The sequence below is a fragment of the Labeo rohita genome, unplaced genomic scaffold (genome assembly GCF_022985175.1).
Source record: "Labeo rohita strain BAU-BD-2019 unplaced genomic scaffold, IGBB_LRoh.1.0 scaffold_97, whole genome shotgun sequence".
Classification (NCBI taxonomy): domain Eukaryota; kingdom Metazoa; phylum Chordata; class Actinopteri; order Cypriniformes; family Cyprinidae; genus Labeo; species Labeo rohita.
The window spans coordinates 4685-273284 of NW_026129931.1; the positions used below are offsets into that span (position 1 = coordinate 4685).

General features: G+C 40.8%; 7 protein-coding genes and 1 long non-coding RNA gene across 9 annotated transcripts; 3 read left to right on the forward strand and 5 right to left on the reverse strand.

The window, feature by feature from the left end:
* Positions 1 to 9462: 9462 nt before the first annotated feature.
* LOC127162568 (major intrinsically disordered NOTCH2-binding receptor 1-like) lies at positions 9463 to 22856 on the reverse strand. Its single transcript, XM_051105363.1, has 5 exons — positions 22710 to 22856; positions 21686 to 21699; positions 20838 to 20847; positions 12318 to 12539; positions 9463 to 9654 (listed from the first exon to the last, which is right to left on the reverse strand). Exons 1-5 carry the CDS (start codon positions 22854 to 22856, stop codon positions 9463 to 9465), a joined length of 585 nt encoding a protein of 194 aa, XP_050961320.1.
* LOC127162569 (uncharacterized) lies at positions 15961 to 17290 on the forward strand. Its single transcript, XR_007827381.1, has 3 exons — positions 15961 to 15978; positions 16900 to 17030; positions 17111 to 17290. It is a non-coding gene; the product is annotated as an uncharacterized LOC127162569 (long non-coding RNA).
* Positions 22857 to 30771: 7915 nt separating the features above from the next.
* On the reverse strand, positions 30772 to 36808 carry isoc1 (isochorismatase domain containing 1). 2 transcript variants are annotated; one of them, XM_051105366.1, is made up of 5 exons: positions 36520 to 36808; positions 35135 to 35254; positions 34801 to 35004; positions 33819 to 33935; positions 30772 to 32226 (listed from the first exon to the last, which is right to left on the reverse strand). In XM_051105366.1, the coding sequence occupies exons 1-5, from the start codon at positions 36781 to 36783 to the stop codon at positions 32080 to 32082; spliced, it is 852 nt and encodes a 283-aa protein (XP_050961323.1). In that variant the 5' UTR covers positions 36784 to 36808; the 3' UTR covers positions 30772 to 32079. The 2 variants fall into 2 exon arrangements, with proteins under 2 accessions (XP_050961323.1, XP_050961324.1); XM_051105367.1 differs by lacking the exon at positions 36520 to 36808 and adding an exon at positions 36175 to 36491.
* Positions 36809 to 38110: 1302 nt separating this feature from the next.
* slc27a6 (solute carrier family 27 member 6) lies at positions 38111 to 66772 on the reverse strand. The gene is made up of 10 exons (XM_051105370.1): positions 66191 to 66772; positions 64710 to 64919; positions 56267 to 56425; positions 53383 to 53507; positions 50577 to 50771; positions 46708 to 46798; positions 44382 to 44580; positions 44171 to 44268; positions 43492 to 43622; positions 38111 to 39160 (listed from the first exon to the last, which is right to left on the reverse strand). The coding sequence occupies exons 1-10, from the start codon at positions 66660 to 66662 to the stop codon at positions 38984 to 38986; spliced, it is 1857 nt and encodes a 618-aa protein (XP_050961327.1). The 5' UTR covers positions 66663 to 66772; the 3' UTR covers positions 38111 to 38983.
* Positions 66773 to 71781: 5009 nt separating this feature from the next.
* On the forward strand, positions 71782 to 81019 carry LOC127162575 (long-chain fatty acid transport protein 6). Its single transcript, XM_051105371.1, has 10 exons — positions 71782 to 72431; positions 73424 to 73630; positions 75025 to 75183; positions 75404 to 75528; positions 75679 to 75873; positions 76019 to 76109; positions 76340 to 76538; positions 78803 to 78900; positions 79130 to 79260; positions 79768 to 81019. The coding sequence occupies exons 1-10, from the start codon at positions 71957 to 71959 to the stop codon at positions 79942 to 79944; spliced, it is 1857 nt and encodes a 618-aa protein (XP_050961328.1). The 5' UTR covers positions 71782 to 71956; the 3' UTR covers positions 79945 to 81019.
* Positions 81020 to 81138: 119 nt separating this feature from the next.
* Positions 81139 to 196569, forward strand: LOC127162573 (fibrillin-2). Its single transcript, XM_051105368.1, has 66 exons — positions 81139 to 81495; positions 81668 to 81900; positions 82130 to 82212; positions 82812 to 82910; positions 83052 to 83147; positions 83829 to 83924; positions 87523 to 87720; positions 88824 to 88949; positions 89284 to 89409; positions 90928 to 91080; positions 94309 to 94536; positions 94613 to 94750; positions 94982 to 95101; positions 95666 to 95791; positions 96013 to 96135; positions 96286 to 96408; positions 103820 to 103972; positions 104837 to 104890; positions 106373 to 106498; positions 107059 to 107184; positions 108302 to 108421; positions 108510 to 108647; positions 114458 to 114508; positions 114629 to 114754; positions 124864 to 125091; positions 125210 to 125335; positions 125509 to 125637; positions 132780 to 132905; positions 133089 to 133214; positions 133505 to 133627; positions 133841 to 133966; positions 134253 to 134378; positions 135164 to 135286; positions 142295 to 142417; positions 142531 to 142656; positions 143911 to 144033; positions 144121 to 144243; positions 144401 to 144562; positions 145117 to 145185; positions 153163 to 153288; positions 153397 to 153522; positions 153672 to 153824; positions 154239 to 154307; positions 154401 to 154526; positions 161345 to 161470; positions 161802 to 161927; positions 162101 to 162217; positions 164919 to 165047; positions 166213 to 166332; positions 175502 to 175627; positions 179016 to 179168; positions 179262 to 179327; positions 179625 to 179750; positions 181103 to 181222; positions 181779 to 181901; positions 182039 to 182170; positions 186920 to 187045; positions 187163 to 187369; positions 187561 to 187686; positions 187806 to 187928; positions 188330 to 188446; positions 191802 to 191930; positions 192286 to 192405; positions 192604 to 192835; positions 195665 to 195812; positions 195949 to 196569. Exons 2-66 carry the CDS (start codon positions 81758 to 81760, stop codon positions 196282 to 196284), a joined length of 8559 nt encoding a protein of 2852 aa, XP_050961325.1. The 5' UTR covers positions 81139 to 81495; positions 81668 to 81757; the 3' UTR covers positions 196285 to 196569.
* A 7973-nt stretch (positions 196570 to 204542) lies between these two features.
* On the reverse strand, positions 204543 to 240154 carry slc12a2 (solute carrier family 12 member 2). The gene is given in 28 exon segments (XM_051105349.1): positions 204543 to 207536; positions 207730 to 207797; positions 209362 to 209497; positions 210017 to 210103; positions 210650 to 210761; positions 212005 to 212127; positions 212482 to 212529; positions 214349 to 214471; positions 214834 to 214913; positions 215274 to 215380; positions 215943 to 216083; positions 216393 to 216504; positions 218633 to 218732; positions 218826 to 218981; positions 220923 to 221024; positions 221143 to 221266; positions 221399 to 221506; positions 222046 to 222209; positions 222312 to 222396; positions 222480 to 222570; positions 222572 to 222605; positions 223247 to 223355; positions 223443 to 223553; positions 223650 to 223789; positions 225448 to 225543; positions 225808 to 225883; positions 226932 to 227051; positions 239813 to 240154. Coding segments are annotated over 28 exon segments (3096 nt in total). The 5' UTR covers positions 240020 to 240154; the 3' UTR covers positions 204543 to 207400.
* A 14538-nt stretch (positions 240155 to 254692) lies between these two features.
* Positions 254693 to 261782, reverse strand: LOC127162558 (cortexin-3). Its single transcript, XM_051105347.1, has 2 exons — positions 261550 to 261782; positions 254693 to 256375 (listed from the first exon to the last, which is right to left on the reverse strand). Exons 1-2 carry the CDS (start codon positions 261578 to 261580, stop codon positions 256047 to 256049), a joined length of 360 nt encoding a protein of 119 aa, XP_050961304.1. The 5' UTR covers positions 261581 to 261782; the 3' UTR covers positions 254693 to 256046.
* Positions 261783 to 268600: the final 6818 nt, after the last annotated feature.

Sequence of the window (268600 nt, forward strand, 5' to 3'; positions counted from 1 at the left end):
TGAGAGAAATAGTGATACCTGGTTAAAAACGACTCGTTCGAATGAATGGAAGGAGAGAGATTGGTCTATAGTTATCTATAAGTGAAGTGTTTAATGTCGGTTTTTTGAGCAGTGGGGTTACCCGAGCCTGCTTGAGTGCAGTTGATCTTGTTGTGGAAGTAGTAGTGTTGTAGTGTTTTCCATATATGAAGCCGGCTTACCGGCTCATAAACATGCCACAACAGCCAACAGCCAATGCGCGACCGCAAAACAGCTGCTGTACGGTCCATTGGATAGTGGAGAGGGAGTAAACTGCTTCTTATGTTTTTGTAGTAACACTGTCTGTATAATATGTTGAAAACATACCACAACCGCATGGAGCAAGGAAAGCAATGATCCATGCGGCCCAAGTCCAACCTGAGCCCATCTTTTTTACTCTTCTCCCAAAACAGCTTATACTACTGTTTTAGCAATTAAAATAGTTCAGTTTTGTATGTAACGGCAAAGTGATTATATTTCGTTTCATTTTTTTATTAAGTTAATTTAGAAAAACGTTTGGAGCATTTTTTGTTCGTTAAATATAAGTTTTTGTTTTTTTAAATTAAGGACCAAGCGGTCAGCGACAGATAGTGAGTTGATCATAGACTATGTTTAATCAGTTTTGCCTTCTCAAATCACGACCTGCCTAAAGTAAAATCTATAGATATAAAACAGTTAAAGCATATATGTGACGAGGTCATGGAAGAATCGTGAGACGTTGGATCCATGAGCAACAGCTTTATTAAATCCAGCAACGTAAACAGGTGGAAGTCCACAACGGCAGTCAGTTGTGGTGAAGGCAAATCCAATAGGTAAGTAATAGTCCATGCAAAAGGTCGGGGCCGGCAGCGAGCAAACACAATAATCAGAGAGAATAGCAAGGGTCGACAAAAGGCAGGCAGCAAAGGTTCAGACACAACGTTAACAGTCCGGTTGGCAACAGTAAGGCAGTCCGATAGAAAAACGCTCAGGATTGAAGGCATGACCATACAAAACTTTGCGACGGGCGTTCCGGCGCGGCACGCTAAAATGGCCGCCGGAGGGGAAGTGAACCGGGAGACCCGGAACCAGAAGTGGCGCGCCCCAGGCACGGGATGATGGGATATGTAGTTAAAACTCCGGTGACGGTTCCCGCTGGTGCAGGACAGGGGGAGCCACAGAGACCGCGTTTGTGACAATATAACAGTTTTTTTAAATTATAAACTACAACAAAACATTTACAATTATAACAAGACATTCAAATAAACAAAATGAATAATAATAATAATAATAATAATAAAAACATTTGTAAACATTAGTTGCTGAAATGACGATCTGTTGCGTAAGATCACGTGAGGCACTCCTTCCGTCATGATAATCTTAATAATATCTTGTAGTGTGTGATGTGCCACAATTTTCAAATATTGTAGTGTGTGCATGTTTAAGATTTCAGGGAAGATAATCTGTAAAGATTCTCCTTATGTGTGCGCTGCAACCAGATTTCATAATTGGTTAGGATATTAAAAATCCGGTAGCGTGAGCCCGGCTTTAGTGCAGCTGTTAATTGGATGGGGGCGGAGTCTAGTAAGATCACCTGAAGCCTCTGCCTATTTAAGAGCTGCTGGTGGCACTTCAGTGGGGCTTGCCCTAGGAGCTCAGTTTTGTGTTTGATTTTAGTTTTCATTATTCTCTTTTGTTCAAGGATGGTGAGTGATTGTTTGTTTAGTCACTAGAGTACATAGAAAGCATATGTAAGTGAGCTGACCTGGAAGATTTTGTTGTGTTTGATTTCTTCCTTGGGAGATAGGAAGTTTTCTTAACTCTTGAGTAAGTTGTAGTTTAAACTAGTTAAGCTCACCAGTCCTTGTTTATGATTTGTTTTTGTTTAAATACATTTCTTGCTGTTTCTGTCTTTGGTCATATTATTTTTATATGTACAATAAAATCTTAACTTTTTGTCCTGGCCACTGTTACATTTGTTTAGAATGGGTTTCTTATGTTGGGCCCTAAATGGGTCGTAACATTAATATACAAACTCTGTGGCAAACTCTGCTCCTACATGCACTGGCCTTTTGTGCAGTTCCGTGCTGTTATGGCACGGAGAAAACTACTGCTGCTTTTAGGGTGCTCTCATCAGCAGCTTCAACTTTTACTTCCACTGGGCAGTCTTCAAAACAACAGTACCCCTCACATGTAAAAATTGGAGCTTGTGTTTGTGACCCCAGGGTTTTCACTCTGTGTCGCTTAAAAGCAAAGCTGCAGTATGGATGAATGGATTTGATTCCCTTGGCAATGACATTTGTCCATTGGAGTCTATGAAAAAGTCTGCCTTTCTGATGTTGTCTTAGCTCTTGCCAGTCTTCGCGCTCAATGAAAAAGAAAGGCTGATGTGGCAAAGAACATATGAAGAATTTAATCTCTTCCTCACTGCTCTGTGTAGAGATGTACGGTGATTTATTTTTGTCTATATCCGTGTCAGACGTCTGTAATATGTAAAAAAGAAAAACATTTACAAATTAATAGATAAAGGCTATGTTTGGAATATCTTAACCCTACATCTGTCATAGAATTTCCTTTACTTTCAACTATCCTTTACATCTTTACTTTTTCCCTGTTTATTAGGTGACATTTCATATATTAATATCACAAATGTCTTGTAACAGCCAAACTTCAACTAAAGTTGGAACATAAAAAGGTCAATTAATGTTCCCAGTGAATGCTAACACAGATTACATTACAGTAATTTTATTAAAACAACAAAGTAGCCATTTTTCTACAGTAGCCATGTAAACATTATTCTAAGATATATTCCTCACATTACAATTCATATGCAGTGGATAAATGGTTTGCTCCAGGCATGCTTAAGTATGTACTTAATTGTATTTGGCATTGTATTCAGAGTTTATTATTTGTTATGTTTAATAGAACACGTATGGTCAAACTTTTCACTTACGGAAACACAATTTGAATCCAAGTTATCTGTTACAGTGTCACGGTGTCGCGTGCGGGGAATGAGCAGGATGAGCGAGGAGGTCCAAAACATAGAGTTTTATTTATAATATCCACAGGGAAACAGGAACGGACAGGAAACAGCAGGGAACCAGCAAACACAACGTAACCTGACGGAGTAACAATACAAACTGATGGGTATGACATTACAATCACCGACAACCAAACTTGAAACACAACCAAACTTAAATATACAGACAAATCAAGGGGGAGACAGGTGCAGACGATTAAACAGTGACATCATAATTACAAATGGAACAGGAAGGACCAAATAAGGGCATACGGGGGAAAACACACAAAACAGTCCAAAAGGTCAAACAGTCCAAAAGGTCTGACTGGAGGCTTGTGCAGGGCAGACACATGAGGGAAACAGGTTACGCCTCCAGGGCGGATCCGGGAGCTCAAGGAGCCATGGCGGGTCAGGGAGCTCGGGGAGCCACGGCGGAGCATACAGTCCATAGGGCCATGGAGGATCAGGGAGTTCGGGGAGCCATGGCCAAGAGCATAGTCCAGGCGGCCATGGCGGGTCAGGGAGTTCGGGGAGCCATGGCCGAGAGCATAGTCCAGGTGGCCATGGCGGGTCAGGAAGTTCGGGAAGCCATGGCCGAGTACACAGTCCATAAGGCCATGGCTGATCAGGGGAGTAGCCCCCCCCCAAAAAAAATTTTCTTGGGGAAACTTTCTTGGGGAAACCTTAGCCCAGGAGAGTACAGGAAGGCCGGGCTTAGGAGACGCTGACACAGGAGGGCGCTCGGGAGGCGCAGGCACATGAGGGCACTCGGGCCGCGCCGGCTCTGGAGGACGCGCTGGAGGCAGCTCTGGCTCTGGAGGACGCGCTGGAGGCAGCTCGAGCTCTGGAGGAATGGACAGGATTAGTGGAGGCTTGGGAGAGCTGGACAGGACCAGCGGAGACACAGGAGGGAATAGTCCACATGAATCCCTAGTATCCTCAATATTAAAGTGGCTTGCCATATTTGTCGCCGATAATCCAGAGCGCGGGGGTGTGGCTGGAGTCCGAGAGCTGGCCGCGGCTGCGGCTGGAGTCCGAGAGCTGGCCGCGGGTTCTGGGCTGAGGAAATAGATGGAGCCTTGGACCAGGGGGGTTCGTTTGGGATTGGGCAGGCGGTCCGAACCGTTGGTGCGGCATGTGGGGGTTCCCAGCGTGGTGTTGACTGATACGACGCGGTGTGCTTCAGAGGGGGTTGGACGACGAGACATATGAATTTCTGACTTCAAAGTCAGATCCGTTTAAATAAAGGACAACATTAATCAGTTCGATCAGGAGATAATCACAAATGGGAAGATCACAACAAATTGTGTCCTCGTCCAACCCCATCTGAAAACAAGCACCTAAAGCCGCATCGTGTCAGCTTAGTTGGTTACCTAGCTCAAGGAAATCCTCCACATACCGCTCCAACTTCCGACCGCCTTGCCTCAAACGCATCAAAGCTGCCTCAGCACTCATGTTGTTGGTCGGTGATTCTGTCACGGTGTCTTGTGTGGGGAATGATCAGGATGAGCGAGGAGATCCAAAACATAGAGTTTTATTTATAATATCCACAGGGAAACAGGAACGGACAGGAAACAGCAGGGAACCAGCAAACACAATGTAACCTGACGGAGTAACAATACAAACTGACAGGTATGACATTACAATCACCGACAACCAAACTTGAAACACAACCAAACTTAAATATACAGACAAATCAAGGGGGAGACAGGTGCAGATGATTAAACAGTGACGTCATAATTACAAACGGAACAGGAAGGACCAAATAAGGGCATACGGGGAAGAACACACAAAACAGTCCAAAAGGTCTGACATACAGGACTAGAGACTACATCACTGTCAGCCTTTGTGTCCTGCACATCCTGGAAAGACAGACAGGGTGGGGTCATTTCTCAAACCAAGTCTGTGTTACACACCAAATGGCAAGCAAATTAAAGATAAAAAGTCACCAGATTGAAAGATGGACATTCAGGCTCTTCATTGCATCATGGAGGCAAATGACAATATGCAATATCACACGAAGAATGCTGGGTTTTTTTTCTTTCTCCAAAAATCATCATGATCACAAGTGGGATATTGATTTTATTTTTTTTATTTTTTTTTTTACAGTTCAATAAACAAGAAGTTAATATTAAGAGACTTATATTTTAGACACCATTTTGCCATTTTTGCTTAGTTTCACCAACAACAATCATTCCAAACATGCTTTTTACGATTTTATCAATTCATTTAAATGTAATGTTTTGCCATGACTTTTTTTTCTTTTAGAAATCGAGGAATCATGATTCTGAATAGAAATATTGCCATGTGTTAGAATTAGACACTTTGACAATATGCCAATGATAACAGTAAAGAGAAAAGAGCGATCCAGCAGCATGTTGACATACGTGATTAACCGCTCACATCGACGCACTCATATCGCTACACGCCATTCACACAGAATATGCACTTCTTTGTTGAAAGAACTGATGTGACGCGGGCAGTGAAATAGGGAAAACGTGTAAGTAGATGGGAGTGAACAACTTTTAACTTGATGTTAATCTCAAAATTAATTCCTCACGCACCGTCGTACGGTCAGGTAGGCCGAAACACAAAACCAGGGATTAATTCCCTTTTCTTTCTTAGAAGTTATAACATCCAGCGGTTATCCTTGTGTGAGGGTAACGTCTGTTTGGCTTGCCATAACTTTTAGGAGGGAGGTCTGGTAGAAGCATGATGCTTGACATCCGCCAGTCATGACCTTCAACCTTTCACAGCGTGTGGCCATTTTTGGGCCTTTTTTCTGTCAGTTTATTCCCAAATTGTGCTATTATACACATGGTTATTATATCAAACGCTGTAACATAAACATAATCTTTTAACTCTAGTATCTATGCTTTCAATTTATAAATTGACCTTTGACCTTTCGTGGGTACGTTAGGGCGTTTTTATGTTTTTACGTTTTTATAGTACAGTCTCTAATTTACTTCAGTATACACATACAATACTTTACTGTTCGATATAAATAATCAACATTTACTAACATAAATAAATAAATAAAACAAAAAACTGGCTCTAAAGGACAAACTCGTTCAAAAACCCAGGCCCCAACTACACAATTGTGGGCCTGGCCAAACTCTATTAGCAATTGGCTATAAGACACTCGCCTGGTATTGATCAACCAAGGCGGGCCGCCTCAGAGAAGGGTGTCTAGTGTTTAAAGAGCCAAAACACCCAATGAATCTGAGGTACACTACTGATGAAAGTGTCTTAAACATTTCCCTCACATCAACATGTTTGAGGGAGTAGGAAAACAAAGACAAAGGGTGCTTACCAAAACTAAGGCAGACAGATCAAATAGATGGCAATTTTCTAGTCACTATAATGGATTTAAAATGAGTCCAGTACCAACACTTACCCAAAACCTACCATTCGTAGACCTAAGAGCTAAATCTAGTCCTGAAACAATACTCGGCCTAAACCTACCGTTCGTAGACCTAATGACTAAATCTAGTCCCGAACTGACACTTAGCCTAAACCTACCATTTGTAGCCCTATGGACCTGAAACCTAGCCTTTCTAGCCCTAGTGACCAATGCTCAGATAGGCTAACATCACAGAAGGAAACATAGTAAAGCCAATAGGGGCATAGTCCAACATGTCTCACTAAAACATAAACATTGTATTAACTTTATTGAAACCAATTAATACATTTTATAGGGAGTGCGATGCCAGACCAGGATCATCAAGCTGGAAGCTTGATTCGCTGACCTGGACCAAGTAAAGTGTGAAAAACTTTGTATTCGTCTTACTAAAATAAAACTAGGCCAAATCAGGTGACAATCTTAAGGGATAGTTTCTCTTTAAATAGACAACCTCCCATCCCGAATAGGAATCAAAGTTCATTCACTCTCAAAAAATATGCGCCGGCCTGTGCCTTTCCTCGACCTCCCTATTCCAAACCACACAGTCTGGTGAGACTGTGATGGGGGGAGATCGTTGTATTTTCCAAAAACCTAACCCTAACTGGTCGAAAAAATGCAGCAGCTAGAGTTCTTACTAGAACCAAAAAGTATGATCATATTAGCCCGGTTCTGTCAACACTGCACTGGCTCCCTATTAAACATTGTATAGATTTTAAAATCTTGCTAATTACTTATAAAGCCCTGAATGGTTTAGCTCCTCAGTACCTGAGCGAGCTCTTATCGCATTATAGTCCCTGACGTCCGCTGTGTTCTCAAAACTCTGGCAATTTGATAATACCTAGAATATCAAAATCAACCGCGGGCGGCAGATCATTTTCTTATCTAGCGCCTAAACTCTGAAACAATCTACCCAACACTGTTCGGGACGCAGACACACTCTGTCAGTTTAAATCTAGATCAAAGACCCATCTCTTTAACCTTGCTTACACATAACACATCAACATATTCCTATAATTCAAATCCGTTAAAGGACTGTTAGGCTGCATTAATTAGGTCAACCAGAACCGGGAACACTTCCCATAACACCCGATGTAGTTAGTGCATCTCTACAGCCCTAAATGTCAGCAGAGACCATGTCAACTAGATGAGCCCCAGAGACGGATCCCCAGTGAAGACCTTGTCACCTAGACGGCCGTCGGCACAAGACCACAGGAATCTGATGAGTCCTCTGCGTCTGGCCAGAGGAGAACTGGCCCCCTGTCTGAGCCTGGTTTCTCCCAAGGTTTTTTTTCTCCATTTGTCACAGATAGAGTTTTGATTCCTTGCCGCTGTCACCTCTGGCTTGTTTAGTTGGGGACACTTAATTTTCAAGCGATATCGTATACTATTTGAACTGAACTGAGCTGAATGATGACATAATTGAATTCACTGATGAATGTGTTTACTTTTGCCCTTTTGCATTATTGATGCATTATTTCCTATTTAATACTGTATAGCCGCTTTGTCACAATTCTGTATTGTTAAAAGCACTATATAAAAAAAGGTGACTTGACTTGACTTGGGATAGCACTGCATCCACACTGTTGGTGGATGCATCCACTTCCACAATGAATAGAAGCTGAGGGTCCAGGTGCTTGAGGATAGGAGGAGTGCAGAAGGATTCCTTGAGCTTCTGGAAGGAGGACTGAGCTTTGGGGTTCCAGAAAAAGAGACTTGGGCTTTCCACGCAGCAAGGAGGTGAGTGGTGCCATGAGGAAACTGAAGTTGTGAATGAATCATCAATAGAATATAGGGAATCCTAGAAACTGCTGGAGTTCTTTGATCAAATGGGGTTGTGGCCATTCCCGGATTGCCTGGACCTTCCCTTGGTCCTTCCCCTGGTCCATCTGGATACCTTCAGGGGTGATGACGTAGCTGAGGAACTGGACTGTGGTCTGGTAGAACTCACACTTTTCAAGCTTCAGGTAAAGGTGGTACTTCCTGAGTCGCTCGAGGACCTGTGTGCTGTGGTGGCGATGTTCGGCCAGGTTCCAGGAGTAGATTAGGATATTGTTGATGTAGACAATCACAAATCAGTGGAGGAACCGTCATAAAGCCCTGGAACGCCGAGAGTGAGTTGGCTAGGCTAGTAGGGCATGACCTGGTCCTCATTGTGGCTGGATGGAGTGATGAACGTCGTTTTCCACTCGTCACCTTCCCAGATGCGAACAAGGTTATACACGCACTGCAGGTCCAGCTTCGTAAAGATGTGAGCTCCACAGAGTTCCTTGAGGTCTGCCGAGACAAGGGGAAGTGGACACAGCAGCTTGATGGTTTGAGAGTTGAGGATCCGGTAGTCAATGCAAGGTCGCAAGCCTCCATCCTTTTTTCCCACAAAGAAGAAGCTCGAAGCGAGGCAGCAAATTCAGGGACTGAATTTTGTTGAATTATTTTATTTTGTTTAAAAATGTGTTGATATTGTATCAAAAATAAATTTTCTTTTACATTTGACATAATAATGTACAATTAAAATAATTAAACAAGATTTAATTATTATTTTATTTTTTAATTAAATAGAAATACTTTAATAACTACCATTTCTGTCCTTTAGTGTGATGTCCTATGGTATGACACACATCAAAGTTAGTGACCCTTTATATTTCCTCAAAGATCAGACTTCACACTACATCAGAGATTGCTAACCACATTCCTGGAGGGAACATGCTTTGCATCTCTCCTTTATCTGACACACCCATTTCAGGTCTTGGAGTCTCTCTACTAATAAGCTGAATCAGGTGTGTTTGATTAAGGAGACATGGAAAACATGCAGTGCTGGGGGCCTCCAGGAACGTGGTTAGGAACCACTGCACTATATAAGCATTTCTTCAAAATGGGTCTTTTCCAATTTGTCAACTACCCATATGTATTCCCTTAACAACACTGAAATTTAAAAATTCATCATGAGACAAGTTGTAAATCCAGCTGGCTGTGTAAAAAACAGCAACAGTAAATATTAGTAATGTTAGTAATAACCAAACAGAACAACGTGGATATTCAGGCTCCATCAATTTCTTGATTGTGATACCACTATCGGCACTGTAATAATAATCACAACCACACAAACTAACAGAATGATGGCAGCAAATATTTTACAAAATTTGCTCCTCTTCATTTCAGCTGCTTTCTTTTTGAGGAGTGAATCAAAGCCGGGGGTGTAGAGATCTTCCAACCAGAAGTTCAGCTCTCTTGGGTCCTCCTGAAAGACACAAAAATAAGCTTGGCAAGACTTCTCTTAAATGAAAATTACAATTTCATACACTTCAGCCACAACATTAAAGCTACTGACAGGTGAAATGAATAACACTGATTACATTGTTATAATGGCATCTGTCAATGTGGGGGGATATATTAGGCAGCAAAGGAACAGTCAGTTACTATGTGTTAGAAGAAGAAAAATGGGCCAGCAGAAAGTTGTGAGTGCCCTTGACACTGTGATGTCTAGACAACTGGGTCAGAGCATTTCCAAAATGTCAAGAACCCACATAGCAAATAATCTAAAATGTGACCTCAATAACAAATAATTTCTATATTCATTTGTTGAATCTAGAATAAGATTTTCCATAAGATAATATCCATAGAAACATCCAACTCAGTCACTTGTATCTATCAGTCTTTATCCAGTCATGGTATTCATTTAGTAGTTAGCTGCTCTTGTCTGTCCCACTGCTCATGGTTTGTGTGTGAGTGTGTGTGTTTGTTCACTACTCACTGCTGTGTGTGTGCACTTGGATGGGTGAAATGCAGAGCACAAATTCTGAGTATGCAACACCATACTTGGCCACACATCACAAAACTCCTATTATTGCACTTGTGCCTTCTTTGTGTTGATAATACAGTAAGATGCTCTACAAGTTAATGATATCTCACAAATCCTTCAGATCAGTCAGATAACAGACTTCCTCCAATTCATATAACTTTTATTGAACAATCTTTTATAATTGTTCTTCACTGTCAATGTGGAATTCGTGGCTGGTGCCCCATTATATAGGGTTCTTGTGCACCAAACTGACATTTGTCTTCGTTTGGTTTCAGTCCACTCAACCTGATCTTCTGCAGCACATATTAATATTAATATTATAATGGTTAGAGAGTCTGCCTTTTAACCCAAAGGTTGTGGTTTTTGAGTCTCATGTCCAGCAGGGATTGTCAGTGAATATCCAGCGCTCTCTCCACCCTCAATACCATGAACGAGGTGAGACGCTTGAGCAAGACACCGAACCTCCAACTGCTCCCTGGGCACTGCAGCAATATGGCTGCTCACTGCTCTAGGTGTGTGTGTGTGTGTGTGTGTGTGTGTGTGCGCGCGTGCGCGTGTGCGTGCGTGTGCGTGTGCGTGTACGTGTGCACTTGGATGGGTTAAATACAGAGCACGAATTCTGAGTGCGGGTCATCATGCTGTCACGAATCAGGTCCTGAACGCCAGTCCGCTTGCCACCAGAGGTCGCCTTGCCATTCTGTTGCACCTCACCCCAGACTACATTTCCCATCATTCATAGCGCTTAGGACTCATACAGCTGCAGCCAATCACGTACGCTATAAATGCAAGGCCCTTCCCACTATTCTGGACCGAGTATTGGACTGCATTTAGCATTCTCTGTGCGTTAGGTGCCGTACGGAGCCACCTTGTTAATCCCCAGTCTAGTTCAGTCGTGTTTCTAGTTAGTTTCCCCTAGTCTTGTTTTCTAGCCTGGTTATATCATCTTGTCTACCTTCCGCCTGCCCTGGACCTTTCGCCCGTCATGGATTTACCCTTTGCCTTTTCGTCTGGACTTGGCTCGCCCCTCATATGAACTCTAGCCTGTCTCTTTGGATGACCCATCTGCCTCGTTAGGGTTAGGGTTTTCAAAATTTAGTTTTTTAACTTAACTTTTAACTTTTCATTACAGTGATGCTTCTAGCCAATACTGCCAAGAACAGTCCCTAGTAATCACATATAATCTGTGACATTGTCAGGCATTCACCACAGCCACCTCCACCTTCCATGTCACCAGTAGCACCGCCCACCCGCTCTCAGTCACCGGAGTTCCAATCAGCCCCGCCCTATAGAAGACACTCACCCTCAGTCATTCACTGTCTGGTCTACCGTTCACATCCCCTGTACTAGCTCCAGACCTCTCTTCATTTCTTCTGTTGGACTCCCCTGTGAATGACCTGGACTCATCGTGGTTTTCCCCTTACGGACTTGCTGCAACTGCTCAACTAATACAAGGACTCTCAGATAAGATTATCATTGCTCAACCCATTCTTGCACTCCATTTTACAACTTTGTCAGTAAAGCTCTTGTTTGGTTTTGCACCTTATCTCTGCCTCTGGTCTCATCCCTGTTGTAACGTGACAGACGTATTCAACTGTTTTTGAAATAAGAATATGTATTATTAGTTCAGAATCATTTTTTGAAATTAATGGAATGAAACTTAGAATTGAGTCAATTCCAACATTTCTAGAAGTTGTAAAAACATCATAGTTATTGTCTTCTGTTATTTAGGTTCAGGAGACAGAAAGAGGTATGAAATGAAAACAAATATTTCTAAGATAAATCCAGATAAATTGCAGCCTAATAATAATACTTCGCAGAATGGCCAATTTCTAATGTGTATTGTATTTTCTAAATGCAAAATACTGTATTTGTATTTTGATACATTATTTCTTCAGTATTTTGTACTTCATCTGTTTACTTTTTTTTTTTTAAATGTTTAATACATTCTCATGTATTTATTTGTGCCCATCCCTGCGTGTAGTGCAATACATTTTAACACCATCTGACCATCTATGACATTGTCATAATCTGATGTTATTCAGATTGCATTATATCTTGTGTGCATTTACTGTATCTTTGGCCGCTCTGAGCTAATGCAATACCTTCATATAGTCAGCCAGCTGACCATGTGCAGTGTGTCTGTCATAGTCCTGAATGGTCCAGGATGGTTTGGACTTGCTCTCCTCTATGTCGATGATGCTGATGTGAGAAAAGAGAGGGTTCTGCTTGATCTTTGGTTTCAGGGTTTGAGGAGTAATGTGCTTCTCCAGCTCTCTGTCTTCAAACACATGACTGTCTGCTGATGGCTTTCCTTCCATTTCTTTCTCCTTTCCCTACACAGCAAAGAGAGATTTATGAAGAGGGCATTTCAATAAAGGGTTAATGCTTTCTCGAGTGTGAAACAAATAGACCATACCCCCTACAGAAAAGGTGTCCAGTCCTGATCCTGAAGGGCCGGCTTCCTGTTCAGTGTAGCTTCAACTCTAATTAAACACACTTGGGCCAGCTAATAAAGGTCTTTAAGGTTGCTAGAAACTTCAGGATCAGGTTAGATCAGGTTGGAGCTAAATTCTGCAGGAAGTGGCCCTCCGAAAACCATATTAGGACAGGAAGCAAAATGGGAGAGAGAGAGCGGGATCGGGAAAGGTCCTCAAGTCAGGATTTGAACTCGGGACGCCCGTAGCACAACCCACAAGGCTATCGGTTCCGACCAAAACAATATTAGATCTACATTTGTTTTATTTTTTTTATTATTAAGAATTAATGAGTTTGCCAACATTGAATATCACATTTATTTGTGCATCTTTATTTAATTACTTAAATTTGCGCATTTTTTAAATAGATTATAAATTGACTGGTTTCAATTTACCACTGTTACCAAATTGATAAAATTATTGAAATTTTGGACAAGTGGTGGCGCTAGAGGGTTTGAGTTAGAGACTCCAAATTTGCTATGGTCAATGATGGGACTGTCCTCTATCAGTGTGCAAAATTATACAACTTTCCCGCAAGCGGTTCTATGGGCTGCCATAGACTTGCGGTGGAAGAAACGGAAGAAGAAGAATAAGAACGCCAACGGATACAATAGGTGCCATCGCACCTTCGGTGCTTGGCCCCTAAATATAGCTGCAAGCAGCAATTGCGGGGCCAAGCACAAAAGAGGCAGGATGAGGAGTTAAGCACGGCAAGGAGCAGCAGACCGACTACAACAGTGAGTAACTTAAGCCTTTTTAGGATAATATCAGTTGAAATGGCTGAAAAATCATAAATACAACCAATCGTAATAATCGCCTCAGATGTAGTTTGGCATCTTTCCAGCAAATTTGTTGATGCGCTAAACGAAAACGGTTTCGTATATCGACACGAAATTCATAACTTTTTGCCAGCATAGTCTGAATATGATCTGAGTCAAATTTGGTGAAGATCGGACTAACAGTCTGGGAGGAGTTCGAAAAAGTAGGTTTTGTACATTAATCAAAATGGCGGACAGGAAGTTTGGCCAATTTCGGCATAATGGGTATCAATGTTCTCGACTTGACCCAAGGAATCTATTGGCATCAGTTTCATTCCAATAGGCTAATGTAAACAGAAGTTATTAGCATTTTTGTAAATTTCATTATTAATGTTTAGTGAATGGCGTATTACTTCTGACCCATAGGTGGCACTGTTACCAAATTGATGTGGCTTGGTCAGAGTGTGGTGACAATAGCACATATAAAATTTGGTGTCAATATGTCAAAGCTTTGCAGAGATACAGACTCGGATGCAATTTGGCATCTTTCCATTAAATTCGTTGATGCGCTAAACGAAAACGGTTTCCTGTATCGACACAAAATCCATAACTTTTTGTTAGCATGGTCTAAAGATGATCTGAGTCAAATTTGGTGAAAATTGGACTAACGGTCTAGGGGGAGTTCGAAAAAGTAGGTTTTCAACATGAATCAAAATGGCGGACAGGAAGTTCAGCCAAAATTGGCAAAATTGGTATCGGTGTTCTCAGCATGACCGAAGGAATCTATCAAAATCAGTTTCTATGGGCTGCCATAGACTTGTGGCGGAAGAGGAAGAAGAAGAAGCGGAATAATAATAACGCCAACGGATACAATAGGTGCCATCGCACCTTCGGTGCTTGGCCCCTAAATATAGCTGCAAGCAGCAATTGCGGGGCCAAGCACAACAGAGGCAGAATGAGGACCTAAGCATGGCAAGGAGCAACAGACCGACTGTAACAATGAGTAACTGAAGTCTTTTTAGAATAATATCAGTTGAAATGGCTGAAAAATCATAAATACAACCAATAATATAATTTAATGGCTTCTAACTTTTGGCCAATAGGTGGTGCTGTTTTCAAACTGATGTGATTGCGTTCTGTGTGAGGTGACAATGACACACACAAATTTTGGTGTCATTATGCCAAAGCTTTACAGAGATACAGCCTCAGAATCATTTTGGCATTAAGCCTAAAATCTGTAGTGGCGCTGTACGAAAATGGTTTACTCTATCGACACGAAATCCATAACTTTGAGTCAGGACAGATGATCTGACTCAATTTTGGTGAAAATCGGATCAATGGTCTAGGAGGAGTACGAACAAGTAGGTTTTGTAAATTAATCAAAATGGCGGAAAGGAAGTTCAGCCAAGTATGGTATAATTGGTATGTATGTTGTCGGCATGACCCAAGGAATATTTCGAGACCAGCTTTATTACAGTAGGCTAATGCAATCACAAGTTATTAGCATTTTTTGAAATTTCATTGTTAATGTTTAATGAATGGTGTATTACTTCTGACCAGTAGGTGGCGCTGTTACCAAATTTATGTGGCATGGTCAGGGTGTGGTGACAATAGCACATATAAAATTTGGTGTCAATATGTCAAAGCTTTGCAGAGATACAGCCTCAGAGGTAGTTTGGCATCTTTCCAGCAAATTTGTTGATGCGCTAAACGAAAACAGTTTTGTATATCGGCACGAAATTCATAACTTTTTGCCGGCAACGTCTAAAGATGACCTGAGTCAAATTTGGTGAAAATCGGACCAACGGTCTAGGAGGAGTTCGAAAAAGTAGGTTTTCTACATTAATCAAAATGGTGGACAGGATGTTTGGCCAGTTTTGGGATAATGGGTATTAATGCTCTCGGCTTGACCCAAGGAATCTATTGACATGAGTTTCATTACAATAGGTTAATGCAATCAGAAGTTACTAGCATTTAAGGAAATTTTATTATTAATGTTTAGTGAATGGTGTATTACTTCTGACCAATAGGTGGCACCATTACCAAATTGATGTGGCGTGGTCAGGGTGTGGTGACAATGGCACATATAAAATTTGGTGTCAATATGTCAAAGCTTTGCAGAGATACAGCCTCAAATGTAGTTTAGCATCTTTCCAGCAAATTCGTTGATGCACTAAACAAAAACTGTTTCATATATCGACACAAAATCCATAACTTTTTGTCAGCATGGTCTGAAGATGATCTGAGTCAAATTTGGTGCAGATCGGACTAACGGTCTAGGAGGAGTTCGAAAAAGTAGGTTTTCAACATTAATCAAAATGGCGGACAGGAGGTTAGGGCAATATTGGCAAAATGGGCAGATGGGAATTTCCCTTAGACAAAGATGTTCTAAGGGCAGAAAGGAAAATGATTGGTTGACAGATTCAACCAATGAAATTGAAGCAGAGGCGGGGTCAGGAAATTTGGACGTGTGGAGGGAATACTTCAGACAGAAACTTTATTAGCGCTTCGTAGGAGGCATTTGTTGCAAGGTAAGTGAATTTACCATGTATTTTATATATAAAAAAAAAAAATTATAAATCAACATATCTCTAACCTTTACTGAGATAATTAGCCGGCATAGACGAACAGAACAAGTAATCATCGACTACATATCATATCATATGCATTTTCATTCAACTGCTTTATCAGTCGATCGCACCAAAGCTGCTTATGGGGTAGATTGAGTAAAACATGCTTTTCCAATGCTACCGCGCTGTCTGTGATACCGATATGAGCGACAACAGAACTTGTCAAATCTCCGTGACATTTCATTAGTCAGTTAGCACTAGCATTAACATTAGCGCTGCTCTCAGGGCAGGAGTACTCAATAGGTTGTATTACTGTTATTTTTAGTGTACTATGCGCTGCTCTCGGGTCAGGAGTAAAAGTAAGAGTACTAAACTGAATTATGCGCTGCTCTTGGGGCAGGAGTACTCAATATGTTAGTATTACCATTATGTTTAGTGTACTATGCACTGCTCTCAGGGCAGGAGTAAGAATAACAGTACTAAACTGAATTATGTGCTGCTCTTGGGGCTGGAGTACACAATAGGTTAGTATTACCATTATTTTTAGTGTACTATGCACTGCTCTCAGGGCAGGAGTAAAACTATCAGTACTAAACTGAATTATTATTATTATTATTATTTTTTTTTTTTTTTTTTTTTTTGCATAATTCCAGCCTATGGACTTCATTAGCTCTCCCTCAAACGTCTACTCTGATCTGCCCTCAATCATTGTGGTTGTAGCTGAGGCCAAACAGAGTATAGTAGGCTCTAGGAATGGCAGGGTTTAAGGATGTATTACATGTCCTTAAGAAATTGTCAATTTTGAGGGAGTTGTAAGTGATTTTTATCTTTAATCTTATGATTTTGCTAGTAATTCTGTTTGTTTACATTGCTATATTTCAGATGCTGTGCAGTGAGATGGTCAGTGATGTAGTGTTCCTGGCATGGAAGTTTCTTGCACAAAAGAAAGTGGTCCAGAAAATATATGAAAATGAGGATGTTCATGATTCAATATCCCATACTAAATAGTTTAGGTAAAATTCTTTTTTTCCCCTTTCTTTCTTTTATTATGACTGTCGGTGTAAACTGAAACAAAATTCTTTATGCATTTCAGTTGCAGGAAGACCTTACAAAGATTTCTGGAGACTGAGAGACTGGCTTTGAGAAGATATTTGGAAAAGCAACCTCTGACTTTGGGCTTGGTTTAAAGGGAGCCTGTTCAAATTTGTTGACTCATGTCTAAAATAAAAATACAAAAATAAAACACTTAAAAACCTCTAGGAATGATGATATCCACTAGTTAAGACTGCAGCAGTTTAATAATACATCTTGCTGTTTTTTGTTGTGAAACGTTCCTGTGTTTTATACATGCATTTAACTCACTGGATTTTTTTGTAATTTGTAATTGTATAAAAAAAGAAAGAAGTCATAATTAAACTTTTTTTATTGTAATATTGCACCCGTAAACTGATTATTTTCAATCAACATTTCTTTCATTTTGTTCTTAAACAATCTGTACAACAGACATTGAATGATACAACATTAACAACATGATTATTAAAAAAAATAAATAAATAACTCACAAGTTATAATTAAAATTACAAGTCTTAATTTCTCTGCAATAGTCCATGGGAGAAACATTAAGTGGTTGCACAAAAATTGACTGGTACCTTTTGTAATCACATTTATGTATCACCAAGGGAATGTGAGAGAAGTCCTATTCAGACAGTAGGAACATATGTAAAAATTGATGTACATGGCACCTCAGTGATAAAACTCATGGATTTGATTTATTCACAGTGTGATCATATGAACCCAGGAATGCACTGCTCATATGGCCTGTCACATAGTTGTCTGCTATACATTAAATGTCACATGCTTGGATTAAGAATAAATTTAAATTTAATAATACGTTATTTATTTAAATCTCAGGTTCAAAAAGAGACCCACTATGAATGGTTTTCTTAAATTTTATCTCTCAGAATGATAGGTGTCATGAGAAATGTGAAGATTAGCAGAAATAAGTTGCATGCAACCTCTTATTTACAATAAAATAGGTAAATCAATCAATCATGTTTATTTATACAGCACTTTTTAACAAAACAGGATGTGTCAAAGCAACAGTTTTTAATAGGACAATAGTGTGTCAATAATGCAAAAGTTCCATGTTGCAGCAAAGTCAGATTGCAGAGGACTCATTTAGGACATTTAGGGATGTAGAGGTTGTCTCTAGCTGCTGATCCATTATCTGGTGACCTTGGAATAAGAAAGAAACAGACTAATATTAGTGTAGATGCCATTCTTCTTACGCAATGAGTACATCAGGTGTTATGAAAATTATTCCTAGTTCCGGTTGACCTAATTAATGCAGCCTAACCATCCTTTAATGGACTTGAATTATAGAAATGTGTTAATGTGTTGTGTTGGCTGGGTTAAAGAGATGGGTCTTTAATCTAGATTTAAACTGACAGAGTGTGTCTGCCTCCTGAACAGTGTTAGCTAGATTGTTCCAGAATGTGGGCGCTAAATAAGAAAATGATCTGCCGCCATTGTTGATTTTGATATTTTGGGTATTTTCAAAATTTAGAGAATGCAGTGGACATGAGGGACTATAATGACAAGGCTGCTTGGTTTATATTTTTATGTTCGTAATTGTAGGCCTATATTTTAAAATTGTATTGCATACCTATTACTGCCATAATAATGACTAATTTAAAATGTTTAAGTACTTTTCTTGTCTTTTTGTTCTTAACAGCTCCTACCCGCTGTGCTGGAGAAGTTATGAAATATTTTTGTTGTTGTTCATTTTGAATCGATTTCTTCGACCACACAACCTTGGTGTCTAAAACACAGCATGTAGTTTGGCTGAAAAATTTTATGAGGGTGGTGGGAGAAAAACACCAACATTCTGGATTCGGATGGCCCTGTAAATGTTGAAATTTGTTTGCGTCCCCATGATTAACAGTTACCGACTGAATCTGACTATTATGTGCTTTTATCAGGTGGAACCAAACTTACACCATTTTTCATACATCTCCATTTTTGCACCATTTTGGACTCAGATCAGATCTTCAGTGTTAGCTCCTTTGATCTGTCCAGATTTTGCAACTCCTCCAGGTAACTGAAGAATAAAATAAAAGATCAATCAATCATACAGAAATTGTCTACTGTTTTATAAATATAATGATAATGTAATACAGACCAACTGAGTACTACTGCACCGAAAGCAGCGCATAATTCAGTTTAGTACTGTTAGTTTTACTCCTGCCCTGAGAGCAGCGCATGGTTTAGTAAAAATAACAGTAATACGAACCTATTGAGTACTCCTGACCCGAGAGCAGAGCATAGTTTAGTAAAAATAACAGTAATACGAACCTATTGAGTACTCCAGCCCCAAGAGCAGCGCATAATTCAGTTTAGTACTGTTATTCTTACTCCTGCCCTGAGAGCAGCACATAGTACACTAAACATAATGGTAATACTAACATATTGAGTACTCCTGCCCCAAGAGCAGCGCATAATAAGAGCAGCGCATGGTTTAGTAAAAATAGTACTGTTAACCTTTTACTCCTGCCCTGAGAGCAGCGCATGGTTTAGTAAAAATAACAGTAATACTAACCTATTGAGTACTCCTGCCCTGAGAGCAGCGCATAGTTTAGTAAAAATAACAGTAATACGAACCTATTGAGTACTCCTGCCCCAAGAGCAGCGCATAGTTTAGTAAAAATAACAGTAATACGAACCTATTGAGTACTCCTGCCCCAAGAGCAGCGCATAATTCAGTTTAGTACTGTTACTCTTACTCCTGCCCTGAGAGCAGCGCATAATTCAGTTTAGTACTCTTACTTTTACTCCTGACCCGAGAGCAGCGCATAGTACACTAAAAATAACAGTAATACAAACCTATTGAGTACTCCTGCCCTGAGAGCAGCGCTAATGTTAATGCTAGTGCTAACTGACTAATGAAATGTCACGGAGATTTGACGAGTTCTGTTGTCGCTCATATCGGTATCACGGACAGCTCGGTTGCATTGGAAAAGCATGTTTTACTCAATCTACCCCATAAGCAGTTTTGGTGCGATCGACTGATAAAGCAGTTGAATGAAAATGCATATGATATGATATGTAGTCGATGATTACTTGTTCTGTGCGTCTTTGCCGGCTAATTATCTCAGTAAAGGTTAGAGTTATGTTGATTTATTAATATTTTTTTATATAAAATACATGGTAAATTCACTTACCTTGCAACAAATGCCTCCCACGAAGCGCTAATAAAGTTTCTGTCTGAAGTATTCCCTCCACACGTCCAAATTTCCTGACCCCGCCTCTGCTTCAATTTCATTGGTTGAATCTGTCAACCAATCATTTTCCTTTCTGCCCTTAGAACATCTTTGTCTAAGGGAAATTCCCATCTGCGCAAAATGGGGATCAATATTCTCAGCGTGATGCAAGGAATATATCAAGACAGGTTTCATTACAATAGGCGAATGTAAGCAGAAGTTATTAGCATTTTTGTAAATTTCTGTATAACTTCTGGCCACAAGGTGGCGCTGCCCCCAAAACTTTTTGAGTACTGTCAGGGCATGGTGTCGAAGACACATACCGAGGTTCGTAACGATACGTCAATGGGTTCATAAAATATAGCATTTTTGGACAAAATTCAATATGGCTGACACCCAAATTGGCTGACATGGGAAAATTGGATATGGTTCGACTCGGCATGATGCACCGAATCTAAAGAGACCAGTTTCATGATTTTTGGCCTAACTATTCAGAAGTTATAAGCAAAAAGACCCATTTTTCATATCTCCTGACCACCAGGTGGCACTGTGCCGAAACACTGCACGTAGTCTCAGGTCATGCTTGTTATAACACACACTAAGTTTGGCCTCAATACGCCAAACCGTTACGGAGATATAGACAACTATTTTTGCGTGCTTTTCGTAGAAATCATTCGCGCTTCATTCGCAAACGGTTTGAATAATCAACTTGAATTCCATAACTTTTTGCCAGGATGGTCTGAAGATGATCTGAGCCAATTTTGGTGAAAATCAGACAAACCGTCTAGGACGAGTTCGAAAAAGTATGTTTTATGAACAAAAATTTATAGAAAAAAAACTAAACCTTACGATTTTTGAATTTTGGAATTCATTTGACTCGGCATGAGCCAAGGATTCAGAGGAAAAAAGAATTTTGATTCTGTGCCTTACGGTTCAAAAGTTATTAGCATAAAATTACTGAAATTTTGGACAGGTGGTGGCGCTACAGAGTTTGATTTAGAGACTCCAAATTTGCTGTGGTCAATGATGGGACTGTCCTCTATCAGTGTGCCAAATTTCACAACTTTCCCGCAATCGGTTCTATGGGCTGCCATAGACTTCCAGAGCGGAAGAAGAAGAAGAATAATAGGAACGCTAACAGATACAACAGGTGCCATCGCACCTTCAGTGCTTGGCCCCTAATAAACCAGAACAATTGTATGGTGAGAAAGTATAGCTAACCAAATTTAGCTTCTAAACATATAAATATAAAGAGAAGAAAGAGAGCAATAAACAAAAATAGTTTCTAGTAATCCTGAAGATGTTGGTTATCTGGTTCAGATGGTTAGGGTTGGGAATAAACTCTGCAGGACTGTGGCCCTCCAGGAACTGAATTTGACACCCCTGTTAGATGCGAGGGCAGGTCTAACAGGCTGCGTTCACGCTAATGCGCAGATCTATTTTAAAATATTAGATGTTTTGTTCTGTCCTTAAGGCATAACTGTGTTTACATTGATTTTGTATTATAAAAGCATTTTGAGATGCAAGTGCATTTAACTATTCAGAGTTACACAAAGCAACATATGCAGTAAACATAATATGGCTGTCCATAACACACACAAGTGCGTGTGTTTTCTTTTACATCTAGATAGCTCATGTACTGTGAGCATTGCAACAAATGTATTCATATGTCTAGGCAGGAGATACAGCTCATCCGGTGCACTCAGTATCTGAATTAACTCCTTTTTCATGAATTCATTCAATGGACTATATTAGCTGAGTAATGTATGATGAAAATTGTGGGCAATTTCCCCCCCAGTTGCAGGACAGGACACCCTTGCCATTAGGTGACCACCTACTTTGAATTGTATTATTGTATTGTAACATTTTTGGAGTTATGCAAAAAAAGTAAAAAGAAACCAAGAATCATGTTTCTCCAGCTGGGTGATGAGACTGGGTTGCATGTATGTGTCATGATGACAATGAATAATGCCTTCATGAACAAATTCTGGCTGATTTTGACTTAATCATTATAACAGTTAAGAATTTGTAGAATGTTCGGTCATCTCACAGCCCTGACATCAACCAATCTGAGGAAAATATTTCAAACAGCACACTAATGTCAAAATAACTATGGCAACTTACGTATTCATGACAAATTTAAAAGTGCTTTAAATCCAATATAATCAAATTAAAAATGATATCAAATTATAATCAAATTAAAATATGCAGAAAATATCCATTATATATATATATATATATATATATATATATATATAACTTCTGCTACAATAAATAGCTTTAAACATGTTTCTCTTGTGACTGAAGAGAAGTTTTCCCCACAGAGAAGTTAGATTGAGGTATTCTTTAGGGACAAGCTAGTGTCACTATCACATCCTCCTTCATTCGAACTGTTTCTGCAGCAGCGTGAGTCTGTACGCTAACAGAGTTTACCTGCGAGTACATCCTGTTGTGCCACTGCCTTTGTCGAGACAACGCAGCACCAATCTGGAACATTCCATGTGTAGCTGGCAACATTCCTACATCCAGCTGGAGGAATTTCTCTGGATGATTGTTGTTTGGCAGTACAGCTATGTCCATTTTGTGACTTGTGTAAGGTTAAAATGAGCCTTACTGAGTCTGATCTCAGTGTGAGTGTGTAATTATTCATGACGTAACACTATCTGAGCCCATATGATGCCACTATCCTGCTAGTAAAGGGCTAGTCCCACACTTACTGACTACTGACAGAATATTACGCAATACAGATTACAAAGGGACACGGTCATTTGTTGTACACGTTTTCTTATTTTTTGTGTGGAATAACATAAAATAGTACTATAATTTCAACTACAATCTACTGTCAGTGTCTTTGTACGATCAAACAAATCTGCCATAGCCTAATACTTACAGTCTTAAAGAGTCACTTCCCTTGATTTCATGAGTAGAGCATCAGATTTAAATTCATTTGATTTCACAAATTTTGATTTCAATTGATTATCAAAATATTAAACAAAAACAAATACAGTAAACATCTTCATGTAACTTCTAGATTTGAGGTACATCATCAAGTGTCACAATTTTTTAACAGAGAAAACACAAAAAACATCAACAGCGTATGAAACTTTTGAAGCCCATCCTTCATAACAGATCTAGTGTCTGAGAATGTGCTTTGCATTTATAAATTTTAATGTGTGTGTGTGTGTGTGTGTGTGTGTGTGTAAGAGAAAGAGAGAGAGAGAGAGAGAGAGAGAGAGAGAGAGTACTTGTAATCATCCAAAAATGTAATCCTTACAACAACCCTTCCTTGCACCAAGTGGTATAACATACATTTTTCAAAAAAGTGAAAGACATGTTTGTGTTTAATCCTCAGTTTAGAGGATTTTCTGGAATGTTTTTGAATTTTGTGGTTACCATCTTGCTGAAGAGTGATTCATTTATTGTGAATTTTTCTAATATTGGTTGCTATGAGCCTGGAGACTGAAGATTACACCCCACAGTGTTATTAAATTATCTGCTTTAATGTGTGCTATAAATGAATAGTGCTCATAAAAGGTAGTTGAGATTGTATTCTTGAAATGGAGTACCCAGAAATACAATATTCAGTACTTCACAACTTCATAAGTAAAAATTGTATTTCTTTTCACCAGTTGGTGTAAAGCATTTTGCTTTGTGTAGAATAGACAGACAGAAATGCTGGACAATAGAAAATTACAAGTTGAGTCTTGAAATGACAAGAACTTACATGAGGAGCTGTGCTGTGTGTTCAGACAGGATTGTCTGATGTTATAAAGTGAACCTAAGTTCCTTCATAACATTTGTAACATTTATAACATCAGACTCTGAGTATGGTTCACCAAACTTGGCCACAAATCTTTTCTTTGCTTAGTCTGAACAGCAGCTACGCTTATTATGTTCCTATTTGTTCTCTGTTCCTGCCATGGGATTGACATCCTGTGGTAACTAGGAATTCACAAGCTCCAGTCTGGATCCAGAACACTTAAAAAGAGATGATGTCAACCCCTCAGAGGACTTCAGATGATGCCAACCCTGAAACAACATACAGCACTACCGAATTCTGCTACTAATTTATGGTGTTCTTTATCTGTTTGATTACATCATTAATTGATCTTTACCACACATCTCTGCCATATGTACATCAACCTGACATAGTCACCACTAGTAAGCTATTACTAAATATACTGTAAAAATTTTAATTTGCTGTAAAGTTGCTTTGCAACGATATGTATCATGAAAGGCGCTGTTGTGAATTTTTTCTTAGAGACCAGGAGACGTTTTTGGATATCTTGAAGCAGAAGTTTCTCTTTATTCAGATACTCGCTGCTTGGCACTGCAGTATTCAAAAAGTCGTCTGACAATATCTCAGCACAGCAAAGTATATAGGTTTGAAGGAGGCAGAGTACATAGAGGTGGAATCAATCTAAAATGAGCCATTTCTCCTTCATCCTCTAAGACAACTTCAGTCATTGCAGACATCATACATGAGGATGGGTTTGTGACTGGTGCACGCTGTAAAACAATGTTTGGGGCTGTGAGGGCTGTTAACCAATTTCCCCAACGAGAGGATGTAACAGGAGTGACTTCACTTCATTAGTGCAGACACTGCATGAGGGCATCTTACATTTACAGTCTGTCCTAACACCATTCCTGATGAGGCCTGAAGAGCTAGATGAACTGCCTGTACTGCTCTGAGACATGGGCCCATACCTTGAGCGACTATGTCAAGTTTGCCAGAATAGTAATGAATTGGGCGTAAATTGCCCCCATGATCTTGCATTAGACATGCAGTCATAAAGCCTAAGTGTTCATGAACATAAAGCACAAAGGGCCTATCAGATTGGGCAATTCCTAATGCTGGCGCTTGACATAATGCTCTCTTCAAATCATTGAAAGCTTTGAGGTGAATTTCTTCCATACAAACTGTATCGGAATCTCTAACCTGACCTTTCAACAAGTCATAGAGTGGCTGAGCAATCGAGGCATAGTCTTCAATCCAAGGTCTACAGTAACCTGCTGTTCCTAAAAATGATCTTAGTGTTTTAATGTTAGTAGGCGGAGGTATTGCTTTGACTGAAGCGGCTCGATCCTGTGTAATGGATCTATTTCCTGTATCAATTGTTTGACCCAGAAATGTAACTTGACTTTTAGCAATTTGAGCTTTGTGAAAGCTACATTTGTGTCCTTTTTTCTGCAAATAGTCCAACAATGCTCAAAATTCAGTTTGATGTACCTCATGATCTGTTGAGGCAAATAAAATATCGATATATTGAATCATAGTGGACTGTTTGACTGGACATTCTGGGTCACACAAATCACATCTGAGAGCCTGATGGTATATGGTTGGGGAATTTTGAAATCCCTGTGGCAAACGTGTCCACTGATATTGTTCATAGTCAACTGTGAAAGCTAACCATGGCTGGCTGTCAGCGTGCAAAGGTACAGAAAAGAGTCCATTAGACATATCAATTACTGAAAAAACCTTACAATCTAATGGTAAGCCATTACAAATTGTAGATGGATCGGCTACTAGGGGGGTGATTTTTTCAGTATGCTTATTGGCTACTCTGTAGTCTATTGTGAGTCTCCATGACCCATTGGCTTTCTTGATGGGCCATATAGGTGAATTACAGGGACTATTGGTTTTAACGAGCACTCCTTGCTATTTTTCTACAATAGGTTTGACTCCCTGTATAGCTTCCTTACTGATCGGGTATTGTTTGGTAACAGGAGGGGCGGTTCCTGTTAATTTGGCTGGTTCTACACCTGTGAGAAACCCGCAATCATCTTTGTCTTTAGCCCAAATTGGATGATTCTGTAAGAAAGCATACTCAGGAGTGATTGCATTACTGGTAGAAACTTGTGCTGAAGCAATTTTTATGCTAGCAGATTCTGAGGACATGTCTAAAGTTAAATGTACTTGTCTCAGTAGATCCATGCCTAGAATTGCACCTGTATTTGATGGAGCACATAACAATTTTGTAGTCAGAGTTTTCGGGCCTAATTGTACCTCTATGGGTGGAGTTTCATACAAAACAGAATCTTCACCTACTACACCAGTTAAACAAAGTTTAGTTTTCTTGTACGGAATGTTTAAATCTTTAGCCAATTTTGTAGGAACTACTGTGATTTCTGCACCTGTATCAAGCAAAAAGTCAATCTCTTTCTCTTGTATGCTACCTTTCACAAAAATTCTTTTGTCATTGTGATGTATTACAGGGGAAAGGTAGCTACTCACAGCCCCAACAATTAGTTTTTTTTCCTGCTCTTTTTGTGCTCTTAGAAGAGCCTGAGCAAGCTGTCCTAACGTTTCACTGGTCACTGGTGGAACTACTTCAGGGTTGTAGGCGGGCTGAGAAGGAGCAGAATTATGCATAGCATTTCTTTTATTATCTTGCAACTTCTTCCTACACTCTTTCTCCCAATGTCCTAGTTTTCCACAATAATTGCATTTCCCTTTTTTTTAGACCATCTCTTGTCTCGAGTTGTTGTGCTAAACGTAGCTGCTGCTACTCTCACTTTTGCCTTAACATCAGAATCTCTTTCCCAAGTAGCTAACGTGTCTAAGTTACTTCTGAGAGTTTTGTTAGACCAAGTTAGATCTAGGAATGGCAAGGCTTTTCTGTACTCGGCTACAAGGCCATCTGACCAGATGCGGACTAAGGGTCCCTTGTCATCTAGCACACTTTCAGGATCATCAACTATTCCACTGTAAGTTACAGCTGACTGGCAAAACTTCTCAGTGTATTCACTTACAGTTTCCTCTTTCTTTTGCACACAGTTAGTGATTCTGGACCAGTCTATTTTGGGTCCCATAATATTCTTTAGAATTTTCAAAACACCTTCTCTCAAATCCGCTTCACTGGCATGTCGTAGTTCAGAAGTAACAGCAGACTCAAAACTGTTGAATTCAGATTCAGTTAGAATTTGTGACATCAGCTGTGTGACTTCTACTAATGACATGTCATAGAGACGCATTTTGCTAATCAGTGCTCTTCTAAATTCACAAAAATTTGTGCGTGCTGAGGGTAAGCTCTGGGACAATCTCTCTATATCTTTAGGTTCCAGCATTTTTGCAATTGCTTGAACCTGGACAACAGCAGAGTTGGGAGGAACACTTTCAATTCCCTCAATTCCCTGAGATCTTCTCCTAGCACCACATACCTTCACCGAATCTACAGGCACATCAGTTACTGATTGGATGGCTACATCTGTTTCAAAGAAAGCTTGTAAGTCAGGATAAATGTTATCAGGCTGACTAACTTCCATATCAGTTTTTTCTAAAGCTTTGTTGCGGTTCAATTTCTTAGTCAAAGTGGATATTCTAGCCCGGAGCTCTTTGTTCTGTTCCTCTAGTTCTGAGTTACGCTGAGACTGTTGTGTAGCTAGCGCTAAACCAAATTCTCTGTGGCAGCAGATAATGCCTTTCACATTGTTCTTACGAATACATGCTCCAAGTACATTTTTACACTCATCTACAGACCAAGTCTTGTCTGGATGGATCTCATATTTCTTAGTTAATTCTTGTCTAACTTTTTCAGTTACTATTAGGTTCATTTGCACTCCTAACAGTGATTTGAATTCGCTATCTGACCACAAAGGAGTTGCGAGACCACCTTTTTCAGTTGTGGGGATCAGTCTAGCGTTCTTTCTAACCATTTTGTGAGTTTCTTTGTTACCACACAATCACAACACTAAAACTTCTCTGATCAACAGAGGGTACGCTTGTTAACACAGATCAACTATAGTTAACCTTTCCTGAATTAACAGAAGACAACACAAACTACTAGCACTTTACGCTAGTCTTCTCCGCCTAAACAGAGGGTAACAGATATTAGCACTTTACACTAATCTTCTCTCCCTGAAGAGAGGATCAACAATTCTTCTCTGCCGAAACAAAGGATAACAGATATTAGCACGTAATGCTAATCTTCTCTACCTGAATAGAGGATAACTTGTCTGTTAAACAAACCCTGCAGCTGTTTGTTAACACTTCTCTGGCGGCGCAGAGGATAACCACATGTACTGGCTTCTAATGGTTCTTTTGGATAGAGTGACACTCACCAACCCTTGGTACAGAAAGATTCAGTCTGGAACGAAGTCAGATCTTTGTTGAGCTTGTTGAGCTTCAATCTGGATTCAGGTGAGGAGCTCTATCCGGGTCACAGCACCAAAACTGTTGTGAATTTTTTCTTAGAGACCAGGAGACATTTTTGAATATCTTGAAGCAGAAGTTTCTCTTTATTCAGATACTCGCTGCTTGGCACTGCAGTCTTCAAAAAGTCGTCTGACAATATCTCAGCACAGCAAAGTATATAGGTTTGAAGGAGGCAGAGTACATAGAGGTGGAATCAATCTAAACAAAGCATGCAAATGTGGTACAGGAAATCAGCCCAGTAAAAGATTTTTCCCAGCCTTGACCTATTTAGCATACCAGTGTCATTCAAATGCAAAGGTGCTAAACAAAAGGCACAGTTGTACCTTGAGCTTAGACTTCACACTTAACTTGGGAAACCTGCCAGATGCTCAGGAAATGTATAAAGACAAAAGGTTACTGTCTCAGGGTATGGGCTGTCTGCTAAATCACAATATACATAACCTTTTAGAAATTTGTAATCCAACAGCGCAATACAAATAAATTTGAATTGAACTGAATTGAACCTGCATAGAGATGTTGGGTAGTAAATCTCAGCTGATCAGTGCTACTTCTGTGTTCCTTGCCATCCTATTTGCTGTAACAATTGTACTGTATTAAGATCAAGTGTGAAATGTTAAATTCCTTCACTCCTGACTGCAGCGTAAGCCAAAACAGTGACTTGCTCTGGAAAAGATCCTTCTTCATGATTAGTTTAAATGTGTAGATGATTTAAGATTTATTATCCTTATTATCCTATATTCTTTAGACATAGCAATATGATAATGTTGAAAATAAATAATTAGTATTTATTCTGTATGTTATTTACAAATAAAAATATGTTAAGAAGGCTATATTTCAGTGGATGCTTATTTTTACCATTGTTACATGAAGCAAAAATTAGAATCAGCATTAACAGCATAAACTGAAATTTACAACATTTCAACACAGCTGCTCTTGAATTTCAAGGCTGCTGTTGGATCACTGAAAGTAAATGCTGTATGTGACTATGCATTACTTTATGAAAGCTCACATTCTACTAGCTAAGTTGTGCCTTAAGTACTAGAGGTGCAACCACATTAAAAACAGAGTTAGTTACAAACTCTCTAAGAGTGACGGAGACTTTCGTGTTTAAGTAAAAACTTACAAATGGCTAGTGTAACCTTCCCCAGGTCACTGCACAAGATGTGGCAAAAATATACTGTGAATAAGACGTAAATGTGGAACTTGTGGAACTGATAAAGCTATTTTTACGTGGCTGGAAAAGGTATCACAAATATTCCCTCTGAGTGAACTGTTTTGCCTTTAAATGGCCTTTGGTGTCAGCCTGGTCCCAGAGGATTCTGCTGAAACTGCTCAATATAACAAAACTGTCCCATGCATCCCCGGATCAAACATACATGAACTCCTGAACAAAAACTACATTCAAATGACCAGACAAATCTATGCTAAATTATTACATATTACTCAATAATAAAAAAAAAAGCATTGCATGATATGCATTTTTGCAAATAATCAAATTTTCATTGAACACAGCCCTACCAATGGCCTACAGTTCACAGAAATCCATTTTGTAATTGACAGTCTGTGTGAGGAAGACTTAAGCCCTGCGTGGACAGGATTACTATTCCCAGCACAAAGTAATTGCTCCTGCGGACGTCTGTAATGTTTATCATCAGGTCGCTCCGCCAGGACTCTTTAATCCTGAGCCTACAGACTGTCTCGCAGAGTTCAGCTTCAACCCCATCAAACGCACCTGAACCAGACCGTCAAGGTGTCCAGAGCTACTACTAATTACAGACAGTGTGTTGGATGTAAAGATGGTTTGGAACTGAAGTCCGCAGGAAGGTTGGAGATCCCTGGGATAAACGATGTCAGTGGAAATCACTGAGATGGGTGTGTGTTCAGCATTTAAAACTCGCTCCTCTGTTGTCCTTGAACATCTCTGTATGGAAGACCTAAACACTGCAGAAACCCCAAATTTGACAGAAGGGTCCCAAATTCACCACCTCAGCTGCATTCACATCCATCTCACAGTAGGTGGCGATGTAGTATAGTGACGGTGGAGGTGATATAATTCTTTTTTCGAATGATGTACTTAATTAATTAGTTAATATTGTGAAGCCACAAGGTAGCATTATAATAAACTAACTTAATTTTTCACCCCTGACTCCAGAAACATTAAAGCTATGATAAAAACATCTGTGAATGAAATGGCCATATGCAAATCTGTTTCTGTTAGGGTTAGGGTTAGAACCCTTCACCACTACAAAAATAAATCTCCAACTTGTGTTAGTCTTTTTGTGTGATTTTTTTTTTGTGTATCATCAATAAGAATTTTGATTGATTAGTTTCTTTAGTACATATGATTCAGTGCATTTATTGGGCATTGAATATTATTAATATTTTCTGAATGCAATGTCCAGTCTACATGAAAATGAGATTAGGGTTAGAGAGTTGAGATTACTGCCGCATACAGTTATACTATTTCATTGTTTCTGGACTTTTTACAGACTTTGTGAATTTAAACATTTATTCATATCAGATAAATATAGAGCAGATACAAAAACATGTTTTGAAGCATAATGCTCAACAGTGAACAAAATAATTTCACACAGAAAGAAAGAAAATGTATCTATGCTTAGTACAATCAGTAGTGACTGTTCATCAATAGGCACCAAATACACAATTTTTCCCGCAATATACATGTACACAACAAAACGGAGGCTAATTTCAACACAAATACACACACACACACACACACACACACACACACACACACAAAAAAAGAAATAGAAATAAATCAAACTGTAAATGACAAGTCAGAGCTAGTGCAGTCTATAGGGTCTGGGCAATAAATAAAATCAAACCAAATCAAACAACAGGGTAAAAAATGTCCATGGGCCTACACAAAAATGCCACTGCAAGGAAATATTTAGAACCGTTTGCAAATCTGTGCTCTTACTCTTGAAATGATTCTGTAACAGTAGATGTTAAAAAATAATATTCCACTGAAGATGCAGCTTCGATGTTTTGGTGAAGGTGTTGGTCTTGCGACATAGAATATTTAACAGCTTAAAGAGAAAATCGATTGATTTTAGTAACTTGGCTAATCTGTAATCAGCATTTTTAGATGAGAGGTAGTTTGATGTTCATACCGTACACACAAGGGACGAGTTCCTAGCATTCTAAACGAATGCTTTCCACTGGTTATGGAGACTTACAGAGTCCGGGTCATCCATGGGTTTAAGTATCTACATAAAAAAACATACAAACTAAAGCTACAAAAGAAACTATCGCCTCTAATGACATCATTGAGATATACTGACATTCAGAGTGTGTTTTTGCAGTAACATGAAACACCTATTTGCAGACCGTGCTGCATTTTGAGTGGCAATTCTTTATTTTGACCCTTTTGCTTGTCTGGACAGAGACACGATTCAGATGATTTCATCCATGTCAGGTCATTTGCTCTGATACAACAGACACTGAAATACACAATTTAGATTATATAAGACTATAAATTATGCACATCAAATATAACTAAATGTACCACTTTCAATACGAACACGTGTGCTGGTAGGTATTCGTTGGGTTCCCCGGTAGATTTCAGTGGCGTGTTACAGTGTGTGTGTGCTGTGAGGGAAATGCTGGGCTCTCGTTTGACTGCGATCAGACTTTGGACAGCAGGCCTGACTCTGGAGCGCTGGCTTTAATGATGTTCTGGATCTCTTTGAACTTTGGATGCTCTTTATCGGCCACGAGCTGCAGCAGAACGGACTCGCTGGTGGTGACGATGATGCCCGTGCGCGCCAGCCGCTGAGAAAGACCACACACAAATGTTAGCTTGGTCAGCCTTCAATGGCCACACGGTCACTAGTGTTTGAGCTGCCATATGTCATTGGTGGAGGATACAGTGACAAAAAAAAGACAAAACGCAATTATCTCTTAGTTTTCTTTTGGCTTTCTGTATTGTATAGCTGTAAATGCATCTGTGGTTGTATACAGGCCTTGACATGAACTTTTTTGCTCAGCAGCCACTGTGGCTAGATGTTTCCCAAAATTACTAGCCACTAATCATTTTCACCAGCCACATTTTGTTGTTGAGAAATTATGGTTAGGTTGACTATTACATAACACACACTGACTTCCATGCCATTTTTACCTAGATACAGGGCACTCTTTTTTCTAACCTTATTAAATGTATACGTCATTTCACAAGATTCTCTCACACAAAGACCTCATTACTGTTAATACATTATCCATTATCAAACGCAATAAAATCAGAAGCATTCTCGCCGAAAACTTCAGTGCTTTCCTCGTTACACATTTTATTCAGATTAGTTGCCCTAAAGTGCCATTAAATTCTCTTTCACTTGCACCTTCAAAAAAAAAACAAAAAAACATTTGTCCCAGAAAAGCATTTATGTCGAGCTCATTTGTGACCGAGTATAGAATTCACCCCACCAAAGTGGCTAGTGAACGTGCCACTGCTGAATCAACCCTCAGTTGGTTTTGGCCCTGGTTTTATAACAGCGCAGTATGTTGTGTTCAGCAGTGTGTTTTGTACAAGCTGTAGATGAAAGGGGTGACTTCTTAGACTTCCAAAAAAAAAAAAAAAAAAAAAAAAAAAAAAAAACAATCAGGGAAGCCCATTTAACAGAAGCATTAGAAACAACAGTCTGCAAAACCTCAGAGAGCCTGTTTCCACAAAAACCAACCACAGAGATTTTCACGAAGCAAACATATGTGACAGTGCATATACTGATCAAAATGCCCCTCTGTAGAGTTATTTATTTCTAGCTGACTAACAAGTTCATGCTCATCGCAGGTGCTAAAAAATCATGTTTAGTGAAGTTCTGTCCACGCATCAACAGAAAACAGCACAGACTAAAAGAGCTTGGTTTATCAAAACAAAGGTCGATTATGACACGTTCAGCTGTTGTAGTTCATTCACGTCGTGTACGCTGACGCAGTCAAAACACGCCACTGCAGAAAAGCTGATTAAACATCACTGTTTCACGAAGCTCCAAAACAGATCACTGGAGTTCAGATATTTACAAAACAAAAGAAAGTGGTCAAACGGATCCTGACCTGTGGGGATTCAGAGATGAATAAATCTCGTAATTAATGAATAAAGATTAATTCCTCTTTTCTTTTTGTTTTTAATTTTCCACTGGTGTCTTAAGATTACACAGCAGCAGACGAGCAGCACGTGATATAAAGCCATCAGCACATGTACAGATGTCATTTGAAACTACACAGCAGCTCATACACGTTGTCAAAACTTTACAGTTCAGTTTTCCATATTTGAATGTTGGCCTTCACTTTCCAAGATCGATCAGTACAATATTAGTTAGCAGGTTCCACTGTCTCATCTTCATTCCTCATGAAGTGAATGTCCGTCTTACCTCTAGTGCAAACATCCTGTCCATCATGCTTCTCGAGGATGTGGCATCAGCAACAATGTGCACTTCAAAACCTCTTCCAATGAGATCCAGAGCCGTCTGCTGAATGCACACATGCGTCTGCAAGAGACAAACAAGATCTTCTGAATGAATGATTCCCACTCTCTCATAAACAAATGATTCAAAGACTTTTAAATCATTTCAAGCACCCATCGAAGTTATGTTCCAGTATAAGTGGTATTCATGAAAGTTTCTAAAATAATACATCAAGTATAATATTTAATATGTTAACAACATTTTTCTTTAAGCCCAACAGAAATTTTAGTGGTTACAAACTGTCAACATGTTCAGGTCAATGCTATTTTTGTAATACACTCTTAAAAGAAAAAAGGCGACGTTTCATAAGACTAAAAACAGCCAAGTCATTGAGAATGCAGTCAAAATGGAATTAACTATAAAATGTGAAATTTGGGGAATATGACTTATTTTGAACTCAGTTCATTACAAGCCAATAAAACATTTTTTTTTGCATGACAGAACTTTAGTAATCAGAATCTTGTATAAATAAAAATGTATAAATGCATGTTTGTCATGTTCACAGACTGTTGGGCTGCTGGTGCTGCTTGAGACATTGTTGGTTATTCAGTGTTTCTGTAATTAAAATAAATAAATAAATAATAAACAACTAACAATAATACTGGTAAAATAATACTACTACTAATTCTACGGCCAATAACAATATAGCCTAAAACGTGCTAATGAGCTTCTGGGTTAACCAATATTAATCACGTTGGCAGCGTTTCCTCAAACGGATTCACAGCTATGGTAACAGGTGAGCGCCAGCCAACGAGACGGTGTTTGAGCATTAGCTCCGGCCACTATCAAAGAAACCAACAGTATTCTGCTTGCAAATGAACTTTCAAGAAGTGTGAGCACCCTCAATCATATCATGACCCTGATCACTATCATCATCACAGGTACTGACCTCGACTCCGAAGAGCACGACACTGCGGACTCCTGGAATCTCAGCCAGCGCGGCCTCCACCTCCGGAAGCACCATGGAAAACTTGGTTTTGGGAAAGACCAATTTCGCCCCGGTCAGATCCATTTCCTGCACTGTGCTGCCCAGACCTTTAGGATACTGCTCTGACACCACGACAGGAATGCCCAGAATACGAGCCCCCTGCAGCTGCGCCGACACACAAACACATTCAACACTGAACTCAACACAAAGCCAGATGGCGTCTCGATCGTCTGCAGCTTTCTAGGATTGTGCAACACATCCAAACTGACTTCATCTGAAAGATCAGCAATATTACCAGCCTCTGGCCCACACTGATGATGTCACCGAAGTACTTGATGGCGGGTCTGAACCGCTCCTGCATGTCACAGCAGAAGAAAACCGTGGTGGCCGGCGAGAGGTTTCCCAGCGTCGTGATCTGTGGTAAAAAACAAACAAACAAACAAACAGACAAGACATACTTCAGCTTTCACGCAACAGTGTAATAAAATTCTGCTGTAAACGCCGTCAAGGGTCAGACAGCAATGAAAACAGTAACCCGTCTAAAGCCGGCCTCACACTGCAGGATTTTTAGCCTAATTTTGCCCCGATTTTCCCCTCCCGAGAATCGGAGCAAAGATCTTGTGGAGCACCTCGATCGGTCCCGATGTTCGGCTCGGATTATCTGCTAATGTGAGACGTTCACAGATCAAATCTTGCACCTCCCGAGCTGCTCTCACACAAATCGGGGCCGCCCCGATCATATCAAACATGTCTGATATTCAGGATTTTAAATCGGGATGATCACAGCTATGATTACGTCAGGACTTTCACAACAGCCAATGCGCGACCGCAAAACAGCTGCTGTACGGTCCACTGGATGGTGGAGACGGAGGAAACTGCTGCTTGAGTTTTTGTAGTAACACTGTCCGTATAATATGTCGAAAAATGTACCACAACCGCAAGGAGTAAGAGAAACGCTGGGAGATTTATAATCGGTTAGATTTTTAAAAATCCTGTCGTGTGAGCCCGGCTTAAGACGATCGTCACACATGACAGGACACTGGCATCAGTCACATGTCACATGTATGTATACTTGTATCCCTAATGTCACGAAGGTACATACAATCTAATATAGGTGAACGATTTTGATTCTTCAGAAAATGCATACATTTCTCATTACTGTAATGCAAACAAGTACAATAAATCCATAAATGTGTGCAAAATGTAATTAAATAATTTAATGAAATCTTTTAACGAATAAAATGTATGCATGAAATGAGAAAAAAAAAACATCTTCAGTAAGATTTGTGTTTTAAGAATGTAATGGTATCGGTTTTCATTAGTGAAACAACTCACATGAACTTCAACAAACGTCAGATCTCCCGCTGTAAGCCCGAATACACCCATGCATGTAATGACACCACATTTCGCCCGTCATTTCCTCATCAAATCTTACTTTCGTTTTGTCGGTCAACAAGTAACACTTTTATTAGACGTGGCCGTTCAGACCGCACACCGACAAACACCTGATGCCACAGTTAAACACGTCACGAGAACACAGAGTGTTTTGTTGAAATGTCAAGCTCATTCAAAGTTTGACACATTCGTTTCCGCCCATAAGCGCGAGACCTAAAACATTTCCACATTTCCACATAACGAAAGGATAAGATGAAACAGATCGAGAGTGAAATATGAGCTTACATCCATCTGCAGAGGCACTAATCTCAGTCGACATTTCTCTGACACCGTGAATCCCTTCGGTAAATCAATGTACTGACCCCATTCCTCCGAGAAATACTGAAGCACCAATTTACGATGAACATCGATCTGATATCCGTAAATGGACAGAAACTTCTGGATGAGCACTTCATATCCAGAGCCCACGGGCACAGACGAGGGCCGCGAAAACACAGAGAATGAGAATAAGACGGGGACGTGGTTATTGTTGCTGTGCGCGTCCGCCATGATGCTCCGCAACTCCGTATGGAATCATCCTGACACCGACTCAAAATGAATCGTTCTTAAGAATCGGTTCATGAATGTCTCCAAGTGATCTGAATCGAACTGGCTATGGGATGGTCGTATGTAGGTTTTACATGGTTTCGTTAGCAGATTTTAATATAAGTATACAAGGACAATATCTGCTTGTGTTTGCACAATTCGTCTGCATTTTTTCCAGTTCAGTATCAGTTCCTGTGAACTGAACCCATGAGTTTTCGAGGTCTGTGGTGGCACTGTTTGTGCAAACATGTAATGTGGCGGCATGTTACTTTCAGTACAGGCTCACACCAATCGAATCTTCTGTGATGATTCAATGAAGAGAATCGTTCAAAGGAACCGATTTGTTAAAATGACTCGGACTTTTGAAAGTGGAAGGGTGATTGTTTTGAGTTGGTAAAAGCTGGAGTAGGGGGGACAAGTGTCCTTTGGCTTTGTTTGTAACTATTTTATTGTAGATTAAATATACAAACTACAGTAACTTTTTTTTTTTTTTTAATTCTTGTTTAATAAACTGTCATAGAGAGTGTTATTCAGAATTCAGAACAGTTCTTGCTGTTGTGATATTTCAGCTATTCTTAGTCGGATCCACTGGTGTTCTGGTTAGGTTCGGCTTGGACCTCTATTTTGAAGACAACTTTGAAGTCAAACCATTAGTTTCACTGACACACATTATGAACGTGAATATCTGGCAGTGGCCTCTGGCCTCTCTAAAACATTGTGTGACTATAAATGAAAACGGAATGGAATTGAAAATGATCAGATGTTTGTATAATTCATTATCGGTTTTATTATGAAGTGCTAGCAAACATACAGTCAATGTTCCAGGTACAAACAATGTAGTCCTGTAATGGCTTTTACCCTCATGACATCATTTTAAAACAGCTCACAGATATAACGGGCTATAGATGTCAGTTTACACACCGCTGTGAAAAAATGCTCACAAAGAAAAAGAAGAGGAAATACTGTGCCCAGTTACACCGTCTGATGAGGAGGTAGCACGTGTTCTCTATCCTGCTGAAGGACTCACATTCAGTCTGACCGTTTCCCTGTTATATAAATGTGAGCAAAACCATGGTGGATGTTTGAAATGTGCTTGTTCTGTGCTTAAATGAGCTGGCATTCTTACATTTCTAACATGCTTTTTACCATGCAGACACCTGATTGTGAACCCTTGAATGCATGTAAACACAACTGTCATTTGTTATTACATAATTAGGTTAAAAAACCCTGATTAACAACATTGCATAAATTTTTCACTTCAGTAAGTTTAAAATACAATTCACAGTGAATCTCAAATGTTTCAAGTGCCCTGTTTAAAAAAAAAAAATGAAATAAAAATAAAAAACCAAAAGATAAAAATAAGCAAGCCTTCATTTTCTATAATGCTCAGAATTAAAGGAAAAAATATAGTTTGAGTCACAGTCAGACTTCAGTCTATGTATTTGAAATATTCACAGTGCAAGTGTATATGCACTACACAATTATAATATTACACTTCAACATATACAAAATATGGACCGTTTTATGACACACTGATTAAAATAAATCAAATACATACAAGCAGACAGGCGTGATGTCGGAACGTTGGCTGTCTTCATAAATCAGCAGGAAGACATTACATGATTGCAAGTGCGGATTTGTAGACTGGAATGTCCTCTTACAGTTTGCTACCTGTAACAGTTGAAATTTGACTGGGATTGAGTTGCGTCGCAGGAGGTTAAAGCACTGATGCCGTACACTAAAGCCATATGTGAAAGTACACTTTAAAACAGAATAGCAGGTGTCTGTGCTGAGCACAATCTTTGCAGACACCAAAACTAAAAGTGTTTCCTTCATAGCGCTCAAACAATTCATTTCAGTATTAAAATCACTAGACTATATTTCCCAGATCTTATTTCGTTGATCTCGGCACACATGACAGCACGTCCGACAGCAGACTGTTTGCTCATCTCCTCTCGGAGCATATCACCGTGACCCTCTTTTATATCTACTAATTCTATATTCACTAAATGACACGGTCTGTAGGTCTGAAAGACTTACGTGATCAATAATTCACGGCAGACTCTGATCAAATATACAGCGCTACAAATGAGCCAGCGTGTCCTTCAGCGTCTGACGGCTAAATCACTTCTCTAAGGTACGGTGGTGTTTTAAAGGGCTCGGGCTAGACTTTCTGCTGACCGTTAACTATGCTGTCATAGACAGAGCAGGTCAGGGGAATGTAGCTCTTCTCGGTGTAGTCCAGGAAGTAGAGCGGATCGCTGATGCTGGAGGGATTGAAGCCGCTCTCCACCAGAGCAAATTTCTGCTGCTTGAAGGTGCTCGTCATCTCCATAGACTCCTGCAGACACAAAGCACATGACAAGCCTCAGTCCTCATGTTGCACGTACATGATGAGACTGATGGATTTCCACACAGTACAGTTGATCAGACGAAGCCATGTTACGTGGCTTACAATCAAATGGGAAAGAACAGCAGTACTCCAGTCAGCATGTTTCCATAGACAGTTTATTTTTTAGACAAAAATACAAAAAAAAAAAAAAAAAAAAAAATCGCTGTTATTACCCAGAAACACAAATGAGTTCATTAACAAGCATTTTTACAAAATATGGACTTCTGGGAATCCATACTCTGGTCTCAAGAGATTAGTCAATCAATTCGAACCCAAAAGCATCCAAAATGTTCTGGTGTTGCTAGAGGAGGAGTACAGTGAGAAGTGCCTGGTTCCCACAGTGATGTTTAGCAGTAGTAAAGCTCTTATATTGGGATGTATGAGGAGGTCATCCTTCAGGAGTTGAAGAGGCAGATGTGACAATTTGTCATGAATTTTTACACTCAGTGCCAAAATGTGTTACAGCAGTACACTTAAAGTTCTAGAGGACATACTAAGTGCTAGAATATTATACATTTGTTAAATTAAATCTAGGTTGTACTCATTTCTAAACAAAATTGGCTAATTTACTTATTTTACAGAAAATACTGGCCTATATTTTTTTGTTGTTGTTTTATAAAGTGGGACATTCTACCAGAAACATACATTTCCATCTTGGGGGGAAAAAAGATCTTATTCCTAAATCTAAATGTTGAGTTATATGAAGGACATGTTAAACTATGAGAAACACATATCGTGCCATCTCAGCATGTTTTTATTTTTGAATAAAATTCATTTTATATGAATTTCACCCCTACAATGTTAGGCCCTGTCACAGACAAATTGGTATATGTTAGAATGGTTTCCTAATGAATTTCTTTGATACAAATAGCAATTTGTTATCGGTCACATGTCCCCGACTGCAGTACACAAAATCACAGAATACCCGCCGGGCACTCATATTGTAAAAAAACAACCTTTATACAGGAGATTTTTACAAAAACAAAGTAGTGGACATATACCCCCACCTTCATCTACACAGTTAAAGAGATTCATTCATCAAGATTTCCTCAAATAGTACATTTTTATATCATAATTTCCTGTGCGACAGGACTGACGTTGACTTTATGGATTTCGTTGATGCAGAAAAAGTTATGTTTTGTGTTCTTTATTTAAGTTTTGATAAGCATTCCTATTTAAAATGATTATTATATTAATGGTAATATAATGTTAGACTACGGTAAAGTTCAGCCAGGGACATATAATAAGGACCTAATTCAATAGAATATGACTGACAAATGATATACAGTAGTCAACATTTGAAGTTGATCAAAACTTTTCATCAAAGTTGTCCTAAAACCAAAACAATACCCATTCTTGTCTTATTTTTGATCCACTCCTTTTGATTCAAATGTTGACTACTGTAGTCCAAACATCTTTTTAATTCAATAAACTAATTTAATTTTATTTCAATATAAAAACTATAAAAAAAATAATAAAATATGAAATAATAAAATAATTAAATAATAAAAAAATATTTCATTTAAATGTAATCAACAGACATTTAACGGACTAGCACAATGTAAAGTAATTGTGGTACCACATCATATTATGACTCCGTAATAACAGGGTAAGTGCTACATAGGCCTAGGTAAAAGAGGGACAAAATTAAAATAAAAAATGGTGGCTGAGCATAAAAAGCTTCGAATTTACAGTGTAATGTCTGTTTAGTCAAATAATGTTTTAACAATGGCATAGGTTAAATACATATTATATGCAATAAAGGTGATAAAAAAGAACAATGCTATTTATTATAAGGTCGTATCACACAGGGACGTGACGGGGCCTGACGGACGGCCATTTTAAACTGCCATTACTCAGCCTGCTAGCATGCTAGCATAAAACCGTTAACATGCAATCAAGGAATTTCTGTAACCTTTTTTGTCATGTTTTGGATTTCAAACATTTTCATTATTTTTCTGGGATGTTTTACCACGACAGGACCCGACGCTTTAGCTCGTTCTCCTCAAAATAAACACAAAAATAAGATCAAAATCATACAGTTCAATGGCAGAGCTCACCCTTGATCAGTGTTAGCTTCACCTCAGTCAGATGATGTCACTTCCTCTGAGTCAAACTCTTAAAGGCATATTGCACACATTTTATGTTGAGTTTTATGTAAACGTGACAGGACTGACCAAAAAATGGGGACAGTAAAATAGTATTTATTGGTAGAATTTATGTCTTATTTCATGTTTTTAATCAATTGATGTGAAAGATAACAACTTAAACTTGTTATTGATGAAGCATAAAAAAACTACGAACACTGTAGGTCCAATCTGGCTGAGGACAAGGGCAAGGACAGGATTTGTAATTTTCAAAAGTGTTTTTAATAATAAAGAAAAAAATATCCAAGAACCTAATGAATGACATATTCCTTTACAGAACAACTCACAGAAATCAACCATTAGTCAATTTTACATTTTTTTTAAATTAAATACTTCCCTTAATTAACTCCCTGTAACAAGTAAAGTACAAATAATGTACGTTTCTGGTAGAATGTCCCAAGTATATGTTTAATGAATTTAAATTTTGCCATCTTTCCATGAATTATATTAGTGATCATTAAGAAAATACATCTTCTACATTTATTCAGAGAGGGTGTACTCACTTATGTTGTGCGCTGTATGTTTTGCTTGAAATGCACAAATTGTAAACAATGAGAGTGCGTGATGAATCCATCTTCTTGTTTTTGCCTAACCTCAGCGGTCAAGACCCTACAGCTCGTGAGCCTCACCTGCACCTCCTTGACCAAAATCACTGGCTTGTACAAATGACAAAAAAAAAAAAAAAAGTAGCCAAATGCAACTGCTTTGTTGTACAGCCTACCAAAGCTAATGAAGAGTTTAGAATACTAATATAGTTACAGCTGTAGTGTACGAGTGCATGTTTAGTGCTTTTAGCAAGTGTCACAACAACTCCTGCGCTCAGATTCAAGCCGCTACAGAGCTTGTTTGTGGTAATGGTGGAAAAAAAATGAAAGAAAAGATTTTAGCACCATGCTCACTCCAAGAGGAACACAGACAAGAATAGTAGCCTTGGTCTTCAGTTACGCATCTAAACAGTCAAATACACACAGACAGAAGTATATTGAAATGCCCACCTTGGTGAGTAGTCACAAAAACACAGCTGATGTAAGAGCAGTGTAAGCACTGTGCGTTGTTCTTCACTCACACACACACACACACACACACACACACAAGACAATTTCTGCTTCTCAGCTCTGCACAACTGATTCCATATTTGTTTGTATTTTGTTGTGGTCTGTGGACCTATTCAAATGACTACTATTGAAACATTATTGAAAACGACAGCATGCATTTCATAATATGATTATGTCATGTATTAATATGTCATTTCATGACATGATCTCTGCTGTAGCTCTTTTGGGGGAAAAGATGCATTAACCAAAAATGAAGAAGACGGGTCTTTGTTTCCCTACTACAGGGAACCCATAATAATGGTTTATTTTATTTTAAAACAGGAAACTGAACACTACTGAAATACTGCACTGAAACATCATTGTTGATTTGGCTTTTTAGACACATTTTTAGTTGGTTTGTATACTGTCTACTCGAGCTTCACAAAACCTCCTAAGTACTCACCACTTCAGTCTGTTTGCCATTAATAGCCTGGCAGGCAAGATATACTAGTTAACGCTGTTTCACTTTATCTGATGTGAACTGCAATCCTGTCTAGTAGCAGTGTTGCCTAAATTTTGAAGCTTTATTTATTTTTGTTTATTTTAGCAATTCATTTTTTTTTTCAATAAGCCAAACAATTATGAAATGCATTAAACAGATGCTCATTTAGGCTCATTTAGTTTCTGTGTTCGAAACCGCATACTACTCTTACTATTTCTGCAGTATCCAGTATGCAACCCTTCAGTATGAAGGAATAGCATGACCTACTATATTTGGCAGAATCTGCTAAATACAACTCAAGTACACTAAATCAGTACAGAAGCGATGTGTGAAATAGCTCTCCTAGTGATAGCAACTTTACACAGCCACTTCCAAGTTTCCCGAGTCTAGTTAAGTCTTGTTTTCTAGTCTAGTCATCCGTGTCTTGATCCTAGCCTGGTTATCTCTTTTAACCATTTGTCCTGCCGTTTCGGACTCTGTTCGCCCCTCTTTTGAACTACTGACTGTCAGTTCAGATTACCCGTTTGCCCCGCCCCCCTGGATTATGCTCGTGGCCGATCGACCCTGGTCTTTGTTCGTCAAGTATTTGTTTTGTACCTGCAGTCTAATGAAGAGAGGTCGAGCATATGAAGGCAGTTCTCTGAGGACGTGATTGAACAGTTTCTTCCCATCAAATGTGCACTCGGGCCTCACGATCACCGCAGCCATTCCGGCTCGACCCTCATTTCCTGTGCATAGAAACACACATGCATTTTAACTTCCTGTTTACTCTCTCGTCAGCCAATCAAAATCAGATTCATTTGCATTTTTATTGACATTTATTTGATATACAAAAACTAAACAAAAACACCAAAAACTGCCCTATAAGACTTTGATAATTGTGCAAATTATCAAACAGTCAAATTTTGAACAGTGTTTAGTAAATTTAACACATTGATTTGTACTTGGCTTACATCCATTACTTGGGACGTTAATAATTCAATTTTTCAATTCAATGTTTGTAAAGTAATATTCGAGCAATCTAACAGACGTTAAATTTAAGAATTTCATAACGTGACCCATCATTTCTCAGTGCAGCTGGGGGATTAATTTTTTTTTTTTTGGAGTCAATTTTTATATATTGACATAAATTAAATAGGTGATTTTTTAAATCATACAAAGCATCATTTCAACTTTGTACATAGTGCATTCAAAATATAATCCAAGATGTGAAATACAGTAAACATTTAGCTAAAATAAGTGTTTCAGTGCTCATGTGATTTGATTTTAACAATACCTGGCACCTGGACTCCATACACATTGGCTTCCTCAATAAAATCTACCAGTCCCAGGATCTCTGTCACCTCAGTGGTCGCCACATTTTCACCCTTCCATCTGAAAACAACGGCAGCAGTGTGCAGAGTTATAGTTCATTTTTATTAATGGGCTATGCTCATATGCTTGACAATCTTGATGATAGTGCTGTGAGGTTGTGTGCTCCTCTCTACCTGAAAGTGTCTCCCACTCTGTCTTTGAAGCAGATGAAGTTGTCTTCATCCTCAGCCATCAGGTCTCCAGTGTTGAAGTAAGTGTCTCCTTTGACAAACACGTCTCTCAGGATCTTCTTCTCCGTCAGCTGTTTGCTGCCCGCGTAACCAAAGAAAGGACTCTGACTGCTGATCTTAGACAGCAGCAGCCCCGTCTCACCTGATCACCAACACAAACACCTCATGAGCACAAAGCATGGCTTTCATTTGCTTACAAATCAAGAACCCATTTCAATGATTATGGGATCATGTACCGTCAGCTGGTCAGCATTGTTAAAAAATACTGACAGGTTGGTCAGAGTTGAAAATGCAACAAAAACTACTGCATAAGGCAGTAGTTACCAAACCTGTCCCAGTTGCCCTTGGATAACTTTGCAAATGTATTACAAATATATAACATGGAAACTTCTTGCTGCATTGACAGGTCCTGTAGTGGAAAAGGTCTGGGCTTTATGGCAGGTGTAAGCATGTCTTGCATGTAAGCGTGTGTTTTTGAGCAGGAGGAGTTCACATCGGGTTCAGGTGGTCATGTGATTTTGCCTCACTGGGTACATTTATTTATTTGGTCAGGTTTGGATGTATACGCGCCACTCGCGCAGGACTAAGAGTCAGCTAAGGTTGAACGCGATCGTAACCGAGAGGGTAAAAAGCATCAGCGATGGGCGATGAGCTCGGTTGTCACATCATCCTGTTGTCAGCCTGTGAGATCGCCAATACACAATATTACTGTGCTAACTTATTTCATTTCTTACTTAGTTTCATTGCCGCAAACTGCATCAACACCAGCGTAAGGCAAAAAGAAGCCTAATGTTTTCAATGTGACTGAATTTGTATTTAACATGATAACAATTTAATAGAAACATTGTAATTTACTAATTATGATGCCTACGTTTTCTCAGTTATTCAAAAAAGCAGCTACACAGGGACAACCACGTTGTCGTTACTCCTGTGTGCAAAACTGGTCGTGAAATTGCGGCCACATAATGGCGGCGACAGCTGAGCCCATTCACAAGATGGCGGTGACAGCGACGCTCCGTCATATCGCTGCTGCCACCCCGGTGTCATACAACTTCACAGCTGTCGTTCCTGTGTCAAGTCAAGCTACGGCTGTGTTTTCTGAGTCAAGTCAAGTTGCTGTTCCTGAGTCAAGCAAAGTCACTGCTGATCTTCATGAGCCAAGTCAAGTTACTGCTGTTGTTCCTGGGAACAAGCTGGTCATCCAGAGCCTCGTCACGTCTTAGCGGATCTTCTAGAGTCTCGTCACGTCTCAGCCGGTCGCCCAGAGCCTCGTCACGTCTCGTCTGACCTCCCAGAGCCTTGTCACGTCATGACTGCCAGTGTGATGGAGATCACCATTCTCAGTGTGTGGGCCGCACACTACGCTCCAGAGGCCTCGTCCGACCACGAGTCTGCTCCTGAGGTCTTTTCTGTTCATGAGTCTGCGCCTCTGCCCCCGGAGGTGGTGGCTCCGGCTGCAGAACCTCACAAAGGGGCCGGGTGTACCACCATTGAGTCTCCAGAGGTGGCGGCTTACGCTGCAGAACCTCTGGAGGTGGCAGCGTCTGCTGCGGCATCCTCAGTGGCTGTGATACCCGCCGCAGTTTCCCTGGAGGTGGCAGCTGAGGCTGCAGAACCTCACGAAGCGAGGATGTCTGCTCTATCTCCCAGCACGGGATGACTCACACCCAGCCTGTGAATCATCGCCTTGTCCTGTTCCGGACATGGAGGCCATGAACAAACTCTCTGCCCGTCCTGTCATGGCCATGAAGGCCTTCATGAATCTGGCCTGTGCTCTTCTGTCCGCTTGCCACTAGAGGTCGCCTTGCCAATAAATAAAAGTTTGCATTTGGTTCCGCCCGCTTCACGTCGCATCTCTCGCTCCATAACAGTCAGTGAAGCTGTCTACACTGTATAATGAATAAATCTCTTACACCTTATTTATGCTGCACACGTCTTCAGCGCGTTACGCCTCCGACACGGCCACCGGAGCCGTTCGAGGCCGCTCTAGTCAATGCTTGTGTTTATACCAGCCGCGTCACGGCACGTTTCTGAAGCGTCCTGTAAGCGGCTCTCTGCGTTGCATCGTTAAAGTTAGGCGCCTAGTCTATTTTTGACAGACAGTAATAATAATCATCTTGCTATCGACAAAGGCATCAGCAACAGGCGATATCTCTGACTATCGTCGATACACGATACTATTGTCTGTCGGCACAACCCTAAAAAGCATATGTTTGGTCAGTAAGCTATACTGGCTGATTCATTCCTAGACTGTTTCAGATGTTCTCACCTTTCTGAACATGCTGGCAGAATCCATTGTGGTCTCTCACAGGCTCATCTCTGACCAGGTCATACTTCACCAGATCATACTTAAAAATCACCTGCGAAAAAACAAATCGCTCAGTATTTCAGACAGCAGATACCAGCACGATCCTGTGGAGAAGAATATCAGCTGGATGACATCATCACTCAAACGCTGTTTTGAACAAACACATCCTTCAGCACAAACTATATATGAACTTTAAAAATCAAATTCATGTCAAATTCATGTCTAAACTCAACAGTACAGATCACATCCTCAGAAATGACAATTCATTTATTCATTGGTTACAATTAGTAGTACAAAAAGATGATACAACTTTTTGTAGCGTTTGATGCTGAAAGATAGTAACAAACTAATAAATAATTAATATTTATATTACATAATATTTTCTACAGCAAGTGCTCTCAACTCTGGTCCTCAAGGTCCACTTTCCTGCAGAGTTCAGCTCCAACATTAATCAAACTCACCTGCCAGCAACTCTCTAGTAGTGATTTTACGTTCAACACGAAAGCTCCAACACAGAAGCTTGATTCGTTTTGAGAAAAGCACGTGATCTATGACACCCGAAGCTTCATTCACCTGAAAACCATGTGACTGCTTCAGTATCTGGTTCAAACAAAGTGAACCTCAGTGCCGTTTCCTTAACATTAAAATCCATTTTAATGTTTAAGCATTGTTTTTTTGTGTGTGCGTGTTGTTTTTTTAAAGGAACTCTTAGCAAGAATCATCTCCACTGACAACCGTTAAAAAAAACCCCAAAAAACGCCGTCTGGTCTCCTTCTCTGCACCACAGCGTTAACATTAAGGCCATTTCACACTAAGCGATGCCAAAAAAGCATGAGAAGTGAATCCAATAATCCCCAACAAGCAATGCTTTCACACCGAGGGCGAAACAATTGATCACCTTTTGCTAATTCACGTCTGCACACATGCAGGGTGGTGGTGACCAACAATGCATTTTTCTCAGATATGTATCTCGTGTATGTATTTATCATCTTCCACTAATCAATATACAGCATTAAATTAAAATAAATAAAGTTAGGTTCTACACCAGAAACACATCTATAATGCTTACAAGAATGCATCTTAAAATAGAAATAGATGTACAATTAGCATCAAGCTATATTTAAAAATGTGTGTGATTATTAATGTTTTTTCTTTAAAACCTATTTAAACCATCATGGAGTTCTTGTAATAACTTCTGACTGAGATCTAAAATGGATTTTATTTCTGTAAAAGGCAGACATTCACTCTTTGTATGTTTAATAATGCTACACTTCTTATCATTTCCATAAAACACATACAGAAAATATATTGTCATAATCATGTCTATTTACTTTCATGTTTCATCTATAGAAAAAATGTTTTTTTAATACCTAATGAGAGGAGATATGATCACGTGATTGACAGATCTACAGTGAACGTGCTCTGACTCTCACGTGGAAGAAAACAGAAAACAGACAGTGCTCTTCAGATCACATAAATGAATATAAATTATATTCTGCATTAAAAAAAACATGTGAACATAAACAGATAAGAAGAGCTCAGCATCAACTCTGTTCTCTCTCGGAATACTCTTCTTCTGTGTTTGTTTACACTGGTTTTCGAAAAACTGGTCTCACTAGCACCTCCTTTCCCCATCCAGAGACTCAACCCTATTTAGCTTCAGTGGGCCACCAGTCTTGGGCTACAGGGTGGCACGGCTGTGGCCGTCACATCAAGTGTAAATTGAGTTGCTGGTTGCATTTGTTTATGATTGTTATTAGCTTGTAATTGTTGTCACTGTTTTTGGGACTTCCTGTTACATTAGAGTTTACTGACATGAGAAAATATCTGTGTGACTGTTAATATATAATATGAAATCTATGCTAATAATAGCTATTTGTTATTGTACTATTAGTATCATTAAAACTGTGTTTAATGTGCTATGCAAAGGAAACACTACGCTGATGAATGACGATGCCGTTTTCACCAGGGTCATATCACGACTCGTGTGCGTGCGGGTCTATCACTTTGCAAATCAGTTTTGATATGGGATGTAGTTTTCAATGAAGGGTAATTACTCATTTCTAAAAATCTCAAATGTGCATAGTGTCGCAAGTGTTGGTTACTGGCTACGCAGTGACGTGGATGTGAAATATCTAGACATTCATAATAATAAAAACAATTAGTATTATTATTTTTCAGTCATGGTTTGTGTTAATATGCAAAGACGAAAAACAATAATTCTGTTTCGAGAAATAAAACCCCCATCAAATATAAATGAAGAGTATTTAAAAGGAACATAGCCCAAATACAATTCATATTTAACTTGAAATAAATGTTTATGACACCATTTACAAGACACAACTTTAAAACCATAAAACGGTAAATAAACAGCGATTCTTCTTCACCGCCTCTAACGCGTTACAGAATGCTTCGCCTGGCCCGAATCCAGTGGACTTTTCTCAATTTCAAGCGGGCACTGCTCATAAGAGTGATTTACTAGTGGGATTCCAACATCAACTGATGACTCTACAAGCTCCAAACGACCATCTTAGTCAATATATTCGTTCATCGCCAAGTAAGAGCTGCCCTTCTTGATAAGTTTGATGGTTCTGCTGAAGAAAGTGGCTTTTTTATTTTTCACAACAACTTGAAGCATTTGTTCATGATCAAACCAATATCAACAATGATACTGAGAAAGTTTCACATGAAGGGCTGAGCCCTACGTTGCAAGCAGAACTTGCTCGTGAAGATGAATCCCTTCATTTCTCTCATGTTATTACTTTGGCCATCAAGATTTCTAACGACTCACCCACATTCCAAAGGCCCTGATAGCCTGTCACGTCACATCACTTGCCTGAACTGAAGACACAGAAACATGAAGTGAATGCTAATAAAGATTCTGAAATGTGCTAGTGAGCTCACACTACCATGCCATGACATTCCTCTTTGTCCATGTAAAGGGAAAAAGCTCTAAAATCAGTCTAAATGCAATATGGATCTAGTTTTAATACTTTTTAAATTTTCAAGTACTTTTCGCTTGGAAATCAGAGACTTGTGTTTGCATGTTCTGAAAATCGCCTTTTTTTAAAGGTTAAATAATAAAAGCTACAAAATTAAAAAAAACATGCCGTATGTTTGTGACATACTAACGGCCTACAGCGATATTATTTTGAGAATAATATTTTGGATTTTGCATGTGCTCACATGACTGCTGTGAGCCATATTTCAGCAGGTTTTGTAATCTGAAGCGTCCAAGAATAGCGCAGTGAGGATTACATGTCAATGCTCTTACGAGCATCTGTCCGCTCACGCTGATCATGTATTACGAGAAACACTCAGACTCCATGATTGAGCAACAGGTTGACGATATGCCAAGGGAGCCTGTCTTTTTATATAGAGCCTCGCAGACAGGGAGCATCTCTCTGTAAAGGGTGTCATTACTGGCATTACCTTTAGGGTACAAATGGCTTTTTTAAAACAATTAAGACTATCTATCATCTACTATTACCTATGATTCGATTTGAACTATTTATCTAGTTCCAGAAATCTGTGTTGAACAATCTAAGAGCAATCCAACTAAACAAGAACACCTTAAACACAGCACAGCTGATATTTCTGCTCTGGTACTCACGGTCACTGACCTTCTGCCTCTGACATCAAAGCAAAGAGATGCAAGTAATCAATTCTGGCGCAATCGTGTTTGTTTGGTTGCAGCTCATGTTTGTCAGATATCTGACACTTAGACACACCCCTATATTCTAGTCAAATATTTACTGATCTTTTTGTTGCTGTTTAAACTTGATAACCTGTCCTAACCCTAGGCTGTAATGTTCTTGAGTTGAACTAACCTTGTAAAAGAAATTTGAGCGGCCGACAGCTCCGATCTTGCCAATGTGGTTCATGAAGCACAGGTTTCCTTCAGTGGAGCCGTAGATCTCACACATGCGGATCTCCCCAAAGCGCCGGAGGAACTCTCTCCATACGTCCTGCCGGAGGCCATTCCCGACGCCCATGCGCACCCTGTGATCCTTCTCATTACCTGCCTAATAAATACACACACACACACAGACACACATTATGAGGAATCTTTTCACAATCCGGGCTATCTGCAGGATTTTTAAGATGGAATTTAAGACTTTTTAAGACGTGTACATATAACAATAACACCATGAGTGGGGCAGGGCAATGTCTACGGTAACACAATAAACTGTGAAATGACTGAAAAAAATGACAATTTACAGTTCAGATACAGGTTTTCACAAAAAAGAAAAAAAAAAGAAAAAAAAGTTATAACATATATAAACTTTCCATTTCAGCCTTTAAACCATTTTAAAAATGTAAATGGATGAGTCAAAAGTATTTATTTTAGTGCCTTAATTTGATTAGATTTTTATAATGCATTAGCACAAGGTTCTTGTCGATCCACCAGTTCACATGTACAACTCTGCGTGACTGCAACATATGGGTGGATTTTTCGAATCGGTCTGAACGTAAACAGCAGATGAGCTTATTGAAAATCAATGTCAATCTCTGCAGCAGAAATAAAGGAGGTTTTCCTTGGTAACGCCTGTCATATTTATTTAATGAAATCATAGCCTTTAGGAGTTAAATCGTCACATTAAGCCATTTCGCAATTCTTGTCTTTCTGTCCCCAAATTTAAGACAATCACAATTTAAGAAATCACAATTAAGACTTTCTTGTAGCATTTTATACTGTAGCCTTAAACTTAATACTTTTGAAGACTTTTTAAGCACCCACGGAAACCCTGCAATCACACAACAGGAGCCGGCAAACTGTCACATTCGATCTGTCATGAAGTTTCTTGTACGCTAAAGAGAAATAAAATCGATATCACAATGTTGCATAATGCGACTGTCGCATTGAGATTTTAATAAGTAAGTACACGCTTCACCAGTTTCAGTGCTACAGTGTTTCAGCATCTTAGAACGACTTGGTTCATTTAAAGTAAATCGAGCTGATCTGAGACGCTGATATCCTTGCAAGACTGCCCGGGCCAGTGCGAAAGACACTCGGGACAGCTGACTGGGCCAGTGCTGCGGCATCACGATAGTTTATCATTTGCACAAAAGATATTTCGTTTACAAACACAGAATTCATTTGTCCTTTGCTTCAACTTGAACTACTGAAAATTTTGTCGAATAACTGTCTTGGAGAGTATTCTTGTTTTTCTGGTTGTGTTTCAAGTGAACGTAAACAGCTGAGAAAGAGACTGAATGTGTATCAATACAGTGAATCAGTGCATTCTTTTATAAAGTGACAGCAACCTATACAGTAATTGCTCCTGTCAATTACGGTTAGTCAAACAATAAAAGGCAAAGAGAAAATCTTGACCAAATAACTTTTGTAGATTCATCTATGTTTCATTTATACAGTGAAGAATATGCAGTGTCATTTTACTTTTTTGCTTATTCAGTTTCTGAACCTGAATGCAACTGTTAGACCACAGACATTTAAATCACTGCTTAATTTTATTTGTGTTGCAAAAATATTCCAATTTTGTGCAGCCCTAGTCGAGTGTGTAATTAATATAATAATGAAAAAATCTGTTTGTCCTGTCACAATGCTAGGGTGATCTGGGTGGTTGTCACACGGTTTCTTATGTCCTCGTGTCCCTCCTTCAGTGTAAGTCTGATGAGGTTTTTTCATGCAGTGTTGCATTTCTCAGTAGGACAGTGTGTGTGGGTGAACAATGCGAGCCAGTCAGACCAGCAGAACCTCTCCATTCACAACAGCCCCCCGTCTGTGTGTGCCCTCAGTTAAAGCTCACCACTGACAAACACAACATTTCCTGCACTTGCTCGAAACATGTCCCATTTTGCAAACGGTGTATGTGCAGAGATTCACATGTGGGTGTTCCTGCTGCAGAATGTGTTCTACGTGCTTACGTGCTTGTAAGGGTTTGTGCGTTCGCTCAGCTTGTACACTGGTGTGTCTGTCGTGAGCACATTGATGAATTCGGTGTGACCGTCCGGGCCGCGTTAGAGGACGGGCACAAAGACATCTTTGATAGACTGCGGGGCACGCTGCTGTCCTGACGCACATGAACCGTGAATGAGAAACATTAACAAAAGAGCCGTCTGTCAGTTAGCCATGAAAACACGACACAACCCCACACAAACCAAAAAGTTCATTTTCATAGATTCACAGAGGCCACGGATTCTTTCATCGCAGAGTTAGTCTGCGTGACCAGAGACACACTCCGATCCTTCCGGAGTCCCAGATTGTTTGGTAAAGTATTGAGGCGAGCCACATGTCCAAGACATTTTTGTGGAGTTAACAGTACCGTGGCTTGTTAAAGCATTTATGACTTCAAACTGAAGGACGCGAACCCAGACATCATCAAACGTCATTTATACAAGTAATGCTATAAAAAAGGGTGTTCAAAAATGAAATTTCTATCATGATTTACTCACCTACATGTTATTTTAAACCTGTATGACTCTCTGTCTGCAGTGAAACACATTGAAAAAATTCAACAGGGCTGAAATAATGCCGTGCTTTAGAACCAATAAATGAGTACTGGTCTGAAACATACCCTGAATCACATTTTAATAATTAACTAATGAAAAGTGCACTACTACAAAAACAACTTGACAAAAGCAGTGAATTGTGGAGAGCAGGCGGTAACGTACCATAGGCTGATTGCACAGATATCGGCACACCTCTCCTATATACTGAAATATGGTGACGTCGTGTTTCCTGCAGTCATGCCAAAACTGAGAGGCTGAAAACTTCTTCTTTAGGACACAGGTGGCACCTAAATGACAATACCAAAGAGACACACATGAAACTAACCTTTCTACGCAAATAAGTACAAACATTCAATCTGATATAGTCTATTAAGGCTGGTGTTGGCCATGAACGCTATACGGGCATGTTCCATTGCAACTGCAGCTCATTAACATCTTTAATGCTTATGGTGTAAAGGGCAGCAAACAAAATTTGTTTGTTCAGGTTTGTTGAGTGGAAAGAATTCAGCAGCATTAGACAGCTCTTGCACTAAAAGCAGTTGTAAAAATCATCTCAATTCAAAAGCTGAACTAATTATTTCCATGCTAATGTAAAACTTGTAAAAATTCCAAGGTAAAAAGTAAATAACCTGTCTGTATTAAGCAATAACACATGTACGCTTGAACCAGACTGATCAATGGTCTCTAGAACATGGGTTCAGTGTTTGGCTGGTTGCTTTTGTAAACACTTGGCAAATGCTCAATCAGAAGAAAAGTGGTCATAAGTAAAAAATCACAAGGAAAGTGGTCTATATGGCATAAATCTTTAAATCCAGAACACACTCTTAGAACATTTACTGCCTTTATTTTGCAACAGAAGCACACACTTAAAAAAAAAAAAAAAAAAAAAAAAAAAAAAAAAAAAAACTGAATTAATAGAGTGTCAGAACAGTATTTTCCCCATTCATTTTTTCCCATAAGCATTTAAACAAAGTCTTCGTTAAAGTGCTATACGCCATGAACCAAGCCAACCAGCTATGACAAGAATCACAAAATCACACATTTTTATTTGAAGCAAAAAAAGAAGGACAAAAAGACAAAGGTCTGCATACACAACAGTTTTGGTGAGGGAAAGAACTACATTCCCATGAAGCACTCTGAATGACAATCAAATTAAAAATATTGGGGAAATATAGAGCTATTCATTTAAAGCCGTTTACTGTATCTACAGAAATATTATATTTTAATTTTACAGCAAATTACGCACATACAGGTATGTACAAATATGTAAGTATTTTGTGAGCATGAAAGACTCAATTACGTCAATTACATAAGTGGTTCACGGGAAGGGGCGGAGCTATGCTATAGCTATGCCACTCTCTGATTGGTGGAGTTTTCTGTACATCATCATGGGTAAGTGTCATGAATCTGGCCGGTGACATTCGGTCCACTCACCACCAGATGTCACTCTCGCACTTTCACATCACACAGACTGTTGCACTACACCCCGGACTACGTCTCCCATCACCCATCGCGCTGATTGCGCCGGCACCTGTAGCCAATCAGACGTGCTATATAAGCCCCGGACTTCCCCCTGTTACTCAGCGAGTATTGTGGAGTTGTATTGTGGAGTAAGGTATTCGTTGCGTTTAGCGCTCCCCTAGTGCTAGCAACCTTTGTTCCCTAGTTCCCTAGTTTAATAGTTCCCGAGTTTAGCTTTCTCGCCTGGTCTTCTTGTCTTGTCTGTCTCGCTGCCTGCCTTGTGGATATCTCGCCTGTCTCTTTGGATTACCCGTTTCCCGTGGCCCCTTCGGATTACGTTCGCCACTGCTCGACCCTCGCCTGCTTCATGGACTATTCTTGTGTCTCGCTCCAACATACCTGTTTGCTATTGTTTGACCCTGCCTGTTTGACCATGTCTTTGTCTCGCCCTTCGAACTTCAAAGTTTTGCATTTGGATCCGCTCGCCTCTCGTCTCCCTTTCCACGTTACAGTAACATGCTGTTAAACATGATTATTTGAAACAAATAATGCAAACTGATTTCTTCAGCAGAAGCATATACCAGGGATGTCCAAACCTGTTCCTGGAGGGACACTGTCCTGCCAAGTTTAGCTCTAGCCCAAAATGAAACACACCCAACACAGCTAATCAGACTCACCAGAAGCTTGCAGTGGCTGAAGCACAATTCTGCAGGACGCTCGCCGCCCAGGAGCAGGTCTGGACACCCCTGGCATATACCAACGATTAACAACTCCAAGCTCACAACAGCTCTGTCTTTAATGGTTTATAAGTTACCATTAAAAATACATTTCTCTACAAAGAAAAGGAGCGGTGGTTTTACTTCCGAAACCCAAATGTTGTGTTCTAGTAACTTGACTCAGTGGCTGTTATTATTGTAATTCTATAGTAATTGTAAACGTAAACAAATGCAAAATGGAGTAAAGAAACTTGAAGGGAAGCTTCAATTCAAAATTAACATTCTGTCATCATTTACTCTCCTTCAAGTTGTTCCAAACCTGCATGACTTTCTTTCTTCCTCTTGAACACAAAACAAAATACTGGAATGTTCAATGAATGCTGGTGTCAAAACAACACTGGACTCCACTGACTTTCATTTTTTATGGACAAAAACACTGTTTTTCCAAATCATCTTTTGTAAAATTCATGCATCTTTGGAACAACTTAAGAGAGAGTTAATGTTCAACCGGATTATCACCTTTACTTTAACCTCTTTTATTTATTATGATTATTATTGTTGCTATTTATGAATGTATTTATTTTTATTTGTATTATTTTATTTATTTATTTATTAGGGTATTTTTCCCCTCTTTTTTAATGCCCATTTAAGTGTTCTGTCTAGTGAGGGTGGGACTGGGGTGGAAGGGTGGTTAGAAAAGAATGTTTGAACTGATTGAACTGATGCTCTAAATTGTTGATGTGAAAATAATCAGTATATGATGAAATGCATTCTCATTAATGAGCACAAGAAAACACACAAAATTGCAGCATCTGTAGTAATAATGTATCTACAGGCTGCTCATTAGAAGGTTTGATTAAGAGAATTACCCAGTTCAATGGTCCCTCCAATGCCTACAAGTGAAGCAGCACTATGATACAGAGGAAGCGGCGTGTAGATGACATCATTTCCTGTGGCACAGTACGCCCAAAACCCCCCTGCTGCCTTCAGGGACTGCAGATGCGTGATGACTGCAGCTTTGGGGAGTCCTGCAACAGCGACACACAATAAAGACAAAAACAATCAGCTTCCCGCAGTCACACAATCCACACTGTAAAAGACACGCTTCTTTACACATCTTCGTCAACACGTGAGATCAAGCGACGATCACAGTGACCGTTCTCATACTGCGATGCTCACAGTGTGAGTAATATATATTATATATGAGCCCAGCGTGAATTCAAAATGCTGAGCGGGTCAAGAGGAGGTAGGGAGAACATTCTACTTCCTGTCTCTCAACACTGGAAACACACATTGTCCTGCAGAACCATTTTATGCTGAAACGGTATATCTCAACAGGTACTTGATATCCTTCTTAATGTAAAAGTTACATAGAAAAAAAGTTGTTTCTTCCAATCATGCCCTTTTTCCTTTAAGAACTACAGTAAGTGTGACCAGCTTTGTCCAGCTGAGGACAGTCCTCTCCACTTCTCCACTAACAGTGAGTGACTGAGATACTGAAAATATGATCCATATTGTTAAAAAGTTGTCAAATGTTCTCACCTGTGTTTATGCATCAACATGCCCAGCCACCAAAACATTAAACATATTACACCAAAATATGCACATAATGATGAAAGTAAACACATCACAGAGGACTGTGAAGATATTTCTGGAATAATATATTCAAGGAATAATTAGTGCTGTCAATCAATTAAAAAATAGCTAATCAATCACACTTTTTAATCTGAAATTAATTGTGATTAATCTTAATTTTAGCTATAAATTTTAACATTTATTAGTCTTAAAAAAATATATATATATATATATATCAACTTCTATCTTCACATAAACCCACTGTTTACCTGTCCCCTTCAGCGAATAGGAAATATACAAAAATAGAATGAAGTTATCAAACACTAAATACTAAATTATATATAGATGAATTCTTGAAGCTACAAAAGTTTAATTATTTTTTGTTATTCTTTGATTTACTTTTGTTCTTTGACCAGTGTGATCACTCTACGCTGGTCCCTGGAGGGTACGATTGCACTGGTGTAATTAGAAAGTTCAGTGCATCACGTGATCTGCTGAATTCAAAATCCTACAGTAAATCCCACAGCGCACACTAACATGGTGGCTCCCGTAACCCGGTTTAGATCAACTAACACAGTCATTGTAAAAGTGTTCTAACTACCAAAAACATTGGGCCCGACCATGCACCCGGCGCAATGCGGCACCAGGCGCGACGCAAGTGTTTATTGGTAGTTTCAGCCCAACGCAGTTATCATTTTCATTTTTTTTTTTTTTTTTTTTTTAAGAGCATGTTATAATAATATGCACCTATAGGCAGGTGCACAATGCACATACACTGTTTATTACACACACGGGGACGCACAGCAATTTATAATATCACTTAAAATGCAACTAAGATCTACACTGCTATTATTACTATGCTATATATGTTAACTGAGCCAGTGGCATTTGAAACTTGCGTATATTTGGGTCCAGTGAATGACTGAAATACACTAACAAGTTAATCCCTAATGTTCATGAAATGAAAGTTAATCTCATGATGAGTACACACAGCTACACAATGTAATTTTTCCTGTACCAATTATGTAAATGTACAAATGACTAAATGACATTTCTCCAAAATGTTTATATTACATTTACTTTTTAAAAAACTGAAATTCATGTACCTTGTGAGACACCAGCTGCAACTGATGGTCATTAATATCTGTTTCTCAATTTTGCACATACAACAGTTTGTTCCATAAACATTTTCACAACCTATTTTAATATTTTACACCTATTTACTTTTGCATCAAACATTAGCATAAATGAAAACACTGACTGTAAAAGGATAAAACTAATAACTAGTTCTGATTATTTTAAAGATTTGTTTTATTTTTTAATAAATGCAAAAAATTCGCAAAAATATAGGCCAACTGTATGCGCTGCTTAGAGACAGATAATGATTTATGCTATGCAACACATTTCACAAAACCGATAGCCTAAATATTATTTAAAACACAGGGAAATGCAAACCGATCTTTTAATAAATGCAGACCTACCGTAATGAAATTTTGTTAAAGTGTACAGTTAAATAATGTTACAAAATAAAATTAATAAAGCATACATTGCGTCCATTAAGCAGAAATCTCTGATCGTCTGGTTTGACAGTTGCAAACCAATAGCAGTCAGAACACGATCAACTTTCCTTAAATGTACAGTATTGCACATTTGATGGGTTTGTGTGTGAATGAAGAGATCCCTGTGGATTATTAAGTTACATATGACACTGAAGCTTTGATGTGCATATTGCACAAGCGACACCATTTCTAGTGAAGCCCTGTATCGGGGCATGTATTGGTTTCCCAGAGTCATGTGATCGACAACAAATGAAGCCTCACTTTCTGTCCAATCACGTGCGCGTTTCACTTTGCGTGTTAGATTCGAGTCCCAAGATCTACTTTACAAGTTAAATTTAAGAAGAATATTGATGTTAATTGCTCTTTTTACTTTTTGCACTTGGAAAATACCCCACAACTTCTGGCATTGTAGTTATGTTAAAAAGTTATGGTATGATGCCTCTGTTTATGAAAAAGTACTCTTGATTTTAACCTGCATTTTGAAAAGTTTTTGAGTTTTTAAATTATGATAATGTGAATAACGAAGCTTTTGCTATTAGTCTATTTATTAAGGTTATTTACACATTCATAAGTGCACATTTTTTAACAAAAACCCTGTTTCACAGTGTTTTAAAAAGAAATGGAAAATATTTTGTTTGTGTCTTCAAAATCTGTGAGTAATGTAAAGGTCATGCATGTCTATGATTGTAATTTTTCTTTTCTTTTCTCCCAACCCCCGCATTTACACATAAACATAAACACAACTTCAGAAGGATTTTGTAATAATTAAAATTCAGTGTGTGACCAACTTGCAGAACCTGATTTGACCAAGTACGACATGTTCCTGGATCAACATCTTTGTTGACCCTGGAACAACATTGGGATTAACCAATCAGATTTTAAAAAAAACAGTTTATAGTTTTTGTAGGCTTACAATCAGTGTTTGGTGCTTGTACATCAGTGTCATTCATCTATTATTTCCTCTGATCTTAGGGATTTACTCATGGGTAAGGTTAGGTTTAGGTGTAGGGATATGGTCAAGACACATCTAACTCAGCAAAATCAGGACGTGCGTGACAACTTACTGAAAAAAACTAAACAAGGAACTAGTCATTTTTGGAGTAGAAACATTAAAAGTAAAGCATGAAGCTTTACTATGTACTATTGCTTGTACTATGTAACAGCATTCATTGTTTTTTAAACAGATTTTCTCATATTTTCTTCTCTTTGTTGTAGTTGCGATCTTTGAAGTAGATTCATCTACTTTACGTTTGCCTGGCACTTGTTGTCTTTTCAAAAACTTGTCCATGCTTAGAGCAGAACTACTATGCGTCATTCATTCATAATTTTACTTGGCTAACGGCAATTCTCATTTCTGATATCAATTTCACCATCTAGTGGTCTGTTATTTTTTACGACAAAAATTGCTACAACTGATAACAGACAGCTGCAGCGGGTACTGCACAAGTGACACAATTTCTAGTGAAGCCCTGTATCGGGGCGTGTATTGGTTTCCCAGAGTCATGTGATCGACAACAAATGAAGCCTCACTTTCTGTCCAATCACGTGCGCGTTTCACTTTGCGTGTCAGATTCGAGTCCCAAGATCTACTTTACAAGTTAAATTTGTTGTCTTGAGGTAATAAAATATGATGATGTAAAATTATTTACATATGTGGCAAGTAGCCGTATAATAAGCAAGATAATTTCACAGTGGGAACCACTGGATTAGACTAACCAAATTTGGTGTTGATCTGAATAAATCTCTAGTAGAAGTTCATTTAAGTACGACACCTGGAAATGGCAAAAATAACACAAAATTTGCTGAGAAAATTAAAAATAACTGACTTCTTGTTGGGTTTCGGTTTTTGCTCCAAGAGACTTTTTTGTAGGTATTGGTGTGTTACATGTGTTTACCAATTTTCATACATGTACGTGAAAAACGTAAAGGAAGGGGCACTTTACTGAATGTGAATAGGTGGCGCTGAGATGAACAACAACACATGACAAATTGCACAGTGTCATTATTTACTGAACAAAATAAAGCCAAACTGGAAAAGCCAAGTATGACAAAGTTAGGACACCCTTACTGTTAACACTGTAATTAAGAGGGTAAATAACAGTCAAGCACTGCTAATCAAATACCTTTGATTAAATGATCATCGGCAAGTCTAAGCGCCTCTATAAAAGCATAAGCTTTGGCAGTTTGCTGGTCTGGAGCCTTCAGGTGTGTGTTAACACAATGCCAAGGAGGTAAGACATCAGCAATCATCTTAGAGAAGCAATTGTTGCTGCCATCAATCTGAGAAGAGTAATACGGCCATTTCCAAACAATTTGAAGTTTATTCACAAGTGGAAGACATTTAAAACAGACACCTCTCCTCCACGTCCCAGAAAATTCACCCCAATATCAGACCATGTAAAGCTCAGAGAAAAGGCAGACAACCCAAGAACTACACCTCAGACTCTACAGGCCTCAGTTAACATGTTAAATGATAAAGTTCATGACAATATCATTAGAAAAATATGGGACAAAAATGGCATGCTTGGAAGACTTGGCAGAAAAAGGCCTCTTCTATCTAAACAAACAAACAAACAAAAAACACAAAAAACATTGCAGCACAGTTTAGGTCTGCAAAGTTGCATCTGAACAAAACACAAGTCTTCTAGAATAATGTCCTTCGAACAGACGAAGTGGAGATGTCTAGTCATGTGATGCCCTTGCCCTCTTGTATTCCTGCTGTTGGTTCCCTTGTTCAATGTGTCATGATCTGATTGGTTGTCCAAGACATGTGTCTTGTTTCTCATTGGTTGGTTCTTGTCATGTGACTCTCTTTGTTTGGTATGTATAGCCCTCATGTAGTCATTGTTCCGTATTGTGTATTGATGTTGTAATCTGCTGTTGGTGAGTTTGTAAAGTCTGTTTCAAGTCAAGTCTGTTTATGTCAAGTTAAGCCACTGTCAAGTCAAGTCAAATCAAGTGTTTATTTGTTTGTATTATGGATTTTACACTGTTCAATAAAACAGCACTTTGGTTCATCAACAACTCTCCGCCGTCAGTGGACTAATTATTTTTATGGCTTATTATAACACACTAACACATCTCTGTAATTCAAATCCATTAAAGGATCGTTAGGCTGCATTAATTAGGTCAACCGGAACCGGAAACACTTCCTAAATCCTGATGTACCTAATGTACATGCTACATCTTTAAAAGGATTCCATCTATACTAATATTAGTCTGTTTTGTGCTAATTCCGAGGTCACCGTAGACACCAGATCCAGTCTGTATCCAGATCAGATGGTGGATCAGCACCTAGAGACGACCTCTACAGCCCTGACGTCGACTAGATGAGCCAAAGACAGCGAAGAGCTCACCTAGATGCCCATCGGGACAAAACCACAGGAACCAGATGAGTGCTCCATCTGATTTTGTTGCAGCCTGGAATTAAACTACTGGTTTCGTCTGGCCAGAGGAGCACGGAGAACCATTTTGACACGCTATTTCCCTATTAATACCGTAAAGCTGCTTCTACACAGTCTGACACAAGCTATATAAATAATGGTAAGAAAATAATAATAAGAAAATTAAAGAGAAAAGAAGGTTAAACAAACATAACATTGATAAATAATATTAAAAACATTAACAATATTAATAACAAAACAATATTAAAAACTACAATACATAAAAAGAAAGAAAACATAACTTTTCTAATGTATTGAGTGTTGGAATTTGGTTGTTCGTTCTGAAATTGCTTGATTGATTGGTCAATTAAGTTCATGATATGTAACACCTGTTTTCCCTGGAACAGATGAACGTATATATGGTACATTTTGTGTGACATTGGTTTGTATGTGTCACCGCAGTTCTGACTTGAAATGTCAATTGAGTGATGCCATAACTTAAAATGTACCATCTGCACTACACCTGAACCTTCCTCATAGTATAACCTGGGGTTGCACGATTAATCGAACGCGATTTCCAAGCGCATTTTGTCAATAAAGCCGGTCCTGTAATCAGCAGTAAATCTCCATCACCTGCTTTCAGATGAAGCAGCAATTACTACACCGAGCCATAGTTCACTGATAGGTTAGGCAAAAAATCGTAGACGATACTATTGCACGATTACAGAATCGAAAGAAATCGTTCGCGATAATGACAGCTGTTTGCGTAGCTTCTCAGTGAACTACGGTTCTGTGTAGGTAGTACATCTAAAAGCATGTGAAAATACCACCTTTAATAACATGTTTTTACTCCAAACTCACTTCATGACGTCAGTCCAGTGTTTAAAATAAATCCTTCTGTGAGATGATGTGGCATTTTGCACAGAATAAGGCACACAACATATTTCATAGTATTCTAAGCAAAATAAAGGCACTGTATTATAAATATACTTTATTAGAATGAAAATGATAATAAGAATTGAGATAAACCATATATTGTTGTAGCTGTGTGTTTATTAGTCACGTTGAATCAATGAATACAGTTAAATCTGTTTATTCAGCTGCAGCGATCGTGATTTCATGGGTGTCTTCTTCGGGCGTATTTGGCGTTTCCGTGCGAGAGCACCTCTGGCCTTGAAGATTTACTGCTGATCACAGAACCGTACTTCACTGAAAGTCATTGTTAAATTTTGCTTTATCGTGCAGCCCTAGTATGAACAAAAGTGAATATTTCGTAAAAACGCAATCGCAAGCACAGCTCTTTAACTTGTTTTGCGATCTCTCATCTTTCGGCTTTCATCGTGAGTCACGTTTTTCACAGCATTCATACTCAAGGATTACGCAAGTCTAATTCCGTGCTGGCTGAGCTACCGAGCAAGCTTGTTACACCTGGAAAGCGAAACATATAGAGCTGTAATCATACCTGTGTACAAAAATGATTACGAGTGCTTGCTGTTTTACCGCCTCTAGAGGAAACTGCAGTGATGTATGTTATTGGTATGTATTTCGCGTCTCGTGAAAACGTTTCACAGATACGTTTTCATCATGAGACCAGATTGGATGTACTAGAACAAACCTCACTGGTTCTCACACTTCACGCACACACATTTCTTCAAATTTCCGTTTAAATGGAGGCTGAGCAAACACTTTTGAGTGTCTTCTTTCCTCGTAATGGTGATTGACAAACCCACTTAAAAATATATATCGCCACCTACTGCACGACACCAGCATGACAGGTGAAATAAACTAAGGATAGGGTTTAGAAGAGGCAAAAAAAAAAAAAACGCTCAATCTTTCTTTCACAAACCGCAGTTTGGGAAACCCTGATGTAATGTAATGTTTAATACACTAAAAAGATAAAAAAGAACAGAATATATTTCCTTTCTTTTTTACATCAATATGGTACACAATAATCCCATTCAAATGTATCTGATAAGTGAGTTCAATCAAAAATGATCAAAAAGTAATCAAAAAGTAGTCAGAATACATTTCCCTTTTAGATCATGTTAGATATGGTGTAGGATTAAGGGATCTGGAAAGTGGTCATGCAGAATAAAGCATTAATGTGCTTTACAAGTACTAATAACCAGCCAATATTCTAGTAGTCTAGTCAAGTCAAGTTTATTTATATGGCGCTTTTAACAATACAAATTGTCTCAAAGCAGCTATAGGAAAAATATTGTGCTAAAATGCAAAAGGTCAACAGAAAACACTCAATTTTCAGCTCATCATTGATTCAGTGATGTCATTGTCCAGCTCAGTTCAGTTCAAATAGCATCAGTGCAATCAAGTCAACGATATCACTGGAAATTAAGTGTGGACAATTTTAAATTGAAATTAAGTGTGAAATTAAGTCATACTCACGCTAAAAAACAAGAAGTTATCATTGAGAACTGGTGCTTAAAATAAAGTGTTACCAGCATTTTTAAGCAAAAGAAGCTGATTTTGGTTCATGCAGGACGACTTCTATCTGACATACAGGCCCTACAGAGTGTTGTGTTTGGGAATCTGTTGAGGCCATTAAGCTGCCTGAGGTATCATGGCAATAATAATATTTAAAATGGCAATCCATGTAGCTGGAGAGGCTCGTCTTTAGCATTGCTATTTAACGCTCAGCATCTGGCCCCGGGGTCATGAGCGCTCAACGTTCAACCCTCAACCCTCCAACGCTAATCAAACACTGAACCTGTTCGTCAGGGTCTTTGGGTTCCCCTGAAAAACAGGGCTGGATGAAAAGGCTGAAACTCTGCTCGTACCTGTTGTTCCTGAAGTGAAGATGTACAGCGTGGGGGTTTTGAGGCAGCGGACGGACCTGCGCTCAGCTGGGATGGGCTCCGGTGACGCGTTCTCAATCTTATCCAGCAGGCTGTGGACGCCGGGACGAGAGCCCTCTCGCGTCATACACCAAACTGCGATCCTGTCCTCTTGAAGACTGGGAATAATGTCCTCTAAAGTGTCCAGAAGATCTACAAAAACAATTATAATCACTGCTACTAAATGATGGAACACTTATATATGATAACACGAAATATATGTTTTACACTTAATGTAAGCACTTAATAATGTTTAACCTTTATTTTAATTAATGTTTTTAACAACTTTTTAAAAATTGTGTTTTTTCACTCTGCATTCCAATTCCAATCTCAATCAAAGTGCAGTTGGATTATTTTGATTGGGTGAAAGAGAAAAGACAATAAAAACATGATAACATAACAAAAAGCAAGATTTTTTTGTTTTTGTGAAAAAACTCTTCATATAAATAAACATGCTATTTCACATGCCACAAAACATGACAACTGATATAACCATGGAAAAATTTGGTTTTTGATGCGATATGGGATTTACAACTTTCAAAACTGTTTCATGGAGCTTTTGTCAATTTATTTATTTATTTTTTTTTTTCAGAAAGACATTTCTTCAGCTGAACAGTCAGCATGTTGTTAAAAAGGGGTACAATCCACTGAACACACTTATTCCTCTCAGTCTCGTTTCCGTTCCTGACAAAAAAATAAATATGGTGCTCCATAATCGGACTTATGAAAGATGTAATGTATTAAAATGTGTAATACTTGAACAATAAGAATGTTTACAGTGCATCCATGCCTCAAGCAAAGCCTTAGTGATTGATCTGATTACAGCTTCTGACTTCGATTTAGCGAAACAGCCCAGCACCTGTAGACAGGTAAGCACTGTTACATGTCAAAGATTAAAGGATCAAAGGTCAGTGCTGACCCATATACAGTGCTGGGCAAATTACTTACAAATTGTAGTCTGTTACTGGTTCCAAATGATGTGACTGAAATTGTAGCTAGTAACGTAATCCATTACATTGAACAGTTGAGGTAATAAAATCTGATTACTTTTAGATTACTTTTGACTTCAGTCTACATGTCTTGTACACTGTAATGAATAAAATGCAAAATAATCTTATTACAAGTACTGTTGATTTTTGGAACGGGATTACGTAGTCCAGATTACATGTCATCAGCATTATTATTATTATTATTGGCATTTTTAAATATGTGGTTCACGTCATTATTTACGTAAACATGAAGTTCAACGTAGAAATAGAAGAGTTTTATGTCTTGTTTTGAGCAAAACAGTGGTCTTATGTTCCCGGTTCAGGCCGTTTTAACGGAGGCGGTCTGGTTCTATAGCTGCTTTACAGAACGAAGACGCCGTTTCACACATTTCCGTGTAGTTGTAAAGGACGCGAAGCTGACAGAAGTCACTTTACCTGCTCCGACCACCAGCACTTTGGCCCCGCAGCAGTTAAAACAGTGCAGCAGTGATCTGGATTTGATGTTCGTGTTGAGAAACGCCACAGCACAGCCCAGTTTACAGAAGCCGAACCACACCGAGATGAAATCGGGCTCGTTGCTCATGAGAAGCGCGACCGTGTCTCCCTTCTTCACCGCGTCTTGAAACACGTGCGCCACCCTGTTGCTGCGCTCCTCGAGCTCTCCGTAGGTGTACGTCACCCCTTCGTAAATTAGAAAGGCTTTTTCGGGAATGCGCTGGGCTTGTTGAACAAACCTGTCCACGACCGTCATGATCTGTGATCTTCTTTTGTAGATTTCCAGGCGCGCTCCGTATCGTATGACTCTCATTAGAAACAGCGCGTCCTTCCAGAAGTACGGAAAACACCAGCGCTGGGCGAGATGCGCGGTGAGGATTCCCGTCAGCAGCGCCGCGACCCATGACAACATCTCTGACGAATCAAGCCGTTTCAAGCCGTCTACCCGTTTACATCGCCGAACTGCTCCGGGACCGGTCGGCTTGTTTAATGGATGTTTTTAAACGCCTTACACCAGTGTCATCCTAATTTATGCAACGTTCGGTGTGTCACGTGACTGTTGTTGTACAACCGCCCTAGTCGGTGGGCGGGTCGCCAAGGCCACGCGCTCGGCCCTGTTTATCAAGTTTACTGTCTGCCATAGGAGTTACCATAGGAACTGGGCGTGGCGCATACTTTAGTAGCGCCACGCCCATAAGAGAGCGAGCGCTCGGTTGTTTATTTCCCCGCTCGTGCACTTCATTTAGTACATGTGAATGTGTGCCTGCCTCTGTGAACAAGTTCATGTGCTGTGCGAATGTATAGTCACATTTGCATCTCATGGACAGCATGCAAAGCTACTTTAAATTAGTAGTAGTGTTCATAGCAGCTGTCTACACATTTTATTCTTTTTTACAGTTTAACAGAGATTTGTTATAGATTAATAGTCCATACTATTCTCACTTGTAAGCTTTGGATAAATGCTTTTGCAGTGAATAAGTTACACATGAAATGGTGAACTTCTAAATAAGTAAGTGTAAATGTAAAACTGTTTCTGGAAGCAGTTGAGTGAGAGTTGTTGTTGTTGTTATTTTAATGGAGAACGTTTGGTTTCAATCATGACTTGTCAGGCTGCTACTGATTACAAAGTCTTTGAAGAAGTTCATTAACAAGCCATGATTCCTAAAAGATGCCTAAAGAATTCTGAACTGCTATGCTTGTTGAATATCGACAGTCAGAAGACTTTCCCATCATCCTCCACACCTCGTGTGCTACTGTAGGGGACACCGGGGAGGGTTGTAACAGTTTTGACATTTCTGTCTGTTTCTTGGAGTTCTTTCAAGCCAGTGCATTCAAAGTGTGATTCAAACTAGTTACAAGTATCTGCTACAGGAATGACGTAGCTGTTATCTTTGCATGACAAACAGAAAATGCATTGTCTAGTTTTAAACACGAGGAGTGAAATGTTACAGTTCATCCCATTGTAACATACCCTGGGGAGAAATGTAACATGATGAAATTATGTCAAAAATGGATTTCCAAAGCTTTTTATTCAACACTGATTAATTGGATTGTGTGTGTGTACTTGTTCTTGCTACATTGTGGGGACCAAATGTCCCCACAAGGATAGTAAAACCTGAAATGTTTGACATGGTGGGGGCCTGCGGTCCCATCATCCTCCTCTTTGCTGTTCGCATTGCTCATACTGTCGACAGATCTGAAGTCCTTCCCTTTGCTTCATGGCGTAGTGCAGTCAGGAATTGAAATTAAATGGTCGCTATATGCAGATGATTTATTATTATTATATATTTCTAACCCAATTTCAAGGCTCCCAGTTATTTTATCCATATTAGAAAGATCTGGATCATTCTCTGGTTATAAAATAAATCTTCACAAATGTGAATGTTTTCCTGTCAATGCATTGGCTATGGGTCTGTTGCAGTTAGACGTTCCAGTTAAATTAAATAAAACAGGATTTAGACACTTTGGCATCAATACTACTAGATCTTTACCATCTCTTTAAGCTGAGCAGAGCTCACTAGCATTTAAAGGAACATGCAACAAAACAGGTTGCTGTGAACAGGTCTGATTTTGAGATGGTAAAAAGGTTGTTTTTTACACTACCATTGACCAATTAAGCATGTTACAGAGTTTTAATTAAGACCTTAAAGAATCATATCAACTTGTGCAAAATGGGCGTGCAGTGCTCCCTTTAAAATATTCAAGTCCTGTTTGAGCCCATTCGTGGACACACAGTCGAAGTTTTCTGACTGAGGTTCTTCTAGTGTCAGTCTGTGTGTTAATTTGGACTGTTCAGTCCTTTATGTAGGGCATTTTGTTTACATCCAAATGGGCTTTGTGTTACACTGGGCTGCAGTTATTGTGATGCTGTGAAAGCAATAGTCACCCTGTTCTTTATTCATTCATTCAATAAAGAAAGAGAGTCAACGGTTCTCTGTGGAAGCCTTTTCAGAGCTACAGTAAATATTTCTTGCACATTTAGACTAACTATAAGACATACAAAACATGACAACAGTAATTGGGTCAATATCACCATAGAGTGCCTGTCAACCCTCACAAAACTCAAAAATGTTGGTCTTAATTTTCCATTCGCTTTATGTCATGTCATAAATAGTAGACACTCATAGACACTCAAGTACTATAGAAACATATTGGCTGAGCTCCTACACATTTAATTAGATAATTATGGGTCATTAATCGAAGCATAAACCATAAGATACGTCCACCCCATCACGGACACATATATTACTGGTAAAAACCTTTTCGTTGCGATACTAAGATGTAAATGATATTTTCTGAAAGGTATAATGTCCCTTTCCTAAACAAGGTTATTTGTCTGCTTTTAAATTATAAATACATAAAAGATTTGATGTAAACCATGTGTTTTTAAAGAAACTCATACAATTCAAACACATATTTTTTCTTATGTGGAGAAAACTGTGATATTTGGATGCAGTTTTATGTTTGCATGTTATTGCCCCCACACCTAACTATTGAACACACTGGATTATACAGATATGACTGAATTATTATTTCAAATATTATTTTAAAACATCAAGATGACAGGGTGGACACATAAAGCAGAACATAAAACATGACAAATTATGACAATTAAACATTTATTCAACTTTGAAAAAAATAATGTAATAATAATAAACAATATAATTACATTCTCAGTCATATAGACACCCCATATATCAATTTTAGCTTTAAGCAATATTAACTGCAAATGAATGCTATGTCCACTCTGTCATGTGTATGTCCACCCTATCAGGTCTAAGTGGCCGACACGATTTTGAGCTCCATTTTCATATTAGCTTACAACAAACTGTAACTTGCTACATAGTTAGTCTGGGTGTTGAAGGGAATTTGGAATATTTAAACTTACATATTTTGAAAATACTGTATTCTAATCAGGGTGGACGTGTTAAGCTTAGGAAAAGCAAGTAAGCAAACTCGTACGAAGAAAATATGTCCATTTAAAAGTCACTCTTACTCACCTCTGAAATTCTGACATTCCCGCCACTGAACAGACAAAAAATCTGTTGTCCTAATATCACTAACGGGGACAGCCTTTTCTTAAAGGGGCGGATTCCCCAATACGACAGGGTGGACTACCATTCAAGGGACATTGACAAACTCCTCTGTTTTATTAAAAAAAAATATATCATTTTTATTAACAAATGGTCAATAGACTCAAATTGAGTAATCTCTTCTTTAACAAAATATTAATAGGAGAACAACATTAAAACATGTTATGATTTGACTATATCCTACTCTCATTCAAATTTAATGAGCAGTTCATGAGACATAGCAAAATAACACACGTCCTCCTACACAAAACTTAAAAAATGTATCTAAAGAGTCAAGTAATGCTTTTTTATTAATATATTTAAAAAAAAACTAAAAAAAGCCTAATATAACACACCCTTTCGTGGTCATTTTTTATGTTAGGTTATCATGACACCAAAGGGCACCCTACAGTGATATTGACCCATTTCCTGTACTGCCTAATAAACTAACAATATCCATACATATTTCACAACTGTACCCATATATAATGAATATATTATACAGTATAATAATTTAAGATTCATTTTTAATCCACACTGATATGGAAGCATCTGTCAGTTGTAATGAAATCGTCCTCTTGAGCTTTAGCGCCATCATGTGGGTGTCTTCATTATTTCTGCACTGATTTTCCGTTTACTCTGACAGCGAAATACTCACATGCGTTAGTGTTAATAAGACCCCATTTGTTGTTTTTGATATCTATTTATAATATTTATGAATATCATCACCAAGATACTAAAAACCCTGATCCATAGAAGACAACCACATTTTAATACACCACCCATCAAGAGTTTGTTTAAAAGATTACACTCAAGGGGAAAAGGGTTCATTAAGGCATCTATACACAACCTTTTTATCCAAGAGTGTGTTTCTGAAAGAAGTCTCTTCTGCTCTCCAAGACTACATTTAATGGTTTAAAAAACACAGTATTACAGTAAAACTGTGAAATGTTATTGCAATTTAAAATAGCTGTTTTCTGTATGAATGTGTTCAAATGTAATTTATTCCTGAATGATTTTCAGTACCAGTCTTCAGAAACAAGCATTACAAACCATCAACTTTTAACCATTAAAACCATTTAAAAATGTTTTTCTGTAGTGTGTTTTGGTCATATTCCATTAGGATTTATTGGTTTTAACAAGCCATCAAACAGAAGGTGATCAGTTATCAGTAGAGACCAACAGGGTCCATTACAGTTTCCATTAAAACCATTACAAATTTTGTAATGTTGTCTATTGTTTTTTTTGTTTTTTTTCCAGCAGGGGTGTCACATGGTCCTTCAGAAATCATTCTAATATGCTGATTTGCCGCATTATCTGATTATTATCAATGTGGAAAACATCTGCTTCATATTTTGTGGAAACTGCCATAAAAAAAAAATAAATTGAGACAAATGAAATGTTTCTAAATATTTCTGAATAAATGCTCTTCTTGTGAACTTCTATTCATCTCTGAATCCTCACAAACAAAATGCATCAGTTTTCACAAAAATATGAAGCCACACAATATTAGGTACATTTCAAATTCAATAGCCTATTCAAATGAACACCGAGTATAACGCATATAATTCATATGTATCAACGTGTTACTTAGTCGGTAAAACATGCAAAGGTTATTGTAAACAACTCACTTAAAACAAGCCGCCATGTTTCGTATGAATGAGAGCATCATCCCAGTTGCAGTGTGGGAAAGTACTGCAGATTTTAGCACGACTTATTCAAAAGTAATCTAGAGTGGTTTATACAGAGACGGTCATTTGATGTGCATTTCCGCATGTTTGAGCCTCACAGACACGATGCCTACCTGGACAGCACTTCTGAGCGTAAGAGACGGCTTTATTGGCTTCTGAGAGGGTTGGACTTTATGCATCCTGGTGATGTTGGTAAATGTTGGTTTCAGCACTCTGTGGGAGGAGGGAGGAAAGCGATCTCTGCTCGCCGGGCGGGCGTACTGCACGTACTTGTGTGTTTCAGGAGAAGGGATGTAATGAACGGTTCAATGAGACTGAGGTTGAGAGCCCAGTCTTGCGCACGCGCAGTAGCGTGTGAGGGTATTTAAATATGGGGTGAAGATTCCAGCAGCTCAACACAAACAGTTCTCATCGGCGTGCGACTTACACGCCAGCCCGTCACGATGAGCTGGGCCATCAGCACTCTGGCCGTCGGGATCGTTACTCTTCTGCTCATTCAGAGGAGGTTTTACCCTTACTTTTGGGACGACTTGATGTACTACGTGAAAGTTCGGCGCGTGGGGAGGGCGATGATGGCGAGGATGAAGCGCGGAGTTGTCACATATCTCCAGTGCTTTGAGCTCCAAGCCAGAAACATCCCGCACAAAGCGTTCGTTGTGTTCGAACAGCAAACCCTCACGTACAGGGACGTGGATGTGCGGAGTAACCGATTCGCGAACGTGCTGCAATCGCACTGTGCTCTGAAACACGGCGATGTTGTGGCTCTTCTGATGAATAACGAGCCGGATTTCATCTGCGTTTGGTTCGGTCTCTGTAAACTGGGCTGCGAGGTCGCGTTTCTCAACTTTAACATCAAATCCCAGTCGCTGCAGCACTGTTTGAGCAGCTGTGGAGCCAAAACGCTCGTCATTGGCTCAGGTAAGCGTCACAAGCCGTCGCGCGAACGCAACGCTCAGGTAGAACAGCCAAAGCGCTTGTTCTGGGAGCTCTGAACGCGGCCGGTGATGCATGCGGTGACACGTTATACAGCTGCGATCTGAAATACAAAAACCCAGGAGAGATTCCGACTTTTCTTGCTCTCTCAGTGCTCCTCATTGGCAGCTTCCCATCAAGCTAAAGCGAACGTGAACATGTTTGATCTTGTGAGAACATCATCAGTGTGTGTGTGTGTGTGTGTGTGTGAGCACAGAATGCTTTTATGCAGTTTGTCACTATCCTTCAGGTGTAAGAATAAACCCCAAAGGAAATCTGTATTCGTTTTGGTTGCCCATTTGCACGTGTTGTGTATGTGTCTTTTTTGTTTTGTTTTGTAAACGATAAATAAATAAATAAATTCAAATTTGACCAACATCTGTTACAAACAACAAAAGTTCGTCAAGAGAAAGTTTTCTCGCCTGAACATTGTTGCAAAACAAAAGAAAAAGCATCTTTTGATTGTGACTTGAGAGAGATTTGAAGTTTGAAAGCTGGACTGAATGTAACTGTAACTGAAGGGAAGACGAAATTCTTGAGTTCACAAACATTCTGAGACATTTCATTTTGAAATCACACTTCAAGAAATCTGTAGCTCTGATTAGTAAGCTTGAGTCACAACAATCATAAGGATGGCTGAGTTCAATAGATAAACTTTCTTTGAAAGATTCTCACTGAATAATTCAGCTCATAATGTAGATTTTCCTGTACAATTTGATCATTCAATTTTGAGAATAGGAGTTAGTCTGCAGCACTCAAGAAGCTTTTGCAAGAGCTTCTTAAATTTCTACAAATTAGATCAAAATGCTCTGTTCAGTTTGCAGTTCTTTTAGTATATTACCATACTGACATCATTTATAACGTGATGTGTAGTCGTGCTCTTTGATATAAAAGCCTTTTTACTCCTGCTGTCCCATAATGGCATGAACTGTTCGTAGATTTGATCAGGTTTCTGGATGAGGTGCTGCCGGCGCTGACCGACGGCGGGGTTGAGGTTTGGGTGGCAGCCGAGAGCTCAGCGCATCAGAACGTCCGGACGCTGCTGGACAAGCTGGAATCCGCCTCTCCAGAGAAGCCCGTGATCGACGCCCCTCAGCCCAACCTCATGTCCAACTTCCTGTTTATCTTCACATCTGGCACGACAGGTACAGTACGGACGGCCTTATCATCTCCTAGAGAAGATGCTAACAGCTGTTAAATGCTAACATATCAAGGTGAAATCTGTGTAAAGAGCTGGTCATACCACCACTCTACAGTACTTGGGATAAAGCAGGAACTCATGCACCGCTACCATAAAACATACAGTCTTTATCAAAAGAGCAAAAGAATAAAAACACTTCAGATCCATCGCTGTAAGTCAGTGCCTGAACAATGGGCCTCATTCATGGAACGGGAGCAGAACGAATGTTTGAGTAAATCGTTCGTAAAGCCGCTCTGACGTAAACTTTCGAATTCATGAAAATCTTAGCTGGTGCGAAAGAAGTGTACACCTGCTCCCTACCACGTGGAAATGGTACGTAAAATGTTCTGTGTTCTTTTTGGCAAACTGATGACACTGAATTTTGATGCGCTGCCATAATAAATACAAGTTAATTTGCCCTCGCGCTCTATTTTATTTATTTTTTGTAGCTGAGTTGATAGCACTCGTCACTGTCACCATTCAGCCGTAAATAGAGGAGGGATGGGACAAATATCGACCGACCATCCTACAACAATAGAGAAGTCAATAGTGCTTTATTTTATATTTAGTACAATTCTTAAAAATGAGATGCTAGTAATACACGAAAGCGTTCTCGAGCGCTACCGGCTGGCCGTTTTCAGAAGAGCGCCTGACATTTTTTTTATTGGCTAAAAACTCTTTGGTGGACACAAGTTAATAAAATATTTATTGTTAGGCATACGACCTGTTAATCTTTTTTTGCTTTTATTCAATATACTGGTGCTAAACCTGAGAAAGTAGACCTGGTATTCCGTTGCGTTCCTGGACACGCATTTTGCGTAGCTGTAATTCATAGGTGAGGATTATGCTAAGGTCTGTTTTACGTGCAGATTACTCAGAATTTACTCCTATATTTACGCAAGTTTCATGAAAGAGGCCCATTGTGTGTAATACTGGAATAGCACACTTAAAGCTGAAGCAATTATTAGCTTTATCAAATTCGATTATTTGTTCACTTGCTGCAATTAAAGGTCTTATTAAAGATTTCTTTCATGGTTTAGTTTTTCAAATGAAATGTATTTCATTGAGTAATCATATTAGTTTTTCAGTTTTCAGTACTTTTGGCCTGTGTTTACATGCACATCATTGTGTATATTTGTTATTTTGTAGGATGTATGTTGTATTGTAAACCTACGGCTTTACCCAGACACTGCTGGGCCATTCATATGGCAATTTCTATTCTGTTCTGAGGTGTATAGGGAAACTTACGCAGTGGGTCATAGTGTAGACCGCTGAGACATGGCAGCCGCTTACTGGTACATCTAGAGTTGTCTGTCGTGCGTTGGGCTGTTCTGTTGTACTGACTGTCTTGTTTCTCAGGACTGCCGAAAGCCGCTCGAATCAGTCACATCAAAGCGGTGATGTGCATGGCCTTCCTCCGTTTGTGTGGCGCTCGTGCCTGCGATAGAGTCTATCTGACGCTGCCGCTCTACCACATGTCTGCGTCGCTGCTCGGCATCGGCGGCTGCATCGAACTCGGTACGATCGCTCAATGATATTACAATGAATCTACAGTTACGACTACAAGAATAAATCACAGCTGCGACTGAATAACTTGTTTTGCTACACTGTAAATACTGTAAGTGACTGTGGTAAAGGCATTTAAAAGCATGAACGTTTCTTACGAGTGCTGCTTTTGTCTAGGGAAAGCGTGGCTGAGTGTGATCCTAACAATCCTAATTCTAACTTTGGATTTTAGGGGCGACGTGTGTTTTGAAGAGAAAGTTCTCTGCCAGCCAGTTTTGGAAGGACTGTCTCAAGTATGATATTACTGTGTTTCAGTATATTGGGGAACTCTGTCGATATTTGGTCAGTCAACCCAAGGTACTGAACTTTGTACTATATGCTGAAATATGTGTTGTATATTATTCGTTTTATCAAAGATGAGATTTCAGTGCATTAGTATTGTTTTGAGGTCGATGAGATTGTTAAAGATGCTGTTGCTGAACTTTAGCACCGATTTCTTGTCCACAGACGGCAGAGGAAGTGGCTCATAAAGTTCGCCTTGCTGCAGGAAGTGGTCTTCGAGCTGATGTTTGGAAGGAGTTTCTCAGGCGTTTTGGAAAAATCCAAATTCGTGAAGCTTATGGTTTAACGGAGGCCAGTATTGGCTTTGTTAATTACACTGCTGAAATTGGACCAATTGGGCGAGCCAGTTATTTTAATAAGGTCTGTTTTCAGTTTGAGAGTCATTAATGCAACTGCTAAAGAGTTTGATAAATGTGTTGAAAATAAGGTTCAGAAAGGAATCACAGTTCATTCATAAATGTGAAATGTACTGTCTGATGTGGATGTTTTCTCTGTTTTATTTCAGCTCAGTTTGCCATTTGAGTTTTTAAGATGTGATCCACAAACGTATGAACCCATACGGACGGGCACAGGACGCTGCATTAAAGTGAGTAAAGGTGAGATCATTATAAATTTGTTTCATAGAGATTCATTTTTAGGAGCATCATATTAGTTAGAATACCGCTGACTCTGAAATGCAGACCGGATCACTGGTAAGGATGTTAAGACCGCAACCCTTGTGTAAACGATGAGCGTGTGAGGGAACTTGCTTTCTGTCGTGTTTATGCTGGTTTGGGAGAATGTGCTGAGGAAATCATTATTCACATTCAGACTCGTGTGATTTCAGGGGAAGCAGGGTTACTGGTGGCTCCAGTGACGTTCACCAACCCTTTCCTGGGCTACGCGGGTGATAAAGCCATGTCGGAAAGGAAGCTCCTGAGGGACGTCTTTAGGACGGGAGACGTGTATTTCAACACGGGAGATCTGATGCTCCAGGACCACAGAGACTTCGTCTACTTCAAAGACAGGATTGGAGACACATTCAGGTCTTTATTTGACTGTGTTTCCCCTCATGCTTGTAATTGTTGGGAATATTTGCATTCAACTGCATTGTAGCTTTTAAGGGGATATAACACAAACCGTTTCTGCTGATCTCTTGTTAATCTTCAGTACCTATAGAGTAGCGTTCCATCCTTCGTGTCTCTGAAGGGTCTTTAGTTTTATCAGATTTATAAAAGACAGATACAGCTTTACGCTTCTCTCTGGGAACAGTCAAGCTCCTGGAGGCTAAAGAGTCACGAGCAGGCGAAGCTTTCGGGTAGCGGTCGTTTGCAAGCTGTGACGTCGACATTAAACGGAGACAAAAACTTTGACTTCAAACTTTGATTTAATTTGTTTTCTAAACATTCATCACCGAAACACGGGGAACAAACAAACGCACTCGCACAGCTCCATTGCTGCATCCGCTGTTCCCTTAACGCTGGGTTCTTTGGGCGGCTGAACGAGGTCATCTTTCCTCACAACCAAAAACACACTTCTTTGGTGTTACTGTTGATTTTCAAGGTCTAAAAACAAAACGACAAATCCTTTTCGAGCAAGTTCTGTGCAGCGCTTGATGGGCTTGCTCTTGCTCCTGGTTGACGTGTGGCTCGCTCGTCTCCCATACGTGCCCATACGAGCAATTCTGGCCTTTATGACGTCATGCAGGGCCACACTCAGAAAAAACTTTCTGAAACTTAAACGCACCCTGAAGGAGTGTATGTTCCACAAAGACTCCGTCATACGTCCAACTGTTTTTTTGAGTCTTTGGTCATGTTTAGCTCTTTAGCAGTGTAAATATGTCAGAATGCATGAAGTAGCTCAGAGAGGAGGAGCAGGTTACATAGTCCTGTGATAGTATTCTGTATGAAAATGTTCAGGGCTTTGGCAGAGGGTCCAAGACTACCTTGGTGAGACTTCTAAAGAATCTGCCTAAAAGCTCAACCTTCACACAGTAAAGTCACAGATGCAGGGCGCTTCCTGTCTGGAGCAGCTTTGGGAATTTCCTGTCTAAGCAATAAAGTGAAACTTCTCACACACACATATGAACTTACACACCTGCTGCAGACTTTACATCCATTCTGTCAGAAGATGTTTTTTGCCCACATCACAAGCCATAAGAGCAGCGGCGCCAGCCGAGTTTCTGCCGGAGCAGACCTGTAATGCAGAAAAGAAGCGAGTTTTAGAGTTTGTTAAACTACTACTTGAAGGTTCTACTGGCCTCGGCAGGGTTAGTGGAGGTTGGTGACCGCAGAGGATCAGAGAGGGGTTCTGTGCAGCGGGTGCCGCTTGTTCGCCGACTCTAAACTGTCAAAGTATGAACTTAACTAAAGAGTGACTTTGTGCTAGATCATTTCTTTTCACAGCACTTTCAGAACAAGAAGTAATAAAGTAATTCCTCATTGTGCATAAGGGAAAAAACACCCCAGTACAGGAAGGGACACAATGAGCTGAAGAGTTCTCGCAGTACAGACGATTGTTTTCCAGCTCTTAGTCTCCACCTATAGCCTGTATAGCAGAGCGTGTGAGTAGAGTGGAGCGACGGCAATTTCTCCTCCGCGCTCCAAGCGTTCAATAACCCCTCCGCTCCGGGTTCACCATTTCCCGTTTGTCGCTCCGCTCCTCACTTAACAGAAACGGCGCTCCGCCTTCGCTCCATGATGAAATTTATGGCTGATGTATTTACATATGTGAAATATTAAACGAAAAATTGTTTAGTTTATTTTAGCACATTTCTGCTGCCTCAAGAGCTGCCCAAAGTGCTGTACAATACATTCAAGAAAACTAAACAAAGACAATAATAGACACAGCCTCAAAAATTGAAAATTAAAATTAAAAATTAAAAATTAAATATATATATATATATATATATATATATAAATAGCATGGGATTGTGAGGCTCGTTTAGTCAGTAAAGCCGGTACTTTTAGTAGTAATTAAATCTCCATCACGTGCGTTCAGCTGGAGCGGCAATTAATACACAGAGCCGTAAATCATAATCGCAGATGAATATATTTATATATAATATAATATAATATAATTAAAAAAAAAAAAATATATATATATATATATATATATATATATATATATATACTCCAGTGACTGCTAGGACACTTCTTATTGGTCCATTTGCCATGTTTTTAGTTTTCGCATCCTAAGAAAGGGCAGAACGATCTGGCTCTCTGTGAGCGCTGGAGAACACGTTATTTACACTGACCTCCTTAGGGCAGCGACGCCACATCATTGGTCATGTTGTTTTGCTGCTTTGCAGGTGGAAAGGAGAGAACGTCTCCACCACAGAGGTGTCTGAAGTGTTGGGCAGCCTGGACTTCCTGCTGGATGTCAATGTGTACGGTGTCGCTGTACCAGGTGCTTTGAGTCTCAGGCTGTGTCTAACAACTGCTGGAGTGAAGTAGCTATCGGACAGATTTGCAGTGCTGTTCTTAAGTCTATTTAAGTGCTGCTTTGCTCTCATGTTTTTAAAGTATTGTTAAATAAACCATTCCAAAACAAAAGAAGCACTGAGCACATTTTACAAGTGGTTTAAATGAAGTGTCGTCCTGGATCTGGTGTGAATGAATGCTGATGTTTTTGGCAGGATATGAGGGTCGAGCGGGGATGGCCGCTGTCGTGTTGAAGGACGGTCACGGATTGGACGGAGAGAGGCTCTACGGTCATCTGCTCCAGACTCTTCCTACGTACGCGTGGCCGTGGTTTCTGAGAGTTCAGGTAGTGTCTGGGCTGCTCTTCTGCTCACCTGTGCTCTCTGATCTGTAGATTTTCTCATCACTGGCCTGACATATCAACTTCTGACTCAACCAAAGTTTTCTATTTGTTTTTTTTAGTACTTTTTTGCTGCAAGTCTAAGTTTATAGTGTTGTGATCGACCTTGCAGCGAGTTGGTTTGGTTCATTGTTTATAACTCTTTAACAAAGACTCCCTATGGGAAAAATGAATAGGGAAAAATACTTTGGGAAGCGAGTCTGCTGGAAAAACAGGCAGGCACAGTTGCACACCTAAAACGACAACACCACAAATTACCTTTGACGCCTAGTGCTGGTAATGTGATCATCATGGGCTTAATCTGCTGTACTGATCATGTTCCTGTTCCTGTGCTTACCGATGAAACCGCCGTGTGTGTGTGTGTGTGTGTGTGTGCACTTTTGCACGTTCATGCTGCCAGCATTGCCATTGCCTTTTGTCTTCATGTGCTTTTCCTGCTTTTGTCCTCTGCAGACTTCCTTAGACATGACGGATACATTTAAGCAGCAGAAGGGCAGACTGGTACAGCAGGGCTTCAGTCCGGATACAGTCCAGCAGCCGCTGTACTTCCTGGATGCTTCGCAGAAAACCTACACGCCCCTCACTGCGCAGCTGTATGACGACATCGTGTCAGGCAAGATCAGACTTTAGATGCGTTGTGGGAAATGCAGTGACCCGTGAAATGATGCGTCCACATCGCCAGACGACACGTCCGCTTTCTACAGCGATCCTTGTGTTTGTGTTCCGACCGACGTAAACCACATAGACTGGAGTGAAATATACGAGGCGTTCAGGGCTGGTGTGTTTTTAGTGTTTTAGTCTCGTACTCCAGGCGGTGTCTATAGGCCGCTGAGCCTACAAATAACCTGGAATCACTGTGTTAGGATTTCTTAATATTGATACAGAAAATGTACCAATACTACAATCAGTCGACTCTTAACCACTTCGCTCAGCTTTTAACTTTTCACTCCTCTTGTTATTAACAGTAAAGATTTTGTATTTATTTTTAAGACTAGCAGCAGCTTAACTAATATCATCTGCTCTTGATAATTGTGTAGGCTACATAAACGAATAGACAAACTAATTTCTTCATCTAAAAGTTAGACTAATTGAGATCACAGCTGCAGTATATGTGTGATTGAGTATTTACACTTCAGACACATGGCTCATGTGTTTGTACAGCAGCACTGAAACATCCTCACTCCAGATGTTCACGCTTTTGTATCAGATAGGTTCTGATTTGGTTTTATAATTGCAAAATGTGTTAATACATTTATATGCAACAGTGCATATGATACAATGAAACCACAGTTTTGAGATTGGGCACTATATGTTGTTGTGTTGTTGTGTTGTGTGTTTGTGTTTTTTTTCTTTTTCCTTTTTTTTTATATTATCATTGTAGATTTAATCATGTTCAGCTTTCATTCAGGGTAAATTCATTCTGTCTGTTTGTTTGACTGTAGTGCTGGTCACTGGAGATTCTTCTGGATTATTCATGTTTGATAATGACAGTGTGACTTGTTCTTTTGTGTCTCAGTTACTTTGTAATAGAGTTTTTATTTTTCGGAAACTTTGTTAGGTGATTGCGTTTGATCATCCGTTATTATTAATAACAAACTTGTAAAGGTAGTTGTTAACCACAAGAGGGCAGTGCTAACTTTACACATTTTGAGTATAAAAGTAAAGAAAACATCGATGTGATCTGTAATAAAGAACATGTATCGTATGTTGAGGTCAGTGTCTCTGTGTGTCGGTGGGGGAAAAGGGGTGTAAGTAAATATAAGTAAAATGCTTTATAAACAGGGCTGAAGAGATGAGAACTCCCCAGGATATTGGGTTTGTCAATGTCGACATTTTAATGTAGAAATCTAGACGTTTCGAAATATCCTACAGTGTACTTTGTATACAATGAATAGCAGGAATACAGAGAGTTACAATGAAGTAAGTACTTTTTTTCCCTTCTTTTTTACAAATAGCTAATTGACTATAAATGTGGCTGCCGTTCTAGTCGGAAGAATCTAATGCAAAATGCATCCCCTCTGAACGAAATAATAATAATAACAGTATAAAACTCCGCTGTTGAAAAATGAGTTGAGGCAGGCACGTTTATGCACAGCGTTCAAATGTTTGATCAGTGTTTGCGTTCCCTGAGACTCGAACCCACGCCATTGCCGGCGCCTGCTCTACCGACTGAGCCACACGGTAAGACTCGAGCCGACTCTCATCCTGTCGCGTCCAGCCGCTGTTCTTTGATAGGGTAGACTGGTGTGAGCGTCACGGTTTTATAAATGACCTTGACAAAAGCTTAAGATCCTCCTTCATCGCTCCTCCTGCTCTTCGATGCAGCGCTTTTTCTGACAGCTTTGCATTTCAGGGCAAGAACAGGATCTGTTATGGTTTTCCATTCATCTCCTGAACTAACAGACTGTGAAGGCTCACGGAGTCAGTTAAACTAGGATCTGTCATGTCTCAAGGGGCTCTGAGGTGTTCAGTGGGGTTTGTTGCTCTGCTGGGAATTTTATTGATAAAAATCTCAGGAATTCATGGAAAAGCAACTGTTCATTTGGATGGATCTCAGAGACGGGAAAAACACGATTCCTTGAGAGGGTGAGTCTTATGACACAGGTCAGACTAATGCTGCTTTTATTAGTGTGTGAGGCTGTGTGATATGGGCTGCTCTGAGTGAGACATGTGCCTTCAAAGATGTATGAACAGGTTCACACTGAAGCTTGTGTAATTTTCAGATTACCTCTGGCTGCTTTGTCTCACAGGCTTCGTTGAAAAGGCATTAACACAGCCGAATCTGATCTTGAAGCTCATCGTTGTGTTTTTGCAGACCTAATGTGTGTGGATCTCGTCTGCAGTCCTACTGCTGTCCAGGCTGGAAGACTCTGCCGGGAGGAAACCGCTGCGTTGTGCGTAAGTCCAGATGTTCCTCACGGTTGCCGCCTCTAGGTCGGTTGAGCGTGCTGTAGAACTTCATTGGCCTCCGCTTTGTGTTTAATTTATTATGATAAAGAAACTCTAGGAAGCATGTGTAATAAATGAAATCTTATTTATGCCTTGTAGAAAGCAAACAGAAATAATAAAAAAAAAACCTCTTCTAGTTTTTCCTCTATTGTAGGGCTTTTAATCACTTACTTAAACAAATGAATCACATTGGTCAGTAGACACTCTTAAAACATGTGTTAAGGTGCAAGAACATACAGTGATCCCAAAAACATGCAAGTGTCTATTCTTGTCATGTACTACAATTTGCCAGATTTGTGGGAATCAATTTGCATTTTGGTGAAACCGGGGGACAAAGAAAGGTGAACCGTTTAAATGACAGTGATAAGCATTAGATGAATAAATCAAAATGAAGAGAGTCAGTGCAGTGAAAATGACTTCATCTTAAAATCAGCAAAACACCAGCTAATTCCAACACATTAAGACTTTGAAGAAATTTTAAACTTTCGGACTGTTTCTCGGTTCCAGTGACATTCTCTGTTAACGCTGCTACACGCTCTTTATCACAGCTATCTGCCGGAACAGCTGTGGCAGTGGTTTCTGCTCCAGACCCAACACGTGCACGTGCCCTGGTGGCCAGATAGCCACAACCTGCGCCGCCAAATCATGTATGTTTTTTTTCATTAGGCTTTTAACAGATGATTTTAACTCACTGTCTGATAATATAAAAGGGAGTGACGTACACAAAACAGGCCTAACTAGTCATATAAAGTTTTTTTTCTGTCTTTTTCTCTCTTTTCTCATTAAAGCCCAACAATGCAATACGAGATGTATGAATGGAGGGGTGTGTGAAGAGGACCATTGCCAGTGTGCAAAGGGATACACGGGCAGCTTCTGTGAGCAGAGTGAGTATGCTTACAGCTTAACACATGTACATTCTTCAATGGAATACAAACCTACAAAGAAACGCTGACGTACTGAAGGATCTGCCGGTGTGCTGCTCTGTCGTGAGGTAGAATCAGCACAGACTGCTGGAGGTTATCAGGGTTCTCCAGAGTTGCAGCTAATGTAAATCATCCGGAGAAGCCGTCCTTTCTGTAGGATTTCAAAGCTTTGGTTATAGACAGTTGAGGGCAGTCCAAAGCTGTTGGCTCATCTGTTTGACGTTCAGCTAATGTTAAAAGTCTTTGATTCTGGGTCTAAAGTCGTGGGCTTTTGCCAGTGCTTTGAAATGCAAGATGAGCGTCCTGTACGGACGTTACCTGTGTTAACAGCCAGCCAAGATCGCTGTTCGGTTATCGTCGAGTGCCTTTGACTTTCAGAATAAGATGATTTTTTTATTTATTTTTTTTTTTTTAAGTAGGACATGTAACATGCCTGACCTAATGGAATTTAGCACACTTTCATCCTCAAATCATGCAGAGCAAGTCCAAAATTTTGGCTTTAGTCTGAAGAATGGTTATGATCTGTAGGTCTTTGATCCTCACGAGGATCAGACTTACGATTCATCATATTCAGAAGCATATGAAAGGCAGACGCTGAGCCCAAAGCAGTGCAGCTTTTAAATGCAGGTGGTTTTGTTCCAGCTGTCTGTGAGAAGACCTGTCGTAATGGCGGACGCTGCGTTGGACCGGACCGCTGCGTGTGTGTGTACGGCTTCACTGGGCCACAGTGCGAGAGAGGTAAGAACGAGCCATAATGTTTTAATGGCAAACATGTGTCATCTGTCATCTCAAACATTTCAGACTGCAGAAATAAAAATTGTGGTGGTGACTGGTATGATTCGGTACTCTCTGTGTAATAACAACAAAAACATTATTTAAGTTCAAAACTAAATAAAAAATTCTATGATTATGAACAATAGGGCCCTACCTTTTTTTTTCCAGAAATTTTTGTGTTTTAATTTTTCTGATAATCATTTAAACATTTATCTGTTTTTAATGAAATGAAACTCTTTCATTTTTGGCATACAAACAAATTTACTGTTAATATAATATATAGAAAAAATATTATTAATATATAGAAGAAAAATTGTGTGAATATTCAGTTTTTATAATTCTATTTTTTTTTTTTTTTACAGTTAAGTGGTTAATCTTCTTGTAATATTTATTTGTATCATTTAACTGTTTTATTTAAATTAGGAAGAAACAGGAATATATAAACACCTACATTATACTGTAGAAAAAGTAATACAAGACTAATATATTTCTGTTACATGTTAAAACATACTTTTATTTTGATGAGTTTTGAAGTGAATTAAGTTTGTGTGTTCATGTCATAGAGTAAGCAAAACCGTGTTTCCGCCATTCATTCATACAGAGGCAAACGGAACATGCAGGATTCATATTTAAACCGTCATATTTAAAATGCATTTGAATATTCACAGATACTAGTGCATATCGCAATTCGAATTAAGTAACAGAACAACTTTTGATCTATTTAAACAAAAATCTACAAATTATGAATGAATTCGCGATCCCGTCCGTGTAGAGACAGAAATGACATGCCGTCGTGTAAATAGGATAAGTAACATAAGGCTATTTCGTTTGTTTAATAAAACAACAAGGTATAGACCTGTTCTAACTTTAAATGATTTCTGTTGTAATGTGGCGCTATATACTGAAAATAAAATTAAATAAAATTAGCTTGACCTTCAAGGGGGGCGGGGGGTGCCCCTAATGTAATCGTAGGGAAAACACTGAAATCAATTAAAAAACACATCTTTAACTATAAAATAATTCATATGAAATTGTATTTACATGGGTTTTAGAATGAAATAAAATGCTGCATGTGTCCCCATTTCCTGGTGATTACAAAGCCTCAGTATCATATGGAAAATTATTCTGAGCAACAATGACTGTTTAAATGTGAAGCTTAAGGCTCAACTGTGATTCAGCAGTATTCATGCTGAGGAAGCAAAGAAAGAGAAATCAGGGCAAAGATGTTTTTTTTTTTTTAAAGATTGTATAGGAGTTGGCACAGGGGCTGATGGTAAACGAAAGCTCATGGTTGTGTAATGCAGAACACATGTCCAGCTGTTCAGACAACCTGAATCTTTCTCTCTCCAGACGCCTTCCATGCTTCACTCAGACTCTTTTAAACGTCATTAAGTGAAACATGTTTGTCTGTTCATTTTGTAGACAATAAAAGTTATTTAAACTCTTCTGGGGATTGTAAAACAGGCAGTATGCAAATTTTTAACTGCACAAATGTTTTGTGTCCATGCTGTAGTTACGCTTCACATTAATACCTGGTTCCTTTGTTCTCTATCCTGTAGAAAGCAGCTCCAGATAATTGCTGTTTTCAGATCTAACATGATTTGAATTAACTTTGTTTCCAACATCTCCCATGTAATGAACATTTCATTATGACCTATATCTGGTGGAATAGTCTTCTATTCGCTGCTATGGATAGAAGGATTTATTTATTGCTCAAAGAAAAGGATCATTAAAGGAATAGTTCACCCAAAAATTACAATCCAGGATAAGGATCAGTTTGTTTCTTCATCCAATGTGGAGAAATGTGTCGTTCCATCACTCTCTCACCAATGGATCCTCTGCAGTGAATGGGTGCCGTCAGAATGGGAGTCAAGTTAAGTCACCTTTATTTAAATATCGCTTTTAACAATACAGATTGTGTCAAAGCAGCTTTACAGTAGTTAAATAGGAAATAGTGTGTTGTAATGCAAAAGGACAACAGTAAGGACAACAATTTTGTAGTTAAAGTCAGTCCATCATTGATTCAGTGATGTCGTTGTCCAGCTCAGTTCAGTTCAAATAGTATCTGTGCAGTCGAGTCAACAATATTGCGTGTCCCCAACTAGGCAAGCCAGAAGCGACAGAAGCAAGGAACCAAAACTCCAAAACCAAATCGGTGACAGAAATGGAGAAAAAACTTAGGAGAAACCAGGTTTAGTCGGGGGGCCAGTTCTCCTCTGGCCAGAAAAAACCAGCAGTTTATTCCATGCTGCAGCAAAGTCAGATTGTGCAGAGGACTCATCTGGTTCTCGATGGCCGTCTAGGTGACAAGGTCTTCACTGGGGATCCGTCTGTGGGGCTCATCTAGTTGACGTGGTCTCTGCTGACATTCAGGGCTGTAGAGGTCGTCTCTAGGTGCTAATCCACGATCTTGACTGGATACGGACTGGATCCGGCTGACTGCAATGACCGTCTGATTTGGATACAGTCTGGATCTGCGTGGCTACGGTGACCTCAAAATAAGAACGAAACAGACTAATGTTAGCGTAGATGCCATTCTTTTTACAATGTAACAAGTACATCGGATGTTATGGGAAGTGTTCCTGGTTCCGGTTGACCAAATTAATGTAGCCTAAAAAAGGGAAAAGGACTTGTGGCCAAGTATGGTGACCCACAATTGGGTTACAAGTCCGACTCTCTAACCGTTAGGCCACGACTGCCCCTAACAATTCTTTAACGGAACTGAATAAAAATGGAAATGTGTTAGTGTGTTATGTAAAAGCCAGATTAAAGAGACAGGTCTTTATTCTAGATTTAAACCTGATAGACTGTGACTGCCTCCCGAACAATGTTAGGTAAATTATTCCTGATTTTGGACGTTAATGGGGAGCCAGTGCAGTGTTGACAGCTGATAAAAAAACATTACAATAATCCACAGGTAATCCACACCACTCCAGTCCATCAGTGAACCTCTTGGGAAGACAAAATAAACAAATCATCAAGATATTTTTAGCTAAAATGTGAGTCCATTATTTATCTTCAAAGTGGTCTGGTCTGTATCAGGAAAGAAATCTGTACAGATCAAGCACTGTTTGCAAGCCAAAACGGCTCTAAAAATATATGTGGCTGGATTTTGGTGTGAGAGGCAACAGGAGATGGACTTCTTAGAAAGTGTAGAAGGTGTAGAAAGTGGATTATGGACTTATGGATTATGGACTTACTATGTGAAGAAATAACTTTATACATCATGGTAGTATTGTTGGGCTTCCTTTATTTATGTGAACTGGAGTGTAAATTCAGCTGCATTTTCATAGTGCTGTTTATCTTTGTGTCTGAATGTGTGGTCATCATCTGTACAGGATGTACGTGAATGACAGCATTGTGTTTTTTTCTGGGCTCTGTCATTGAGATGCATTTTTCATTCAGAGGACAGGACAGTTCATTTTCCCATAAACTAGGAAAATTAGGAAAAACTGTTTTTGTCCAATATTCTAACGCACTTGGTGAACAACTTTATTTATTTTATTTTTTTTGACTTGAAAATTCGGAACATTGAGTTTTGTAACTTTTGTGAATTTGTCAGATTACCGAACGGGCCCGTGCTTCATCCAGGTGCGCGGCAAGCAGTGTGCGTCTCAGAGCAGTGGATTTGTGTGCAATAAGGAGCTGTGCTGTGCCACAGTGGGACGAGCGTGGGGTCACCCATGCGAGCTGTGCCCTCCGCTCAGCGCGTCCTGCAGCAGAGGATTGACGCCAAACAGTCGCACAGGAGCCTGCCAAGGTCAGTGCTGATTCCATTGCATTACAAGTGTGTAACATACAGTAATGTAGCGATGTTTATAAAAGTGTTCGTTTATACATTTACGCATTTACGCATTGGAAATGGGGGGACTTGAGAGCTGTGTAGGTCTGGTTTTGTCCCTCTATGTTTTGCAACAGTGTCTTGAACTTAATGTGAACAGCAGATAGCAGCCAGTGTGGTGACAAAGTGAGCTGTAAAGTGAAATCTACTAGGCTCAAGGTGTTGTTCAGCATACATCTGCATTACCGCACTACCATCATCAGCCAAATTAATGGCAGATTTGGATGGTGTTCTTCTATCCACGCCACTGTGAGTATCGTTAGGCTGGAATGAGAAGCAGGGTTGCGTCGGGATGATTGGTCTCAGAAGTGAGCTATATTTCCGGTTGCTCCAGACAAATATACATGTGCAGTGTAGAGCAAAACCTTTAGTGCTTTAGTGCTGTTTCTATGGTATCTAGTGCTTCTGTAATGGCAGCTCTTTTCCCTCATTTACCACTATACTGGGCAGTCCATATTCACTGTAACACCAGTGAACTGACTTAGCAACAGTTTATACTGTTTCTGAAACTTGCCCATCCACTCTCACTTTTCTGAATTTTCAAATCACACCAGCATTTTTCTGCAAATTACCTCAACACACTAGTAGGTGGTGACAATGGAGTGTATTTATGAGTCACTGAATCATTCACTCAACAGATTCATTCAGGAAACAAACAAATGACCGTCTTCATGAGACTTTGAATCATTTACTCTCCCAGTTGGTTCAAAAGCGCTGATTCATGCAGGAGGGAAACACCACTGCTAAGTGTTGCTGAGATGTGCAATAAACAGATGTGTTCTGAGTTACCAATTGTTACACACCTACTATTGTAGCATTGTTGATTTGATGTTGGCTTTACGCACACTCAGTGTGTGACATTAGAAATGTTTCTCTTTTATAAAGACCGGTGCTTGTTTGTTTTGATTATCATTCAGTTGGTAACTCACTCTCATACTGTGGCTTGCTATTTGCAAACACTTTATTGACACTTCAAGATGACATGACGTACGGGAATAGTGTCTTGTTTTCTCTTTGACCAGATGTTGATGAATGTAAGGTTGTGCCTGGCCTGTGTAAAGGAGGAAAGTGCATCAACACTGTGGGCTCATATCAGTGCCAGTGTCCCAGCGGTTTCCAGCAGCACATGAGTTCGCTGATGTGTGAGGGTAAGTAACGTACTGTTAACACGTTATTCTATATCAGCCAGGAAAAGAACAATAGCATACTTAATGCAATGAGAGACTGCAGCATACAATCCTGACAATATAGAATTTATAAAGTCTCACTGTAATTGTTTGATTATGACCCACATATAATAGAACAGAAAATGAGGGGTATTTTGTGTCCAGGAGGTTATAATTGAGCTTCAGGAGAAATGACTCTCTGAACATACACATTCTAGCGGATGCCTTTCATTAAAGACAGTCAGCTCATGTACCGCTGTCCAACCAACTTGACCTAATGAAAGTAAAGTGTATTTGAATGTGTGAAATGTCTCAGATGTGGACGAATGCTCCACCGTCCAGCGCGTGTGTGATGGAGGACGCTGCGTTAATTCAGTGGGCAGTTTCTCCTGTGTGTGTCTTGCTGGATACCTGCCGTCTGCAGACAGGACGAGCTGCCTCGGTGAGTTGGACGGCGATTGACTCTTTTCTCTGTTATGTGTGTGTACGTGCTGGAATGTTACCAGCTTTATACTAAAGACCTTGAAACATTTTTAATGATTATGGTGTGTATAGTGCTTTGTACAGCACTTGTTGAGACATGTGGAGAATTCTGTGTTCAGGAAGACATCACAACGTTTCAGACCTCAAACTGTAATTAGCCGAGTAGCTTTCTCAACAGAAAGTAGCCCCAAAAAACCTGTTCTTTCAATTCATGAGATGGAACTGAATTGGCCAAGCACAACAGAAAAGTTCACTGCATTTTTTTTTTACATTTGAAATGAAGTTTTATTCCACCCTGGACCTTAAAAAGAAATGAATACATGTACTGTATATGACTGTATAACTATTATAAAATCTATAAATATGGTACAATAATATGTAGTGTTTCAAACATTAAAAAAAAAAAAAAACTTCTATGCTTTGTGTATTTAAGCGTGTATTTAAACTCTTAATAATAATGATCTCTATCTATCTATCTATCTATCTATCTATCTCTCTGTCTATCTGTCTGTCTGTCTGTCTGTCTATGCTTCTACTAAGACTAAAAGAGTATTTTTTTTTAAATGAACTGACAGTAGTGAGAATGGGTTGGACTCTGGGTTCATGAGTACTAACTGAATGTTTTGTCACAAGGCTGGAGATACAGAGGGGATGTGAATCTCCTGCTGAAACACAAGAGCCACAGCGAGAAAAGGTTTCCTTCTCATTTTGCAGGCATTAAAATGGTTAAGTGCACAAGCCTTACTTGTTGACAGTGAGTGTTGATGGACCCCCCAATTTGTACATCAGTCACTCGCACATACACACACTGTTGTCCAAGCAAAACGAAACAATCAGGCTGCACATGAATGCTGTGCTGATGCACAGTTATGGTGTCATAGCGATACCTTGAAGAAACTGAAAAAGAACCAGAGAGAGAAAGGGAACTAAAGCCACATCAGAGCCACTTCTGTTTCTGGAGGCCGGTGGCACAGGAGAAAATACAGAGAGGGAAACTCTGTGACCTCCTTTATGTTGTCAGTAAGCGCAGATCAGTGCCAGAGCATGTGTGGTTCCGTCTGTCTGAGGAATTCTGATAGTTTCCTTTGAGTTTCATGAAAGCACATGCACATGCCACATCCATAAGCACAGATGTTATGCAACATTCCTGTTCAAAGCAATTTCCTGTTCCATAGATAAAGTCTATACTTATACTTGTGTGTAGTGAATGTATTGGTTAATACAGGACCGCAAACTAATAAATGCAGGATTATCCCCTTGGCTATGCTATATGTGTAAATGTAGGGCAGACACACGTATGTAGCGGAGACTTTAATCGACTGTGAATCAACCTTGAAGCAGATCATACGTTCACCTAAATGTGAATTCTTAACGGTACACTTTTATGCTTGCGTTTTTAGTTTGTGTGTCTTCAGTATTTTGCACAAAATGTCTTTTTGTCATTGTGCATAGGTGGGTGTTTTTGTGTATATTTCAGAGCAGCACACAGGCGTCTGTTTTGCGTCAGTCGTGAATGGACGCTGTGCTCAGGAAATCAGTGGACGCTTCAGTAAAACCCAGTGCTGCTGTGACCGTGGACGCTGTTGGAGTCAAAGCACAGCTCATGAAATGTGTCCCGTACCTGGATCAGGTGATTAATACACTACTTAAAAGACTCAAACCATACATAATTTTTTTTGGTATTTATTAATTTATATTTATTTATTGTCAGTAAACATCTGGTTAAAGCTTTACTCCAAGTGACCTTCTAGGGATCAAATTTATTACATTTTAAAAGTTTTCCATGAAATTATGTTTTTGGCATTGTATTACAACAGTAAAGCAGTGAGACGGGAAGTCTTTTTTCTCTTTTTAATCTCAGAATATTAAGAAAATTTGATTCCACTTTTAATTTAATTAATGTACCATTGTTTTGACATCTATGTGTTTTGTATGTATATGTACATATTTTTATATGTATAATTTTTAATGTAACCTTTTCCTTTAAAAAAAAAATCTTATTATTATTGTTCTTTTCATGTTAAAGTTCCTAAAATCAATAAAGACAGTGTTGAAAAAGAAAATTTGATTGCCGTAGACACGTAAGCTATTTTGGGTCCATAGTATGCTGTCATGGTCAAAGGGGGACGCAGCGCCAGTCAGCATTGGAATCAGGATTAGTTGCACATGTGATTCAGACACAGTCATGCTGAGGCTTTCACCACAGCGTCATTCCTAGAATCATTGGACGCAGTGTCTAGTTCTTTGAAAAGGAACGTCTTGGGTTACACGTAACCATCTAGTGGACACTTTGGGGACTGTGCCAGCAGGACTGGTGTCTGAAGCATGTGTGATAAAACTCCAGTCCAATTGGTCCACGTAGCCTGTGCATCACGGGTGGGCACCAGGAAGTATAAAGGGGCGCCTGTTGAACGCATCACCAACTCAGTTGTCTGAGGGAGATGTGAAACAGGCAGGCCGAAGGCATGGCAAGGTGACGCAGTGGTTACACGTGTAACCCGAGACATTCCCCTTCTGTGGAACTCAAGCTGTGTCCTCTAGTTAACACTTTGTGGAACGAAATGCCAACTATGCCATGCAGTGGCGCATGCCGGTCCACCTGGTGAGAGAGCACTAAGGAAATGACAGACATACACCTAACCTGTCCTCAGAAATGGGCCAAGCCACTGACACCTCAGGACCAGTTACATGGCAGAAATGGGGAACCCAGTTTCAGATGAAAGAGGGACATCCAAACCAAGTTAGGAACACGGATATCCCCAGATAGCTATGCTATCTACCAATATCTTGCCACAAAACTGCCCAGACCGCAGAGCGTGGGCTATCTGCTTACAACCGTAACAGGGGAAGTAGCACAGTCTAGGCCAAGGCTCAAGGAGACTGCTACTTAAAAACCCTAAGCAGGGAGCAGTCACCAAGCTGGCACACAGCTCAGATAGCCATGTTCTTAGGAAGGGGAACACACTGTACCTTGCCAGGTTCACCAACAGTGGGCTTTATGCTTAAAAAACAGTGGAGACAGCACTGTCTAGGCAAGGTCACACTTCATCGTCATGACAAGCCAAATACAATCCGTGGAATCTGACAACCTGTTTAGAGAGGGTATGCAGATCAAAGCAATCACCGCAAGCTGAGAAAAACTCAAGTCTAAAAACTCAAAACAAGTTTTTACCATGCCGCGAGACACAAACGCACTATCTGCGGGACCCGATGACCCAAAAGAGCGCCTGGAACCTGCCGAGCGCTCAAGCTCGCAACAGAAGCTTTTAAAGGGTCCGTACCCTTCTCAAACTTACCTGCAAGCTTGAGCTGCGATCCCCGCGATCCGAGTCTTCACTGTACCTTGGCAGCAGTGGGACACAAACCGTGAGATGTAGACGCTTGTCCTTTATCCCTCCATAACACCTTAACACACAGACAAACAGACGGCTCCTGAAGACAAGAAGTTAGTGATTGTGTTCAGCAGGTGCCCTTTTATACTTTTGGGTGCCCGTCCAAGACGTCACTGGGTTCGTGAATCGGTTGGATTGGAGTTTATTTTTTTTTTCACACCTGCTTCAGACTCTGGCCCAGCTGGAGCACATCTCCATTCAAACACAGCGGTGTTTCGTTTATGAATGAACGTGTGTTTTTAAGCGGATCTAGTGAGTCAATGAATCAATTTCCCATTCATTAAGACAGTCACTTGCTTTATTCCTAAATGAATCAGCTGTTTGAACAAATCAAATGAATATGATTCAGTAATAAAAAGCGCCACCTACTGGCAGTTTTATTTTTATTTTTTAAAGTGTCTTCTTTTCAGTTATTTATATCATTTGATATTTCTATATTCAAAATTATAAACTTAAAACATTAATCTCAACATGAATTTATGAATTTGATTGCACTCATGCCACCCCTGAGCCTCATTAAACATGAAAATACACTTTTGTGTTCTTCTGTCACCTCTGTAGTACAAATTAATTTCGTTAATACTGATTTCCTTTGATTGGTAACTTATTCTTATTCTGCTGTTTTAACTAGAAATTTAAAAAAGCTTTTAAAATATATATTTTTAAAAAATTTGACATAAAAGATGACATACTTTTAATAAAGTTCAAAAATGCCATTAAATATCAGCTCGTAATGGGAAGGCTAATTTTTGATCTGATTTTTTTGATTATTGATTAGAAGGTGCTCCTAAAATTTTGACTGTGCTCCTAAATTTTTAAGTTAGAAGCACAAGTGCTCCTTAAAAGAAAAGTAAGTGTAGAGACCTGATGGATTTATTGCAGTTGTGAAAAAAAAAAAAAAAATCTGTTTTTATAATAAATCTCTGAAAATCAAAATCTGGATTTGAATTGTTAATGTTACTATAACCTAAAGATGCTATGTAAAAAGTTCAAAACAGAAAATAGTGTTTTTCATCTTGCCACTTTCTTGGTAAAGAAAACACATTTTTACTCAAAATTAATCAAAAAGGATTAATAGCGTTTTTGGAACCAAACTCTTCATTTGTTGTTGAACATTAAATGTAGCTTTGAAGCTACCGTTTGGTGAAAATTTTACAGAACTAAAAGCCGGAGTTGCTTAGCCTGTCGCTGGACTCATCAAAGCAAAAGTTCCTAATAAAATGCTTCATTAATGTCTTTCCTCTTCCATTTGTCCTGTTGTCAAGAGTCCATTAGCACTACCAACAATGGCTTGGGCCATTTCTGACAATTTATTGGAATAACAGAAAGAAAGGACAATTGTGTGGTGTCTTTTTTTTATTTTCAGCTGCTTAATAAACAAGAAGTTAGTGTTTGGCAGATAACGTTTTGGAACCAATATTGCTGCGATAGATAGCTCAGCTGTGCCTCTGTTCTGTTCCCTACAGATGAGTACTTCAGGATCTGTCTGGTGGGCTCTGCTCTGAGTGGCTTTGGTGAAGAGGATCCTGATACACACCCTCAACATCCCAGTGGCTTCAGTTCTGCCTCTACTGACCAGATACCTCACCCACTTAACGACAATGGACTCATCAAACCTCAGGTTCATCGGATTCCCCAAATCCCTCAGATCTCAGGGAATGGTAATGGATTTAAATCTCGACGTCCTGTTGTTGGTGAGCAAAACAAGACCAAGAATAAGTGCTCTCAAGCTGCCTTTAAGGCCCTAATGAGTTTTTGTTTGATTTGCAGTTCGTGTGAATGAGACTGTCAACAGGTGTCGTCTGTTTCCTAAACTGTGTCTGAATGGACGCTGTGTACCCATGGGCTCTGACTACCGCTGTGACTGTAACACCGGATACAGAGAGGACAACAGAGGACAGTGTTCAGGTCATTTTACCTCAGAATTACGGGCTATCCTATCTGTCTACGCATCAGATGTTTATGAATCAGACATGAATTGTGTTCAGTTGCTCAGTATCAAAAAGTAATAAACGATGTAGAATCTGACCCGACACCTCAAAGAGCCTCAAAAGGCATATTAGAAAATGAGCCAACAGAAGTGTAGCTAAAGCAATGACTTTCACCGACTGTTGTGAGTGTTCCGTGTTTTGTGCGCAGATGTAGATGAGTGTGCGCTTGAGCACTGCACTAATGGAAACTGTGTCAACACTCCTGGTTCCTACTACTGCAGATGCCACGCAGGCTTTCTCAGGGTTCCAGGCAAACAGGCCTGCATTGGTGAGAACAAACCCACAATTCACACCTGTGTATACTGTATTTTAGTTTAGTCAGTAGCATCTTATAGAATGTGTGAGTAAATAAAATAGGACCGTTTTGTTTTGTTTTATAAATTACAAAGTTATGTTTCATAATGATTTCTAACATTTAAACATTCCTAACGCATGCAAATTAGCGCAACAACGTCAAATAAACTGTGATAAGACTTTCCATTTTTATGTTCACCTCTTTGGTCTAAGAACAGTTTTGCAACTACTGAGATGCTCACACCTGTCATTTCAGTGAACACACTAGCGACGTTCCACCGCAGGCCCCCGTAGACGTGGCATTAGCATTATTACCTATATAGGCAATGTCATACAATTCATTATGTGAGAAAGAAGTGCAAAAAGAGTGAGAGAATTGGAAACGGGTGTACATATTCTGTGCTACAAAGGGGTGTAAAGCTTTTGCAAAAACAACATACACAATTTGATTCAACAAAATGGTTTTGATAATGGTTTTGGTCCTACAGGACCAATATGAATATGAATAATTCTCCACTGTGATGTTATTGTTTTGTAGACATTGACGAATGTCTTCAGAATGGGTTGCTGTGTAAGAACGGCCGCTGTCTTAACATGGAGGGCAGCTTTCAGTGCATCTGTAATGCAGGATTCAAGCTCACACCTGATGGCAAAAACTGCATAGGTAAGACATTGTCCAGAAAGTGATCAACCGTTTTCATAGCAGTTACCTGTCATATTTTTGTCATATATTACACACACACACACACACACACATGCACAAACAATATTTTTTAATTTAATTAGGGCCAAATTAACATAATGTAAATAACAGTTATGTAGGATGTGATGAGAAGACCTTGCATTTGTTCCTACAGTAAAAACGTATGCTTCATTCTCATTCAGATCACGATGAATGCGCTGCCACTAACATGTGTCTTAATGGCATGTGCATTAATGAAGACGGCAGCTTTAAATGTGTTTGCAAACCCGGATTCACCCTCAACTCCAGCGGACGATACTGTACAGGTGAACTTTGCTTCTAAAGATAAACATCTCTGTAAAAATGACAATTACGACATATGCATCAAGCTTGAATATTTGTAGAAATATATTGGTAGAATAGTTGTGATCACAGTCAGGTGTTGTGTTGTGTGTGTGTGTGTCTCTCTCACACAGATGTGGATGAATGCCAGACCCCAGGTGTGTGTATGAACGGACAGTGTGTGAACACACAGGGCTCTTTCAGGTGTGAGTGTTTCGCAGGTCTTACCATAGGAATAGATGGGCGCACATGTGTAGGTAAGAGCACACTTACATGCACAGTAATATATTTGTGCACACAGACCCTGATTTATTAAATTCCCTAATAAAGTGTATCATGTGCTCTTGGTTGGACAATTCGCTAATTCACTAGGAATAATCGTGCGACAGCCTAAACTTGCGTCTATAACAGATTACTGACATATTAAAAGTGATAATGTCAATATATTATGTAATATTTTTGAGTTCTAGGATGTTTTAATAACACAGCTACACTACCGTTCAAAAGTTTTATTAACCAAGGATGTATTAAGTTAATAATTAAAAGTTTATTAAAAGTTAATAATAAATAATTTACATTGTTATAAAATATTTATATTTTGAATAAACACTGTACTTTTTAAAAAAAAAAAAATCACAGGTTCCAAAAAATATTTGGCAGCACAACTGTTGATATTATCCAACATTGATCATTCTAATAATAAATCCGCATATTAGAATGATTTCTGAAGGATCATGTTTCACTTAAGACTGGAGTAACAGTTTTCATCACAGGAATAAATTCTATTTTACAGTATGTTAAAATAAAAAACATTATTTTATATTGTAAAAGCATTTTGCAATATTACTGTTTTTTTTCTATATTTTTAATCAAATAAATGCAGCCTTGATGAGCATAAGAGACTTCTTTAAAGACTATTACAAGTCTTACTGACCCCAAACTTTTGAACGGTAGTGTATGTCATAATTATTCAACCCCTATTCAGCATTGCTGTTTTTAGTCACTTATTTGTATGGGAACAAAATTGTCTTGAGAAACAAATTAAATCTTTAGAAACTCTATTAGAAAACCGAATTAGCTTGAGTTGTTACACATACAGTACATGCAGTTAGTCCGTGTGTGTGCTGAAGTTAATAATATGACAGTCAGCAGAGCTCTCACTAAAGCTATAGAGAAAAAATCACTTGATTACTTTAGAAAGTCTAAGGCTATATGAAGATTTCCAGGACATTACAAGTTCCTAGAGACACAGCTGACCACGTATTCTTTAGCTTAAAATGTGTTGTGCCAGAAAAAAAAAGCACAGTATTATAAAATCTTTGAGCAGAACAACTGTGGAAAAATCTGTAATGTACAGTCAAAGACTTGCAAGATGACCCGAAAGGAGGAAAAATATTTCAGTGCAGTGTACAAGAACAACATTAGACAAGCATGGCCTTCGTTTTGAGGCATCTTGCCGAATACCACTCTTGACCAAAAATAACAAAAAGGCTGACTTGAACATGCTAAAATTCATTTGGGTAGACCTGTGGAGTTCTGGGAAAAAAAAAAAATTGCAGTAATGTGACCAAACTGGAACTCTTTGGACCCATGGATCAGCTGTATGTTTGGTGCAAAAAAGGCAAAGCTTATAAGCAGAAGAACACCGTCTGCATCGTCAAACTTGGAGGTGGATCAGTTAGGGGGTTGTTTTACTGGAGCAGGAAGTGGAAATCATGACCGTATGAAGGACATCATGAATTCTTTGCACAAAAGCACATCACAATTGTTGTCAAAATGTCCTGATACTTCAAAGACTGAAGCTAATGATCACTGGACTTGCAGGACAGCCATCCCAAAGTATAGGGATGGCTCGATACTACTTTTTCAGAACCGATCCCGATTCATGGCAGATCCGGCAGTCCAGGAAGCCATGGCGGAGCAGATAGTTCAGGAGGCCATGGCTGGATGGCTTCCGTGGCCTTAGCCTCAGGCCTGACCACTATAGCCATGAGAATGGTCCCCCTTAAAATCTTCCTCAATTTCTTCGACTTTGAAATTAGAACCACCTTGCCGCAGACCCCAAAGCGTGTCCTCAGTCTCTGTCAACTTTAATGGTCTGTTCTTCTGTCAGATGTGAAGCAGGCAGGCAAATGAAGAATGGAGAATGACAGCCTGAACAATAGATTTTAATAATAACTGAGAGACAGGCAGACAGGGAGTGCGCACAACTAATAACGACTAAGAACGGACAACCAAAGACTGAACCGAATGGGGGTTAAATACTTGGACAAATGGGAGCAAATCAATGACAGGTGTGGGTTAATTAATCAAACACCATAGAAACACATGAGGAACAGAAACAGAAAGCAGAGGAACAGAACCAAAACACAAAGAACACGTGACAATTAGTGGATAATTCAGTAGTAAAAGTTACTCTAGAAAAATCACAAGTGCACAATTTTATAAAATAAAAAATTAGTGGGGAACAAATAAAACTGAATAAGTGTAAGAATCTAAGTCTGGTCAAATGATACCCATTGCTCTTTGTATTGTTGTAAAATACATGAATGAAAAACAAGCTATATACATGTATATGTCTATGTACTATAAATATGTCTAAATACTGTAAGTTTAAAAGACATTACTTTTAAATGTATAGCACAGTTATAAGGCAGCAGTAGGCATGTTGCAATAGTCGGTGTCACCACTGTTAAGCCGCAACAGCGATTACGTCACTTGCTCACCATGGCACCGTCCCCTGCCGTCGTTTTGATTTTTTTTAATAGTAATAAAATCATTTAATTCAGTTAGAAAACAGACACTACAATTAAAAAAACTGAACGCGGATGCTGAATGCTCAATGCAGAGTGCCGAACAACAGTTGCACATCACAGATCAGCAGCGGTAGTCAGATTTCATTTAGTGAGTCAAGCTGACTGACAAGAAGAGTGAGGTGAGAGAGACAAGACGATGGCGGAAGATTTAGTTTTGAAGCGAAATGCAAAGGCGCCTGTTTTAAAAAATGTTTTGGATTTTGATAAGCCTGTTGACTTTTGCCGCTTATCTAAGGTGATTTTGAAAGTTTAAACATTTGTTTCAATTCAATTCAATTCAATTCAAATTTATTTGTATAGCGCTTTTCACGATACATATCGTTGCAAAGCAGCTTTACACCAAATTGACATTTTTACAATATATGTAGTAGTAGCTTGATGTACATATGGTAGAGATGTGTGGTAAAGATCAATTAATGACGTAATCAAACAGACAAAGAACACTATAAATTAGTAGCAGAATTCGGTAGTGCTGTATGTTTTCAGGGTTGGCATCATCTGAAGTCCTCTGAAGGGTTGGCATCATCTTTTCTTAAGTGTTCTGGATCCACACTGGAGCTTGTGAATTCCTAGTTACCATGGGATGTCAATCCCATGGCAGGAACAGAGAACAAATAGGAACATAATTAGCGTAGCTGCTGTTCAAACTAAGAAAAGGAAGGTTTGTTAACCAGAGCATAAAGATTGATAATGAACATTTGATCAGATATAGCTGCAGAAAAAGTTTATGAGATGCATTATTTGAATGCTTGGCTAAAAAGATGAGTCTTTAATCTAGATTTAAACAGAGAGAGTGTGTCCGAACCCCGAACGTTATCAGGAAGGCTGTTCCAGAGTTTGGGTGCCAAATGTGAAAAAGCTCTACCTCCTTTAGTGGACTTTGCTATCCTAGGTACTACCAACAGTCCAGAGTTTTGTGACCTTAGGGAGCGTGATGGATTGTAGCGTGGTAGAAGACTAGTTAGGTACGCAGGAGCTAAACCGTTAAGTGCCTTATAGGTAAGAAGTGCTATTTTGTAGCTGATGCGGAACCTAATAGGTAGCCAGTGCAGAGACTTTAAAATTGGGGTAATATTGGTCATATATATTTGGTTCCATCATACTTGTTGATTTTCAGTTTCTTAAATTTAAACTTTGTGTAAGTTATGTTATTTTAGGCCTATATATAGCATGGTGTATTTTTATTTATTTTGTTAATAAATTAATCATTGTATGTTTAATATAAGTCGTTGTACTGTTTTATCAAGTGACACCGAAATGCTGCTAATTCGAAAGTGAAACTAAAATACGCACATGCATTTACAAGCTATTGAAAATCAAGGAATAGAGGGAAAACTCTAGCAACCTACCCCCACAAAACCGGTGGGGAAATGTCCTTACGTCACATCCCGTGGCAGCACCATATAACAGATGAGATGATCAAGAAAGGCTATTAATAATCTTTACTGCACAAAAATATTATAATATGAGAGGCTCCAACACTTAGGGGCACAAAGCACTTACACGCATCCAATGCGCAGAATGATGCGCTTGAAGAAACACGGAGTCACAGTGCACCCCTCTCCTTATAGAAAAGTTCAAATCAGAAAGTGAAGAAATATTAATGCATAGTGTATTAAATCTGTGCGATAGTTTATTGTGCCTTTTCTTTTAACAGTTTTAAATTTCAGTTACTGTGCTCGTACAGAACATTGTGCTCTCTACTCCAGTGTTGTGATCCAACTAGCTAATAGCATATCTTTGCCATCTTGGATTTTCGGTCCTGCGAGTGTGCATAGATGCTTTCGGTTTTGCTAAACGCTGGTGTAGAGAGCAGGAGAAATCCAAATATTTCCTTATATATTTTTACAGGATTTACTATATCACTTGAAATGCAAATAAGATCTACACTGCTATTATTACTATATTATATATGCTATTTGAGCCAGTGGCATTTGTAACTTGTTTGGGTCTGGTGAATGACTGAAATACACTACTAAGTTAATCACTACTGTTTACCGAATAACATTTCCTCATACAGTAAATGCGAGTGCCACGTAGAACGGAAGTATGCAAGCACTCGCGTCGCCGAAGCTCACCGACGCCGAGCCAGTTAACACAATTTAAAAATGACACGAAACTCCAGCAAGATAAAGTCCTTTAATGCAAAACCTTTAATCTTTATTTACAGACCAAGTATAATGTCGTCACACTGTCGTATGCGGGGAGTGAAGAGTAGGGTCGAGGAGAATCTGGAACATGCACTTTTATTGAATAATGCACACAAGGAACAGGAACGGACAGGAACAGCAGGGAATCCAACGCAAAACGACATGAAAACAATGAAAATAAACAATAACCGACAACCAAGCGGGGGACACAACCAAATTTAAACACACAGACCAATCAGACGAGGACAGGTGTAACTGATTAAACAATGACGTAACAATTGAAAGCGGAACAGGAAAGACCAAATAAGGGCATACACAAGGGGAAACCACAGAAACCATTCACAGGGGTGTGACATTACCCCCCCCCCATAAGGCGCGACTCGCGCTGTAACAAATACAGCGGGGAGGGAGGGTGGGCGCCCTGGAGGCTCGTGCAGGGCAGACACAGGAGGTAGAGGAGGTATGCCTCCAGGGCGGATCAGGGAGCTCAGGAAGCCATGGCGGATCAGGGAGCTCGGAGAGCCACGGCGGAGCATACAGTCCAGGATGCCGTGGCAGGTGAGGGAGCTCAGGGAGCCACGGCGGAGCACACAGTCCAGGGTGCCATGGCGGGTCAGGGAGCTCGGGGAGCCACGGTGGAGCATACAGTCCGGGGTGCCATGGAGGATCGGGGAGCTCAGGGAGCCATGGCCAAGTACATAGTCCAGGCAGCCATGATGGATCAGGGAGCTTGGGGAGCCGTGGCCAAGTACACAGTCCAGGCGGCCATGGTGGATCAGGAGCTCGGGGAGCCGTGGCCGAGTACACAGTCCATGTGGCTATGGTGGGTCAGATTTCATTCCCCCAACCCCCCCACAAATTTTCTTGGGGGAACTTAGGGTATTATCAGCCCGGGAGAGTACAGAAAGCACCGCGGGTTCTGGAGGGTTTTGAGCGAGCCGCGGCCAGCGGTTCCGGGCTGATACGACGCGGCGTGCCTCAGAGAGGGCCGGACGACGAGACATGTAATCCTCCTCAACTTCGAAGTCAGATCCGTTCAAATAAAGGACTACATTAATCAGCTCGATCAGGGGATACTCACAGACGGGAAGATCGCAACGGATTGTCTCTTCATCCACCCCCAGCTGAAAACACGCACCTAAGGCAGCGTCGTGCTGGTTAGCTAGCTCGAGAAATTCCTCCACATACCGCTTCAACATCCGCCACAAGGCTTCCTCAGCCCTCATGTTTGCGGTCGGTTATTCTGTCACGCTTTCGTATGCGGGGAATGAGGAGTAGGGTCAAGAAGAATCTGGAACATGCACTTTTATTAAATAATCCACACAAGGAACAGGAACGGACAGGAACAGCAGGGAATCCAACGCAAAATGACATGAAAAGACAATGAGCGAACACGGAGTGACAATAAACAATAACCGACATCCAAACGGGGGACACAACCAAACTTAAATACACAGACCAATCAGACGAAGACAGGTGTAACCGATTAAACAATGACGTAACAATTGAAAGCAGAACAGGAAAGACCAAATAAGGGCATACACAAGGGGGAAACCACAGAAAGAGTTTACATGAACTTGACTTAAATATTCATCTGTACCTAAACTATGGAATAGCATCAAAACACTTGAAATATAATGCACAAAAACTTTATGCTGATATATTGTGTTTGTGGCTTTTGTGGGGTTTAACAATAACAAATTAGTATACGCAGACTAACGGATTTGGATCGGTTTTGGAATCAGATCGGAAAATGCCAGAATCGGAGTGACACTGAATATCGGATCGGCGCACTCCTACCAAAGTACACATCCAAATCTACTTAGGCTTGGCTCAGGCATCAGTCATAGAATGTTTTTGAGTGGCCTGTCCAGTCTCCAGATTTAATTCTCACTGAAAAGACTTGGTTGAATTTGAAGAAAGCAGTGGCAAAATGAAAACCAAAGATGATCAGTGATCTCAAAGCTTTTTCAAGTGAGGAATGGGCCAAGATTGCAAAAGAGAGTTGAGTCATTTTGAACATAAAAATTCAATTTAGAGCCAATTTGAATTGAATCATGATTCATCAATGTTACATTCTTAGAATCATTCAAATGCGTATTGATAAACTTTCTATAATAGAGTACTGATCATTTGTTGAATTGTTTTCATAAAAGTTTGTTCTCTGCAGCAAAAAGTCTTGCAAGTCAGGGGTTGGGGGGGGTGAATAATTTTGATTGCAACTGTTGAATAAAATCTAAATCAAATCAATATCTGGTGTGACCACATTTAAAAGAGCTTTTTCCCAGGGATACCCCTGCATACCGGTTTTGCTCCAGAAAGTTGGCACAGTTGTTCTTTGGATTTAGGCTTTAGTCTCGGTCCTCCAGATACACCGAATGATGATGAGATCAGGCTCCTGGTTCATACAAACATCTCACTGGAATATTACAATGTTTGTAATACTGCAAATAAGGAATGTTTGGAAATTTAAAACTGATGTTTCCTACTGACAAAACTTGTTTGATTAGGAGCACTTATAAACTAATAGGACTAGAAAACACTATGTGATGAGCAGCTACACAGTGTTCTTTGAAGGTTTAGATCTTTGAAGTTTTGCAGTACTCTGTAATTAGCGTTTTTGCTCTGTCGGCAGTTGTTTTTGCGTTTCTGCAGCAGTATGGTATAGTTTTGTCTGTATTCCTCACATATTTCTGTTGCAGACACACACGTGCGCAGCACTTGTTATGGGGCTGTAAAAAGAGGCCTGTGTGTGCGGCACTTACAGCAATCTGTCACCAAGTCACAGTGCTGCTGTGCCAACCCCGACTATGGCTTTGGTGAGCCGTGCCGTCCCTGCCCTGGCAAAAACTCAGGTATGCCGATTATGCTGATCACTCTGCGAATTGCCATGTTGTTTGATATTTAGATTTTTTTAAACATCTTGCATAGCGGTAATTGATCTGTATGTGAAGTGCTCCCTATTAGGTTCCCTCAGAATTTGAGGTGGTTAGAAGCCTGTTTCTGATATCTGTTTGCTGTAGTATGTTTGTGTCTGATGATCTGTATAGGCCTGAATAGACATGTTGAGTATGGTTCATTCTTGCAGCTTGTTTCTTCATATTTCTAGTGAGAAGACATTGGTTTGAAATGGTGAGATTGGGATTTGTTGATGCGTTAATGTCCAGGGTTGATATGACACTGTGCTGAGCGCATGCGTCGAGGCATATGGGAGTCAACACGCCACAGTTTACAGCAAACTAAAACTCATTCTTCCCTTCAGGCTGTTGATTTTTCATGCACTGTTACTTTTAATGAGAGAGTTTGGGAGCAGAACCAAACCAAAATTAAGAACAAATGTAAATGAACTGCTGCTAAAACCAGCTATGCTTAATTAAGGCATCCATAAACAAATGAATGATAATTTATAAAATGGTTTGGCCTTCTGCCCGGCAGTCCGTCAGTGAAGTGCACATCAAATACGTCTCTTTTACCTGAATATTTCATGAAGATTATGGTCTGCTGTTACTCTCATTTATTATGTAGCTTCTTTAATTCTCCCATAATAAATCTGAGCTGTCCTCACACCCTCATTTATGCTCTCAGTGGAGTGTTTTTTTTTTGTGTTTTTTTTTTTTAACAGATCACTTCATGAGTGAGTGTCTGATCAAACTAAATCTGTAAATGATGCTATAATTTCACACAGAGGTTTTGTACACTGCTGTCATGTGCTGTTCCAGGTGAGTTTCAGGCCTTGTGTGCAAGTGGTGTTGGATTTTCTGCTGATGGCAAAGGTAAGTCTGATATCATGCTTTATGTTTTATCGTGCAGATAGTGACATGCTAATGTTAGAACACATTACATGATTTTAACTCTGATTTGCAGTCTGCACGAGTCGATGCTTGCTGCTGAAAGTCAGACCCAGTCTGTAGATTTTGGGCAGTCAGAGTTGACAGATTTCTCAGAAAATGACATATTCTGTGTTGGGTAAAATTATAATTCCATCCAGCTCAGGTCCTTTTCAGGGTAATTATAGTTAACTAAAACTAACTACTCTTAAAAAAAAAAAAAATGAAGTAAAGTAAAATAATAATATTAATATTAAATAATAAACAAGGCACCATTTTTCATTTTCATTTACAGTAGTTTAACATTATGTACTACAATAATTAAAGGCATGGCAAGACAATTTATATAGCACAATTCATACACAAAGTGCTTTACATAAAAAAAGAGTTAAAGTATTCATGCAATAAATGCATGAGAAATAAAAATAATGGAAGAAAATAAAAAATATTAAAATGATTTTAAATGTATTAAACGGCTGAAGAAGGAAAAAGGATACATAAATGAAATCATTGGGACATAGCTGTGCATTTACTGAAAGAGCACTGTGCTATGTTTTGAGTCAGAATTTAAATATGGCTACTGACTTAGCACATGTGATCTCTGAGGACTGGCGTGATATGCTTAGATTTTCTGGTTCTAGTCAGAATCCTGGCAGCAGCGTTCTGGATGAGCTACAGCTGGCTAATGGTCTTTTTTGGGAAGGCTGGTCAGGAGTCCATTACAAGTAGTCCACCTGCTGCTGATAAAAGCAGGAACAAATTTCTCCAAGTCTTGACTGGAAACAAAACATCTCTTGCAATGTTTTTGAGAAGAGATTAGTTACTGCTTTGACATGATTACTGAAACTAAGTTCAGACTCAGAATCACAACAATTTTTAGTTGCTTGATCCCTAGAGTCAAGGTACGCATTCCCCTTGAGAACTTCATCTTTGTTTCCAAGTGCAATGAATTCAGTTTTCCCTTTGTTTAACTGAAGAAAGTTTTGGCACATCCAGCTGTTTTAATTTCATTAAAAACTGGCAGTCAATGGGGCTGTCATTCGGCGATAAAGGCAATCTGGGTGTCATCTGCGTATAAATAAATACAAAAAACTAAAAATAACATAAAAAAAAAAAAACAAAGAGACGTGTTTCTCTTGGAGTTTGTTGAGTTTGGAATGACTTGAAGGTCTGATAGTGTGTGATCCTCACACGGCAAATGTTAAATCTGTTCAGATTTTAGTGTTTTCCAGCCTTATTACAAGATTACACTAACAAATCTATGTATGTCATTGGTATTGCAGTGCTCCATTCGGTAAGTTGTCTTAACCTTATGTAACACTGTACTAAAGGACAGATTTCTCTGTTTCTCACATTGTAAGTGTAAGTGTATTTTTCCCTTAACCAGTTTTTAATCTTCATAATATTTTGTATTTCCTTGTGAGACAGACATTAACGAGTGTGCTCTGGATCCTGAAATCTGCTCTAACGGAGTGTGTGAGAATCTCAGAGGAAGTTTCCGCTGCGTCTGTAACGGTGGCTATGAAAATGACCAGACTGGCAGAAACTGTCTGGGTCAGTTGACCTTAAATATGCACAGATGAGTATCAGACTACTAACAGCCCCTCTGACAGCAGATGGACAGATTCACAGTTGTTTTTAATACAGTTTCACGAGTTGGCCTGCCCATCCAGTCCTGATGGGCAATGGTAAACAAACTCGGCTTGCTGTCTTTAATGGAGGCTCGGTGCAATGAGAGCTGCTTATATAGGCTCACAATGATGATTGACAGGACTGAACGACTTGCCAATTTAATTGCTTGACATTAAATTACAAGCAATAAATTAAGTTCCAAACGTAGGTTCGGGACCTACGTTTGGAACTTCATTTATTGCTTGTAATTTAATGTCTGTTAGGTATATATTTGACTGGTAAATATCTGTTGAATGTTTTTGGTTCCTGAAAGAACATAGCAATACATTGTAATAAATATGTAAATAAATAAATGAAATAATAATAATAATAACAATAATAATAATAATGCTTGGACTTTTAGATGTATGATGTGGAAGTATATTAGTCTGATGTGTTTCATGACCCAGCATCCTCTCAGGTTCTGTGATCTCTGTTTGCAGACATTGATGAATGTGTAGTGAACAGTCTCCTCTGTGATAACGGCCTGTGCCGAAATGTGCCCGGCAGCTACAGCTGCACCTGCCCGGCGGGATACACCTTCAGACACGACACGGAGACGTGTGATGGTCAGTTACAACTGATTTTTAAACGTCGCTTTAGTTCTCTTTATTCCTTCGGAATCTGTGTGTGTGGAAAAGTGCTGTAAATTCCAGAAGCAGGTGTTCCACCTGAAAGGAGACAGGCCTTACATGCCCTAACATGTCTGCTGAAGACAGTGCATTTCTACAAGATTATTCTAATGTTGTTGAAAGAAGTCTCTTCTCCTCACAGAGGCTGCATTTATTTGATTTTACAAAAAAACAAAATACAGTAAATACAGATATGTTGTCCCCCCTAAAGATATAATTACAAGCAACTCTGTGTATTGTAAAAAATGTAATGAACATATACTTTTAATAATTGTCTAAGTAGTAAAACAACGCAAAAAAGTTCAGAAATGAGTCCCCCTCCCTTGCCTCATAGTGGTTTGGTCCACAGCCTGCTTTCCCCCTTTACCGACATACACACGAGTCCGGTGGGACAGAGCAAAGCTCTTCAGTAGTTATGTGTCAGCAACTTAGGCTGTCAAGGCTATTTTACTCACTTTAAACTTCGGGTGAATTGATTCTTTCTCTTTAATACAGATGATTAGCCATGACAAAAAATGATGATATCTGATGTATTTTTCTATGAGCGATTATAAGGTTACCAAGCTTAGCTTGTTTAATACTGTAGCTTGTCACCCACTACAACTAACAAGGCGTTAAGCCTGTGTGTGAACTGATATTGGGCTAATATTGTAGATATACCGATGTATTGGGTTTTGCTCGTTGTGATGTTAAGTGGCAGATCATTGGGCTTGCTGCGGTTTAATATCTAAATAAGAGACGTCCTCCGTCCCAGACCAAACCTAAAATACTATGTGGAGGACGCAAAATAATTCAATAATTATAATGTGACCGCGTGGTGAACTTATGAACCAAACTCATATTTAAACACGGTCTCCATGCTGTGTACACGTATCTATCCTTACAAGTACAATTTTGACTGTATTATTTGTGTTCCCTTTAAAAAATTGCTCTTGAGAAATTTGTTTATTGTCCCCTCTACTGTTAGATGAAATGTACGCCCTTGGGTGTACATATCTTTATTCAGTTCTCAGGACAGTCAGATCATATGACCGTTCAGTGTTCTGTTCTCCAGATGTGAACGAGTGTGCGAGCAGCCCGTGTATTAATGGAGTCTGTAAGAACAGTGTGGGCTCTTTCTCCTGTGAGTGCCCACTAGGAAGTAAACTGGACTCCACTGGACTTTTATGTGTTGGTAAATTTACACACACACCTTATGATTTTAATGTCATAATTCACAGTTATTCTGGAAAATAAATGTAAAACATGTCTTTCTTTCTCAGACAGTCTGAAGGGCTCGTGCTGGTTAACCCTTCAGGACGGCCGCTGTGAAGTGAACATTAATGGAGCTACGCTGAGGTCTCAGTGCTGTGCCACGCTGGGAGCGGCCTGGGGCAGCCCATGTGAACCATGTCAAAGCGGTATGAAAACGCTATTGCTCACTCTACAGAGTTCTACAAGAATTAAATATTTAGTACTACTTTAGTGTACTATACACTGTCGATTCGTCAGCGTCTGTCCTTTGCTCAGTTGCTTTTTGGGGGTTACTCTGGAGTCCTCCCCATGGACAGCATGCCAAATACGCTTAACCTTTACTTTGTTAATTAAATAATTAAAATAATGAATAATAATTAAAATAATAATGAATTAAAATAAGTGTGAACTTGTGAAATGGTGTTTGTAAGAGCCATATTTGGGTTTAGGTGACTTATCTGTGGAATAAGTACAATTAATTTAGTTTTACATTATCACATTGTATAAATGCAGTTTAACAGAACATAGTTAACAGAAACTATACAGTTTAATTTCAGAAATTAAAACTTTCATACTTTAATTAACCGTAGCAGCATCTTACCTGTATGTACTTACCCGATTTCCTGTCACATGGTAGTAGACACACCCCTTTGATGTGCAGGTGGCCCGATGTGGTGGCTTCTTTAATTATGCCATTCACGAAGGGTGCAAGGGGTGAGATGGCAAGACGGTACAGTTTTCAGACCGCAAACAAATGCAAATTATTGCTTTAGTTTTTTACTTTATTTTCATTATTTGTCAATTCAAGAAAGAGAACCGGATTGTCTGAATAAAGCAACATCCAATTTAAATCAACTCTCTGTGCGTGCTTACTATGGATTGTGTGTCGGGAGCCCTTGCCATTAACCTCACGTGGCAAGTTTGGTTGGAAAAGCCATTACAATGTTTTATTAACAAAGTTCGGGAGGAGCACGTCCAGATAATTAACCTAATTAACACTACAAGAGCACAAGTAATCAGTAATCAACCCTATTAACGAGACAAGAGATGTATAGATATGTGTGTGTGTGTGTGTTTATATATATATATATATGTGTATATATATATATATATATATATACACAGCAGACCTACCTTCGTTCCTTGACAGTTTTCCAGCATCCCTCCACCACCCCATCTCCTTACTTACAACTATTCCTATCTTAACCTGTGGAGGTGTATTTTGGGTTCGGGCCAAAATTCTGAGCTCGGAGCTCTCCCCTTAACCTTTACTCTGTTTATTATGCGTAAGTGTGAACTCACGAAACAGTGGTTTATTGTGGCCCTATCTTTAAATAAATTCAATTATAATTATATTATTTTTAAGGATAATAAAATATATCTCAACTAATGCAGTAAACTATATAGAGAACCATTTACTTGCACATTACGTTAATATTAAAGATTACAATTAACAACAGACCTTAAACTATTACATTTGATTACTATTTAATTTTAGAAATAGAATAATTTAGAAATAGAAATTTCATTAACTTTTTAAATATAATTATTATAATTAATACAATTATTTTTTAACTTCAATTCATTGTTGAAATATAACCATTTACACAGTGGTTGGCTAACAGTGTTGCATGACAGATTTATTTAAACATACATTAAATGGTTAAGACATCACCAACATGTTAAAGGGGTCATCGAATGCTCATTTTCCATAAGTTGATATGATTTTTTAGGGTCTTAATGAAAAGTCTATAATATACTTTGATTAAAAATTCTCAATTGTTGTGTAAAAAACAACACCATTTTTACCTTGTCAAAATCAGCTCTGCAACAATCATCTCATTCTGGTTGAGGCTGCTTTAAATTTTAATGAGCTCTGCTCGCCCCGCCCCTCTCTTCTCTCTGTGGAGTGACGAGCCTGTTTACTTTAGCTGCATTTAGCCGTGTTTAGCCGCTAAACTTGCTAACTAGCACATTATTAGGAAAGGCGATTGCAGCGATTCATAAAAAAAAAAACCTTATACTCACTTCTGCTGTAAGTGAAGCTGGATCATGAATGATTCGCACAAACATAGACACATTAATGTAGTTCAGGAGGTGCATTCCCTTCACAAACAAACGTAATCCACTGCATCTTCAGCGGCTCAGATGTCGGGAGTAAATGACGACCACTATGTTCATTATTACATCCAGCAGAAAAAGGGGATATTATTTTTACAGATTAATTAAAAACCACTGCATGGATTTTTATCATTATAGGGTAGATTTGTACATACACTGCCAACACACATTAATGTTCAAACAACATGTAAAAGTGAACTTAGCATCCGATGACCCCTTTAAATAAAATGAAGATATGGGCTAATATAGTGCATATATTTAGCGAAATGTTCATTTCTCTAGCAAATTAATAAGCTGTGGAGACTAATTCTGCATGACTTTAACAAGCTGTTATCTAAGCAGCTCATTTATTATTATTATTTTTTATTATTATTATTATTATTAAACAAAACATCACAGCAGAAAATCACAGGAGAAACTGTGTGGCAGTACAAACAGCACAAGACAAAGAACCGAGGTGAATGAAGGCAAGATATGCATTAAATATTGAGGGGTAAAACAAGGGACAGATGGGACTAATGAATTAACTAATTGAAACAAATTAGAAAAGGGAACATGGGGAACAAAAACACAGGAAATGTCCCAGGTTACATGTGTAACAATGGTTCCCTGAGATTGGGAACGTTACATACATAACCTGAGACATTCACTTTTGAAGTGGAAGGCACGTGTAAACACATGGCAGTAATCAATGGCAGATGATAGTCCATGATGTGTCACACAGAGCAGCTGTTAGTATGAAAGGGTTATACATCAACTCTTTTGTCTGCATAAGATGCCTGGGCAGACCCTAGGTATGGGGAACACTATGGGAAACTAATACCCACCATACTATGCTGAGGGAATGCCTGCCACACTAGGCCAGCTGGAATTTGTTTGTTAAGCGTGCAGAACAGCCACCCAATAAAGCATTACAATAATCTAATCTTGAGGTCGTGAACGCGTGAATTAACATTTCTGTATTTGACATTGAGAGCATAGGTTGTAATTTCAATAGGTTTTTGAGATGGAAAAATGCAGTTTTGCAAATGCTAGAAATGTGGGTTTCGAAGGAAAGATTGCCATCAAACAGCACACCTAGGTTCCTAACTGATGATGAAGAATTGACAGAACAGCCATTAAGTATTAGACAGTGTTTTAGGTTATTACATGCAGAGGTTTTAGGTCCAATAATTAACACCTCTGTTTTCTCAGAATTTAACAGTGTTAAATTACTCATCATCCAGTTTTTTATCTCAACTACACAATCTGTTAGTTTTTCAAATTGGTATGTTTCGCTGGGCTGCGAAGAAATATGGAGCTGAGTATCATCAGTATAACAGTAAAAGCTAACACCATATTTCCTGATGATATCACCCAAGGATAACATGTAAAGCGTGAAAAGTAACGGCCCAACTACTGAGCCTTGAGGTACTCCATACTGCACTTGTGATCGATACGATACCTCTTTTTCACTGCTATGAATTGATGGCGGTCAGATAAGTACGATTTGAACCATGCCATTGCGCTTCCACTAATGCCAACATCATTTTAAAGTCTTGTAACCGTTCGCCTACATCAGACAGGTCACACAAATAAACATGGTTCTATTCTCGTGTCTAAACGTGTCTTTACACTCTCTTGGCTACAAAATTAAACAGAAAAACCACAACAACCGATATGTGCTGCCCAACTCTTCATATATTATTTACAAGTGCACCACAAACGTACACACAATATATGTAAATATAGAAAGAGTGTGTGTATGTGTGTGTAAAGTTCCGAAGTCCGTGCTCGTGTATGCAGGTGTAAGTGGATCAGCCTCACCGGGGGGTTGAAGTCCGTGAGCACAATCCAAACGAGCTGTACCGTATAAAAAATCCTCCGGCAACATTCTCCACGAGTCCCGAGTGGAGAGTCAATCCCAATAGGTAAAACAACGGCAAAAACGGTATCTTGAAATCAGTAAAGCGATCGCAAAGAATCCAACAAAAGAAGGCCCAGGCAAAACACCATCTCCAGTTATAGTAAAAACCCTTTTATGTGGCAGCGCTACAGTCTATTCAAAAGAATGTTGTGGTCAATAGTGTCAAACGCACTAATAGAAACAACCACAATCAGATGATAAGAGCAGATCACTTGTAACTCTAATAAGAGCAGTCTCAGTACTATGATACAGCCTAAATCCAGACTGGAAATCCTTACAGATACCATTTTTCTCTAAGAAGAAACATAATTGTGAGGATACTACCTTTTATAGTATCTTTGACAGAAAAGGCAGATTTGAGATTGGTCTATAACTAATTAACTCCTTGGGGTCAAGTTGTGTGTTTTTTTTTGTTTTTTTGTTTTTTTTAATGAGAGGCTTAATAACAGACAGTTTGAAGGTTTTGGGGACATATCCTAATGACAATGACGAATTAATAACACTCAGAAGAGGATCTATGACTTCTGGAAGCACGTATTTTTAGTAGCTTAGATGGAATAGGGTCTAACATGCATGTTGTAGCTTTAGATGATTCAACAAGTTTATACAATTCTTCCTCTCTTATAGTAGAGAATGAATGGGGTTATGTTTGTTTTCTTCTAAAAGAGATGAAAAGTAATCAGATACAGAAAGAAACTGTATCTAAAGTGCCAAAAAAGAGAGTTCATACTTTCTGTTACATCATCAAGTTTTCTGAGGTATTGGATATGCTGAGGAAATCAGACAAGTCAGGAAGATTAATTACAAAGCCTTTTGTGGTGGAAGCTCCTTGATGCTACCATACTTGCAACAAGGAGTTAAATTGACAGTTTTCATTATCTGGTGTATACATAAGACTAGATAATGAACCGAGATATCATCGCTTTGCTGCAGCATTTCAGTGCCATTAACATCAATTCCATGTAACAGTATTAAATCTAGAGTATGATTTTGACAATGAGTAGGTCCTGATGCGTGTTGTCTAATCCCAATCCCAATACTGATCCCAGTGCATCTTTTTCATTATTAACATGGATATTAAAATCACCAACAATTAAGACTTTATTTGCAGCCAACACTAACTCAGATAGAAAATCAGCAAATTCTTTAATAAAGTCTGTATGGTGCCCTGGTGGCCTGTATACACAATTCATTCAAATGAGTTATACTTGAAGCCTGACCTCTGAGAAATACTCAAAATATTGCTATAAATTGTAGCAACATATCCCCCTTTACCTTTTAGATGTGACTCATGTTTATAACAGTAATTTTGAGGGGTAGACTCGTTTAAGATTAGAGAGTGGTAGTTTATTGTTGATTTTTAACTCTACAGTTGTGCAATAAAATTCACTTTAAAGATTCACTTTTAATTTATTAAGATGACATGAAAAAATGCCATAAATCCTTTTAAGATGAAAATGACATGAAATGACCATCATATCCAATAGATGGCAGCAGAGGATCACTCATTAGCTCAGTTACCATTTACACTTGCTAGTTTTCACACCTTGGTTTTGGATTTATTTTAAAATGACTTATAACAAATTTTTGTACTTTTACTGTAGTTAAGTATAAAGTTTAGCAAGTACAATTAAATAACAAATTCATTAAATATTTTGAAATAGTATGAGATTTAAACATTGCCTTAAGTTTTATCTTTAACTGTAGAAGCCGCTATATTTAGCCAACACAGACTTGTTGCTGCTGTAGTTTTGTTGCTCTGACTTTACTCTGCATTAATGCACATCTCTATTTTGACATTTGCAGTGCAATCACTCAATTCCAATTCATTAAAAAATGCCAAAGATTGGCTCCATTAATCGGCCAGCCAATCAGTCTGTTGATCTCTAATGTTGTGTTTTGATTATAAACTTTTTTTGAACATTTTTCATTGATGATTTATGTACACAGATCCCAAATGTGAACGAGGATTTGCTCGGCCAAGAGGGGCTTTGTGTGAAGGTGAGGTCTTGACTGACCCATAAATTGTAGATTCTGTGATTTTGACTTAAGGTCACCAAGTTAATTGCAATGCACTTTCTCCTTGCCTCTCTCTCTCTCTCTCTCTCTCTCTCTCTGTAGATGTAAATGAATGTGAGGTGTTTCCTGGTGTGTGTCAGAATGGGCACTGTGTGAACACTAGAGGTTCTTTTAAATGTCAGTGTCCAGAGAGTCTCACACTGGATGTCACTGGACGTGTCTGTGTGGGTGAGTCACAGTGGAGTGTTAATGTCATAATGCATTTACCCTCGACATAGCCACAATCACTAAATCAGACTTTATTATTGTTAGTAGCACATAATCAGTGCTGGATTGCTTACAATTTGTAGTCTGCTACTTATTACAAATGACTTGGTAGAAAAACTGTGTATTGTCCATTAAATTACAGATTATAGATAGTGTATTTTCATTACTTTTTGATTACTGTTAGATTACATTGTTTATCACATAGCTTGGATTATTTTGTGGCATAACAGTTTAAAAGTACAAAATAAGAAGAAAATATATTGTGCATTAAACATTATACTGTGTAAAGCCTTCCAAATACATATAATACCTGATTAAATGACTCGCTGAGTAATAAAACTAAAACTTAAAATGTGTTTGTCAGGAGTAGACTAGATATGCAATGTTGAGAAAACACTATTCTGGCATAGATGCTGTAGAGCCGCCCCTGCATGAGCTGGTCTCTGAGGCACGTGTAGGCTAACAGCAATATTTCTATGACCTTGTGTGTTGTGTGGTTGTGAAAAAGAAAACAGGAAGAATTGTCACACGTCTGTCTAAAGCCAAATGTTGAGGGAGAAAAGTCTTGATAATGGAATTAGGCACTAGAGCTGCTGTTTCCTTGACTTCAAGAAAACTTTACAAACCATTACTAGCCCATAAACCACTATGCACTACTAATGCAGTTCTAAAAGTGAGGTGGTATCTCCAGCAGGGGTCTTTGTAGCAGCCCCACTATTTGGCAGAGTGTGACTTAAGAAAAAAGGCTGCCTGATTCATGAATAGGAGACTTATTCACATCTCCGGGAAGGGAACCAAGACTTTACCTAACTGGACCTCTTAAACACAATGAAGAAAGTCAGTCAACTTAATTTGTTTCCCAACAATGCTCCACAATGTTCTTCTATGCACAGGTAAGCAATGGCTGTGGTCTCATGAGTGTGATCTGTCAAAGAGTGTTGTTGTTATCAAAGAGCGTTTTGAACCATTACAATTAAGAGTTGACTGCTCGATAGGGCTGCACAATAAATCGCATGCGATATCCATGCGCATTTTGTCATTAAAGCCGGTTCTGTAATCAGCAGTAAATCTCCATCACGTGCACGTGTAAATACCAAATTTAATGTTTTTACTTAACTCACTTCAAAACTTCAGTCGAGTGATTGAAATAAATCCTTCTGTGAGATGATGTGGCTTCTTACACAGAATAAGGCACGCATAATATTTTATAGCATTCTAAGCAGTAATAAAAGCAATGTCGAATAGCACTGCATTATTATGTACTGTATTATAATGAAAATTACAATAAGAAGTCAGATAAACCATATATTGTTGTAATTGTGTGTTTATTAGTCACATTAAATCAATGACAGCAGTTAAATCTTCTGTTTATTCAGCTGCAGCGATCGTGGTATTTCCTGGATTTCTTCTTCGGGGTGTATTTGGAGTTTCCGCGCGAGAGCACCTCTGGCCTTCGGATGGTGATTTACTTCTGATCACAGAACCGTGCTTCACTGACAAGATGCGCACATGAATAATGCAGCTTTTCGTAATATCGATTGGCGATATTGTCACGATTTATTGTGTAGCTGCTACAACGAGGTTCAAATCGAACAGTTGTCAAGAACCTGTCAATCGTGACAGCAGATGCAAAAAGCTCCTGGTCCCTCACCACTAAATGATGTTTTATTAATAAGGTTCAGGAGGAGTGCATCAGATGCCTAGCCTAATTATCACAAGAGGAGCTCACTCAAGCTAATCTACGGTACAAATTTAAATACAGCTGACTTGCCTCTATCCATCCGTCTGCTACCATGTCGCAAAGGCAAACTTCCCCGTCTGAAGACGATTCTGAAGACTCTCCTCCGGCCGGCCGCAGGACCGTGCCTTCCCCGCATGTCGCCCCAAGTGAACCCCAGGCCGAGCCCGAAAGGCCATGTGTCGCCCTAAGACGCCTCAGCCTCCCCTTGTCTCCTCCGGCGAGAACCCCAGCCGACTCCCCAGCATCCTCCTATCGATCGGTCAGACCAACAATTCCGCCCATAGAGAAATGGACTATGGCGAGTCAGAATCTACAGGGTTCGTACGGGTGCTGGAAATCCTGGAAAATGCTTGATTTTTAATATAGTGTTTTCAAGGTTAGAAAAGTGCTTGGATTTTGGACAAAGTGCTTGAACCTGCTTGAATTTGAAATTGCATTGCTTTCATAATAATTCGTTATCTTACGGAGTAGTTTTCCTTTTAGCTAAAAATGCATTTTGCACATAACGAAAATAACTCCGCTCGAGTCCGCGCTTGTGGCTGTAGCGGTGTAATCTTCCAGTGGATGCGCGCCCTCTGTTGGAGCAGAGTGGGAGGTGAAAACATGCCGGGAGGTTGCCGTTTCAATGCTCGTTGGCTGGAGGACGAAAAATACAAATTATGGCTAAAACGTGGACCAAATCCTCGATTAGCCATATGCAAAATATGCAAAAAGGACGTGCAGCTCTTCACCATGGGAGAGGCCGCGCTTTCAAGCCATATGAAAGGTAAGTTTTAAGTTAAGGAATTTTTGATTAGGCCAATTAGCTAATTGATTTTCACGGTCACGGTACATTAAGTTTACATTTCAGTTTGTGTGCTTACTGATTAAATTCTGCAGTCGCGTGAATTCTTTTATCAAACAACAAAGTGCTAATACGATGTAAACGATATTTATTTTTCCATTTCTACCGCCAGATTCAGTGTTTAACGGCAGTTTCGCAAATGCATAGTGAGCTCGCGCTAGACTTTTTTTTTTTAAGTTTTACTGTACGTTTCAGTAATGGGGAACGTCTATTGTTCACTTATATGATTTAATCCCAATTTGAATAACCGTTTTGGTTTTGATGTTACTTAAAAATAACCAATGTAATGAATGTCAAAATATGATGTGTCGTTTAAACGGCATTAACCAGCTAAATTCTTATTAAATAACATTAACAAAGATTAAGACATACTGTAACAAATGCATTGCTCATGGTTCAAATGAAACCTTATTGTAGTGTTAATATAATCTTTACTATATCAAGAGCAATAATCAACAAAACATATTTTCTCATAATACTGCAGCCCTGCTCTCTAATTAATTATCTCATTCTTTTTCTTTTTTCACTTATATACATTATTATACAACTTATTTATATTATGTATCATTATATTAAGTCTTCTTATTTTTTTTTTTATTGTTGTTATTTAGGGAAAAAGCATCAAGATCTGATGAGAAGACTCCTATATCCAGGTCCTGGATTGGGGGATTTTTTTCAGCAGACAAGCAATGTGTCAAGCAGCACAGCTACATCTACACCAGTTTCATATTTGCACTATTTTCATTGCAGTTTTTTGCACTTGTGTTGTTAATTGCAGATTTTTTCCTAAACTCAACAGTCTAAAGGGCACTTCCTTGCCAATTTAAGTTATTGATCGTGTAATTCACGGCATGCCATGTGAGGGCTGCTCAAGATAAGCAGAAGGCAGAAAAGAATGTTCCTATTTTACACAAAGTGTTTATTGAAATTGTATTTATCTGTCTGGTGATTATTTGTCATTTATATATAGGTTATATAGAATGCCAAGACTACTTACAGAGAGGTGATACATTTTGAACCATTAAACATGTTTTCCTTTAACCTCTTAACTGTCACCATTTGACGGGTGGGACATTTGCCATACAGTTACAACAGTACCTTAGTCCCAACCTAAGGTAATATTGACAATAATAAAAAGTAATATTGATGAAAGCTCACAAACTATGGTTTCCATATTTGGTGACTGATTTTCAAAACAGTTGACATAGGAACAGTTGTTCATTAATTTGCAGCAAGAATATTCTCGGACTCATAAGGATTTAATTTATTACATGAATTTTGAATAGTAATGCACATGAAGTATCATGTACGACTGGTCATGAAAGTTTGGTACTACACCCAAACAAAATCTGACTGTAAGCTCATTTTTTGAGATATCAACTTTAGGTAGAAAGAGACCAAACCTAAAAAGATACTTCATCCAATAACTGAACTTTTTTTTTTTTTTTAACCATTTTTGGGTGAACTATCCCAATAAATCTGTGCTCCAAAGTATTCAACAATTTAAGTTGAAATGTCATATTGTGTTTTTTTTTTTTTTAATAGCACAATGGATTTAAATGTGAAAAAGTACATATAGCATATATAAACGTAATTTACCGTGGTTGTTAGGTGCTGGAAAAGCATAAAAATGCACCTTGAAAGTGCTTGAAAAGTGCTGGAATTTGAAGTTGGAAAAGGTGTAAGAACCCTGAATCTAGCACTGGCCAAATCTGACGTCCAGCCTTCACGCAAGTTAAACAAAGCAGAGCTATATGAATTGTACAAAAATCTGCAACTTACTTACCGCTCCCCCAAGCCCTCCCCAGCCTCAAAGGCAACCAAAAGGAAAAACAAACCTTTGGTCGCATTAACGCCACTGTCTTCGTCCCGTGCAGGGCAACAACAGCCACAGCTCAGCCCTCCACCACTGCTTCGCCTGCAACCCAAGTGAGCGATTGGCCGCTTCCTCTGCCAAATACTGCCCCGCCGCCAGCTTTCTTCAAATCCTCTTTCATCACGTCTGCTTCATTTTCTGAGTTCTCCCAAAGACTATAGAATACCCAAGAATTGTCACTCGTACAGTTTTGAATGGGGAAAAATGCAACGCTCATCATGGCCTCCTCAATGAAAGAGCTAATCGCTGATTAGTAAAGTCAGCGCGTCACTGCAGCTGCAGTAAGAAGTCCCGGTTGCTATAGAAACAGTCAGTGTTCTGAGATGTGCGCTCAGTACTGCACATGCACACTGGCTTATCTAGCCTGAAAAACAAGCTTTTTAACGCTATTGAAGCATAAGGAACAATGCTTATGAGGCAGATTTCATTGGTGATTTCAAACATGAAATTTAATCATAAGCTTGATGAACAGTTTTGGAGAATTTGATGTTTCCCCATTCAGAGATATAGGTGCTGCACTTGCCTGCCCGAGAGGCGTTTCAAAGATGGCCGCCGAGTGAAATGACTTGCCTTAAATGGATTTTGGTTTTCCATCGCATTTAGTCGTCCCACCGAGATCATCTGTTCAGCCTTCCCCATAGTTGACCTCAATGATTATTTGTCAATTATAGCAGAGCTTGTGTTGTCCTACGGAGGGGGGCATTTCTATACATGCCACAAACCTTTTGTTTTTTTGTTTTTTTTGTTTGTTTTTTTTTTGCAAATGCGCAGTACAAGTCGCTCAGTGGAATTTGGGATATGATAGCTCGAGAAATTCTACTTTGCCGTCCATCTAATTTTTGGTTGCAAAAGCGGACCCAAAATTTTTGACATGCTATCAGAAGCCATTTTCTGGATCCTGTCGAACAATTAGGTGATTCCCTACCTTATTCACCTCCTAGACAATTTCCTCATCATTTTACCTCCTGATGCAATCCCAGCCGCCCATATCCTCACAACCCAAAAAGTTTTTTTTTCCGAGCTTGGGATCCCCATCGTTCAAAAAAAAAAAAAAGTGGGTCCCGCTACATCCATCAAGTTTCTAGGCATCAACCTAGACTCAGCTAAATTTCAGGTAACCCTGCCTAAAGAAAAGATCAACAGAATAATCCTTGTCTCCTCCACCCTCCTTGCCAGCCCAAGCTGTTACAACGCAAACTCCTCTCTCTGCTCGGGCACCTATATTTCGCCATCCGCATCAATACCCAAGGTCACCACTTCATCTTACACCCGCTCTCACTAGCCTCCTCAGTTCACACGCTCGAGGACCTCATTTGCCCTTCTCATGCGTGCTGCAATGAACTTACGCTTGGGATAATGTTCCTTGAACAAAGGAACCACTCTTTTACAACAACCTTGTTTCGTCTCCTGTCGACATCCAACTATTTACAGAGGCAGCTACCTCTACCGGTTTCGAGGGGTTTTACCAAGGACGCTAGTTCGCGTCTCCGTGGCCCCCCCAGCTGCAGGGCTCCCCCAATCCTCAGCTTTTCCAGCTTTACCCCCTTGTGGTAGCAGCATACCTGTGGGGGAAGGAATGGGCTTCTAAAAGCATCTTAGTGCATTGCGACAATGAAGCAGCCGTGCAGTGCATTAATAAAGGCCGTTCTCATTCTCCTACCCTCACGCTTCTCAAATTCAAGATGCTGGCTCCAGAGGCAGACTTGGTTTTTAAATTTGATCCAAATACCAACCCCACCGTCTCAGATTTAACAGTACTCTATAACAAAACAATTCCTTTTTAACCAAACAAAGCAAGACAGACCAAGTCAAAAGAGGCCATGTCATCTACGTCTTCTACCTCCCTTCTCCAATCCAACCCTATCAGTCTGTCTTCGAGTTCCTTCGCCTCAGAAATTCACAGGCTAAATCCTCCCGTGAACCCCTATTCTTAGACAAAATCAAAAAACCTGTCACTCACTTCTGGTTCCAAAAACACCTCAAATTCATCCTACAATCGTCAGGTATTCCAGCAGGAAATTTCTCCAGCCACGCTTTCGTATCGGGGCAGCAACATCAGCAGCCCAGAACGGCCTCTCCAAACAGCAGATCCAATCCCTAGGAAGATTGTTGTCAGAAGCCTTCCAAAGCTACTCCAGAACTAACCAGTCCCACATAAAAGAAGCCCACCAATTCCTCACTGGCCGACAAGCCATGTAAAGTAATCTCCCCACACCTGGTGCAATGCCCAGAGTCCTGATCTAGTCGCCACGAGAGCCCTCCCAAGCGGGTTTGCCTTTCTCACTCCCTGCCCGGCGGGCCAAACTCCACGTCTTTTCCCCTCGTCTGGAGCAAGGCCTGGAGTCTTGATCTCCCAGCAGTTGCCTCCATACTTGCTGCCCGCAAGCGAGGCTTACCTATCCGATGCCGTGAGTCTTGATCTCCCGTCAGACGTTTCGAGAGTCTTCCTGACCGTGTGCCCCAAACCACGCATTCCAACATCAGCAGCCGGCAGGGCCTACCCATCTGTAGCCTCAAAACTGGAGTATGTAGGCTCCTCCAGGCTGCCAACCAGGTGACTTCTCGATCGTCAGCCCCCGCCAGAAGAAAGTTTGCTTTTAAAGTGCTTTTATTTTGTACAAAATTGCAATAAGTCGCACTTGTGGTGTTCCAGGTCATAAATGACCGGACTCGAAAACAACTGCTTATAAATCTGTCATCATGCTGTATTTTCACCAAATATTGGATTCGATCTTTTTGTCAACTTGTTTTCTTTCATTTAGGAATGGTTTTGTGTTTCTATTTTCATCTGATTAATTGTGGGCCTCTTTTATCTGAAAGTAGGCAAAACTGTACAAAATTGCACAAAGTCACACTTGTGGTGTTCCTGGTCAAAAATGACTGGACTCCAAACGTACTCTCAGATAAATGAGGCAGACGATTAAGCAGATCCAAATAGAAAAACAAAATTGGTCCTAAATTAAAGAAAGCAAGTTGACAAAAAGAATGAATCCAATATTTGGTGATAATATAGCATAATGAGAGATTTACTGTGTAAGCAATTGTTTGGAGTCCAGTCATTTTGACCGGAAACACCACAAGTGTGATAGGAATTCGAACACAACCAGAGGGCTAGCTCAACATTACAATTACGGAGACAGGTTGAAAGAAATGCTCAGTGGCAGATTGTGAAATTAAGGTGGATGGAATACAGTGTCGGTTGTTGACAGAATCGGAGCTTACTTTTGAAAAAGCGCTGAAGCTCAGCAAGCAATAGAGACAGCAAATATAGACGTGCTGGATTTACAGTGTCAAAATAAGGTGTCCATGGACGTGTACACTAAACAATCAATGTAGGCGGTGCTCAAGTTGGAAGCAAAGAACAAATGGATGCATAAAGAGCCATGCCCGAACTGCTACAAATGCGGTGGTGATCACAAACAGCAGGAGTGTTGTTTTCTGCAAGAGCAGTGCCACAAATGTGGTAAGAAAGGACTTATGAGGAAAAAGTGCAGAGTTGGCTTACCCTCCACCAAGTTTAAGTCTAAAGGTGGAGAGGGGAAATACAAACAACAGCACGCCAGCACAGAAAAACATAGATCAGACCATCACTTTAGTGATACAGTGGAAGCCACTGCCATTGACAGGCAAGAAATTTTCACCATGCACAGTGTGGTAGAAACTCAAATTCCAAGAGTGTCTCCAATCACCTTGCTTTTAAAAGTGAATGACACTGAGGTAAATATTGAGGTGGACATGGGCTGCATTGTCACTATTATGTATTATTATGACGGAATATGCCAAGTTACGGAGTGTGGGCAAACTCCTGGATCTGAAGGATTGTTCTCTTAGCCTGAAAACGTATACGGGCAAGTCAGTAAAAATACTGGGGGCTACAGATGTAATTGTGCGGCATGGTAATCAGGTTAGAGAGCTTTCTGTGGTGGTGGTGTCTACCGAGGGAACAAACCTGCTGGGCCGGAGTTGGATTAAAGAGCTAGACATAGGCTGGAATCAAGCAAACACAGAATCAATAACACTTCAGGAGGTGTTGACCAGATATGAAGCTGTGTTTAAAGAGGGCTTTGGGACATGGACAGGTCCTCCAGCAAAAAAGAGAGACCCATCAGTTTCATGTCCAGAACTCTCACTCCAGCAGAACACAGCTACCCCCAGAGAATCCCTGGGAAAGGATACACATAGATTATGCAGGTCCGTTCCTTGGTCACATGTTTTTGAGTCTCATTGATGCTCACTCTAAGTGGATGGATGTGTATCCTGTTTCCACTGCATCTTCAGGAATTACTATTGATGTCACTTCCACTCTATTTCATGCCTCATCAAACAGCTTGGCTGACAGACATTCAAAACAATGATGAAAAAGGCAGGATAGGCAAGTGTGGCATCCAAAGTGGCACGGGTGCTGTTCAGCTACAGAACCACACCACAGGCCACCACTGGAATCAGTCTTGCAGAAATGCTGTTGGGACGAAAACTGCATTCCATGCTTGATCTATTGCATCCAGATTTGCTACAGAAAGTATGTGACAAACAAAGCAAGCAAAAACAGTATCATGACAACAAATGGCATGTCTGGAATTTTCAAGTTGGTGATGCAGTTTTGACAAGGAACTTTACTTATGGTCCCAAGTGGATTCCTGGGTTCATTGCCAAAGTGTCGGGCTCTCTCTCATACCAGGTCATGCTCGGAGACAGCAAAACAGTGCGTAGACATGTGGACCGGATTCTGTCTCGGGAGTTGAAAAGTTCGGAGTCAAAAGAGGAAGGTGTGTGGGGATGTTTCCTTAGACACTTCAGTATGTAGTGGGACAGACTCTGTCGGTAGAGACGTTGTGACAGTACCAGTGGATTTGGGTTATCAGGACCAACCTGGGACTGCTGAAAGAGAAACCCTGAGTTCAGTCCCCGAGGTGTGTAGGTCCCAAAGGACTGTTTAAAAGCCCAAACACTTGGAAGACTTTGTGTTGTGGATAAAAAAACATGCTGTAACATAAACGGGTTATGTTAAAAAGTAGTTTAGTTGGTGTTGTTATCTTTAAAGGGGGCAAGAATGTAGTACTTTGGAAATGTGATGTTTAAAAGGAATTATTATTTTTGTTTTGATTTAAGAGTAAACCAACCAAATGTTTATTTAGTGGGTAATTTCTTTATGCTCCTGGGCTTAATTAAAAAAGGAAGGTCCTGCATGACGTACAAAAAAAATCTATACCCGTACGCTCTAGCGTTGTGTTATACAGAACAATAACGCTTGCTGTGTTGTTTGGACCAGCCATCACATCTCAGTGTAATTGTTGTGCCAGGAACAAGTTATTACAGTATTAATGTGCTGAAACATGTTTTTTGATCTGACTCTTTGAAAACCATACTGATTTTGTGAGGTATAACCATTTAAGCTATTGTATAACCTCCTCAGACAACTGATTTTGATCTCAGCGCTGCTGAAGCTCTCTTGTTGCAATAATTTCAATGTGTTAATGTTAAAAAGGAATGAGGCTGAGCACTATGATGAAAAGCATCAGCCACTGAGGTTGTTCTGTACCACATCAAACACCAAACAATGCAAAGTACTGGAAGGAAATTTGCTTTCTGTGTCTCTTTTTTCCCCCCAGATGTCCGTTCAGAGCCCTGTTTCCTCACCTACGATGAAGACGTGTGTACCCACCCAGTACCAGGACGCTTGCACATGGATGTGTGTTGCTGTACAGTGGGCTTGGCCTGGGGCAAAGATTGTGAATTGTGCCCTGAGCCTGGCACTCGCCATTTTGATGCTCTGTGCCCAAGAGGACCAGGCTTCGCCAACAAAGGGGATGTGCTCACTGGCAGAGCTGTCTATAAAGGTCCAATAAATACTGTTTCTTTGAAGTATTTTGATTTCACTGGTATATTTGCTCTCATAAAGTTCATATATGTAGCATGTTTTTTTTAATGACGATTATTTAATCCACTCTTTTTCAGATATTAACGAGTGTAAAGTTTTCCAAAGCATCTGTATTCATGGAAAATGTCGGAACACCATTGGAAGCTTCAGATGTCGTTGTGACAATGGCTTTGCACTAGATACCAATGAGCAAAACTGCACAGGTGATTCCATTCTGGTATCAAATATTGTGCTTCCCAAATATGATCCAGTGATACATGTTTCAGCATTTTCAGATGAATGATTGCGCTGCTCTTTGAATTTCTGTGCATACATTTAGCTGGAAATGATAAAGCATTTCATGTGTTTCTCTGCATACATATGGGAATTTTCACAGATATTGATGAGTGTGTGATCTCTCCTGATGTTTGTGGTCATGGCACGTGTGTGAACACCCTGGGCAGTTTCCAGTGTGACTGTTTCCCTGGCTATGAGAGTGGATTTATGATGATGAAGAACTGCATGGGTGAGTGACACTTCATTGACATTAATATACTCTTTGCATTATTTAATTAAGTTTTATATGCTGTACAAAATTTCTATATTAATACATTAAACAGGTCAAGATATAACTGTCATGATATGTTATTTTATTTTGTGGCTGGAGGTTTATTTATAATGTTTTTCACATACAATGTTAACTTAAAGTTTATGCCAAAAAAAGTGAAGATATGTTTTCAGTGGACTTTCAAAATTTGCTTTGCTTGAGAAAAAATACAGTTACAACTTTCATTTGGTTTGTGACAGAAATATTTACCACTTTTTGACGATATAGATATGGCCTGGTGCAACTCGTACATTCACTGCACTGCATTCATGTTCCAAGATGTAATTTGTGTGGAAATATTACGTTATTATTATATTTAGTCTGTAAAAGACCATTAACAAAGAAAAGAAATGCTGAAGATGGACATAAAGCAGCAACAGATCAATCTCACTGTTCACGATGCACAAAGTATTGGAAGAAACTCTTAAATAATGAATTGGAGGTAGGAGCTTATATGAATGTATCTCTGAGGGGAACTGTTGCAGTTTACATCCAAATATCACCACAATGTCCACACATCCAGGTAACTGACCAAAATGTGATGTAGGTGCAAACCCTCTATCAGTCAGCTGATGTCCACACAAACAGCTGTCTGCTAAAAGCTTGACTTTCCAGGTAAACAAAAGGTAATAACACAATAAGCATTCACATTTTTACAGTATTACCAACTTGAAGCATAGCAATAGAAAGAATGACATCTTTATCCTAGATAAATATATCTGTAACACAGGGCAGATCCCCATACAACAGTGCAGGAGTAAATCAAGGTAAGTATAATACAGGTAAGTCTCACAATATGATCAGGGTGTCACTTCCAGGAGCAGGGCACATTTACAGACAGGTATAGTGAGCAGGTCTCTCTCGAAACTGAGGGACATCAACAACAGATGAGTAATAGAGGATCAAGTCCTTAAGTGCTGGAATATAAAATGTGTGATGTGTGGCCAAGTAAGGTGACCCATACTCAGAATTTGTGGTCTGCATTTCACCCATCCAAGTGCACACACACAGTAGTGAGTAGTGAACAAACACACACACACACACACACAATGTGAACACACACCCGGAGCAGTGGGCAGCCATTTTGCTGCGGCACCCGGGGAGTAGTTGGGGGTTTGTTGTCTTACTCAAGGGTCTCACCTCAGTCGTGGTATTGAAGGTGGAAGAGAGCACTGGTCATTCACTCCCCGCGCCTAAAATCCCTGCCAGTACCAAGACTTGATCCCCCAACCTTTGGGGTAAAAGTAGGGCTATGCTGATTTTATCAATTAATTCGAATTTTAATGTTTTGCCATGATTTTATTTTTAAGAAATCGAGGAATCATGATTTTAAGTAGAAATATTACCAAACGTTAGAATTAGACACTATGACAATATGCCAGTGATAACAGTAAAGAGAAGAGAATGTTCCAACCGCATAGCGCATATCGATAGGTGCCATTCACACAGAATGCGCTTTTGTGTTGCCAAAATGTGACGCGGGAAGTGTAATAGGGAAAAACATGCAAGAAGATGGGAGTGAACTTCTTTTAACATATAATATGTATAAGACAAGTTTATACAAGATGTAGTTGTAGTTCATGCATCTTCTCTGCAAAGAATGTTGTAGTTACATTTTCAAGTAGACTAGTTAAAAATCGTAAAAAACGCCCTAGTTAGAAGTTCAATTCTCTAGCCACGACTGCCAAAAAATCCTGATACTGGAGAATTAGGTCAAGAAGATCGCTATTCACAGTCATTGTCTCAAAAACATGATGAAGCGCAAGAGAATTCTTGAAAGAGACAATCCATGTAAGCAGAGATTTTTAATATAAAAAATGGTACTCAACAAAAAAGCAACAACAATTTTTTTTTTTTTTTTTTCTGACAATTTTTTCATATGTCAGGCTTCACAGGGTTAGGACTCATCAGAATCAAATATCTATCACAGTGTGATATAGGAAGTGAGTTATTTTGGCAGCTTGACTTAAACAAATTATATTTTTGCAGTGAGGAGGAATTTTTGAGGTCTGAAGCTTACAGTATTTTAGCCTGTTTATAACCATTTCATCCAGCCCATTTTGTCCCACTTTCGACAAGTAGGCTACATGGAGTCTTAAACTGATCAGTCACAACATTAAAACCACCTGCTAATATCGTGTAGGTCACCCTTGTACTGCCAAAACAGCTCTATCATTTAACAAAAATTGTTTATTTTAAAATAAAAATCACACTGATGACATCACTTGACTTCGTTCTTCCAATTTCCTAAAGATCTATGGAAAAAAAGCCGATGTTAAGTTCACTGTCTCTTTTAAGTTGTCAGAAATTTGATTATTTATCTCATGATTTCATGTGAAGCTTTTAGTTAAAGTCACTGATGTGACCTGCTTTATTGTTAGAGAATTGTAAAAAACTAGAATACAAATGGATTAAACAACATAATTTAGTGAGTATACCATGATTGACAACATGTGGTTTGATAGCTTGCAGCAGCCATTTTGTGAAATGCATTTTTCATGAAAATTTTCACTGGTGTTACTTTCCTTATGGGTAATTAAATGCACAAAAACATTTTTAAAAAATCATTAGACCGTCATTTATGTGTATTTATGAAATCAAAAGGTAATCTAATAATGTGGTCTTAACAAACAAAGTTGGGAGGAGCATGTCCAGTTTTGCTTCCTTCTTTTCTGAGAAGATCAATAATATCAGAAAGATGATTAGCACATCCTCAAGTTATGCAGAGGTCAGACGGATTCAGCTGCAATTTCAAAAAGAAGTTACTATGTTTTTGAAGAAACTGATAGCAACATTTTGGAAGAAATAGTACAGCACCTTTAATCGTCAACTTGCTACCTTGACACACTTCCCACATCTTTTTTTCAAAAGTGTGCTTAACTGTTTAGAAGACGATCTCTTAGAAGTGGCCTCACTTCTTTCTGGGACTTTTCTAAACTCCCTGAAAACTGCAGTTGTTAACCCCCTCCTGAAAAAGAGCAATCTTGATAACACTATATTGAGCAACTACAGACCAATATCAAATTCCAATATCATAATAATCATTTTTATTCTTAAGTGTTTTAATTCATTTTAAATTAAATGTTCTTAAATTCTTTTCTTTTATTGTGTTTTTTTATGATTATTTTAATTCCTTTTATGTACACCACTTTGAATTACCATTGTGTGTGAAATGCGCTATATAAATAAACTTGCCTTGCCTTGGTCTAAGGGGTAACTCCAGCTCTCGAGTGGTGGCATGCTGAGCTGTTCTGTAATGTAGACAAGGCCTCACTGAAAGAGCAGCCTTGTGCCAAGTAAGCTGTCAGACCATTTTTAATGACTGATTGAATCTCTCTACACCCCTATTTGACTGTGGGTGATAATAAGCTGTTTGTGTGCGTTTGATGCCTTTGCTTTGGATGTGTCTGGTAAACTCAGCAGACACTAGTTGAGGGCCATTGTCCATTGTCAAGGTCCTTGGCAGGCACCAGCGGGCAAAGAGGAGCTCCAGAAAGTCAATGATGGAACCAAAGTATGTGAGTGGAGTGGAGTGGAGTGACAACAATTTCGCCTCAGTGCTCCGAGAATTTTAGAACCGCTCCAGCTCCGCTCCAGGTTCACCGTTTCCCGCTTCCGCTCCACTCCTCGCTCACTGATACCAGAAACACCGCTCCGCATCTAAACTATTTCAGTATGTTTGAAATACCACAGTTCTGTTCATAAGGTATATTAAAAGAAGAAAATAACAGAAATAAAATAACAGGATAGTTTTAAAGTGGCTTATTGGAACACTAGTATGCAAACTTTTTTCCTCGTGCCACACTAACATGGTTGTCAGCATTAAACGATATAATTGCTGCTTTTTACAGTGCAAATGTTTGTGATGAAAATAACAGTACGTTTCGTCAGTTATTTTACGTGCAGATCGCTGCATTTCTTACAGATTTTTTCTCATTCGAAATCGGATACAGATGAAAAACCACAGTATGTTTACATTTGTTTAAATGCATTATTGAGAGAGCGATTGTGTGTGAATAAATATTGTACGTGTGTAAATCACGCTTTCACTTGAAAATATTCAGTACCTTGAAGGAACAAAGTAAAAATATTACTTTCTGCTAATGTCCATTTCCTGATTTGAGTGATCCTTCTTTATCAAGCTAGATACATAGGCTATGTTTAACACGTGAATTCTTGTACTCGTCATGGAGCGATGCTGGAACGTTCTTGAAGCGACTAAATACCACGATGCTACGACTTCCGCTCCTCACTCCATTAAAAATCACACCGCTCCACTCCGCGCTCCGCTCCCACTCCACTCCACTCACATACTCTGGATGGAACTGGATGTGACAGAGCCCACAGATGTAACCTCCGGCCACTTCGAATGTAGATCATAAGTTACTACAAGGAAATGCAAATGATGGGGCATGACATGGAGTTCACTGCAGATGTCCAGCTGAATGTGGTCTCAGGGTCAAGTTGGTTAAGACAAAGACCCTAGTAGCGGAATTGGTGAGCCTGTTTTCCAGCTTACAAGGCATGGAGTACAGTCCCGCGAAAGCTATTTGATATCTTTGACCAACCCTGGCCACCATACAAGATCCTTACAACGCTGCTTTAGTTTTACTATGCCGAGATGGCCCTTATGCACCATGCTCAGCACTCTTCTTCCGAGTTTAGCAGGGATAATGGCGCAGTGACCACGGGCCAAGCATGTGTCATTCCAGCATGACAATTCGTGTTTCACTTGGCATACGGCTGAATATCTGTCGTAGCATGAGCTGGCAAGCCATTCAGGACATATTGTATTATACATATTGACAGGTGTATTGTAAAGTCATACTGCTAGAGACCGTCAGTCCAAGGGTACATATGGAGTGGTTTGTGACCAGACCCAGAATTAGACATAAGTGCACTGAAGGCTTGCTGGTCAGTTTGAAGGGTGAATTTTCAACCATAAAGGTAGGCATGCCAACGCTTGCAGGTCCCTTTCTCCCTTTCTTCAGTCAGGCTGAATGCACGAGAAGCAAAAGTTATAGACTGTTCAATGCCATTCTGGAGTTGTGAAAGAACAGCGCCAGCAGCAGTAGCTGAAGCATCAAAAATGACCAGTGTAGGGCAGTTAAGACTGAAGTGTGCCAAGACAGGTGGGCTTGTCAACAGTTCCTTAAGTGTGCGCACGGCATTAGAACAAGCTGAAGACCAGGTCTGTAGAGCATCCTTTTTGAGCAGCTGGTGGAGAGGGTAGATAATTGTGGAGTACTGAGGTAGAAAGCATATACTATGTTGTCATCCCCAGAAACGATGCAACATTACTGCGGATGAAGGCACTGGCTCCAGATGTATAGCTTCAATATTGGAGTGCAGTGGCGAAAGGCCCACGGCTGAAACATGAAAGCCAACAAAGTCAACCTGTGGTACCGCAAAGAAATATTTCCCCATGTTAAGTGTCAAATTTAGAAAATTGTGTTGAGTGAGTGCAGCAAAAGTAGCCCTTAAGCACTGTTCGTGAATCACTGCATTCGGGGTATAGACAATGACGTCTTCAAGGTACATGGCAGTGCCAGGGACACCAGCCAATATGGTGGACATCATTTTCTGGAAAGAACTAGGGGCTGAGCTGAGTCCAAAAGGCATCCTTCTGTAACAAAATATGCCATTGTGCATATGATGCAATGAATGCAGTAAGATTTGTGGCTGAATGGCTGGTTTAATTGTGAGATCTGAGAGAGGCTGGTAAGTGAACGCAGTTAAGCACACAAGGCCTTAAAACAGTGTTGGCCATTGTTGTTGCCAGGGACAGCTGACAGTCAGAATTTGAGCCCCCTTATTGTCTAGCAGAGAAAAGTCCAGACTCATAAACAAGTCCAATCCAAGGATATTGCTGCCATGGCGTGTAATGTGAAATGGAAAGTTGGGTCTTGTTGCCATACTGGACAAGTGCGTTTATAAGAACAATAACATCAATTGCAGCACTTCCCTATCCAAACAGATTCAAGGAAGGTGGCTAAAGGGGCAAGTGTGCCAGAGAATGTTCATAAGTTGCTACAATGAGTAATGAGACTTTAGCCCCTTTGTCCAGGAGCCCAGGAATACAGGAATCCACAATATTAACAACGCATGTAGAAAAACCTGCTAAATTGGTGTTTATTGAATGAATAAAAGCAGGGGTTGTAGCTGTTTTGTTGTGTAAGTGCTTAAACTGAAGCAGACACCATTTTGCTAAGTGGTTCAGCTTTTGACAGTGTCGACATGTTTGTCTGCCATGCTGGCCAGTCAGGGGCACGTGATGAATGTCTACTGGACCCACAATTTCCAGATCATCGCTGAACTTGAGGGCGTGCATTTTGTATGTCTGTACTTGAAGATACATCTTCCTCTGCCCCATTAGCTTGTGTGCATTCTTGTATCATGTCCCCATTGCTTACACTTGATTCATGTGCTGTATTTAATTTAGCAGCACACTGTGTAGCAGACTCAATTTGAGAGGCCAGAATTACAGCTTTCTCTAAAGTGAGATCATCTTCCAGTAACAGCCGCTCCCAAACGAGTGTATTGTTTGTATGTCAGGATGCCATCGAGGCCATTTGCTAATAGGTAAATTTCAAACAACAGTTTCCACTGCTCCCATGGGACTGACGTCAGGATGTGGCAAAAAGGGGCTCGGGGGAGATAACGTCAGCATGGGGAATTCTTCAACCATCCTCGTCGCCAGTTGTTATGTCTGTAAAAAGGACTTGAACTTATTTTACTTTTTATTGTTCTCATCAACTTCACTGAACTGCATAAACTGAACAATCACATCACTGAACTGCGTGAAATCCTTCTAGCATCAGTGTCATTGCTCGTTCCAAATTCTTAAAGTGACCAGTGCTCTTTATCTCTTATTAATGTAACAAACACATTACTTTAATTAAACACCAGATTACGAATCTAACTAAACTTGCAACAATCCCATGAGTATTTCCTTTGAGTTCATTGAACCCTGATTATAAGAGTAACCATCAGTTTGGTGTGTGTGTGTATGCGTGTGTGTGTGTGTGTGTGTGTGTGCATGCATGCTTGTAATGCTGTAGATATTGACGAGTGTGAACGAAACCTCTCACTGTGTAATGGAGGCACCTGTGAAAACACTGATGGCAGCTACAAGTGTGTGTGTCCACCTGGTCATCAGCTGTCTGTGGACAACAGTGCTTGTGAAGGTGAGAACCAAATTATATCATATCGCTCTCTATCTGTTTAGAACCTCTCAACGCGATTACATTGATTATCATACATGGACCACTTCTTGAACTGTTATAAACCTTTTATAACTATAGTGCATTTTGTCTTGTTATTGTCTGATTATACTCATGGATCTGACGGATGTTACTGTTTTTCTACAGATGTGAATGAGTGTGAGTTGAGCAGCACATTGTGTCTTAATGGCAGGTGTGTGAATGTGGTGGGGACGTACCAGTGCTCCTGTAACTCTGGTTATCAGACGACACCTGATAGGAAAGGCTGCACAGGTCAGAGTTCTGCATTAAATTAGCTTTAGATGAGCTTCTAATGACTTTCAAGACTCAGACCTTTAACACTCCATTTTATCTGTTCATTTACTCATTTACTCTCCCTCTGCCCATCCACTCTCATTTGTAAATGGATTAGATTAATGAAAAGAGCATATAAACACAAAGTGGGTATACATTTACACTACTGTTCAAAAGAAGAATCTGTATTACTGTGAAATATTACAACTCAAAATAGCTGTTTTCTGTGTGAATCTATTTTAAAATGTGATGTCCTTTGTATTCCTCAGATGTAGATGAGTGTACAATAGAGAATGGAGGATGTGAGCTGTATTGTAGTAATTCAGACGGGAGTTACTCCTGCAGCTGCGGTCAGGGTTATGCTATGATGCTGGACCAAAGGACATGTGCAGGTACATTCTTAACATGCTTCTAAACCTGAGAAACCACTGCTGACTTTCTTCTATATCTACAGAGGCCATTTAACACAGCACCCATTAATTTCCAGTCTTATCTGTTTGAGTGCTGCATAACAATACAGTTTTTTTAATATTGAGAAGCGAACACTGTGTCCAGTTGCACACATACATGCACTAATTGTTCTGTTGCTCTCTGTGTCTCTCCAGATGTGAATGAATGTGAAGAGGATGTTGACATCTGTGACGGTGGTCAGTGCACTAACGTCCCTGGAGCATATCACTGTGTGTGTCATGAAGGGTTCACAACTTCTGTGGACATGAGGACGTGCATCGGTATGCTGCGCAATTCTTTTTTTTCCTTTTTTTAAAAAAAAATGTTTGTTCATTTTTATATAATTCATCTCATACAGCACATCTCTCAAGACTATGTATAAAACAAAAAAGTTAACATCTGTGTTAATTCTACCCATGTTTTAAAAGTTAGTGGGCGATGTGATGTATTTTTTACCAGATGTAACAAGCCTTTCTGTACTGGGTCTGTCTTCAGTGTTACACAGTCATCTGACAATCTGATTTTGGTTTAGTCCATTGGTGTGTGGCCTTTATGTGATGTTTGCAGATGTGAATGAGTGTGAACTCAACACCAACATCTGTGTGTTTGGGGAGTGTGAGAATACCAAGGGTTCTTTTATCTGTCATTGTGAGATGGGTTACGCCGTGAAGAAAGGAACCTCTGGCTGCACCGGTGAGACCTGATCCAGAAAAACACATCAGAAATGTATGACGTGTATTTCATACTCAGTATTATAAATACTTATGTACTGTGCTTATATTGTTATGTCAGTACTTCATTTTTTGTGTATTAAGGCTGAGACACACCAAGCTGACTTCAAAAAAGTCCAGTGGTGTTGTCGCCTCTCATTGGCAGTGCCTGGACAAAAAGCTGAGCTAGAACACATCACACAGACTACAGCCAACTGCAAACTAACATGTGCATTCTGCGCCTGCATGAAGAGATTTAGCTGTCTATATCAGCAGGTTTTAATAGAATATACTCGTCGTTCAAAAGGAAAAACCGAAACAAGGATATACGAGATAAACACAGATATATGAAAAGTAAACAAAGCAGCGCTTGCTAACGTTTTTGAATATCACTATGTTGATAACTTTCTTCATTTTAAGCGGCTCATGTTGTTATGATAATATTCACATTGGAATGTGCCACCTTCATTTATTTACTCGTTTTCATTACTTTCGCTTTAATTCTCCAACACTGACTCGTTCGCAAAACTAGGCATCGAATCAGAGTTCTCACTTTCCCAGATGGCTCCGCCAGGCCCGACGCCGACGTGAGCCCAACGAGAGCTGACGTGTGGAACACACCAAACAAACTAGCCAGACAGACGCTGTCCGACAACCCAACGAGACCGACGACCGATCGTCAGCTTGGTGTGTCCTGGCCTTCAGTGGAAAGTGGTGTTTGTATTGGTATGTAGTGTGTATGTTGGTAATCTCTTATCTCTGATCCAGATGTTAATGAGTGTGAGATAAACACTCATGACTGTGACACACACGCCACCTGTGTCAACACACTGGGACATTACCACTGCTCCTGCAGGGACGGATGGTCTGGTGATGGAGTCAGATGTGCTGGTGCGTGTTATGATTTACTGTGTTACTGGGATAGAATCGTGTTCAGTCTACAACATTACAGTTAAACTGTATGCCGCTGTGCAACTTATGAATATTGTTGATTATAATGTCATAATGCAACACCAAGCAGAATGCCGAAAACCCACTGTAGTAATACACAGCTTCAAAGAGTTTTATGATTTTTATGGTAAATGTAAATTTAATGATAAATGTTGTAATATAAACCCTTACTGCCTTATTTATTTTCTGAATCATAAAAACACATTGTTTAATTTTAAATTCTTTAATGATTGTACACAATCATTGAAAGCTGGAAATGCTGTATAGGAAAATCAGTGTTGTATAAAGGAAGCATCATCATAACTAAAACTGACGACGCATGAATGGGAAATGTTTAGAATAAAAGTTGGAGAAATCCCTCAAAAATACCAGTAAGTAGAAGTATTAAAATAATTACATTTTAATTGTATTCAAAGGAAGGGGTCTGAAGAAACATAATTGTAACGCTGCAAGGGAGACAGGAAGCGGGTCAATCCATCTGCATAGCTCTATTGATAAACAAAGACATGGTCAAACATAGGTAGGGTTGAACATTGGCAAACAAGTATATTCGGGCAAGACACAAGAGTAATCCGTAAGGCAGGCGAGGGTCAATCAGCGGCGAACATAATCCAATGGACGGGGCAAATGGGTAATCCAAATAGACAGGCTAGAGTTCATTGGAGAGGTGAACAGAGTCCGAAACGACAAGGCAAAGGGTTAAATCCATGACAGGCGAGAAATCTGCTTTCCGCCTGCTCTGGATTTCTCGCCTGTCATGGATTTAACCCTTTGGATTTCTCCAACTTTTATTCTAAACATTTCCCATTCATGCGTCGTCAGTTTTAGGCAGGCGGAAAGCAGACAAGACGGTATAATCAGGCTAGAAAACAAGACTAGGGTAAACTAACTATAAACACGACTGAACTAGGCTAAGGAAGAACAAAGTGGCCCCGTACAGCTGCTAACACAATGACAGTGCCAAACGCAATGCAATACTCGGCCACAAGGAAGAGGAAGTACAAGGCTTATATAGTGTGCTGATTGGTTACAGCTGTGTGTGTCATCAGCACAATGAGTGTTGGGAAATGTATTCCGGGGTGTGGTGCAAAAATCTGTTTAATGTGAAATGGCAAGGCAACTTCTGGTGGCAAACGGACTGGCGTTCAGGACCAGATTCATGACATAGCCGCCCTCCACCCCCACCACCCAACCCCCAAAAAAAGGCGGAGCTGACAGAGCGGGAGCTCTCCAGGGCGGAGCAGAAGACCTCCACGGCGGAGAAGGCGGAGCAGGAGACCACCACGGCAGGGCAGACGGCCACCAGGACAAAGTAGATGGAGCAGAGACCCACGGCAGAGACTGGGACCTGGGAAAACAAAGAAAGAAGAGACAGACAGAGCAACAAGGACAGAGGCAGGGAACACAGTGGGCTTATTAACAATCTCTGTGGGGACTGAACAGGCAGACAGTTAATAAATAGTCTCAGGACAGGACAAGAGTATGTAGATGGCCTCTTTGGTCGGCTTAAGCTTAAAATTGGCCTCCAAGACCGTAACAGGGAGAACAGAAAGTTCATACGCGGCCTCCTTAGCTGTGACAGGATGGGCAGAGAGTTTAATGACGGCCTCCATAGCCATAACAAGATGGACAGAGAGTTCATAAGTGGCCCCGGTGGCCGGAACAGGGCAGGACAAGAATTCAGAAGTGGGCGCTACTACCGGGACCAGAGCTGAAGTGAATGGTACCGCCTCAGGAGGTTCTGCAGCCATAGCCACCACCTCAGGAGGATCTGGAGCGGGAACGCCATCTCTGGAGGTTCTGCAGCCTCAGCAGTCACCTCTGTAGATCCTTCCATGGACGTCGCCATCTCAGGAGGTTCTCTAGCTTCAGCCACCACCTCTGGCGATCCTACCATGGGCGTTGATGGTTCTGGAGTTTCAGCAGTAGTGACTGCGGCCCAAAGACACCAGAAAGCAATCCCCCATATGGGAGGTGCTGCAGACAAGGGGATTACTTCTGGGACAGGAGGGTTGGTGAGTGTTAGCATAGGGATACCAGCAGCACATGAACACACCAGCGGACGATCCCTCACACTGGATATCAGACTGGGACTACGAAGGACTGACCTTGATGATCTGGGTGCAGCAGACGTGATGTGGTGTGACTCTGGACGATCAGACGTGACGCGGCGTGGCTCTGGGAGGTCAGACAAGACGCAGTGAGGCTCTGGAAGGTCAGACGAGACGATCAGATGAGATGTGACTTGGCTCACGAAGATCAGCTGTGACTTTACTTGACTCAGGAACAACAGCAGTAACTTGACTTGGTTCATGAAATCAGCTGTGACTTGACTTGACTCAGGAAGATCAGCTGGGATGTGACTTGGCTTATGAAGATCAGCTGTGCAACTTTACATGACTCAGGGATGGCAGCAGTGACATTTTGTGAACAGGCTCCACTGTTGCTGCCATTATGTGATCGCGCTCCGGTGCAGTTGGCATTTCACGAGCGAGTTCAATCACCGGAGTAGCCGATCAAAGCACTTGAATGTGAGCTGAGCTTGCAGTTGGCTAAACTTTGCAGCCGCCATTACCGAGTTGTCGCGTTCCTCCTCCGCGACAACCACAGTAAATGACGAGTCCACACAAAGCAAAGCATAGTCCATGAATGCAGCGAGAGATGTACGTGGACCCTTGCGTCTAAGTTTAGCCTTTAAAGGTTAATTAAAACACTATCGCAAAAAAACTCTATCAATAAACAGTCTGGTAAATCAGAGTAATATGCAATGTCTAAGAACTTTTGAATGTAGTCCTCGAGCCAATGGACGAGGCAAACAGGAAATCCAAATAGACAGGCTAGAATTCGTTGGAGGTGCGAACAGAGTCTGAAACGACAAGGCGAAGGATTAAATCCACAACAGGCGAGACGTCCGGGGCAGGCAGAAGGCAGACAAGACGATATAACCAGCCTAGAAAGCAAGATTAGGGTAACCTAACTAGAAACATGACTGAACTAGGCTAAAGAAGAAGAAAGTGGCTCTGTACAGCTGCTAACACAATGAGAGTCAAAGAGGAAGTAATGTGCTGATTGGTTACAGCTGTGTGTGTCATCAGCACAATGAATGATGGGAAATGTAGTTCAGTGTGTGGTGCAACAGTGTAATGTGAAATGGCAAGGCGACCTCTGGTGGCGAGCGGACTGGCGTTCAGGACCAGATTCATGACAGTTATGAGATGGGAGAAAAATTGCATTTGCAAACATTCTGTGTTCCTTTTGAAATGTTGCAAATGTTTTGTAAGGAATGCAAAGGCAAAAGCATTGAAATACCTTTTTTTTTATCTCAAATGTGTGGTTATTTTTCAATAACGCTTTACAATAAGGTCTCACTAATGCATTGGCTAATATGAACAAATAACAAGCAATATACTTGTACTGCATTTATTAATCTTTGTTAAAAGGATACTTTATCAAAAAAGAACATTCTGTCTTCATTTACCCACCCTCATGTCTTTCCAAATCTGTGTGGTTTTCTTTCTTCTGTGGAACACAGAAGAAGATATTTTGAAGAATGCTGCTACTAACCCTTTAATGTTCAGAAATAAAAATGAAGTTGTTCAACGGTTGTTAAAGTCATGGAGTCACCATCACTCCCTCAATGTGATTCCAGTCACCTAAATACTGATCGTCAGCACCTGACACTCATCAGCACCCTCATCATGGCACTATATAAGCACACACTTCTCAGTCCATTCTCGCCTGGTCTACTTGATTGATTGTCCAGTACCACTGGCCAGTGCCCTACTCTGGTGCAGAAGAGGATTGCAACAGATTTCTCTTTCAGTGTTCTTTAGTCCTGTAGATGCACCAATGGGCAGAAACCATCTGTAATCAGAACGGCCTAGTTACACAGTCCTCAAATGATTTTGTGCCACATTTCAGGGAAGTATTTGGCAAACCATCAGGAGATGATAAATCATATCATCAAGGAATGATTCCTATTTCTGATTATGCTCTCAGATTTTGCACCCTAGCCACCACATGTGGATGGAATGAATGCTTGCTCCTAACCACATACCAGCAGGGATTGAGACCCAAACTGTGGCTGCATCTTGCTCCATGCGATGATGCCATTGGCTTAGAATGGTTCATTACCTTTTCCATCCGTGTAGCCCATCGTATGTAGAATTCTATGGAAGACCAAGGGGGTCAGCAGTCCTCCTGCTGCCAACACCAGCCAGAGTTTGCCAGCACTCCAGAACCAGGCACAGGGCCCCCAGTAGTAGATAACACTCATCTCCAGCTGAGCAGCAAAGATAACTGACCCAGGGTCTTAGCTTGTACCTGTGGTGAGTTTCCTACATACATCCAATTGTCATTCCATACCGCTTACCTCGTTATTCAACCTTACTGTCTGTAATCTGTCTCTTTCAGTGCTCCGTGTAGCCCATCGTATGTAGAATTCTATGGAAGACCAAGGGGGTCAGCAGTCCTCCTGCTGCCAACACCAGCCAGAGTTTGCCAGCACTCCAGAACCAGGCACAGGGCCCCCAGTAGTAGATAACACTCATCTCCAGCTGAGCAGCAAAGATAACTGACCCAGGGTCTTAGCTTGTACCTGTGGTGAGTTTCCTACATACATCCAATTGTCATTCCATACCGCTTACCTCGTTATTCAACCTTACTGTCTGTAATCTGTCTCTTTCAGTGCTCACCCTCCTCGAATCAGGAACCTTATATCAGTAGAACTCTGCTGCCAGCGCTAACTGCGAAGATAATCCACCAAAATCAAATACCAAGTTTAATCAGTAACAGAAGAGCAATCCAGTAGCAATCCACTGCTGGTATCATCCTCAGGCGCCCATGGATTGTTCAACACAGCTGACTGCTGTCTTGATTGATAGAAGAGGTCCTGAAGTGGGGGGACCACTGTTTTCCTGAATGCTTTCCTAATCTTCAAGGTGTCCTCCATCATCCTGCGGGAGTTCAACTGAACAATAAACTGTGAATACAACACCCATGCTATGCCTACTTCAGTGACGTGATTTGTCCCAAACAAGCCTCACAACTTCCTCCACATCAGCCATGGGACTGTGCCACAAGTTTGTGCTTGCATACACAGATTAAATCTTGGACAATGGTTGAACACTGCCTGCACGTCTGGAAGGTCCTCCAAGGTCCTGTTTGATGGCTGAGAAGTGCACATTCCACCAATTCTCAGTTCAGTAAAGACTGTTAAAGTAAAGTTCTAGTCTCCTGTGTTCTCCCTTGCCTCACGCAATGTGACAGAGGTTGGAATGGTATGTGGAGGAATTCCTCAAGCTTGCTAACCAGCTTAGCTGACACTGACGCTGCTTCACCCTCATCCTCAGCCCAGAGGCACTGGGCGTATCAAAGTCACCGACCACTGCATTCCCAAACCCGCAGGCCGCAGGACTAACAAACTCGCTGGCCGCTGTTCTGTCAGGCCTGCTAGCCGTAAGCCTAATGTGTCAGGAGATGGCTGCCATGCCAGAGTCCCCAACCAAGATGGCTGCCATGCCAGAGTCCCCTGCTAAGAAGGCCTCAAAACCCGTAAATCCCCCCAAGGATTTTGGGGGGAACTATAGGGGTTTGGCTGTTGTAGCCAGGCCAAGAGCTAAGGTTATGGCCACTAAGACTGTTCCGCTATGGCTCCCTGTGCTACCCGCTCTGCCATGGCTATCCGAGCTCCCTGATCTTCCATGGCTCTATGGACTGTCTGCTCCGCCATGGCTTCCAGGGCTGCCTGCTCCGCCGTGGTTCCCTGTGTTCACTGCTCCATGGCTCTATGCGCCTTACGGGAGGGGGGAGTAATTTCAGTGTTACGGACCTCTTTTCCTTGTTTTAACTTTGTCTTGGTTCTTGGTTTCCCTTTATGGTCATGTTTCCTGTTCTTGTTTAGTTGATTGTTTCATAACATGCACCTGTTTTTTTAATCCCCTTGTGTATATTGGCTCCTGTCTGTTCCTTAGATGTCATCCGGTCTTGCGTCAAATACGTCTGTTCAATGTTGCTAGTGGTTTACGTCTACATGCTGTGTTTCTTGTTGTCAGCGATCATTCCTATGTTATATTTTCCTCTGCGTTTGCCCTTAAAGACTGTTAAAGTGAAGTTCTAGTCTGCTGTGTTCTCCCTTGCCTCACGCAACATGAAAATATTACATTCCGGTACGATACCAGAATGTAATACCTCGGTATCGATACTGAATCAGTACCATAGGTGACAAATAACCAGCCTCAAAAGATAAGTGAATTGAAAACAATTTACTTTATAATTTATAACTAATTATTGACCTTGATTAATAAGTGCTATAATACTTTTGGGACAACTTACCTAATGATTTTAAAGAAAGGTTGCTGTACTGTAAAGTGTTATTCTAACAGGCAAAGTATTCAAAATCATGTTATCTCTCACTCTGATTGTTTTTAGATTTCAGACTCAGATAGCCAAAGAAAAAGTATTAAATATAAATCTCGCTCTCGCTCTCTCGGCTGCTTCATATTACTCTTGCTTCATTCAAAATCAAATAATAATTAATAACAATTTTTTGTTTTTTCCAGTACCGGTATACCGCGCATCCCTAATATATATATTCAAATCTAAAACAACAAAAGCTTTTGTGAGAGGGGGTAGTCATAGAGGTAGGGTACAGGCATAGAAAATACAGTATAAAAACTATTACACCTGTAAGTATGTGTGAGCAGCAGTATTGGTATGTAGTGTAATCTCTCATGCTCTGATTCAGATGTGAGATTAACACTTTAAATCTTAATACATGATCTACAAAATGCACAGTACAGTATAGTCTACATGTATAAAGTTCCAATCAAATTAGTGGTTCTCAGTATTATTCACACTATTCACTAGCATATTAAATCATGCCTTCTCTAAAGTAACATTGTTTTGTAGCTTTTTAATAGATTGTCGAATATGTATTTTAATGTGTAGATGTGGATGAGTGCAGTGACAGGACTCACGTCTGCAGTGCTGATGCTGAGTGCGTGAACACGGCCGGATCGTACCGCTGTCGATGTTCAGATGGCTTTACTGGAGACGGATTTACCTGCTCAGGTCCATCATTCAGCCTTCTTTTTATCTGTCTGTTCAATCTGTCAGTCCACACCAACATACTTCCAACATACACCATACAAAACATTATTCACTGGCGTCTGGATGTCCTGCAGATATGGACGAGTGTGCTGAAGATGTGGATTTGTGTGAAAATGGGCAGTGTCTCAATGTTCCTGGCAGCTATCGCTGTGAATGTGAGATGGGCTTTACACACACTCCAAACAGCAAAACCTGTCAAGGTACGCTTATCCACACACACAGAGACTGCAGTAATATACTATTTGACTGTAATTCAGCTGCATGTCACTGAACAAAGGAATTGTCAAAGTTACTGCTATTTGTTGACAGATAAGGGATCACTTTGAAATGAAAATTGTGTCATCATTTACACACAGAGTTCTGGCATGAAACTCTAGATGGCGCAATCCTGATATGTCTAACTCTTTCTGACAGCTGACTGGTTCTCTCCTGTATCAGTGAGCTCACTGCTCAGCATTTAAATATATGACTAGTGCTAGCTGTAAGCAGTTTTGCAGCATGCTCAGAAACCCTCCACCTTTCCTAACTCCACCTGTATAGATCTGCTACGATGTGATTCATGTATGCTATGGGGGTTATTCATATATGTTATACGTGCAGCAGCAATATTTCTTACATGCTCACAGCAGATCTATTCCGCCAAGACCAAATACATTTACATTGTCATGTACATTACCATGCCAATCCCTCCAAGAGCCGTCATGACAGAAATTGTTTTAAATTAAACTAATTAAATTATACTTAAATTTACTGAACACTACAGTCTACCACTGTATGCTGAATAAAATAGTTAGCTAAAAATGGTAATGCAATCTAAGTTAATTCACAACAAAAATACTATTTTGCATCAACCTAAATAAATACCTTAATGTATACCAATATAACTAATATGTATAGGTTAAATCAGGGGAAAAAATGAAAGGTAACAATCACACACTAGAAATTTTTGGTGTAAAATTACAGTAAATTTCAGGTTAATAATTGCATTGCTTTCACGGTAAAATCCCAGTAGGAGTTCTCTTAATTAAGATTTATTATTAATGAGTAATATGGACTAACTTTAAGATTTATGGTATGTGTAATTTTTTATTATTATTATTATTTTTTTTGGCTCTAGACAATATAAATTGACTACCACTTTTTATCATATAGAGGAAAACAAAAGGTGTTACAATGAGGAAAGCACGTCATGTTGTGTTGGAATGAGTTAATGATGACAGAACTTTAATTTCTGGCTGAACCAGAAATTATTGTACAGCCTCATCACTTCTAGATCATTTTTTTTTTTTTTTTTTTTTGTCAGGTGTTATCTCATAGTTTATAAAGTGGACACCATTTCATTATTATACTATTGAAATGTGCTAATAAAGCATTAGACTGTAGTGTAGCTATTGCTGTTCAGAAAAGTACATTACTGAATGTTCCATTTTCTGTAAATTGTCTATTTGTTGCAGATATAGATGAGTGCACCTTCCAGAACATCTGTGTATATGGCACATGTCAGAATATTCCAGGAATGTTTCGCTGTATTTGTGATGAAGGCTATGAGCTGGACAGGACCGGTGGAAACTGCACAGGTAAACATGCTGTTACCTTACAGTAACACATCAACAGCTGTTCTTCACCTCATAGTGTGACTGCTTTCTGTGTTGTTGTGATATTAGATGTGGACGAGTGTCTTGATCCTGTCAGCTGTGTTAATGGTCACTGTGAGAACACAGCCGGCTCATACCAGTGTAACTGTCCCATTGACTTTGAGCTCAACCCCACTGGAATCGGCTGCATTGGTGAGACTGATTATTATATATAATTCTATCCTTTGCCATCACAATCATGCATAGTTCATAGATGTAATGTATTTATTATAAATCCTGCAGTTAAAGTGTTCTGTGGTCATCTGTAAAGAGTTGTCATGCATGCGGTTGGTCTGTTTCTATGCGGCAGACACACGAGCAGGGAGCTGTTTTCTGGATTTGGCGTACCGTGGCCATGGTGGGCTCGCATGTAGTGTTGAGCTGGGATTTGGAGTCAGTCGTTCATCGTGCTGCTGTTCTCTGGGACGAGCATGGGGTAACCCGTGTGACCTTTGCCCTCCACTCAACACCTGTAAGGAACTCTACAACAATCCTCAATAGTTTAATACCACAGTACTTCAAAACACTAGTAACTTGGTTATACAGTGGAGCAATATGTCATTACTTTCAGACTACACAGGTATTTCAGTACTACTACCCATCAACAATAAAAAGACAAACACATTCTTAAATCAAGGAATACTGCATGAAAGATGTTATTTCAATCTATAATACTATAATAACACCATAATAACTTAATTCTAACAATTTGCATTTACTCTCTCAATTACCTCAGTAAATCAAAGCTATAATACTGTATTACATCAATACTTAGTATAAATGTATTGTATAATACTGCAATATTTCCATAATTTAAGTAATTTAAGTTTTTGATTAACTTGTTTTTATTATTTGGTCTTTATTGTTTAGCTATTATTTAGTAGCTATTCTGGGCACTTTCAGAATAATTTGATATCTTTTGTGACAATAACATTCATAAGTTTCCAAATACTGGCTTGGCATAGTGAAAAATATGGATGAATATGAATGTGGTAGTTGACTGATGAGAATATCATGTGTCTCTAGCGGAGTATAACACACTATGTCCTGGAGGAGAGGGGTTCAAACCCAACCCCATCACCATCATCCTGGAAGGTAATCAGGTATCATCACTGAATGTACTGTTGATAACAGTTTATTACTCCTATTACAGTTTATTACTCTGCCTGGCTCCAGGCTTTGGAAGCCACCCAGAGTGACAAGCTGGGTTCTGAAAACTGTAAATTGAGGTTACTCACTGCAATTACCTCGCTGACCTCTTCGCTTCAGGGGGGTCATCCAAACTTTGGTCCAGGACAGTGCTTACGTCCTCTGATCTGAAATGAAATGACTGCTGGAAAAAGGCATGGTGCTAGTCTTACCAGTGAACAGCGAGTCAGGCAGTTAAAACTATTTCCTTATTCCAAAGATGGTGGGCCCAGGCCATTCTTTGATCTTAGACACCTGAACTGCAGTCTGATGACTGGACCGGATGTTGATTTTGAGACAGATTTTGAAACAGATCCTCATACGAGTGTTCCCCTATTGGTGAATCTGAAGATGCCTAATTTCATATTTAGATAGCCCCTCACCACAGGCTGCGTTTGAGGGAGTGGCTATACAGTCATTTCTTTCAGACTGTCTCTGGCACCATGCACATTTTTGGGCACAGTGCAACCTGTGCTCATTGAGGGCAGTACATGTGCCAGGCAAACTGAATGAGGGAGAGGACATGTTGTCCCATGGCACTGTGTCTCCAAGAGAATGGAGAATCCAGCCCCAAGTGGTTCAAATGGTTTAGGATAGAGATGCACGATATTGGATTTTTGCCGATATCCGATATGCCGATATTTTTTCATCTCATTTTGGCCGATACCGATACCGATACCGATATATATCATTTTATTAAAGTTAGTTTTTAACAATAACTTATTCGTTAGGATTAAATAAATAGTAATGAACGGTTTACATTCAATCCCTTCTTTTTCATCAGTAGACTAGCATTATTTATGATCTGAATTTTGTAAATTAAGTTCACTTTTGCTATGTTATAAGCCGAACTTCGGATGCTTTCACTTTCGAATTCGCAATCTGAATATGACATTTCAAAACGAAAACAGAAAAGTAGAACTAAACTGGGTGACTGTGAGGGTGCTTTGCGGGACATGAACAGGACATAATTCATTGCTACAATTTCTTAATTTGTTCCTATGATTTATTAATTTATTAATTTGTAAAATGAGGGAACGAATTCATATGTAGTATTAACGAATTGTTAATTTATTTCCACGAAATATTTTATTTCCCACCCGCAATTTATCACAGTAAGAGATACGAAAACATGGATTAAAAGTGAATGACAAGAAAATAAACCTAAGAAATTAAAGGGTGAGACGGTGAGGATTTGGGAAAATAAAAATATTAAGTTATGTCGCAATTCGTGACCAACTGGCAAAACAGTACACTTTTTTTGCACAAGAATACCAACATGTTTACCTTCTCTGGTTTAACAAGCGGTCTTTTACCCTACTCGAAAACCAAATCCTCCGTCCGCCATCGTTTCCAGAATAGTCGCGTCCTTTTTGCCGTAACCACCTGGCTCGTGCTGACACTACAAATACAAACCAGGCTCTACACCCGAAGCGCTCACAACGAAAACTACTCTTCGCGTGATCAGTGAAATCCTGAATATGCCACGGCTTTGTAACTCTGTAACCCGCGCTGTATGGAGCAGTGCGACCACGTCAAATTTTAACTTGCACATTTAAAAAAAAAAAAAAAACATGTGACAGTTTTGATCAGTCTAGAGCCCTGCAATACAAAGGCATTCAACATGGAAAGAAAGTAATAGAAATGTAGTCACTAAGTCATGTTTAATTATAATTTCTAATTATTTTATATGGTGCACTGTGCTCTGACAGGGCTGCGGGACACGAACATAATTATTTCCTACAACTTGTTAATTCCTTCCTACGTTTTATTAATTTATTAATTTGTAAAATAAGGGAACGAATTAAAAAGTCTTATTAACGAATTCTTAATTTATTGCCACGAAATCTTTTATTTCCCACACGCAGTTTACCCGCATAAATGATACGACAACATGGATTAAAAGTAAATGACAAGAAAACAAACCTGCGAAATTAAAGGGTGAGACGGTGATGATTTGTGAAAAGAAACTATAAATATTATTAAGTTTGTGGCAATTCGTGACCAACCGGGAAAACAGGACACACAGCCGCTTATGGCTTTAAATGTATTGGCTCGAACGGCATGAATCCAAAAGTATGGTCGCTACTAACATTTGCCTGCTAACCAATTATTTAACTTATAAAGAATGCTTTATACCTCACTTGTGTCATATTCACGAAAAATGTTTCATATGAGCAACAGTGTGTTTTGCCGTTGCGCCGCCGAAGAAAGAGAATTTTACTTTTTATTTTAAATGCAGATCATGTCATGTGCAAACACAGCCATTGGGTTTCAAAATACAACAAAGAGCACCATAAAACCATTTAAAATGTGCATTTAGCGATCTAGTGACTGGATATGAAACAGGCAACAGTAAATTATCCCAAATGGAACAACGGCGCGCTTTCTCCTATAGCCTCTGCTGCCACTGCACGTGCTATTGCTATGCATCATTCTGTATGTGTATTCTCAGTTTAAATGCATCGATCCAAAACAGTGAATCTACTCCTCATTCAGTCAAAACTTTGCTTCAAGAATGAGCCACACTGCTGACATGATCTAATCCCTAGCACACCCTTAGCACATGTGAGTTAACATATTCATCTTATCGGCAAAACATATCGGCATAATTTTTCATATCGGGCCGATGCCGATATTTACATTTGAAGTCATTATCGGCCGATTCCGATATCAGTCCGATAATATCGTGCATCCCTAGTTTAGGATGTCTTTCCCAGATAGCATCCCGATGTGGGCCACTTAAGGCAATGATACAGCGCTGCTGGCCGCCTTATCGCCCAAACAAAATGGATGTAAGCCCAAAGTGGCCCACATGTAAAATAGCAAAAATGGCCCAAATGTATCAAATCACATGTGGACCTCTTTAGGCAAAGATGCAGTGTTCATGGTAATGTTTAATCTGAATGTGACCCTAAAGTGGCCTATTTGATAAATATTGAATATGGGCCAAATACTGTCAACCAAGTGTGGGCCACATTTGGCAAAAATGTGTCACAATCAACAAAGACTAAACAGGGTGTAAACAAAATGTGGTCTACATATATTTCAGCAAATGTGGTTCACCTATTTTAAAACATATCTGGGCCAGTTTTGGCAAAGATATGGCACAGTGAACACTGGCTAATATGGCTGTGAGGATAAAGTGGCCCGCATATAGAATGACAAATATTGCCATAATAATTAATAGCAATTTGGGACACTTTTGGTAAGTATATGGCACAGTCAACATTGGTTAATCATTGTGTAAGCCTAACTTGTCCAACATTTGACATGGCAAATGGTTTAAAGTAAGTTATTTCTATCTTTTGCTGTGGTGTGTCAGTAGGAAATATCAGTTTACATTTTTTAAACATTCATTTTGCCATTAATTATAATAATCCAGTGAGATTTTTGTATGGAGCACAGGCTGTTGTCAGACTCCTTGTGCAAACAGAGATCTGATCTCTCCATCATTCAATCCAGTCTGTCGTAAGAAACAGAAAAAACGGAGACAGACTAAATCCAGAAGAACTGTGGCAACATCTCCAAGATGCTTTAAGAGACCTACACCTACAAAGCTACAGTACTGTTAAAATTTTTAGGCAGTTAGGCACATAAAATGAGGATGCTGTCAAAAACGATGTCATAAATAGATTTTCTTTATCAATGAACTTTTATTAACTAAAATAAATCAGCATTTGATGTGACCATCCTTTGCATTTAAAGTAGCTTTTGCCCTAGGAGTTTTTCAGGTAGCTTTGCAGGTAGGTTATTTGAAAGATCTTGGAGATGTTGAAACAGTTCTTATGGATTTGGGTCTGTTTCAGTTATTCTGTTTCTTCTTGTCATTCCAGAGACAGACTGGATGATGGTGAGATCAGATCTCAGTGTGGAGCACTGGCTGTTGTCATACTGCCTGTGCAAACAAAAATCTCACTAGATTATTACAATTAATGGCAAACAGAATGTTTGGAAATGTAAACTTTTTTCCTACTGACACACTACAGCAAAAGATAGAAGTAACTTACTTTAAACCATTTTTTAGCTGGTGAAAATACTAGTGGCCGAAGACTTTTGCACAGTACTGTATATGGAGCGAGACACAAGAATAGTCCGAGAGGCAGGCGTGGGTCGATCCGTGGCGAACGTAATCCGAGGGGGGGGCAAAGCGAAGGGGTATTCCGAACAAACGACCGAGCAGTCCAAAAGGCAGGCGGCGAGACAGACGAAACGAGAAGACCAGGCGAGAAAGCTAAACGCAGGGAACTCTGGAACTAGGGAACTCAACGCAAAACACCCATACAATAAACCGCAATACTCCGTGAGTAACAGGGGAAAAGTCTGGGGCTTATATAGGGCACCTGATTGGCCACAGGTGTTGACGCAATCACCGCGATGGGAGATGGGAGAAGTAGTCCGGGGTGCAGTGCAACAGTCTGTGTGATGTGACAGGGCAGAGCGACATCTGGTGGTGAGCGGACCGAAGGTCACCGACCAGATTCATGACGTAGCCCCCTGCCAAAGAGCGGCTTCCAGACGCTTCAACCCACCAACAGTCCTCTGACTTGACTTGACTCGGGAAACGCAGCTGCAACTTGACTTGACTCGGGAAACACAGCTGTAACTAGACTCGGGAACAACAGCTGTAGCTTGACTTAACACTGGTACAACAGCTGTAGCTTGACCTGACTCGGGAAATACAGCTGTAACTTGACTTGGAAACAACAGCTGTAGCTTGACTTGACACAGGAAATACAGCTGTAACATTGCTTGGCTCAGGGGTAGCAGCTGTGACGTGACGGAGCACCGTTTTCGGCGCCATTTTGTGAACAGGCTCCGTCGTCGCCGCCGCCATTTTGTGCACGGGCTCCACCTTCGCCGACATTACATGAGCGCGCTCCGTTGTAGCCGCCGTTATGAGGGCGTGCTCCGGTGCAGCCACCATTTCACGAGCGGGTTGCACGTGCACGTGTCGCGTTGCTCCTCCGCGACACCCACGGTAAACGATGCGCCCACAGTCAGCAAAGCATAGTCGCTGACTGAGATGAACACGGAGCCTCGCGTCTCAGCCTCGCCTTTAACGGATCATTTAACCCATCACAAAATATTTCACATAAAATGCAGTCTGGGAGAATAAAATGGTTTCCAATGGCAAGAAATTCGCAGATGTGTTGTTCTAGTAATCGTGGTCCTTGTTTGAGTCTGAATAATATCCTTGTTGTGTCCATACCTGTTGACTGTCTGTGGGTGAAGCTGCTGGATCCTTGTGTGACGGAGTATTCTGTAACGTGGGGAGTGAGACGAGAGGCGAGTGGATCCATATGCAAGCTTTTATTGTTTGGACGAGACAAAGACATGGTTGAACAGGCAGAGTAGACAACAGCAAACAGGTATAAATGGAGCGAGACACAAGAATAGTCCGAGAGGTAGGCATGGGTCGATCTGTGGCGAACGTAATCCGAGGGGGGGGAGGCGAAGGGGTAATCTGAACAAACGAGCGAGCAGTCCAGAAGGCAGGCGGCGAGACAGACGAAACGAGAAGACCAGGCGAGAAAGCTAAACACAGGGAACTCAGGAACTAGGGAACTTAGGAACTAGGGAACTCAACGCAAAACAACCATACAATAAACCACAATACTCTGTGAGTAACAGCGGAAAAGTCCGGGGCTTTTATAGGGTGCCTGATTGGCCACAGGTGTTGACGCAATCAGCGCGATGGGAGAAGTAGTCCGGGGTGCAGTGCAACAGTCTGTGTGATGTGACAGGGCGAGAGCGACATCTGGTGGTGGGCGGACCGAAGGTCACCGACCAGATTCATGACAGTTATGTTGGTGTGTGTTTCCCTGCTGTTCCTGTCTGGATTTACCTATTGTGGATTTTATTAAAGACTTGTTGTTGTATTTCGTCTTTGTATGTCTCCTCCTACACACAACCGTGACAGTAAGTTTGAAATTGTAAACATGGCCTAAATATTTTTAATAGAATTTGCCTACTTTTAGTAGGATGCAACACAGTTAACTGATGCAGACTGATCTGGATATGAGCCTTAAGAAGGCTACATACCCAGTAATTTATTATTTTTTTAAATATGTTTTTAATGGCATTTTTTAAAAATATGTGTACTGCATAAGCCTGGCGCTGGGGCTCAGTTTTCTTGACAAACTTATTTAAACCATTAATGGATAATTAATTGGAGGAGCATGCCACACTGTCTGCAGAGCGCATAAAGTTGTGTTCGATTTGAGCAGATCAATCAGTGTCTGACTTGAAGCAGTGTAGCTAGCCTATGCCATCAGAGAGGCTACCGCGATTCACGAGCAGACATGGGTTACCGTCATCGCAGTTTCTCCAGCGTGGTTGGCTGTACGAGCATAGATGATGACAGCTAATTCACGATTTACCAGACTCACTCACTGTATTTCACCCTGTGCTTTAATAGGGTTACAAACTCTTTTCATGTTATATGAATGCTATAGCATATTGTATCAACTTTTTAAAAATAAAAGCAAAAAAAGAAGTGAAATTTAACACCAAAGAATGTTCTACATTGTTCTACATTTCCACATTGTTCCATTTGTGGTCACAGTGGTGAGTTACTGTGCCCCCCTGTACAATGTCTCCCCTCCTTGCTGAATGTTCGTTTGAAAGTGAAAGTAAAATTGGAAATAATAACGCACATACGATAGCCATTGCATGCTTTTGCCTTCTATACGCGATCACAGATTGCATTACCCGACCCTAATCCATTCAGTGTACAGGTCCGGTTCCAGCCTTAGAGTTTATATTGAGTGCTCTAGCCAAATTCAGCAGTCAGAGCAGCTCTTTGTGTGCTTCAGAGGTTGCTCTAAAGGGATGCCAGTTTTGAAGCAGAGATTATCGCACTGGATAGTTGATGCTGTAGCACTGGTTTTCACCTCAGTGGGCGTGCAGTGCCCCGTCAGGGTGAGGCAGTTGTCCCCCCCCCGGTTTTACAGGGATGAAGTGCTATTTCTTAATGTAGTGACACTGAACAAATCAGGCTTCGCATGTTCATACAAACCGAGGTCAAGTTGAATATTGAGTGTCCCCAACTAAGCAAGCCAAAAGGCGACAGTGGCAAGGAAGAAAAACTCCATTGTGACAGAAATGGAGAATAATAATAAAAAAAAAAACTCTTGAGAGAAAAGAGGCTCAGTCGGGGGGGTCAGTTCTTCTCTGGATAGACAATTCAGTATGGTTTGGTTTAATTGCAGGCTGGATCACAAGTCAGAGTTGTGGACTGTTATGTTTCTGAATATTTCATCCAGTTCCTTCTTTTTGAAGTTCAGGATACATTATGTCAGCGTTTGATGAGAGGGTAGTTGAAGCTGCCATAACATCTGTACAGAAAAGACGAAAAGTCCTGGTTATATAGGTAAACAATAGTGAGTATGTGAATCTGGCTGGAAACATTAAACTGAATGACAAAACTAGAATGCAAGTAGAGTTTCATGTCTGAACTATTCATTTAAATTTACCCGTTTTCCTTACAGTTCCATTACTAACTCCAGTAAAGTTTAGAATCTCTATAAATGCTAGTCTTAATGCGTCTCTGTCATTATCTGCATGGATATTAAAATCACCAATAATTCAGACTTTATCTGCAGCCTGTACTATCTTTAAAATTTTTTGAAGTCTGTATCGTGCCTTGATGGCCTGTATACAGTATCCAGTACAATTGTCAAATGCGATTTATCGTCATCACACTTGTTGCACTAGATAATGTTATGTAAAGCCCCATTGCTACAAAAAGAATTATACTTGAAACTAGATCTCTGAGAAAAACTGAAAATATTATACTTAAAACTCACTTGTATAAGAAAAACTAAAGCTGAGATATAAAGGGTATTGAGAAGTCAGAAGTGTTTTTGTCTTTGGTGTCAGATATTGATGAATGTCAGGAGCTGCCTGGTCTGTGTCAAGGTGGAAACTGTATCAATACATTTGGAAGTTTCCAGTGTGACTGTTCAGCTGGATACTACCTCAACACGGACAGCCGCATGTGTGAGGGTACGAGTGTGTTTCTGTGATCAAAATGTTTATTTAATTATTTATTTATTTTTTGTCAACTGATTGATCTTCTGAAGGGTGAGTTTGACATTAAGATATGTCTTTCAGATATCGATGAGTGCGTGCTCAGTTCTGGTGTTTGTGGACCAGGCACCTGCTATAACACACTGGGAAACTACACATGCATCTGCCCACAGGACTACATGCCAGTGAACAGAGGACACGGCTGCATGGGTGTGTGAGGCAGTGTACCTTTTAATAATAACAATAATAGCTTTTAATTATAAATATTTTACTCTTCATATGTGTGTACTTTATCTATGACTATCTATTTTTTGAAGAATGCAAACTGCTAAAATTGTAGGGATTGTGTGTTGTTTTAGATATGAGAAAAAGTCTGTGTTACCGTAACTATAGTGGCAGTACCTGTGAACACCAGCTCAACTTCAACACCACACAGAGATTGTGCTGCTGTGCCTACAATGTGGGCAAAGCCTGGAACAAACCATGCCAGGCCTGCCCCAGCCCTGGCACAGGTGAATACACACATTTACTTACTGTAACTGTAATGTTTTTAAAGGCACACAAACCCTAATCTTTAAAGAACATTTGTTACAATTTATAAATCTCTTTCATTTCTTGACATCCCTGAATGTCATACAGGGAGTTTCCCTTTCATATCAGTCAGTAGCTAATACTATGAGAACTGCAGGAATGAAATGATGACCCCTCAAGCCCTTCGAGTTGCAAGATTAAAGTCCAAGATTAGCATCTGCTAATGAATTGCTGCAATTCTATTCAGGCTCCCATAGCGTCAGTCTTGTTCCCTTAATTATAAAATTGGGTTTAAATGAATAACACAGACCTTCCGTCCAATTCAAATTATGGGGACAGTTGTATTTCAGAACTATAGCTGAGCCCATATGCAAATACTATCTTTGTCTTTTTAGGTGACTATAGAAGTCTTTGTGGCAGTGTGACTGGATTCGGGATTGACATTGAAACCGGACAGCCGAAAGGTAAAGTCAAATTTCCCTGTCAGAGAAATTTGAATAACAGTGGTAGGAGTTGTTTTTACTCCACGTTTAATGGTTTTGATCTGATCTTTTCAGATATTGATGAATGTCATGAAATCCCAGGCATCTGTGCTCATGGTGTGTGTATAAACCACATGGGCAGTTTCCACTGCGAGTGTCCCACAGGCTTCAGTTACAGTGACCTGCAGCTCATCTGTGAAGGTCTGATGGGTACTTTCTCTGTTACGGGCCATTCACACAGAACACATTTTTGTAACATATACTGAATTCTAAACAGTAGAGAGCTGTCATTCTTGAAAAGAAAAGAAAAACAAAAAAGAAGAACAGACCTTCTTGCGACCTGTTGTTAGTGTGTTTTAGGTCATTGTTTTATGAGTGATTACTGTATGTGTGTTTGTTAGGTGACTACTTTCGTTATTGTGAAAGACTGACTTGATTTAAGACACTTTTACAATATGATGTTATTCAGTGCTTCAGTGTTTAAGTGCTTTCTGGATGTTAAAATTACAGTATTGAGAAATGTGTCCTAGTAGCTGTAAAAAACTACACTCTTTCTTACACTCAAGGCGCTACAGCATGGTAAAACGTAACAATAAAGTAGAAGAATAAAACACAACTCCAAATCATAAGAAATAACATAGAAGTATGCTAATTATAACTTTAAAACGTCACTAAAAAGATACGTTGTAAGTAATTTCTTAAAACAATCAAGAGACAGAGCATTCCTAATCGAAGAAGGCAGTGAGTTCCACAGCCTTGGAGCAGTACAAGAAAAGGACCTTCCTCCCATAGTTTTAAGTTTAAAATGGGGCTGAAAAGCATGAGAATCAGCAGGTGTGGATGGTGTAACCAGGTTACAAATATATTCTGTTGCCAGCCCATTTACTGCTTTATAAGCCATGACAAGAACTTTAAAATCAGTACGTGAATGTACTGGAAGCCAGTGTATTTGAGTACAGGGGTGATGTGTTCACGTGATGATGTGTAGGTCAGTGCACGAACAACTGAGTTTTGACTATGCTGCAGCTTCTTCATCAAATTTGCCAGTAGACCTGCAAAAAGTGAATTGCAATAATCAAGCCCAGATGTTATAAAGGCGTGAATAAGCCTTTCAGCATCAGGCATAGAGAGAGAAAGTGTCTTATGTGTACGGTGATCTGCGGATGATAAAAGGCTAACTTTGTGATATTTTTTAAATGAGTGTTAAAACTCAACTGTGCATCAAAAGTAATACCCAAGTTCTGCACCTGCTCAGAAGGGAGATCAGGCTGTCATCCACTGTCAACTTAACTGTATTACATTTATTAACAGAAGCTGTGTGCCATTAAAAAAAAAAGTTTTAGAACAGTTCAACTTAAGAAAGTTCTGTCTCATCTAGGCCTTTAATTCCAATAAACAAGCAGATAGTTTCAAGTCCAAGTGTAACATCAGGTGGAGTACTACTATAAATCTGGGTATTATTTGCATAGCAGTGGGAGACCATACTTCCAAATAATCTGTCCAAAAGGCAGCATATAAAAACTAAAAAGAACAGGGCCCAGCACTGATCCCTGAGGGATGCCCTGTCATAAACAAATTTATATGTTTACTGAACCATTTGGTAATTTGTGCATGAACATTTCAGACATTTTTCTTATTTCACAGTTTACTTAATGTTCTGTGTGAATTAACTGCTATCAAAACAGTCTGCTTGTCTTTGGGTTACTAACCTAACCCTGTTACTTGAAAAAGCATGAATGAGATGAAGCCCTAGGGAGGGAGCCCTAACATTTAGAGTAGTCTACACTGCGTCAGCTGGGAGCCAAGCATCTCTTAGTTTGTATGAAGGATGCAGGAAATATAAAGATTTCAGGACTTGCAGGAGCAGAGTGATCGGGGTAAATGTGTGAAGTCGCAGTCTGGGCCACGTATGGATCATCACATGCAGACCCAAGGTGTCAATGAGAAGTAGAAGGCAAGGCAAGGCAATTTAAAAGCACCATTAAAAACAACAGTTGACCAATGTGCTGTACAGCTTTGAAAACATACATTACACCCCACAAATATACAGCATAGAGTCATCTGACCACACAACTTTTATTGTCAAAATATCACTAAAATAATAGCCTACAGAAAAGCCAAAGAAAAAAGATGAGTTTTCAAAAGAGATTTGAAAGACGCCAGTGTAGAGGCTGTTTTAATATTTAATGGCAAACTGTTCCAAAGTCTCGAGGCCATCACTGAAAAGGCATGATTGCCCCTATAATTTACATTTCACCCTAGGGACAGTCAAAAGTTTCTGGTCAGCAGGCCAAAGTGATCTAAATGGTGAGTATGGTTGTAATAAATCTGAAAGATATGGTGCTGCTGTCACACCCCTGGACTATTTGCATTGGTTTTTCCCTCATGTGCCCATATATGGTTGTTCCTGTTCCTGTCCTTGTTGAGTCATTATTAGTTAATCTCCATCACCTGTTTGTGTATCATTAGCCACCCTTTATAAGTTGTTCAATGCTTTGTGTCCGGTCTCGTCAGTAAGTATGTGTGTTCCTGTCTTCCTTTTGTGGATTTACCTGACTTTTCATTGCATTTCATCGTTGTGTTGCATCTTCCTCTTCGTGTTGTGACAGAAGACCAGACCTTATAAAGTAAAGCGCCGTGTTTACCCCGCATTTTGTTTTTTCATTTTGTTCAATGTTTTATTTATTTTTTTGTTTCTGTCATGAATGACCCAGCTGTCCTCGTCCTGCTGGAGCAGGGGGAACACTCTCTCGAGGACCACACTACGGACTTTGTGTTTCTTGCCAACATGACACATTACCCGGACAGCTGCCTCTGCTCGTTTTATCAAGCTGGACTGAACACCACCACATGAGCGCAGCTGTCAGGGGAAGGTCCTCGAGAGAACCTCGCCGCCTTTGTGGAGTGGGTGCTGGTGTCCTGCCAGTCTTCCCTGACTGTGGACGTTGCAAACGGCGACAGCAGCCCCAGTCCTGAACCAGTGGCCAGCCAACCATTACCCTGATTTGCGGAGCATGAGCCTGAGCCCATTGTGGAAGGAGAGGCAGAGCCCAGCACGACTGACAAGCCATCGCCAAATGGGGCGACAGTGCTGAGGATCGCCCCAGAGCCCATCACATCCAACCAGGTGCGAGAGCCAGCTACATCGCAAGCGCCGGTGGAAGTTATTGAGGAAAGCCCCGCCCACTGCACTATTGCTGAGGGTGAGCGGAAACTGAATCTGGGACTGTGGTATTTTGAACAGAATTTGATCGATTTCAATAAGGATATATATGCAGACATGCCGCCTTTAATCCCACCTTCATCCGAACTATCAGTTTACCCTGAACCCTCTATCTGGCCTGACCTGTCTGCCTGCCTGGATTTCCCCCCCACCCTCCCTCTCTTGCCCATCCACTCATCCCTGCCTCAGCCACTGTCTCCTGACAGCCCCTCTGCTCACCCTCAGCCCACCATCTGTGCGGTGAGCTCGCCGCGGGTCTGCCAGTTTCCATCAGCATTGTTGCTGGAGGATCCCTCGTCTCCAGCCTCAGAGTCCTTGGACTCTTCCATGGCTGCGGCCTGCTCCGGGTCTCTTTGGTCTCCACCCTGGCTCCTCCCTCCGTCTGATCCACCCTGGACCTTTCTGTCTCCTCCATGGCTCCTCCCTCCGTCGTCACCACCATGGACTTTGTTTGTTGTCCTCTTTCCTGGAGTCCGTCCTCCACCAGAGTCTCCATCTGCACTGACTTCCTGTTTCCATCCCACATCCACGTCCTAAGTCCCCTCTGTCTGTACCTCCTTTTACTCTTTTTTTTTTTTTTTTTTTTTTTTTTTTTCTAGGATGTGACGCAACGCAACAAAATCTAAAAATCAATCCTATAACAGACTGGGGTAATATGGTGCCATTTCCGAGAGCTTGTCAGCAATCTTGCAGCAGCATTCTGGACAAGTTGCAATCGAGACAAAGTGGACTGACTAATCCCCACATACAATGAATTGCAATAGTCCAGACATAAAGACACAAATGCATGCATCACTCTCTAAATCATAATGACAAAATTGGCTTAACCTTTGCCAGTTTTCTTAAATAAAAAAGCTTGATCTGACAGCAGCATTAATCTGTTTGTCAAATTTTAACGACTCAAACGATCAAAAAATACCCCTAATTTTTTTACCATGGATTTACCATGAATAGATAAAGAGCCCAAATCAAACTTAAGGGACTCATTTGTATTTGGGGGTGCAAACACAATAATCTCTGTTTTAGATTAAATTACACCCCCACTTTTACAGAGATATGGCATCCGATGTATGGGATGTTCAACAAAGTTTTCCGGTGCGATCGGCCGAATCGATGCATAGGCTGGCTCCAGGGAGCACCAGTGAATTAAACGATGCTGGTCCCACGTGCCATTAAAACCATGACAGTCGAAATTGGTCCAACAACAGTTTGGCCTTGAGTTTGACAGAAACCCTGCCTCGTTTCCCACGACAGCACACTGGACAAGTCTGGAGGAAGGTATGAACTAGGACCTCTCAGTTGTTGCTCTCCCAGTAATTCCACAGAGTTTCTAATGTTAATGAGCATAAGACGGTCATAAACCAAAATAGCGGCAACATCTTGCAACAGAAATGACACAAACAAATAAAAAAACAAAGAAACCAGGTAGTAGACGGCCAGCCATACACAGTGGCGCCGTCTTGGAACCGGAAACCTACAGAAGAGATAATGTGCTGTCTCCTGCAAAATAAAGAGGTCCACCTCTGCTTTGAAAAATTTGTCTGACTACTTAAGGATGGAGTTTTTATTCCCTGTACGTCACAGCTTGTCTGAACAGCAAGTCTGCTCCCACATTCATATACCCTGGAAGGCACCGTGAACACTGTTTGTCTTGGTGATTTATGTAAGTGACTGCTGCAGTGTTGTCCACCCACACTAGGACATAGTAGCCCTTTAACTGTTGGATGGAGTATTTCAGGGCCAAAATGCAACCATTAATTTGAGGCAATTAATGTGACAACTTGATGACCTCTCAACATCTCTTGAATTGAATGGCCTTCTAAGACTGCACCAAAGTCCGTGCAGGAAGTTTCCGTCGTTAGCATCTCGTAATAACAACACATGCCTAGAGTGGGACCCAAGGTAAGAAACCAGGATCTGAACTGCATAGAAAGGGTTCGAAGGCGGATTGACTCTTGGATGACATCCCCTGACATCTCATGTGAAGGATGCCCAAAGGCTGTCCTCTGAGTCTCGACCCCAGAGACTTTTCAACGATGACATTTCAATGTCAAAGTGCAAGTTTTTAAGCCAAAATCCGCTAGTCTTTTATGTCATTTACAATATGGATGCCCTAGAGTCACAAACAAGCCAGTGCTGCATCCAAGCATTTTGTGTATGTGTAGGGTGACAAGGCTAGGCTGTATGGAAGAACTCTATTCTGGGAAATTTTGCCTCTGAAAGTGAACCTCAGGAATTTCCTGTGTTATGGCAAAATATCTATATGAAAATATCCTTGAGATTGATTGTCACAAATCAATCCCCAGACTACAATCTTTTTGATTGTCATAATTTTGAACTTGTAGGTTCTGAGGAAGCATTTCAAGCCATGAAGATCCATTATTGGACGCAACCCCCCATTTTTTGGGAACCAGTAAATATCGGCTGTAGCAGCCGACTCTCTGTCTGTGTTCCATTTTTCCAGCAGAGCTTACAAATGTTTTGTCAAAAAACAAAGCACCTGTTCTGGTTTCTCAGTAATACAGGCTTGAAAAACTAAGGATGATATGCAAACTATATCCTGTTGCCTTTTTCTACAGTCCTTACGACCCAAGGAGATATTTAGTAGTAGCTTCCACACTGCCAGTTTCTCTGAAAGGGTATTAGTTTTGACCCCTCGTTTGCTGGGGGATTTGAAATGTTTGGTTGCCTGAAACAAGTGAACATGTACTATTTCACTGGAGAACACTGCCCCCTGAAACACCGGTGGTGACAGAGATTGTACAGCACCCAGGAGTATTTTATGCCATTCCCTGAGGGAGCACACCTCCATGGTCCTGGGCTTGCCAGCTTCATGACTTCTTGGCCACAATGATCGATCCTAGGTCAGGCTTCCTACTGGGATGCTGAGTGCAGTGAGCCAGTCTCCAGTCTTTACGAGGGGTCTCATAACTCACCATGCTCTGCTTTTGTTCTTTTCTCCATACAGGGGTCAGACAGACCCCTGAGCATAGCGAACTTATTGAAGCCAACTGTAGGTCTCCCAGAACCTACTGACGACGCTAAATGGGCAGTAAGGTGACACTGAGGTATCAAGGAGGAATACTTTAGCCCTCTTCTTGGGCCAGTCGTGGCCTAAATGTTAGACAGTTGGACTTGTAACCTAGAGGTTGCGGGTACGAGTTTCGGTACTGGCAGGGATTGTACTTTAGGTATGGGGAGTGAATGTACAGTGCTCTCTTTACCCTTCAGTACCACAACTGAAGTGAGACCCGGACCTCAAACTGCTCCCTGGGTGCCCACTGTTACACACAGCACACAATGCATTCTCTAAAGACCAAGAAACCTGAAAGTGTATTTGTTTTACATCTCTTTATAGCCTTTAATGAGAGGGCGATCCAATGATGTCACCGTCAGAGGTTATTTAAACCAAATCATTGGCGTGTTTGTTACACCTGGTTCACAACCAATCAAATTTGTTTATATATGGTAACCTTTCCTTTACAGACTTATTTAAACTCTCAGCACACACATGACGCTTTCTAAAGAGCCTGAGAGCACCTGTAGCAAGAGCCTCCGGCAACACCAAGCATACTGTCCTCAAAACTATTCTTAACATAAGCCAAGCAGAGACTGTGATTTTGCGTATGTGTTGTTTATTCATGAATTTAGAATAGATTTTAGTAAGTAAAGTATTGGTTAATCATGATTAGTTCATGAAAGTGACCATATGCAGATTTCAAGCTCAAATTTGTGCATATACATGGTTAGTGAATAAGACCCACCATGTTAATTTGATGTGTGTTTGTGTGTTTAGACATTGATGAATGCAGCAGTGGGGAGCATGTGTGTCAGAGAAATGCAGACTGCATCAACCAGCCGGGCAGCTATCAGTGTGAATGTTCTGATGGGTATATACTCACACCTAATGGAGCCTGCTCTGGTGAGCGCCTACTGACACTACACTACACTACACTGCCTTGCCTCTGTGCATGAGTTTTCATAAAATGATTTCTTCTCATTAAAACACACACATATGCAGAACACCCAAGCAGTGGAAAAGATTTCCCAAAGCTACATATTTTCTATATTTTAAATGGTGTAAATCATTAAGAACATTGTGATGTCTGTGAATGAAATCTTCTTCTCATTGTTTCTAAATGTCTTCATTCCATCATAAATTCTTATCAAAGAATTGTGAAGGTTTGGTTTTGTTAAGTAAAGTGAAGCCTAGTGATTTGAGTCTTACATAACAATCTCTTTGTGATTTTCAGACCGTAACGAGTGTGTGGAGATGCCTAGCGTGTGTCGTCATGGCGACTGCGTGGACTTTCCAGGTGGATACGAGTGCATGTGTCACACTGGCTTTACTGCAACTCAAAACCGCAGGATGTGTGTAGGTAAGACCTCCCCCAAATCTGTATCAGATCTACTCCATCAGGACTAGTGTTCAATAGACCACAGGATAAAAGCTTTGTTCAAAGAAAGTGTGGTTCACATCTGAGATGGTGTATTTCACTCCAAGCTCTTGCCTGTGAAAGGTGTTTATAGCGGGTGTTTTTGTCTTCTATAGATGTTAACGAGTGTTCACACCAGCCATGTGGGAATGGCACATGTACAAACTCTATTGGCTCATTTAACTGTATCTGTCATCAAGGATTTGAGCTCGCCAGTAATAGCTACTGCACAGGTAAAGGTGTTGTTCCCTTAAACTTTTTTTTTTTTTTGAAAGTCATGTATTATAATGTAATTTTTTTTCAATAAGGTCTCCTTAGTTAAGTAAGAGATCATGTGCATCCAGCTGGTTGTTACAGCAGAAAAAGGTGTAGTCACACTACACTTTTCGTTCCATTGACTTCCATTCATACGTATGCAAATGCGTCAGACCATAAACGCAACCTAGTGTGAAAAGTTTCACATTTTCCCGCGTTCCAAATTTCAAGCTTGGTGAACTCTGACCTGCGAATTCGCATCATGTAACCAACAGAAGATCAATACGTCACAACATGTCCTCATAGCTGAATTAAAAGAACATAACTTTAAAACTGCAGCGCTGCAGGAAAGTGTTGAATTTAAGTTTTTAAAAAGACACTGCAGAGCATGATGTCATATCACGACCGCTGCAGTATCCAAGGGAATTTTGCTTGGTCAAAGTCCAGTGTGACCACGGCTTAAATCTCTAACAGGGTGATTAGGACACGCTGGGTGTGCATTATCCTGCTTATTACGCTACTGCTTGCCAAATAAGTAAATAATGGTAAATAATTGGTTTGAGTTATATGAGAAAAAATTTTATTAGCTGTTTAAACGCAAAGCGTCCACAAAGAAAACAGCCAAGAGGAAGTTCAGATAGGGCTGGGCAATAATTCAATATCAATATATATCACGGTATATTTTTTTTTTTTCAGTAACGGTCAGTGTTGGGCAGTAGCGCGTTACTGTAATTTGATTCTTTTTTTTAAAAGCGTTATAATTTTCAAAATAGTAATTAGATTATAGTTACAAGCCGAGGTTTCTATACGTTACTGCTGCGTTACATTATTGCCGACAGTTTTTTCATCTAGATTGTAAAAAGGGTGCAGCACACAAGACTTCCTCTACCTGAGACTTTACTTTGACTGGAAAGCGCCTGCGAAGCGGATACTACCAGCCTCAACCTCAGCATGGAGAGAGGAAAGCATGTGTTCTGTAGCTGGAAATACGATTATTATTTTGTGTTTATTTCTGTCAAAGGCAAGAACATTATTGTGCGTTGTCAATAATGAGCGGCGCGGGACAGACAGGCGAGTGCGGGCAGGTAGAGACTCGTGTGTGTGTGTGTGTGTGTGGGATGCAGGAGAATAAAATGATTAACGGGACTCCCACAAAATGTGTTGAGCAATGTTGATTTCTGGAACGCAATGGCCAATCAGAGGTCTAAGCATCCACTCACCGCTCAGAATGCCAGAGTTCCTGTGCGGTGCTGAAATTTGCGTGCTCCCTACATTACGAAAGATTTATTATGCATATATATTTACTGTGTTATTATAACAGAGCTTTGTGAGATTGTTTGCTTTTTGAACAGAGTGCTCTTTGCTCGCCTTCTGCCATGCCCAACCATGCAAGCAGCAGCCTTTGATTTTAGTTAAAATTAACAGTGGTTTGTGAATATTGATGCTTTAATAACACATATTTTATCTGGAGCATTTATATTGGGATGTTGTGGCTAGGTGAAATGAAACATACTATTTCAAGTCAGCTTCATAGATGCACAGGAAAAAAGCAATGTAACTAGTTACTTTTGAAATAAAATAATCAGAAAAGTAACTTGATAACTTTTAAAAGGAGTAATCAGTAATTTAATTGCTTTTCCAGAGTAACTTGCTTAACACTGGTAACGGTGATATGATTTTTAAACACATGTCCGATATTTCAATATACATTAGCAGTGTTTCCCATACATTGATTTGATTGTGGCGGTTGACTTCGTTGAATAAACATGAGCACTGCACATTTCAAAATCAAAACGCAGCACCAGTGTTTTATATGGATGTATTTTTGAAGGGAACCGACTATTTTCAGAAAAGTTTCGCTAGCATTTTCATTTTATTTGATAAAGTAACATTCATTAGCGAAATTAAGAAATATATTGTGACATAACTTTTCGCCATATCGTCCAGCCCCTAAGTTCAGACAAGATGGCAATTTAAGGCATAATGTACAGTCGTATCACTAATTACACATATCTTCACCACACAAGGAAAAAAAAGGATATTTGAGAAGAAAGTGTTTTAAAATAACACACCTCGAAATATTGTGACTGACCATTCAGAATCAAGTAGTGCAGAGAGCTGTATACTATAATAACATTAGTTATTGCATTTATTAACATTAACTAATAAAAAATCAATACATTTGTTATTGTATTTATTAATCAATGTTAATGTTTGTTAATAAAAAAAATAAAGCTTTTCATTGTTAGTTTAGATCTGTTAAATAATATTAACAGATACACCATTTGATTTTAATAATGTATTAGTAAATGTTAGAATGAGCATAAACTAAGATTAATAAATGCTTGAGAAGTATTTTTCATTGTTCATGTTCACTATTGCAGTTAACCAATGTAAACAAATAGAGTCATATTGTAAATTAGTAACTTATCTTTTGTTGATTTCAGCAGACATTTCACTTTTTAATAGTGGTACGAATGTTAAAATGAACCATTTGAAATGCATACTTACCTGCTATTCCTCATGTTAGTCGCTCTCTCTCTCTCTCCATTTGTCTAGAAATTATCTAAAGCTATCTCACGTACACTGTGTAAGAGGTTAATGAAATATGATCAGCTGGTAGTTGATGAATCTTCCGAATGTCTCATTAATGTCTTCTGTTCTCATGCTCATGCCTAGACATTGACGAGTGTGCAGTTTTTCAGTCTCAGCTCTGCAGGAACGGCCACTGTGTTAATAATGTTGGGTCTTTCCAGTGCCTCTGTAGAGAGGGCTATGAGCTCACTCTAGATGGAAAGAGCTGCATAGGTAAACTATTATTTACTTTATTCTCAAGCACTGTTAACTGCTTAAACTGAAGTATCCATCTGAGATAGCAGTAGGGTAGACAGAGTAAAGTTAGAACACATTTTGCGTTTTACATTATAACACAAACACTTACAACTTATCATTACATTGTTTACAATTTTTATGTGATATTTATTTAATTTGTTTATTATTAGTGATCCATCCAATAGTGAATTTTGTTCCAGTTCAGAAATTTGTACCCAGGTCAGGTACAGTTGAAACAGTCATCTTACAAACAACTTAACTAAATTCAAAATGTCTTGAAAGATACCGAAAATGACTTCAGATTTCAGCTCTTTTTTTAATTCATTTTCTTTATTCTATACAACCTTATTGACCACCCCACACATTTCTCAAAATTGCACAATAACCCTGTAGGGCATCATGTTTTGATAGACTAAAGTCCACAAACATTAAAACCATAAAACATTCAGAATCGTTGGTGAATCTTTAGAGAACTGTAGGTCCTTTAAATGTTCCCCAGTGAAAGAGGACACTACTATGCATGCGTGGAGCAAAAATCATAGATCAGGTGTGTTGCACACGCATGCTGTTTAACATGATTTAACTGTCCCTCTGTTCCAGCGTCACAGGTGGTTGTTACATTTATATCAAACACAATTCGGAATAGCTCTAGAGAGTCCCTTTAATATTCCAGGAGAAACAACCAAGGGGAATACACATTAACACAGATGTAAAGGAGACTGGGCAATGGAAACTCAGAGCATAAATACACAGGGAGAGTAATCAGGGAGAACAGAAACAGGTTTGAGGGACTAATTAACACAGACACAGGAAACAGACTAGGAAAATTAAGCCAACATGAACAGAATAATCAGAGAAAACTAAACCAAATCAGCACATACATACAATGTATTTCACCTGTTATTTACATTTTTCAGACAATTTATCCAGAGCCACTTACAAATGAGAAATGATCATAGATTGATAGGGTTGTAACTTCCATTATCTCCCAACATTGTTTATTTGAAATAAAATAGCTGAGAAATAATATAATATAGATATTCAGTGTAGTTGTACAGTATTTTTTGTTCTTGCATTTGTAGACGGACGGAAGTCCAGTGAAAATAGCATAACTGTCTGCCTTGTCTTTTGATAAATGCAGATGTTAATGAGTGTATATTGAATCATGGGATATGCGCTCCTGGAACGTGTATGAATCTGGATGGTTCTTTCAGATGTGTCTGTCCTGATGGGTATATTGTCCACAATGAGCACTGTGTAGGTAAGAGTACTACTTTAAATGCCTACCAAGAAAATACAGTATACAGCAAACGTGAGTTTATACCTGTGCAACATCACTAAAACGGTTCAAAATGATCACCTCTCTATAATTGCAATATTTAAAAATACTAGATTGGAAGTACAGGCCCCAAAATGAAATGAAAGTGAATATACCAGTGGTCACTGACAAACAAAAACCTGTTATCAGTAAAACAAAAACATTTTAAACACCAGAACTTTCTTAGTTTTGTGCCATTTGGCTGTGTGTGCATAGACAGTAATTGTGAGACTTTTCAGAGATGAAAAAGGATTCAGGAAGATTGGGGACCAACTAAAAATGAGTGGAAATACAGTACTGTAGCAGTAATCAGGATGTATAGAATGAGCCCAAATGTCACTAATCAGAGCTGTAATGGCAGTCCTATGCTACTTGCACAATTATTTAAAAACCAAGAGTAAAAATCAAGAGTATGTCATCTGATTTTAATTCAACAAAGCATTCAAGATTTGAATCTCAATAATGAAAGCTGTACTGACTGAAGTTTCTTTTGTGGGGTCTGAATTTGTGGTAGTAGTAGTAGCGTACACTTAACACAACACACAAACACAAAAACAAACAACCGCCGTACGTGAATCACACTGCAGGTCGCCACAGAGCAGTGCCCCGGAAGTGGCAGTCTAGTCAATTTACTAATATAGTACTTTTTTACTATTTATCCTTTATGTAGCCAGGAGAATCCCATTGAGACTTCACAATCTCTTCTTCCGAGGAAACTGGTCAAAACGGCAGCATGTGAAGTTGCACACAAAACCAGCTACAAAACATAATACTCATATAAAACAATTAATAAAAGATCAAGCGAAACATGTACAAGACTCCTTTAAAACAGATTGCAAAAGACATTTAAAAATACCCAGGGATGGCAATGACTCTAATTTGCAGATCATTTCTAGCCCAGGAGGCATAGAAGGAGCCCAATTTTCCAAATTCTGAGCAAATTTTCTGAACTTTAAACTGAATAAACGACTGAGATCTAGTACGAACTAGATCTAGATAAAAAAAAAAAAAAAATTGGTTTAAGCTTCTTCAGCAGATTACCAATGTGTACATTAAAAGCTATATATATATTTACACATCTAACCATACCCCTAAATATTTATATGATCCTACTTTTTCAATAGTTGTACTGTCTAATGTTGAAATGATCATATCTGTTGTTTTAGAGTGAGTATGACTAAAAATCATATATTTTGTCTTTTATGAATTTATTACCAGTTAACAGTGATTGTTGTATAACATTAAATGCATTCTGTAAGTTTAGTAGGGCTTCATTTAAAGATGAGGCTGCAGTATAGATAATTGTGTCATCCGCATACAAATGTATATTGGCGGTGTCCACCCCAAGGCCTAAATTATTAATAAAAATAGAAAACAAGAGGGGAGCTAAAATAGATCCTTGAGGTACCCCTTTTTTTTACTTGACATAAAGGGGAAATGTAGTTCCCTTTCTGTCGTACACTCCATCGAGTGTACGACACTAGGGGTCTCTTTTGGGAGCCCAAACACCTTTGACATCATGAGAAAAGGCCAATGAATTTGGTGTGCAGAATTTGCATAGCTGTTCACTTGTTCTATTCTTCAGAGCCGAATGCAGCGTCTCTCTGTAAAAAGCAGCACCATTCACCACTTTGTCATTGGATCTATGGCACAGGCAGCAATCTCTCCCTTTTCAAACACAGATAAGTGTTGTGAGAGTTCGCCTGGGTGCAAATCTTCCTTCTGAAAGAGTAATTTCTCTAAAAGAGCTGGCACAGTTGGGATTGTGTGTTGATAAACATGCCTTTCCTTCCTTGCCTTTCTGATTGCGGCTTTACCTCTCCCCAAATGATCGACACAATCGTTGTGTTTAGTGTTGCACCATGCTCAAACTGAAGCAGCGCTCATTGATGGTTCATGTTCTGCTTGCAAGAACGTGACCATAGGTACGCTCTGCTCAAGAGTCGCGTGCTTTTACGAGAAGCCCCGGCTCACCTCAACTGCTTCCCGCTCTGGTCCTTCTACGAGGCTGCAGCGATGTTCGTCAATGGAGAGCAATAGAAAGCGAGTAAGTTTCCACTGGGTGAAAACCCCGCAGACAACTCGCTTCTTGTGTCCCTTGGTCGAGCTTCCACATGAGTTTGATAGTCTGTCTCAGCACGGCTTGATTTCCTATTCGGGGCTCCTAAAGGGGAAGAACGTGCAGCGGCAGCCTTGGAAGGAGGGCGTGAGCCATCTGAGGCCTTGGCTTAGCAGGCCTCTGCAGGGGCTGATTCTCAGTTGGAGGCGGACGCTGAAATGGTGGCTGTGCTTAACGGACAGCTAAGGAGGTCGGACGGGAGTGGGGTTCCCACCTTATTCTGAACCTGTTTTCCCGGAAGTGCACAAGAAGTTGACGAAATCACGGAATCACCACCCTCAATGTGGGTCCAGCTGGGGGCATACAGAGGTTCCCCAAGCAGAGAGGGCGATTGTGGTGCACTTTGCCTGCAAAACGCTGCTGCTCCCAGGCTCCCATCTATCGCCCCAGTCTCCCATCTAAGGCCTTTAATTTTCTTCAGGTGAGGGCTTACATGGCTTCTGGACAAGCTGTGTCCGCCCTGTGGGTGTACCAGGCCAAGGTGTTTCGAGATCTACACGATTGTGGTCCCGACCCAGAGTTGCTGCAGGAACTGCGTTCAGCGACCGAGTACACTCTCCGAGTTATTAAGGTTGTGGCGCAGACTCTGGGAAGGGCGATGTCTACTTTGGTGGTCCAGGAGCGCCACTGGACCGCTCTCGAAGCCCCCATTTCCCAGGATTGGTCTATTACCGTGGAGGAATTTGCACAGCAGTTTTTCACAGTGGAGAAGCAGACAGAGGCCATCAATATATCTTGCCTCAGGTGTGGGTTGGGCTCCGGCCCTGCAACCTCGACAACGCCTGCCTGCTCGGTGCAGAGGACGGCCCCCTGCAACAACTGCTGAGGCCCCGCAGTAGCCGGGCCTGTGGCCAGACCCGCCAAATGGTCAAAGTTCTCACAGGAAGACGGCAACACCAGCTCGTCAGCTGGCTACCAAGAACCCTCGATAGGTTTCGAAGTGTTCCTCAAACGAGCAACCCAGGGAAGACAAGCCAAATGACCTACCCGGATCCACTCTCAACATGGGGACGAGAGGTGGATCTGGCCCCATTCTGGCCATCTGTTTTCTGTCAGACAGCCACCACATGGTCAGTAAGATCAATATCCTCCTTCTGTCGGTTATCTTACAGTGCTTTGGCCCTCCATGAGACGGCCAGACACTGAGACTGCAGACCAGAATGTGTTGGGCACTCCGTGTTCCTTGGGGCTTGTCATCTCCAGGCACAGCGCTTTTCACTTCATTCAGCCACGACATTCCCACTCCAGGTACGACGGGTGTAGTTCCTCTGAGAGTGCTAGCGGAGTCCTGGAATGATTGGGTAGCCTCCCTAATCCCTTCAGTTGGCATCTTAGGACCACCCGGCTTGGCTACGTGATTCAGTTGGAGTCGATTCGGCCAGGTACAGGTATATTTGTTGCCTCACCGGAATCCACTCAGACTCTCTCACATTGTCCGAAGAACCCAAACTGGATATGCGCCCAAGGTACTCACCACTCCGTAGAGAGCAGGTGGTGACCTTTCAGGCCATATGTGGTATGGTTCATGAGAGGAAAGGAAGAAGTCAGTGAGAGCTCAACCTGTCAGTCACGAGTCCTCAGTCTGTCTCTCTCCCCTTCCCATTCCCCAGCGGCCTTTTATGGTCTCTCCACGCCAATCACTGTAATGAGAAACAGGTGAATATCGTTTTGCACTTGACCTTTGCACTGTGCGTGGTCTGAACAGAGAGTGAATTCCTGTCCCAGGAGATAATAGCGGAGGGTGAGAACGGCCCACCGGATAGCTAGGAATTCCTTTTCAATGGTGCTGTACATCGTCTCTCTCTTAAAGAGCTTACGATTGATGTACAGCACCGGCCGCTCTTCACCATCTCCTGGGACAGGACCGCTCCAAGCCCCCTGTTCGATGCGTCCGTCTGTAGCAAGAAGGGGAGAGAAAAATCAGGAGAGTGTAACAGCAGCCCGCCGACCCGGCAATGGTCCACCCTGCCCCTGGGGTAGGACTCGAGGTGTGAGGTTCATGTGGGACCTGGGAAACGGAACAGGTCGAGGGGATGAAGAGGGGGTAGCAGGAGAAAAGAGAAAGAGAGACATGTAGGGGATCTACAGAAGTCAATTTTGCTCAAAGGGAATCATTTAAGATTGAACAGAATCTCCGTATACAGCGGATCAATGAATCGGTCAGTGATTCATTGAGCGAGCCGTATAACATCAACACTGTACTGGATACTAATATCCAAAATATAGTGAAAACACTATTTCTTAGCACGGTAACAAGGTCGGCAGTTTAAGACATTAATTTATAAGCACAAAACACAAGATACTTCTCTTTTCAATATGAATAGGAATTTATTGGAAAAACCTAAGACATATAAACTAATCTAACACATAGACGCGCATTCACACATTCATACAAGTTGCAGAAAGAGAGAGAGATGAGGAAAGAATGAGTTTAGAAGAGTGAAAATGTGAAATCCCAAGTTTATAGCATACGTATATGCAATTGCTTAGACCTGAACAACCATCAATCATTTAATTAACCCTCGCGTTGAGTTTCTTAGTGAGGTTATTAAACGCTATATTAATGCACCAGTTCAGCTAGAATCTGGAGGTTGTACTTGCGTTGCCTTTGTGTTAAGGGGTTTCCTTTGATGACGTCGTTGCAGAAAGGGGTTCCCCAAGGTTGCTGATTGGTTGGAAGTCCGTGGTCGTTGGAGGTGATGTCTTGGGCGTTGGCTGGATGATGGAGTCGTGTACGCTGGTTGAAGTTTTGAGGCAGGCACGAAGTCTGAGACACGGCTTAGCGGCAAAACTTAACTTAGAACACGAAACTCTCAACGGAAAGAAAAGATTAAAGTAAAAGAAAGAAATGTGACGGTCTCCTCATGTTTTCGTTAGAGGAGTGGCTGGCGTGCAAGCCAGGAAGCGTTCAAAGAACGCAAAAAAAAAAGCAGCGGCAAATTATGGCAAAAAGCATGGCTAAAAGAGATGGCACGAAGCACAAACTAAAAGCACAAGCTAAGAGCCTGACTAAAAGCAATGGTTAAACCAATAGCTAAAAGCTAAAGCTAAAAGCTAAAAGCATGGCTAGGAGCGATGGAAATAGCTAAAAGCCAAAATTTGATGGTGTCCTGTGGTTTTAAACTCAGCTTTGGACACATCCCAAAATGGTGTCTTGACCAATTAGATGTTGTCTTAACTCAGGATATTGCTATGTTTCTCCTCCCAAAACATAAATCAGCATGTTATCTTATCAGTCACATGGTCAGAATTTTCCCGCTCTTGCAGAGTATAATTTGGCCATGATTCCTATAACATGAATACAACACATTTGACAATGAATTGATTGGTGGAAACATTCAAAGCATGAATTTTCAAACTCATACATACCAAACATGAATATAAACCCTTAAGCTATTCAATAGTTATTAAAAAGGACATACACAACGAGTGATTAGAACATAATAGACAAATGTGTGGGTGGCATACATAGCAGGGAGTTATGCAATGGTCTGATGTTCATTCATATGTCCTTTTAAGCATCGTTTTGGTGCATATTTAGGTAGAATGGACAGTCTCTGCCATTCTGTGAACTAAGGGCATGTTCCAAGGAACAAAGGAATTTAGAAGAAACTTGGTCTGGTTCTTGTCTTGGGTGGGGGGAGCACCACCCAACAAAGTTTCCTCATGTGATGGTCCTGATGGGCTGCATCTTTGACCATTAATCTTGGGTTTCTCGCCCCAATATTGATAATCTCCTTCCTGAGATGGGATTATCAATAATTGTGTTCTTTTGTTTTAATGTTGCAAGTTGTTCAAAGCTGTGAAAGTTAGTTGGTTAGGCTTACTTCAGGCTGGCTGGCGCCAGGGTATCCTGGACAGATTTATGACGTGGTTCTGGGCCCCTTTGTGGAATTTGGCTCTTTGGTTTCAACCAAATGTTCTGATCGAATCTTCCATTTGTCTGATTCGCTCTGATACCCTACAGACAGCTGGCAAAGTTTCACCGACTCCTGGGCACGCAACCATCTGGTCCTCTGGCAACTGGATGACCAGGTCTAGCGATGTTGGGCGGTGGCACTGGACCCACGCCATCTTCTGATCTTCTGATGGCCGATAAACTGCTCCAGCACCACACGGTCGAGAATCTGCTCAACATCGCCTCCCCCCGGCCAGCAGCCACTTGTGGCAGATGTCCCAGAGCTGTTGAGCCAAGACGAAGGACCGGCCACTCTCACCCAGATCCAGCGACCGGAACCGTTGGCGGTGTTGTTCTGGGCTCAGGCTGACCCTCTGGAGTATGGCTCACTTCAGGTCGGCGAAGACCAGGAGGTTCTGCACAGGCAATTGTTGGGCCACCACCTGCCTCCTCCCTTGAGCAGTGGTATGAGTCGCACTGGCCAGTGCTCTTGTTGCCAGCCACATGCCTTGGCCGATTTCTCGAACAAGTTGATGAAAGCCTCCGGGTCATCCTGTGGTCTTATTCAGGGCCACATGAGCGGGAGTGCCTATACTCCTAGGTGATGGCCCTTCAGCCTGGCCCTCCTGGTCCATCCAGCTCCGGAACAGCTCACGGTCCTCCTGCTGTGCCTGCACCAGTGCATGGAACCAACACTTCTGGTCGTCCCGCATTTTGAGCAGCATCTCATGGTGTTCTTGGTGAAGGCCCGCAAGCGACTTAATAACCTCTGCAAGATGGCGAAGTTGGCGGTGACTGCATGATTGCGGCAGCCATGCTTCTTCCTCCTGCATTTTGGCACCAGTGTGATAAGGTTCGTGAGAGGAAAGGAAGAAGTCGGTGTGACTGAGGCTTGTGGTATTTTATTCAAAATTTCACAGTTCAAAATAAAGTGTGCACTCTTGCGCATAAAGGCAGCATAAATCCATGAATACACTCTGTCAGCATACAGAATACAATCTATCAGAATACAATTTCTGTCCAGCAGCTCAACCTGTCAGCCACGAGTCCTCAGTCTGTCTCTTTCCCTTTCCTATTCCCCAGCGATATTTTATGGTCTCTCCATGCCAATCACTGTAATGAGAAACAGGTGAATGTCGTTTTGCACTTGACCTTACTCACCACTCGTCTCTGACCACTCTTTCCCGCTGCGGCCTCCGCTAAACCACGCCCCCCCTTGCCACACTATCCCTTTCCAGGAATGGGATCCCAACCAGTCTTTTTATGCCCAGTCCTTACCCTACACATAATATTGAAAGTAACCCTGAGGTCAGACTTTCTGAACAGCTCTCAACTGAGACGTTTTCTAAACATGCACATTGAGTGCGCTCAAAAAAGCAGTTTTCAAACCATTTTAGAGCAGCTTTACTAAAACCTAGAAACATGAGTTTCTGTAACGATAGATTGTGGTCAACAGAATCAAAAGCTTTTGAGAGGTCAATAAATAATGCTGCACAGGACTTTTTACTGTCTAAAGACAGACTTGTAACTAACAGAGCTGTGGTTATGGTGCTATGTCCTGCCCTAAAACCTGACTGGTAATTATTAAGAATATTATTTTGAGTTAAAAATTGTTTTATTTAATGATTTATCAATGATTCAAAAACTTTAGCTAAAATTGGTAATCTGGCGTTAATTGTTAAGATCTGGAGGGCTCCACCTTTTAACAATGGAATGACTATTGCTGATTTCCACATTCCTGGTATGGTATTAGAAATTAGGCTTAAATTAAAAATAGAGGCAGTCAGCCAGGCCAAAATACCAGCCGACAATTTATAAAAATAGGGCTCAATTTTATCGACTCCTGCTATTTTTTTTTATGTCTAGTTTCAATAAGGTATTATAAACCCGATGAGTAGTAATAGGACAAAAATTAAACATTTGTTCAGGGCGATATCTAACAGGATCTACAGATTTCATGGAAGAAAAGATACAAGAATTAAAATTCTCATAATTTAAGCCAACAGAAAAATAGTTTTTAAAAGTATCGGCAGTATCTTCTTTACCCTTCACTACTGTTTGACTGACAGTTAAATGATCTGGAACTTTAGATGATAAACTTGATGTTGATGTAGATTTAACTAACTTCCAAAACTTTATGGGGTTATTTAGATTTTCAAATACCATAGAAAGATAGTACTAATACTGTCTAACATGAAAGATAGTACTAATAATAATATAGTAAATCTAAACTGTTTTTAATTTTACATAGGCACATTTACTCTACAGTTTAATTTAGAAGTAATGCATTTTCTGTGAGGTGATACTATTTTGAATCATTTGAAGTGATATTGCATAGGGATGAACTCACTTCTGTCTATGTGATTCCCTTTTATTTTACTTTTCATTATTGTTTATAGATGTATAGATGTCATTATTTTACTAAATAAGAGTAAACGTGAATATGAATAAATTGTAAAGAAATACCTTATCTAAAAATCTAAAAATCTGTCACCGTTTAACCCATGGTCATGTCTTTCTGATTTTGGATGATTTTATTTGTTTTGGTTTTTCGTTAATTTATTGATTGATTGATTGATTAATTGATTGAGTCTTTTAAGCTCCAAGTTAAAAAAAAAGCACCCTAAATATATATATATTTTAAAAAGTGGTCTATATGTATTGTGTATTTCTTTACTACAGATCTTGACATCTTCTGAGGCTTCTTTGGCACATTCATGCTATTTCACGAAAAAAAAAGTTTGATTCAAATTAAGATACTTTAAATATTTTAAATCAGATCTTTATTCACTTGATCTATTGTTTGAGTCCATGATCTGGTTCTTAAGTTTAATTCCAGTCATTGAGCAATGACTGGAGGAGACAAATATCACTTCAGAAGTCATATATGTGATACTTTTATGGTGCTTTTACACTGGAAGAAAGAAAGTCATGCAGGTTTAGAACAACAAGAGAGTATGATGAAAACAAAAGCTTACTGAAACATTAAAAAAAAAAAAAAAAAAAAAAAAAAAACAGTAGATGGTTTGTAAGTACAGTAAGTATAGATACAGTAAGTATATAAGTGTAGCCCAGTATCTGTGTGTATGTATCAGATGTGAACGAGTGTTCGGAGGAGCCCGGCATCTGTGCGTATGGCTCCTGCTTCAACAGTCTGGGGAGCTTTGAGTGCGTGTGTAAACCTGGATTTGTGCTGTCAGAAGATAGACGCAGATGTTACGGTAATTTTTAATTAACCTGTTCATGTGACTAATCTTGGTCGTATTTCAAATAAAATGGAAAATAAAAATAGCCTATTAGAACCATTAAAAATATGACATATGAATATGATTTTTATAATTACAGATTACTGAATCTGCACTAAAATCAATCTTTCCAACTTTTGTTGAAATTATGAGGTGTTGCATTACATATTTGGATAGTGGTACTTTTTTAAGTAGTTAAAACAGATAAGTTTAAACAATTAAAAAGAAATTGTTCCCTTTCGAAGTGGTCTCTCATGTTGCGTTGAATCACGCTTGGGGGAAACATTTTCCTCCGAATACTGGATTTATTAACATTTGTGCAGTTGCACAAACCCATAGCATTTCGGGCCACCGAAACGGGCAGGGCCAACTGCCTATATAAGTCACTGAGTGCCATTTCATCAGAATCTTTCTTCTTCAGTGTGAAGATCTTCTCCTTATATCCGAAGATGAAGAATGAAGAAGCCTGCTACTGCTATGAGCTCGGCTTGGAGTGGTCAGCCACAGAAGAGCCCGCCCACAGTCATTTGGATAATTGGTTGAAGAGGCTGTTGCTGCACACATCTGCCCGCCCACAACTTTGGGATAGAACGCCAGTGCTGTACATCCATCCAAGCCCTGGAGAACCACCTCAGGCCTAGTGGGTAGGGTCTACTCCACAGTGAGCAGATGTGCCACGAAAACAGCCCACGAAAACAGGCATTCGGTAGTCTCGTGTTTGTCTTCCAATCCCCCATTCAGCTCTGGGTGTTGGAAGCTATTTTGGAGTTGAAATGATCCCACTAGAGAACAGTGAGTTAGGCTTTTACATCTGTTATTCCCTCATCCCGAAGTAAGATGGTGGGCTCAGGCCCATCCTTGATTTCAGGCTCATCCTTAATTTCAGGCTCTTGAATCATACCTTAAAGGTTTAGTTCACCCAAAAATGAAAATTCTAATGAAAAGTCATTAATTACTCACCCCCATGTTGTTCCAAACCCGTAAGACCTTTGTTCATCTTCGGCATTATGACGTTGAACACATGCGTTGTGCCTTGTTTACATTCAGAGAAAGACGCACGCTGTATGAAAGCGCCGGCACACACATGCGTCAGGGTTCTCTCGTAAATGCATGTTCACAACTGACACAGTAGAGAGGAAAATGTGGAATAAAGTCGTTATTTTTGTTTTCTTTGTGCTCAAAAAGTGTTCTCGTAGTGTTCTCGATGTGGCATGGACTACTTGAACATCTTGGTACTTTTCTGAGCCTTTAACATGGTAGTACCCTTGCTGTCTATGGGAGTCAAAGACCTCTCGGATTTCATCAAAAATATCTTGTGTTCCGAAGGTGAACGAATGCTTTACAGGTTTGGAACAAGATGAGGGTGAGTAATTAATGACAGAATTTTTATTTTTGGGTGAACTAACCCTTTAATGAGGCAGCCATTCAGGGTGCTGGCTTTGATTGGGAAGCTCTCGTGCAAGGGCAGACTGGCATTTGGCTCCTGGTCCACCCTGGAGCAATGCCTGCACATCAATTGTCTCTAAATGTTTTTTCTGTCCCTCAAAACCTTCCTGCCAGCCCTAAAGGGGTGCCACATCCTTGACTGTTTGGACAACATGACAGCGGTGGCCTTCATTAAACACCAGGGCAGCCTCAGGTCATGCTCTCTTTACAAATTTGTGAGACCCCTCCTCCTATCCTCCAATGCTACCTAGGTTCTTTGAGAGCGGTGTACGTGCCATGCACACTGAACAAGTGTACGGACATACTGTCCCAGGGTAGTATGTCTTTAGGAGAATGGAGACTTCACTCCCAAACAGTTCAAATGATTTGGGAGATATACAGGAAGGCAGAAGTAGACCTCTTAGCCTCAGAAGACAACTCTCATTGCCCAACATTTTCTCAAAGGAGCAGGACATGTTGGCCCACAAATGGCCCAGGCTTGTCTGTATGCCTTTTCCTCGGGCATTCTGCTCCCTCACGTCATCAGACAGATCAGGGATACTGGATGCTCACTCCTACTGGCGGCTTCACTTTGCGGAAACCAGTTGTGGTTCCCTGACCTGATACAGCAGATTCCTCTGAGAAAAGAGCTCTTCTCTCAAGTGAAAGGTTCCCTGCAGCATCCCCAACCTGAGTTGTGGAGGCTACATTTGTGACCCCTCGATGGGAGCCTTTGCAGTTCACTATAGCGGGGGCCAAAGCACCATCTACAAGGCACCTCTATGCCCTAAATGGTCTGTCTTCTTCGACTGGTATGAAGTCTGAAACAATGTCCCATCCTTTGTGAGGCAGTTACCATTATTTTCTTCTTAGAATAGCTGGATAAGGGGCGCACCCCTTTCACACTTGAAGTATACATGGTGGCTATTGCAATCTGTAGAAAGAAATGACTTGGTCATCAAGTTCTTGAGGGGAACCAGGAGACTTAACCCGCCTCGCCCTCATACTGTTTCTACTTGGCTTTGGAGGCCCTATGTTTCAGACACTCTGAATGGCCCCTAGATTTAGTATCAAGGCTGTGGGTGACTTGCATACATGTGAATGTGAATGCTTCCTGTTTGGGTCAAACGACTGTGAGGACATCTTCAAACCAAGCTAGGTTATGTACCTAAAGTGCTCTCTACTCCATTCAGAGCACATCACACTCTGTTAGCTCTCCCCTCTATGGAGGATGAGATGGGAGCTTACTTACTTTTTGGGTCTGGGGCCCCAAGACTAACGTGGAGTGCCCTAGTCAATGTCGGCAGTCAGAACAGCTCTTTGTGCCCCATTGGAGTGAGGTCCCACTCCACTAGGGGCATGGCCTCCTCCTGTGATTGGTCCAGCGGAGTTTACATTGGGGATATTTGCAAGGTAGCTGGCTAGTTGTCACCGATTACCTTTGCAATGTTTTATAACCTGGACGTCCCTGACCTTCAGGCACAGATCTTGTTTGCTTAATTGTTTTGCACCCCTAGTAAGTGGTCTAGACTGTCTTGAATGAGCGCTGTGGCCTAAGCTTCACTAGTTAGCCTATGTCTCTTAGGGTCCTTGTGATGGTGCCCTAGGTCTGGGGTAAAGGATGGCCTCCGTTTTGCATTTATAGTACAGCACTATGGTATGTCATGCCCCAAGCGTGATTCAACGCAGTGTAACAGACCGTTTTAAAAAGGTAATGCTCTGGTTACTACCATAGCTTGTTCCAAGGTAACGTCAGTGGCCAGAGAGTTTTTGAACTCTTCTGTATGACAGTTCGTTCACTCCTTTCCAGTTCTAAAGTCACGTTGTTTTTAAAAGTATGTAAGAACTAGTTCTGCACACAAAAATGTGAAAAAAAAACATCTTAAAATAAAACATTGTCATTATTTATAGAATACTTACTGCTTGTTTGTTGTGTTAGACACTAGAGAGAGCTTCTGTTTCACACGCTTTGAGAGTGGCAAGTGCTCTGTCCCGCAGGCATTCAACACCAGCAAAGCCAAGTGCTGCTGTAACATCATGGCCAAAGAGGGCTGGGGCGACCCCTGTGAGCTTTGCCCTAAAGAACAGGATGGTATCAGAGCTCTCATCTCCTTTATCATTAGTAACAGCACCACAACACCACCCCAAAATCCTTCTCATTGTTTCATGTTGTCTGTGTTCACAGCTGCCTTCCAGGATCTATGTCCGTTTGGCCATGGGATCATTCCCGGTGTTGGGGATGCACGTGTGGGTAAAGACAATACTGTACTTGTTGGCTGTGTTATAATAGGTTATACCGCTGAGATGAAATTTAGTGCTGTGCCAAGCTGAAAGTCTGAAAGGAAAACTATGTGAAGAGTTGATGTGTCCTAGTGACCGTAAAATACATAAATAAATAATCATGTAAAATAATGGATAGTATAATATTAGAATAATGTTCTAGAAATTGAGACACCCCAATTTTCTGTTGAGAAGAAAAAAACGTAAAACCCAAAGTGCACAAAACTGAAGCTGTAGAGGCTGACCATGCTGTATCACTGTGTTTCAGACCTAAACGAATGTTTGGAGAATCAAGAGATTTGTGTGAATGGCCGCTGCATCAACATGGATGGCTCCTTCCGCTGCGAGTGTCCCATGGGCTACATGCTTGACTACACAGGAACACGTTGTGATGGTAAGAGAACGCTGAACTGTAACTTTGAATAAAAGCATTTCTAAAACTTACATTAAAAGTACTTTTGTTTGCACCATTTCTGAATGTTGAATGTATTGCACTTAAGATATTGTGTGCGAGTTCTGTTTGAAACAAGGACTATTTTTGAACATTTTTGTTCATCCAAAAATGAAAATTCTATCATAACTTAGTCACCCTCATGTTAATCCCATATGACCCAAATGACTTTCTTTTTTCTTTAGAATACAAGATAATATTTTGTAGAATGTTGCCTGCAACCACCACAGACACTGAGGGAAAAATCAGCAACTCTCAGGTCTTCGGGTGCTTTGGCTGCAGATTGCCTGAGATTATGCTGATTCCTTCTCCATTTTGACACAACTTTTCGTGTATTTGAGTGTGTAGCAATAACACACAAAAGAGTATTTAAATCTGCATTCACACATTGACTGAGAGGCACCTTCTGTGAACGTGATTTGTGTGTGCGTGCACAGAAATCTGCCAGCTTTCAAATACTCGCAAGATAAATACTTTCAAATGTCACTTTCATGAAAATGCATCATTCCAAACTTAGTTGGACTCTGAAGTATTTTTCGAGTCCCAAAGGCTCGAGTCAGGTCTGAGTAAAAAGGCATCCGACTCTGTGACAAGTCCGAGTCAGGTAAAAATTGTACTGGGGACCTGTTTGGCCCACATAAAGATCAGTAAATAAGACATGGATTAAAAAGACAGAATTTGCTGATCGATTAGAAACTTTATCTCAGCTGGGTAGCTAACACTATCACTATCACTATCACTGACACTAACACTATCCTTTTTCCTGCCATCACTTTAAAGCCTTAAATCTATTTTTTGAATAATTTGTAATTATTTATACTTGTTTAAGAACATGTAATTTTCTTTTTGCTTTCCCTTTTTTATTTTTTTAATTAATTGATTAATTTATTTATTGTTTTTGTTCATTATTGCATTTGATATGATTTATATGTTATTGCCTTGTATGTTCTTTATTCTAAAATTGCAATAAAAAAAAATAAAAAAAACCTTCTGCCTAACGTCCGCCATGTTGAGTCTAAAGTCTCAAGAGATTTTTTTAGAGATTTTCCATGTTCATAGTTGGTTAAAAATTTGTTGGTGTGTGGTGTGTTGTCTTTGTCATATCGCGGCACATCACACACAGTAGGAGCAAAACTGTTAAATGTAGGATTTTTTTTGTCCTTATGTTTGTGGTAGCTCATGCTACCAGAGATGATGTAAAACATGTAAAAGTGAATCTTGCAAAAGGTCTCCTTTGAAAGTTTGAATTTTCAACATGTTCAGCTAAAAGCATTCTGTTCTCTCTGTGTGTGCAGATATTGATGAATGTTCAGTGGAAAACCCCTGTGGAAATGGAACATGCTCAAATGTGATTGGAGGATTTGAGTGTCTGTGTGAGGAGGGATTTGAGCCTGGACCAATGATGAGCTGTGAAGGTCAACTGACAAAATCATCAAAACATCTGATGTGACATCTTTATTTAACCAGCTTCTGCGTATTGATGTGTATGATGTCATTTGAATAGGAATATGTTTTCTCTTCTGTCTAAATTTGACATACCCAGTTGATTTGCATAGATTAATGATTTATTTAATTATAATATGTATTAATTAATAATGTAATAATTAATTATATGCTACTTAATTAATCAAATTAAGTATCAATATCAGTATGTGCTGTGACGAACCTGACCAATGAAGATCATTCAAATGCATGGCATTATTGTGGCTAAAGAGTAAATCATTGACTAGTTAGTAGTAATACATTTGCTTAGAAGTCCATATATAATTATTATTTCCTTCAGTAATCCTGAATAATCCCGATTACTTAATACAACATATTCAATACATTCAATACAACATATCCTGTATGAAAGGTCCCTCAGTCTATATCTCAGATGTAATAATCTGAGATGTAGACTGAGGGACCTTTCATACAGGATATGTTGTTGTGTCAGATGTGACTGATTGTGTGTCATTACTGATTTTCCAGATGTGAACGAGTGCAGTGAGAATCCTCTGCTCTGTGCGTTTCGCTGCATTAACACTTTCGGGGGTTATGAATGCAGCTGTCCGTCTGGTTACTCTCTGCGAGAGGATGGACGCATGTGTCAGGGTACAATTTATCAATAATCAATGAGTTTGGTGTGACAATTTCCAATCCTAAGCAATAGTAGTGAAAAAGATTCATGTATATGCGTATGTATTTTTTTAAAAAGGTTTCTTGATGACATTGAGCTTCCTTGTGTTCAGATGTGGACGAGTGTGCAAATGATCTTCATAACTGTGACTCCAGAGGAATGGAGTGTAACAACTTAATTGGCACCTTCATATGTGTTTGTCCAGCCGGGATGATCCGCAGGATGAATGACGACATGTGTCAAGGTAAATCTATTTTTAAAATCTAATTTTATTGAACTTATCTGCATTGCTGTTCATGTTTACAAAGACACTGATGTGGAAGAAATTATATTACATTTACAAATGATAGTGAGTCTGTATATTCTTATCATTCATACCCATTTGAAATAAAACTTTGAAAGCATTGCATTATTATGGGTTGGTACATGCGTAAGGAGAGAGCTGAGGTGAGGATCTAACTGCATCAGTCTCTGGAGCACAGAAAAACCAAAGGACCAGTGCAGAAGAACCAGGGTGATGCTGCTTTAGACCGAATCATAGGATTGATTCAGAGCCAGGGAACTGGAATAAACCAGTTGAGATGGCAGAGCTAAGAGGATGGACAGGGCCTGCAGAGATGGCTGTGAGGTAGGAGGCTGGATGGGACCAGAGGAGACAGCAGATCTAAGAGGCCAGGCAGAACCAGTAAAGGAGGAAGTTTTAGGGAACTGGTTGGGACCAGAGTGTTTAACAAGCCAGGCAGGACCAGAGAAGGAGAGACTTCAGGAATGAGAGCATGGGTGGAAACCCATTCCACCAGATCAATGAATGTTATCTCTCTGCTCACAGGCTGAGGGTTTGTGGTGGGCAGTGCATTGGTGGTAAAGTAATGGTCAAGAAGATTGAGGAACAGCCTCCATAGCCAGGAAATACATAAATCTGCAAAATCTAACAGGAAATAACTTGTTGAACATCACAGTGAACATCCATCTGTGCAGTTATTCATATTAATCTACAAATCATGCTCACACCCATATGTTTACCAGCTTGCATTCCTTGCTACTTTTCTTTAAATGAAAAGGTCAATAGAGAATCCCAACAAACTCATCTTGCACACTGCAAGGGATTGCCCTATGCCCAACTAGAATCAATTTACTTTGGAAGGGCACATTTTTGTCTTGAGGTAAACGAATAACAAATTGCTTCCACTCTGGAATGGCATTTCTTCTCTGATCAGTTTGATGGCCTGGGCAGAACATCCTCCTAGCTACTCTTCTCCAACCATTAGTCCTCTTTCTAACACTCATTCGGTATCTCACTATGGGAACGCCCCAGGCGTGACCGATTGCGGAAGCACCAATGAAACCATGTCTGCCAATCACGGTAGACCAAACAATGCAGCGATCAGGGAGTCCCACCTCCCTGTATATAAACTGCAGCTATCTGCTGTTTCATCATTCTCACTCTCTTCCACGTGGAAGATTTTGGGAAGCTGTCCTCAGCAGACTTTGGGAATTATTGCTCACCAGTTTACCGACAAAGCTGCAAGGTAACGCCCCAAATGTAGTATTTCCCTTTGTTTTGTTGAGTGACCGCAAGTTTTCAAAAAAAAAAAAAGAAGAGAGCTCACTACTCCCAGCACAGCTCCGTGCAAGTTTTCACGTTGTGGTGGACTTTACCGTACGAAGAGAGTGCAGTCGCTGTCATGGCCACTTCGAAAGAGATAGAAAGCCATAGAGGGAAAGGTCGTCCTTCTCATCCTTGTGCTTGTGGAGCGTGGATTTCGGCCAAGGATTCGCACAGTCTCTGTATCTCCTGCCTGGACACTAAACACGCTCAGGCAGCACTCTCCAACTCCTGAGGGCTGCCCTTATTGCGTGACTTTCTCGACTAAAACCCAAGAAAAGAGACTCCGAGTGGCAGCCACAGGAAAGTCGGACCCATGCCTCTCTGCTCAACCCAGAGAGGAACCTGTGGAGTGTTCACAGTCCTAATGATGGATAATGATGACGAGGATGCCATTCTCCCTCCAAATCAGTCCCATTTGCGAGTGCGCAGAATGTGAGCTGCTCCCTCCCTGCTGGTGGTCTGTCGTAGTGCCGCGGCTAAACTGTCCATCGATTGGCCATCCCTACCGGCAGGGAAAGGGGCAGATAGAGATCTCTATGACAGTAAAAGTCTCCTGTCATGCCTCCCTCCAGCGAGACAGTTTATATCAGCTGTCCTGGCATGCGTTGCCGAAATAAAAAGGTTTTAGGATAAGCCTTTTTCACATCAGGTTTCTGTCAAGGGCTTTTTGAGACAGGATGTACAGGGAATAGAAGATTTAGGGATGGCAGATCCTCCCCCTGTGGAAGCATCTGTGTAGAATCTTTTACATCCAAGCCGCAGGGCAGCTGTCTCTTCAGCCGCTGCCTCGCTACCAGGGAAAACAGAATGCTTTGCTGTGTCTGTTTTCTGGATTTACAAATCCCCTGCACTGGCTGTTTGCGCTTTGAATGCCAAGCTCCTTGAGAAAATGGGTCCTCAACTGCACTCCGGATCCCAACCCAGTGCTCTTGAAGGAGATATGTGTCATCGCAGACTTAAACCTGCATACATCTCGCGGAGCCGTTCAAAGCTGTGGACGCAGCATGGGTTTGGTGGTTGTGGGAGAGAGATCGCTGTGGCTGAGTTTGTCCAGACTCTCTGAGAAAGGGAAAGTGGAGTTTTTGGATGCCCCTATCAATCCAAAAGATCTGTTCGGAGCAACTGTTACAGTGATGCGGCAACAATGCAATCTACAGAAGAGAGAAGGAGAGGCATTCAAGGTTTATCTCCCCAGAAAGCCAATGTCTCGCCCTTATCATCCCAAGCCGGCCAAGTTTCAGACCTTTGGGGAAAGTAGGTTAGTCTGATTATCAGCCAAAACCGAAACAGTCTTTGGCAGCTGCAGCAGTGAAACATCATAACAGCTAATCTCCAGAGCAACAAGAAGCGCCGGTCTACCTGAGAGATAAGTTCAGCTTCAGGAAGGGATTGGAGACAGCACTCAGAGTTTCTCTGTCTCATCCCTTCAGAATGTTCAGAAGAAAACATGCAATGTCCCTTGTTCTTTTCTCTAGCAGGCAACAATGCACCTTTGGTTGTGGATGCTCTAGCCCACGAATGGCCAGACACGCTTCTGTATGGGTTACTCCCGTTAAGCCTAATTGAGCCGACATTACAGAGGGTACAAGAGTGTAGTTATCCGATGATTCTAACAGCACCATACTGGCTGGGGAGACTGTGGGTAGCTGAGATTGCACAGCTGCTCTGTGACCAGCCATGGCCATTACCAGCATGCAGGGATCTTCTCTCTCAAGTGTAGGGCGAGATATATATAGGACTTGAGCTTATAGGCTACTAAAGGCTATATACTACAAATACTATATACTACATCCTCTCGTTTGTCGATTTATGAGAGGAGCGTGACGGCTACACCCAGTATCAAAGCTGCTGGTCCCACCCTGGGATTTGTCCATGGTCCTGAACACGCTCTCTAAAGCCCTCTTTGAGCCCGTCGAGAGCATCCCCTTAAAGCTGCTTTTTTGAAAGGCTGCTTGGTTACTCGTTCTTACTACACCAAAGAGAGTGAATGAACTGCACACATTATCAGTCCACTCCTCATAAATGATGTTCGCTCTGGGTGGTCAAAAGGTCACTTTTAGGACTAATCTGGCATTTATGCCTAAAGTATTGGATCACACTGGTTCAGGTCAGTCAATCGATCTAATGGCTTTCCATCCACCACCTTTCTCATGTTCTGAGGAAGAGCGGCTACACTGTTTATGTCCAGTGCGGACTCTACAAATATATGTGCAGAGGACTAGGGCATTTTGCAAAAGCAATCAGCTTTTTGTGCCTTGGGCAGAAAGCCTGTCTCTCGTCAATGTCTCTCACCCTGGGTTGTGTTATGTTTCAATAATGCAAATATGGAGCCCCCAAGGGAGTTACGGGCCTATACAACTAGAGGGATAGTGACATCCTTGGCCCTATTTAGGGGCAATTCTATTCATTAAATCTGTGCTGCGGCTAGCTGATCTTCCCCATGCACCTTTGTGAGCTTCTACAGACCAGATGTGACAGAACCTTCATTTGCCCACTCAGTCCTGGGAGCGAGTGGAGAAGTTATCCATTAAGCACTTGGGTGATTCCATTCCACTTTTGTCAGATCGTAGTCATCTTTAGTCTGCAATATGGGAGTTGTCTATATCCCATAGTGAGATACTGGACGAATGTTAGAAAGAGAACTTTAGGTTACTACCATAACCCTGGAGGTATCTCACAACATTTCCCTCCTTGCCTGTCCCACACAGAGCAGAGATATGCAGAGAATGACAAAACAGCAGGTGACTGCGGTTATACAGGGACTCCCTGATTGCTGCAGCGATTGGTCTGCCATGATTAGCAGACAAGGTGTCACTGGTGCTTCCACAATCGGTCACGCCTGAGGCATTCATATATTGGGATACCTCTCTTCATGTTATCAGAGAACCAAGGTTACAGTAGTAACCTAAAGCTTGCTGTGAGCAAAAGATGGGTAGTAGATGTTCTTAAATAAAACCCTGCCCTCTATTCCAGTGGTCTCCCTTATCAGACACATCCAATTCAGGTCTTGCAGTCTCTACTAATGAACTGCTGAGTTGAATCAGGTGTGTCTGATTAGGGAAACAAAATGTGCAGGGCAGGGTGCCTACAGGACAGCTTTGAGAACCACTGCTCTATTCAATATTCTGTTTCAGTTGGAAAGACGTCACAATGCTGAATTTGATAGCAACTTCCAGTTCACACAGACTCATGTGTGACAGGGTATTGCTTAAAATTATTAGTGGGAATAGTTGGGTTGGTTAGTGGGTGTAGGAATGACAGGGTTGGGTATGCACATTGTATGCTTCAGTACATCCAACAAATATACTAATGATACTAGATTGGAGAAGAATGTCTCTTTTATTCATCCTCATTCACCTTTTTAATTATATGTCCTCCTTACAGATGAAAATGAATGCTTGACTCAGCCGGGTGTTTGTGAAAACGGTCGATGTGTGAACACTGTGGGCAGCTACACGTGTGAATGTGGTGTTGGATTCAAAGCTGACTCTACAGGCACGCAATGTCTTGGTAAAACCTCATTCTCGGCTCTAAATGTACTGGATGCATGTGTTTACTGGAATTGTTGTGCATTTTAAGTCTTTATTGTGATGTGCATTAATTAGTGTTGTGATGTTTGGCTCTTAGATTACAGGAAAGGCTTTTGTTTCACCGAAGTTCTGCACACAATGTGTCAGATGTCATCCAGCAGTCGTGTTCCTGTCAGCAGGTCTCAGTGCTGCTGTAATGGAGGCCGTGGGTGGGGGGACCAGTGTGAGCTCTGCCCTTTGCCTGCCACTGCCAACTACAAGAAACTCTGTCCATATGGCCATGGCTATGCCACTGACGGAACAGGTGCAGACACAAAAAAAAATTACGCCGCCTCACGTTTACGCTATCTGCCTACCGATTTGGACTTGTTTGTGGATTTTAATAAACAGCTGCATATGGATCCTAACTCTGCCTCCGCCTCGTTATGGTATCAGAGTGTGTGAGATTTTCTTTTAAGAACTAAGTTGTCAGTAAACCTCTTTGTCTGCCCCCAGATATAGATGAGTGTAAGCTGATTCCAGGTGTTTGTACCAATGGCGTCTGTATCAATGTCATGGGCTCTTACAGATGCCACTGTAAACCAGGATACATCACCTCTGCTGCAGGAACCACATGTGTCGGTATGCCACAAACACTCAGCATTGCTTTATCACCGTCAGTCATTTAAATCCATGTGATGTTCAGAAGCACGATTGTTTGATATTCCTTGTGATCATGGTTGTGTGAATGTTTCTGTCAGATGTCGATGAATGCGGCATGTCCCCAAAACCCTGTAACTTCATCTGTAAGAACACAGAGGGCAGCTATATGTGTTCCTGTCCCCGCGGTTACACGCTGCAGGATGACAGCAGGACGTGTAAAGGTGAGGAAGAAGAGGAGTCTTACTTTTGGCCACTGATCTTGAGCGATTTCAGAAATGTAAAGTTTTCCTGCTTGTACAGTAGTTACGTTCAGTTAGAGTTAATGCTTCATTATTGCTTTGGTGTGTTATTATTCATCTTCATCTTTTCTTCATAAATATGAATGAATGCATTGTATGTCTGATCCAGCATGTGCACAGTGTAACAGAGAACATGTGGTCTCATTTGAGGAATGAATTGTTAGTTGATGACAGAGCAGTCTGCATCATTGCAAAAACATTTCCTGATCATCATAATAAGCCTTTTTAGACTTTGTGCTGAAATGTCCTTGCGATGTTAAGCTGCCCTTTTAAAAAGATACAGGATGAAAGAAGTGGTTTGATTTGAGCTTAATGATTTATAGATGTGGATGAATGTCAGAGCAGACGACACAGCTGCCCGTTCTCGTGTGTCAACACCATCGGTGGATTCACCTGCAAGTGTCCGGCAGGCTTCAGCCAGCATCACACGGCCTGCAGAGGTGAAACGCACGTTCAGATGTCCCCTCAGATGACCCTTTGACAACTCTGTAACACTTTATAATAAATATACACTAATAACCTACTTACAAATATTAACAAACTTAATGCATACAGTTTAGAAACTGTAGTTAATACATTAATAGTCTATACAAATAGAGAGTTCGTCATTTATTTTTGCTGTACGTCTTATGTATCAAATCAAATCAAATCACCTTTATTTATATACCGCCTTTAACAATACAGAATTGTGACAAGGCGGCTGTACAGTATTAAATAGGAAAAAGTACATCAACAATGCAAAGGGCAACAGTAAACACTCAATTTTCAGGTAAAGGTAGTTAATCAAATACAACAAAATAAAATACAATATTGTGTGAAGATAAAGTGAAGATAAAGTGTCCCCAACTAGGCAAGCCAGAGGCGACAGCGGCAAGGAACCAAAACTCCATTGGTGACAAATGGAGAAAAAAACCTTGGGAGAAACCAGGCTCAGTCAGGGGCCAGTTCTCCTCTGGCCAGACACAGAGGACTCACCAGGTCCCGTGGTCCTGTGCCGACAGCCGTCTAGGTGACGATGTCTTCACTGGGGATCTGTCTCTGGGGCTCATCTAGTCGATGTGGTCTCCGCTGACATTCAATGCTGTAGAGGTCGTCTCTAGGTGCTGATCCACCGTCTGGGCTGGGTACGGACTGGATCCAGAGGACTGCAATGACCATCTGATCTGGATACGGACTGGATTTGGTGGTCAAGGTGACCTCGGAATAAGAAAGAAACAGACTAATATTAGCGTAGATGCCATTCTTCTGACGATGCACTGAGTACATCGGGTGTTATGGGAAGTGTTCCCGGTTCCGGTTGACCTAATTAGTGCAGCCTAACAATCCTTTAACGGATTTGAATAATAGAAATGTGTTAATGTGTTATGTGTAAGCAAGGTTAAAGAGATGGGTCTTTAATCTAGATTTAAACTGACAGAGTGTGTCTGTGTCCCGAACAGTGTTGGGTAGATTGTTCCAAAGTTTGGGTGCTAAATAAGAAAATGATCTGCCGCCCGCGGTTGATTTGGATATTCTAGGTATTATCAAATTGCCAGAGTTTTGAGAACGCAGTGGACATGAGGGACTATAATGCGATAAGAGCTCGCTCAGGTACTGAGGAGCTAAACCATTCAGGGCTTTATAAGTAATTAGCAAGATTTTAAAATCTATACGATGTTTAATAGGGAGCCAGTGCACCATATTTCCTGATGATACTGTAATTGACGGCTACATGGTGACAATTTTGTCTCTAATAGTATCGATCTTGGAAGTAAAGTAGTTCATAAAGTCATTACTGCTATGCTGATGGGCATAGTCAGTGCCTGTTGGTTCTTTATTTTTTGTTAACTTAGCCACTGTATTGAATAAATACCTAGGGTTATGTTTATTATCTTCTAAAAAAATCGAAAAGTAATCAGATCTTGCCGATTTTAATGCTTTCCTATACAATAGGGTACATTCCCGCCAAGCAGTACGAAAAACCTCTAATTTTGTTTTCCTCCAGCTGCGCTCCATTTTCCGGGCTGCTCTCTTTAGGACGCGAGTGTGCTCATTATACCACGGGGGCGGACTGTTTTCCTTAATCTTTCTTAGGCGCAGAGGAGCGACCGTATCTAGAGTCCTGGAAAAGAGAGAGTCAATAGTTTCTGTTACATCATCAAGTTTTTCTGAGCTATTGGACATGCTGAGGAATTCAGATAAGTCAGGAAGATTACTCAGAAAGCAATCTTTTGTAGTAGAAGTGATGGTTCTACCATACTTGTAATAAGGAGTTGAATTTACAGTTTTAGTTATCTGGAGTATACACGAGACTAGTTAATGATCAGAGATATCATCACTTTGCTGCAGAATCTCAACGGCATTGACATCAATTCCATGTGACAGTATTAAGTCTAGAGTATGATTTCGACAATGAGTGGGACCTGACACGTGTTGTCTAACTCCAATAGAATTTAAAATGTCTGTAAATGCTGCTCCCAGTGCATCGATTTCATTATCGACATGGCTAACACCAGCTCAGATATAAAATCAGCGAATTCTTTAAGAAAATCTGTATGGTGCCCTGGTGGCCTGTATACAATAGCAAGTACAAACGTCATGGGGGATTTATCATTAACACTTGTGGATAATGTTACATGAAGCACCATTACTTCAAACGAGTTATATTTGAAGCCCGCTCTCTGAGAAACACTGAAAATATTGCTATAAATTGTAGAAACACCTCCCCCTTTACCTTTTAGACGTGGCTCATGTTTATTACAGTAATCATGAGGGGTAGACTCGTTTAAGATAATGTAATCATCTGGTTTTAGCCAGGTTTCTGTCAAACATAGCACATCTAGGTTATGATCAATGATCATATCATTTACAAAAAGCGCTTTTGTAGAGAGGGACCTGATATTCAAAAGGCCAAGTTTTATCAATTGTTTCTCTTTATTATGTACATTTTTTATTTGTTGAACGTTGATTAGATTGTTACTCTTAAATTGGTTTGGACGTCTTTTGTATTGTCTAGCTCGGGGAGCAGACACAGTCTCTATAGCATGATATCTAGGTGAAAGGGTCTCTATGTGCTGAGAATTAACTGATTTTGGTGACGTGAGGCAGCTAGCAGATGGTCGGATTAGCCAGTCTGTCTGCTTCCTGATCTGGGCCCGAGTTAGTCAAGTGCAAACTCTAAGACTATATGCCATATTACTAGAGAGAAGAGCGGCACCACCCCTGGAGGGATGAAGACCATCTCTTTTCAGCAGGTCAGGTCTGCCCCAAAAACTTGTCCAATTGCCTATGAAACCTATTCCTGATCTATTTAGAATACAAGTGTCATTCAAATGCAAAGGTGCTAAACAAAAGGCACAGTTGTACCTTGAGCTTAGAATTCACACTTAACTTGGAAAACCTGCCAGATGTTCAGTAACTGCATAAAGACAAACGGTTACTGTCTAAGGGCCTGGGCTGCCTGCTCTTAGACTGTCACAATATACATAACTGTTTCAGTTCATGTTGTTATACTGGAACCTAGCATAGGATCAGCATATTTTAAACAGATTCTTAAATTTGTAATCCCACACTGCCTCCTTTATAGTGTTCAGTTCCTGTTTCCTGTCACATGACAGGCAGACCCAGAGTGTCTTAAAGACATACACGCATTAAAATGTTTAAGAGGAATAAAATGGCTAAGACAACATTAAAAAAACATATTAAAACTCAAATATACATAAAATCACTACAATATATTGAGCAGGTTAAAACATGTGTCCTGTGTGACCACCTGTGATTTTCAATGTAAAGTTGTTTCTTTCTGTGTTTACTCAGATATTAACGAATGTTTGGCTGAGCGGGGTCCGTGTGGCCAGCGGGGCGTCTGTCAGAATTCAGTGGGCAGCTTCAGCTGTGAGTGTCCACAGGGCTTCAGTCTGGACTCTCTTGACCTCAACTGTCATGGTACGGCTCAGTGTGTAATTGAAATGTTTTCGCTTCATTTTTCTGTAGTAAGTTTTCCTTTCACCACATCCATCATTTGCATGTAGCCAAAACGCAGGCTAGCATAAGATTGGAAAGATACTGTCTTGCCTCTGAAATGCATTTTGAAATACATTTTGGTATATGAAGATCGAAACTTAATGTTTTCAGTTTCAAAAAATATTTGATTGAGCTTCACTGCTCACAATATATATATTTAGAATGTATTTAAAATACATTGTTGCCAGAAAAATCGCTGTATGGGATATGTGAGCGTGCCTGAATGTTACAGGTGTGTGCAGTTTTTGAACTGAACTGCTGTTTTTGTCTCCGTCAGACGTAGATGAGTGTGCGGGCGATCACAGGTGTCAGTTCGGATGTCAGAATGTTGCGGGTGGGTTCCGTTGCAGCTGTCCAGAAGGATACACACAGCACCAGCAGTGGAACCAGTGTGTCGGTCAGTACGTACACACACGTCTCCATCATTGTTGTTTCTATTCATATATTTACAGGATGTTTGGAAGATAAATGAGCTCAAAATTGTGATCAGACACACTGAGCCCATGGTGCTTACATGGGAGGGGCAGGTTTGCCTGTTTCTGAATGGCATGTAATTACAGTGTACATTATGCTGCTCACTTTTCCTGTACTGCAGATGACAATGAGTGCTTGAACCAGGGCAGCTGTGGTTCAGCTTCTTGTTTCAACACATTGGGCAGTTTTAAGTGTGGCTGTCCATCTGGCTTCACCTTTGACCCCGTGTCCACTAGCTGTGAGGACGTGGACGAGTGCTTGTCCTTCATGAGCCCCTGCAGATACAGCTGCTCAAACACACAGGGTGGATTCATGTGCGGATGTCCTGCGGGATATTACAGAGCAGGACAGGGGTGAGATGTATACTAAATAATATTACTTTCATGTAATTATTGAATGTCAGTGGTCAATATACAGTCACATATCATTTGAGTATGGATGAACCATCAGGCTGCCGTTTAAAAAAAAAAAAAAAAAATCATAATAAATTGCAGCATCTTGTGAACAATTTGACAGATCAGCACAAAAATTGGTAGAGATCATTGACAGCATGTCCTAGCGGTACCAAAGCAGTTTGAACACAGGCCAGAGATACAAGGATTTTTGCGAAAACGTTTATAACATTTGAAAACATTGTCCAAATGTAGCTTTCTCTGTTTTCTCTGTATATGTGTGTGGGTGTGGGGGTGTATGTGTGTGTGTGGGTGGGTGGGTGTGTGTACGTTTTTTCACTACTGCTATAAATTTTGTCCAAAATGTGATCAGATGATCTTTGGACCAAGCCACTGAAATAACTGAACAGATTTTTTATATTTGCTACAGTTCCCAGGAAATACCTCTCCGAAGTTGACCGTGCCTGTGTTTGTTGACTTATGCTAAGCATGCTAAACAGTTGTCATTCTTTCTAATGTGACTCTTCTGCAGTTATCAGATTAACCGTATAATACATAGCAATAAGTTATTTTAGCATGCTAATCTGGTCAACATGTTAAAGGGGTCATCGGATGCTAAGTTCACTTTTACTTGTTGTGTAAACATTAATGTGTGTTGTCAGTGTATGTACAAATCTACCCTATAATGATAAAAATCCATGCAGTGGTTTTTAATTCATCTGTAAAAATAATATCCCCTTTTTCAAATCGAGCCGTTCTCAGATGTCTGTCGTTGTGCCGTCACATGACAGAGGCCGCTCCCACAATAGTTGATTGACATGAGCGTCTTACCTCAGATCAGCTGTAACAGTCCAGTAACTTTCCTTGTTTCGATGCCGAAGCAGGCATGTAAGTTAGACAAGAATATCTCCGATTGAGTGATTGAGGTGTTGTGTTGCTGGATGTAATAATAAACATAGTGGTCGTCATTTACTCCCGACATCTGAGCCGCTGAAGATGCAGTAGATTACGTTTGTTTGTGAAGGGAATGCACCTCCCGATCTACATATATCCGTCTATGTTCGCATGAATCATTCATGATCCAGCTTCACTTACAGCAGATGTGAGTATAAGGGTTTTTTATGAATCTTTGCGATCGCCTTTCCTAATAACGTGGTCGTTAGGAAGTTTAGCGGCTAAACGCGGCTAAAGTAAACAAGATCTTCACTCCACAGAGAGAAGAGAGGGGCGGGGCGAACAGAGCTCATATGCATTTAAAGGAACAATCCCTTAGAATGAGATGATTGTTGCAGAGCTGATTTTGGCAAGGTAAAAAGGGTGTTGTTTTACAAAACCATTGAGAATTTTTAATCCAAGTATATTAGAGACTTTTCATTAAGACCCTAAAGAATCATATCAACTTGTGGAAAATGGGCATCCGATGACCCCTTTAAGTAATGTTTGGTGTGTTCATTCTCACACTGAAAGCTCTTCTCAGCAGCCTGATGAGTGTGCACCGAGTGGCACACTCTGCTAAGCCACAAGACCTGAACCTGATCAGGTGGTGGGTTTTGAGTCCGATGTGGCCTGAGTCCAGGTTGAATGCAATAAGGAAAAAGTCCCTCCCTTTCGCACTTTGGTGGTGCGTCACCATATTGCCCTAATGAAAAAAAACGCCCCTGTGTTCAGATGCTTTACAGGAAATGGGAAATTGTCATGAAAGTGAAAAAATGGTCTTGGGACAGCCTTTAGTTACCTTTCGAAGTGAAACTTCAACTCCAGATTATCTTGTTGGCACTATGGGAACACATTACCGGTGTCATGCCAGTCTTGATAAGCTGACGTGAGGTCAGGTAATGTAATGTCATCAAGGCCATAAAAGGCCACTGAATTCCGGAAGCTTTTAGTCCAGACCTCCCTCCACGGGGAAACTGTATGGCCTAAAAGGGCCGCTCTTTGCATCGTAGCGTGATCAGTGCCGCTTGAACCCAGTCCACTGCCCGGCTGGTACAGTGCTGGAGTTGTTGCACCAGTGCCTTTCATCAGGGCTAGCCCCTGCTACACTTAGTGTGTACATGTCAGGTCCAGGTTCCACGTCAGCAACTTAGATAAGATATAGATAAGACCCCATAGATAATGGGGTCGCAGGTAGAGTTGGCGGAGGAGCTTGTAACGAGTTTCCCCCCTTCTCTTCACTCACTCTGAATTTTTCTGATCATAACAAGGATCTGGTGCTCCACCCTGCAATCACTCATCCAGTAATACTTTGGCCCTTCTTCCCTCCATCGCATGAATCACAGAAGTAAGAAGTGCTCATATTCATCTATGTCCAGTCCACCACCACTCATTCCAGTGGCGTAAGTCCTTTTAACTTTTGGTCCGCTTTGATGGTCGTGACGGAGGCACTGCATTCAGCAAGCACGGCCATCCTCGGAGTGCAGCATCCTAAATCATGGGTTCATAACTAGGGAGTGCTGATCCAGTCTTTTCTGCCTAGGCAGGCATCTGTGCCAGTGTTACAGAGCCTTGTGGGGCAGGCATCCTTCCTTAGCATGGAGGCATTTGTGGCAACGTTCCCAAAGCGTCATGTTGCCACACTTTGGGCACGCCTGAAGCGTCTTCCTTCAGACAGTAAGAATCTAGGGATTCCCATGGCATCAACGCCATGACGCAGCGTCAGTTCACAAGCATAACCTGAGAAGTTTTTCACCATGCAACTATTATGTGTAATTTATTGTGATTTGTGTGGTTCATTATCTTATATTTTCATATTTTCTGTCAGTGAGATTGAATGAGTGATTATTCCTGCAGGCACTGCGTATCTGCTGTGGGTTTTGGAGGCGGTGGGCTTGGAGCAGAAGAGGAAAGCGGTCTTTCTCCTGAACCCTGCTATGGCTGCAAAACTAATGGACACCAGAAGAAAAGTGTCAGAAGAAGACACACTTCAAAGCTCACACTGGTAAAAGACGTCAGAATCGAGACCATTCATTAAATATGTGTTAGATTAGTAGTTTCATCTCTCTTCTAAATGAATGGTGCATGTGGTTGTCGGTTCATTGCATCTCATAATTGTAATACAATACACTTCTGTTCAGGAAGGGGTTAGTCTGGCCAGTGTGGACGTGGATCAGCCGCTGAAATTATTCCTCAATCGCTCACAGCTCAACCCCGGTGAAGTCATACTGAAGCTGTTGCCCGCTGTCAGAGCGCTCGCTCAACACGTGACATACGCCATCACAGCCGGAAACGGTGATGGATTCTTCCAGATCAGACGGCGGGCGGGTGTCTGTCACGTGCACAGCACACACAGGACGTCCTCGATGAGACGCTACATACTGCAGATCAAAAGTTCCGTCCTCTCTAGAGACATAGACAGGGAAGAGCGGCCCGCTGCAAACCTACACATGACACTCCACGTTACACTCCAGTAGAGCAGGAACTGGTGAAAACAACGAGCTTATTTCATAAACTGACTGCTCTCTGTGACACTGAAGCTGCTGAAGTGTCTTTGAAAGGAGATACATAAATAATTGTCTGATATAGTTTTATCAACTTTAATTCAACCATAATTGTTACGACAATACTATTACAATTTGTAATACAATTATAAAATGGTTTCAGATGCCATTGTATTTGACAGTTGATGTTATGGTGTTGATGGTTCACTTGATATGCAAGTTTTCTGACTTAAAAAATGTTTAATAAAACATTTTATGTTTTTTCCACAAGTTCTACTGGGTTATCAGACAGTAACCTGCTAAACTCCATGTTTTTCCTCAGTAACTCATTAACAGAGCAGCAGTCTGTTACTTGCGTAAAACGGCCAGTCAAGAAGACAATGACTTCCTTTGCCTCACTAAAGACTGCTTTTGACTACTAAAGTAGTGGCAAGTCACATTTATTTATATAACACTTTATATAATATAATATGGGCTATACAATATATATAATATATATAATATCGGCTGCGTCCGAAAGCTCTAAAATGCAGCCTTCGGAGGCAGCATTCCAAGGCAGGAAGGCATCAAGGCACATCCGAATTCTAATTCTGCTTCACTTCCTGTCTCCGGAGGTTCCTTCTTCTGATGGAATTTTGAAGGCAGCATAGATGTATCCTTCGCTGCCTTCGATTTCCCACAATCCTGTGCGTGTGCGTCATATAGGCTATATAAATAAAGATATTCTGGTGAAATTAGATTTGTTACTTTATATAATAGATGAGATCTTGACCATGATATACTTTATGAATCGTAATGGTGTAAAAAGCATGATAAATAATATTGTTTGTAATAATAGTATTTTTAAAAAATGTTAAAAGTGTTCAAATGAGTAGTGAATAGGAATAATATTTACAATATACTACCAATAATAACGAAACAGCCACTAATAACAATGACCTGTTCTGCAATATTACTTGCATCAGTGCTTTTATTTTTTTAAGCAAAAAGTAGCCGCCATTCTCAGTCGTCTTCTCCGACGCACAGACCTTCGGTGGGTAATGACACTGAGGTCTTTATGTATTATTAAAGCATTTATATATAACTGTGTAAGATCGTTTTTCTACAAAATCTGCAACTTAACCGTTAGGTAACCTAGCAACGGCGTCACGTTCTGCTGCCTCTGAAGTCCGTCCGAAACTGTTTCTAGAGTTGCCTTTGCAGCCTTCGAAGTCACTGCCTGTTAAGGCAGCGAGGCAGCAAGTCAGCTGACTAGGTTTTCGGACGCAGCCATGGACTGCGTTAAGGTCAGCTTCACAGTAATAAACAGGAAAATAAGTGATAAAAGGGGTCATGGTCATAAACTGAAAAATCTAATTACACTTGATCTTTTGATGTATAACGCATTCGTTTAAAAACAGCTTTTATTGAAGCCAAGCTGAGAAAAGAACGCGCCACTTTATGACGTAATAGTCTGCATCTACATCGCTGCTCATTCAGCCGCGCCCACTGACGCACGCGTGCTGTAGGAGAGAGGAAACACCAGAGAGATGCAAACACATCAACAAAACCACACAGAAGTCATTACACAATTACAAGACACTGTGTAGTTGTGAAAGTTGTGAAAAATAATAGTCTTATCGGACACGAGCGATGTTGCAGATCCGTTTCTTTTTTCAGGTCAGAAGCGGCGCCAATGCTCGGAGAACGTCTGGCATAGAACAGGACGTGGATTTATTTTGTCAGTCCATGCCACATCCAGCGCAGACAGAAATGTTGATTATAATGGGTTCTGTTGCGTATGGTCGCGTTGTGCCACTAAAATTAGAGAGCTCCAGATCGCTTCAGTGAAACAGTTTGTTTGCTTTACTTTACTACAGACTCATTTTTTAACAGGATGTTATATGTTTTCAACCCAAATGACCCATGTTGTTGTTAGCGTGAGTCACAGTATCGTCCTTCTGTTATTTTAATAAGCAAAACTGTTAGCCGATAGCAGCGGGCATTTACTTGTAAGTCTTGAATGCCGCCCTGCAGATCGAGGCTCAAAAACAGGACAAAAAAAAAAATCATGTAAAATCGCATTAACATTGTAAGCAGAGATGGGAAGTAACGAAGTACAAATATTTAAGTTAAGTAGATTTTTCTGGTGTCAGTACTTTACTTCACTATTTTTCTGACTACTTTTTTTTTACTTTTACTCCTTACATTTTTACACAAATATTTGTACTTTCTACTTCTTACATTTTCAAACCAGGCTCGTTACTTTAGTTTTAATCAGCATTTGGTGGATCACTATTCGATATCAAATCATGCTCCGCATCTCCGCCAAACGGTTTCTATCAGAGTAATCAATGCGAGAGATTCGAGAATGGAGTAGAAGCGCTGGATGGATCATAGAGACAAAACTACTGACCCCTTCAGGACTTCAAGTGCAGGTCAGGTTCATCTGTAAACAGGCTGCTAAGAGTTGCTAGCAGTTTAATGCTTAACTAAGTAAACAAAGACAAAACTACAGCAGTAGTACTATAAACCAACTAAACTCACTCAAAATACTCTGTGCTAAAGGACGTCATTATTATCTTCTGTAAAGTTACAGTAGTAATTTAGCAAACAAATGTTATAAAAGATTCACGTTCAGAGGGAGCTAGGGCAGATAACAACAACCCTCACGAAAATTAAAATGAAATCCATGGTTACTATAGTTAAACCATAACCACAAATGAACCATGGTTTGTTATACTAAGCATAGCCTAACCATGAGATGTGTAGTAAACCTATGGTTGTAAATTAAAACAGACTGTAATCAATCTGCCAAAAAACAAACAAACAAAAAAATGGTTACTAAACTTTTACTGTAATAAACCGTGGTTCATTTTGGCAATAGAAAATTATGACTGATGATAATTTTTCTGTAAAGGTATTGTCATGATGTAATCATTATTGTAGTAATTTTGACATTCAGACAATTTAGAAAATTAAGTTTTCTTAAATCTATAGTATTTAAGCCCTTTAAAGATAAAACAACAACATCTGGTCGTAATGTGATACTTTAAATTGAACCAAAATAAAATTGTTATTGCAAATAGAATATGATGAGGTGGAGACAGTTCTGCTCATAACAGTAAATGGCTGATGGGAAAAGTGACAGGTACAAGAAAAATCAGTGAAAAAAGCAAACACACACAGAGTGAGATGCAGAGAGATATCGTGGAAAATGAAGAGACGGAAAATGGAAGTTCAAGAGAGAGCCTTTTTCTTAGGTTTTATGCATTTATTTAAATGTGATGGCCATACAAAACAAATGGGTTGTCCATGGTTTCAGAATTTGTTGTGGGTGTATAGTCCGGCCCTGTTCTACATGCTGATTGTTTAGCCTTGATGTTCATTACTTTCCATTGATTGTAAGTGAACCTCTGAGAAGTTCATGACCCCTTTAAAGTTTTTGTTTTTTTTTTTTTAGTTATACAGCACATAATCACAGGACAAATACAATATAGCATATCATTGCCGCCAAATGTGAACTATACATTCACAGAGCCCTAAACTCTGCAGGATCCTGATAAAATTGTATATTTTTGTTGTAGGTTGGAGTTCATTCATTATGTGGTGATATGATGGATTGTGATAGGTGTAAGGTGATGTTTAGTTCATAACAGTTTGGTGTAGTGACAAGCCTGCTATTTGGTGACGTGTGTCACTGCCATGGCTAAATAATGCATTTAAAGACATAAAAAAATCCATAAAATTTAAAGACATCTAGGATTTTGATCATATCACCTTCTTATGGAGCCAATTTTGTGCCAATATTCAACAAACTAAGCCAGTGTTTTGCAAATAAACACAATCTGCTTTGCAAAGAAAAACTGAGCGAAAATGCAGTGGTATGGACAAATATATGTATTGTGTGTTACAACTGTGAGACTCAGTTGCCGTTTTCTGAGAAACCTTGGCTTGATTGTCTCACAAATGCAACTGAGCAACTTCCCAAAAACAGCAGATGGCGCTGCCGGTCCATTTACGCTAGTCTCCTGAAACCCGAAACACCAGTTTACCTTTTCAGGGAATACAGCAGACCAACATGAGCGGGGAACAGGTGAGTTTCTGTCTTACTTTATTTCAAATGAACCATTGAGATGTTTTCACAGAGCGACCCTATTCTACAATGTCAGTGAAATTCACAGTAAGTGCTGTAAAGTTGTTAACATGATTGATTAGTTCAAAGATCATTTAGCTATGCAGTCTTTCTCTGTAAAAACTGATCCATTCTCTGTATTTCTTATCCTCTGTTGGATCACGGGATGTAGAATATATACATGTTGATACAATTGTTCAACATTCAAAACAATGCAAGAGTATAATAACAATATATCGTGTCACAATATATTGATAAATGCAAACGTATTGTGGATAGCGACAACTGTGTACCAACAATAAAAGCGTTTTAATTTTTTTTTATACATTATGGCCAAGTAAGATTTATTGTCGTTCTGCTATATATGTTGAGACATAGCCTACAGTGGAGAGAAATACAGTATAAAAACTACACATAGACAACCTAGTAGGCTAATCTAATTATACAAATAGGCTACTATAATCAAACTAGTTAAAGTTCAGGTGAGCTTTATTGTGATTCAGCTATGTAAATGCATTGAAATATAACCCAAACATTAGTATTCCTTATGAAATTTAACCACAGTTTTGTTAAATACATACCATGGTATTTGTAGTAAAGCTGCCATTATAGAAATGGTAACCTGCAAAAAAAACTTCTACTATAGTGAAACCAACTTTAATTTTCAGAAGGGATATCGTAGTTTATTATTATATTTATGTTACATATTGCATAGTTTATATACACGTCTTGTACAACATTTAAAACTGTATTCAGAGTAAAATATTTCATCCAATATTTTACTCTGAATACAGATTTTAGTCTGACAATAGCCCGTTTGGAAAAATTCATCTAAAAATATGTAGCTTTTTATATATATCTGAGCAACATTTTAACTCATAAAGGTAAGACTCAAAGCCTGCTGTCAGAAATCATATTTTTGTCTGTTCAAAATGTCACTCCGACAAGAGTCCTTGCTGTCCAGAGTGTGTCTTCACCTGTGTAGGCATTTCAGCATTACAATATATTGTGAAATGATATATTGTTATTGTACTCCTGCGTTGTTTTGAATGTTGAACAATTGTATCAACATATGTATTTATTCTATAGCCCACGATCCAACAGAGGATCTGGAGAATGGATCAGCTTTTGTAGGGAAAGACATCCTGGTTACATGTTTAGCCGTGTCTCTACTGATTTTTGAAATAATCATCAAATCGCTTTAATAAAACACCTAAATGGTTAATTATAGATATAGTAAGACAGAAACTCACCTGTGCCCCACTCATGTTGGTCTGCTGTATTCCCTGAAAAGGTAAACTGGTGTTTCAGGTCTCAGGAGACTAGTGTAAATTGACCGACAGCGTCATCTGCTGTTTTTGGGAAAGAAAGTTGCATAATTGCATTCGTGAAAAATCAAGCCAAGTTTTCCATTAAAAAGGCAACTGAGTCTCACAGTTTTAACACACATGTATTTGTCCATACCACTGCATTTTCTCTCAAATAAAGTTTTGTATTTGCAAATCACTTGCAAAGCAGATTGTGTTTATTTGGAAAACGCTTTATTAGTTTGATGAATATTGGCACAAAATTGGCTCCTTAGCCTTTAACTTAAGTCAATTGAGAGTCACGCCAATTATATATGAGCCGTTCAAAGTCAGAGTTGGAAATGTCTTGGGGAAAAAAGAATGTATGTTTGCAAACTGTATAATATCCAGGGTACACGCGGTAATTATGCAGTTAATTCTCATATTGCATTTTCAGAAAGCTTTGGAATATTTGTCCTCTCCCCAAATTTGTCTCTAACAAAACACAGTAATAATAGTTTAATTAGAAGGGTTCTACTGACCTATTATGATTCAGCTTACATCTAGATTGTAAATGTATATATGTATTTTTTTGCAATTTTTTTTTTTCAGAGGTAAATCCATAATTAAATTTTTCAAGTGTAACTTATGAGATTTGCTGTATTTTCAAAATTTTATTTTTGTCTTATTTTTTAATTTTATTCAAAATTAAGGATTCATTAGTTTGAACATATATTGAACCAAAAACTACCATAACATCTTAGTTGATAATTCAGTATACTTTATTTTTGACACGACATCCCATGTTACAGTAGTGACAGTAATGCTTTGGTAGCGACCACATCACAGAATTTTAACTCTCATACTAAAACACTACTGAAACATACTAAAATACAAACAATTTGCATAACTGTACTAAAATTTTGGTTATTTCCCCCATATAAAGGGTTGTGTTTCCTTTTGTCTCTACTGAAACAATGTTTTGCTAGTGACAATTTTAAATACTTTTAAAGCTAGCTCAAAGATGCTAATCAGCACATGGTTAGCTAGCACAGTTCTGAACAGCGTACACATAAAAACTCTCAAAAACGTGTGCTTAATTGTAGAAATAAAAGGTGTTCGGTAGTTAACATTCCTTAAAGTTACACACTAGGGCTGCAATGATTAATCGCACGATGTCGTGAGGCGCGTTTAGTCAATGAAGCCGGTACTTTGATTAGTAGTAAAGCTCCATCACGTGCGTTCAGCTGGAGCGGCAAGTAATACACAGAGCCGTAAAGCACTGACAAGCTACGCCAAAATCGCGATTCGATTTTGCGCCGGATTTTGGCGTAGCTTGTCAGTTACACACAGATTTTTCAGACTTTTGAACACATTTATCTCAGAATGATGAGACCCATCTACTCACACCTTATAGCTACGAGAGAGGGACACAGGAATATTTCCTAATCATAAATGTATGGGTTTAGATAAACTTAGTCTGGGCCAATAGACTAAAATATACATTGTTTCGGCAGGACTTTTTTTTTTTTTTTTTTTTTTACGTAAAGTTTCATAATTTACAGAGACAGACATACATACATATACATACACACACATATATATACACACACACACATACACACACAATATTATTGTTTCAATAGATAATAGAATGATAATAGAAGGATCTTAAACATCTAAGATTTGAATACTTAAAAGCTTTTCAAATGTGTTTTTAGCTGCAAACACAGCAGTTTTCATCAGTACTGTAGAACGGCCCATATACTGTGTACATAAGACGATGCATAGTGCGTTACATCTTTAGCCTTAGTGTGCACACCAAAGGCAACTGTGGCCAGGATAGAAAAACTCCATTTGACATTGGACAATGGAGAAAAGGCGGCTTCGGTGGAAACCAATCCTGCTCCTGGAGGGCCACCGTTCTGTGGACTTGAATGCGAACTCCTCCGCCTGGAACAATAGTAATAATCCTGAAGACCTTGATTTGCTGTTTCAGCTGGGGTTAACAGGGGCTGGAGCTAAATTCCGCTGGAAGGTGAACCTTCAGGAACCAGATAGAACATCCCTAGGCCGTACAGTCAAAAGTAGAGCAGTGACGTGTTAAAATAAAGTCCAGTCAGTTACTTGACGTGTGAGAACAGTCACTTGAGGTCAAAAGAGGCAACCTGAGGTTTGAAGTCTCCAAGCATAACCAGAGAAAGACCATCCTCAGGAATTTGGAAGTCAGACGAGGCCCCCTCCTTTTGGGAACGGGTAGGTAGAATGGCTGCATTTGGGGAAATAAAAAGCCTCCAAAGCAGACGGACAAACTAAGCCTATAAAAAAAAAAAATGGTCCAAGTGTATGTACAGTAATAACGGTGTTTGAGAAACCTGCTCACATGTGAAAGTATAAGTGCGATGTTATAAGATGGGATTTCATTTCATTGTATTTTTAGTTTTCTCATCATTAAATACTGAACGAGGTAGTTGGCCGTAGTTGGGATTTGTTTGGGACGGGTTTGTTAACAAAAAAAAAAAAAAAAAAAAAAAAAAAAAAAAAAAGTTTGATTTTGTGATTTATTGTATTGTATTCTGAAATGCTAGAGACAAAGCAGTTCAGTCCCTCTGGTGTAACCTGAGTGTAAATGACACTAGTTTAGTTAAACAGTATAAATCATCATACTAACGGTAGATTGTGGCAGCTACTGTTCCTTCACCCTGGGTCCCAGAGCGTCAGACCCCGGACCTAAATGAACACGTCATTGTGCGTCGTACAGCTTGAACGGACGCGTGTGTAAAGATGCTCATCTGCATTTAGAAGCACCATCAGAAACAGACTGCAGAAACTGATTATCATTTCAGTTTATTTTTATATATTGCAATAAAGATGTACAAAGCATTGATACCCTTAACCGTTAAAATGTTAGAAAAAAGCATACATGTGACAAATAACAGTACAGTATATCAAAACATTACTGTTCCAGCGCAATCAGTCGATCAGATCCACACTCATGGTTTAGCAGGAAACTCAAACCACTGGTCAACAGAGTGTTCTTTAAAAGGCATATAAAAGATAGAAATGTGACCAAACATTGAAACATGAGACCAAAAATGACAATTTGCAGACTAAAAATCAAACTTAAAAAAGAGAATTCACATAAAACTACTGTAAAAGAAAGAAAAAAAAAAAAAAAGAAAAAGAAAACCCTGAAATAAATATATTTCTCACCATATTCATTTGCAGTTATTATTCCACTCCTTTGATTAATCTGGTTAGGTTAAGAGATATTTACAAGTTAGTAAAGGAAGTAATGTGTGAACTAGAGCTGAAACTCGCAGACCTTGATGTGTGAACTCTTCTTGACACGAATAAGCTAACGACAAAACGTGAAACAGACTTTGGCAAAACATTCTGCAGGATGAGAAACGCCGTGACAGGAAATAAAGTCTTCTTCAGCTCTTACAGAAACAGCAGCGGAACCGTCGAGAGGCGCTTTTACGCAAACTACAGCTGCAACTAGATCAGTGAGAAACACATTATATGGTCGTGACACACTCTCCCATTTCTAGATCTAAATATAATATACAAGTATCTTAATCATTCAAGATAACAGGTAATAGTTGAATCGGTGATTTAGTTGTCGTCGGGTGAACGAGTGCTGTACAGCCACACCAACACACAAACACGTAACATTTTCAACAGGTTAGATTGTACCGTCAGCTTGACTAGTCACCCACTTCAAATCCAAACATGCAGCGCGCGCGCACACGCACACGTTTACGTACTTTTAAATACTAGTTTATATCGAGAACTATAAATATGAATATATTCATTCTAACTTTGTCACACGGAGTACTTCTCAGGTACGCGGATGGCAGGACTGCGAATCTAACGTACACACGACCTGCGGTAGCACAACACACGAAGCCTGCGAACGAAACTAGTGTTGGAAACGAAGCCAGAAGCGTGACGAAAACGAAGACCCGAACGCTTCGAATTCAGCCGGACCGCACACGCAAACGCTTGCCCATGTGGCTAACTGACCGACGCTCTAGTTAGTTAACGTTTTAAACTAAGGCATGATGGGCGTACGACAAACATCTGCTCAAACATTCCAGCGTTCAATCGCGAGAATCGACCGGACAAACGAACGACATTCAGGAACAGAACAGACCGAAATCCGCTCCGTTTTTCTCCACACGTCTGAAGAAAAACCGACGGAGTCTCCGACGTTAACGATGAACCCGCCACTCAATCCTGAGTTTAGATGCACGATTTCAACGAGTCGCGCGCAGTCCATCTGCATAGAGGAACAAATCCGTTTCGTTCGACGCCGAATACATTCTTACAGCTTCACGTGACACATTAACACATCTCGGGATTTCCTGTTAAGGCCTTGAACCACAGAAACGCACTGACCAGGGAAAGGGAAAGGAAGGAAGGGAAGACCCAGGTTCAGGCGGTCAGAGCGACAGTCTGAGGAACGGTAGTGTTTGAAAGCAAAAACCAGCTGGTCAAACGAAAATACAGAGAAAACCAGCTGGTCAAATAAGCAGCTTCTGTCAAGGTACAAAATGATGTACGATTCCAGACAGAGCGTGATGATGGGAGAGCTTCCTGGTCAAGATTACATTCTGCTTCAGGCATCCGTTCATCTAGCATCTCTATCTCTAGCTCCTGGTCAACGAACTAGCCAGTATGGCTTGAAGACAGTAAAAACGACAATCATCCCCTCATCTGTTAAGGCAAAGGTCTCGTCTGTAGCGGGATCTGTGATTGCAGGCTTTGCTCTTATTTGGTTCATTGTTGGTTTGAAAGGATCTGACGGCTCTTTTTCCTTCAGACAGACGGCTCTCATCAGCCTTTCCTCAACACACCAAAACCCATTCAACGGCACGCTAAGGAAAACTAATATAGTTCTGACTTTTTTTTTTGTTTGTTTTTTTACATTAGACTACTTGAAAGATGATTGTAATCACCCTGTAGTTCAGGTCGATCATTGTAACAAGAACATGGAGGGGCGCTGCGCTAAAACTCCACAACTCATTCAATGCTTAAAGGAAGACATAAAACTCTGGAGAGAAAAAAAAAAAAAAAAAAAAAAAAAAAACTGTCTACAAAAAAGCGAAAAAGTATTTTCAAACGCGGCGCGGCGGAAACCCGTGATAAAATCAAGGAAGATTTACACATTTAAAACCCAATAAAAACAAGCAGCCTACATCTATATATAAATCAGCAGTCAGGGAAAAGTTTAAGAATTTAATCTGATTGCACAGGAAGGCACGTCCACAAGGCTATAAAAAGTGTTGCAAGGAATCGTGTGTTTTTCTTCAAAGTGTGAAAATAAGAAATGAGGTGATTATTGCTTCATCAAGAGCAAATTAAAAAGAGAGGAGGAAAAAAAAAAAAAAAATCCACAACTCAAAAAGTTGTGACAGTCATAACAATGATAACAACGATAACAATCGATCAGTGTAACAACGTGTGCTCGGAAACCTTTGAGCTGAAGACGATATAAACCGCCAAACGTTGATCTTTCCCGTTGAGCTCTGCGGCGTGGAAGGAGGAACCGCTCGAGAACGTCCGTTTGTTTCAGCTCTGTCGAGAAGCGTCTGTCGGCATCGTTAAAATCATCGTCGGTCGTCGTCGTCATCAGTCAGAGGTGCTGTGCTCGTGTGGGCGGACGCGGGCGTCCGTGCGCTCTCTACGAGTAGAACGTGAGGACGCTCTGATGGTTCCCGCGCACTAAGAGGATGGGCGGCAGGTCTTTGGAGAGCGTGTCCAGCCAGGCCATGTAAAGAGCGCTGGAGACGGCTCCTTTCCTGGCCAGCGGCATGCTCCTGTTACGGGACACACACAAACGATTAGCGCTGGATAGAAACACGAGCACTTCAGCTAACTCGATGACACCGGCTCAAACCGGTGCATAAACCTCTCAGGACTCGTCACTCCACCCGTCTGTGTTTTTTGTTCCATCTATCTGACACAAGGTGGCAGCACGTGACCGCCTTCAGGAGTCACTTTGTAACTTACATGACAATGAGGTTGGCTGTGCTCGAGTGCTCCTTCAACAGCTCGTTCAGTCTGATCTGACGGTTACTCTGAGGAAACAAACAAATCAATTAGCAGGAAGACTGAAGTTGCTGGATGTGTTAACAGCTCAGAAAACATTTGGAAACAGAAACCGTGCATCTACACCGCCGAGTCGTGAGCATCTTAGCCGGTCTTGGACTAACGAGTGGTTCTTTCTGCTAACGGAGTCTAAAGACGCACGCCGGTCCCGCCGTCAGCCCCGATCGAACGCCGCGTCAGCAAGACTCACGCGCTGCTCTGCTCTTCACCGGAACTAACGACGATAGATTAGGACACACGCCACTTCCTGTGGTTCTGTACCCATCTTTAAAACTATTATAACTTCTCTTCTATTTCTTCTATCATTTGCAGTATTCATCACTTGTGGGGTCCTGCAGGGCTCAACTCTGGGTCCTTGACAAACAGCCAACTTTATTCTCTTTAAAAGAAAAAGTGAGGCCTTTAATCTTTGCACCGGCTCCCATTTATATAGAATTTAATACCTTCATATAATTTATTCTGTGAAGTGATCATGACTTCTGCTCGGGCAAAATGACCAAAGAGAAGCATGTTTCACAAAGCGCCTGATCGTGCTTCTTTACAATGCGCTGCATGTTTTGATAAAGAAACATCCACAGTACTGAACCGATCACCACTGTGTGATGAGGAGGAGACTGAAACAGGACTGATATGGACACACTCCTGGTTTTTATTCTATTCACTGAAATGACCATCCTACACATTCACAGATTTCATCCAGCCGTGATGTTTGCATCTGGATCATTTTGGTGCATGTCTTTGATTGTGTTAAATGAGATTTCATTTATAATTTATACTTTAGGTTTATTGGTAATAGAAGAGTCCCTCAGGCTCAGTCGTTTAGCGAAGTTCAGAAGAGACTCGCTTATGGTAAAGACAAACGGTTTTGCATAGTGAAAACACATGCCGCGTTAAACGATTACTGAACTATTGGCTCTGAACGCCACGGAAGCGCACTGCTTGTGTGATCAATTTACTTTCAGAAATCCTCACTTTTATATTTTCGAGAGCAGAATAGAGGCAAGCGCAAATATTGCCCCACACATGCTTATTCAGACCAGTAAATGACTCCAGTCCCATACTTCTCCATACTGCGGTTCCGCGAGCTCCTGTACTCACTGTGTGTCAATACATTTCTCAGCATCTGATCATCTATAAATGTGCTTCATGAATAAGACTGCGTGTCCACCAAAGCTAACCAATCAGAGCGGAGGAGGGGCGGGACTAATACAGACCACCCTGCTTGTACTACGAATGAGCAACACTGGAGAAGTTAATATTGCCCATCCCCAGGTATTTACGTCTTTAATAAAAGATTGAATTGCCAGACTACCATAATAATGTTATGAAAAATAATACTCTGAGTAACATTTCATTCACTATGCATCTGCCATATACTTCAGCGGACATTCTACAATCATAGCAATCGCAGCGTTTCAACTGAAAAAAAAAAAAAAATTAACGCTGCGCTCACTACTGATCGTTTTCAGGTGTCTAATAAAAAGGCTTCGGTGGACACGCAGCCTAAATGTGGCAGGAGGTGTGTGCTGAGACCTTGGCTTTGTAGAGCTCCAGCTCATTGTCTGTGATTCTCCAGGGCTCTTCACTCTTCAGCTTCTCAGCAGCTTCCTGCTCCATGTCATCTTCTCTCAGCTTATATGGCTCGATCATTTGAGCAAACTCCGTCAAGCTGAACGACAAACACAAGAGGTCAGCGTTGAGGAAGCTCAAGTGGAACTTTCCCCCTGACACGTTCTCAGAAATGTGCTAACGGCCGGGGTGGAAATCCTGATGCACCTCATGACTCCATTCCAATCACAAAGCCATTTTAAAACGATTCCATGATCTAACGGTTTTATTGATTACTCTGACGTCAAACGCAAGATCAACAGTTATGAAATCAGGTCTGTCGAAATGTGATCCGTGACAGACGACGTGCGGATCGGGCGTGGGTCGCACGCCTCTTCTGAACTCTATCGGTCTGTGCGCGTCATCATCCGATCATGGTTAAAACTAACTCTCGAGTATTTAGACAGTCATTATGCATTGCCGAATAGATTTTCCCCTGTTCTTAGCCAACAAATTAACAAAAAGACCCCAAATGTCTTACGCATTCCACAGAAAACCCCAAATAATCAACAGTGAAGCAATGTGGAGGAAGGAGTTTATGTAACGAGATGCCTAATGATCAGTGTGGTGTGGTTCATACCCCTCAGACTTGGGCTTTGTGTTGATGTCGCCCAGGACCGTGATGTCAGAGAAATCGATCCTGAACTTGCTGAGCAGTGTGGCCATGCTAAGGACAGAACAAAGTCTCATTACATATTTATCAGGCAATAATAAATGATGCATGCAATATCTGCCGCCGCCTCCTTGCACTGAACAATTCGTCTGCCGTCACAGCGGCTCGGACGGTCCCTCAAAAGGTGACGTGCAGACGGGCCGAGGATCCAGCGGCTCCCCGCGTGTCAGGACGGCGACGTGGATTCGCCAGGTCCGTGAACGCGAATCTACACGCGTGCAGCCGAACACGTCAGTGAAAGACCTCTCGCGGTTTCTATGAAGACCTCGCTGCTGGAACACGGCTAATTATAGCTAACAAAGGCCCTGGCAGCAGCTGCAGAGGACAATGGGAAACATTTGTCTCACACATACAATACCTCCACGTGCATTCAGAGAAACAGAGAGACACAGAGAAAGAGCGCTTTACACAGAAAGAAACGTGGCATACTAATACGATCCACAGTCCAGCTCGTCTGAACTCCACAGGCCTAAAACAGATATCTGTGAGACTGGAAGAGAATCTGCACCACAGCATTATTTCACAGTCGCATGTACGTACGCTCTGCGGTCGTGGTCGATTCTGTTGATCTTTCCTCCGATGAACACGCGGATCTTACAGTCCTTCCATTTCTTCTTGTTGGCGATCAGATAGGGGATGAGTAGAGTCAGACCTGACACAGATGAATTACATCAGATTACCAACAAGAATCGACCTGAGACGAGGCATTACTGCTCGTATTATTACACATTACAAACATACTGCACCAAACATATGAAATAACAGATTACAAGATAAATATTACCACTACAAGCGCACTTCCTGAAGGAAACGAGTTTGTACTGCTGCCCTACAAATTTGCTGTTGCGTCAAAGCTGTCAAACGTTCGTGTGAATGAAATGCAGCAGAGCCGCTTCACTGCTGTCATAACACGCACATCTGCGTGAGAATTAACACATGATATTGTCTTTACAGCTTAAAAGCAGCTGTAAAAGTTAAACGGGAGAAGACGACGAGACCTCATACGGGTCAGAGTGATTTGCCTTGTAAAACAGGAAGCTCTGGCCCTTCCCATCAGAGCAAGCAGCACAGCTGCTCGCCACCTTCAAGACGTTGATGTTCACGTGAAGAACAGCCCATCAAACTACAGCCCGTATTAAATACGTTAGCTCGTGTAATGAACCCCTGCTGAAAAAAAAAGCTGCCGTACTGTAGTTCGAGGACTCGACGGCAGGCGTTTCTCGGTAGCCCAGGGCCAATGTGAAAAACACTCGGGACAGTTACAGAATTGGCACTCGGCAAAAGGTAACCATTCGCACATTTACTCTTTTAAGTCTTTCCAGTTCCAATGTTCAAGCGATTGTAAAGATAAGAACTCAATTCAGCACTCGTATGCTGTCTGACAGGTTTTGTGTGCTCTCAGACAGAGTGGGTCAAAAACACAGCAAAAACATGAACCTAGGTATTCACATTTACAGCCAGCTGGATATTAAATGACTGTTGGGGGAAAAAAAAAAAAAAAAAAAAAAGGAGTAATAATCAGATAAACCTGTAGGCCTAATAAATCCTGTGGCTGTGTTACTCAGAAAACTCAAATTATTGGCATGTGAAATGTATGAGGTGTAGTTTTCTCTGACCTTACTGCTTTGGCAAAACAATTCCTTATGTTTTGGAAGATGCAATTGCAGTTTTTTTGTTTGTTTTGCTGTAGCCGGTGGAAAACGATCCCACTGGCATCCCTGGGGATATTCCAGAAAAAAAGCCTAAACCCAGCATTTGCCCCCATTACATTGTTTTTCCATCACATTTTGGAAAACACAACGAATGGTTTCCAATGCGGTCAAATTTAATCATGGCCAAACTTCAGATTTCACGACGCGTCGTAAGCACACGTTCTCAAAACCTTTTACACTCACCTCCGTCATCAAAGAGCCACCACACGTCGATCGTGCCCTTTCCCTGTTTCTGCTGGAACTGCTGACTGGCGTCCAACAGTCGCTGATCGGCCACGTTCAGGGGAACCGTCGGGCTCCTCTTATCTGAAACGCAGAAACACGCGCTCAGACTCCGGATCGGGAGACCAAAACGGTTTATCAGACGCAATCTGATCAGGTCACTCATAAGCAGACTGATCAAACAGACAGAAGAAAGGACAGAGACTGAAGCAAAGTCTTCAGTGGAAAGAGAAGCAGCCCTGCAGGAAGACACCGAGCGTTAGATCGCACAGACAGGAAGTGACGTCGCCAGAGCCGAAACACACGCTAGCACACGTAGAGGTGAAGGTCAGAGGTCAAACCAGCAGAAACACTCATGAAAGCGGTGCGTCCTAAAACGTCACCGAGAGGAAGTGCATGCGGGTCAGAGACAGAATGAGAATGAGAGAAACGTCCTGCCTTTCTTCAACAGCGGCCGAGTGTGGGCTTTGCCATCCTCATCCTCATCTGGATAATGTTTAGAAAAACACAAGAGGGTTAAAGTCTGACGAAGCTGCAATGGGAAACATGTGCGTCAGTCAAACACAATGAGACGCTTGTTCTGCTGCAGTTTATTACATAAGCGTGAGGCAGGCCACCTCAGGAGCTCCATCATCATCACCATCATCATCATCATCAACAGATCCATTAACACACACACACACACGACATCACGCATTCATCCACACACAGCAAACCGGGAGCAGTTCTCGTGAGGAGTGGGTCTGTGACTGAAGGGGTTTGGGTCTGTGACAACGGTTTTGTTTTTGGTCACACCAACACAATCACTGTGTGGACCGTCAGTCAATTAGATCAGATTCCAATCACATGTAAGACACACGGGTTTGGGCTGAAAGCGTGAACGTCGCTCTAGACGAGCTCCAGACATCACAGTCCATCAAAATATGCTTCAGAGATAAACAGACAAGTTTATTTGTGATGTACTGATCACATTTTTGGTGTCATCATCACATCACTGGGACGGTTTTGAGACAGAGTGACCACACCTGCCATTTTTCCCGGACACATCCTGGCCATGATTTCTAGATTGCCTAAAATAACCAGGTTTTGGCTGTTTGACATCTAAATAGAGAGCAGAGCAGACGCTCCTTATGCTTTCAAATCGCTCTCGCTGTTGAGTCGAACACACCGGATACGTGCGTGGATTTGCATCGCTTTGACCAGTAACATGCAAGCATTGTACATAATCGACCAATCAGGTGGGACCTACAGAGAACGTTCAAACTACTTTTTGATCATTATGTTCAACAAGTGTGAAAACAAGAAAGCAAAGCCAAAACAAATCCTGGTCAGGACGTGAAAAAAAAAAAAGGCACCTATGGCCACCCTAATTGAGATCGTCCAGTTTTTTTTCGGAATCTATGATTACGCTATCAATCATAGGTTTTCATTACAATTTTTCTGCCATTTTGAACGTATCCACTAACGAACTGTCTCTTAGCGCCGTCTTATTTTCACTAAATGAAGCGTTGACAAAACATCACATTTGTCCCAAGTTGTCCTAGGAAATGTAAAAGCTCAGCTTTGCTTGCGTTTATCATATAGTGAAACTTGAGAAGAGTTGTTTGGTCATTTGGAGAACACAAATCAATGAACTCCTCAGGTGTGGTCTGGATCGGACAACGGTTGTGAACGTGCGTTTGCGTGAACGGTACACGTGCACATCTGGTGATGCAGGATTCAGCACATTCCGCTCCTAGTGAGCAAACTCACTACGATATGATCAAGACAGCTGTACGTCACGTGCTCTTTCAGTTCTGCTCATTTTCTCACGTGTTCTCCTGTGCCTGAGGCCTGCCGATCGCCGCTTGTGGCTATATTTGTTTTTTATGGTTATTTTCTCAGCCTTCAGAGAGCCCTCCAGTGTCAGATGGAGCTGAGAGGCCGATACTTCAGACCTCCGAGTAATTTATCATGGACACACGTCAACGCTCGCTGTGATCCCAGCCTGGACCCTTCAGAGAACACGCTTTGTTTGTCGTGTTGGGAAGACATCGAAGAAAACACAAGGAGTGTGGACGAGACGGCCTGTGAAATGTTCTGGATGAGAACCGGCCCCAAAAGGACACGCTGGATCAGAAGGCCACCCTACGACTGAGACGCTGCTGCCAAAGAGGAACATTTTACAAAACCCCTGGGAAATACACTCATCTGCATTTTCATTTTAAGCATTTTCCGGAACGAGCGAACATTTCAAGGACACGTCTAACTCTGCGGAGAACGACCGAACTCCTTCACGAACACACCGAGATGTAAAAGCACCAACCTTTCTGGACAGCCGGGCTGTTCTGAACGCTGGTGGCCTTGGAGGAGGGTTTGGACGAGTCGCCGTCCGAGTCTTTGCTCACATCCACCGAAACCACCACATCCTTCATCGCTGAAGAATCATCTTTAGAAACAAATGGGAAGTTCAGCATCGCTTTGAGGTCAAGGCCAATTCAAATTTAGCATGAACAGCAAGTCTGGTTCAGTGACCAACAGAAAAAGCCTCATTACATGGACAATTTCATCCGGACAAACACTGAAGTTCCACCACACATGTCCGTCTCAATGTTTTAAAGGCTTTAAAAGAGTTAAAATACTTTGCTCCAATTACATTCTACTTGTGTAGCTCATCGCTAGTGAACGGACTGCGCTCGCAGAGGCTGCTATCAGGACAAAACGACAGCGCCGCGCAGAAGCAAGTGTCAAATGACGCTTATTCTTTAACAGAGACTGGGTAATGTGGTAGTGATATGTACAGTACTGTACCTTGGCCTTGAATGTGAGAAATATCGAGTCCCTCTCGCAGTCTGAGAATGACGACACCGTACTGGAAATCAAACGCGTCGCTACACACACACACAAATAAACAAGCGTTAATGTCTCACAGGATGAAGACCCACACCATTTACTTCAAAGCTGCATTTTCCCTTTTTGGTCATAAACATCTAGCAGACGTTCTTCAGCTGTACATGCACTAGAAATACATACATGCACCTGAACACATCAAAAACTGCATCAGAATTAATGAATGCCAGAACACAATATACAAGTAACATCCATTTTGAATTCTGACGAACTTTACATACTGTAGATGACTAGCAGATGTCAACCACACTAACCACTATAAGCATAACAAAAGCTACTGCCACATTAATTCATTAGTATTTTTATTAACAGCGGAATGATTTCAAAAAGATGAAACCCACTGTATTAGGTTTATGTAGGTCTCGACATCCTTTATATCTCCGATACGCCAGTCGTTCTTGAAGCCGACCACCAGGGTGTTGGGCCTCAATCTACCCAGACCGGCAGCCTGCAACACACACACACTGGAATTAAAGCTCACGACAAACACTCAGCCCTCATAGAAAACGTTTTGCATTTTTAATAAAACATTTATGTTTATTATGTTATTTAGCATTTTTGATTTATGGCTGCCAACAGTTAGCATGTACAATAATGCAGAGAAACCAGATTTTGAGAGAACAATGTAGGCCCCATTATGTAGGTCAGATCAACACACACTCACACACAGTAAACATTTCCAAATGGGTTAATAACACAGAACTCGGCTGTAAGCAGATTACAGGCTCACGTGTACCAAGTAGAAAGCCAAAAAAAAAAAGAAAGGGCAGAAAAGCCCAGTTTTAGGCTGACTGGTTCAAAGGAGCCTTTGGCCAATGGAAACACTAAAACACAAAAAATTCAACTTTGACAGGACTGATTTGCAGATTTTGTACAAACTGTACAAATGTGTAAAAATTAAAAACATGTTCATATTAATCAGTGAGCAACATCCCATAAAAAAGTAAGTATTAAACAAGTCTATTGTGAATGGGGCTATAAAACCCCCTCACACACCCACACACACACACCTGCAGCAGGTACTGGGTTCCTTGACGAAGGTCTTCAGCCACCACAGGTGTGTAAAACGCCTTGGAGTTGTTGTTGAGGAGCCACCTCTGGTAGCGCAACATATCGCTGTTCAGCTCTTTGAAGTTGGGCCGCCGGGAACTCTGGGAGCGAACATGTATGGAGAGTATGGAGAGATCATGAAAATGCTGTAAGAGCCAATGGAGGCTTTTCCAGACAACGCATGTAGCGTGGTCCCCGAACACTGGTTCATTCTACACAGCTATAATACAGATCTGTGGGGACAGCGATTATTCCAACAACATGTTTCAACCAGCACGAGAGCTGCGTGAACAAAGCATTCAAACGGGGATTGCACAACATTCAACTCGCTCCTAACACCACACACAGCGGCTTCTCTGTGCACTGACAAACAACAGTAGGTAAACAGGACGGCCGGTTGAGGTACTCACGATGCGCACGTGGCCGCACACCATCAGACCCACGTTCTTGGTGAAGGCGTGGACCAGATGAAGAATAGCTGGACGTGAGTTTGGAGCTCCGGTCATCACCAGACACTGTGGCCTAGAGGAGACACGACACCGTCAGAACATCATTCGCCAACATCTGACCGTACGAACCCTAACGTACGCGGCGTCCGGCAAAAGCGGGACACGTGCTTTCTCATGACCTCTAGGGTCATCGGTGCGCTCGAGAGCAGAACACCGGCTCAGATTAGAGAGCTTCAAAGCAAAAATGTTAAGAATAAAACAGGATTACGCAGAGGGTGAAGCGTTTGACGGGAAGGTGCTGTCAGAAACACAGAAATCTCCCAGCAGCACTTGCTCTGCTCTCGACATGAGATTCGGTCTGAGCACACCCACCGTCTCCTTCATTTGTGTCGTGGCAGACGACCTTACGCTGAAGATCAAAGTCCTTACAGTAAATCCACAGCACTAACAATCAAACTAAACGTTTTCTTTTTTTCCCCCTCATTTAATTCCAGTCAGAGTAAGTATGCATGATTGCATACAAAACACCCTGATCAATTATAATGTTACTACATTTTTACTAAACATTTATCAAGTTACCAAATTGTTATTTCTATTTCAAATGAATGTTGTTCTAGAACTTTCTATTCAAAGAATCCTGAAAAATGCATCACTGTTTCCACAAAAACAAGCAGCAGCACAGCTGTTATTTCACAGTGGAAAATATCACTACTTTTAAATTAGAATAATATTTCAAAATATTAGTGCTTTGACCAAGAAACTTCAGGCTTGGTGATCAGAACAATCTGAATAATTCCACATTTCAGATTGGTAGCGCACACGGACCCATTCATTTTATTTGACCAAAGTGAAATGAATTCTTCTTTTAACTCAATAGTGAGTAGATGAACAGCACTCTCTAGAGCTCAAACACACGCGTTAAGCGTCTACGTGTTGGATAACGCTACACTTTTGGCCCGATTTGCGGTCTGGGCGAGCGGACGCTTGCTGCTGAAAGTCAGAGCCGCTCTGCAGATTTTGCTCCAACGCAAATATTTCAAAATGGCAAAGAACTTTATTTACATAATTAAACGTCTCCCTCACACAACAGCTTTTTTTTATAGCACATTTAGGACCCTTTGTTTGAACATACTTTTTTTTTTAAATGGGGCTTTCTGAAAAAAATACTCTTAGAAAATATTTTTCAATATTCATCTGGATTGAAGAAGCAGCCAATGAGCGTCAGAGTCAAAGCAGCTGACATGACAGTCGATTTCAGCTACTCCACACCAGGGTAATATATTATATTAACATATTAAACGCAATATAACTGTAAAAAAGGACACGACTTAGAGTTCAGATTTACATGACTTTTTCTTTTTTGTTTTCGAAAAATGTCAAAGATCTTTAACAACAAGGATGAGTCAAAAGTATCAATTGTTATCTCAATTTAAAACATGAATATATCTTACGGTCTTGTTTAGATTATTCTATTAGAGCATATTAGCTATCCACTGCCTCACAGAGACACCAGTGTGAAAACCTGAATGGACTTTTGCACTGGTCTCGATTGAAAACACACATTCATTCGGTCAATAGGTGGCGCTTTTGTAATAGCTGAAATAAGGCCGTCTCCCCAGAAACAGCTGCACTCAGAAATACTCTTTTATCAGGCATTGTAAGTAGGGAAGATAAAATGAAAATGCCATTGAAACTTTTCTGAAGACAGTTGGGTCTCTTTAGAGATACAGTCACGTAAATGTCTTTCAAATGTGCAGCGCTCATAGTTACTCATTGAAATCATAGCCTTTTGAAGTTTAATCCAGCCATATTACAAATCCTGCAGGAGTTTTGGACAAATTTGTGCAAATCTATATATGGCAGTCAATGCTGACATTATGGCAAGTGCCATACCAATAAAAAAAAAAAAAAAAAAATGTGTGTGTGTGTGTATATGATGTATCATATACACACACACACTGATGATTTTGCGTGAATTTGCTGCGTTCAGAACGACCTGTGTTTCATCCTCAGTAGGCAAGTGTACAAAGTCAGCAAAACTATGACATCTATAAAATCTCCTTAGATTATAAAGTGGTGGAGTTTGTTCCAGCTGTAAAGGAAGTGAAAATGAATGAACTCCACAAAAACAGCACGAAAATACATGATTTTAGCACTCGCAGCTGTAAAAACGACACGCAGAACGACGGAAGCGGCATTACCTGTAGGTTTTGACGTGGTCGGCCACTCCGCACAGCTGTAAACTGTGTGTCAGGGCCTGATGATACGTCAGCGCTTGAGTGGACGAACCCCAGTTCACATCTGTAGCAGCGCAACCAGAACCTCATCGTTAGTACAGCGCCGAACAACAGACAACAAAGGATTTGACGCGTCTCATTTTCCAGTCCGGCTCACCTGGTTTCTTGTAGCTGACGTAGATGTAGAGGGATAAGACGATGACGTTGGTCAGGAGGGCCGCCCACCAGTTGATGATGAACATGACCACACAGCACAGGATCGCCCCGGCCAGAGACACCCACATGTTGTAGTACTTGAAGCTCGGCCTCCATCCTGCCCGACAGACACGGAACAAACGCTTTTAAGAGACCTACAGTCGAAAGCCAGGGGATCTGTTGTAGCATGAGTTAGGATTTGGCAACGCAGTAAAAGGTCAAAAAACTCTAATTACACCCGTCAACGGGAGCCAACGTATTGGAACGGAGCAACTAAACAGTTGGGATAAAACCAACAATAGTTCTTTGTGGTAGGAAAGTGCTAACTGTGCCATTCCGCCACGTTACGTAACAGTACGGGACACACAGAACGGCACACGGCCACGTGACGGGACGCCTCCCCGCAGCTGATAGCCGCTTGTGAAAGCGAGGAAGGGATGGCGCGTCTCTCCGAAGAGCGTCCGGAGTCTGCGGATCCGATCCGCTCGAGACATTTCATACGAGGCCGTTAACGGTGTCAGAGCTCCTCTGTCTTCTTTACAACACACATTGGTTACTTCGAGACACGATGACAGTTTACACAGCTGAAATGTGTCAGTTTCACAGAAGCATGAAAACAGAATTGATTAAATGGAGTTAGCACCAGTTAGGGTACATACGGGCGGTTAACGAGACTAGGAGGGCTTCTCGAACACAGGACACGAGCTAGAGGAATGGGATTTAGTGGAGTCACGGTTACCTTGTAATGCTACAGACACCACATGACGTAAAGGGTACGGGAGCGCTTTAAACGAGCCCTATCTGGAGAGCGAAAGAGTCGTGAGAGAAAGCTACACGTACCCTTTACGTTCATGTGTGCACAGACTCTATGTGATAAAGTGTCAGAAGTGAAGATATCTACCTGCTGGTCTTCAAGAGCTTTGGTATTGAGGGACAAACAAACCTCTTCACACAAACAATAAAGAAACGTGTAAAGTTATAACTTCAAAAACAAGAAATACAGTCAATAACATGATGCCATTCAGACATTAAAAAAAGACTTTTTCCATTTAAACCAGCGGTGCCCAACCCTGTTCCTGGAGATCAACCTTCCTGCAGATTTCAGCTCCAACCCTGATCAAACACACCTGTCTGTAATGATCCAGTGCTCCTTCAGATCCTAATGAGCTGGTTCAGGTGTGTTTGGTCAGGGTTGGAGCTGAACTCTGCAGGAAAGTCGATCTCCAGGACCAGGGTTGAGCACCCCGGCTTTAAATGATAAAGGTTTGCTTAACAGCCACTGGAATGAAAACATCTCACATAGGAATCATTACTTTGCAAAGTTTGTTCAACACTGCGTTTACTGCTGTAAAGCCATCTACTGTATGAAGTGCTTTATGAATAAACAGATCTGCCGCAAACATCGCATCGGTCAAATGACTTGTTTCTCACTGCCGTCATGAGAGGAAAACACATTTACACATCAATCTAAATGTCACTCTCGGCGGCGTCGGGGTGTTCGTTAATAAAATAAAGCCGCCGAGGTCTTTCAAACAAATGATAAAGAACTCGCCTATGAGTATATCGGGCCTCAAGAGCTCCAAGCATGACGGGAAGCCCATATTTTCACTGCGTTCTCTACGTTTTCATATGAATTGCAGTGGTGACTGCTGCTAAAGTTATGGGTAATTGTTTGGTATGGTCAAATTAGTCCTAAACTAGCTAGCCTCTACAGAGTAAGACCTTAAATCTGCAAACCAGTCATCCATTTACTGCCACACTAATCAGGGTTTTAGAGACATAACCTTATAAAAATTACGCTAATATACACAGAGAAACATTTAGTTTCTCATCAGCATTTCTGGAGGTTTGGCGCCTGATTTCGCCGTAACGTCTGTTTCAAAGGCCCTTCTTTCATGGGAAGCAGCAGATATTACACTCTCTGTGTGTGAGGCTGAGGGCGTTACGTACCGTCCTGACACTAATGATATCAGAGCGCTCGTCAGTGGAGACGTGACCCAGCTTGTCTACAGAACAAATTTGTCACGGCTCGACTCGTACGAGCGGTGGAACGTCTTACCCGGGGAATTGGCCAGTGACGCGTGAAACACCGAGAAGTTGATGAGAGCGTACGACGCCAGGAAGAAATTGGAAATGATCGGGGCGATGACGTTCAGCTCCGCTGGAGAAATCAAAAACAAACACGTGTCAGAGCACAGCGACCTCATCAACCCATCTGCTTAGTTTATTCAACAAAGACTTCTAACAATTAAACGTAATTCAATTTGTCGAGATCCTACCAATGAGAATGAAGGCCAAGGCGATGCCAAAGGTGAGGAAATATCCTCGCAGGGGCTCGTTGTTCTTCCCGTAGCCCTTCCCAAATATCGCAATACCAGGATAGATGTTGTCTTTGCATAAAGCCTGAGGAAATGGAAGAAACCATCAAACCAGCAAGACCTGTTCTAACATCACAGAGCTCACTCACACGAGCTCCCGAGCGAGACCACACATGTTAAAACATGAGACCGTCTCGAACACGAAGCAGACGCCCACCTGGAAGACTTTCGGGGCGCTGACGAGGGACGCCAGGGCGGAGGACAGGGTCGCCGAGAAGATGCCCGCCGTGATGAGGGGACTGAAGCCCGACACCACGCTCATGACCTGCGGAACAAGACGCTCAGTTCAGTCACACGTCCTTCACACACGATCGCTGTCTTTTCTTCCAAAACTTCATGCGTTCAGCCTTTCATGCGGTTTACAGCCTGACTGAAACAGAATCACTCACATGATTTCACACATGAACCACAAGGAAGACGACGAATTCCAGCAGAGTTTGACATCAGCGTGTTGATAACGATACACAAAATGACACAAATATGAAGTAAAGCCTGCAGCAAAACTCAGAAGGCTAATCTCGTTACTGTAGTTATTTATTTTTATTGCCATGTCAGCATCTAAGGCTGTTTTCATGGCAAAAAAAGTTGCATAAAATAAAAAGAAAAATAAAAAAAAACAACTATAAACTGTGACTGTAAATTATACATGATTAAAAAATAATAATAAATAAAAAAGAATAATTTCTGGTAAAATCTAATGGTGCTTCTTCACTGCGCGGTGCGACTCGGAACGATTTTCCATTGTGCGTTTAAATGACGCTCCGCAAGCTCACTAGAGGACCATGTCTGCTGTTGACGACGTACCTGGAAATCATTGTGCAGGCCGTACTTGCAGGCAGCCTTTTCTCCAGCTGCTGGTCTGCAGGAAGCGAAGTCATACCCCAACTTACAGGCCGCGTCAGTGCAGTTTAAGCCACTGAGAGTCACGTTAATCTCGATTCCTGTAGCATCCCGCACGATGCAAGCACCTTTCAACAAAACAAATCAATCGAATACAATACAATCAATACAAAAAAAAGCAACAACCATACAATAGTAACCAAAACAACATGCAATTCTAGACAGTTCACCTGCGGAAATGGCCACACCCATGTACACGACGCCCGTTATGAGAATAGCCAACAGCGTTCCTTTTGGGATGGCCATTTGAGGGTCCTTAAAGAAATAAAACAATTACAGAGAAGCTTTCCAGAGACCGCGATTGAATACGTGCCGAGGAAACGATTGCAGACACTCACCGCTAGATCTCCTGAGATGTTGGCACCAGCCAAAATGCCTGTGGCGGCCGGGAAGAAGATGGAAAAAACGGAGAAAAAACGTCTGCCCTCGAAAGTCTGGGCCAAAGTTATCTGAGAAGATGCCCACTAAAAAGACAAGACACCCGATAATTACGTAGTTAGAAAAACACAACAGGAATGAATATAGAGAAAACTACTCATTTTTAAACTCAAAACTCAAGTCACATACAAACATTAGCAGTGGCTAGTTGGACAATGTTGAACTATTATAGTCAGAGCTTTATTACCAAGTATTTTACACACACAAGGAATATGACTTGGCGACAGAAGCTTCCAGTGCAGAAGAAAGTACAGATATAGTGCAGACATGCATACGAATTACATTATCACTGTTTTCCTTAAAAAATAAATAAATAAAAAAACTCATTTAGACATCAAGCAGCGATTAAGTGACATACTGTGAAATTAAAATTTCTTGATAGTACACCATAAAAAAAAAACGATCAAAATTTCAGAAGTCTTTATGGTTTCCATCTGTTGAGTTTTTAAGCTTTCATTTTCCAGGAATTCACAGCCCAAAAAGGCTGAGTTCAGCACAACCCGTGTTTATCAAACACAGTAGAGTTTGATTGGACACACACCCTTTTACGATAAATAAATAAAAACTGTTCATAGCAGTTTATCATGTACACACAGCACTGTCTACTTCCTGCCGTCCGCGAGACCCACCGGCTCAGAAGAGCTGGTCTAGATGAGCTCATTCTTACCGTCATAGCTGAAGAAGCCATATTTCTTCTTGGACTCAACAGAGATGAAGGTCCCAATAAAGTAGTTGAAGATGGCCGTGATCAAAATGACCAAGAGGAATATTTGAGCCTGTGAAACAAAATCATGTTGACAAATGGTGAATTTATAAGGTCAGCACTGGCTAATGTTCAAAGAAATATGCGCTAAATGTCCTGCCTTGGCCTCCCACTCCATTCCAGCCACCGAGATGCCGAGAAGCAGGATGACCGTAATGGTTCCGATGATCCTGACGTCATTAATCGAATCGAGCATGAGCATGTTGGAATTCTAAACGGACACAAGCACATTCGATCATCCCATCTGCACACCGTCATATTAAAACAAATGAAGCAATACGTGAGAGAACAGAATCGCGTCTCTTACGATGAGCAGCTCAACTACGGTTTCTGCAAAGCCCACGACGTACATGGCCACGGCCACAGCGTTGGCAAAGGCAAAAATCAGACCAATGGAGCCGCCGAACTCTGGGCCCAAACTTCGAGATATCAGGTAATACGCCCCACCTGAAAATACATTGACAAAAAAAGTCAACAGATCACCTTTCTGAAAAGACGATTCAAGGCTGATTCTTCGGTTCATTTTGTTTTCACAAACAGGCGCACACAAACACTTGCACAAATTAAACCAATTCTGGCCCTGCCCCCATCATGTTAACTGTATTTCTGAAGAAACACTTTCTGGGAAAAAAAAAAACGGTTGAATAATTTAGGCTAACTGGACTATTGGCAAGCAGGAGCAAACAGTAGAGCAGCATGTGCTGTGGATAGAGCAGCGGTAGAGCAATCCATCGAGCATCTCAACGACATGTCCCAATGATATGGCGAGAAGAGGAAGGGGCCCAGCACCGAACCCTGAGGCCCCCCGTGGAGAAGATCACAACGGGTCGAGTTACCACTAACAGAGCAGCGCTCTCGGCTATGCTGAAACATCTTCCCATGTTCAAGCCCCGTCTACAGATTTTCCTAATAATCGGGGGTGAGACATGCGCACAGATCGAGGACACGTCGACCCGAGTGAGCGTTCGATGCTAGATCTTATTTATGAAATTGTGCGTGTATTAATAAATTGCTGGAATACCAGAGAAGATTAGGCCTAATCTCAGATTAACGTGACGGGAAGCGTTAGCAAAAACGCACGTCGAAAAACCTGCATGTAATGCTGAAACAAAATATGTAAAGTAGCAAATATAATGTCCTGATGAGTGTGAGAAAGCAGTTCTCTAAACTAGATCTAAAAAAAAAAAAAAAAAAAAAAAAAAAGTGGCAGAGACAGCCAAATCTCATCTCAGCAAACCCAACCCTACACACACACACACACACACACACACACACACACCCTCCTGTGATTGGGTTAATAACTAACGCCTGAGGTGCTCGTGGAAAAATATTGATTCACTTTCACACTGAAACAAAAATGTTATCTAGTGCCATCGCCCCGTCTCAGATGAAGGCCTGTAGAGAGGGTCAGCTATCCATTTCTGACTTCCAGACTGCCGACGAAGCTCACGATGGCCTGAGAGAAAAACACTGCCATCTTAAAACGCTTTCTATTGAATTTCCCCACAGCCTGTGAGAACTGGAAGCGTTACAGAGAGAACCTCAACCGCCCTTAGTTTAGCGCTAGAGCGGTTAGATGCGTCACACTCAGACAGGAGTTCAAAAAGACTGCCGCAAAAAACGAGAAAAACCTCAGGAACAACAACTATATCCTACAGGGTTCATAAAACTTGCTGTTGTCATAAATATCCACATCTGACTAAGTAAAATAAAGTCTACAGAAATGATAGAAAGAAGACTTTCACTCATCCTTTCAGTGTTTGCTTGTCTTCTTGTTCTTTATAGACTAGAGTAGTATATTTAATAAGAGCTCTTGTAAAATGTACCACTCTATGAAGTTCTATAAAGAACAAAACGACAAGCGAACACTGAAAAGTAAAAGTCTTGTTTCTATCATTTTTGTTATGCACTTCGCATCTGCCCGTAGCGGAGCTTAAAATGTCAACCCTGTTAGGACGACTTGTGTACAGTAAACAACTGGACGTTTATAGAACATCAGCATTTATTAACATTGTGTCATTTGTGTGTAGCGCAGGCACCCGTCGAATGGTCTTCGCACAGTCACGGTTACAATGACGTGTACGGTGCCACAATGTTTTAATTACCTCCTCGTACAAAGCCATTGGTCGCGATGGCAGAAGTGGAGCAGCCCGTGATGGTAGTCACAACAGTTGCCATAATAACAATGATGCAGGAATACGCTGTGGAAACAGAAAGGTGAAACGACAGTGAACGTCTCCACAACTCAGTCGAGCACTAAACACTAGCCGTCTGCGGCCGCCGTCGCACTGTACGCGCTAGAGTATTTCCAGCGCCGGAGCCGCTAAATGACAGCTGAGCGCACACAGCGCCTCACGGCCACATTCAGCGTGTGCATGAGAAATGACTGCAGCTCGATGGAAAACACAAGAGTTTGCTTGCGAATTGAAGTGCTAATTCACACGGCCGACCAAAGTCAAACCTACCAATTCCAGCCTGGCCCACGATCCATGTCATTCGAATGAAGAGCATCACACCCCATATGTTTAACATGCAGCGCACCTGCACAGAGGAAGGATGCAGTTTAGACTCATGCTGACAAAAACATCAAGGACCAAAGCCGTTTCTCAAACCTCGTTCGCCGGGACGACGAACGGCGGACGGGAACCCGTCGGCGTTCGAAGGAAAGCTGCGGGCCGAGGCCCGTCGACGGCACGCGCGGCGTCACGTCCGTTACGACGAAGCTCGTTATTCGATCTGGAACGCATCTAAAATAATCTTTCTAGGCTTCTAGTCGGATCGGCTTCAGTCTGCCCGCTGTAGATCCTGCGGGTGAGTTTACACCATATCATCATCAGTAATTTGCTGGCACGTTTACCAGCTCTACATGATCATAACAGCAGAGCTGAACAACTAGCGATTCTTTTACACTACATCCACTGACCGGCCTCTAAGTGAAGCTATTCCTTCAAGTTTTCTTCCGAGGTAACGGACGTGACGCCGCAGAGCCTGTCGACGGAGACCCCAGATCAGTCCTTCAAACGCGTCTGAACGCCAACCGGTTTCAAACGTCGACCGAATTCCTGCCGTGGTTTGAAAGACACTTTGGATGAAAATGAATTTTCACTTGTCGACACTATGAGAAGCTGTTTGGTGTCAAATGTTAAGACTGGGAAGGTGAAAATGAGGACAATTTTAAGGACAAGGAAGACCTGTCAAAATATTGACCGAGAGACGAGAAGCAGAGCTGATCTGTGAACCGTAAAGCTTGTACAGAATTCACACGTGTCAGCGGGGAAGGCGGTCTGTACCGAGCAAAGCCGCGGCTTGTTGAGAGTATTAGCATATTAAACATTACAAGAGCTTGGCGATTTAGCAGTCGGCCTCTAATAGGACTCTCTGCGGGCAGCAGATATAGCAAACTAATAAAAAACACAATTATCACCCACAGCAGAAAAATCTCACTGGTCGCCCACATTACATTCATTCCCATCTCTGATTTGGTGCGGCGGCCACAGTCCTGAGACGAATGCCGTTCTCCGTACGCGAACCGCCGCTCGGACGTCTGCCGAAGCACGTTTGATGATGATCTCCCGTGAACTCATCTTACCAGCACTCCTTTGATCCAGCCGAACTTCACCACTCCTTTAGACTCGGAGGCTTCTTTAGCCGCGGCCTCCTCGGCAGGCGTCAGCTCCTCGCCGTTAGCAAAGCCATCCTCGAACGGCTCCTGCAACCACAGAGAAACACACGCATTGATACGTCTGAGTACAGAGTAATACGCAATGAGGAATCACCAAAACGAAAACAAAGCACAGTGACATCCTTCTCATGACACAGTTCGTTTCTCCAGTTAATTTCTATAATGCTGTAGACACGAAACAACATGTGGCAAATGCAAACTGAAATGAACCGCAAACATTAAAACAGTCCTGAGCTCAAGACAGCAGCGCTGTCGGCCGTCCTTGCGTCTGTGAAAGGTCAAACACAGGAAGCGTCCCTCCTCCACAGAAACAATGCCAGCCATTACAGCTCCTGGGATATAAATGACCTGCCTGACTTTACAGTGACAGTGTGTGAATTTTACAACATCCTGTCCAGCACACACACAGCTCCGGTTCTGACCGCGTGGAAAAAGCAGGCAGGGGTTCAATGCGATCGCAGGAGCCGGGGGCCGTATCGACGTCGGTTCGACGGGAGCGCAGAGGACAAAAGCACAGGAGAAAGGGGTCGTATCTCAGGGAGGATACAGATCCCGATCCCGAGCGAAGGATCTCTCTTCACTCCACACCAGCACATTTCTTCAGGATATTCGTTCCCGCCGAAGGGCACGTGAAGCTCGCGTCCTCCACCGTGTCCTTGACCGAATGAGTGAGTGATGATGGGATTCATATGTGACATTGAGCGGTGTTTATTGATGGCCGCTGGCTTCAGGACATACTGTATTACACGCCTAATGACTTGGCAGCACTTTACTAATACTTTTCCCCTCCACAAAAAGGGAAAAAAAAAAGAAACATCACAACCTTTAATCTGTGATGAATAACCCCGATGAAGGCAGGGATCTAATAATGAAAGGATTTGTTTTCACACACGGTGATCAGCGCTTATTAAAACAAACACTCTCCTATGACTAATAATGACAGCAAATAATGTGACCCAATTCACAGCGCAGTCTAATAACAGGATGAACAGAAACTATTTCAGATCATTTCAGTATGAAGTATTTTATTTTTCTCACAAATTATGTTAGAACTTGTTTTAATTGTGTTAACCCCAAAACAAGTTTAATTAACTGTGAAACTTGTTCAGTTTAACATTTTGGCCCTACCAAATATTCCATGTCTTCTGTTTTTATTCCCAGAAGTGAACATGGGAGGGAAAAGTGGTAAACAATACAACAACAGATGAACCAGGCCAGAATTAAAAAAAATAAATAAACCCTGTCAACTTTTCCACTCAGATTAATGACACAAGTCAGACTTTAAACAGCAGTGAGAAGTGCCATTCTCTGAGCGACATGCGAATGACCAAACACAAGAGTTCAGTGTTTTCTGCTTCATTTCTCCTCCTCACTGATGGTCATATATTACTGTATAACGACCATGACACGAACGCTTCTTCACACGCCTTTTGCTTCGCTCTCCATAGTCTCTCACAGACATCGCAAACCCAAGTTAGGAAAGCTAACTGGCAACTACTTCTCTTTGAAAGTCATTTTTATGGCCTTTTTATGGGATCCTGATGAAGCAGGAGCTGAATTCACAGCACACATTAGCTGATTTTTTAAGGCAGAGGGAACAGAAAGGGAGCATCAATTATTCATCAGCGAGGAACCTGGAGCACGCGGCGTCACTCGAGCCATCCGTCAACACGAGCGCCGCGGATGCCTTCGCTACGGCGTCCCGCAGACGACCGGCGGCACGGACACAACCGGGAAAGGACGTGCGGCAGCGGATGAAAACAGGGCTTTGTCTGAGCTTTTCAACAGTTCGTCATGAATCAGCGAGGCTCAGCGAGGGGCACATGAAAGACTAGACGTGTGTGGTTCACTGGGACTCTCCATAGGTGTAATGGTTTTTCTACTGTACAAACTGTATTATACATCCACTTCTACACCTAAAACTACCCCATACATTTTCAAAATGCTTCATTCTGTGTGATATAGAAGCTTATTTCCTCATGGGAACCAAAAAAAAAAAAGTCCACACAATTTACTGGCAGTACTGTACATGTGGGGACGTTTAGTCTTCATAATGTAGGGAATCTCAGTGTACACACACGCACGCGGCAGCCCTGTCCTCTAGGACTCACTGATAACACTCATCTTTTCATGTCAACAGTGATGCAAATATCAGAGTTTAAGGAACAGAAAATGCAACTCTGTTGAAAGAACATTTAGTCAAACTTTTTTCCCCGTTATATATAGCAGCACTAATAAAGCATTCACATTAAGAAAGGAACATGAATTAGGAATTGTCACACTGACCTCTATGTTGACAAATAACTTCAAAATAAAATATAGGTCATGAGACGTCATTTGTGCAGCACTAACGATTTACCACTGATTTATAGCCATCTGCCATCTTCAGTACTACAAGACAGACTGGAAAACAGGACTCGAGCCGTTTTGAGAATATGAATACGAAACGCAAAGAAATGCTGTAACAAACTTAACACCACGTGAATTTCATCAGTCCTTGTGCCATCGGACTATGCAGTGTGCTAGCTTTAAAAGAGAGAAACAAATGAAATAAAAACAAAAAGTCATCCATATAACATAACATACAACCTTAGTCTAAATACGACATGCATAACGTCTTCGCGTACAGTAACTTTTATGACATGCTACTTAACAGTCAGTTTCAAGTGCTGAAAGACAGTCAGAGTCTCTGATGCAGGATAAGCTCTGACGGGACGCTCGCATACTGGACTTTCACAGACTCACGCCGTGGAAATGAAGGGAAAACTGAGCTCCTGAGATATGGGCAGTGTTGTTTTCTCAGGGAGGGATGCTGATGGACTGATCTGGAAATAAATAACGTAATTAACACGGGTAAACAGAAGGCACATTTAACCACACGGCTCCAAATGCATCATGGAAAACAATCCCACCGCAGTCTCAATTAGGATGTGGTGAATGGGTCGCTTTGTTGGCCATTTCATTAGGGTTTAAAAATCACACATCTAGTTTCGTGCTGACGTGGGAATGAGCCAGAACCCACTCTAAACAGGAAGCGAGCACTCGGGTCGCCCCCCGAAGGAGCGCGGCCGCAGTCCAGCGCCTGTCAAACGGCCGCTCGGAAGAGCTCAGGTTGTGCGGAGAGTGAAATTCGCGTGGTGTTAAGTTTGCTGCGGCATTTCTTTGCGTTTCATACTCATATTGTCAAAACGGGTCTTTTAGTCTTTGGGCCACTTCATGGAAAGAAGCCTCTTTCACAGGCCGCTTCCGTGTTCTTCATCTCAGGAGAAGGCGGTCACAAGTTGAGGAGATTCAGAGGGGAAATACGACCCTCGTTCAAATGCGCGAGCGCACGTCTCTGCCCGGTGTGGAGCTCTGCCACGCACACGTAACGTACACCGCCTGCTGTACGCGATCAGCTGAAGATAACGTCACGCGCAACAGAAGCGGCACGACTCCCACATCTGCCACATGCGTGCGCTTTGGGAAATGCGCCGACTTCCTGTGCATGTTTATTTATCGAGCTACTACCACATACTTTCTAGGGGGAAAGAAAAAAAAAACCCCTTTGTAAATGAAAGCGGCGGTGCTGTAGTTCACAGCTGAACGGATGCAGAAACAGCTTACACTAGTCTTACAAGTTAGTCATCTCTTTTTTTTTTCTCATCTTTTTTAATGTCAGATGCATAAAGTAGAGTGGCCTATTTTAAATCTGAAAAGACAGATCACCCCTTGACTAATACTGCTAGTTGGTCAGACTAGTTCTGAAGACACGGTCGCAGCTAAATTTACGCAACTGGTTGACGTTTTCATGGATTGTAAAGCCCTGAGGATGACTTCAGTGAAAACAAGCCACTCAACAGCATGTCAGTAGATGACAAATATCTGAAGTGGTTTTCCTGTAAATCGTTTATTTTCGCTAGCGTTAGTGTGATCAATTACAGGATTTTACTGCACCGTTTCACTATTTGTTGGTGTGAAAGTGTTCAGACAGATTGAAGGCCGATAAGGTTTTAATCGGTTTTAGCTGGGTGTCTGATCTTACTTCAGCAGCAAAGAAAAACAGATATGAACATACCACAATTTGCAACTGTTGCTGATAAGTGACACATCTGCAAAGCAGTGAACCCAGAACAAACACTCAGTTCAAACCTGTTCAAACACACTGACTGACTAAAGCTCATCTGCACAACACACACTGATCTAAGACGCATTGGTGTCCGTGGACTACAGACACGGAAACGCTCGTACAAATGTAATCCTAATAAGCATAAACATAAGCATGAGTGCTCAAAGGCTAAAATAAAAAGAAAAAAGTATCTGCAACAGCGTCTGCATTTTACTGAAGCATTTGAGTGAATCCAGATTTTCAACGAGAAATATAACGTAGGGCAGGTCTTCCATTTTTTGATCCAGGAACTAAAGGGAGAAAAAAAAAAAAAAAAAAAAAGTTTATATCAGGTGAAAAATCTCAGGAAAAGCCATTTCAGATCCAGAGAGCTGATGTCAACTGTACCAGGAGCATGAATGACACTCAGTTCAGAGTTTACACTCAGATTACACTCAAAAAAAAAAAAAAAAAAAAAAAAAAAAAAAAAACTTCAATCCTTGTTCAATCCTTCAATCAATGTTTGTGCAAACTGCATACATGAGCACAGATAAACTCCAGACGGGTCGGAGAACAGCGAGTGATGGCCAGAGTCGTCCTGCTGGCTGCGTGCGTAAACGTGAATGGGAGCGTTGAGCGGCGCGAGGCGAGGCGAGGTGAGCTCATCTCATTCAACAAAGCTGCTCATTGTTGCTGGATCTACTCGGGCCCGATCGCAACTGTAACTGAAAACGATTGAAAAGCCCCCAGCAAACCCACAGCGCCCATTTCAGCTCATTCAGCACGCCACATTAAGAGCCAGGGCTCATCTCCCACGATTCATTCATAAGAGATGGAGAAGAAGAAAAAAAAAAAAAAAAAAATGTAAAGTATTACATTTCAGTAAGAGATCTCTTAAAAGCCTGATGGAAACATTGGTTTGAAGAGAATGTGGCATTTCAGGAGGGCTGGGGAGGGAAAAAAAAAAAAAAAAAAAAGTTAATAAAAGGACACTTTTACTACTCTTGCCTGAAAAACTTATATTAATTAAATATATTATATAATATAAATACATAATTAACAGACTATGCATTTTTTATTTCAGAAGTGATCATTCAGTCTCTGTAGCTTTTATTCCTTTAATTCCACCGTCAAATAACTGAAATATATTTCTTAGAGCTTAATATTGTATTATAATAACTCTTATTTTGTTTGTATAGTAAAGCCCACTGAATCATTCTCAGATTTATTGCTGACAATGGAGCCGCTTGGGCAAGAACTGTAAGGAGTCTTCTTTGCACAGAGCAGGATATGGATACAAGAAGATTAACCGATGACTGTTTTAAGTGTCAACACTGTAGCAAAAGTAATCCAGAAACTCAACAAGAGGCTTTCTTGTTGAGATGAGTAACTGTTTGATAAGAAAAAGAACAGGAAAATGCCAAGCAGGAGTCAGCAGAAAGCTGCAAGACAAGTGACAGTTTCATCATCTCACCCAGAGACACAACACGTTCCTTTATCCACACAGGAAGGACCTACCAGAGCTAAAGCGCATTCACCCTTTCCCAAGGCCCACATTAACAAAACATAGACTCCTGGGAAGACTTCATGAGACCAAGTCAATCATTTTGGTTCTAACAGCATGTACAGTACAGTGAGAAGTGAAGTTCAGTGTCAGTAAGAGTCTTCCAGGAGTTCAGCAGGACGGATGTAGTAGTTGCACTCACATTCACGGCAAACTAGCAGGATCAGAGCAATAATACATAAACTTACGAAAGACTTACTGCACTTCAGAACGTTACATGTGTGTTGACTGTAGTCAAGGGTGTACTCACGTTTGCAACCCTTCACATAAAGCACTTTTTTTTTTTAGTCAAATATTGCTGATACATTTTCCTATGTTTTTATTAAATGCATGTTTAATAAATATAATAACTTGCTGATCTTCCAAAGAACTGTAATCACTAAGAAACGTGTGTTTAGAGGTGGTGTACTGTGTATTGTTAGGCTGCGCACATGTACATTTTTATACACAAGCCTGAATTGGAGCATAAGGCCGCAGCGTAAGGTGATGCCACGCCACTGCAGAGACACATGAGAGCGCACAGGGAGGCATGATGGGAAACTGCAGTGTTTGGATCCATCAGAGAAAGACACTGATCTGACAGACGTGTGACCTCGCTGACGATGTCGCCTGCAGAAACACAGCGACGGGCGTCAGACGGCCAGCGCCAGCACACACGACAGACACCGTACGGAGACTGACAGCGACTCACGGAGCGACGGCTGCCATACGAAGACTGACGGGCACCGTACTGCAGCGCTCAGACAGCAATAGCTGCCATACTGAGGACGACAGCCGTTATACTGTAGCACTCAGAGAGCGATGGCCACCATACCGAGTGTGACGGACACCGTACTGCAGCGCACAAAGTAGGGCTGTCACTAATGATTATTAGTCGATTATTCTGACAACTACTCAAACAATCGGTTAATTATTTTAATTGCAAATTAAATCAATTTGAGGACATAAACAGACCCAAGCAAAAAAACAGGGCTTACAATGACTTAAAACACATACATAATAGCAATGAGGCAATAATAATAGGTTCAAATAAAATATCAAAAGCAAGTAATCATATGGTTTTATTGAACAAAACTGTGAAAATACATAATGTATTATTATAAACACTCACTCATTTTTTGTTTGTATGTACGGATTTAATTTATATTATATTCAGTCTTTTGCCTCCGAAATGTTTGTATTTAGCAACCTCAATCGCCAGCCCCTGGTGACGCAAGTCACTGCTAGAGTAAACGCAGCTTAATCCTTGTTAAATATTGACTAAACAACATTTCATTCAAATGTCCACTTATTAATCTATAATATTTAATATTTGGCCATTTCTTTACCACAGAAATGCTACAGCCACTGTCATTTCTTGAATACGTGGACATCAAAACATATAAAGTCAGAGTTTGAGCATTTATTTTGAAATCGCAATGAACCGTTAGCATAATAAGAAAGATATTGAGGTATTCTCCCGTGTTTGCGTAGGTTTATAAATGATTTACCTTACAAATCTGATGCCCAGATGAACGGTATAATAAACCCAAACTCACAGCAACATGCAGAGACGGAGTCTGAGACGCTCCACACGTCAATGAAACAGTTTGTGTGGAGCAGCATTTACCGTGAACGGAGCCGCTCTGACACGCATGTACGTAACCTACACGCGTGTGAATAATAAATCTGCATATATTAAACCTGTGCACTACATCGATTTAATCGAGGAATCGTGACCGCCCTAGAGGAACGACCACCATCAGAGCAGCAGCCGGCAGACTGAGAGCGACGAGCACCGTGTGTGTGCGGCTGCGCGCGTGTGTTTTGTAAATGCAAATGTCATTATGTTTGTTCCAATTCTTTGTTGAAATATAAACATTCAAATGGTGGCAAAAACTCTTCATGTCAGTTTTTCAAATGAAACAAAAGACAAGTTAAGTAAAACTGTAATATGTAATTTAGTGCACGTTAATCGAAAGAATTTTTTTTTTTCCTAGCCAACATTGAATGTCTTTCCTAAAGTAAACATGACATGGTTTTAAGGACATCTTTCCACAGCTAAAACACTGATTACATGAGACATTAAAGTGTTTGGTTTACATGCGCTGCCTCTCGAAATGTTGGTTCATCACTAGTGGTTTTATATAAAGCTAATGTTGACTCCAGATGAACGCTCACTCACTGAAACACCAAGCTCAGGTGTGATAAAGGTAACGCGTGTCCACCGGGATGCTGCCTCCATTACGCGTGCGGATCGCGGGACGAGCGTCGCTACGGAGACGCAACCGGAGGTGCCGGGGGGACGAGCGCTCCTTCGTCTCTTGTTTTTGGCCCATCCCAGCATGCTCGTCCCCTCTACTGACACCAGGACAATTATTAGATCACCTGTGTTAAGACCACATCACAAACCCTAAAGAAATCAAGCCGACATTCGTCAGGACCCGTGCGATGACAGATGGAACTTAACATCTAAGGTCATCCTGATGGAAACACCAAATGGACAGTTATGTTTACAGAATCAGACTCACTCCAGAAATTGCTATGACTGACGTAGCGGTAACCATTAGCAATGCTGCGCTGTCTTTGTGCCCATGAACAAGAAACACCAATTCCAAGAGTTAACCAAGACCCACCATTTTCTCAAGTAATATCAACAAGCAAACGCTTACGCTCAGCGATTTTTAAGTGAGTAAAGCAGGCAGGTGTGGGTCACGATAATTTCCATTTTATTTCCAAAATACAGCACTTGAACTCGTTTCGGTCTAGCTTTGGTTTGCCGTTTTTCACAGCGACATCTGGCTACGCGGACTCTTCAGCCCTGAGGCCACAGGGAGAAAGACCTGCGTCTAAAGACGCAAATGAGTCAGGACTTGCTCCTCTTTCCCTGTGATTTTCATAGTTCTCACAATAACACAAGTTCCTAACAAAACATCTGTCAAATGAATTAAAACTGAAGTGGCTTAGTGACCTTGCGTATAACGTCTGCTGTGCTGCACATTTTGAATTAAGTGCCTACTTCATAGAAATATTCATTTGCATAAACCTTTATTTTAACAGTAGAGCTTACAAATACAGTGCATTATGGTCTTAGGGATAATTATTTTATTACTATTACTTCCTAAGTTCAACTCTCAGCGTCTCACTGACACAGAGAAACACCACATCACCTGATTCACAGAGAAAGTTTCACAATGAGACAGCTGCCTTTGTAACCGAGATCCTCCAAGTGTTTCCACATGCGGCTTCATCCAGCTCTGATCTGATCTGTGCCCGTTTTCAGTGCCGTTCTCACGCATTTCACCTCTAAAAGCAGCGGACGGGCGTGTTGGCTTGAGACAGACATCTCCAATCCAAAAAATATCAGGATAAATATATATTTGTTTAACACACTTATGTGAAAAATGTTACTATGGCTGAAGCCGGAATAGCACATTACTCTCACCATACTCCGCTAGTATGCTCTTCTGAAATCAGCCAATCTCACAAGCTCAATGGACTTTTCCTCCTGGTTCCACTGGACCATTTCAGCTCAGACTGTATTGGTCCTACCACCACCAGACCATTTAACAATCTTAAGTGTCAATTTGCTAACTCTCTAAAATGAGTTCGTGTTACTACCAGGGCTTGACGTGAACTTTTCTGCTCAGCCTAGTGGTTTTCCAGAGTTACCAGGCACTCAGCATTTTCACTGGCCACAATCTTGTTGTTAGGAAACTACATTTATGTTATTTAAGTTGACTATGGCGTGCTTTTAAAAAAAAAATTATATATATAAATTATATAAACACATAAAAATCTCTGCACTAGAAACAAACAGCAACGTCCTACAGTCGACACAGTTCTTAACCTCACCTCCACTTTGTGTTGAATGGTCTATACTTTTTTTTTTTTGTTTCCATATTCACAGGCTACCTGCAGGATCTTTCAAATTAAATTTAAGGCTTAAGACCTTTTCTTAAGAACTGCACAAATAAAATGAATAACGTATAAAGTTTTACAAAAGGATAAACACCACATTTTACCCTTTAAACCATTATTTTTTGTTAAGAAAAGGGGTCAGTGAGAAGTATCAATTATTATATTAATTTAAAGCATACACATATATCTTTGTTAATTGTAACCTATAACGGTTTCAGCAGGCCAAAACTCAGGACGGCCATCCTCCCTGTCGAGCTCAGATCTCAGTAAGCAGCCATTCTTCTCTTTACGGCTGCCGTCAAGGCTTGATATGACAAGAAGAAGCGCAGCATCTGCCCGTTATAGAGAGCGCACAACGCCGGTCACTATTAAGACATGAAAGACCGGCGTCTGGAGCCTCAGCGAATATTTCGGTCAGTCACGCTAAATCAGTCTGTGTTTGTCCGTCTCTCACAGCATCAGTATTTCAACATGTGTTTCCGCTCAGTCACACCTCTGGAAATAAATCGGTCCTGACAGGACTTTGTCCTCGCTGGTCAATATCATGCGGCCGCATCGAGCGGCGGTCACGCTACGAAAACGTGCGGCGCCGGACGCTTTCAGCATTTTTCAACGGAGCCCAAATTAATCAACGATTGTGACATAACGTGTGGCTTTAATGAAATACTGAAACCGTTAAAGCAACAACTGGAAAACCAGATGCCAAGTGTCACAGCGTCCGTTTGACAGCCATAAAGACTCACTGGCTCACACATCAATATCTGCTTCAATTCACCGCCAGCAGCCAATAAAACACTTTCCATTCAGTCATGGATTTGCTGTACAGTACCTTCCTGTGTGTAACTTCAATAGAAACACGCCTCGATCTGAAAGCAGGACTTTAACTCGACTTTACTAGTGCTTTACGTAACGCGTCAAAACAGGCCGCTTGAATCTAAATATCCGTCTCGCTGATTTAATAAAAAGCAGAAAAAACAAGAACGAGGTCAGCCACTTCAAATGACATGAGGATTAACAGGATGGGATCAGATTAATTGACAACCATTAAAAGGACAAACAGAAGAAAATAGCTTTGTAAAATCCCCCACAGCTTAACTCCATTCCCAACAATACAAACAGCTGAACAGATGTATTTATAGCAGCAGAAAACACTGGAGCAGTGTTGACTTACTGACAGCTGCTACACAAAGCACACGAACACAGATCACCAACATCACAATAGTGACGGATCAAACATCTGCTTACAGGGCCTCGACAAACAACACATTCTTACACCCGCTCCGTCTTCCGGCAGGTAAAAAGAAAAAATTCCGCACGTCTAATCGCTCTAATTGCTCTGATTGGACGACTCTCCGATCACAAAGGGACCAGGTGAAAAAGCGCTCTGACACGCAACTCAACCACTCAAAGCACTTCAGGAGGCGGTTTAAGATGCCTTAGGCTAAGTGTAAGTGGCTGCTTAAACCACAAACATAAATTCTGCTCCTCCCAAAGGTGGTTAAAAAAAAAAAAAAAAAAAAGCACCGAGAGCATGTTATAACGGCTCCAGTCAGACACTACTGCAGCACACATCTGCACTTCGTGCGTCTTCAGCAAACACACGGAGCGCTCGTCAGCCGCTCGCTCATCTCCATTAGGAGCGTGAACGGCGCATTCTCCACCGGCGCTGACCAGACCCGCTCGGATAATGAGCCGATCGCTCCACACACACACACACACACACACACACACACACACGAAGCGACAGAGTAAATAAACCCACAGTGAAACACCAGCACAGCATTTACATGATATTTACATACACCTAACTCACATTATATTTAACAAAAGAAGTTCACCAGGAGCAGATGCCCGAGTTCACAAAACAAATCACTGTTATTTCTCTCGGCTGTGCTCACTTCACTCACTTTACCGTCTCATGATTACAATTACCGCTGCACAGGAAAACAAGCGCAGTCAAAAATGCACATTCACGTTTCGGCACAAGACATGTTTTATTCATGCTCCGTTTCCCTCAGTGCTTCTGCAAAACGCAGCACATTTCATAGAGCCTACGGTCAGGCCTTAACCGGTTATCTGCCGCATCTGTTCCTGAGAAAGTCACAGAGCGCTGCTGTACTTGCGTCCTTCGCTCTGGAGCTGCGTTTGGCACCGGAGCGCAGCTCAAATGAGTGGAAACTACTGTTAAACGCTCGTGCGTCATAACTCGTCTCAAAGAGGCTTTTCTAAAACTTGGCATCGAAGCGTCTTACAAATACACTTAACTAGATAAACTGCCAAGTCATAATAGCCGGTGTCGTCAGAGAGCTGAATCGCCGTGCCTCCGGCTAAAGCTGCTCCCAAACTAACTAGTCCTGCGCCAGGCCGTTCTCAGTTTCCGAACTGTGCGACCAGAACGACGCTGCCGTTCACCAGAACTGAACCAGTTTTTAAACAAACTAGCTGCTTTCTTCATGAAGTGATAACAGTCTGTGTGTCTCAACAGGCCTGTTCATCGCATGAGAGACACTAGGAGCAACACACACACACACACACACACACACACACACACACACACACACACACACAGTCTCAGCACATCTGAGTCCAGAGGAAGAATGTAAACACCGCCTGGCCTTGTTTTCTCACAACGCTGAACTACATGTACAATGATACAGTGAAGAGTCTGATCTTCAGATAACACTTCCCACCACCAGCGTCCTCACATGCACCACAGTCACCCTGCGCTCAGGTCAAAGGTCACAGCGCTGCATGTTGACTCTGTGAACTGTTATGGAGCATCACCACCCAGACAAACATTTGATATTAAGCCAGTGTTTACTGATCTCATCTAATATGTGACGAGACGATTCTTCCTGCCAAACACACATTCAGCCAATCAGAAGTCATCTCAGACTAAACCCAGGAGCATCTGACACATGCTTTCAGTACTAACCCACTAAACTAGTCTCTGGTGTGTGTGTTCTCAGTACTAACCCACTAAAATAGTACCTGGTGTGTGTGTTTACAGGACAAAACCACTAAAGTAGCGTCACATGTGTTTTCAATACTAACCCACTAAACTAATGTCACACGTGTTTTAGTACCACACCAGTAAACTAGTGTCTGGAGCGTGTTTCCAGGACTCAGCCACTAAACTAGTGTCAAACGTGTGTTTTCGGTACGGAAATCTGTGTTCAGTGCCCGCTGAAGCCAGTGTCCGCAGGACCAGTAACGTTAAGTGTCCGGTGGCCGTACCTTGTCGAGCTCGTCGTGCAGCTCCGAGAGGGTGGGTCTAATGAGCTTCTCGCCCAGCGGAGCGGCGGTCTGCCGGTAGAAGTCGATGTTGGGCACGGCGTCGATGGTGTTGTGTCCGAACGTGCGGAGGTAGTAGGTGTTGGTGTGGGTGTCGTAGTGATGGTGCTGCTGGCCGCCGGTGGACGAGTGCAGGCTGCCCTCGCTCATCACCGTGTCCCCGTTCTGCGCGCTCTCCGCCGGCGCGGCGTCCGGACTGGAGGCCGCAAAGTTCACAACCCGAAACCGGCCCTTGGCTTCCTCGCCGCCGGCCACGGAATCACGGAACCCGTCGGACAGCGGCACGGCAGAGTACTCGGGTGGGGATGAGTCGGAGGCCACCGTTGTTTCACCGTCCCCGGCGGATTCTGACACCAGATCCACCTGGAAGCGGCTCTGGCTCGGTGTCGGACCGGCGGGTTTGAGCGCGTCAGGTTCGGGCGCACAGAGATAGTCGCTCGCGGTGGCGGCGGCGGCGGGGGGGCGGAGGTGACGCCGACATGACGAGTCGGAAAAGCCTTCTCAGAGCCGATAGTGTCCGACGAAAGTGCAGAGGAGCCGATGGATGTGACCGAGCGCGGGCACTGATGCTGCAGGAAGACTAAAATAACGCGCCGCGCTTCCCGCAGCGCGACGCGCACATGCGGATGCAAATGGAGAACAGCGGCGCGTCCAGTCAACAACTCCTGACAAGTTGAACGCGCTCGAGGAAATATCCGACGCGCCGCGCGGTGTGTGCGCTCACCAGCACTCTAAAGACACAGAGGATCTCCGCGAAGCGCGCTTTCCGTGGCTAATTTACGCCGTGATGCTGCGCGACCTTGCCGCAACTCCTCCTCTCGTGCCCGCGAGTCTCGCTGCTTTATACGGCACTGCAGCAGGACAGCGATGCTGGGCGGCATCGCGAGAGGAGGCGAGCTCGCGAGATTTGGCCGCTCCATCACCCAATGGGGTGGAGACTCTACGGCGGGATCACACACACACACACACACACACACACACAGGCAAATGAGAAGTTGAGTCACAAGTACAGTCTCCTTGTAGTGCGACATTAGGACGAGATAGAAATGATTCTACTCAAAATGCAATATCCTATAAGGACATATTCAGAGAGAAGAGTCACACAAGATCTACATCTCATTAACAAAAGTCCCTTTACAAAAATGCTTGTTTTGTTTTTTTCCTTTAAATTAGGGTCGTTTTGTCCTCAAAGTAAAATTCTAACTAACGAAATATCTGTAACAAAAACACAAAACGCAGTCGCTGTATAATGAAGGCAGATTGCCTCCTTTATTAATGTGGTGATTCTAACAGTAAAAAAGTACAGCAAATCTTCTTCCTGTCTGTAACCATTATAATGTGACTGTAATGGTAAAAAAGAGAAGCATGTGTTTCGTATCTTCTCAGCTCTCATTGCTCTCAAGAGTTTGCAGAAAGTTAAAGGACACAAAAAGAAACTCGTCTTAAAGGACCGGTTCACGTAAAATAAGATGTTTTGAAGAGTCTTCATGAAGATCTTTTCCCTGTGTCGTCACAGCCTTGACCTCGTCATTTCTGTCAGAGCCAATCACTGTTTGCAAAGCCAGAAACCACACATATGAGTGTGATGTGCTGTAAAGTCAGTCCTACCTGTCGCACAATTGACATCTGAAAAAAATAAAAAAATGTTCTAGTTGCTGGTGCTGTTGTGGGAATGTACAGATCGTAAGAAGACCACACAGAAGATGAGTTTGATATTTGTACTCACAGATTCGTACATTCGTGAAGATTTATAAACCATTCTGTCAGTTTAGAAATCTGATATTATATTTCTATTGTACTTTCCTAACATACGTTCAGACACATGAAGAAGGTTTTGCTGTGTAAGTTTGGTCACCGCTGCAGGACGAACGAGGTTTTGTGACTAGTGTGATGGTGAGCGGTTGCTAGGATGCAGCTTGTGCATGGTTTGGTTGTCATGGAAATGACCAAACTGGTGTACGGAGTGAAAGAATGAGCTCCAGCACATCAACATTCAGACCAGCCGTTTTAAAGAGACCACACACACACGCTTCACTGAACTCCCAACATGTCAAAGATGCTTGAGGAAAAAAATTAAACGTTTTTGCCAAATAAAAAGGGTTACGGTTTTCACTGCCCTGCCATAAACCGACTTGAAGACAGGGTCGGTGATTTGTTTCAAAAACGTTTTTCATTATGCTGGATAAAAGTCTTTTCACATTCCGATAGGAATCACTAAGTGCTCTGAATGTGTTGGTATGTCTTTATATCATCTGTAAAAGGTGTTCAGTCGTGCGCCTCTGTGTGAGGGCTGTGATAGTCTGTCCCGCCTGCCTGTCACCCTGATACCGTACGTCATCCGCACGCTCATCACGCCGTCGGCTCTTCCAGACTCTATCCACCTTATTTGTCCCATAAGAGCGGGTGCAGCCATTTGTACATTTTTTGTGTCTCGCTTCCGGTCTCATCCAGTTCCAGCTGCACAATAAGCTGGTTTTGCTGCTTGACATTGCAAACTGGTGTGTCTTACCTTACTAATGTGATGTATTATCTAAATCATGAACACACTGGTTTGTAGTGCAAACTGTTTTACCGTTTAGTGCACTTTGATATTCTTCTCGTTATTTCCCTATGGTGGATTATGAACCGGACGTCTAACACATTACCAGAAAACAGCTCACTTCACTGAAAAATCAGGTGGATAGTGGCAGTGAATGGGGTTGAAGATTTTAAAGTCCAATAAAGTGCATCCATCCATCATAAAAAGTGCTCCACGCGGCTCCGAGAGCGATCGATGTGTTTGTGTAAGAAAAATATCCACATTTAAAACTTCATAACCTGTGACTCTAGCTTCCGCTAACTGTCGTGCGTGTGTTGAAGAGAGCGGCGATCCGGCGCAGGCGCGGCGTAAGATTCAGCGAGAAGTGACAAACACAAAAGCACAGAGAAGAGAAGCAAAACAAAACACGAAACGAGGATTCATAAAGAAAACTGTCAGAGCATTTCCATATAAGCCATGAGGAAACTGGTTTTCCTTTGCTGTAAACAAAACTTGGTTCTTATGAGACTAGCGTATTCTCATCGGCGCTTAGCCAACGTAGCCTACGTCATCCCCTGGAAAGCCACTCTCTCGTGAACGCACGTACAAGATTATCAAATTTTAAATATGGATATTTTTTCTTACACAAATGCGTCGATTCAGTTCAGAAGGCCTTTATTAACCCCCGGGGCCGTGTGGATCACTCTTTTTATAATGGATGGAGGCACTTTATTGGACTTTAAAATCTTAAACCCCATTCACTGCCATTATACAGCCTAGAAGAGCCAGAACCATTTTAATATAACTCCGACTGTATTCACTTAAAAGAAGAAAAGCACACACAGGGCCAGATCCACACATGAGCATGTGCCTGTGCTCGCTCGTCCAGGGGCCCCAAGTACAACAAAAAGATACAGCTATAATATTTTTGTTATACGATCTGTATGGGCTATCAGTAAAACAACCAAATCTGATCCCCAAAAGATAAAATATAACAAATCCCCAAAAATAAATATAATAGACCATGTTTTTCACCTTTTTTATTTATGGAAACCACACTTTCCTTCTCCTGCTTTCTCTCACAAACGCGCACATTCATGAGTTTTCAGGACGGAAACATTACGTCTTGAAATAAACGATCTGAACAATGTCTCGCGGTGCGGTTGTGATTCCAGACCGTTGAATTATTAGTGAAATAATGCAGTCCTGAAGTGCCTTCTTTCTCGATTGAATCAATCTTCAATGACCAAACACAAGCCGAATGACTTTGCGCTTATTAATATTTTTGTTTGATGGGGTGGTAATATTACATATTAATAAGGCAGGGGGGACCAAAAATGTGTTTTGCCTATATGCCCCGATAAGAGGTAAATCCGTCCCTGCGTATACACTCAGGTTGTCTTGAGCGTGAGTAATCATGAGTTAATTTTCATTTTTGGGTGAACAAACAATTTTTTTGTTGGATTTTGGATTATTGCAGAAAATAAGCTCTTTGACCAACAAAAGTTATATCATTCTTACACGTTTTGTTCATCTTGATAATCTTCATAGATATTTTATACATTTTGCTATAAGCAAACTACATCACAGTCTCGATCTCAACATTATTCAGCTCCAACAACTCTTTCAGTCTTATTTCAGACATTTAACCAAAAAAACCTTTATAAACCCTTTGACTTTTGGACAATGGAACAGGAAATGCTAAAATTGTAACTCATTTCCAGGTTTCAGCCTACAAAGATCACGTCATCACATCATCTCTCAGGACCAGTGCTGTACATGTACAAATGTTAGCGCCTCCTATTCTGCACTAAGTATAATCCTTTTCTATTTTTAAATGTCTTGAATTTATTTGAAATCAATTTTTAAATCATTTTAAAAGTTTTAAATGTTTTTTTGTTTTATTGTTGTGATTATTGTTTTTATGATTATTCTGCTGCCTTTTTTTTGTGAATTATTGTTTTTATTATTGTTTTTATGATTGTTCTACTTCCTTTCATGTAAAGCACTTTGAATTACCTTTGTGTATGAAATGTGCTATATACTGTAAATAAACTTGCCTTGCCTCCTAAACTGAATAATGAAGACTGGTGTTTTACTCATGCTTTCTTCAGCTATCACACAATGTGTTTGTCTTCAAGTGTGTGAGCTGGTGCAGTGGAGTTTGTTGAAAATTCCCCCTGATCTTCTTTGATAGTTGGTCTGTCTGACGTCTCTGTTGGAGATGTTTTGCTGAAGCATGATTCCCTCAGGCCTTCAGCACTTCCTGTTTAACTTCTGCTTCCTTCTCGCTGACGTCTCTGCTAGTTTCCGTTCGGAGGTGTGCCGTGAAGCCCGGCTCTGACGGCGTATTGCTTCATCTGTGAGGGTCATCTGTGCACTTCAGTGCTCTGCTAAATTAAATTTAGTGCAATCCAAGGGCCATTCGTTGCCTGTTCTTGACTACAGCAGTGGGTTTCAGTCCTGGTACAAAGGTCTTCTTTTATTACCAAGGCAGATATGTTAAAACAGCATTTCCTAAACTAGGCCTAAAACGGCAAAGAGAGCGAGCGCTGCAGCTACAGCACTGTTCACCCTGACACACTGAATACTGATCCTGTGCTGTACTCACTGAAATTGGGCCACTTTGTGTAGCTCAGAAAGTGTTCACATACTGCATTTAACAGCTCAACGTCTACAAAGTCTGCTGCGAACAAATGAAGGTGTTTTTTTTTTTTTTTATGAACCTGTAAAACAAGTGATTCAGAGACTCAAGAATACTGAAAGACTCTCACTGGTCACTACATACTATATATATTTTAATAAAAATAATACAATTTATATACTTCTTAATGTCAAACGCTCGTCTTGTCTTACTCTGTCTGGACTCTGTTTTTGTTCCGGTTCGTGTCAGTTAGTGTATGTGGAAAAACTCCCATCTCATGTTCTCCCTCAACTTCAAAATCATCCTATATCACTGTTTTACCTTTTTTGTTAAGGCTGTTTGATCTTCTTTGCATGTTCACTTTGCAAACACTGTGTCTGTTCTTCTGCAGCGATGTAGGATGATTCTGAAATGATTTTTGAATTTGAGGGAGAAAATACGATTGGAGTTTTTTGACATACACTAACTGTCTTGAGCCAGAATACACAGAGTTCAGGGAGAGAAAGACGAGACGAGCGTTTGACATTAAAAAGTATTTAAATTGTATTATTTTTATTAAAATAACCCTTTGTTTCGCTAGATCAGACCCTTCCTCCTCGGCTGGGATCGTTTACAACCGCATTTGTGATCGTTTGAAGCCGCATTTAAACTACATTTTGGAAGTTCAAACTCGGGGCACCATATCAGTCCATTATATGGAGAAAAATCCTGAAATGTTTTCCTCAAAAAACATAATTTCTTTACGACTGAAGAAAGAAAGACATGAACATCTTGGATGACAAGGGGGTGAACACATTATATGTGAATCTTTGTTCTGGAAGTGGACTTTTCCTTTAAGATGACCTTTGAGCAGCTGAAGGTGTTTGTAGTGATGTTCTATATGTTCGTTCAGTACACACTTCTCTTTTTCAAAGTTTTGTTTTTATTTAAAGAGGCAGACAGACAGCACACCGGTTTGACTACACTATAGCACACTATACTTCCCCTGTCTTGCAATACAGTTTATTGTTACGTGACAATAGTATGAGTAACGTGCTGTTCTGAATTCAGCTTTCGTGTAGGGCTTCACAGTTAATATTCCTGTCAATATTAATGTTGAATTTTTAACAAAAAATGCAATTGAATCATTGTGACATTGTGATTTTACATCACTGTTGTTGAATCAACATTGAAATTAACAAGAAGAATCAATGTTGTTGCATCAGTGTTACAATATAATGTTGGCTCAACATCAGTTGATGTTAAAGTTAGAAAAAGTCAGTCAATAAATCAACATTACACTGTGATCACTTTGAAAATGCATCTGAACTGTAATGTTCAAAATCAATGTTGCAATGACGTGCCTCACAAGCTAATATTAAAACCACACGTCGATGCTACTTCAGCATATTCGTGACAATACAAAGTAAATCAGAGTGTTGAATGAAAACACTCGTCTAGTAGCAGAGCCACTGTAACACAATGCAGCACAATCAGTGATCAAAAGATGTGGTGGCATTGTGACTGCAGTAGTGCAACGTTCCACATATTTAATGCTGGTTTATATCAGATTACTGCCTGTGTTCCTCTAGGACAGGGGTGCTCAACCCTGGTCCTGGAGATCGTCTTTCCTGCAGAGTTCAGCTCCAACCCTGACCAAACACACCTGATCCAGCTAATTAAGATCTCAAGGAGCGCTTGATAATTACAGACAGGTGTGTTCGATTAGGGCTGGAACTAAACTCTGCAGGAAAGTCGATCTCCAGGAACAGGGTTGGGCACCGCTGCTCTAGGAGCTGCCTGTCTCACACACACAGTCACAGTCCTGGAGACACAACAACACATCTCTGAGCTCTTCCTAATCAAACACACCTGACTGAAGTCATCAGCTTCTTAAGAGACTCCAGAATTTGAGGGTGTCAGACTGTCAGTCTCTCTGTCTCTGTGGTGTTTGAGTCTAAGTCAGGGGTGTCAAACTCCGGTCCTGGAGTTTAGATGCAACCCTAATTAAACACACCTGATCCAACTAATCAAGTCCTTCAGGCTTCACTGAAAATTGCATAGTATGTGTGTTGGAGCGAGGTTGGAACACTCCTGGTCTAAGCGTATCTCATCATTCGTCGTGTTCAGGTAGGAAAACACAAAGAGTTGAACATTGTATTAGTGCAGAGATGAGTGTGTGTTCTGTAAAACATTTGCATCTGCTTTCGAACCCTTGATTAGAAGCACTATATAAATCATGTCATATTTACTGATAATGAATATATGTCATTGAAGCTCTGTACAGTGTGTCCCATCAGGTCATCAAATGTTCTGCACGCTCTCATGGTTTTCACACGCACTTGAACGCTTGGGCCAAAAACAGAAAACACATGTAAGGAGACAGTGGTCAAGCGCAAAGAACTCGAGTCTGTGTGTTGGGTCAGACACCCAAAATCTGCAGGTGTCTCCAAGACCATAAGACAGCGTGTTGGCATTGTTCAGTTGCGAATGTAAATGAAAGCTTGAAAGTCCTGAAAGTCTTCTATCAGGTGCTTCTCATTCATCAACTCTTATTTCATCTGATCTTAAAGGTAGAGTAGGTGATTTCAGAGAGGCTAGCAATAGCGAGCTAACTTTGAAAGCATAATATCCCAGCCTCCCCGCAAATCAGTCTCCACAGCCACGACTCCTCCGAAACACACGACCGCGCACAGACAGAGCGCAGGCTTTTTTTTCTTTTAATTCAGATTGAAAAAACAAGGCAGTGAAACAGAGAAATAGGATGCAGAATAGATTGAAGATCGTTTTCCAGAGGTTTTGTGTGAGTATATGCCATGGTTCAACAAACATGACTCGTGTAAAATACAGACCTCACAAGATTTTCTCTTTCTAATGAGAAAACGTATGATCGTCAGCATTCACGTGTGTGCAGTCAGCTTTCATCAAACCTTCACTGTTCATCCAACAGATTTTATTGAAATGAGTTTAATCTCAACCTGAATGGTGGTTTCACACCAATACTAAACCCATGCGTACACCTGCATTAAACATATCGGAGAGTGTATTTGACTTAAATGTAGACTTAAAATCGAATGTGGCTAATCATAGCCAACGGTCCCGCGCTGTGTGGCGTTTGACACGAATGTCCCCGTGTTTATTCTGCGGTTGTGTTTCTCTGCAGTCCAGCTCCAAGAAATGCCACAGCTGTACGTGTTCATACGGCAGGGGTTTGCAAGTTCAGTTCTCGAGAGCTGCTTTCAACTCTAATCAAACACACCTGAACAAAGTAATCCATGTCTTCAGGATAACTAAGGCTATAGCAAGGCTTCTTTTCAGGCTTGGAGCTAAAGTCTGCAGGTCAGTGGCTCTTTAGGACCGAATCTCCCAACCCCTGTCCTATGGGAACAGTCCACTGTAGTCCAGATCCAGGCAGATGAGCAATGTTTGTATCATAAGTCAAATTCAAATATAGTAAAACAATGTTGATTAAAATAATAAAGATAAAAAAATGAATCAAGTAGGCAGAAGGCCCAGTTTTCTCAACCTAACATATATATATGCTGTGCCTACATGACAGGACAGGACTGGTTCAGTTTACTTCACTCGCAACCAGTTAATGATGTAATCAAGACTAAATGTACCCGAGTAGATCTTACTAGTTCACAACGGTCCTCGTAGAGCACACGGAACAATTCGATAATCAACAGCTTCGTGGAGAACATAGCAAAAGAAGCGTAACTCAGGTTTGCCGACTCGAATCTGAAAGTCCTGCGGCAGACGCTCTGAAAGTGCATTTAGTAGCTTGTACAGATGGTCACACACTTCAGTCATACTGGATGTCTAATATAAAAAATTTGTCACATTAAGTTGAAATAAGATGACTTAAAGTATAAAGTATATATTTAAATAGAAATAATTCAGAATACACCAGGGCCGGCATTTGAAGATTCTGAACGCGTCCCTGCCGTGTGGATGACAGCGGTGGAAATACACGGATCACTGAGGGAAAATATCTGTGTGCTAATGTCAGGGAATATTAAAGAGGTCTGGTCTGGTCTGGTCAGTGCATATTAGCTGGGCTCGCTGATGATTGAGCTGCTGATTAAAAATGTCACTTCCTGCAGGATGATGCAGTTCAGGAAAGGATTTCACAGAAGACTGTTAGGATGGAGCGATTTTAACCCTTTAACGATCAGCACGTTCTGGGTCCCTGTGTGTTATTGAGAAATGTGTTGAACGTAACCCGGCCTGACTGAGTCCTCGTCTCTGCTGCTCAGTTTCAGCCTCTTTCAGCCTGATCCCAAAACACAAGTAACTCACTCCAGACTGGTGCTCTGTCACATATCGTGCAAGGAAGGGGCGAACAAAGACGAAGGTCAAAGATAAAGTCTTTATTATATTCCGCAGGTAATTCCAAAACGATAACTCCACAGGAGGCGGGCAGATACACGCATACATTGACGAGACCCGACACCAAACACTGAACTGAATGCAACTTATAAAGACAGGTGATAACAGTATACTTAATTAAGGCACAGGTGAAACAAGGAAAACTAATGATGATTAAACGAGGACAGGAAACAGGAACAACTAACTATGGGCACAAGAGGGAGAAACCAACATAAACAGTCCACAGGGGTGTGACGTGCTCTGGGTTTGCTGGGAATTTCAAAGAGTATTTTTTTGGACATGCAACAGTTTCAGAGGTCTTGTGGAACCTGAAACGACAATAAACACTCTAATAAGAGTCAAATTATGTACTCTGTTACCATCATTTTTGTTGAGTATTGTTATATAATATGTAGTTAAGGCTGAAAGATAGTGAGAAATTATTTTTAAAAAGTCTCTGCAACCTTTTTTTTTTTTTTTTTTTTCAAGGAAATTACTAAAAGAATCATTAAAAAATAATGACATATCGTCAAGAGGACCTGGAGTAAGACTAGTTCAATCCCAATCCCTACCTCGTGCTCTGCATTTTTTTTAACTGGTTCTGTTTCCTCTGCTTCGTGTGACAAAGCGTTTCAGAGCTTCACTGCAGCAGCAGATGGAGCCTAGCGAGGGAAGACGGTGCACACTTTGACCTAAAGCGCTCTGTGAGACACACAGCGGTGGGCTGGAATTTACAAGCTCTCGTAGGGCAGACGCCTGCTGTTCAAGTCAACATTCACATGCAAATGCTAGTAATCAATAAAACTCTTGGACTGAAGCGATTAGGGAAAGGTTAGTCCTGTTATGGACTGTTGTTCTGTACCGCAAGATGAAGTCTAAACCTGTGTCACATTCAGCTCCGTGGAAAAGTCTTACAGTAGATGCTGCACTAAGCCATTTAAGATGGTTATTAGTACATTTTGCTTTAGTATGCCACTACAATTATGTCGGTTTTAGATTTGTAACCGTTCCTGTTGCAAATATTGTAAAACTCCAGTGAGAAGTTAGAGATGCCTGTATCAGTTTGATACTAAAATCATAACGTCGGTTGAACACACACAGTCTAACCTGCCCAGTCTCGTGTTACTGCACCTGTAACGTGTGAAAGTGTGTGCCAAAACTGGGACTAATAACTAAAAAAAAAAAAAAAAAAAAATAGGAAACCTGCCAGAACCTACTGGCTTAAGAAATCTGCATTTTGAATGATTCCCCATTACCCATTCATAAAGTTATCAGCCACTTGCTTTATGACTTTTCACCAACCTACTGGTGGTTTTAGTCTCATATTAAATATAAATACATATTTAAATTAATCAGAGGCGGAAAGTAGTAAAGTATTTTTAAAATTGGAAAGTTGTGAAAGTTGTGAAGTAAAGTAAATCACTCTGATAGTCGGTGCTGATATCCTTTTGGGCAGTACGACGATACATGGTGCGGTTGCGCCTCGGGTTCCTGAGATCAAATCCCGCCTCGTGGACCTTTCACGACCCCCATCCCCCTTCCCCCCCTTGGGTTACTTCCTGTCATATATATCTCCACTGTCCTTTCAAAGGAAAAATGGAAAAACTCTGATAAAATACAGACACTTGAAAAGTACTTTTACAGCAGAATAAAAATACTTACTGTCTGCCTCTGAAATTAATCTCATACTTTTACACTATTTATGCCATTCTAATTGATGTAAATGCATTCACACAGCCTGTAAATCGAATTGAATCTGATTTAATGCCACTTCAGATGCAGATTCTTCTTCAGAGCATTTTGATGATACTGATAATATTTGATTGGTAACAGTGTCTGATTATTCACACTGAATTTAGTGATCATATTTAGGAATGTAGGAATCATTTTTTATGGATCTGTCAGTAAATAAGCACTAATGTTTTCGGGACGCCGCAGGAGCTTTGACACAATTTGGAGACCGAAGGCAAATGCAGCCACACGTTGTCTTGTATTACAGCGCTCCACTCCAGCCCCGTCCCGCACAGATCCGCTCCGGTTCAAGGAGGTATGTTTAATTAAAGTCGAGGCTAAACACCACAGGCCTGTGGACGCACAAGCACAGCTGCTGAATGTGTGTTGAGATGCGGATCAGTGGCAGATAATGACAGTAACAGAAGTTTATGTGAAGAAAGCCACACAAAAGCCCTGTTCAGATAGAAATTGTCTCCTATGGGGTTACGGGAGGGGGAGTTTTTCTCCCACATAAAAAAAATTCTGTCTGATTGACCTACAGTTTTCTGGTGATTTAACTGGCGTCTAAAATCTAGTTTATAAAGAGGAATCAATCCAAAAGTCATTATTTCCCGGCAGCGTACAGTAACTGTTTATGCGCGTGCGTTTTAAATAAAGAAACTTTTATTGTTGAAATACTGGAAAGTGTTTGTCAGAATAACTTTACATCAGCGCTGCTCTACAGAGAGTGGGAGCTATTAGGAAAAGAAGAAAGAGAACAAAATCACATAAACTTTGAAATGGGCTTTTACTGTTGTATGCAATAAATGTTTAAAGTATTTGATTATATACATTCATACGAGGGCTCGCACAGCTAATCATTTTACTAGTTGAACAAGCAGCCGGGTCAAATGTTAACCGTATGTTTTATTATTTATTTATTTATTTCTGTTGATTTCACACTTTTGAAATGACATCTGTCATTTTTGAGAGATAAAATGCAAGACAGAAAACCTCTCTGATCCAGCAGAACCGCAGCTTAGGGAAGATGTACAAAGCTCCATTTTTGTTTAGAAATTTAGATGGCTCATGAAACATCATCCAATTATTCTCCAAATTCTCTACTATTGTATTAAATTATTTACATCAATGCATTTAGAAGATTTTATCTAAAGTAACTACAGAAACAAATGTACACAGCACAGCCATCGCTGAACGCTCCCCATGACGGAAATACATTGGGATTTTCGACTTCCTTTCACTTTGAATAATATCTATGCATTAAATCATTCTGGGATTTTTTTTTTAATTTTTCTGGCTGGGAATCAGGACTATAATAGCATCCAAGTCATTGTTAAATAAATGTGGATGTGCAAAATGTGCAATTGCTTTTGTGTATTGCTTTTCAGTAATATAACAGTATTTTACTACACTCAAAGTCTAAATGGTGTTCCATTAACCCAGAAACTGTCTGCATATCAAATGAAAATAGATGATGAATTAAATTAGGCTACAATAAGCTGAACCATGACAGTTTTTCAGTAGAGATCATCAGTGTCTGTCTGTGTCCTGGAGGAGCGCTGCTGCCCTCTTGTGTTCTGTAGACAGCACACACACACACACACACACACACACACGTCTGGTTTATTATCTTTGTGGGGACTCTCCATAGGCGCAATGGTTTTTATACTGTCCACACTGTATTTTCTATCCCCTTCCCCTAACCCTACCCCTAAACCTAACCCTTACAGAAAACTTTCTGCATTTTTACTTTCTCAAAAAATCTCATTCTGTATGATTTATAAGCTTTTGTACCCATGGGGACCACAAGCCCGTCCCCACAATGTCAAACATTTCAGGTTTTACTATCCTTGTGGGGACATTCGGTCCCCACAATGTAGCAAAAGTACACACACACACAGCATTTCATCAACCCATTACACCCAATTACAAACCAACAGTGGTAAAAATGAGAATATTTCTAGCTTCCTTCAGTTATAAACATCTCACGTGTTAATACGTTTCCATCTCAACTGTAATTAAGTGGAACAACAACTTATAAGTGTGGAAACATTTAGCGGGTTTAACAAAAAGAGAACAAAATCATGTCAACTCCTAAACCGGAGGAGCTGGACCACCTGTGCACCTGCACTGCCTCATAATACAGAAAGAGACAAGCACACCAACAACAAAACACTACAGACACAAAACACTCAAGAAGGATGAGAAGAGGGCGACCGTCTGCAGCAACAGCTGATCAACCCTCACCTTTCTGAGTTTTGTCCTGCTGCTGTCATCTGATCTTACATTCATTTGCACCAAAGCAGAAGAAACGGATTCACATTCACTCCTGTTCCTAACCGGACAGATTGATTTCCCACAAGTCTAATTGTCATGGTGTTGATTAAGTGTTCCCTTCATTTAATTATTTATTACTTTTTTATTTTTGAATAATGTATATGAAATCAAACAAAAGACAGTTCTGTTAACTTCAGTGAACTGTATAAATCCTGAGTCATGGCAGAGGCGGGTGATGGCGATGGCAGATCCTGCGGCATAAAGTACAATACATCCAACAAAAGAGTGTATTTGGGACAATACACAGGACTGTTATATGAACTAATACACTCACAAGAGCCGAAGCACAGCCGTGGTGATACACACCAGACGCGCTCTCGCTTCATCACGTCATGCATGCATGCACCAACAGCAAACAAATGCCTGTTGGATGAAGCAACTTGGATAACACTTTAGAATACAGATCCGTCGTTAGTGAATAACCACACAGAAACAAATGACTAATGCACTATTAACATTCTAGTAACTACTATTAACTAACAAGAAACTCTGATTAACAAATCAGTAAGCCATAGTGCACAACCCTGGTGAAAAAACCAGCATATGCCGGTAGCTGTTTTGATGCTGGTTTATGCTGGTCCTTGACTAGCAATATGACCGGCATAAACCAGCATATGCTGTTTTTTTCACCAGGGAACTGAATGTGGTAGTTCACTTTTAGATAATCAGTAACTACTATTTTTTCATGTCTCCCAGAGAACTACTAAGAACTACTACATACATGTTCATAATTAATGTAAATAATGCAAAATGTATAATTAATTCTAAAGTGAAGATCATGGTAACCCACTAGTAATGACTAAGGTTTTTTGTGAGGTTCTGGATAGTCATTCTTCCGATGGCTTTGCTAACACTTGAGTCGTAACTAGTAGGTCACCATGATCTTCACTTTAGAATTAATTATTCATTTTGCATCATTCACATTAATTATGAACCTGTACTTCTTAGTAATTTTTTGGGAGACATGAAAGAATAGTTACTGATTATCTAGTAGTGAACGACCACTTTCAACTGAGCACTATTACTTACTGATTCGTTAATCAGAGTTTCTTGTTAGTCAGTAGTAGTTACTAGAATGTTAACAGTGCATTAGTCATTTGTTCCTGTGTAGTTATTCATTAATGACTGAACTGTATTCTAAAGTGATACCGTTTTTCTGTATATATACAGTACGTGTTTTCGATCATCTTAGCCATAGCGTACAGACATGCTGACGACATATCAAAAATGACATTTACACTGCTTTGGAAATGTTTTATTAATTATCTCTTTGAAACATAAATGAGGTTGTGACACTATTCAAACAAAGCATCGTAATTCAGAATCATCCTGCGTTCCTAGTTTTATTAATTCTCAGTTTCACAGCACAGACATTTATTTCTAAACAGTATGAAGGTCTAAATATGAACGGTCATTGATTTGAGGCTCCACGTACTGTACAGAAACTCACAGACAGAGCTGTTTAGTGCTTTGTATCATCTAAAGAGCAGCAGCTTCATGAGGAGCAATGAAAACCACCTTTTCACTGCGATCCCAGCGTCTTCAGTCTGTCAGCATTCGAGCGACCGTTAAATCTTTGTTGTGACACGTGCGATATCACGCGTCCTTCGCGAAGTGCTCTACAGCTCGTCGGCTCTTTCACAGTGACAGCAGGTACGATGAAGTAGTGCAACAAAAATCATCACGATCGACGGGACAGAAGAGAAGAGCGTTCGCGTCATTATCGGTATGTGACGATCAGCTCTCACGATGTGGGTTTTCACGATTAGGGTTCGACTCGAAGGCTCAAACGGGTCGTGCAACTTCACATCGCGACGCTTCTCCTGACGGCAGCTTCGCGGGTTAAGGCTTACGAAACTACAGCCTATGAATATACAGGTAGAGACGCGATCTAAGATCGGAGTATTTATTGTGCTAAGGCTGATGAATCCTGCGGCTCCTACCGCGAATGAGCTGTCAGATGAACAGAACCTGTGAAGCGACCCACATATTGCGCACACAATGAATCAGCAGCTCATCTAAGAGCCTGTCCTAACCCTATTCACATCAGCTAGAGGTTTCTACGAAGGCCCAGGATGTGACCGGAAGCACTGCAGTAATTGCCAGTAATGAATCATGTAAACTTTGACAGTGGCCGATTACAGTGCATGTTTTGTTTTGTTTTTTAAGGCTATTTCGACAAAAGCGTCTTAAGTGTTTATGAAGTGCTTATAAACGGTCTTAGAAAGAGCTTCTCTTCTAGAGATTTGTACTTGGCAGTTAACGACAGCACAGATACATGAGGAAACGAGGGCTGTATTTTTGGGAGGATATAAAAGAGGGCTACCCTGTGTCTCAGCGCTAATAAGAGCTCAAGATCCCTTCGGCCTGGAAATAGAGCACTGCACACTCGTTTTCTCAAACAACATGTCGTGATGTGGATGGCAGTGAGCGCAGTGTGTGTGTGTGTGTGTGTGTGTGTGTGTGTGTGTGTGTTAGTCAGCTTCGCAAGCTTGCGGTGGAGCTGCTCGTATGCAGAGTTACTGTATTCTTGATGTATTTCTACACAGTGTCATGTGTTTGTGTATGAGGTGAGGATGTGCGACACTGTGCCTCTACGCCAGCGTGTAATCAAACTGGCCCTTCTCGAGGCCGTCCAGACCGTCGGCCCACGTGGAGGTGGGCATGCTGCGGTACGGGTCCAGCAGGATGCGGAAGCAGCGCACGATCAGCATGCAGAGGAAGACAAAGAGGAAGATGACGAAGGCAAAGGTGGTCTTCTGCTCCAGGGTCATGCCGGCGCCCGCCACGGGACCCCCCGTCTGGAGCGAGGAGGTGAACGGCTCGGCCTCCATCGGCCAGGAGATCTGCAGCGGCTCGTCCCACAGCAGACGCTCGCGCATCCTCACGCGCAGGGGCCCCACATCCTCCACATGGACCTCATCTACACACACACACACACATACACACAGACTGAATGATCAAACCTGTGACGCACGCCTCTTCTCCACTATAACCTCTTTTATCAAATAGCTGCGAGTAACTACCAAGCCCAAGCAGAAGAGCGATAGAGGTCCACTGGGAAACATGACCTAAAGCAGATACAGTTGTTTGGTGGCATGCTTCAACTTCCTTCATCAGTCTCGAGTGTTTTCTGAAGTTTACGGTTAGTTGGATCAAATTGAGCAAGCATACTCAGATTGTCTTGATGTGCACAATTTCACAGGATCGTTAAGATTTGACACTGCACTAATTAATCAGTCAATTCTGGGCCACATCCGAAAAAAAATTCGACAAATCAAAATACTTTTAAAAACATCTTGTCAAGATTAGTTTTCATGTGGATGTGATGAAAAGCAGGCTTTCCTTTAAAATCTGAGACTCTCTTCATAGTGAACCGTCATCACAGAATGGACGGGCAGTGAATCAGTGAATCAGTACATGAAGAAACAAACTTTGTTTTTTGTGCTAAGAACATACCACATGTTACTACGTGACGTTCAGTCAAAGCTAATTCAACGGACACATTCTAAAATCTTTCTAGCTGTTTTTCAACTTTCAGCTAAACATCCAGCATATGACCCATTGTCCGCCAACATTTCCAGCTTTATCTGAAGTGCAAACAATTACAACCAGTTTGTCTTTTTGTTAAATGAATTAAATCTGTTGGATATTCTCTCCATCACAAATCAGCACTCCTGGGGTTGCAGTGCTGTACCCTTTTCACATTATATCACAGTATGAAAATCTATGGTTATAACATATAACACTTGCTTACCAGCGGTACTGACGAAAGGAGCCGCACGCGGAACCTCGTCTGCACGTGCTATAAGTTTATTGCAATTGAAGTGTTTGTATTAAAGGTTTAAGTGTTTGTTATATCTGAAGCAATTAAAAGTAAAAATTCATCTGTTGTTATTTTTAAACCTTTTACAATAATGTACTAAATGAGAGGCTTTTCCGTATAGTTCACAGCATTACTTGGGAAAGATTTTTTTCACCCTTTTTCAACAGTTTTAGCACGTTTTTTTTCCCCTAAGAACAGTGTTGGGGAAAGTTACTTTTAAAAGTCATGCATTACAATGTTGCGTCACTCCCTAAAAAGTAACTAATTACGTTACTTGGTTACTTTTTATGGAAAGTAATGTGTTACGTTACTTTTACGTTACTTTTTAAATCTGGGCAGGGCTTGCTTCAAAAGCCTGAAGGAAAAGTAAATTCACATCTATACAGTAAAACACATGAGAAGAAAGTTTAACACTCTTCAACAATTATTAAAAAAAGGACAGTATTAAGGAAAGTATTTTTTGCTCATTAGCGTGGTTGAATTGGATCATCGAAGGTCAACAGCCAAGACACTGGTTAATACAATGAGATTAAATACATGAAGGATAATTGTATTTTGTAAAGCATATTTTGATATTATTTAACATATTTAATTATTGCAGGTTTGCGTCATATTCTGAGTTTCATTTCACTGTTTTTATTCATTTTGAGGAATACTCAATCTGTTTTTTTGTGAGTGTGATGAATTAATGCATGTTCACATTTATCCTAGAACTAAAGTAACATCTCACTCCTCATCAATAAATGGCAAAAAGAAAAGAAGACATTACTTAAAAATATGAAAAAGTAACTTAAAAAGTAATATTTTCTTGTAAACTAAAAAAGTAATGTTACTTTACTAGTAACTTGAAAAAAGTAATCTGATTACGTAACTTGTGTTACTTGTAATGCGTAACCCACAACACTGCTTAAGACAAGTAAAAGCTTTAAGAACAGCAGTGTTATTACTGATGTATTTTATGCATGTACTGGAATAAAACATGAAAATATCTTGAGCTTGTGTTCATCACAGACCTTCTTTCAGCCATTTGTGTCATGGCAGCTCCTAGACAGTCTAGCACAGTAATGTACAAGGCGATGTTAATGTGGTCTTGGCTACACTGCTCCTGCAGTGCAAGTACTGAGACTTGCTACTGTCAATATATCCACAGACATGAAATACTGCAGCGGCACCTATAACATATATGAAATAACCCCCCATATACAACATACATGAAATCACCCCGTAGCAGATCTATACAGGTGGAGCTGGGGAAGGTGGAGGGTTTCTGATGCACTAGATGAGTATTTGAGCAGCGAGCTCACTGGCTGTTGATGTGAAAGAAATCACTCTGCTGTACCACTGCACCTCTCTGTATACACCGTCCAGCTGAGGTACAGCGCACTGTGACTGCACGGCAGGATAAAGTGGTGTAGCCTATATCTGGAGTGCACGTGAACATGAATATTAAGCTTGACATGTTTGATACCTTGTATTTACAACGGTTCTCTTTGACGGCTCTGTCTGTTTTTTCAGCAGTATGTAAAACTTCAGATCTGGATTTTTTACCTTGTTAGAGGCGGAGAATGCCACACAGCAACCTTTTGGCACTGCACCAAGCAAAAATCAATCGAAAATAAATCAATGGATAAAAGCATCTGCTAAATGATTAAATGTAAATGTCAGTGAACATAAACCGCTGGGAAAGTAATCGAATACTTGTCAGTCTATTAAATTTGTGCATTCAGTCTTAAACCGTCAGCAGCCTAATAAACCTGTTTCTTTCTCTGTTATTTAATGAAACTCAGCAACACGAGGAATGAAGAGAATCATCGTGCTCGTCACTGTAAAAAAACTGTTACATTTGATTATTCATTTTCTATACAGTGGGCTACTATTTTTAGGAGTCTAAACTGTTCATTTTATTTATATCTTTTTTTATTTGTATTTTTGTATTGTTTGTAATTTTCAGATTTTTTTATTGTATTCAGCTCAGTGTTGTTTGTTGACAGATTAAGGGGTTGGGGTCATTCTGAGGTGTCGCTAGAAGTCTAGGGCCGGCAATATGGCGCTACGGCAGAAGTGCGTACGGAGCCCAAAATGACAATTGGGACACCTACGGTCTCGTGGACTTAACGGACACTCGCACACGGCGGCCATCGTAAGTCTGCGAGACCGAAAGTGCACGTGAGCGTTCCATTTGGGACGGGGCCTAACATGCAGCAGTGGTGGGTCAGAGAGGCCTTGATGAAGTAGCTGTTGGTCTGTGTTGTGCAGACTGTCTTATTCTTGATATATTCATCCTCATTACATAATAAAAACCCAGTCCTTCTGCCTGCTTGGTTTCAATGAAAGACATATTTTGATGAACATGGAAGTTCTGAGTTCTGAACCGTACAGTGTGTTGTTACAGCACAATCACCTGTTAAATGTCAAAAGGTCAATAACGATTTGATTTCTCAATTCATGAGCCCTTTAGATGCTCAGCAGAGTCCACTAGGTAGTGCACTTGTGTTGAATGTGCTCATCTGTGCTGGGTAGCAACTGATTACAGGTAACATGTGGTGTACAATCAGTTGCCAGAAATGAAGTACCTGTAGTCAGATAATACTGCGTTTGAAAATAATCATGATCCGATTACAGTTACTTTTTTTTTTATTGATTACATCTTATTCACACAGTAAATTGGAAGTTAATTGTTCATATTTTACATTTGGATGCTTGTTTTGAATCAGCTCCTGACTGATGCCCATGCACGTTTCTAACAGATATTTTAAGGCCTTTTAACTTGTGTGGTGATGATATCAACTATGTTAACACATTTAATGTACAGTATACGCACATATTAAACATATTTAACCTGTGCCAGACTAGAAATGAGGTTGATGACAGATTTAGATCATTAGTTGAATTTCGTTTTTCCCCATTGTAGATGACACTACTAAGACGCTAATTAAGGGTAAATATTACCTTTATCCTGATATCTGCTCTCACGCAGCTTATAGCTGAACCTGGAAATGACACGTTTCACTGCAGGATACCGTGTTGTGTTCGGTCAGATCTATAACCTATTAAATCCAGTTAAACAAAACTAAACCTACCACAGCCTTTATTTCTGACCTCTGGAACACAAACATCCAGCTCCTGAGCTCTCATAAAGGTCACAAAATGGACAGTCTACAGCTGTAAATATTAGTAGATACAAGAGGAATTTGGAACATGTGATACTCCAAAAATGTGTGTATTCTCAATGGGTTTCCTATAAGAAGTGGTGAATACATGAACATTTTACTGCAGTAAAGGGAAGCAGGAGAGAGAGAGAGAGAGAGAGATGTAGTGTAGTTCACTTCAGTATGGATGAAGTCACTGCGTCTGTTAGTGGCAGAGATGAACAGTTCGTCTGTCCAGATACTCGTATGCGGAGTTTAGTGTAGAGACATGGACTTTAACTGCAGTTTACATGAAAACAGAGAATCGAATAGTGATCATCACACACACATCTCATAAAGGCGTGTGTGACTATGATTTTGATTTCTATCACTGCAAAATTTGTGATGTAACTTTTAATGACTTTTTAAGTTAAGATGATTAAGATTCACATTTTCTAATATATATATATATATATATATATATATATATATATATATATATACTTTTCCTTGGTTAATTTTATTAATATGCAAGCAAAATAAGAATAAAAAGCAGCTGTGGTTAACACACACACACACACAGGCAGTATTTAAGTTGCTGCATGAGGATTCATGATGGTGATGATGATGATAGACTCGTAAATGTGAAAGGAAATCAAATGACCTGATCAAATATCCATTAGTCTGAAATCTTGTCCTGTTTTCACATTTCACCTTTGACTTGAGTGAAGTCTATATCTGACACAGATTTAATCGCGAGGGTTTGTCAGGGCGACAGAGACTCGGATTCAGAGCATAATAATGAATCACATGCGAGAGACATGTGAAGTTGTGCTGAGGCGACACCCTTTTACTGCAGTCATACGGTGTGAACATGAACTAGTGTGATCTTCTGCAGCCTCATCTCCGCCGACACACTGCGCTTCTCTATGGAAATAAGAGCGTTATTGATCTGCAGGAGTCCGTGGATCAGCGCTGAATGTCAATGCGGAATCTGCTCGTGTCATGATCGATCAACAAGTGAAACGACACGAGTCACACAAACAGCAGTCGACCACAATGAAATAAACTATCGCATATCGATTAGATACGCAGATGAGCGCGTGTAAATGTGAATGATATTTCGTGATATTTGACTCGCACCTTTGTCTCCCTGTGAGAATGTGGGATCCATTTCCACAGTTACAGTCAAATCCAGCGGAATTCGCCCATTCTACAGTCACATCCACATCGGTCCACAGACGGCGGACAGCGACCCGACACCGAGCGATTCGCCTTTGTCACTCTGAAATAATCAAACAAATAATACTGATTCCTCTCGCAGAAGCGTGAACGCGACGCTGCGGCGCACACGGTCGCGCCTCGCGCCTCGGCTGTGTGCGCGCGCGTGAGTGAATCTTGACGTAGTGTTGATTCCGAACCGAATTGATTCATTTGAATGAATCCTTTCGGTCTGAACCGAACAGATCACTTATTTAGGGGAGCACTCACCAATCCCAAACCCACAGAACATCGGAAAGAAAACTGGAATTAGGGGGGTTGTTTGTCATTTTAGATGTCCTTTTGGTTGTATTTAATTATAAAACCCTTTATTATCTATAATAACATTAAACTTAAAGGGGTCATCAAATGCTAAGTTCACTTTTTCATGTTGTTTGAACATTAATGTGGTTGTCAGTGTATGTACAAATCTACCCTATAATGATAAAAATCCATGCAGTGGTTTTTAATTAATCTGTGAAAATAATATCCCCTTTTTCAAATCGAACCATTCTCAGATGACTGTCCGTGTGGCGTCACATGACAGAGGCCACTCCCACAACAGTTGATTGACATGAGCGTCTTACCTCAGATCAGCTGTAACAGTCCGACCTCCATTGTTTTGATGCTGGAGCAGGGATGTAAGTTAGACAAGAATATCTCAGATTGAGCGATTGAGGTGTTGTGTTGCTGGATGTAATAATAAACATAGTGGTCGTCATTTACTCCCGACATCTAAGTCGCTGAAGATGCAGTGGATTACATTTGTTTGTTAGGGTTAGGTTAATATTTTCTTCTTGGATATTAAGACAGGCACCTGCAAATATGACCAAATTAAAGATTTGTTGTATGTTGTGTGCTCCTACTGAAACAACAACAAGGAACACCTCCTGATCACATGACAAATGACAGAAATTAACCTTCCCATTATAAAGCAATATTTGAAGTTTTTTAACCTTTGTAATGCCATTTTTCTAACTTTGTCATATTTTGTGACAATAGAAATTTAGATTAATTAAAATAACACTATACAATCAGGAAGAATAAGTTACCAGTCACATGAAATCACCAACAACAATTCACCTTTGCACAGCACAGAAGAGCACAAATGTTGCATTATGGAATAACAATCTCATAACAATGTAATGAGATTAATGTTTTAAATATAAAGTTTTGAATATAGAAATGTAAATGACTCAATTTATGTTTTAAAATGAAACTGAAACCGCCATTAGGTGGCAGTAGTCAAAGTCTTTGTGACGGAATAATTCATTCAATCGATTCAAAAAAGCAGATTCATTCATGAACGAAACAGCGCTGTGAGACTACAGATGCGCAGCTTTGTTTGAAACTATTTTTGTTGACGAAATATGTCACAAACAGACAACAGTGTTCCTAAAATGTAAGTCACTTAATATTAACTTTTGTATTAAAACAAAAATGTATAAAACTGTTGTATAAATTTTGCTTTTGCAAACTCCCATTATAATCATTAAAAAGCTGTCACTTGTCTTAGTTCATCGCGATATCACATTTTAATTAATGAAGCTCTCTAGGCTGCATTCTGAATCTATTATTTACATCGTCTCTACACTTTGTTATAATGAATGACAAGAACTGCAGTCTGCTGTGAGGAGCAGAACGCGCACCAACAGAGATGCATTTCTATTGGCTGCAGTCTGCAGGTATTAAGACACAAATATTCTGCTACGTTTTGAGTCTACATTGCGCTACGTTTATGTGCAGAACTGGGATTGCTTTTGTAACCTTTTGAATGGATAAAATAGACAAATCGCTTTAATTTCTAACCTAACCAGTTGGAACTGAAACACCATCCCCCCTCGAAATCCACATTTCCTAGAACGGCATTCTTCCACTAAAAAATATTGCTGTCTGCTTATGAACTCAAGACTGAATTAGTTCACTCCTGAATGGATGTTCACCAGCCTCTCTAAACAGCTTCAGCTGGATCAAAAGGCAACCGCTAGGGTTCTTACCTGATGTCTAAAATCTGTTTGCATGAGCCCAATTTAATTAATGACTACATCAGTGCTATAACAGTTATGTCTAAAGCCCTAAATCAGTGTTTCCCTTTCGAAAAGTTTTTTTCACGTTGCGTATAGGGTTTTCGCCTGTTTACCCTGTTACTGAAACCTTTTTTGTTAATGTTTGTGTAACTGCATAAACCAATGGTGCTTTAGCCCGCCAGAAGGGGCTATATAAGTCGGCTCAAAGCACCATTTCATCAGAATCTTCTCCTTCATCGACGAGACCATCTCTTCACTGACCCTACTTGCTCGCCGGTGTTGAAGAGCCCCTGGTAGTGAAAAACAGCTTTCCCCTGCAGCCATCTGGCAACCGGTGCGAGAGCAATTTCCTAAGAGCAAATTTGCAACGTTGTTTCAAATGTCGTGTTGCGAGGGCAGCTCGTGCACGCACTGCTTGCTGGAGTCAGATGAGCACAGTGAGTGCATCGCTTGTCTGGGTAGCGCCCACGCAGGGGCTGCACCTACTGACAGCTCATGTCCTCACTGCAAGAGCATGAGTCTCGCCTGTCTTCGCTCGCGGATCACCTTCTTCCACAAAGGTGGTCCTCCCTACCTTGCTCTCTTGTTTTCTTTCTCCCCCGGGTATCAGCCACCGGGCTCGGATGAACCCACGTCGGCTCAGCGCCCGCGTGCTTCACTCTCCACGAAACGCCTCGTCTCACTGGTGTGCTTCACACAGGAAGAGCTTCTTTTGGTTCGTCCGATGCCTTGATGGCATCCAGTGCTGAAGAATGGGGTGCTTCCGGTGAAGATCCTTGTTCTCCCTCAGTCTGCATCACCAGATCCGGGTTCTGACAAGGGCTGTGGAGGAACTCAGCCTAGATTGGGCGGCCCCGGAAGAGCCCGCCCCCAGCCTCCTCAATGAGTGCTTCTTAAAGGGGCACCGTCAAACGGGCTACGTACTTGGCACGTGTTAACCCTTCGACTACAGCCGCTGAGGAGAACGGGTACAGTAAACTCCCCCTTTTTGATGAAGCAGTAGCTGCTCACCTCTGCCCTCCATCCACTAGAGGTCTCAAGTCTGCTGCGCATCCATCTAAGCCCTGCGGGTTGGTGTCCTCTCTGGCCAGCAGGTTACATACGAAGCCTACATATGATGTCAGTGCTTCAGGTGTTTCAGGCCAAGCTTTTCCGTGACACGAGTCTGGTCGGGATCACACCGCATTCGCTGAGTTGCGCATGGCAACGGATTTGGCCCTGTGTGCTACCAAGGTGACTGCTCAGGCGATTGGCAAATCCATGGCCAGTCTGGTGGTGCAGGAGCAACACCTATGGTTCAACCTCACGGAAATAAGGGATGGAGAAAAGATGGCTGATGTGTGCATTAGAGGGTGACACGGGAGTGGATTTTCAAATCTCTCCCGTCCCACTCCCACAAAAAAAAATCCCATCCCATCCCAATCCCACGAAAAAACTGGGAAAAAATCCCGTCCCGTCCCAATCCCGGAAGAATGACTCCCATTCCCTCCCACTCCCGTATTATGTTTTTTTTTTTTTTTTTTTTTTTTTTTTTTTTGGCTAGAATCTGCCAGTTACAGTAAAGAATACAGTACAGATCACAGTATGCCCGTAACTTTTTTTTTTTACATTAGTTGAATAAAAATGCAAAATTTTGTTTATTATTATTATTATTATTATTATTGAACTGAAAGCCATCTTAAACAAATGCACAGTGTGCATTGCACACACATTAAATTTCACGTAAATCATTCATGCAGACACACGTTTCCTATTTTAATTGGTCCATTTGAAAGTAGACATTTCACTCTATAGATATATTTTTCTTGTCTCTAAATCAAGTATACACGGAGTTTCGAAGTGACGCGCTCAAGTTCACAGAGACAGACGGCAGAAAGCTCGTCCTTTTTGCTTTAATTTGTTTACAAAAGCGCAACGTTTCCTTGTTTTTCTGAGTGCACACAAATAAACGTTGAGTCTTTACAAATTCGAAAGATGCCTATCACTCTTATCTGTATGACCAAAAATGACGGTATTTTAAGAGCAAGTGAGCGCACCGGCGCCTCTGTCATGCAGCACCGCGCTACTGTTCGGCTTCCACACTCGCACTGACACTTCAATAGCGCACATTTTTCTAGGTTAACATTAGATTGAGCGGCCATGTAAACTTGCTACTACATACATCTTTCAGATGAAAAGCAATATGGTCGATGAATGATAGGTGAGCATTTGGATGTCCTGCTGTATTACCATTCGTTAACGATCTGTCCGTCATGAACTTACTTGCTTAACCAGCCACACCAAAGCATACAGAAGGAGAGAATAAAGAGACGGGTCAACTAGAATTAAGTTCAAAATTACAATATATATATAAAAGGTATATTTGTCTGTAAAGTTGGGTTTCATAGCGTTACGATTCCCGGTCCCGCCCACTCCCGCTGACATTTTTTCCTGTCCCGTCCCAATCCCGTGATTATTAGTGACTTTGTTTCCCATCCCGCGGGATTCCCGTGGGAATCCCGTGACCCGCGGGATTCCCGAAAAAATGTCAGCCTCTAGTGTGCATTCCCTGCCCCAAACATAAAGACATTTAATTTACCCTATTGACTCATGTCCTTCACTGTGTTTCTTGTAGGTGATCTGTAGCTCAAGAGTATGTAATGATTGTCCATGTGATTTTATAATGTTTTACACTTGAACAAGGACATTTATCAGCATTTGAGGTTGTCATGCATCTGATAAAAACTGACCAGTTATTGAATGGTGTCTGATGTCATTACATTAATAACATTACGTTATGACACGTTACTGAATGCAGCGTGTTGCCAGCAATAATGCTGCCATTTTTACATGCTTCTTTCTAATTCATTTTAAGGGGCTGGTCACACAGAAGACGTTTTTGCTTTTTAAAAAATGAACAATAACACTAATGAATGGAAGTGTCTGGAGACACATTAAAGATAATACACTGAAGATAACTCTTGCACATGGCTCTGTTTGCCTCTATCCTGGATAACTGCAGGGTGAGTGTCATGCATATTTCAATTGACTAAAGCGGTTTAAATCCATGACATGCTCCAGCAGAGAAATCAGACATTATGTGGTAAATAAATGATTCTAGATGTAGGAAAAACATTAGGCACTAGTGTTAATATGCATAATATATCTGGAAACCCTAACGAAATCAGTGGAGATGCAGGGGTTCCTTGGATTTGCTAACTTTTACAGACTCAGATTCATCAGAGATTTTAGCTCCATTGCAGCCCCTATGATTAAGAGGAAGGGAAGTCACTTCTCTTGGTCACCAGCAGCCGACAAAGCCTTTAACCACCTCAAAGAACGTTTCTTCACTGCACCCATATTGTTGCATCACCCTGATCCTGAGTGTGAGTTTGTAGTGGAGATCGACGCCTCCAGCACTGGCGTCGGGGCAGTCCTTTCGCAACGTCATGGCAGTCCAACCAAGTCTTCCCCTGTGCCTATTTCTCTCGCAAGCTTAACCAAGCAGAACAGAATTATGATGTGGGGAATCGCGATCCATTGGCAGTGAAGGCGGGCTTTGAGGAGTGGCGACATTGGCTTGAGGGAGACAAATTTCCCTTCTCAGTTCTCACTGACCATTGCAATCTGAAGTATCTCCGCTCTGCAAAAAGACTCAATCACAGGCAGGTCAGGTGGACTCTTTTCTTCACACAGTTTCAGTTCACAATAACTTAAGCCTTACTTCGGGCTACCATGCTGAATCCAATGGACAAACTGAACGCCTCAATCAAGAAATCGCTTGCTTTCTAAGATCCTACTTTCATCGCAGTCAGGCCGATTGGAGTAGGTATCTGTTTTGGGCAGAATATGCACAAAATTTCCTGCGCAAACCATCCACCGGACTCACACCCTTCCAATGCGTGCTTGGATTTCAACTACCTCTCTTCCCATGGTCCGGGGAGCCCACAGGCCTATACGCAGTTAATGACTGGCTCAGGAGAGGTGAAACTACCTGGAATGAGGCCCATACTCATCTCCAACACGCCTTCAGGAGACAGAAGGAACTAGCAGATTGCCACCGACAGCCCAACCCTTAGTATGTTTGGGGATCATGGGTCTAGCTTTCTATTTCAGATCTTTGGCTCTGACTACCCTGCCGTAAACTCAGTCCATTCAAAGTCATCAAACAAATAACCCCAGTTTCTTACTGTTTGACTTTACCTCCACAATAATTTATCTCACCCACTTTTCATGTCTCCCTGCTCAAGGCCGCTGGTGCTCCGAGAAGGGTGAACGACCTAGATGAGGCCCGGATCCAGGGAGCCCCTCCTCTCATCATCGATGGCCAGGAGGTATATCAGGTTCAGGAGATCTTAGACGCTCTGCGCCGGGGGAGGAGTCCTGCAATATCTCGTGGACTGGGAGGGGTACGGACCGGAGGAGAGGTCCTAGGTCGATGCTAAGGACATTGTTGACCCATCATTTACCACTGCCTTCCACATGACCCATCCGGATAGACCGGCCCCTCGTCCTCGAGGAAGACGAGGCGTCGTTTGCCTCCTCACATCATAAGCTGCTCGCAGGAAGGGGGCTCTGTAACGAATATATATGTGATGCGATCTGGGAAAACCCGTCGCATATCGCGCTGGGACGTTTTTAGGAAATTCGAAAAGTAGGTCAAATGTCTTTTTTTTTGTCAAAATTAGGTTTTCATTAAATTATTATTCTATAACATCTTGTTTATCATCTCTGAAAATATCTCGGGTAAATTCACTTGTTTAGTGCAGAAAAATAGTGATTTATTGCAGCAAGCAGAAATGAGTCTTATATGTTAAGAACACGCTGCTGAGGTGCTTTCTGTTAACACTACAAAAACAGTTAATCTATCAAAATAAACTATGTAACATATTAAATAAAGGTGTATCAATTCACATTCTCCGCCAGTC

Excerpts from the sequence above, each read along its gene's own strand:
- LOC127162568 (XM_051105363.1), bottom strand. The coding sequence starts at position 22,856 with ATGGACATAGCTGTACTGCCAAACAACAATCATCCAGAGAAATTCCTC. Across the intron at positions 9,655-12,317 it reads AGCTGGCTGACTATATGAAG|GAGGACCCAAGAGAGCTGAA; the intron begins GTATTGCATTAG and ends TGTGTCTTTCAG.
- isoc1 (XM_051105366.1), bottom strand. The coding sequence starts at position 36,783 with ATGGCGGACGCGCACAGCAACAATAACCACGTCCCCGTCTTATTCTCA. Across the intron at positions 35,005-35,134 it reads TCAGTGTGGGCCAGAGGCTG|CTGCAGGGGGCTCGTATTCT; the intron begins GTAATATTGCTG and ends GTGTCGGCGCAG. Across the intron at positions 33,936-34,800 it reads TCGTGCTCTTCGGAGTCGAG|ACGCATGTGTGCATTCAGCA; the intron begins GTCAGTACCTGT and ends TGTCTCTTGCAG.
- slc27a6 (XM_051105370.1), bottom strand. The coding sequence starts at position 66,662 with ATGTTGTCATGGGTCGCGGCGCTGCTGACGGGAATCCTCACCGCGCAT. Across the intron at positions 56,426-64,709 it reads CTTCACTTCAGGAACAACAG|GACTCCCCAAAGCTGCAGTC; the intron begins GTACGAGCAGAG and ends TCGCTGTTGCAG. Across the intron at positions 43,623-44,170 it reads GTATGGAGTCCAGGTGCCAG|GAAATGAGGGTCGAGCCGGA; the intron begins GTATTGTTAAAA and ends TTCTATGCACAG.
- LOC127162575 (XM_051105371.1), top strand. The coding sequence starts at position 71,957 with ATGAGCTGGGCCATCAGCACTCTGGCCGTCGGGATCGTTACTCTTCTG. Across the intron at positions 75,184-75,403 it reads CGGCGGCTGCATCGAACTCG|GGGCGACGTGTGTTTTGAAG; the intron begins GTACGATCGCTC and ends TTTGGATTTTAG. Across the intron at positions 76,539-78,802 it reads AGGATTGGAGACACATTCAG|GTGGAAAGGAGAGAACGTCT; the intron begins GTCTTTATTTGA and ends GCTGCTTTGCAG.
- LOC127162573 (XM_051105368.1), top strand. The coding sequence starts at position 81,758 with ATGTCTCAAGGGGCTCTGAGGTGTTCAGTGGGGTTTGTTGCTCTGCTG. Across the intron at positions 153,289-153,396 it reads GGACAGCCGCATGTGTGAGG|ATATCGATGAGTGCGTGCTC; the intron begins GTACGAGTGTGT and ends TATGTCTTTCAG. Across the intron at positions 182,171-186,919 it reads GAATGACGACATGTGTCAAG|ATGAAAATGAATGCTTGACT; the intron begins GTAAATCTATTT and ends TCCTCCTTACAG.
- LOC127162558 (XM_051105347.1), bottom strand. The coding sequence starts at position 261,580 with ATGGATCCCACATTCTCACAGGGAGACAAAG. Across the intron at positions 256,376-261,549 it reads ATTCTCACAGGGAGACAAAG|ATGAGGTCCATGTGGAGGAT; the intron begins GTGCGAGTCAAA and ends GTGTGTGTGTAG.